Raw genomic sequence first — 220,104 nt, 5'->3', positions numbered from 1 at the left:
TTATATATTTATAGACACTGATAAGGTCACCCCTCAGTCTCCTCTTCTCCAAACTATAGAGACCCAGCTCCCTCAGTCTTTCCTCATAAGGGAGATGCTCCACTCCCTTAATCATCTTAGTTGCCCTGCGCTGGACTCTCTCCAGCAGCTCCCTGTCCTTCTTGAACTGAGGGGCCCAGAACTGGACACAATACTCCAGATGCGGTCTCACCAGGGCAGAGTAGAGGGGAAGGAGGACCTCTCTCGACCTACTAACCACCCCCCTTCTAATACACCCCAGGATGCCATTGGCCTTCTTAGCCACAAGGGCACAGTGTTGGCTCATGGTCATCCTGTCGTCCACTAGGACCCCCAGGTCCCTCTCCCCTACACTGCTCTCTAACAGGTCGTTCCCCAACCTATACTGGAACCTGGGGTTGTTCCTGCCCAGATGCAGGACTCTACACTTTCCCTTGTTATATTTCATCAAGTTACTCCCTGCCCAACTCTCCAGCCTATCCAGGTCTCGCTGGATGGCAGCACAGCCTTCTGGCGTGTCAGCCACTCCTCCCAGCTTAGTGTCATCAGCAAACTTGCTGATAGTACACTCAATTCCCTCATCTAAATCGTTGATGAATATATTAAATAATACCGGTCCCAGTACTGACCCTTGAGGCACTCCACTAGTTACAGGCCTCCAACTAGACTCAGCCCCATAGACTACAACTCTCTGGCTTCTCTCCTTCAGCCAGTTCGCAGTCCACCTCACTACCTGATCATCCAGTCCACACTTCCTCATTTTAGCCGTGAGGATGCTGTGGGAGACTGTGTCAAATGCTTTGCTGAAGTCAAGGTAGACCACATCCACCGCTCTGCCATCATCCATCCACTGTGTTATTTCCTCATAAAAGGCTAAGAGATTGGTCAAACATGATTTCCCCCTGGTGAAGCCATGTTGACTGCCCCTCATAACCTTCTTATCCTTGATATGCCTTAAGATGGTACCAAGGATAAGGTGTTCCATCACTTTCCCAGGGATGGAGGTGAGGCTGACCGGCCTATAGTTACCCGGGTCCTCCTTCTTGCCCTTTTTGAAGACTGGAGTGACATTTGCTTTCCTCCAGTCCTCAGGCACCTCTCCCGTTTCCCAAGACTTGGTAAAGATGATGGAGAGTGGTCTAGCAATGACTTCCGCCAGTTCCCTCAGCACCCGCGGGTGCATCCCATCTGGACCCATGGATTTATGGATGTCCAGATTGCTCAACTGGTCTCTAACCCATTCCTCATCGACTAAGGCAAACCGCTCCGTCGACCTGACTTCATCTAAGGTCTCAGGGGTACAGGGCTCTTCAGGACTGCCCGCAGCAGAGTAGACAGAGACAAAGAAGGCATTCAGTAACTCTGCCATCTCTTTATCTTCTGTCACCAGGGCACCCATCCCGTTCATCAGTGGGCCTACATTGCCTCTGGTGTTAGTTTTGTCTGCCATGTATTTAAAAAAGCTCTTTTTGCTGTCCTTGACCCTTCTTGCCAGGTTTAATTCTAAGGATGCCTTAGTCCTCCTAGCTGCCTTCCTACATCCTCTAGCAGCAGCCTTATATTCCTCCCAAGTGGCCAGCCCCTCCTTCCATGACCTGTAAACTCTCCTCTTCCACTTGAGCATACCCAGCAATTCCCTATTTAGCCACGCAGGTCTCTTGGCCCTCTTCCTTGACTTCCTACGTGTCGGGATGCTCCGATCTTGAGCACGGAAAAAGTAGTCCTTGAATGTCAACCAACTATCTTGGGCCCCTTTACCTTCAAGCAGCCCTGCCCATGGGATTTCCCCTAGCAATTGCTTGAAAAGGCCAAAGTTTGCCCTGCTAAAGTCCAGGGTTGCAATTCTACTTGGTATTCTACTAGTCCTGCCACACAAGATCCTGACATAGTCTTCAGACAAATGTATCACTGCTCTTCTCTGTAAGAAATCTTTGTGCTCTAGGAAGACAGTGATATTGTGAAAAGAAAAAACAGGAGAAAGACACAAAAATAAGGAGTCTGCACCTCCATCCATAGATGCATGCAACTATGCACAATTATATATCTCCATATCCACAAATATTTTACCATAGAATCATAGAACAGTTGGGGTTGGAAGTGACCTCTAAAGGTCATCTAGTCCAACCAACCCCCCTGCAATGAAATGGGATATCTCCAACTAAATAGGTTGTTCAGAACCACATCACACCTGACCTTCAATGTTGCCAGGGATGGGCCATGTCCCAGCATTCTACAAACATGAATCAGTTAAGCTTTTCTGAGACAGGAAGGTATTATTCCTGTTTACAGACTAGAAAGCTGAAGCCTCAAGGTGAGGAAGTTCAAAAGTAAAACCCGGGAAGAGGTGGAATTTGCTTTATTTAAGGCCAAGGTGGGTTTTTTATGTGCGAGGTTTACGATACCATGTTTTCTTCCTAGCATTTGACTTGATTTCAAAATTCCATGGCAAAGAGAGAAAAATAATGGGGTAGAATAGTGTACAAGTAAAAGGAGAGAATTATTGTTTCCTTTTAAGCTGAGAAAGAGAAAATCTTTTCCCCATCTTAGCTTGTATCAGAGTAATAATTAAGAAATGAAGGTCAGATTCTTCAGAAAGCAGTGTATTTTTGCTTTCTGACTGCCAGCTGGGTCTGCAAGCTGTACCACAGGAAGAGGTGAATAAGCATTTGAGAAAACCTCCGAATGAATTGCACTCAGATCACAATAATAAAGTCCCTTCTTTGATCTTAAGGGCTGGAACCAGAAAAACAATGTTCTGAAAGACCCAGTTCAGCACCACTACATTTTGGTATCAGCAGATCAGGGCTCCACATAAATCACAGCAGCAACCCCCCTTCAAAAGGAATAAAGAGGGCAAAGATGGTCTGGAGGGGCAATAACTCCTTTTAGAGTGGTGCAAGGGGCAGATCTATCCATCCCACCTCAGGACATGGGCTGGGGCATTCTTCAGCCTGTGTTCCTGACCCCTTGCCCCTGAAGAACACACCCTCACTTCCTATAAGCAACACTAGGATGCAGTAGAGGTGATGGAGGAGGGAACTGTGATACTGTGGCATACAGAGAGGACACTCAGCAGGGAATAGGATATCTCTTATGTTAGCCTCTTCTATTTTATCCAGTGACTGTATTTTGTATGCAGGACCCAGCCTAATACTGCATACTGGGCTCTGCTGCAGATTCTTGGCTAGATTTACTCATAAATGACTTGCACTGATTCCAAAGGAAACCCGGTCACCCAGTGGTTGCCCTTTGTCTATAATCACTTTGCTTTCATCTACGTTTTGGCACCAGTTGCACCAGGAAGAGGCACATAATTATTGTTTGCTTCTAAGTTATTCAACCAGAAATTCAAATTTTAAGTCCCCAAAATTACACATTGGTTATAACTAAGAAAAAAAAATAATCACATATACTTTTAAGTAGCCAGTGTTAAGCAGAGTACTCCTGAGTAATTCAAACCTATCACAAGAAAAATGCCTCAATATCTGAAAAAAAAAAAAAGAACTTAAAAAACTTCAGTTGTTTCTTGGGTGGAAAATTGAGTTCTGCTCTTTTCTTATTAAATTTTTCTAGTTCTTGTTTTTATTGTGTGCATTGTTTATACATTGTGCTCTACAAATATTTTATTACATAAATGTTTGTATTGAGGGAGGGAGGAAAGGGTGGGAAAAAAAAAAAAACCAACAAATAAATCCAGCCTATTTGAGGCTTTTGGTGTGTACGTATACTCCAGAGAAGATCCTCACAGCGTGGCTTACTGTATGCCGTAAGTATTTGCTGCCTGGAAACGTAGCTCAGCTTCCATACTACCATCAACTGTGTCAAAACTAGCAATCTTTGATATGTTCATCGCTTGTGCAGACACTAGTTCTTAGGGTAGGTGCAGTAAATTCATCAGCAATGCACATTTTTGGGGTGAAGCTTGCTAAGTCCCACATGCAGTATCTTGAAAGCCAGGGACTTGCTGCTTGTGGGCTGTAGGATGGAGCTACACACCATCAGCAGAGGAGCTCCCCTCACTGTGCAATGTAGTGGGGTTATAGCAAGGCCAGCAAGAGCTTTTCAAGGTGCTTGGTGGGAGATGAAAGGGAATACTCTGTAGGGCAGCTGCCCTGTGTCTCCCACAGGCAGTGCCACACTCCAGCCTTCAGGCAGTAAAGGGTTCATGAGGTCAAAGCTTTGAGTTAGATGCAAAAAGTAAAGTTATGAAGCTGTGGCAACATCATTGGTGTGACTTCAATGGCATGCTGGTTAACGCATTAACACATGTGAGTTCATGCGTGGTCCCATGTGCGTATGTCCTGAATAGCTATATATATTCATTGCACATGGTGAAAATAACTGCCCTCTGTGGTGCTTAGGGTTTCTTGGTTCAAGGTGCTCAGCTGTGTCCGTATGCAGAGCACCGAGCAGGGAGTGATAAAACCTGACCCCAGAACCACTGCAAGCAGTAGCACCCACTTATCTGGGGGAGCAGTGGCATCCATCCTCAGCAGTCCTCTCCTTCCCTCTCTCCCTGTGTACTGAGGTATCTTCTGAGTGACCCTTACAACCTGACACCCACCAATGGGAGCAGCAGAGAAGCTGCAGCACAAACCATTCCCATGGAAGGTTCCTTCACTCCAATCCTCTCTCCTCATCCCTTGCCAAGCCAAAGGATCAGTGCCCCTATCCCACTCCCTGGGAGGGACATGGAAACTCCTCTGACCCCTGCCAGTTGCAAGGGGGATGCTCAACTCCTCTTGCTGTGCCTGGGAATGCTGTCTCCAACCCAAAAGGGCACCTTCCAGGCGTGCTCCCTTTTTCCTCTCCTGTGCTCAACTTTATACATTGCTATAGCATTGTGCAGCTTCCAATAGGGGCAGAAAAGCATATTGCAAAGGCTCGTTTTTTTCTCTGGAAAGGTAGAAAGCTAATGCAAATGAAATTTACAGTGGATTTTGATATGTGCAGCTTGGTGCTTATCAGCTCTATTGTACATGAGGGAAAAAAATGGCAGACTGTTCTCTTTGCCCTACATGGGGTTTATCAAGCCAAGCTGTGAAACTGTGTTAGAGTCATATATAACTGGGGCCCTTGCATTTCCAGAAGTAAATTGAGCTTTCTGGCCAAATTAAAGAAAGTGGAGAATTGCCAAAGAAAACATTTTTCTCCAGTTTAGCTTATCTGATGTTACCAGCATCTAGTGATACTTTATTGTAGCAAGTTATTTCCTCTTAAACATGGAAGCAGGAGCAAGTATGGATAAACAATGCATGCGGCCAAACCCCAAGCATTTAACTATTTTAGCTTACCGTGGTGGGAAGCAGGGGCGGAGGGGGAAGAGATAAAATTAGGTACTCCTCAAAGAGCCCAACTACTGCTTTCTGTGCTGGAATTGCTTCAATGAGAGAAGAAAGCCTGAAACACACAGTAAGTGGCTGTTCTAGAGCCCAGGTCTGTTGCAAAACATAGGCACCGTGTGGGGCTGGGATGATGACTTGGAAAGGCAAACCTTGTATCTCATGTCTTGGAAAATGCACAGGAGGAAGCAAATACCTCACCTAACTTTAGAAGTGTCTGGAGCAGATGTTTGTGACTGATCCACTCACCCCAGGCTTTCCCCAGGGCAAGCAGAGGTATGTAGATGCCTTTAGGGGCACGGCTCATCTGAGCTATTTCAGATGTCTGCTTTGGGTTTAAATGATTCACACCCTGAATACATACTCATCAGTTTAAAAAAGATTACTCCATAGTGAATGTCTGTGTCATAAACATTGATATTTCATCAAAAGAGACCATAGGTCAGCATAAGACTTCCTCATGGCAGTTGCCATCAGCCACCATCTTTGGCCACTGGAAGCTGCATGGCTCTGGCCACCCAAGTGGCAAAGGGAGGAACTGGAGACCAGAAATATTCCTTCCTATGAATGAGATACTAACCTCCAAAGCAAACATGTGAACTTGCACTGCGGCAAACAGGAGTGTCAAGAATTATCTCCACAGATAACGGGGTTTCACAGTTACTTATCCCTCCATCCTCCAATCCTACAGTTGAAGTATTTAGAAAATTCCAGTGCATTCCAGGCCAGGAGCCTCTGAGCAAAACAGCATCTACAGAAAAATTTAGAAGAGAAATTATATGGTACAGTGTTACTCACTGCTCCTATAAACCAGTGTTTAGCCCAACAGCTCTGATACAGAGCTGTTTCTTAGGAGCTAAGTGCCCCTAACACATGAGGACACTGGGAGATGACAACCACTCGAGAATGAGGAGGGAGGGCAGATGCTGATCCTCCCCACCAAGGAGGCCATGGCCAGTCTTGTTTGATTTACAATTGCTTGAAAATCTTGTTGGTTAATTATGATTTAGTGTGATGCATGCACGGTGAATTATGTGGGCTTATGAAAGGAAAGCTTTGGCTGAGTGTCTGGAACAAGGTCTGGGTTATGAAATCTCTGTGTGGTGGAGCAATGATGGCTCAGCCAGCCTTCAGGGTTGGCTCAGGTAAGGCTGTGTCAGCACCCTGCCACTCATCCCATTGCCTGGAGAGTGACCCTGTACGCCATTTCCTCACTATTCCAGCGGGTCTTCTTTGAATGTAAAAATGTACTTTGACATGTTCAGTTCCAACTCCTGCCTATACTTTTTCAGTTGAGTTGGGCAGGGTGAAGCACAGCCTGTTCTGATAACATATACTGATTCATAAACTAGACGTCCATTGGCACAGCAGCAAAAAATGTGTTTGCTAACTCTTATGCACATCAAATAGGTGCTAATGGCAAAATCACGCTCTGCAGAAGGCCCCAGGGAACATAAAGGCTGGACAGAGGGCTGTAGAGTCTTTGCATTCCCTGCCAGCAATCCTTGGACATCATCCAAAATTACCTGTGGCTTCTCGGGTGTAGTTCAATTGGAATTAAGAACTAGCAAGAGAAGCACTTATAAACATCTATGTATATGTAGAGATAGAAAAGCAACATAGAGAAGACTGTATTTTGGTAGCCTACAAGTGTAAGGGAACATTACCTCGACACGCTTGTGAGGTGGGCTGATGCCAACCTCATGAAGTTTAACCATGCCAAGTGCAAGGTCCTGCACCTGGGTCAGAGCAATCCCAGGCACAGCTACAGGTTGGGCAGAGAAGAGATTCAGAGCAGCCCTGCAGAGAAGGACTTGGGGGGGTTGGTCGGTGAGAAAATGAACATGAGCCAACTTCAGTGTGCGCTCGCAGCCCAGAAAGCCAACCGTATCCTGGGCTGCATCAAAAGGAGCGTGACCAGCAGGTCGAAGGAGGTGATCCTGCCCCTCTACTCTGCTCTTGTGAGACCTCACCTGGAGTATTGTGTGCAGTTCTGGTGTCCTCAACATAAAAAGGACATGGAACTGTTGGAACAAGTCCAGAGAAGGGCCACGAGGATGATCAGGGGACTGGAGCACCTCCCGTATGAAGACAGGCTGAGAAAGTTGGGGCTGCTCAGCCTGGAGAAGAGAAGGCTGCGTGGAGACCTCATAGCAGCCTTCCAGTATCTGAAGGGGGCCTATAGGGATGCTGGGGAGGGACTCTTCATTAGGGACTGTAGTGACAGGACAAGGGGTAACGGGTTAAAACTTAAACAGGGGAAGTTTAGATTGGATATAAGAAGGAAATTCTTTCCTCTTAGGGTGGTGAGGCACTGGAATGGGTTGCCCAGGAGGTTGTGAATGCTCCATCCCTGGCAGTGTTCAAGGCCAGGTTGGACAGAGCCTTGGGTGAGATGGTTTAGTGTGAGGTGTCCCTGCCCATGGCGGGGGGGGTTGGAACTAGATGATCTTAAGGTCCTTTCCAACCCTAACTATTCTATGATTCTATGATGATAAAGAATATATGTATTTAAGCAGTTATATGTTTTCTAGTAGACACCTAAGAACCACAGTTTAAATTCATGATGCTGAAAGTCTTGATTCAGAATGAGATCAATCACCACTGAGTCTCTGGCAGGAGCTGGTGCTTTGCATTTCATTACATTGTCACACAGTGGATTGAACTATATCTTATCAGGCTTCCTGAGCTAGGCCTAGTCCAGAAAAGCTCTCAAGGGTGTGTTATGTCAGACTTGCAAAAAGGCCTTTGTATGACTGTGATTTGAGCTGGACTACTTTATGTTCTTCCGTGGTATAGAGCTGTACATCCAGATTTGTCAGTAGGATCCAGATCCTAATCAATATTGAGGACATCAATTCCTTTGTGTCATTAAACCTCTCAGTCAAGTCCTGGGTATTTTCTTCTAGACAATGCTCAAAATTGAAAGAAAAGAAACCAAGCAAATCATTAACCTAGATGCAGTCTAATGAGATTTGAGTCTACAACAAACACTCTTCTTTCATCAAGCAATGGAGAATAGGGTGACATCTGCAGAAGTTACCTATAATCCTAAATTTCTTAGAATTCATTCAACAATAAACCCAGCAACATAAAAGTCTAGTCCAAGAAATCTCTGGCTCACTTTTGGAGAATTTCTTTAACTAATCTATAGAAGTTAAGTTAGAAAAAGCTCCTTTAGTATAGAATATTCCAAATCTCATAGGAATTTGTGAGTAGGCTCTGATTGGACTCATTCTGAATAAGGCAAGGTGGGATGAACAGTACATAGATATCCAACTGCATGATACTTTTCCCAGTGTGCTTGCTGGCATGTCCATTTAACATCCAAAACTGAGTTTAGTAAACACCAATAATTTTGTGGGTGTGAGCAGAAAGAGAAATAAAACCAAATCAAACAAGCCAACAGACAGATTGCATTGTACAGGAGAAGCTATTCGTCATTTCTGTGGGGGGACAGTAGCTGCATTCACACTGAAACAGCTCATCCCCACCTACCATGCTCCACCTGCAAGATACAGTGTCCTGAGAGGCAGCATATCAGTTCAGAGCTCATAGGGAGCTAGGAGAGGGGCATGAGGAATCTTCTGTTTTAAGTGTATTTTGACATTGGCACAGTCAACATCAATAGGTTGGTTTATGGTTCCAGTGGTAATATCTGCAGGAGATTTCAAGACCAGGGCACCTGGGCTTCGTCAGGCAGCACTGCTGTGCCCAGCATCTTGACTGCTCTCATCCATTGGCCTAACAGTAACACAGGCAGCGACACCAGAAATCCCTAATTGGGGCAGTCTGCTTTTGTTTCTTTGTGGGAAGTGTACAGTGAACTGCGATTGGAATCAAAGGGTTTACACGGAGGAAAATATAAAAGCCCAAGGGATGCTGACTGATTTGGAAGACTGCAAGTTTGTTTACATTCACTCCTTTTTCCTTTTGCCTCATTATCTGGGACTTTGGATGTAGCACGGAAACATCTTAAAATGGAAAAGTTAGGACACTCATGGAAGGTTACACACTGGAGGAGGTTCCAGCACCAAATGAAGATCTTCTTACGACTATCAATAGTAGCGTGTTCAGGGTTGCTTCATGTGTGGGCTACAGACTTAAGCAGCCTCTCTTGATCCAAAGACCTTATAGCTCCCTGCAATTATAAATGGCACTGACTGAACTTTTCAGCAGCCCTGTTTATATTTACACATTCTTGTCTGGTTAAAAATACTTTTCTTGGTTTTTTTTTGTGGGTCCTTTGTGTGACTGCAGCATATTTGAAAAAAAAAAAGAAAAAGCTGAAACGTCAGCTGTATCAAGAGGAGACAACAGTGACTGTCTGGGATTGCTCTAAGGACTTTCTTTCCTACAAAGAAGAATGATAAACTTATATCTGCTTTTATATACACAGGAACTTCTGAAGACTTCCAGGAATTCTCTACTGTTTCTTCCTAATGTTTTTATTTCTTCTTTTAGAGTTTATTTGCTTTCCAAAACCACCAATGTGACAGAAATATGTACTTCTCCCTTCATAAAAATGTGTTCTCCCATAATTAAAAGAAGTCTTAAAGACATTCAAATGAATGCATCCTGCTAAACCTGTGTTAATTAGTGACACCGGCAAAATTGACATAACTTCTTCAAATATGGGGGTTTCTTCTCTCTAACGGTCCTTCCATTGCTATTCCACCAAAGTCAATAGAAATAATCTGTCTCAGAGCAAACTTAATTGAGACTTTTTTCTGACATCTCTACAGTGCAAGTGAAGAAACATTTTTCATCCCTTTGCTGAAAAACGCATATATTACCACAAATCTTTCTCTTTCTGCCTTTTTTGCAAGGATACTATTTCCATCCTTGCTTAATTCTTTCTTGAAACTCGTTTTACTATCTTCTCTTCCCTCTTCCCCTTATCCATCTGCAATACACAAAGAGTACTTTCCTTTCCCCTTCTGCCTCAATTTTACTTTCTCTGCTCTCACAGTGGGTCTCTGGTGACTCAGGAGAAAAGAAGGAGTCTGCCATCTGTTGTACAGAAGACATGCACAGTCCAGCATACTCTTTCCCACTTTTCATAGCAGCTTGACAATATTGAGTCATTGCATTCGATAAGCCACTGAAAGGTGCAAACCTGTGAAACTTCACATTCTTACTGAATTACTTTTTTGAACAATTGTGCTCATTTATCAAGATCTTTCTGAACACCAATCCTTGTCACCAAAGTGCTTGCTACCCTTCCCAGTATAATGATCTAAAACATGAGAAACACTAAGTACTGAACACATTCTTTAGTGCATTTTTGCAGTTATTAATGAAAATATTGAATAGCAAAGGACTTAAGCCCTTGTCCCTTTCACACATCCCTCTATTCTGATCACGGATCACCCATAACAACTTTACGAATAGAGATTTCCAAACATATTTTTATTTCCCTTGCTTTACTGTATATATGTAACATGCATGAAGATACTATGTGAGCTGGTTGCAAGACCTTGCAAAATTGAAGAGATATTCCATCTCCCTATTTACAAATAATATATTGGAATAAATAAATAAACCTATTTCCTTCTCTTGGAAGGATGTTGCCTTATTTTGATATGACCTGTTCTTGAAAAATTTGTGCTAAATTATACTTCTGTCCTTAGTTTATTTTCTGAGACCTATAACTTTCTGGATTGTATTTGTCTGTAAAGCCTTTGATGAATAAATGAAACTGTCAATTCAAAGCCAGACAGAAATAAATGAAAGGTTTTTCAATAGCTGAGTTGAGCAAGTTGTGCAAAATAAGCAAGATGGTCTCAATGCACTTTCCAGTAGTCAGGTGCACAATGATTTATAATGGGGATGAAGAAGCAGAACAAGTGCTGATGACAATAGGCATCCTTTCATCTGTACCTCCTCACAGCACACTGTGTATAACTATTTAGTATTTACCAAAACACCTACATTTCTAGTGGATAGATGTTATTTGATTATATTTGGCTTTCAAATTGCAGCCTGTGGTAGGAAGATTTAGAGGGTACACCATGGGGGAAGAATTTCAATGTCCTGCTGTATCTGCCTCCCTCTGCTCCAGTAAAATCAGTGCAAAACTCTTGCTGACTTTGGTGAAAGCAAAACTGATGTGGATGTGAGTGATTCAGATTGATAGGAAACTCAACATGAGCCGGCAGTGTGCACATGCAGCTCAGAAAGCCAACCATATCCTGGGCTGCATCAAAAGGAGCGTGACCAGCAGGTCAAAGGAGGTTATTCTGCCCCTCTGCTCTCATGAGACCCCCCCCTGCAGTGATGCGTTCAGCTCTGGGGACCACAACCCAAGAGGCACGTGGACTTGTGTGAGTCCAGAGGCCACGAAGATAACCAGAGGGCTGGAGCACTTCTCCTGTGAAGACAGGCTGAGAGAGTTGGGCTTGTTCAGCCTGAAGAAGAGAAGGCTCTGGGAGACAAGAAATCTGGAGAGGGACTTTTACAAGAGCATATAGTGATAGGCCAAGGGTGTATGGTTTTAAACTGAAAGAGGGTAGATTCTCCAGAAAAAGAAATTCTCCACTATGAGGAAGTGAGACACTGGAATAGGTTGCCCAGAGAAGCTATGGATGTCCCAGCGCTGGAAGTATTCAAGGCCAAACTGGATGGGGATTTGAGCAAGCCGGTTCAGTGTCTTTCAAAGCTGTTTTGTATTAGATCTGCTCACTTAAATTAGCTTAACAATACATACCTTAATTAAGAACCTACTGGACAGCTTTTTCTTCTCACATCCTGGTCTGCTGGTCTGATGGTAGATGTGAATTCCTGCCCCCTCCTCACAAGGGGTTGCAGTAGATGTGGGAAATGCTGAGATCCCTGAAGGCAACCCCTGCACAAGACTCCAGCCCACCCCATCCATGCTGCCCACTAGCTGTTCCCACTGGCACTCCTGGGGTCACAGGGCTGATCCTGGAAGGAGCGCTGGAAGATACAGAGGTCTCTCTTCCCAAGTCAAGGTTAGCCTTAGAGCAGACAGGTTTAAAAATGCAAAGAGCGTGTGTGCCTGTCCTTAAACCACCCTTCCCAACCACAACTTCATGATTTACTGTCCCCTCCAAACCAGGCCTGTCATGGCTAATGTCTCAGCAGGAAATACCCAAGGGCACTGTGGCAAGTCAGAGGCAGTGTAATATGTATTTTGTACCCCCGAGAAGGGACGTAGCCTGCTCATGTGCATCGGAGTTGGCAGAATTACAGTGTTTCCACAGGTCACTTCAAGCCTATTTCTGATTTTAATGGCACTAATGGTGGTACTAAAACTCCCTTTGGTAGCAAGTGAGCATAGCCCATTCATTTGACTTAACAAAAGTAAAATAAACATAACATTTTCCTTCTGAAAATAAATGGAAATAATATCTTTTTAAAATGAACCTAAAATAGATAGTTAAGTCATGAAAAAGACCTTTCCTTTTTGTTATTTCAAACCATAATAATTTGTATTCATTTTGGCTCCTTCAACAACAGCTAGTGGTGATGAAGTAACTGAGAAAGAGCATAAATCACTGAATCAGAGCTTAGTAAGCCATGAAATATCATGACCTATATATTCCTATTAGCTGACTTGCTACACTTGCATGGTTCCAAGTTGAAAAGAATGCGTGTTTCTTTAGGAACATGCAGCTGGGTGGTTGGAGGAAAAGCATATAGAGGATAATGATAAAAAAAGCAGCGCCTGAACATGGAAAGACCAGGTTGTGTGTTACTACCGTTGTACTTTTTCTCAAAATCCATCTGTTTATCATGAATTTTCATGTCTATGCAAGCATATTAAGAGATATTCAGTGATGCAGTAGTTACTGGAATCACTGCAAAAACAACAAACCTGAGGAGAAAGCCAGTTTTTCAGTATTTTATTTACTACATAGGACAAGCAATAAAACACACTTGCAAAACGTTGAAACTTCACAGTAACACTGAGCAAGCACTCAGTGAGAAAGGCCCAGTTTTGCAGCAGGTTTCAATTATATCTGCAGTGGATTTCAAGGCAGTTACATCAGCCCCTATATGCTGGGCAAATCAAGAGGTTGATTAGCATGGATGAATTGTGCAAATAGGCAGCCTGTGGTTCTTCTCTCAGTTATTTCACCTCTATTTTCTTCTGCTACCACACAGGTTTCTCAAGAAGCAGTCACAGTTTTCAAATAGCCCTATAATGAACTGTAGGCAAGATTTTGCCTGTTCAGAGACCAGGCTGATGGTGAAATGGCCTTTCCCGAGAACCCCAGAGTCTGTGAACATGCTGGCTGTATACTTGAGTTGTCTATTCAGATTTAAATTCTTAACCTTATGCAGGTAAGAATTCCTTATTCCATTATCCAGCAGAAAAAAAAAAAAAAAAATAGGAGCAATACATTTTCCCAGTTTGACCATTAAGAAGCAGACTGTGATGTTTTAAATACATTTTAAATGGGAGGAGGGGGAGAATTCCCAAAAGATTAAATGATTTGTTATTTGCTGATGTTTTAAAAGCAAAGTGAGTGTTGGAAAAAAACAGCTGTAGGCTAACTATGGCCTCCATAACCTTTTTTAAAAAAAGCCAGTACAGAGTCCTGCCAGGCCTTTAGGAATACCATTTCTACATCAGCAAGCCAAACACCATGATCAGTTGCTTGTCTAGACATAGTCCTCCCACCTCCTTTCTAGCCTTCATCTCCATGGCCATTCCTGAAATACCTTGGCAGCAGCATCCTGCACATCCTTTCAGACAAGTGAGGAATCCCTCTGTAATGGTTCAAACATCCCAGCAATTTATTTCTTTCTGCTATTTGAATCAGGGAAAAGGTTTCCTCAGAGGCAAGAGGAAAGTGAGGAAGAAGCATAGGACTGAAATGATGTGCTGCCGGTAGGAAAACATAAATGCAACGCGGGAGATGCTTTACATAGATCAAAGGGGGCTGGTGTGCCTGTGGCTGTGGCGATGCTTGTGCAGAAAGTGAGCTTGCCAAGCTATGCAAAGAGGGAATCATTGCTGCCTCCACCAGTGCTCCCACATGCAGTAATGGGGCCTCATGTGGGTGCAGGAATCACGAACTGCCTGCTAGAAGGTACAAGCAGCCACAGGAGGACTCTTTGTCTGTACCCCTTCTCCTGACCTTTCTCCTTTGCTCTCAGCAAACTTGGAGGTGAGGAGAAGACTGCAGGAGCTGCAATCCAATGTTGAGGCTGAGATGGAGGCAGGTGGGGTGACTGCTCCTGACCATAGGAATGTCTGGCTATGGCCATGGGCCATATGGGCTCTAGGGTTCACAGTGGCAGATCCCAGATGTAGGGAAGGGGTGGGTGGGAGGAAGGCTGGTTCCCCGAAGGGTCCCAGAGATGGTGGACAGCATGGTCTCTGCACATGCACTGGCAGGGCAGGGGGCTGGTGGAGGTACAGGGCTGAGACAGTGGTCAAGAAGGCTGTGGAAAGAGGTTTGCTGGAAGCTGGAGTGGAGGGCTGGCATTACTGCAGAAGAGGGATAGGGATCCCTAAGCCCACAGAGCCATCAAAGGGGAGCACATTAGGTGGGCTTCAATTGAGGCTGAGGACTGCAAAGATACGGTGAAGAGCAGGACAAACTTCTATCCTGTCATTGCATGGTTGGCCAATGACTTAAGAAGAAATTCAGTGCTATTTCTTTCTCCCCAAAAAGATGTTGTTTTGAAGTAGGCCTGTACATTTCACAGATGTGCCAATATACTGGCTAACACAGATCCCACTCCAGAAGAAGAATATATTATTTCTCCTTGATAGGAGGTCAAATAAAAAAAAAAGGAGTGGACTGAAACCACATTTCAGTTTATTTGTTATTTCCAAGCTCCTAGTTGAGAAAAACAGAGTTGCACAACGTTTTTTAGCGGTTTCATCCATGATTGTTCTCTGAGGGATCAAACATTACAAGAGACACTCATGTGGACAGCCTGGGCAAATATCTCCTTAGAAATTCCAGCAGGATGAAGAACAAGATTTTCTGGAAATCACTCAGTACAAAACACTGTCCAAATTCTAATTGAACAAAAAGGCACATCCACAAATGAAACACGTGGACAGCTTTCAGGCTTCAATGGCAAGTCTTGTTTAGCTCTTCTGCTGTCAGATGGGAAGACTCCCATACTCTTAGAAATGCTATAAGCACCAACACCTCTTTCCCCGTACACCCCCACCTCCAGTACCCCCCTCACCCTCCCCCCCAGCAAGATCTTGTGGTTTCAGCTTCTCACTCCTGGAGTCTTCAGAGTGAGATGTTATGGGGATAACATCTACTCTGCTCAAGAGAAAAGGGCTGGGGGTCAGAGCTCTGGACGTCTGATTGCCCGAACAGTCCACATTTAGCTGGTTTGGACTGTTCTGCACAGCTCTTTGCGGCAGGAGCCTGACCTAGAAGAGCCTTAAGCAGCATGAATGTGACATGAGCTCGTCAGTGTTGCTTGGACTTGGTCCATGGCCCTTGTTAGTTTAGCTGTGAAGAACTATCCTCCAAGTCCTGCTTCTCTGGAAGAGTTGAGCATTCAGTCTCCACAGAAGTTGTTTTCGTGGCATGCTCATGGCACAAACCCCTTAAATTCAAGGTTGTTGAATGCTTACATCTGGCTTAAAGAAATCAGTGAGCTCTGTCATGTGCTTTGGGGATGTTGTCTTAATTGACATATTTTCTCTTCTTCCTGCAGCTTAGCACACTATTGAAATACAGTATTCGAGTTTTGGAAATCCAAGATAGTTCACTGCTCTGTGTTGTAATACTGGCAAGGCAGTGATTTGCCTGTGATGCCTGTGCACCATGCATGTGTCTGAAGGGCTGGATGACTGATTTCATGATTGTTTGCTGCACAAGACACAGGAAGAGAGGCACATGCTGGGGTATGTCAGCCGAAACCACCTTCAGTCCTGGTGACAATGCTGCCATGGCAGAGGAATTTATAAACTGAGGTTGTTTCGTGCCTCCAGAAAAGTGGGATCTGCAACACATATTTTGGCTGAAACTAGCACCATAAAATTTGACACTGTGGGACAGTCCTCCACATAATGTTAGGACAATAATTACAGATTAGGAAGACCAGTCAGGCTCTCCTTCTGCCTGTCTTCCAGGCTAACACAGGATATTGTTTGCTTTCAAGTTTCTTCAGCTGTGGGATTACTGGGACAGCATCCCACCACCTGAAGGACTATGTGAGGAATTTCACCCAATCCCTCTGGCTCTAAGTGTCAGACTCCATTTCAGAGGTGCAGTTTCATTATCTCATTATCAGACAGGAAACATAAAAAGCCATTGCTTTTCTTCATGAGGATTTCTAGTGTCTAAATAGCATCAGCTCCTCCCACAGGTAGTGACTTCATAGCCACCCTCTCAGTCAGCCCAGTCTAGCCACGAAATGCCTCCACCGGACCTGTTGTTGCAGAATCATTTCACAAAGGAGAGGAGCTACACCCCAATTCTTGGACAAGCATGTTCGAGGGACACCAGTGCCTGGCTTGTATTTCTGATACTGCAGCACATCAAAATCTTGTATTGAGTCACTTGTTTCTGCTCCCTGTCTAGATGCCCCAAGGCTTTCCTGCCTTGCAAGACCTCATTGTTCTCCACAATTCCTGATGAGGGGAAGTGGTGAGAGAGGTGCTGATCAATTCTCCTTGGGATCCAGTGGTAGATTGCAAGCTGTGTCAGAGGAGGTTCAGACTGGACATTAGAAAGCATTTCTTTACTGAGGGAGTGGCCAAACCCTGGAACAGACTTCCTAGAGAGGCAGTTGATGACCCGAGCCTGTCAGTGCTTAAGACAATGCCCTTAATATATTTTAACTTGGTCGGCCCTGAAGTGGCCAGGCAGTTGGACTAGATGATTGCTGTAGGTCCCTTCCAACTACAATTATTCTATTCTACTCTAATTTCTTTCGGGGCTCATGACTCTGGGATTTTGCCTGGTGTTAACTTTCAGGTTATAAGGCTGAATGCAGGTTTTGATCTCACTATCTGATCCTGTTCCACAAATTTAATGGCAGTTAAAGGGGGAGATCATCTTTCAGTCTGCATCTGTCTTGGTGGTGCATCTGAAGCACGGAGTGTGACATTTACACTCCTTACCTCTTTGGGAAGAAAATAAATAGGTGGCCTCTCACCGGTCACTATTCTCCAGCTCAGACTGGAACACATTCACTGTGCAGGGACTGCACGATTTAAGTGGAAGTAGACATGGTTTGGATTCTCTTGTTGCACTTTCTGCTTGTGGTTTCAGATGCATAGCCCTGTACCAAAGAGTGCGAAAGAGAAATCTGCCTCTCTGAGTAAACCTGCAGCAGCCCAACTCCGCACGTATCCAACAGTTTGGCTCTTAACGATGAGACACGTTTACAAATGAAGTATAACTGCTCATTCAGTAGAGAGTCATCGTGCAGCTAGCAAACACACTCCTGCATGCTTGAGGAAATCCAGCAAAGTACAGTAACTGGAGGAGTCAAACAAGGGGAAGAAATATCTGAAACGTTATAATTAAAGCAGCCAAAGAAAACAGAGTTCTGGAGCAGCAGTTATTTAAAGACAAAAGCTCTTATACACACAAAAGTTACAGTACATATTAGCCTTATTTCCAAATGCAATGTGACCTGTGGGGCCATAGTGCCTGTCTTTACCCTCCTTTCAAATTTTGACACACACACCCTGCTGCAGATAGCACAGGCTTATGAAATCAGCAGCCATGTACTGGAGAAACATTCAAATAATAGCTATTGTGAAAGGGAACCAGAGAGAGCCCCATCCTTACCAGCCCCATGCTGCAGCAGCCAGGGTGTGCATGGTGTTGGGCAGAGCAGCTGGGAGGGTGACCCAAGCAGGTACGGGTGGCATAGGAAGGAACTGGGAAGAGGTTGGGAGTCTTGGGAAAGACATAGTGGTATTCCTTTGGCTGTTTTAATTTTGGAGTTGTAGTTCTCTTTGCTATTCTTGGGCTTTGTGATTTTCTTTCTTGTAAATAATGCTATATGAATTCAATTGCATATGGCATAGGTAATAACAGATAAATATAGATAATATAGCCATAAAAATAAAGCAAAATCAAAGAAAAGCAAGTGCAGAGGATGGGACGGTGACTGGGGTTAGTGCAGTGGGATTCGAACTCACCAAACAAGAAAAAAAGAAAAGAAAACAATACAGTAGACCAGATTCTGTTTGCTCTCCTTCTCCCAGAACCAGCTTGGGTTCTTTCTGGGACTTTTTCCCTCTCTTATTACTTTCCAGGTGGCTAAATTTCTCAGTAACCCCTCAAATTCAAAAGCAAACTGTGGCTACAGGAGCACGTCTGTCTCAGCAATCACAGAATTGCATATTCTTACTTCCCCTTCCACCACCACCAAGCAGTCCTAAATCACAAAATATTTGCACAGCTCAGCCTATGCAAGCCTGGGGCTTTGTGACATGAGGGCACCAGCTGCAAAAAAATACCAAAACCAAAATGCCTTGAAGCATCATTATCCTGCATTGCAGGCAGTCATGTGCACCCCACAGACTGAGAGTAGAAATGTTACCAAACCAGGACATCACCCTTATGCCCCAGGTGACAGGGAAGTTGGCAGCCTCACAAGAGCCTCACAAGCAACCTCCAGTGATGTGGAGGCAGGACCTACACCTCTTCTGGGTAGCAGGATTCTACTGTTGCCACAAGCTCACCTGAACTTACCTACATTTAAACCTACCATAAAAATTATCCTTAAATGACAGCGTTTACAGGGTGGTGTTTACAGGAAGCATCCACAAAAACGTTAGAGAAGCAAAGCATAGAGGAAGAATTAGGTTTGCTCTTTCTCCCATGTGGCAGCTTCCAGCTATGCAGTTTAACATGCAAAGGTTCAGCTCCACTCTGCTTTCTCCTGAGGCTGTAACCCTTATCTTTTAGCAACCCATTAAAAAGCATGTTCCGCTTTACCTCAGGCAACCTTACTGTGTCATCTCAAGCATCTTTATTCCCTCAGGCACAGACCATCACAGCAGACCCAGTTTGCAGGAACTATCATCTCATGTTCTGGAGACTGCATCATGTTAGTTGTCTGGTCCCCACATTTCTGCCCCTGCTAATGCCACTGATGTTTCCATTTGTGTAGTGCCACTGGTGGGGGGAAAGCCTACAATAGTTGTGCACCCACTGATCTGTAGTTACAGCAGCTGGGCTCCCACTCCCCATTTCTCTGTGTCACACCAGGATCAAGTTTGTCTCATCCTAACAAGTAGAACAAAGTTATTTCCAGTACATACACTGATTCCTAATTCAGTTTGCCTCAATAAAGGGAAAAGACTGAAAAGGACAATATTATCTATTTCATCTCAGGGCAACTTCATCTTTGAGAGCTTCTCCTGGGAGAGGGCAGGTCTGTCTGGGAAGCACACCACATCCCTGAAGAGCGGCAGAGGAGGTGGAGGCCCATCCTGACCCATCGCTGCTTCAGTAGCTGGCTCTCACTGTAGATGTAGATGTGGCCTCATTTACCGGAACAAGGACCGACACTGTAAATGTTTACTGTGCAATAAAGCCTAAGGAGCCCTTCTTTTCTCAGCATTGTCACATTTTCAAGGTGATCAGTAGGCAAAAGGCACTGCTGCCCAGCCATTCCTATCTGTCAGATGGCTCTCAGATAAGCAAAAGCCAGTGATTTCTGCTTCTTTGCAGTGAAAAGAATGATTATTGTTTCTGACTCAGCTCAGAAGATTTTGTCATGTCTGATTTTGCTTAAGGCTCCAACCTTTCAGGCCAAGTTATAGTATCACACTGCAAGAACAGCTAAACAGCCGCAGATGGCCTGGTTGGTTTGCCTTACCCTCCTGGGTTTTTAGCAGCACTGTCATATACCCTATTACTCTTGGACAGTGTAGAGGTCGCTTTTCTGAGCCAGGTTTGTCAACAGTCTAGATGGATTCTCCAGGGCTCTGTTCTGGGATCTGGTGCAATTTGGCTTGGCACATGCTTAAAGTACACTTTGGTTTTGAATAAATCATATCACCATGTACTACCATAAAGGAATGTGGATGATACTTTTGTGGTTATCCACAACATCTTTGTGGAGATTTTGGGAAGAAAAACAAATAGCAACCATCCAGATATTTTGAAATGCTACCTCCAACTGAGAGGGAGAAAAAGTTTAAAGGGAAATAAAAAACTGTCATGAGTTGTTTGGACTAATAACCACTGGTAAAAGAATAAGCTAGCTTCTAAAAATACTGTTCAGCTGAAACCTTTTTTTTACTGATCCATGCAGTAATGCACACACTATAAATACAGGTTAAATATTCAGTGACTTGAATATTCAGCTGTTGAGCTCTAAAATACAGTTTCATCACACATATATTGGCCTGCACAAACAGAAAGGCATGGCAAATTTGGTGCCAAGTGCTGTGGAGAAGCATCCATCACCATCCATCATCTTTTAAGGTGGCTCATTCTCTTGGTATCAACTCCAGGTGTGGTCTCGGTCAGCATACTCTACCTGCAAAGGCTGAACTAGCAGGATCTGCAGATACTTCTCAGTGTGGTGCAGTATAACAAATTTGCTTGATTTATTGACGTGTTAGGCTTGGAATTTGCTATTCAAGCCTTCCTTCATAGGGGTGCAACAGATATTTGGATGATTTGTTCAGATGAAAAATCTGGCCTCCATTATGTGCAAGTGCTGCGTCATATTAAGCTGAAATAGGAAGACACTGTTCCTTTAGCTCAGTTTGGGTCATTATGACTGTATCCTGCCATTGATCTATATCTGGGTTTCCAAGCTATGCCTATTAAGAGCCCTGAAACAGTATCAATGGCAGGATATAGCCCTTTGTTCGTTCACATTACAATCACAAGGAATTCGAGTAGGGTCTGGCTCCCAGGACTCTGGGCTGGCCTGCAGGGGTTAGCTTTATGAGAATGGCTTGCATCCCTCCATGAGAAAAAACTTTGGGAAAACAGGCCATCATCCGATAGCTTCCAAGCTCTGACATTGCCAAGTAGCAACTACTTTCTTGTCGTATGAGCATATCAGGCATTGCAGAGCTTTGGTGGTGGTTTGTATTTAATGACACTGTGTTCTTGGGTCCTTCTGGCAGTGCTTCTTGACCTACTTCCATTTCTTATGTTTTGATCCCTCATCAAACAGGCATTTCATTGTTTCATTTCCACAGATGCTCTTGCACACTGCATTAGCCCTGTCATGCATGCTTGACCTCGAGAGCAGAAGAGAGGAGGGAGGGGAGAGCTCAGAGCATGTACCTCTTTGAGCATCCGAAGCTGCCTGGCTGCTAAGGGCTCTTCAGGGTCCTTAAATCCCCAATATCCTTGCCACAGACCCCATAGCCTTGCATCTTCCATGATTATGCACTTTGCAAAGGACAGTGATGGACTGCTCCACCCCTGGTTGTGTTCAAGTCCAGTTTGAACAGGGCCTTGAGCAACCTAGTCTAGCAAAAGGTGTCCTTGCTCATGCCAGGGGGGTTAGGACTAGATGGTCTTTAAGGTCCATTCCAACCCAAACCATTCTATGACTCCATGACACACTCTTGGCCATCCCAAGGAAAGCTCTTTCTCCCTAGTGTCAGGTCCAGTGTCTTCCAAAGCCAGGACAGAGTAAAGCTAGAAACATTTCAAACGCCAAACATGTGAAATACATTTACTACAGCTAGATGGCATAGTGTCAGCTCAATAAAGCAATATTTGATCTGCTGTCATAAATGTCTCTGTAGAAACAAATCTTGCAAATAATGATCCAAAGAAAGGTAGCAGCCTTGCAGTCAGTGCTCAGAACTGGTTCCACCCACTTCCATTCACAACCCATCTGAACTTTTGCATTTAATGCCGACCAGAAACCCATCAAAGCTCTTAAAGTACTCGAATAGGAATACTATTCTGGAATTTAAGCCAAGTAACTCAGACCAATTCATTAGTCTAAATATTTTCCTTGCAGAAATGTATTTCCATCCAGAGCACTCTTGTGAAAATTACTCAGGCATTGTATCTCTTCTCAAAAAAAAACCCAAACATCCCCTCTATAATTTTGCAGTCTTTGAGGGTAATTTAATATTGAATACTATTAATAGACCAGGTTAAAAAAAATGCCCATTTTAAAACTAGCTCTTGCCACTAATGGAAGGAATTTAAATGAAGTCTTTTATTCATACAGAACACATGCAGGAACTCAAGACCCTATGCTTCTGCATATTATCTTATTAAAAGCTTCACAATAGCCTTCTGAGCTTTTCCAGAAGTTACTTTTACAATGAGATACTTGTTACTGAAAGGAGGATGATTTTGGTGATGATTTTATGGACAAATATTTTCTAATCACAGAAAATTTGCAACTTATTTCTGAAACCTCTTTTTTGCTGGTATGCAAAACAGTAACAGATGCGAAGAACAATGCAGAAAAGAAGTATCCAGAGATACTTCTATATCCAGAGTCTTTAAGCACAACATTATGTGATGCTCCAGTTGAATTATAGAAGACTGTTATTGTAGAGCTCTATGGATTTCTCACATGGACTTCGATTCCAGAAGATGCGTGACTGACCAGCTTACCAGCTCTCAGTTAGCCAACGCTAATGTACTGGTCATGTCCTACTGTTAATGTAGCTGTTTTTTGACATTTTGTGGTTCAAACCAACATTAAAAGGAAAAGATCTTATAACCCTTTAGAGATAAAGTCTGTTTCACTATCAGTCACCATACTTGCATATTACTTCACTGTCAGGCTGACATCAGTGTCGTGCTGTCCATAACATGCAGGAAGCTCTTTCAAAGCTGTCTGCTTTGCTAAGTGCAAGGTCCAAAATCACTGGAAAGGGCAACAAGAACCTGGAACTCAGGTGGGTTCATCAGTTGCCCTGTCTCTTGACTCTTGCACATCATCTCTGCCAGCCCCAGATCTCTGGTTATTTTATATATAGTTCATGGGGTTACCTTTTGCTCTTTCTTTCCATCAGTTTGGAAGGAAGAACATGCTGTTCCCAAGAGCTGAAGGAAGTGAGTCCTGTGAAACACAGGCACAGGGATGCAGGTGGGCTGGAAGTTTTGCATCTGTAAGACTCAGTGAGAGAACCTTTGGCACGTCCTTTCCCTCCCACCCCTTTCAAGCCTTTTCCCTCTGGCTCATTGAAGAAAACTCTGAGGAGGATGGCAGCACTTTGAAATTCAAACACAAAGAGGCACTTGAAGGGTTCTGGAGAGGACACTGAGCTTGGTCAGTAGGACACCATTACAGTGAGCTTCTTTCCCCTGCAAACACTTCTCAAGGTTTGTAAGTGAAGATACAATGTGATGTCTCCTGCTGGCTCCAGCCATCCCTGCGTAGGAGCAGAGCTCTGAATTCAGTTTACACAAGGGAGATTTCTTTTTCTTTTACTTGGATAGTGGTTAAACACAATATTTGGGTTTTATGTTTCTGTCCTGCCTGAAGCAACACCTCCCCTCCATGTCCCAGACTGCTGCTGCTGGATGCTGGAGAGGCAAAACACAGGCTTTTGTTTTGGACTACTCACGGGTCTGGAGGCATTTCATGCCTCGCCATAGTTGATGCTGGGACTCAAAGCTCTCCTATGTTGTGTATGCTATTAACCAGCCACCAATTTCGAAAATATTTTTATTGCTGCTAATTACCCCTCAGGGATACTGTAAAACAGCCTTTAGAGGAATCCCTGGGATGCCTGTGCCTGGAGGGAAAAGGGATTAGCCACGTCTGCTAAGCAGAGCATCACAGTGATTGCTTCCTTGTCCCTGTGCCCAGCTTGTGCCAGGCTGCTTGGGGGTGTTTATAGCTTGTCTTCTCACAGCTATTACAAACACTGATACTTGCTTGGGAGGGAAAGAGTCATAATTCATTAAATACCTTCCTGTTTCAGAAATCGACACCTCATCCAATGTTCCGGCAGTGCAGACATCTTGGTTTAAAGTGGCGACACTGCAGTAGCTCGGTAAAAGGCAGCGGAGGATTGTGGCGGGGTGCCGTGGGGACAGGCTGTCCGTACAGTGCTGAGGCTACAGCCAGGTTTATTCCTGGCGCCCATCTCCACCATAGTACCCGTGGCATCCATAGGAGTGCGATGTCGGGGAAGAAGATCCTGTGGGTATTTGGGCACTGCAGAGTTGTAGCTCCGTCCTGACTTGGGCTGCCCTGCAAGGGCTGCCTCAGGCCAGCCTAAGTCCACATGCAGCCAAAAGACACCCCCCAACATGCTGCTTTACCTCTGGCTGTGTAGGGGTTTCCCCTTTCTTTAATGCCAGGACCGATGCTTCTAACACAACAGCTAGCATGCGGCAGAAGATGAGTGAAAGAAGGGTGTTCAAATGGCTGGGGACTAGACAGTGCATTAAGGTGCCTCCTTTGGTCATCATATAGATTCTATACACAGAGAGAGAGAAAGAGGTTAGAGCTCAAGTGCATCATGAAGCTGCACCACAGTGTCTTTGAGCTACACACCTGGCCCTAGATCTGCAGAATAGGTGTTGTCATGCTACCTATCCCTTGGGGTTTCTGTGACACCACACTGAAGTGCAGCAAAGAGCCAGCACTGAGAGCTACTGAAGCTAAGAGGGAGTTTGTTTGTGTTCAAGAGGAGAGGAAAGAAGGAGAAAAGATAGGAATTACATAAAAAAAAAAAAAAAAAGGAAAGAGATGTAAATAAAGACATTATCACAATTCCTTCTAAGGCACTGAGGAAAGGAAGGGTTAAAAGTAAACCTAATGGGAGAAAGGAACCTCGTCCCAACAGCTGTGCAAATCCATGGAGAGCCTTGAAGGGGCAAGGCTGCCCAACATTGCTGAAAAGAAGTTGGTGGGCACTACAAGGCTGGGGAATATGCCACGATGCCATTCCTGTCCTTCTGGGTAGGTTGCCCTCCTCCTTGCTACCCTTTCAAAAGGAGATGCAACCACAGATTGTTCCCTCCATGCTTTCACTTGGCTTCTGCACAGACACTGAAGACACAAAATGCTGGTCCCTGCCTCCACCCATGGAAACCTGGATCTGCTTCTGGCCCCAGCCCAGAAGAGTCATGCTGGGCTGGTGGTGTGAATAGCACCTCATTTTGAGGATTTGAATGTTGCAGGGCAAATTAAGGATAAAACATTTTCTTTAGGCTTAAAGTGACACGCTTCTGCTGAATTCGAGTCACTCTGGAGCTGCTTTAAAACTCTCTTAGAATGCTTTATCTTATTTTTCAAGAGTAATAGGTGTAGCTGGGCCAGATTAAAGGCTGTGGCCCAAACAGTGTTGAGCTTGGGTGGGGGGGTCAACAGAAAATGACATCACAATTTTCCAGTTTGGCTCACCCTATTGTAGGAGACTTTTGGAAACTGTCTTGTACTCGAGTGCTCTTCGTGCTTGAGGTTTTCCTTCCACAACTTCACTTCTTTTGCAGCTCATCAAAGTCCAGCTTGGATACTTGCTTGACTGTGATGAGCTTGATTTTTAAAGCAGCAAGACTCCAAAGGTCGAAAATCTGGTAGATCCCTGCCAGGCTGAACTGTGAAGTGGCGTGTAAAGCAGCAATTTTGATTTGAAATGTTATATGCAAAACTTTTCCTAACCTGGGGGAGCTTTCTCTTTGAAGGAGCCAAAAATTGCATCATGAAACCCTTCCTGGAAAGAGTTGCGTGCTCAAGCTGATGTGATCATTTGAAGACTTTGTCCATAATCACAGAAACTGAAAATCAGAATACATTTGCTGAGCCTGAGCCTTATTTCTGTCAAGGAACATCTTTTGCTAGATCTGGATGCATGCTCCTTCTCCACCTGTGTCCTGCTTGGTGCTGCAAGCACTGAACCACCAGGAAAGAGGTATCCTGCAAGTGCCTGGTGTCATCCACATCAATTAGGGACTGATGCCCACCTGATTCTTATGTTACTTGCTCTTTTAGATGCCTGGCACATCTTGAGATTGTGGGAAAGCAACGTGGCAAGCAGCAGCGTTTCCAAGTTACAAAGCTGAACCACTGGCACCCCTGAAGTGCTCTTGGACATAGAGGTGAGCAGCAAGGTCTCCCATGAGTCCTGACATTGCCGCCAGCTAGAAGTGTGTGGGGGTGTTGGGTTGGTGGCATGCCTCCACTGAAGCCAGATACCAGGAGCCAGGGCAGCAGCGCAGGGGGCAGACAAAATGAGTGCAAACTGAAGGTCTTGCTGAGGTTGGAAGGACACATGCACACAAGCACGCACACACACATCCCTGCTGCCCACACCACACCAAAAGGCACTGGACCTTCAGAGGTGCAGCGGCTCCAGGGGACTTTGTGGGCCAGAGAGAGAAGAGCTGTCAGTTGAAGAAAACACAGCGTGATGCCCTTGGCATAGTCGCTTCAACCCATGCTCCTCCGTGCCCTTCTCCCGGACTAGTACTCTTATAAATAACCCACTCAGAGGGTTATCTTTCTCTGAAAGCCCTCCAGGCCTTAGCTTTGTGACAAGATTTCCCAACACACAGAGGTAACGTTGGGTGCAAAGCTGCTGAAGGCGTCACCTTCTTCTGTTTGTGTGCATTTTTCTGGACTTTGTAAAGAGCGATGACAGAAGTGTTAAAACAGATTCATTTAAATGGTTGCCAGGAGGCAGTTGCAGACAAGCCTCGCTCATGACAAATTTCAGCTTACTGGTTTGTTGTTCGAGTGGCACGCACGTTTCAAAGGCCAGGGAAGTTTTGGCAGCGGTGCCAAAACATGAGCAAATAACGCAAAAACTAAATATCCACAAGCAGAGGTACTGTATGGGAGATTCACGATCTCAGGAGGTGCTTTGGTTTTGGGTCCTGCCCAGCATGGGCCACAATCCCAGAGTGCCCTGTGGGATAACCTCATTCAGATAAAATGATAGATTGCTACACAGCCTTTCCAAGGAGGTTACACACTTGCTAGGAGCCTTTTTCAAAGTGAAATCCCCTGGAATTGTCTCACTGAGGTTTTTGGATCAGGCCTTTCAATGTCAGAGGTTAAAGGACCATGGATGAGATAATTTTCAGCAAGAGCACAGTAAAGGAGTAGATGTCTGCAGCTCATTTTTCTATTACATTTCTCTTCATAGGAATTGGAAGTCCTAGGACATGAGCCCTCCCAGATCATTATGCTTCATTTCTGGAAAATGGTGAGGACAAGAAAACTGCCAAACTGCAAAGCCCACAAAGTGGTCAGGTACCTTCCCCTTGAGGGGCATCTTTCCCATGTGGTTCCCACCTTGATCACCATTGGGATGAGCCAGTTTATACAAATCTCTGCTTTCCATGTTATGACAACATCCAGGCTGGTAGAATCTTATCCAGTAAGACTTGAGCTGCAATTTGTGATCATTCTTCCCATCCTCAGAGCTAAAAACATGGCTGGAATCCTGACTTTATGGTAATGAATGGTAAGATGTCCCTGTACACAAGAGATGTCAGCTTGTAATTTTACAAGTTTACCAGTGCAATAATACACAATATAGAAAATACGATTGCTGTCAGTCCAGCACAAGGTAATAAATTCTTTATAGACATGGTAAATTCAAACCCAAAGCGATGCAATAATTTAGATAATAACTCACAACAGCCAGCAAAATCAGACAAAATTCCCATTGACTTCAGCAAGGGCAGGATCAGTCCCGGAGGACATTCTGGTTTGCTTTGGCCAAGAGCTTACAGTATTTAAGCTCATGTTTCCCAGTGAATAGAGCCATGCAAGCCACCTCTTACCTCATTGTGTCTCAGTGCTCTGAGGCTGCTGTAAGAAAACACCTGCTGAAGAAAGCACAGGAGGAATAGATGGGACCCTGTGAGCCTGATTTAGGTACTGAGTTCACCCATGTGTTTCAGGTGCCAGCTAAAGCTGCTCCCCAGCAGTAAGTGCCAGTGTGGCGTGTACAGTCAAAGGTGGCTTTGCAGGTGTGCCCACACACAGGATCTGCCAGCCATGAAGCATGGGTGTGTGAAGGGAAGCCATGGGTCTTTGCTCTAGCCCGCAGCTGTGGTGATGGCTGGGCATCACCTTGTCCTGGGCATGGACAGTCCTCCTAAATAATCTCTTCTGTGATGAAACTCCAGACTGTTTACTGTATAAGGTGTAGTTTTCTTGTTGCTTTAAACTGATCTAAGTGAGGGCTTAGGCTGATGGGAGCCATCTCATACTTCCCTTTGCCTCTGGGCTGCTTCCTGCTCTACCCTGTACTGCGGGAACTACTAATCTCATTGTGGATTTGGTAGACTTTGCCTGACTTCAACATTCAGCCTCACAAGCCCCAGGTCCAGGAGAGGAAAACTTGTCATGGGGGGGACTGACCTTTCAGTGGCATTGCAGAAAGACAGCCTGTTCATGAGCAGTCCTTCTCTTCATCAGTACCACAAGCAAAGGTGGAATCCTGATTTTTGCAGCAGACAGGATGCCTGGAGCAGCACAATGCAAGGATAAACAGAGAGAAAACGTAACAGCTGTCACTTAAAGGTGGGGTAATAAGCTTTATGAATGAGGTGGATGCAATCCCTGTGTACCACAGCAATTTAATAATGTACACCTTCAGCAGCCATGCAAACTTGCTTGAGCTGATCACAGAACCACTTCCTGCAAGAGGATGAACAGCTATAATCTTACCAAAGGTACTAAAATAGCTGGCTAGAGAGGGTGTCAGGTCTCCCAAACTGTCCTTTGGTCTGTGTTCTCACAAACTGTCCCAGGTGAAGGACTGGGAGGCTGAAGACCTGGTATCATGTACCACACTGAGAGGTGTACCCAGCATATCAGACTGAAACCTGGCCTGCTGCACACCTGAGCTGAATCTCTTGCACATAGCCCAGCTCCTGGGGTTGTGCAGGGGGTCAGGGTTACTGGCAGAGGCCTGACACTGCCCCCAGGTATAACAGGCTTAGTTAAACCAGAGTCCCAGACGCAAGAAGGACAAAAGGGTTTGGCAGACAGGAGCATCTTGAGAAAACATAAGCTGCAAAAAACAATTTAGGGATCAAATCTCTGTAGGCGCACCCTCCCAACCACATGTTCAGCATAGCTGACTGAAAACAAGAGCAGGCTGGGTTTGCAGGCTTGGCTCCATGCCTGTGCCCAGCAGCTCCACACCGGCACAGCAGCCAGCAGGTCTTGAGGATGCTGCAGCCCCTCTGCACCAAGCCCAGTAGTGCTGGTATGACAAATTAGGGACAATGAGAAACAAAAGCAATAGCTGAAGGTTTAAACAGGGGAGCAGTCTGGCTCCAGAGAGGCCACCAGATCTTTTTCCTTTCTTTTGGGGCTGTACAGAGGCAGCAGCTGAGAGATGTTTCTGTGGGCTCCTGATTCAGGGTCAAGGCAGACAGCTAGAGTAGACAGGATGGTGAAGACATTTAGTTCCCTAGGCACTCACGGGGTGAAACTCTGGTCATAGCAAAGCTGGTGGGAACTCTGCCATTGCCTTCCACTGAGCCATGATTTCACCCTGTAGGTATTAGTTTTCTCTCCCCTCCCAAGACCAGTGTAGATATCAGAAAACCACAGTTATCAGGGTGCTGCAAATAAATATTCCATGCCACAAACCTGGTTTCTTTGTCAAGAGGGATAAAATGAACCTAAGAGTGCAGGCCAGAGAGCAGCAGGGGTGCAACACAACAAACCGCAATTAACACAACGTGGAAGAGACAAAAGAAAAAGGAGATTCTGTCCTTAGTAGGAAATAATATTGTGCTCTGCAAAAACAATCAGTTGACACATGGAGCTTACAGCACGCTATGAACTTTGTTTTCCTATGGTTATAAACTGTGTCTTTCACCAGTACAAGGCACAGAGCCTTCGACTGCCTTTCTGCCCCAGAAGCACACAAATCTGATGAGATGATTTAGGACCAGCATGACAGACAAAAAGATCAGTGATAAAAGATCAGTTTCTTGCTGAACTAAGCCTAAACTCAAACCAACTGCTCCTTTTAACACCAGTGGTGTGGGGCATGGGACTGGGAACATGGAGGTGCTCCTCTTACTTTTGGTCTTTCCCCAGCCTAGACCAGAAGATGCACCAGGTTCAGTTTTCATGTAGGAAGAAGGTGAACAGTTACATTGACTAAAACCTCTTATTCCTCCTTCTTACATCCACACGGTATCACTTCACCTGGTCACTAAGAGTGACCAAGTGATGGTGCCACGTCCATGACACACACAGTCATGAAGGCGCTTTCCATGGATGACCCTCACAGGCTGCTTCCTTAGGCTTTACCTGAGAATTAACTGTTTTAAAGCGGGCTAGTTAGGAATGTCTGGTGCTGAGGAAGTGCTGCATAGTTGATGTGGCTGCTCCCTAAAAGCATCTCATCATAACCTGGACCACTGCCTGTTTCTGTTGAACATGACAAGGAGAAAAGCTGCTATAGTGAGTATAAGTGAAGCTAAACAGGAAAACAAAACTGGTGGTGACATCAAAAATATGGATTTGGAAGGGTGGCTTTTGTAAGACACTTGTCTTAGTGTAGCCCAGAGGAAATCAGCTGTGTTCCATATGTTTTTTTAAAAGGGTTCAGACTTGAAGCCTGCCAAGTGGCCCAAAAGCCATGCTAATGGAGGGGGACACTGAGCTCTGTGGCTGCCAACCCACAGGTATGGAGAGAACTTTGCTCAGTATTGCATCTGGGGAAAGAAAAACAATTATTTTCCATAGAAGACAGCTTGCTCCTGATAAAATCTGCTGCATATTAACAACCCTTATCAAGACAAAGATACATACGCATTTACACACTGCAGTCAAATGTGGCCTTCTTTCTTTCAGTGTTTCTTTCATATTTGATATTCATATGAAGATACACAGCTACGCTGAGGGCTCCTGCCCAACCAGCCTTCAGGACCTTGCACGGACAAAAGCCCAGCACTGAGCCCATGGCAGAGCTGCAGCCTCTGCACTGACACTGAAGAAACCGTCTGAGCCAGTCAATGGGTTGTGGACAACGTGGAGTCCTGGTCACTGATTTTCTAATCCAGAGGGGAGTTTCTCTGCATAGAAACCAGTAGGATCTTTGAACTGATTTGAATCTGCATTTTCCACCCAAGTATTATCTGCTGGGAACAAGGTGATCTCATGGAAAGCCTCGGCGAGCCTTTCTTCTCTCACTCAGTAGAATGGGGAGTTTGATAAGGAAGAAAAATGGCCTCAGCTTTGATTGAGTGGCTTAAATTTCAGTGGCCACCAGCACTGAAGAGGGCAGCTGCCTGCTTCCAATGTAGGGAAACAGTTCTCCCAGTCGCTTTCACAAAAGTGGCTAAAGTTGAGCAACCAGCTCTGCTAAAGGGGTGTCCAAAGCTGCCATGAAGACCCTCCAGCAGAGGAGACAAGAACAAGCCCAGAATCATTTCCAGACCCAGACCTCCTCAAGCCTGGGAGGAAATCTCACACTAGGAACCAGGGGACTGAGTAAAAAGAGCAGAGCCAGATGTGCCCAGATGGATATTAGACAACAGCAGCACTTACAGCAGTGAGGATCCTTGCGCAGGGAGGAGGGGGAGAGGTTTGCATGGAGTGTTTTTTCCCCTTGGACCTGCAGATTTTGTGAGTTTTGCCTGTGACTGGTTCAGAAACTCCTTTGCATGATCTGCATCCCCTTAACCATCACAGTATTTAATACACTGAGTGGAGCAATAGGTTTCAAACTGTTATAGTTTGGAAGTATGCCAATGAAAAATACCCAGAGAAGTAGTTTGAAACTTCAGAGAGATCAGTCGGCTCAGGAACAGGCAGCCTACAAGAGGATTCCTCACGTACAAACTGACAAAAGTCCCTGTCAATGGCATCTCCTCTCCACAGGAGAGGAAAGCTGAAGGAATTACAGAACCAGGGGAGACCTTCTACTGTGTCTCTGGGAAAGACACACTGGAGGTAGCATGAAGACAAATCTAACATTAAACCCATCCTCTCAGAAGACTGAAACTTTCCATACCACATGTCAGCCGAGAGCTCTCACATCAGCAACACCATGGGGTTTCCCAGTGACTTAAACTTGTCAGTTTAAATTTATACTTAAACTGAATGTGTTTTCAAAGAAAAACATGGCAAAAAAAGTACTTTGGCCGGGCTCCTCATCCCAGTGGCTGCAGGGATGCACAGAGCCAGCACCTCTCCTGCCAGGCAGTGGTTCCATGCCTCTCACACGAGCTCGAGGGATTCTTGGAAACCCTGTGTCCCCAAGGCCAGGAAGCAAGCAGCACTGGTACATTGTGTAAACCTTCCTGTAAATCACTGAACACTTCTTCGAGGTCCCAAAACAGGGAGGGGAGGAGCCTCCCTCAGCTGAATAAGCCTTCATTCACGTTCAGCTGAGAGGCAGCCCTTCCTTAGCCTTCACCTATCCTCCCTTCCACTGATGCTGCTCCAGCAGCCCCCAGGGCTGTCTGTTGCATTTGAGTTACACCACAAAGGTTTCATCAAACAAAAGCCCTTGTTTACCAACTGCCAAAAGCAACAGATTTCAATTCCAGTTTGATGCCTTGTCCCCAGCCCTGTTTCCATTCATAACACCTCCTGCCCCATGCCTCTGCTGGGAGGGATGCTCAGGAAGGCAGAGCGATGTTAGTGCAGTGACAGGTCAGAACGAGCATGTACTTTTGACTCAAGCCAGAAGACCAATCAGTAGAAAACTCAGAGTCCCTCAGACGAGGAGAGTTCTCCACCTGAGCTCCAAGGATGGTGGTAGTGCCAACAAGCATTGTGGCCCCCCATCTCCTGTGTGCTGGTAGACCAGCCCTTATGACAAATAGTTTCAAATAGATACTTATAGATATTCATCTCTGGCCGTCTGTAGGTTTGCACTCTAGGTCATTTCAGCTAGCAAGGTGTGTGTGCCACATCTCCACAGGAAAGCAGCAGGAAGACACCAGTTGCAGAAGACTGGTCGCAGCACATCCTTCCCCCAAAGGGTGGCTATTTTTCTCTCATGCGTCTCTGTCACTGGGACCCCAAAATCTTGCACCTTATCAGGTCCAGTATGGTGTGCATGGGGCTTGTTTTGCAATACGCTGCTCTGCTCTTCTACAGAGCCACTGGGGGAGCTTCTGGCAAGCAGAGCTAACTTGTGCATGAAGTGGACAGCTGTTACCTTGTCTGCTGCCCTCCAGAGAAACTTTCTTGACAGGGGTCTCACAATAGCTAATTTGATGAAGGGCAGATGACTGCTGCTCCCAGAGCAGCTGCAGCCAGCCTCAGTTGGTGGGGAACCACAGCAGGCTTCATTCTGTACAACTCCGCTGCTGCCACAGGGTTTGCATCTCTTTCTTTGAAGCAACAGCAGTCAGTTCACAAAAGCATTGAACGGGGGGATATAGTCCCACCTTCCGTGTCTGACTGCAAAAGCACATGGCTGGGGCTGCACTGTGGGACCTTGGGTTATTTCTGAGCCTTTGCACAGAAAGGAGACAGCAAAACAAAAGCATGTCTTTGGGTCAAAGAGGTGCCACCCCAGGGCGGGTGTGATACAGAGTGAAAGAAGCCAGCGTGGCTTAAATCTGCTGAACATGAGGCAGGGAAAAGGCAGTGGCCTCATGATGGGGTCCCCAATCCTCTTTTATTTAGCAGCATAGAAACACTCTGCAGTGGGGCTGGAAAGAAGCTGGTGAATGGGAATGAGAAGCTTCCAGGATAAATCATGAGTCTTTTATAGTATGTTTTGATGGTTGATCTTTCTCCAGGTAGCACTGAAAGGAAAAAAAAAGACAGGTGGCATCCAATGGGGGAAAGAACAAAAATAATGAGGCCTCCACCAGTCACTGACTGAGAGGTCTTGAGCAGTTTATTTATGGCTTGTTCTTTACCTCTATTTTCCCTGAGATAAGGCACTGTGTTTGCAGGGGCAGCTGCAATGGCAGCCAGCTGAATATATTGGATGTACTTGGATGTACTTGTCTAGCAGTAAAAGACTCCTGTTCCAAGAGTCTCTCATACCAGTGGCAGGAGAAATCCTGCGCGGCTTTTGCAAGAGAAATAAAGAACAAGAGGACAAAGTAGTTTTCTGTCTGGCCATGAGGTGACACCGTTGAGCTGTTCACAACAAAACTACAGCCAGCCTACCTCAAGTTTACAAGTAGTGCTGGAGGCACAAGCCGCGTGTCAGTTTGCACGGACCAGCTCAAGAAATTAGGTTAACCACTGTGTTAATTCGGTTTTGGTAACGAGTCAGGCCATGCTTCTCTTGGCCATTTCCCTTCCTCGATGATCTTTCCAATTTCTTACATGAGAATCAGCATTTTGCTGATTGTGCACATATCATACCCCTTACCAGGGTGTCTTTGGGCCCCTGTTGAGTGCTGGTGAATGCTGGTTCTACCAGGCTCTGAGCAAAGCAGTGCTGTCTGCAGCCAGTCCCACCACACAGCTCCCCAAGGCACAGAGGATGGGCAGAGAAAGCTGGACAGGCACAGAGGGTGACAAAGTGGAAAGCAGGGGCGCTAAAACAAGAAAGACTTTACAGGCTTGAGAGAGGAAATGCATTTGAGATCCTAGTTTCAGGCTGTAGCAAGAGGGTTAATGTGGGTGGTTTTTTTCCTAAGCCCATGAAGAAATAGATGCAGAGAAGAACTGGCAAATCTGTTCTTGGACATCCAGGTCTGTTTATATTATCCACCTCTCAAAGAGGTTGAAGAATTGGAGAAGAGTGCAGCTTGCTGCCAGACGGAGGCATTGTCTGGAAAACATCAGATCAAGGCATACAGGATGTCCACTTTCCTCCAAGGCAACTCCCTGCATTGCTTTTTGTATGTGGTTGCCAAACAAACCAGTTGGTCAGAATGGGTGAAGAAATCCAGCTTGCAGAGACACCCTGCTAGCCCCCTGCAAGCCCATTGCTGTAAATAATATATTTCCTCCAATAAAAATGATCTCAGGGGAAAAGAATACAAGAAAGGCTGCCTGATGAATAGCTGTTTCCATCTGTAGCAGCAAGGTTGGTGAGACCTATCCAAAGGATATTAAAGTGGAATTTTAGTAGTGACTAAAGTAAAGTGTAATTAAAGTAGTGACATTACCGTTAGCATTTCAAGGAGGATGCATGAACATCAGGTGAGTTCTTCAGCCCTGGAAGATATTTACAACAGGAGAAGGAAGCGATGCTCTCCAGAGCTTCTAGGGAGACAGGCTGTGCTGATGAGACACAGTGCCAGAGGCATTATAAGCATTACCCAATATTTGCTGATGACTTGTCTGACATACAATTGGTTTTTTGCAGTGACTGATTTGGTTGCAGCAAGAGACAGTGTTGTGCTTTTGAGGAGTACAGCAGGACTTGCATGGGAAGCTGGTGGCAGAGGGATGCTAGTAACTTGGAAGAAAACATGTCAGTCCCATTGCTGGAGGCAGAGCAGAGAGGGGAAAATATTACTAGAGAACCATGGGGGAAATGGGATTCTATGCAGCCTGTTGACTATTCAGCAGCAAGCATAAGATGGAAAATGACCTTTCGTTCCAACAAACACCTTAGGGCTGCTGACGTGAAGGCAAGCCCTATTGAAAGGAAACCTATGGTGGAACTAGAATATTTGTTGGATGCCACAGCCTGAGCTGGAGCAGCTGCGCTTCAGACAGCCCTACCTGACTCAGTGGCAGCACCCAGGTGTCAGCTCTGCTCAGGCTTTTCAGCCCCCTGGCAGCCTGTCTGTGTGGAGGTTTGCTGGGAGGCTTTGGAGGAAAGCAGCTTTCCCCTTTCTTTTGTGATTCTTACACTCTACAGACACAGCATTTTCAGCCCCCTTCACTGAAGGGCAGGCAAAACCCTCACACTCTAGTTCCTTCTAGTCCTCTTCAGTGAAAAACAGACATAAAACCCCCGCATATCTCAGTGAAAAACAGTCCTCTAGTTAAAATACAGCAACAGCTCCATTTGGTGCTGTCATAGGTATCAAGTGCAGACAGTGGTGGCACTGAACAAGCATTGCTGAACACACAGATGTGATAAGGGTACATACATATCCCTCACCATGCAATTCTGCTGTATCTGTTTCTACTGAATTTAGGCTAACAGTGGCAGCGATAGAGCTTGTGGCTGGTTGTGCACCTTCCAAATCAGAGGTTTACAGACACAAGCTTACGTTGCCCAGAGGGTTTGTAGGACTAGTGGCTCTCAATACGAAACGGAGTAGCCAACAGAGAAGTTTAGGAACTGATGTCATGTGCAGCCTTCAGGGATGGTCTTGAGACCCTGGGATCCTTCATACCCAGTGATACGTATACTCACTCCCCTTGTGCTCCCCGGGGCCTTGAGGCAGGAGTGTGGTTTAGGGGACAGGAGGAGACAGGATGCTGGAGGGATTACTTGGAGCAAAGCATAATCCAACAAGCCTGCACAAGTGACTCTGAGTTTCATTTTGTTTGCTGATAGTTCAAAATGCCGAGGGTAAAGCTTTTAAAACCCGTTTGACAAGAGAAAGGGTATGTGACCCCTGGGGTGATGTAGGTGATTATTACACTCACTGTACCAAAAACGTCTCCCAAAGCCACCTTCCAGATCCCCGCTCCTGAGTGAGGGGGAAAAAGTCCCCTGTAGGTGAGTCCTAGAACACTGGACAGCCTAGGTATCATAGGGTGATCTCAGGTATATCTTAGAAATGAGCATTACAGATCACAGCCTCCCCCTGCACCAAAAGCAGTGGCATCTAATGGATGTTAGTCCTCTGTATAAGGCAACTTGCACATATGAACAAACCAGGCTGAAGCTCTGCTTTTCTGCCTTAATTAGCATCTGCTTCTCAGCTGGTCCTTGTCAGCCCTCATAGCCAAGGATGAGATGCTCCAGCATCTGGAGACAAACACCTCAGCCAGCCAGTGCATGAAACAGCCAGTCTCTGCCAGCGCAGCTGAAAGCAGCCTGTGCCACAAGCATGCGGCTCCTGCCAGCCCATCTCCAGCCAGCCCTGTCCCTATGTCCACCCAGGGGAACAGCACAAAGTGCTGACATTCAGTGGGGTTGCAGCGGAGGGGCTGGCTCAGAAGTGCCCTACTCTCAGGTCTTACTGCTGGTTTGAAACTCAGGGAATCATTTCTTAAGAAGAGGTATCTGCAGATCAAGCATTATGTGTCCTACATGGAAAAAAACCACAGTGCAAACAAAATTAAATCAGCTGATCTGTGCAAAGCCACACAGAGCTGGTGTGATCTGTGCTGCCTCTTCCAGGATGTGCCTTGGAAAGGTGCTCCACAGCCACGTGTTACAGCCTCACCAGCACCAGCAGGGCACATCTCTTTTTTGCAGACTCCCTGGGCTCACAGAGTGGTGGCTGTTAGCTTGTGGGGAGAAGGATCTCCTCCTACAAGAAGAGGTACCAGCAGCCACCCCCAATGGCACTGGAGGATGGTGACAGCAGAAGAAAATGGGTCTGAATATGTGGTGCCAGGGAGGGGAAATGAAAGGAGGCTGGTGGAGAAAGTTTCTCCCCTGTCTAGATCCCTCCCCAGACAGGTCTGAGCAGTTCCTGAGATGTGATTGCCTGTTTAACACTGCTCTTTCCTGCTTCTCCTGCCCCATCCAGCCTGGGAAGCAGCCCAGCTCCTCAGGGGCCTGGATACCAGGGAAGAGGTGAAGAAGGTTTTCCAGCAGCTTTCTGCTAAGGACTCTGCACCTCTGTTAACCCCATCTGACTCCTGCAAATGAAACAGCAGTTTACAAAAGATGCTTACTCCATGTTAAGGAAGTGCTTCAGAGCTGTTCTTGGTCAGATAGCTGAGGGTCTCTAAAGGAGTCTTCACCTGACTGTTTCACAGGACTGATCAAATATAGTAGTGTTCTTGTGTGGTTAGCGCTCACAGAAACAATAGGAGGATATCCGTGCTCCCAAATTTAAGAATGCCAGCATCCTTCATGGTTTTTAGAAATCCTCTTCTATTTTTTTTTTCCCAGACCTTTTTTCAGAACATAAATTCTTTGGGCCACCTAAACCGTGGATGTGACAGTTACTGTAGTAATGCTGTAATAGCCCTGTGCCTGGGTCCATCGTGTGGCACCGGCTGGTCAGCAACGCAGGGAGCCAGCGAGGGAGCTCACGGAAAAGTGCTTAGGAGCTGCTTCTCCTGGTTGGGATTCTTGCAAAACAGGGCTTTGAGCAGGACCGTGGGGTTGTGGGATGGATCCTGCATGAGAGCACCCCCATCTAGTGGCCTGAGCCGTGCCTGTGGCACCAAAGGCAGGAAGGACAGGGCCAGCAAGAGAATCACTGCTTCGCAATGAGAGCCAGGAGAGTGACTATGCACATCATAGCAGCTAGGCTTCTCTCCCATCACTCTGGGTGGGAGTCATCCCACCAGCTTTAGATGTCTTCCCTGTAAGTGACCATGCCGGGTTCCTTGAGGTCAGCAGAAGGGAACTGGAAATTTTTATGGTTTGATTAATTTCATCCTAAGGTAGACATCTAAGTTTGTGAGTCACATTCTAGAGGGGCCTCTCTCTTCCCCCCAACTATTAAAGGTTGAGTGACTAACTGAAATATCAGCATCTACGCGCTGGACATCTACATTTGGAGAGACAGATCCCATCTTCTTTGTCTTATGGCTGTTACTGAATTAATTAGGAATGCAGATCTTGTTTCCCATGGGTGTCAACAAGACATCAGAAATTGTCTAGTTAAGTAACGCTCTAACATTGCTGTCAGAGTTGTATATGAACATATTAATAAATATGTATAATAATTAATAACATATTAATAAAAAAATCAGAATATCATTCCCTGCCCCCTGCAAAAGAAAACCCACTCTGATTAAATCAGTTTCAAAGCCTAATCTCTGTTTTTGCACACTCAGCCCCTGATACATATAGAGATGAGTGAGATTTTAGAGACAAAGATGCTGGTGTAGTTGCCTATGGCATGGAAAAGCTTCTCCGTGCACCCCATTAACTCCAAGCAGCACTGAGGTTATTGTATTTGCAAGGGAAGAAAAAATAAAGACACTTCACTGAGAACTCACCAGCTTCCTTTCTCCTCCACTGCGATGTTGTATCACTGCCTAAGACCCCTCCTTGACTGAGCAAAGACACTGCTCTTGCCTCACGGACAGAGCAGTCGAAAGATCTGTCTGATCTGAGAGGGAGTTGGGATGAGGTGGACCCCAGAGGCCCCTTCCACAGTGAGTCTTTTGGTTCTCTAATTAGTGATGGCAATCAGTATGAGGGCAGTGGTGAACAAAAGGTCTAAGACATGGGAAGGGGCAGCAGGATGGGCCTGACACCTGGGACAGGAGGAAGGCACTTGGAAGCAAGGGCTGTCCTCGTGTCTTCTCCCCATGCACCAGTTGGGGAGAAGAGATGGGGACAGTTTTAGAAGAGCAGGGCCAACCTGGTACATTTAGAGGAAGGCAGGCAGGCAGGACTGGCAGAAGAAGCTTTGCCAGGCAGACAGCACCACTTCCTGCAGAGCTTGGAGGAACTTGCAGCATCCCCATCCTGCAGCACCCACCTGCAGGGAGCAGGGGGAGAAGGCCCCCACTCTCCTCCTTGCCAGCAGCCACTGCAGGTGGTCCATGCACAGGCGGCTGTGTGGTGGCTCTCACGGTTTTCACCCAGGTGTTGCTTTGAGGAACACAACAGAAACCAACAGCTCTCCCTCACAGCAGGAAATGCTTAGGCAGGAAAAACCAGAAAACAGATTACTGAACAGCTTGGTTAAAGGAACATTGTTCAATTTCAGCTTTGAGAGCCTGCTGGGCAAAATCAGTTCTGATCCTTCTGCTTGAGCCTGCCCAAGGCCTCTTGGCTTTTGCTTTACAGTGACTGTGTCACATCGCACCCCAAGAGCCAAAGGGGTTCTCAAGGACCAGGGCACTTGACCCATTCCAGCCCAGGAAGACAGGTCCTGCCTTCCTCCAGCTCCATGAGGATTTCCATGCCTTCCTCCTCTGGAGGATACTGGTTGATACCAGCTACTGCCCACGCCTGTCAGTTTCTTCATCCCCTCCGTTCTGCACTCACAACTTCTAAATAAAGCAAAAGCATTGGCCATCTCTTTCTGACACCAAAATAACCTGGGCATCAGCCACACTCTAGTGAGAATCAGTGCCAAGTCCCCTCAGAGGAGTCTCCAAACTGCTCTAGAAATTATGCCAAAGGGACTTCTCTGGGGTGAAAAAGGATGACATTTTACAGAAAAAAGAGGCTCGGGCCCAGCTCTCCAGTGGAAAACCTGCCTTTGAGTCCATGGAATTCTTCATCAGGGGAATTGAAGACAGCAAAGGGCTGGTGGGGAGGGTGCTGAAGCTCATTGGTACTGTGGCAGCAGGAAGAGACAAATCTCGGAGCTGAATTCCCCTCTGGTTTTGCCTGGTTCTCATGCTAAAAGAACATCAGGACACTCAGGCAGCTGCCAAAAAAAGATGCAAAAGATGAAGATGAGGATGGGGGTCACCTAAACAACAGTGCATTTTGCAAGGGAGGAGATGTATACACAGGCAATACTGGCTTCAGAAGAAGGTTGTATTATGTCTGGTGCCACACATTGGTGATTCTAACAGGGAGCCTGAGGTGGGATGGCTCTGGAACAAAATGGACTTGGAGCATAGGTGGGAGATGCAATCAATCACCCTGGTAGCAAAGCCAGCAATGCTTGTCCTTGCTCATCAGGTGTTCTGATGCAAGTGTTTGTGAGACTGTCGTAAACCTGCCAGAGAGATGGTCCAGGTTTTTCCAAAATCTCCACCTCTTTTAACAAGTCCCAGTAATTTCACTGATTCAATTGCACCAGTGCTACTAATAAGATGCTGAACCACAGCCAGGGTTGGGGGAGCAGGAATGTCTTTAAGGGAGCTCTGCCACAAGAGGAAACATACCATGGGGCTGTCCTCAACAACACCGTGGCTCAGCAGGAGGTGAAGCATTTGCATCTCCAGACATCACAGATGAGCCTGTCTATTTTTAAGGTTGCTTTTCTCAGCTGTGAGCCTCTCCTGTCATTGACATCCCAGGCATAGGATATCATGGCTGCCAGAGGGTGGCTTCTGGAAAGGATGAGAAGTAGGAATTATAGCTGAGCTGGAACACATTAAAACTTGCTAAAGAAAACAAATCAAGGTGCCTCAGGGTGGCCTTTTTTGTGCAGAGTTTCCCTTTTCACAAATAATTTCCCTTTTTCTTTCCCTGTGATTCATAAAATTCAATTCCTGTATTGCTGTCAGCAGGTTCCTCTACACAAACATCATGACTACAGTTTTAGCTTCCCTCCCTCCAAAAAATAATGACTACACTTATCCAAAATGCCTTTCTTAATCAAATACATGTATTCATTCATACCTCTGGTACCTGATGGCAACCCTGTACACCACTGTCTCTTCTATCAAGACTGTTTTCACATTAGAGTCCATATCCAGGCAGTTGTGCACTCAAGTAAATAAAGACGTATTTCCTTTTGACAGCTTTAGGGCAGAACAGTGCAACTGCAACAGAGGTTAAAGATGTTGAGCAAATTTAGTAAAATTAGTCAGACACCTTACAGGCCCCACACTTCTGGGGAGAAGCTTCCTTCAATGTTAATCCTAACTGTGCCCATCTGGGGTATGATTTTGGTAAGATTCAGCATAGCAGCAGTTTCAAAATAGTAAAAAGCCCATTTCCCTCTTTATCATTGAAACATTCTTTACGTTTAGCCCATTTAGGCTGCTGGTGAGCTTTTTCTTTAATCAACACACCCACATTAACTTTGGAAGCAATCCTGCTGACACCAGGCAACTTTGTGGTGAACAGTAATAGCTCTGCACAAACATGATATACTTAATGATTTGAACTTTTTGGAGTAAATCAGAGCGGTTTACATGGAGCAGATGAAAGATGGGAATTGAAATAGAAAGGCATGCATCATTTGCTCAGAAGTCAGAAGGGCTGGTTTCTATCCTCAGGATGAATCTCCTAGGATCCTGTTTTATTTTAGGAACTTAGAACAATTATTTGCTCCACGATGGCTCCTTCCAGTCTTTTCCTATGCAGCCCGGATCCAGAAGCTTACACACATAGGACCATAGCATTTCTTGTCTTTTCCTGGGTACCCATTTGAACTTTGAAAAAATTTCTTTACTCTTTAATGACAGTATATCAAAGCCAGAAAGAAATTACTTCTCCAGTCAGCCTGTTAGCCCTTGTCTTTGGCTGTACTGAGTAGAGGCGGTTTGTGGGGAGACGCTGTTCTTTATCTCCAAGCACCACCCAGCATCAGTTCCAGCCTTGGGACTGCCCTACGCCATAGTCGTCCTGCAGCATCCATCTCCTGGACCTAATGGTGGCAGCTGACAGGATTCACACATTCTCCTGCTATCCATTCAAGCCAGCTTTTCTCACAACCCTACATAAGCATGCTTTACAGGATTACAAGCTGAAATTACCTCCTTGGAACAGCATGGAGTACCACACAGAAGGGATGGAGACAGGAAGCACATCAACTTCCAAGGGCCTCAAACAGCTGTGTCACACAGCCAGCTGCCTTAGCCCCAAAATCAGCTTCTTATGTAGACATAAGTGCTCACTGGTTCCTCACGGCTTCTCACATAGCAGTCACTGTCTCCTATGAGCCCCTTAAAGATGTGGGTAGGTCCTGGGTGTTACTTGCATTAACTGCCTGCCATGCCCATGGCATATCATGCTTTTTTTCCATTTGGCCATTTTTACATGCAAACATTTCCGGACAAGAGCCATGTTCTTCAACCCTCTCATCCATACACAGACCTCATTAAATTTTTACTGAGTAAAGAACCAAGTGGTACCTACTAGTGCCAACAGAGCTTTGAGATATCACTGGCACATGCAATTCTTGTCACTCCTGCTGCCAACTGACTGCATCCCAGCACAGTTTCAGACACAACATCCACAGCACGAGAAGGCCCTTATAGCGACTTGTCAGCACTGCAGCAGCTGCTTTCCATCTCTACTGCATCCACCTATAAAATACACGAGCGACAAGATTTCATCTGCCAACTAAACCCCCTTCCACTGCCTTAGGAAGCTGTTAAAGAGGAATCTCGCCTCCTTGGGTGTGCAGTTTCACAGCCGAATCTCCCCCTCTGAACTCTTTACTACTGAAATACACAAAGACATTTGCCGGGCCAGAGACACCACCTCCTTCGAACCTGGAATGGACACGGACTGGGGTCACTTCGGTACTGCTGCCAGGTCACCCCTGCTGTACTGTGCTGTTTCAGCAAAGGAGGAAAGAGACATAAGGATCATCTTCGGCATCAAGACTCCCAGGAAAGAACAGCCCAGTTTCTAAATTTTGTCAAAAGTCTTTTTTTTTTTTTTTTGCCTTCCAGGCTGGGACAGAGGGGAGAATGAAAGAAAACTGACCTGACATGCTTACTTACGGCTGTGCCTTTTTATTTTTAATGTCATTTTCAGATATGAGAAGCTGTCCCAAGTGTCCCTAGCAAGTCATCTGTGTTGTGGGCTGGATTTGTTGATTATGTCTGAATATAACGTCAGAAACATATGCTGTAGGCAGACAGGCAGAGGCTAAGTAAGTACTGGAAGCCCAGTCTTAACTCAACCCCCTCACCAACTCTGTTAATTAAGCTATGCCATAAGAAAAGGAGCTTTCAGAGATTTCCTACTGACTTCAGCTAAGACACATTAGCAGGGAAACAAAATGATTCTATACACTGGATGAGACCGAGTGGAAAACAGCCAGACCTGGGAATGGTGTTACAGTACTTCTGCATTTAAGTCTGCTAATTTCTTACAAACTCTGTGTCAGTTAAAGCCTTGGTTTTGAAACAAGGTTTACCATTCCTCAGCAAAAACTCACACTCACATTACTGTGGTCAAATTCACCTTCACTATGACACTGGTGATGTCTTCCACTGTCAGTTTGGTTTCCTTTCCTGGCTGTGGTCTACCTGCTAAACCACTGCTGCCAAACAGCTAGAGTGTGCCTGCAGAAGCTCTTCTCCAGAAGCTTCTCAGAAATGCACGCCTGCGTTCTGGTCACAGAGACACCTGATACAGCAGTGTGGGTTACCTTGAACACAAGCTAGTCTAACATACACTGAATGAGCCTGTCAACAGCTTTCTATCCTGGAAGGGCTGTTGCCTAGCCTTCTTGCAAACACTCCCTGAGAGAACCAGGGAGTGCAGCTTGTCACACAGTGTTCCAGAGCCAAAGCTTAATCCACATGAGCATCCAGAGAGGACTGGTAAGCTCCAGAAGACCAACAGAGCTCAGCATGCTCCAGGTTTTGCCACCAAACAGGTCGTATTCAAAAGGGTGATGATTCCATAGGTTCATGAGCTGATATACATGCATAGTGCTGTCCTCTCAACTCTTTCCTCTTGTCCTTTCAACACGGTATCACCCCTACCTCACAGCACCAACAGCTGCTCACAAGGATCTCCATCTCTGTCCAACTCTGAACAGCGGATGATGTGCCAACATCACGTATGAATCTAAACAGACTCCAAATGTGTACACAGTTTTCAGAAATAAAACATTTCTTTAATTGGCAAGTAGAACACACATTACAGGTCATTAGTATTTTATAAACAATATTAAGTTACAAATACATGTTAAAAATTGCAGTTCATGGCAGCTAAAAGCTTGGAGTCCAAAATGCATCTCTGCAATGCTTCCTATTACTTCCCTTTCCCCAGTCTGCTGGGTGAAGATCATTTATCATCTACTAGGAGGTGGTCTACTATATACTCAAACAAAAAGAAAACCTCATTCCTAAGAGCATCGCTAACAAACAGAGGCATTCAAAGTACTTTAGCCATCTTAAATCATGTCAGATGCAATGAGGACATAGTTGAGAATTATTCTGTAACACTTTAAGCAAAGACACAGGTATCTTCACATTAAACTAGTAGTTCAATGCTTTCTGTTCCAATTCAGCTTAAAACCAACACTAGCTTCTTCCCTACAGAAGCTTAAAGTCCATCATGCAAGGCTTCTGTGCCATCAAAGCTAGATGTTTGTAAATCAGACCCTTATACAGAGGAAAGTTACGGTGTACAACTAAACAGCATACATAAATATGTATCTTACATTTAGCAGATCTTTATTCCCCTCCTTAATGACTTTTGTTGGTATTAGTGAGATACGCAGCTCATCCCATTTTCACTATACTTGGAATATTAACAAGTTACCATAACGTGTGTTAATATACTAAATACCTTTTAACAAGTCTCTTTAAAAAAGTACTTAAAAACATTTTTGGAAAAGTAGAAACCATTTACCAGAAAAGCAAGTGGTACTAGGATAGCATGGACTCCAGTGCTTAAACATTCTCTCGGAGAAACCCATCTTGAAGGCTTTCGTGCTGGGACTCAGTGTGTCTCAGCTGCCAGTCTCATATTCTACTTATTTGTCCTTCTCGCTGTGGTGGCAAAAGGTCATCAAAATCAGCTTACCTTGCCTTTCAGTTGGCAGACTTTCAAAGATTCCCATTCATTGGACTGCGTAAGAGAGACATGTAGCTTTGACATAAGTTCATTTCTTTCTTACTCATTATTTATGAGAGTCAGTTTTATTATACCGCTGAGATTGGATCTTCAAAACCAAAGTCTGCTGAACGTGTCTAGAGAAATGACTTTGTATCTCAAAAATATCAAGAGTACCATTCAGATCTGAATTTCTATTAAAAAATGTGCACATTTAGCAAAAATTATACTGCTATAAAAGAAAAAGGCCTACTCCTTGGCCTGCTCAGAATACAAGCTACAACGCAATAGATTACAACAGAGGGTTTTTTTCTCTGCTCCTTTTCTAAATGCAGGCATTAAAGGTAAAGTGTTACTAAGCTTTTCCTAAGAGAGCACACAGGGGTGTGGCATAATATACATTAACCAGAAACAAAAAACAGTAACAAACAACCATTCTAGAAAACGCTGCATATTAGCAGCATGCTTGGTTTCCAAAACATAAGGAATTGCTTGGAAGTTGTCCAGATGAAGTCCACACACCTTGATCATTGAACTGATCACTAGATTCCAAGAAACCAAAGCAAATTTAAAAATACACATGACAACAACTGCCTAGAAGGCAGAGTTTTATCATCTGTCAATAACCAGATGAATAAAGTGCATAGCAACTATTATAACAGTTTCTTGAAAAGAGAATATGTTTAGCAAGTCTCAAAGTTTGTAAGCTTGACACTTATCCATACATTTTGCTACATGTGTGGCTTCCCTTTTGTTCTGCTGTTTAGCTTCACTGATCAACCCTTCAGCACTGTCCTGTGATTTTCTTTGCACTTCATATGGAATGTGCCGAGATCTCCGACTGCTGCCTGATGTACGTCTGGAAGCTCTTGTCACCAATGGGATGTTCTCTAAAAAATTAGAAAAAAAGGAAAAAGTATTATATATATAATTCTCTGTTAGGACATCAAAATGTTAAAACAGCATTCAAAAATTCCTTAGAGACCTTTAAAATATTGTGATAGCAATCTTAAGTCACAATCCTACTTTGTATGTGTTTGAAGGATATTTTTTGACCATGAGTATGGTGAACGCCAGAACATAGGCAAGGAAAATACCATTTTCCCAGGACCGTTCTCCTGTTTGGACAACCCGTTATACTTACTGGCTTCCATATTTTGTCTTCTTAAATTTATCTCTCTTATATTGAGCATGCTCCTGCTCTAAAGTTCCAACACCTTCAATAATTAGCTTTAGTGTTTTATACGTCTCCTTAGGGTCATCAATGATGAATGTAGAATATTCTTCCTCTTCAGGTCCATCATACACAGATTTGCTGCCACAGGCCTCTGGAAAACCAAGAAAGTACAAGAATAGGTATCAAATAGACAGGAGAAAAAAACCCAGACAAGCAGGCTGAAAATAGTCTAGGGTTCATGCATTTCCTTGGTTTGCTTCTGCATGACAAGCATAGAACTGTGTCTGACAGCAACAGCAGAAGGAGCAGTTTGCTGTCCTTTGCTGGGCTGCTGGTAGGCACAAAGTCTGTCCCATGCCCATTCCCTCCTCCTTGTCTCATAAGGCAAGGGCAGTAAGGACCTGACTTGGTCCTTTGCTGAACAGGCAATGCTTTCATCTCAATTACCACTAGTAGAACCCCACGCACACACTTTGGGAACTCTGCCACAGGCCTAACTCTGCCACTGTGCTGCTGGTTTGGCCTGCACAAGGTCAAGTAATCACTTGTCAGAAGGACAGGTTGCATCCCTGAGCAGCACATAGAGCACTGTGCAACAGACTGAATTCAAAACAATCACAGGCTGAAGTAGTCACACAAGATGTTTTGCCACATCACCCCTAAAAGATTCATACAATAAGCATAATCAAAGTATGTCATGACTACTGCCTGGCTGCCTGCTTCAGGATATATCCTAAGAAGGAGCAACTCATACCACCTTTTTATCCTACCAGGGAGCCTTCCTGGCTATGAGATGTGGACACTGATTACACGTGAACATTTGCAACACATTCATTATGTGATCTACTTCTGCATTGTAGCTGACAGTATTAGAAGAGGAGAGAGAGTATTTTACTTTGCCTCTATTTTTCCCTAGCTTTCCAGCTTTACTACTGGCTCAGTCTCAGCTTTCAAGTTACCTTCCCTTGCTGCACTGTCTGTGCCAGACCTGTGTCCTTTTCCCGGACACTGAAATTCGATGCTAGCTCTGGCAGTGAGGATTTGGAACAGGGGAAAGCTGGGCATTTGTTCAGACAGCTCGGAAGTGGTGGGGATCTTAAGTTTGCAACTGCATGGCAGCCAGGAATGGATTAAAGCACTTTCCAACCCGTGTGTTTGACACCAATGGCTTATCTCATATTATAAAATAAAGTCCTATCTAAAGATCAGTGCCACAGTGAAGGCTTCCCTGCCACTCCCTGTGCTAAACTGGTATTTCAAGTCTGGCACCATGTACACCGGATACTTTTCTTGGCAGGTCTACCAGTACTAACTTCCTCTGCTGCTTCTTTCTTTTAGACTTCACATCAAATCTCTGTTCCCCTCAGCTCCTGAGGGTTTCCCAGCCAAAACTTCACTTTTCCACATTTCACAGACATCCATGGATCATCTTTTGCTGGTAATTCCAAAAGAGCCTTCTTGAAGAAACCATGAGTATTCAGATCCTGGGATCTGAATCAGGCAATGTGCACATGACTTATGGTAACTCAAAACCATACTTCACAGAAAATTCAATTTCGCTGGTGCTTCTTTTCAGGATCAGTAAACTTCTAGTTTAGTACACACTCTGATTTCTTAATTCAGAGCATTCATCCAAGCAATGATCCGTGCCTGCACTATTTTAGGATGCTGTGGTTAAAACCTTATTTCAAACAACTATTATGCAAAGAACTTTGTACAGATTATGGGACTGCACACTGCACCAAAAATAGTTCATACAACTGCCTCAAGACAGCAGAAAGGAAAACAAATCAAATAATGGCCACTGTGTTCTAGGATGTGATTCAGAAGGTTGGTCTAGCTAGAACAGCCAATTTTATATTTGCCTTGATAAGTGTATTGGAGATGCAATGATCTTTCATCCTCACCTTGCATTTTCTCCAATTTTGGCATGTACAAGTTGAAAAGAGAGTAGATGCGCTCAGTTTCTCTATCTCCATCTATATCCAGTTGTATATTTGCTGGCAGGCCTCTGTACAGCATCAGGAAGAGAGGCAGAAGTTAAATGCTGAACGCTTTAATACAGTATGAAAAGCACTTAGTGAGAATGAATATAAAAGTGAGTACTCATGAAAGGCAACAGATTGTATATAATAAAGCTCAAAACTTCCCATTTTTCCCAAAAGAAAAGGCAGACAAATTCAGCCTGCTTTATGCCTAGATTTACCAGCATGCTTTCACTCTGATTTAAAGAGACTGTATCACTATCCAGACATTTTGGTGAATTAGTCTGCTATAACCAGATGGAAGAGCCAAAGCACTGAACTCCCAAATGTCCAGGTCTTATAATCTGAGACTAACCACAGACTTCTTGCTTCTGTCATTTTAGATGAAAATTGTTTCCTACAAACCAGACAGCACCTCTTCACTTAGTAGAGGGCATGAGTAGTGCCCTTAGAAAAAGATCAGTTTAGAATTAAATCTAAAAGTAGATGATTGTCTGTTTCAAGAATTTACAAACAAGATCTTAAAGAGATTTCTGACATTTTTAATGACAGATGATGAGAACCGAAGTACTTCATCCTACAGTCAACTCCTATCAATGCCCTGAACTCTAAAAAATTCAACATTTTGACCAAGATATGCAGATGCTGACAGAATAAACATTGCCTTTGAAAACACCACACTTGGCAGATCTTCTTGGTAGCTGCATACCTGCAAGTCACACTACAGAGACACACATACCCATGGCAGTACCTAAACCAACAGTACATTGCCAATTCTTACCCTGTGCAGGGTGTGCAGCCAGGAGTATTGTCTGCAGTAGCTTTACAGCAAAGCCAGTGGCCATTCAGATAGGCAGAGGGATGGTAGACTGTGAGTCGCTTCTTGTTGCATTGGCTCACTTTGGTGAGGATATCAATCCAGTCCTTGGCCTCTACGCAATTATTTGCTTGGATATATAGGACTCTTCTTTCAGGCTGGATCACCTGGAACATCTGCAAATAAGGAAATAAACCACAGAATAAACCAGCAGAATTTGATGGTGAACCTAAAACTGTCTCAGACTGATGATTTGTTAAAGGCAAAAAACAGCATGCTAAAAGAATGCATCAATACATACATTTCAACACAAAATCAAGCAGCAAATGTGCCCTTAAAACAAGACCTTTCACCTTGCACAAGGAATAAGATACTGTTCCTGTAGGAGATGATTTATAAACAGCTAATATCAACTTGCTGGTTGGGCCTCAACAAGATTTGTTGTCAGCCCTAGGGATGCAATTTCAGTAATGCTACGGCTCCAAGTTTTGGACGGCTGACAGAGGAACTCAAAGCAGGGCTGAAGGAAATGCTAGTCAGCAGAGGGCAGAAAAGAGGAAAACGAATGTTTGGATCCTGCCTTAAGAGACAGTGTTACTTTAATACTGCCATATCTCTAGGCTTTTAACACCTATTTCAGCATGATTCTTTCCTTTCAGTAACTTCCATGCTTCTGCACCAATTATAGCTGCAATCAGCAAATCACAGCAACACAGTTTCTCTTTAATTGCCATTGGGTTGTTCAAATAGTTACACATTAATTCTGTATGATGGTTTGGGCACTGAAAATCTGAACTACAACTATCCTGCCTATTCAGAACAGCTTGAGAGCTAAAACGGCACAATCACATTTATTTTCCTCCTGTTGAAGACACAAGTTTCTGATGTACAGTCATATTGCTTCATTAAACTGATCGCGCACTGAAGATAACTAAGTTCAAGTTACTGATCTTAACTGCAATGTCTGGAAAAGCAAGTGCCAAACATAGTTATTTCATCTACTTTCTGCAAATACTTAATTTTAATGAGTTTTCTTCTCCCTCACGTATTCCTAAATCCCCCCTACTCTTAATTCAGTTATTCAAACCACTGACATTACAGTGCCTATACTGTGTGGAATATTATTTTCCAAATGGCAGGTTTCCTTGTGTTACTTTAAAAATAGAGGCACAACCTCCCCCTAGCCCAAACCCCACACCAGAAAAAAAGGAAAGGAAAACCCCACCAAAATTGAAATTCAACTTGTGTATTATAAAGACCTGAAACATTGGCCTGAATTCAGCTGGTCAGGAGAATGTTGCAGACTGGCACCAGCCGCAATCTCTTCTCCCCTTGTGACTCCTTTAGGTGCACATCATTCAGAGTAGCTTGCAAATATACTTGCTAATTTGCGAACAAACAGTTTAATTACAACATCTCTTCTAACAGGAAAAGGAAAGCTGCAGCAGTCATTCCCCTGGATTTAGTACCCCTATGAATGTCAGACAATAATTAGTAAGGCACAACACACAACAGCAGAGTAGGAGCTGCTAGTGTGACCAGCCCAGAACTGCCAAAATACACACCAAAGACAGTCATTTTAATAAAGCTTTTTAGGACATAACTGTCAATTTGAATCTGGAGAACAGGGAAGGAAGGAAGGAATGAGGAAGACTGGAGCATGAAGCTCAACCCTCCACTAACACAACTAGAGGGAAAAGAATTTTAATGTCCTCCTGGGGTCAATGGAGCCTTCTGCATTACAACAAAGGAACATATTTAAGGAGTATGGCTTTGTGTAAGGGGATACCAACCTAAGTGAACTAACATATGGCAACTGTTATCGAGAAGCCCACAACTAAGCCAAGAATTTCAAGTGGTTGCAAGACCTCTACAGTAACTAACCTACCAGTTGCTTCTCGAACAGCAGAGAAGACCTGAACAGTACTTAAAGCCACACCACCTTCCCCCTCAAACAGTGCTTAAGGAAGATGAAGGCTACCGGCCATACTGCCAGACAGGCAGATTTATCAGGAGTAAGACACACTTGGTGCAGTTCAGAGCACAGATACATAGGGAGTATTTATAGAAAATGTGAATCTTTAATCACACTTAGCACTTATGATGGAATATCCATCGCAAATACATCTGCCATGGTGTTTTAAGAACTCTCTTCTTGCTGCAGTATTCTATTTATATATGGCAAGATATATGGGAATATATTAGCATGGGAAGGTGATAATGGTATTTTCTACTGCTTATGGAAAGACTCTGAATCTTACTTTCCAGAATGGATGTAGTCACCCTCATTTCCCAGGTGATAGTGAATTTAAGCAAGCAAAATAGCACACCCTTTCTGATTTTAACAACAATGGGATTCTAAAGGAGTAATAAATCTTCACAATAAAGGGATATTTTGGATGCATTCTAGCCCAGTAGATTCAGCTTAAGTTAAAGACTGCTATAACTGAGGAGTTGATCAGAATTACAGCTCAGCTCCTCCCCACACAGTAAATTTTATCTTAACAGTGTGGCTACTTTCAATCAAGTTATTTTGCAGAGTACAGTTGGCAGCAGTTCGTCGTATGTTACAGCTGCCTTCTGATAGCTTGAGAACTGTTTTTCAGCTTGCTTACTTTTGCCTATGTAATTAACAAGGATTATAAACACTAGAGCCAGCTCCACTACAAGGAAGATGTGCTCTAGAAGCAAGTGAACTGAAACTTATTCCATCTTTTAACAGAGAGATATGTGCTATCAAAATAATACCTGAGACAGGGAAAATAGTCAAGCACTTTGTTAAAAGCACTTAGTGCTGTTTGAGGAACCTAATATCCAGGGCAGGTTTGATCGCTGCCCTGCAGGGTGTCCACAAACAGTGAAGATGGCAGGAAAGACTTGAAGGCAGAAAAGGTAAAACTCACAACCATATATATATAAAGAAGTCCGTAGTAGATGCATGTTTAGAACTGGAAAACACTCAGTTGTTTTTCTGTTTATTTCTAAATAAAACTTTTTAAAGACTGTACTCAGCTTTACAGGTAGAAAAGTACAAAAAAAGACTCCCAACATCACCTAAGCTGATCATGTCCAAGAACTGTTCTTACACAATGAATGACATGTATCACATACAGAAGCTGGCAGTAGTGTTCCACGCAAGAGAAGTACAGCTTTATTTTATTCCCTAATGTGGCAATCAAAATGCTAAACCATACTAGCACAGCACAGATGTTGCTCTGGCACATGACCTAACCCAAATACATACGCACTGGAAGGATGTGATCCTTCACAATTATAAGCAGCCAGTTCCTTTCCAGCAGAGAGGTCTGACAGAAAGGGCAGGGACTCGATCATCTTACCTGTGTCTGACATTACGGAGCCCAGACAGCTGATCAGCAGTGGTCAGTACTGAGTGTGCTGCAGATCATGAAATCCAAGGACTGCTGACTGGGCTGTTAAGAATCTGAATGGGTTGTACTTTTGGAAACTCCTGCTACTATATACAGAACAAGCAGCTGTGGTTGTACATCTTTTGATAGAAACCCAATCCAGGTTACAAAGGGAAAAAGGCAATTCAGCTGGTGGATCTAGACCAGCCTAACAAGTACATTAATGAAGATGACCTACTTACATTTTTCATTTTAAAGGATTCCTCCTCCAGTCTTTCCACTGCCAGAATATTTTCAATTGGAATGCTACACAGAGGGTGATCACCTGCAGAACAGACACACAGAGATACTGAGCAACTGATTCACAACTCAGCTTCACCCTCTGCCCTTATTCTAAGGGCTGACTCAGTTCCTTTGTAGATCATTTTGACTGCACAAGAAAAATATCTCTTTTCATTCAGCAGGGATTTACTAACATGGTCCTTAAGCATTGTCTTAATTTCATTTCTGTTTCCAGCTGCGCTATGTTATGCTAGCAAATCTCTTAGAAACTCACTAATGCAGGAGGACACAGTGCATTTCCTGAGAGGGTGAAAATGAAAGAAATCATTCCCGTCAGCTCAACAGAACTAGCTTGGTGGTGGTGAAGTAAAGATCTCAAAGTTGAGTGTGAAACAATGACTGGCATGATCTGAACATGTTTCCTTATCTTTCTCACTCCCTATGTATTTATATGATGGAAGGAAGTGGTATTCGTTGTGTACTACTGAACAGACAATTCGTGAAAAGCACAATCCTTAATATTAGGCAACATTAAGTGAACACATTTTTGCAAGTTCAAAGCTTGCAGGCAAATCTCTTCCTACTGCAGCCAGCTGTGCCAGTGCTACAAAAACAAGCAGATAGGCATCTGAGAATGTTCAATACTCAAATCCCAGCATAAGGTATGTGTATCCTGAGTTTTGTTTCCTTGGACTGTTTGCTAGGTAACCATGAAACCTACAGATGATGTTGGCAACTGATATTAGACAAATATTATAATATTTTCTGCTAATTGATAGGATACTGTGCTATCCAAGAAGCATTTTAACAGTCAATACAGCATACTAAAAAAGGGCAAGAACATACAGGCTGATAGACTTGCCTGCACTGTGCCTTCTACTGTTACAGATCTAGATCTCAGTCTTGTTCTTACACAATCCTTATGAGTAATCTGTGCTTTAATGTATCAAAAAAAGACTGGCAAACCATTGTTACCTTTGCTTTTCTGGTATGTAAACTCATGATTTGTGAGGCGAAACCATCTTTTCTTGAAGTTTTTCATGCCAAATCGTTTTCTTCCTTGTGCTCTCTTGATCATAAACCTAGTAAACAGGACAACAGTTGTTCCAATACACTGGATTTTATATATACATGCATATAAATATATGCATACATATATTTACGTATATAGATTTAGACCTATATGCATATATACATACACATACATGATGGCACTTGAGAAGCTTTAAGAGGGTACACACAGTGTTTTCCAATTATTGAGGCCTTGTAATGACCAGTAAAGGAAAGTCCAATTTAGATAGGTTTAGAACACCTGTTAGTTAAGCCTGTCCTTTTCCCAGATCTACATAACAGGCAAGATCTGTAGCTTGACTTGTAGGCTACACAGGGGCTCTACTTAGTTAGCTGAACTGCAGTTTGCATGATTTCCTCAGCTAAATCCAGTTAAATTGTTTCCTACTACAGCAAAAAAAGGACAGAACATGGTTAGTACTGCTCTGGTAAGCTTGACCTGTTAACTCTACAAGCTTTTTTAATTTTATTTTTTTAAAGCTGTGAGAAAGCCTAAAAGATTTAGAGTATGTTTAATAATTAAAAGGTAGGTGTCAAGCCTCTGGAGCACAGGGACTGTACCCTTACATGCTTTAGTCACTCTGAAGCTCTAGAAACAAACCCAGGATGTTCCACACCTCCATTTGCAATTGCACACTGATGCTACATTTGGAAATGCATTTTCAGTAACATACAAAACCATCTGATGGCTGAAAGCTTTAATGCCCTAGCCCTCCTTTTTTGGCAGGGGAGGGGCGTTCATTTAGTGAATTGCCAGTTTTAATTAATTTCAAACTTGAATTAGCTTACAAGAAACTGTGAGATATCCACCACCTTCCTAACCACTAAATCAGTCCAAAAGCTTCAAAGTGACTTTGGAAAGCCTAGTGCTTACATACTGCTTAGCATCATCTCTGGTTAAAAAAAAAAAAAAGTGTATGTATATACAATAAAGAGTTGATAACAGCTACTCTACACACTACATTAACTATTGCGCCAAATACAGAATTGTATAATGGAGCGAGTAAAAACTACTTACTACAGAGTAGTTTTTATCAAGTGGGAAGACTATACAGCACAAAGAGCACACAGCGAGAACAGCAAATGATTTGGTTGAAGATTTTCAATAGCAGAACTAAAATGCTTGGAAGAGCTAATATTATTTCTCACTTCTGGTATCTCCAGTCAAAGACTGCATCGTATCCAACTGAACCCCAGATCTCTCTAAAGCTCAAAGATAAACCCAAGTTCCTTCAGACTTTAACTGTTTTGTAACCAGCTGGGCTGATGTCTGCTGCCCATAGCAAGTCGTCTGGACAAAAGCTGACAAGGATTGTATAGAGCAATAGATTCTTTTTTTAAATCAGCTATAGTTACACACCTCTCATTCTTAAAATGGTCAGACAGTTACTGTCTCAGTCCCTATTCTTGGATTACCCAAGAAATATTTAATAATACCATGTGATTCAGATCACCACCAGGCCCACTGGTGGTAGGTTTCATATTTCAAGGTTAAGGCAAATTTCAAGAGAAAAGCAGATATCCTTGGGCTGAACAACATGCTCTTAAGTTAGTTTCTCTTCCTTTCCATGCCAACACTTAGAAGGTGATTTAAAACAGCAAACTCCTACACAGCTTCTTCTTTGAAACACGGAAACTCCATACTGCAGAGCTATGAGCACATTCCTAATTAATTTCTTCATAGCTGACATAGCCAAGAGAAGAACATGCTTCTATTTCCTACAGATAGATGTCAAGCATTCTAAGCCAAAGAAGTTATAAGTCAAATTCTTTGTTTCTAACATTCACAGAACGTGATAAATCAGAGCAAACAGTTAGAAGCACAGTGGGGAAAAAAGTCTAAGGTTAAACCCATTTCAGTGGGTGGGTGGTTAGAGATCCTGTTTCTGCTCATCTTTATGGTAGACTTGAATTTGGATCTGCCTTAGCCTTGTTTGGAAGCATCAACACGCCCCTTTCACCTACAAGAATGGCAGGACTAGTTCTCCTTTTAATTTCCTTTCTTTTAGAAAGGACCAGGTAGAGAGGTGTTAAGCAGCAATGGCATGATGAATGCCAGCAAACCCAAGTGCCAGTGACTAATCTTTGATACTGTACGTTCACTCAAAAGTACGTACACTACAGCTTTCCATCTAGATACTCTAACAGAAGCAGAGGTAGATTAAAAAAAAAGCAAACAAAAATGCTGCAAAGCCAACCAGAAACCAGCCAACAAATTTGGAAAAGAATCAGATCAAAGGCTGTGAAAATTCCCACTCACTCCCCATGATATAACATGACAATAATGCAAAATGCCAGGAAAAATAGACAGCTGAAGGCCACTGCTTAACCTTGAGAACAATTTACATGGATGCTACTTAGAAGCACCTAGTTTTTGCATTTCTTTTGTATGGCCACTTCTTAATCATTTCCATTGAGTTCACTGGGATCTATACACTGAATATTAAGCAAATCTCAGTGCTTCTTGAAGCCTCTGCCTACAGATAAGAGTACTTTATTTTCATCAGTTTTTTGTTTTAACAAAGGGGGGAAAAAAACCAAAACAAAACCAATGCTGTTCAACATCAAGAAATAGATAACAAAATGCTCTCTGCTGGTTTTACACAGGCATTTCAGGATTGTGAAAGAGAGTACTTCCTCCCCAAAGTTAAGTGAGGCAAGTCTATTGCTGCGAAGGAAGGACATGCTGTCAGCCAGTAGCTACAGCAAAGCATCAACTGCTCCAACTGCTCCTACCATCTTACCTGCATGAACTATTACCATCAACTTTCTTTACTGTTAGTTTTAGAGTCCTTACAACAGCAGCCACAGGCCGAGCAAGAAAAGACAGAAAAAAAATCAGACAGGAGCAAAAGAAAGACAAGCAGAAAAAAAAAAAAAAAAATAGAATGTTTTAGAGTTAGAGGGAAAATGTCACAAACTATACATTTATTTTCAAAAACAAAAGAATGATAAATGTACAGAATTAAAATAGACAAACTTGCTTCTAGGGACAGTTGAAGTGAACTGCAGAGATTAACTGGAAGAGGTAGTCATGTTTTCACCAAAAACCTATTTTTTGCATGACTTAGGGCTACCAAGAAAGCTTACTTTCAAACAGCAATTCAGCTTACTGAGCTCTGACAGGAATAATTAGATTTTTTACTTTCATCCTCCCAGCTCAAAGAAGCTGTTTTCACTGTGCACTTAGATGATCTTAAGAACACAGTTTTGTAACAACACAAGTCAACCATTGGTATCTAAAGCTAATATGGCACATGGAACATGCTTCAAAAAAAGGAAAAGGTACTAAAAGAAGAAACTGTTCCAAATGCATCACAATTTTTCCTCATAATTGCTATGATAATGATTAGCATATGGATCTTATAGGGCAGCAAAAGCATATTCTGTTTGCAGGATTAGCCCTCACTAAGGTATTCAGCATCTGCCTTCATAGTGGAATTTTACAGCTTTTGTTCACTGGAGCTCAGGAAAAAAAGATAAATCAACTTGATTTTAACAAAATGCTGATTTAAGTTTATTTTGCCTTAGCTGTGCTAATTAAGTTCTACAGGCTTCTTTTTCCTCCGCTTATTTCAAAGCGTACTTAATTTAAGATGTTTAAGTCAGATGAAAAAAGATGTTAAAAGCAGCTACAGCAGCCACGGAGTAGAAATAGCAACACATGAATCTTCCTGCATTCTTCTCTGAACGTATAGATGGAATAGGAGTGGTGGAAAAAAAAGATAGCTGCCTTAGAATAGTAGCAAGCACACAAGTAGAGGGTTTTGTTGCAGACACATGCTTACCCTTCTTTAAGCAATATAGGTTGCTCTATGCTCTTGTGATCTCTTCTTCCCGAAGATGAAATTAAATCTAGAAACTAAAAGGTGAACAAAAAGCAGATATAAAAATGACAGGACTGCACTACCCAAATAAAAATCTACAGCACACAGCTACAAGAAAATATTGTAAAAGTAGTTAAACAGAAGGTAATGGCAGAAGCTTGAGGAATTTGGGAGGTTTCCTTGTTTGTAAACTAAAAATAGGACAAATGTGCTTAAGCAGAACAACTGCAGATGACAAACACTTCTTGTGCTTCTCCTTTGTTATACATTTCTTTCAATTCCTTTTGTACTAAGCAATTTCATTACAGATCTGCAGCATCCTATGAAGCACACACGTCTCGAGCTGTATTGTTAATCCAACATAACTATTAAGTAGAAACAGATCCAAAGAGATTCTACTACTGACATTCACATAATTTAATAAAAGTTTCTTGAATATTAATCAGTCTGCTTCTTCCAGCACATGCTTCCTGGTTTACAAACAGTTTGCATTACATTCTAGGATTCTGAGCATCAGCTTCAACAACCCAGCAGGATTTTCAGAACATCCACATGCAATACTTACATTTTTTACTGCATCTGCATATTTCTGCTCATTAAAATAGTCATAAAAAGTAGCCATGTAGGATTCCTTGAAATTGGCCTGAAATATAAAGCCAAAACCATGCATATCATAATAGAGTTTATACAGAAAATATTATTGCTAACAGCAGTAGACCATGAGACAAGCCACTGCAGATAAGAGGTTTTTCTCTGTCCAGAGGTAAAATAAGCAAAGGGCTACTTTTGTGTATTTTTATTTCAAAAAGGTAGCAGAATGCATTTCAAATGTATAGTAACGACAGTTAACCATGCATTCTTCAAAAGCTTAGAACTTCTGATTCAGCTTTTAATGTTGGTCCTAAAAGAAGCTGGCAAAGTGTGAGAGAAAGAATTCTATTGTCTCAAAGGATTCGTAAGTAAGATAAAAATTTATCTACAGTTGCCAGTGTGAATTCTAACAAGACCACCAGCAACCTCAAATTACCATCAGATACAGCAGTGTGGTGCCTTAGGTGTACAAGGTTTATTTCAAACAGATATCCAGAGCATGGGCACCTAGATCTGATCTCACCATTGACTCTCAGAAAACTAAACTGGTACAAAAAGAGAAGCATAGCCCTTCCCCTTACGGATGAGTTCTTCTCAGTTGAGCTTTAAAATGCTGAAACAATCTGTAAAGCCCTGTCAAGCTGCTATCACGTATACCTGCAGCAAGTAGAGAACTTCACGGGTTCTCCTGATCACTGCCTTTCTTCCAGAAGGAAGGAATGAAAAGCCCTGGAACAGACTTCTGGGTTGGTCACACAGTTTTACTTTACTGAAATCTAGTTCAGATTAAGAAAGATTTAGTTTTCCTGTGAGCCTGAGAGGCTTATCATCAAAGCAAACATAAACCAGTTTTGTATAAGCCTAGTGCAACTCAAGCATTTTAAAGGCTTAATTACAGTAAGTGATAAAAGATTAAAAAAAAAGGAAATCACTTTCCTAAATTAAGCCTTTAAATGAAAATTATATACTTACAGATTTAGATTTTGATAGGCTGCCAAGTGTTTGAATGGTTTTAGAGATAAGAGTCAAAGTTCGAGAAGTCTGAGGATCCTAGGAAAGGGAATAATATTATACAGATTAGCTATTTAGAACACAGAATAGAGAAAGGTAAACTACATTTCTTCTTTCTTACTTCATTTTAAGAAAAGTAACATAAATTAGAAAACATGCAATAAAATACCAGAGAAATAAAGTTGCTTTTTTAAAAGGTTTTGGACTCTTAAGCCCTCATGCTTCATAGCTACCCTATTGCTCTTCAGAGAACCAAAGACTATCACTTGCAACACAAAAATAGAGATTTCTATCCTGAAGACAGTCCAGGTCTTCCCCACCCCCAGTAAGAACCAGACGTTCTGAATGAGTTGCTTAACATCCAAAACATTTCCAACATTGCTGACATCCCAGCATTAATGTAATGCAGCAAAAATGAAGCAGTGACCATCTTTTCCACAGCAGATTAGACCGTCTTTGTCTTTAAATTTCACTGCTCTTCCCATGCTCCCAAGTTCTTCACATACTCAGTCATTCAACATGTGCTTCGTACCCAAGACAGACACATCAGATCTTTAAACTAACAAAGGTACTTCTCCTAAAGGCTATTAAAAGAACTGAAGTAAGAATCTTGACGGACAGACTATGGTGACAGAACCACATACATAGCTAAAAAAAAAATTGGTATGGTACTTACTGGATGGTGTGGGGTAAGCTGAAAGAGGTTTGGAGAAAGAATGGCAGGAGCAAAGAATCTCAGGAAAATAAAGCTGCTGACAGCTGTATACCTCACATCTAGGTCACCTATTAAAAAAAGACCTCCACTCAGCATTTCAATAATCCTTTCTTAAAAAACTTCTCAAATTATCAGAATCCCTTCAGAAAGCTAACTCAAGCATGTGCTGGAAGGGTCTGTATTTGGAATTACAGGATGAACTGATGGAGGATTTGGAGCCAGAGATCGGCTAGCATAAACCAAGGAATTGTCAATGACAGGCTTTTAAAAAGAAGCGAGTTCACGACACAGGCTATGAGGAGAACACCATTCACTTTTCCACCACACAGGGAATTTCACATAAACATCCACTATTCCATCAATACAGCTGAAGTATGATGAATAATTTACATACTTATGAAAGGCTCAGCACAGAGGCCAGCCCTAGGTAATCTAGTTAGAGCCCTGAGCACAACTGCTGTAGAGATTCTTAATATATCTATCCCAGTTGGTAGTTAAGAAAATACATTTTACATAAAATAAACAGTACACAGCACAGTCAGTGGCTTTCTGCTTGAGCTTCTCTACTACGAAGTGTTTGTTTAAAAGCTGAATTTGGATTACTCTGTCTTAAAACTTCCTTATTGTAATCTGCTTCCCTCCATAAAAATACATAGGTTGGTCATTATGCTCAATTCCAGTTCTATATTGTCCTCTCGTTCTTGCAGAGCCAAAACAACTAGAGGAGAGCAGAAGGAATTCTCTGTTGACAGCCAGGAAACCTTTGCAGCACATGGCCTCCTGAGGCAATGAGCTTGCAACAGGTCAAATAATTTACAGATTGGCCTTTATTACAGATTGGCATATGAACAGAAAATAATTCAGCTGCATGGAGCCTGAAGAATGAGCCATGACAAAAACCTGAACATTTGAAAACTGAGCATACTTTGCAAATATTGAAACATACATACCATCATAATGCTCTTTTTAAATGCCATTTTCCTTGGAAAGATATTTAAGGAAAACTTACGTTCTTTGCTGTTTTTTCTGTCATGTTTTTTGCTGTTTTTTCCTTGATCATTCATTCCATATTAATACATACTCCAAATGGCATTTTTGATAAGATGCTGCTCAGTTATTAAATCCACCATGGATTGTGCACACTGCTAGACTACACCTACATTGAAAAGCTATCAGTGATGTAAAATAAAACAATATATAGAAACTCACCTTGAAACCGTTTGGCAGCTGATTCTCTCAGTGAAAAGAAAATATCGCACATCACTGTAGGGCAACTTACACCAGATTTTGTAATTACAGTAAAAATGCGATCAACATATTGCCTCAGATTTTCCTGAAAAAGGCAATTATTATGACAGTATTAGTACCACTTTCTGCTTTGGAAAGCTGTATTATTCCTGGGTTTATTCATAATGGCATCGTTAAAAGATTCCCACTTCAAAACAACCTCATACTCAATGATACCGTCTTTGTTAACTGCATATATTCAAGTACAAGAGTAAAAATACTATTCCATACCAAGTGACATGGCTGTATGACGTATTGCTCCTTCTCACAGCATCATTTTCTATGGCACCAGTGGAACCACAGGCTAAGTTATCCTCAAGGGCAGGGAAGAAGCGATTAACATTCTACAGATACTGTATTTATACCATAATGTAAAGCTGTTGTAAAAATAATTACAACGGTCTGTGGTGTTGAGAAAGCCTTCAGTATATTCTAATGAATGACAAAATTATTTGCAACATCAAACATCTGAGGAACTCAGTTAAACTTGGTAGTGTTATATCAGAGATTATATCTTCAAAATCTAATGCATACCCTGTTATTTTCCAAGTTTTCACCATCCTTTAATTTCACAGGATCAATTTCACAAGGTTTATGGACCTGACAGATCTAGAAAAAATAACACAGTGAACATTCAACATATTAGTTTACCTTCAAGTAGAAAAAGTTTTGTAAAAAGCAAAATCTGTTAGGGATTTTTGAGGTAAAAGGCCAAAGGCAACTTCATAAATTTTTGTATATGTACTTTTGTTGTTTTGACAAAGCACAAAGGTAAATTACATACGATATTAATTTTTTTCCAAAAACAAGTAGCATTAATTTGTTCTACCCTTTCCTTCAAGTAAAGTGCAGAATATTTCCGTAGACTCTCTCATGCAAGGCTGTTCAATAAAAGAGAAATTTTCCCAAAACAGTCAATTTTGAAAGTGTATCTATATTCTTTAACAACTTGACATTTTCTGACGAAACATTAAAACAACAGCTGAAGAAACTGTCAAATCATTTAAAGGAAGACTGTGGTCTGAATGTACTGTCCAATTACGGCACTAAAATACTCACACCCACAATTCTGTACTGGATAGATAATAAACCATTGTTACAAGACATGCATCACATACACAGTTATCTAGGAATAATTTTATTCCTTTATACCCACAGGCTGAAACGTGTTACTTATAGCTTCCCAGCAGCTTTCTGCTGTAGATACTCTTTATTCATCTAAGTTATTACTTTAATATTTTCTCAGAAATGATAAATGTTAGATTTTATAGAACAGAGTAATTAAATAAATGAAAGCTTTCCTTTTCCTTTAATACAACCCAACTGTTTCTGAATTGGGTGACTCAGCTGTGGCTAAACACACAGGATTTTAACATACAAGCAGGCTCTTAAGCGTTATTTCCACAAAGTCACCTAAAATGGAAAGGAATAAAAAGCATCTGCTCCCTGAGGCCCTTTCACAGTGACATTTTATCAAATAAACAGTCTAAACCGCTCTTACCTCATCTATAATTGGCTTTAGTGTAACTTGCAGATAATGCATCCCTGCCAGTTTCATTGTCTCATCAATGCACTTAGAAGTTAATGAGTTTCCTCTGAAAATGGTGTTTGGATCTCTGGAAGAGAACAATTTTCTGTAATTTAGTCTCTTTGTAATAAACTGCTAATATATGGAACTGAAAAGTGGTGAAAAGTGGCAGAAATCTGGGTTTGAATGCACAAACAAATATTCCCTTTGACACCAGCCTGCCATCAAATGAAGTCATGCAGCATTTACTGCGCTTCCAGGTTACAACAGAAAAGCAGTAGGCATGGTTAAGTCCAGAGGGACTATAGATTTCCTTCTTTGTATCAGTACTGTGTGCTCAGTGCACCATTTAAACATACAGAAACACACAGGCTCAGATCAAAGGGGTTTACAGTATAAATGAGGACAAACAAACTTGTTTTCATGTACTACAGAACAGTATTAATTTGAATAAGGGAAGGAGGCAGTGATTTTAGTCCCCACAACACTGGACATTACACATGACCTACAACTTTCCCCTATAAAATAAATGCTTGTAAACTGGAAAAGGAGAAGAAAACACTGGCTCCAATGACATGGCCACCTCTTCTAAGTGACTTGCACAGCACTGTTCTGTGATAACACTATTAAACACAGCGCAGATCCCAATCCTGCCCTGAGAGCGAAACCTGCCATGCAGACTGTCTTTTCTGAAAAGCCACTTGCACAGAAATCATCCTGTACTATCTGCACTATCATGTGTATTTATTTTTTTAGAATTACTTATGTTTTCAAAATGCAAGCAATTTTATATTCATTTTGTACCTTCAATTCCTTGTATAGCAGTTTACATTATGCAGCATCAACAATCTCATCTACAACCTATACGATCAAATCCTGTGCCTTCTGACAGCAGATCAAACTTGGATATGAAGTTATCTGCTTGTCTTATAAACAGTTGTGCCCATTTATACGCAGTGAATAATAGGATGAATGACTTTGCTGGATTCATCATTTTGTTTCATAAAAATGTAAGCTCATTGCCTGTTATAAATGCCAGAAAGCCCTGAAACCAAACACCATCTTTGCTGTTTTATCACAGCAACATGACTGACTAGGGAGCAGCAGATTTCCTCATACTGCAGCAATCAAGCTATTTCAGGCAACCTGCAGCACAGAAAAAATGCACCTACCTAAGGAAGGAAAACACTATCCCTCAGACACTCTGGAAAAAAAAGCGCACACAAAGATTTTACTTTGTGCTGAGGAAGCTGTTACTTTAGCATTAACATCTGCCATTCCCCTTGACTCTCTATTGTCTCTTCTATCATCAGCCAGGAACACAACTACATAGGGACAAAGTTTGCAGCAAGAAATGTTCTTTAGGACCTGGCTGATCCTAAAGAATCTAGATCTTACACTACTGAACTGTCAGTCCAACACTAAGCCAAACAACGTATTTAAATGAAGTGACCAGAAAAAAAACTTGTTTTCTGCTATCTATTGCCAGATCCAATCCCATCTTTGTTCCTCAGCCCTCCAATTGGAAAGATTAGACACACACAGCTTGCCGTAAATATTCATGATTAGGAAGAAACTTGTCTTTTTTTTTTTTTCACAAATTCAACACTTTTACTCAGCACTAGATGATTTATTAGCACACTATGAAACTGAAATTATTTCATATGAACAGCTGAAGGTAATGTAGTATTTCACAGCTATCATGAAATATAATTACAACTGAGAAGAGTGAAAACCCCTGCTCTCAGATCTTACAATAGTCTTGCAAGTAAATTTTGCAAAACATGACAGGAATTCCTCCTAAAAATCAAACGTACCAGATCTTCAGAGCAGTGAAATAATTTATAAAGAGTTCTGCCACTCAGCTGGGAGAAACAGGAACAACTTTAACATTTTCTTTTGATATTACACGTAATTCTAGAGCGGAGGAGTCTAACACTAGCCAACATAAAGTAGGTATGATAGCAACTTGGGTTTTGGTACTTACTGAGTTCTCTTCACTTCAGCATTTGCAATGGCACTTATGAAAGGCACAATTCTGCCATAGTGTAAGAAAAGCCTGACCAGAGGTATGGCTGCTTCCTGTTTTTCTCTGCAAACTTCACCCAAAATGTGTGCAGCTGATGCTGAAACAGGCTGAACAATGGAAAGAAAAACTTTGAGAGATCTTTCCAGAACAAGCATCCTTTCTTTCTTCTCCCATTAGCTCCTTAATGCAAAACCCAACACAACACAACAGTTGTAACAGCCAGTTACCCAAACATGCCCATACATAACATGGGTGGGCATCACATTCCAGTTTTTGTTGGCTGTAAGTTCTGATTGCAAGACGGCAGCAATTTAAAAACTGCTACAGTACAGACTCTTTTTCTCCCCCCTCCATTTTTAATAGCTGTATTTTCACTGAATGTCACTGTTGCCTGGGAAGCAAGTGAAGAGGAAGAACTTTAATCCTTCTCAGTTTCAAGCCTCAGTAAGTATAGAACACACTTCTTGTACTGAAAATATAAAAGCACTGTTACAAGTGCTTAAAAGTATATATAATGTCACATATGGTACAACCCTCTTGAGATTTCAGGATTATTTTTTGGCTTGTTCAGTTTGGTTTGGTTTTTTTTAATTATACAAGTAAATTGTTCCTCTCCAGTAAAGGAAAACCAATTGATCAAACTGAAATTTACTTTGCATTTTCACATGTAAAATTAGAAAGCCACGGAGACTATGCTGCTGCTAAAACCACTGGTGTTCCTGGGTGTGCCTTTACCCACCATACTGCATGCAGATAAAGATCTCTGCAGGGACTGAAAACTAGCACCAAGGATATGCAGAGCTTAACAAGGCCCTCAGGTCTGAAAAGGAAAAAGCTGAAGTCTCTGGTAATTACACAGCTATGGTGCCAGCAAGACAGTGACAAACATTTAGAGACCTCTGTGAGGATGATCTGCAGGTAAACAACAAGCAGTGCAAGCAAATTACCTCAACATCTGCAGATTTTAGCAGGATGTCTCTAAGTGGACTGTAATAGTCTGAGGAAAAAACATGGTCCTCAGTGTAAACCACATTTAACCTTAAGGAACCGAGGTCATCAGGTTTCAATGACTTGTTACCATTATCTCTAGGCTGCAGGAAATACCTGATATACAAAAAAATAAGACAGAAAGTTTGTTCTGAAACACGAGATAATCTCGGGTTGTACATGAACATATATAAAATGTACAGATACATACAATGTTTGCATTTGTATCAAATTCTTGAAGAGTTCTGAATCAGACTTTTTTAATTTGCCAGTTTGCTTTGCCCCAAGTGCAAGATGGGAAGTTCTGATCATAAAGTTTTATGATTAAAACCCCACACACTAAAACTGTGGCACTGCTGATGAACTGCAGTAAATAATATCACAAAGCCAACATATTAGAACTCCCACATGCAATACAGACGCAGACCAAAATCTCTAATCACACCATCAAAACTTCGTGTTCTTACATTTGCTAAGATTACTTTGGCTTGCTTACAAAAAAGATACAAATTAAATCCATTTAAACTTTATCACCTAGCAGTAATTACTCTTAGTCTTCATAGCAGACATATGTTTCTACTTATTCTCCAAAATAAAAATGTCAAATACCATGCTTCATAAGAACTAGACTGTCGGAGAAATTTCAGAGGAAGTCTCAGTTCTCCTAGAAACTCATCTCCAAACTTCAAGTTACTGGCATTCCAGAGATCAACTCTGCAATAAAAACAAATTATTTTTTAAGATTTATAATAAATTAAAAAAAAAAACAAAACCAAATCATCCCAAACTTATTTCAAATTCTGTCTTTTTCCCCCCCCCCCTCAAGCCTACGAGTCTCAAAACTACAATAGTTTCTAAACAGTAAAGTGACAATCTTACCTTAGTTAGATTGCTGGAGCCTTGCACTTCACCTCCATGAAACATCAGTATAAAAAAATCATCTAGACTCTCTCCCTTACCTGTACTGCTTCCACTACCCATACTGATAAAGCTTCAGAGGGCTGTCTTCCTATCCCAGATAATGAAAGAATATGGGTAAAATGGACACCATGGTAAAAAAAAGGTGCAGAGATATTTAAGGACTACATACTGTTAGTCCTGGTCTAATGTGGGATTACTAGCAGCTAAACATCATCTTTACAGAGTTAGGCTAAATGCCTATACAGTCCTTCCCAGTGCTCTAGCTCCTGGGAAGATTCAAATTTGTTGCACCTAAACCAGTTCTGTACAGATGCTCAGGACAGTTCTACCACTCCATATAATCTGTTTATTGACTGAAGCCTACACAATTTCTGGCACTCAGTTCCTCATGTTTGGGAAGCTCTCCGTATATGTCTCTAGATAATACTTTCTTCCCTTTTACACAGTCTTCAACACTGGGATGTAAAACAACTGCACTGAGCTTCAAAGTAAAAGTACTGGTATCTAACATGGTATTCATAGATAAAAATTACAATACCCACCTTGAAGCACAGGTTTCAAATGCCAGGGTAGTTCTTTATGTACATAAATTAAGGTTTCCTTCGAGAGGCACTTTAATTTTAAAGAAAGCTCAGATGAGAATTTTGCAGCTAAGTGACAGTCTGAATGTGCCTTAAACTTGGGGAGGGGAGAAATATTTCAGAAAAAAATACAGATTTTCAAATAATAAAACATTTTAAGAAGAGCAACTTCAATTTGCATTAGGTGAAAAGTCATTCCAATCATGGACATATTCACACAACCTTCCTATTCTCGAGCAAGTCACAGTAAGCTCGTCAATGAATGGGTGTTGGTAGTCCAGCTAAAGGTTTGTCCTACCTTATGCAAGTGCAGAGGACAGCATGTTAAATCCTCTGAGCCTTGTACCTCTCAACAGCCATGCATCAAGTTTCATACAGTAGACATACTATCAGCTCACATCGCATGCCTGCTGGGTAAAGTTCTTCAGACTCTGATATTTTGACAGTATTTCTGCAGGGCAAGAATTCCCCCAGAGGAAAAAAAAGCTTCTTTGAAAATTCAACCTTTTCTACCCCTTTTCTTCATGTCTGGATGGTATGTTCCTACTAATTCAGATAGCTAAAAGCAGCTTCAGGAGGAAAGGAATCTTTCGGGGAGTTTATTTATACAAAGTCTAATTTACACTTTACCAAGTATCTACAGGCTACTAGTTTCTAGTTTATCCAAATTCTTTCAAGACGCCCACTAGAAATAACACACTTAAACATATGCGGCCAAAAGGTGTTCCCTCACAGCAACTTAAGTTACAGGAAAAATCAGTGCAAAGGATGGTAGGAGAGCAACTAACAACTCAAGGTAGATCTTACACAGTAGGCAAAGCAGGCATCCAATTCTGAAATTATTGTTTTGTGCATTCAGGAGTACAAAGCATAGCAGCATTTTAAAAATCGTAATACACAGACCTCCAATTCTAGAAGATTACTGTTTCCCGAGCTTGTAAAAGGCAAAATTATGGCAAGTGTTATTTTGAAACTAGGCAGACTTCAGTCACAGAAAGAAAGAAACAGCAGAGAGGGGGAGGAGAAACAATGAATTCACCAGAACATCTGGTCCCTAAGTGTTGATATGCCCTGCAACTTCCTACACCCACTCAAAAAGAGAAACTGTCATAGTTTTAGAGAGAAACCATGAGCGATTAAGCCTCCTCTTTACCCTGTGGAATGGTATTTTTCTCAGGAGAGAAAAAGAAAACAAACCCCCAAACCCATAAATCGTACAATCTGTCCAGAAGGCATGGGGGCAATCTAACTCTGACTAAACAGACTGGAGGAAGTGAGTGGGGGTGGAAGGGGAACCCGAGATGGAAACAAAAACACAGTGTCCTATAGGGAACAAAACCTCTGAGCAGAGTTTGCCCAACCAAGACTAATACTGTTTTTGTCTATTATTTAAGTGTTTAATCTTTTCCCAACTATTTTGGAAAGCTCCTCACAAACAATTCATCCTTACCACACTGTGATGTGTTGGTTTTAAGGAATGAAAGATTCTTCTGAAGCTGAGTAACACATACATTATCATTGCAGACAGTAATTTCTCCAGAAAATGATACTTAGCAAGTAAAACAACTGTATAATTCCATTTAGTCCAAAAGTGAAAAAATAAGAATCAACTGAAACATTTAAGCAATGTGCAGCCACTGTCCACCAATGTCTAGGGTCCCCTCCCAGAGGGGGGACAAAATTACGAAAGTATCCTAGCTTTCATTTAAAGCCAGTGTGTGCCTAGGCATCATGGTTACAAAGACTAGACTGGGACTCCCAAGATGTTGTTCAGTTGCCTATTCCATCACACACATCCCATGGAATATGGGGCATGTTAATTTGTATCTGCCTACACCATGCAAAGCTTTGAAGAACTTTAGTGCGGTGCTAGGACTGGATCATCTGCTGTGCTGCAAGACTGACATCACTGAAGCAGCACGGCACTAAACCTGGGCCTTCGCTTTCTCTCCTTTGAATTAGCTGCCCTTAAGCCCCGGTACCTTTGCACTGCCTGACATGGATGTTCTCTGAGAAACGAACTACGGCTCGTCTCACTCACCTATGAATAGTTTCCCTTTCCTGTCTCACAGAATCATGGCAATTAAATTCATTAATGGTCTCGTAATGCTGCAATACTACACTAACAGGCTACACGAACCAACAGCTGACCATCAAATTAGAACAGCCCTCACCCATTCATTCGTGAACACAGATGTGTCTTGCTTGCTGGGAGTAAGTACTGTTCCCCCTTCCTGGTCTAGAACAGCCCTCACCCATTCATTCGTGAACACAGATGTGTCTTGCTTGCTGGGAGTAAGTACTGTTCCCCCTTCCTGGTCTCCCCATCTTTCCTTACAGCCAGCTTTGCTTCTAAAGGTACTAGGGAATGGTTTGGAAAATAAGCCCTCACTGCCTCTCCAGTGGGAATACCGGGGAAGGAAGGGGGTGCCACCATTCTCCCCTAAACTTTCTTCTTCCAAATCCTAGAGTAAAGGAGAGGGGAATTTCTTACCACCTTACGGAGATACAGCAGTTTTCAGCTACAGTGCACCCACATCACCAGATGGCCTAAGTCTCTTAAGTTTCAATGTTTGTGATGATATGACGCATGTGATACCTTTAGGTTTTGCACCTCCTATTGTTTTCTCTCCACTCCTCCTATTTTCCTGTCCCTACAGACACTGTTGACAGACCTCAGCATATTTTAAAATAGTACCAAGTGGGTGGCAGGGGGTGAGGTGGGGTTGTTTTGTTTTTTGAAATCAGAGTTGCTTCTTTCCTGAGCAATGGATTTCACATTTATCACAGCCAGCCTTGCAAGAAGGGGTTAAAGTCTGGCAGGCAAATGAGAAGAGAAACTGCCTCTGCCCCAGAGAAACTCCAAGTTCAAGAGTTTCCTTTCAGGGAAGAAGGACCTTATATGGGTTGCTAAACTCAAGTGATGAAAGAAAATATACTCTCTAACTGGGAGGAACTTCTGGGCTCTCTTGGGAAACTGATGGAGGGAAGGAAGGGGAGCCCAGGCCCAGACAGAAAAGGCTGAGCTTAATGACAATCACAGATTAGTATACCCACAGCATATATAGGATATGAAGGAAAATAATAAGGATCTCTCCGGCAGCAGAACCATCACACATATTCAGATACAATCTACAAGATGGTGGAGGTAAACAAATATATACAATGACAAAGACATCTTGATTTATCAGCAGCAAAACCATGCCTGCCACTTTGAAAACAGAGTCTACTACAAAGTTAGACAACTTTAGAAGACAAATTTATTAGAATAAAATGTTTTATAATACCTAATCTCCATTTTGTCAACTTCATCAACATCTTCAATATCAAAATGGGACTTCTTGTTGTAGCTACTGGGTCTTGTAACCTAATAGAAAGAAGGAAACTTTAACAACTTGATCTGATACAAATGCATTCTGAAGTTACATGTACCAAGCTTTGGAAGATCACAGCCTTTTACTATCAGCAGTGACTTCAGTCTTAATTTTGAAAACATTCAGGCACTTGAATAAACATGGTGACTAAACACATTCCTGACTATACAAAAGTGATGGTTACACAATCATATCCAGAACTAAACAGACATTCCATACTGTCTTTACAGAGAAAGGATGTCTTTAATATTACCACAGTACTTTGAGTTTATACTGACAAAAGAAAAAAAAAACATGGAAAGGAGTACCACTTTTATAATCCATCTAGGGAAATAAAAGAACAATTAATAACTGGGTGTTAAATACAGCTGTACAACTGATGTTTCAGAGTGTCGCAGATGGCCTGAGACACTCTGAAGCGAGGTGGGGACGGGCCGACACAAAACCATCCTTATAAACATTTTATCCAGTTATAATTGGGAAGTTCTGCCTGTCCTGATACCCTGGAAGTCAATTTATCATGCTCATACCAAAAAATACCAAGCAGATCAACTGTCCAAGAGATGCTTGCGTGTATTATGCATATCAGAGTACAGAACCAGGTGCACAGTTCAGCAACCGTATTTGCGAGACTGATAGGGAGCAAAGCATGGGCAGAAAATAATGGGAAGATAGCCGTTAAGTGTAGAGCATTAGCAAAGAAGTTTTTGTACAAGCATTTCTTGACATTTGTTTTCTAGCAGGATTATAAAAAAACTTTGATGGTTGTATTTTTGTGCAGTGTGTCAGAAACTTGAGAAAAAGCCTACCCCACCCAGCTGAAACCACAGCAGGAACTGATCAAATGCAAGAGTGTATGATGTGTGGGTTCAGCTCTTGGTTGCACACAGAAGCTGAAATTTAATGTAGGTTTAAATATACTTGTAGCTTGATATTTCCCACTCACAAAAACTGGCTTTTATTGTAAACTTGACCTCTTGGTTTTCTATTGCACATCAGATGCAGATGGTACAAACAAAGGAGGCAAAGATACAGCTGCACAAGTGGGGAGGAACCAGAAGAGACTTAAAGCACAGGACACTCAACATAGCCTTTTTTCTGTATGTATGTATGTGTGAGGGAGGCACCATTTTGAAAGCAATACATAAAAACTAAAAGACGCTAGCAGCACTGGAGACCAAATGCTCTACACTAACTGAAACAAGTGCACCTGGAAGCCCAAGAGCACAGAGGATTTACATGTAGCCTACAATTTCAGCAGCTTAGCACAAATCTTTTCACCCTTGCGACTGCTGTCACTGTGGCTTCAAGAAATTATCTTACATACCCGCAAATGACATTTTCATTACTACTGTGAAGCTAATGCTGTAATTTTTAATAAGGAAGTAATTTTTAAGCCTTTTATTATCTCTAACACATGAGTTGTTAAAAAAATGTTATAGCATAGGTGTAACTTACAGCACATTCCTTTAAGGAAGCACATTTCTGAGAAGTTTTGGTGGACTCTGCAAGTACTAGGTTTCTCTGTTCACCTGTATGACTGCTTAGTGTGCATATTAATACAGTTCAAGAGTGGTATTGCTATAAAGATAGCTGTATGAAGTTCATCCATTCCAAGGATGGAACTGAAGATGAGGGACCTCCTAGTTCACAGTGCTGAACTAAGCTGCCATGTACCATTTTACAAAGAAGGGGGCACAACTCTGTTGTGCTGGTGGTCCCTTTCTTTAGGCAAAGCTGGCAAGCTGTTTAACCCCAGTCATTTTTTTTTCAGCACGTGCAGGTTTGCAAACAGGTCCCCAGCACCACCTTCTTTGGTTTCCATAAGAGGACCATTTTCTTGTAGCTGCATATAGAACTCCAAGCCCCGACACTACACTGCAGCTGGAGTGGTGGTGAAAATGGCTCCTGGCCATCAGGTGCAAGTTTCGCTCACAGCACCCCTTAAATAAGCCCTTAAGATTTCCCAAATCAACTATAAGCTATTTTCCTTTCAGAAAATCAAATTTGGTTATAGAAAGGAAAGCAACCATTCAATACCTTTTACAGATCAGCTTCTTCCTTGGAGGCATGGCTGATCACTGTGTTAGCAGACTGCAGGGAAGGTGATGAAGTTGTTTGGAAGCAGTGAGTGACACTGCTGTTAACAATATGAATCTGTGCAGTTCCATCAGCATGCACTAGCCACAGGTCTGCCCATGTCTCATTAGTGAATGTATTTCCCAGCCATAGCAGTTCTACTGAACCTTGTTCCTCTGAGACATTTAGTGTGATATATACTAACTGCTTTCAAAATGACATAAATCTATTATGGCTTTCCCTGCACTAAGGGTATGTTTATGTTTCAGAGTTCTGGCTGATTCAGACATTTCCCAAGCTCTGCTCTTACCCACACAGAAAACATTTTGCTCTGAGTTAGCAGAACAACTGGGGCATGGGCTTGAGTTCAGGTTTTGCTTCTGCTAATACTTGCACGCAACCCAGCTCTCAGCATAAAGGCAAGATAAGCAAGCCTCCAGCCCCCTCCACAACTCCAGCTGGAAGATGCTTTCTGTTTCTCTCCTTCCTCTCCCAATATGGCACCACCTGCCAAGTTCAGTGTTTAAATACCAAACGTTCTCGGCTTCCGCAGTGCACAGAAGGCTGAGGAATCAGACAGGTGAAGTTTTGTGCTTTACAGTCTGAATTCCTGGCTTACATCCTCATTAAAAAGCTCTCACTGACAGATGCCCTGAGAACTGCCTATGTTAAACATAAGGAAGACCAGTTTAGTTTAATTACATATAGCATCATTCTTGTGCGACTGGCAAAGGCCAGATGAGGGACTTAAATCCTGGACAGCCTCACGCAGTACCATGGAATCTCTCCCCTGCCAACCATGCCCATGCAGCGACTACGGAGCCTCACCAAGTCAGCAAGCAGGCACAAAGGCTCACTGCTAGCTGAAGTTAAGTCTGCAGGGAAGTTACATCCTAGGAAGAGATGTGTTGGGTTAGCAAAGGAAAGATTACCTTAGACAGCTATCGTGGCCAAGCCTCAGGGCTTCCACCCCTTTGGGCAGTGGGAAAGTGCTCCTGCCAATGAAGAACTTGCTCTCTGTTCCTCAAATCCAAATACAACAGAGCTCATCCACAAGACCATGTTTCTGCTGGTATGACAGACTTTAGATTACTTGGTACAATTATCAGCTTCTAAGCAAAGATGGCCTTTTTTTTTTTTTTTTAAGAGGGGAAGACAGCAATAAACCCCTCAGTGGCCCTGCCAAGAATAATAAGTGCACTTCAGGTCTGCACAGTGCAACAGCACTTTTATGGCTCCTCCCCAGCTCTCCTTACTGATGTGGCCGCCTGTGCTCCTGAACTGATTTGAAAAACCACATCCCAAGGTGCCACCCCTATGTCAGCAACAATTTCTAACACAAGTGTGTCCTGAACGATGCAAGCCTCATGGCCAGAAAAAGCTTTTCGGTGATATGCCACCTGCACTGCACTACTGTGGCTTTTCATCAACTTTGTTATGCTAGGTATGTTCTTGAGGTGTCTACTGAAATAGAACAGTCAAATGTAGATCAGGACTAAGATGTCCCAGAGAAAAAGAAAAGATTCACATACTTTAGAAGACAGAATTAAAAGTTTCCAGAGGTATCAAAATTATAAACACATGAGATATATGTACGGACACACCACAATTACAGTTACTCTTGCCAGAAAGAACCGAAATAAGCACTTTCATGAAAGTTATACTTTGTTTTAACTAGACTTGTTGAAAATGCTCTGTATTAAATCAAGCTGTAGAGGCTTCACCCACTTGGAGAAAAGGCACTGGTATTGCAGCAGACTGGTAGACAGCCAGAACATCCAGTTTAAGTGTATTTTTCCTCTACAGTTTTCAGTACCCCTAGGACATAACCTTCCTCCCAGTGACTGGGAATCACAGGGTGGAGCTGCTATAAAAACAAAGGTTAAAAAGATTATTGTTGTTGTTTTATTTTTAAACCCCATTTTAACTGTTCTTTTTCAAAACTCTTCTTGGGTGAGTTGCCATGGAGCATAAAGGCTGCTGCTCAGAAGCGCACCTTGGAGGTTTTCCTGCACAGTATCTGAGCCGACGCAATATACTACTCCCTCAGCAGACAGCGAGTCTAATCCTGGGTACTTCTTTCCCCTGCACCATGCTTTGAAACAGTCTTCAAAGAAGACAGCTGGCACAACATGGAGCAGGATACTGTGCCAACTATCTACAGTATAGTATTTCAGCTTATCACCCGTTCCTTTGAAATACCAACCTCAAAATAAAACACTTCATCAAAATGTGGATTGTTGGTCTTCTTTTTAACTTTAGTCTTTTTGGCTTCTGATCTGAATTAAGGAAAGAAAGAAAAAAAAAGGGTAAGAAAACATCAGCAGACGTGTGATCCTACAACAGGGAGACTGAGGAACAAATAATTATCCACTTGATTTATCTGGTAAAGCTAGAATGCCACATGGCTCCAGCACAGTAAGGAATACACACTCACACACATTTAATAGAGATTCACTGCATGCTTGTTTCTCTGAAGTGGCAGTAATCACAGTTTGTTATCCTCTCTTAAACACAAGTTCTTGATTCTGTCACTCACTTCGTCCAGCAGAATCTTGTATCTGTACAAAGCAACTGGCAAGAATGAGGCCCTGAGGAGCAACATTTGGGGGACAGTCTCAGTCTTGATGTGACTCAAAAATTCCTCATACCCTAACAGCACAGGAGACAGGAAGACCAACAAATAGCTATTTCTGTGGTTTATGTTTTATAATCCTGGCCTGAGGAATCAATGAATGCTTCTCAGTGGTGTGAAATAATCAAAACCACCCAGAACCATTTCCTCAGTAAGAGTATTTTTATTGCTGTATTACCAGCCTTTTCCCTGCAGCCCCAAGAGCACTTAGTTAATGTTCTGCTGTTATTATTATGAGTAGTGCTGAGCTCTGTAGGATTAAGTCTCTCAATTTCTGCTGCTCTGTAGGAACAAGACACGGCAGACCTCTTTCAAAGTACGCCCTGGGCAATAGGCCTGACGAAGTTCAGCACTGCCCATTCATCCTCTGTGGGCAGCTCCATCCACCTGCGACCGCCTTTTAGAATGCGGACATCAAACTGGGCTAGAGCCAATCAATGCATTTCTCACAGGCCAGCCAACAGGTGTTTGATGATTTCCAAATGTTTTGATCCTATGCTTGATATGTTCTCATTACCTACAAGTGAAAAGCTCTGTGTTGTCCTTGTGTCATCAATCTTCCCCTACAGCTCTGCAGGCATAGATAAAACAGACACAGATAGAGAGGCACATCAGCCATGTGGAAAACTGACCTACTAATCATTTCATTCCAGAATCTATCCCTCATTTCTCATCCAGCAAAGCTGCTTAAGATAGGCTGTAACTGTTTATAGTAACTGGACAATTCTATGTATTCTTTTACAGAGGTCAAGTAAAGTTGGGTTTAATTCCCAGTGCTGCCACAGGCTTCCTGTGTCTTGAATGGGCCCATCCACCAGCATACAATGTTTTCCCGTCTATAATAGAGGCTTAGAAACAGTTTTGTTCAGGAAGTCTGATAGCTCTCTAAGTAGAAACCACACAATAAACAGCAGCACATTTGGTGAAATTTTTATGCTTGGCATTGCATAAATGTAGCAGAATAAAGCGGCTTTACTACTCTAAAAGGAGAGGCATTGAAAAATTCAGAGAGGAGAATGATGTACAGATTGAGAATATCCCACTGTTCCTACGAGGAGCTGAGAGATCAGAGAGACTAACTGCCTCCAGGACGTAGGGCAGATTGTCTATCCCATATCATCAGTCACACTTGCCAATCAACCTCTTCACTGATAAGCCCATCTGGGAAAGGACTGGGAAGCAGGATGTAGAACAGGAGGCGATTAAAGCAAGCACAATTATTGGGCAATTACAAAGCAGTCAATGGGAATAAGCTGCATGCTGCTTGCTGGAGATAGCAGGCAAGCCTTCTCCCCCCACCAAAAAACAGATAGTAATAGGATGAGGCTGTGCTGCTTATTCTGAAGGGAAATACATTATCAGTTTCATACACAGCCAGACGCACAGGCAGAGGGAAGCAGACAAAGGTAAATCTGGACATTCAAGGATACAAGGGTTAGTCAAAAAATCTCCTTAGAGTATCAGTAATAGCCACCCAGTACCATTTGAAACAAGTTAGAGGCTTAAAACATCAACACATACAACTCAGATGCACAGCTCATTAATGGAGATAATGAACAACACACCTAGGCAAAGATGAATAATACAGACTGACTGCTCTATATTCTGGTCATAGACTGGTCAAAGACTCCTCTGCATGCAAGGTAAGAATTTGTCAAGAATGCATCTTATTTACAGTATTTTCAATAAAGCTATTTCAGTAAGACATTACAAATAACCCATGCTACCAAATCTGATTCTCTCAGGTCACAGCAGAGCTATTTTGTTTCTAATATGGCACAGACATGAAAGATGACTCTAAATAACCAGAAATAAAACAGTGACATCTGACAACATGGGAAATTTTTATAACAGAACACGAAAATTTAATCCCAAATTTAAATTGAAGATTAGCATGCATAATGTCATTACTAAAAGCTCATTCCAGTTTTATTCATGCTATTATATCTGCATGTATCAAATTATAGGACTAAGACACCTAAGGCTTTCAACATACACATTAATTTGCCACACCTACAAAGTTAAAAGACACCAAATATTCACACACAAACGTGCATACTCTGCATGATGTTGATGTATTCAGCTTTCTCTTCTGCCCCTGCCCAAAATAGGAAATAAATTTGCTCAAAAACTGGTCTCCAACTGTGAGGTGAGAAGATGCACAAATTAAGCCTAACCACAAATTACATACTCCAGGATATTCAAATTATTCAGAGATTATTCAGACCTTTACATAAATCAAACCTGAAACAAGCCTCAAATTGCTTACTCTAGTATAATTCAGTAGTTCATACATGCACACACCAACACTTAACATATTCTAGTGGCATCTAAGTACTCCCATCTGTCCATCCGAGGATGCAGATTTCCAATAGACAAAGGAATCAGGAACCTGATTGATTTCCTTATAAAATGGAAGCTCTTGCATGTGCAATACTTGCCTGGAGGGTCCTGCTAAGGTAACAGTAGCATACGGATCACATTGCCCGTTCACAATGGGCAGCCCTTGGCACTCTAAAACTCTAGAAAAGAAGAAAATGCAGAAAAATTAATGAAATGGGAGGAGGCTGGAGTGAAAATAAAGGCAATTCATTCTCATCCTATTCCTCTTCTTAACACTTTACACTATGGAATTGAAATGTCACTATGCACAAGCCTTTAATTTATACCTAAACTTCAAAACACATTTTGGCCTGAAATACTAACTTTAACGAGGTCAAAAATACTGTTAAATTACAGAGAACCCTTAAACTGAAGGATTCTTATTATGCAAGTACAACAAGTTAAGGTTCATGAAATAAGAGTCTGCTGTCAAGATGGGACCTGTCAGCACCGTAGGCTGTAGAACGCTGACAACTTGTTCACCAAAAGAAGAAAAAACACAACAATCAGAATTTACTTCTGTAACAAAAGACTAAAAACCCCAAACAGATGGATCCCAGCAGTAGTCAAGTAATTTCTCAGAATCGTATTTATGAAGGCCTCAGTGCTCTCGGTAAAATTTGGCATGGGCATATTTGTAAAGGTGAGTTAACTATGGATCAGGAAACAGTATGACACAGCCAGCTTTCTTCATAAAACTTTTAAGTAGCAAAACTGAAGAAATACATTCAGCAGCTCTGCACTGAAGAAGTCAAAGAGACACTGGAGGGACAAAATGGAATAAACTGGGCTTTGCTTCAAGCCATGGTGAGAAATCCGCACTCTGGCATTCTCATTTTAACATCTCTTTGGGAAAAAAAGAAAAAAAACTATCACAACCTCAAAATGAAAAGTATTTCATGTTTCATAAGTTAAAACCTAATGAGGAATGAAGCACCAACTGGAAACAAAGGCAGACAAGCCAGATGCCAGAAGCAGAGGACTCTCCTTCTGCTTCCAACAGGTAAACTTCTTGGGCTGATGTATTTATACAACTGGAAAATTTTGGTGAAAACGATCTCTGAAGCTGTTTGGGCAAATGATTGATACTATACTCACAGTGCAAAATTTCTGGCAAACATCAGGGTGCTACAAGATCAGTGAAAAAAGTAATACCCATTTCACTGCTTTCAGTGACACCAACTTTGATGCACAAAAAACCCAGTAGAAAATCAACAGATTAAAATTCAGTAACAGATAGTGCCCCACAGTTTTATCCACACAGCAAGTTATTTGGTAACATATGATGTGGACTTCAAATGCAGTTTAAGTAGAGACCTATTTTTTACTCTCATAAAGGGAGGAAAAAAAATGGATATTCTGCACCAATACAGGAATCAGTTTTGTACCAGAGGAGGTATTATCTAGATAGTGTGATCTTCAATCTTTGTATACTTCTAGGATTGTGTGAACCTAGGTATGAGCATTTTTTTTAATAAAAGCAGTACTCTCAAGAATATGCAGACAATTGAAAGTCATCCCAGACATCATGATCTACACTTGAGGACACAGTTTATAAATCACTACACAATCAAATCACAGATGAATTTGAATGATGGAAAAAAAGCATGATGGAATGATGGAAAGAATGACAGAAAGCATGAAGTTATCCACACACAAAAACTATGCATACCCTAATTATACACACATACAATCATAGGATCTATTCTAATATTGCCACAAATTTCTATGTTTTTGGTGGATAGTCCTCTGTCATTAACACATTGACTGCCAGCAACAGACTGTCAGCAAAGACAAACAGTATCGTTAGCTGACCAGAGAGAACATAGCAATGTAAATTGTTGGGTGCTCAACTTGTACGTTCTCTACCAAACACATGGAGAAGAATAACATGATGACATCTAACCTCTCACTGCACTCTCAGGTTTGTTCACTTCATCTTGGAAACAGAAGTTATACATCCATGAACAGCTTACAAAGTCATGGATGGTCTGAAGAACATTTCCTCACAAAATAAGAATTAAGTGGCACATAATCAAATCACTAGAGAGCAGGTTTAAAATAAACAAAAGGAAGTACTTCTTCCACACAGTGCCTAATGAAGTTGCAAAACTTACTGCCACAGGACCCTGTGGAGGCCAAAAGAATACATGGATTCAAACCAGGACTACATGAGCTCATGGAGTGTAGGTTTGTAGACAACTATTAAAGCTTAATGGTCCAGAAGCCTCCTCCAGCTAAGGAAAACCCAAATTGCTGATTGAGAAGCGTATAACACTGGAGCAATCATACCATATTTGAAGTATTACTCACCATCAAATAATAGAAACAGTACTAAGCTAGACTAGAGGGGGTATTTAACACAGTAGGGTATTTTCTATGTTCTCCAGAGAAAAAAACAAAACAGAAGAAAACAAAAAATACACAGCTGTTCTCATGCAGTCATGATGGCTTAAGAGTAAGACCTTTCTTTTGTGCATTTGGAATAAGAAAAGCAAAAGTAACCTTGAACAAAACAAAATGTGGGAAAACAGGAAACAGACACTGATGTAGACTGTATCCCAAGCCTTTCAGGTAGTTTAAAAGTGGAGATTAAGGATGTTGGAGAAAGCAGGCAAAAGACTGAAGACCTACAATTTTGAGGAAGGAAGGTTACGTCTGGAGAAGGGCTCATTTTGGTTCTTATATTTTCTGAGCATTACAGGGAGAGACAATACAATCCATCAAAGCACAGGTCTGGTTGACTCATGTTAGTATACACTCATTAGCTGCAGGAAACTGTAATCCTAGAGCTGGTCTTGCTCAGTCATGGGAAAGTTGCTAGCTAAATTAACACTCCTCCTCTTCCAACCTGGTACCAAAATACTGGCTTTAATTGGCAAGCAGAAAAAGAGCTAGAACAAAATGACAGCTACTCAAAGACGATAAAATGATGCCTCAGTTCTGCCACATGGTATCACATTATTAAGACTGACAGTTCATATCTGGATTAGAGGAAAATACATACTAAAATAAATGCATAATGAAGGTATAATCTTTGGGGGAGGAGACGTGCTGGGAAGCAGTGAATAAAGCCAGTAAAAATGACATGCTTTTGCTCTAATCTTCTGCAGAACTAATTTAACATACATGTACTAGGATAATGCAAACAAAAAAAAAGCCAAAGCAATCAAGACTATTCAAGAATTACGACTCAACTCATCAAGCCCCACAGGAAAAATGTCTAGTGGCTGCTACAATCTTTTCTGCCCAACTGGTAGTTTCTGATCATTAGCTGTCTCAAGCGCAGCTGTGGCAGGGTGAGCCATCCCTTGGAGCTAGCCTGGCTGGGCTGGGCTAAGGTTAGTGCTGGGTCATATGGGAAAACTCTCAATGCAGCTGCCTCACCATATTTTGTCTGTGGTTTATAAAATTAACAGGTTTCAAGGAACAAGACATTTCAGTTTTCAATGTGGTTCATGACCAAACCTTCACCAGAGTAAATAAGCTATGGAAAATTCCCAGAGGGCAAAAGAAAACCTCAAACCCAAACACACCATAAGCATGCCCTCTTGTCTTGAAATTACATGATTACAGAAGTTGAGAGGGAGGCAGGGAGAGGTTTTGAAAAAGAAAAGATATTTCAGCAAAGACTAAGCAGCTCACATCTTACAGCACAGGCATTCCCTCTGCCTCAGGGCTGCCAACCAAGAGCTGTAGGCTGTAGTCTCTGAGACAGCCCCTACACAATCACACTCTAAGCCAGGCACCATGATCCAAGCCTGTGGGTGTTCCACACCCCTGCCTTGGAACAGCAAAAATTACTTAAAAATTATAGGCCTTCTGATTAGTTTGGGATGCATATGTGTCATCAGCATCCTTGTGGGCCAGAACGGACAACCAATGCAAAAACAGAGTCAAGAAATGAGAACAGCCACAGCTATTCTTAAAACATGTATCTTTATTTACTGTTCTTCCAGACTAAATCACTTCCAGTGTACCTAGTCAAGAGCAGTTCTTCCCCCAGTCTCAACCCTAGGTAGGGAACAGCACACCATTTCCATTCTCATTTGTCAAATCAGACCATTTTCTTATTGCGACTCCACAGGAAAAAAAAAAAAACACAACACCAAAACACCACTTTTTTTCCTAGTCAATCTTGCTTTTTATCGCTGTATATAATCCATGTATTTTAATTGCTTTCACATACATATTGGGTTCCTGGGATCAATCATAATGCTTGACAAGTATTAACTTTCTGCTTCCAGCCTCCACTTGTTCACCCTCTCATTTCTTTATCTAGAGGCTTTGTCTCATCTGTATGTGTGGTTTTTGGCTATGCTTGGGTTCTTCTCTGCGTCATTTCAAAGACAACAGACTTCCTCCTCCTTGCTTGCTCTAGTGATCTAATTATTACTTGAACACTCAGTACTTTGTGCGGTAAACCTGACCAGACAGAGAAGTTAAAAGCAACTTAAAAGCAAACTTTGTGGCGGATTTGTCAGAACTGTCATCAAAACAATGTGTCTCTGGCTCATGCTAAATACTTATTTGGTAAGGTCATCTTACCTGTAAGGATGCTGTGGAGGACTGTAGTGACAGGACAAGGGGTAATGGGTTAAAAGTTAAACAGGGGAAGTTTAGATTGGGTATAAGGAAGAAGCTCTTTACTGTGAAGGTGGTGAGGCACTGGAATGAGTTGCCCAGGGAAGCTGTGAATGCTCCATCCCTGGCAGTGTTCAGGGCCAGGCTGGACAGAGTCTTGGGTGAGATGGTTTAGTGTCAGGTGTCCCTGCCCATGGCAGGGGGGTTGGAAGTGGATGATCTTAAGGTCCTTTCCAACCCTAACTATTCTATGATTCTGTGATCCTATCTTACAACATAGGCACTATACCCCAGGTACCTTGCTTTCCAGGGGTAATGGAGCACTTCTGAATAGTCTCACTTTGTGAATGGGCTTCTCAGGGTACATAAAATAGGCTATTAATCTTCTGATTTATAACAGAGTACTCCAGTGTCTAGTCTGACAGTGAAGAAGTCGTGTTTCTTCTTTTCTTTTACTACAGCCTTGCATCGTGAGCGGAGCTCCTTACTCATTCCCAGTGGTTTATGAGGAACTTTGAGGCAATGCTGCATGATGGACTTCCACGTGCACCTTGGCTAACCTCATGTCTGTGCTGGCACATGGTAGCTGCTCTCAAATCAGTGAGCTGACTTCTGTCTTCCACTGCAAGCAAGAACTGTTTCCTGGCCTCCCTCTTACTCCCTCTTAATTCTCTGTGTGTGACCAGGGACCTTGCTAAACCAACCATATTCATGTACTTTAGAGGGGCTTTGTCTGGATGTACCTGCACCTACCACTACTAAGTACAAACATGCTGTGCCTAGCTCAGAAATTCCCTGAATAATAAACTTCTGTAGGCCAGGACAGTGTGTCACCATGTGACTGCTCTCGTAATTCTTTATCTCCTACTGGACATACTTGGTTACATCTGAACTACTGTTAGTGCACCTTCAAACAAACCTTGAACTTCTCCTCCACTCCACAAAGCAATCTACCAGATCTTCATTCAGGATTTAACATAAACACACAACCCTTTTTTGCCAACAAGCTGATCAAGTGGCCCATTTGTTCTTGAATAAGGCAAAAATTTTCATGATTTATTCAGTCCTGGTTTTAAATTACACTCTGCCTCCATCATCAAAAATACTAACAGAATTATACCCCAACCGCCTCAAAATTTCTTTAACCAATCCATAGTCTGACTCTGCCTTGCCCCTGTCCATAGGGAATAATTAGGGTAGCAATACTGCATCCGTGTATTGAGTCAAGCCCGTGTCCTTTGGATAAACATTTGAAGCCAAACAATTATTGCCACTAACAGTAAGTGAACTCCAGGTAAAAGCAGATTTCCAAAGTACCTATTCCTTGACTTTTGGAAATGATCTGCTTGTACCAAAGAAAAATTTCCTACTATCCTTCTCACCTGGATGCTTTTTGTACTGGGAACAGACCAGTTTCCTCTAAAACTGGTTGTAACATACTGTAAATTGCTCACAGTGATGTACTCTGGTTCACCTTCACCTTATGTCTCATTCAGACAAAAAATGTTACAGTTTTGTGTAGTGTCTGGTGACCACTGTTCACACTGGTAGGAAAACCATTCTCCTTTAGGAACCCTGACAATATCCTATGCTCTTTGGAAGATACCCTGATCTTTGTTTAAGGGGGGGTTTAGGGTTTTGTTGTTTGTTTTTTTCTTACCCTCTGACAGGATTAATAGTCAATTGGAGCTACTCTTCCTTCCTTCACATGACCAATTCATAAACTCTGACACTAAATGAAATTCTGCCCCATTCAAACAAATGGCAAAACATTACCTGGGACCAACATTTCACTCGATGTGCATTCTCTTAAAATAAAGGTTGTACAGCATTTGATGCATTGGCTCCAAAATGCGTCTACAAAGGGCACATTATACGCTCAAAGCTACCTGCATTTTGGTTTCTGAAATCTGGACAGAGTGGCTGTGCAAGCAACTGTTTTCATTTTTCCCCTTAAAATACCCTCCAAAGCCTCCATACCAGAATCACAACAGAGACTTTGAAACTCAGAGATTAGAGCTGCAACCCCACATAAGTACTGCCTTTTCTTCCCCATTTCCAGCTGAGTTCAGAACAGTTGCAGCCCAGCAACACATTAAAACATGATCTTAAACTCGTGTTATCCTGAACACAGGTTCCCTCCTGAACTGACCTACAGTTTTTGCAGCCTCATGCAGCACCCAGATTAGCTTTTAGCCTTAACTAGACAGCTCTGTATACGCAACATTTCTGTCCCGCACACACAATTCTTATTAACAAAAGGTTGTTAATGGCGACTTGCTTCGGACAGAGCAGAGGAAGAGGAACTGACTGGTGATGTTTGGGTCTGAACAACAATTTCCTTCCCAGGTATTCATTGAATATATTTTATAGAAAAACAGGAACAAATATTCATACAAAGCCAACCAACAACATATAGAAAGCAAATGAAAGTTAACGAGCACAACCCCTACTTACCCGATCTTAACAAAAAATATTACAGATATTACAGTAAAGCTACAGAATGCTAAGATTTGCTTTATTAAAATAAGGAAAAAAAACAACTGTCAGTACATATGCATCCCACTTCAAATAAACTGCAAGATTTGATCATGTCAGTAGACATCTAAACATTTCTTACTAGTTTAAAAATCATACAGACTTTTTTCTGCTATTAATATGGAAGCTGTCCTCCATGTACAGTTCAAAACATCCAATTTGCTTCCCAATATCAGCTCTCGAAAGACTTTTAAACCCACACATTTAGAGAGAACCATCTGTACTCTGCACTAAATAGAGAACAGACTAAGAAGTGGGTGTTAGCCATCCTGTTCTCCCAGAACAAGGAGTTAATCCATTAGCAGTTAAACCAGTTTATGAGTCAATTACAGAAGGGTTGTAAGCTTCCTAAAAGCCACTTCAGAAAAGTTTTTAGTTAGATTAATATAAAAAAAATGGTTAAATTATCTTCTGTGACAGCGCCCTGAGGCCTTGAAGAAAGACACAAGCTTGCTGAAATTTTGAACAGCATTGATTTAGTGACTGTTACTGGCATTAACATCATCATTTCCTCCTGCCTTGGTCTTGGACTTGCAACCCCAGTTATTAACAGGGAGTGACAGATGAATGATGGGAGAGTAAAGAGAAAAGGTAAGTAAATAAGGAGATGGTGTTACTTTTAGCATATGTTGATTTTCAGAAGAGACAAAAGAACCAAATAAAAGTTGCAGCAAAGCAAGAAGTATGTGAAAATTAAGGAAAGCAACACAAAAGAAGAGGTACAATCAGGAAAGGATAAATCTGCCCAATGACAGCACTATATTGGTTCTTGTAGGGGAAGTGAAGAAATTAGAATCTGATGTAGTAGGGCAGGAAGCCCAGGAATTGGTCAACATATCATGGCAGTTACAGAAGCATGTGTATTAAAGCAGCATGGTGAGGAACGCAAGAGGAGTGAAGCACAAAAAACAATTACAACATGCAGCAAACAATTAGAGCCTAGACAGCGGCTTTAGCTGAGCCAACTGCGGCCTACAGCAATACTAAATTGACGCAATCGATAGCGTCTGTACAGGCAGATAAAGGAAGAAAGAAGACCAAAGACCAAAAGGCACGATAGCTGGACACAGAAAGGCTGTTATAGCTACATAATGAAGCCAGCCAGTGACACAAAAATCTCCCATGTTGTTTTTCTTTGCTTGGAAACGTAGGTCGGTCTCCAGAAGGCACACAGCATGCTATATGGGATATACAGGGTTTATGGAAAGCAAACTGCAACAAACTCAGACTTGAGGACTAGGTTTAATCTGCTACCGAGAAGGAGCTGCCTGTACACACAGCACAACCCCTCCTTTCAGGCAGGGCCTGCATGTCACTGCACACATGCACGAGCATATAAGCAAACAAAATAAGCTGTGTGAGCATGTCCTGACTTTTCCCTTCTGCCAGTCAATAGGGGCCACAAAAACCTACAACTAAGAGATGGACTGAAAACCATGTGACAAAAAGGAAGGTAAAATGAAGAAGCCAGTTTCGGAATGACTGAAATGCATCCCAAAGATGGGGTGTGATACTTGGCAGGGTAAAAGTTACCAAGAATACAGCCAAAGAAAAAGTTTTTGAACCTATCTGCAGGGATTTGATTACGAAGTAAATAAAAATATAAGAGAGGAAGAAGAGACTAAACCCAGAAGTTTTAAAGAAATTATGACACAAATAAATAAGGCACCTGGAGGACTGCAGGGAGTATTTGACTATAAGAAAAGAGCAGCAAAACAGAAGCAGCATCCTCTTAACTTACCTAGAGGTGCCCTACCTAGCTGGTGAGTAGGGACCTCCTCCGAAGTGCTGAGTATTGCAAAGCCAAACATCTGTCCCAGGCTGGCCACAGATGGTAATATTTTAAATAAAAATTCAGACATGCTGGTAAGCGAACTGAAAAGACAGACATCTGTGACAACCAGGAGAGCAGCATATACAGCAGATTGGAGGAAAGCATCTGAATTTCACGCCACAGCACACTGGAACCACAGGGAACAATAACCCAGAACTCTTGGGCCAAGGGAATGCACTAGCTAAGAGTCTGGATCAAATCTCAACAACTTTTGGGTAACAGGGGATGCACACAGGAAGGGAAGGCAAGGGAGCGAGATAGCTTAATGAGAGCTGTGGTGCTGACACAGCCAGTTTCTTCATCCCTATCCAGTCCAAGTATAAGAATTTCTCTACTAAATAAATCCTTGAAGATTCTTTCACATAGATTCTCACATCATATATTTCACTAGATGTATTACAGTAGCAAATACACTATTCTAAATGAAAAAAAAAAGTCACAGTTTAAAAGGAAGCAATTATTTGTGGACCTAGAAAACAACCAAAGGTACCTTCAAACACTACATGGAGGCTACAAACTTCTGTGCTGGGCATGCTTTGGCACACCTGAGGTAGGTGAAACTTTTAATGCTTTAAAAAAACAACTTGAAACAACTCAGAACAACTTTTGATTACATTCATGTGAATAATCAGATTATCTGGGATCTTGATTAACAATACTTATTATTAAAGGGCAGTGAACTTTACTACACATGCAATAATTTCATTAAGGAATTCAAATTAAGCTGATTCATCACTTCTACTGAAACCTCATGGCAGTTAAGTTGCCAGCTGAGTCCCAAAGTAATGCTGATGCATTAAATCCATTTTGATAGGAGAACTGGGCTAAGGTTATACAAATTGTGCCACAGTTAACACAGAAATGCTCTCCACCTAGAATTCAAGAAATAGTATTAATAGCTTGATGCACAGATTTATGCAACTAAAAAGATGTTAACGTGTCTCACTAGGATTACTGACAATGCAATAATCAAGCAGGGGAGGCAAAAAAATTAAATAAAATAGCACATAAAATCACAGGTATTTAACAGTAAAATCAAGGCATTACATCCTCAAAAACTGTATTTTTTTGTATTTTGTATTATGTATTTTAATCAAAGTACAGAAATAATCCAAATCAACATTCAGATACGCCAAGTTTGTGAAAAGCAGGAAGAACTGTGGAAAGTTCTTCAGTTATCCAAACAGCAACACACAGATCAGGCTTGTTAAGTTTCATTTATCTGAAGTTCTAACACTAATGCAGATATTGCTATTCATAACAAGAAGCACAAACATCACACGCATCAAAAAGCATGACCGTACGCTGCCTAGTTTAAATTGTTCCTCCAGTCCTACAAGTCCACCTACCTTACTGTGACACTTGATTATGCCAAAATCACTGAAGTGGGTAGTGAAACATCTCACATGTAAGGCAATACACGTGCAGCTTTCCAGAGCTAGTGTAGCACTTTCACTGATCAATTACTACCCTTTCCTTCTCAGTGCTGGGTATCCTCTTAGGACTGTTGGTGTCCTTAGCTCCTGCTATGGCCTCTCCCCTACAAGTTTCAGCAGAGAAAGGGATCATCTCTCCTACACATCTGCTATAGTGTTCTGTGCCTAGAGGATCACACTGTGAATATATTACAGAAATTGCAGGAAGGATGTTTTGGGGCCATTCTGTGGAAACACCAAAGAAAGTGGGTTCTGCAGACAAACCCTTCCCTTAGCAGTGAAACCTTAATAAAGCATCATCCTCTGCAACATCACAACTGTAAAGCACCAGGCTCCTAAGACTCTCCACAATTTTTAAGACATTGGTAAAGTACCCACCTGGAACGATCCTGCCTGATGCTTTCTCCTCTAAAACCATATAGATACATTGTGTTATAGGTAGCATTTCAGAAAATAAAAAAAATAAACTATTTAGACTTTTTCTGAGTGATGACTTACTACTGAATTATCACAGAGCAATACGCAGGAGCTGCTTGGGGAGGAAGGCACAGACTCTTAATAGAAGACAAAATACCTTGACCAGTTGGATGGGATAAAGGACTAGATGAGATTTCCTGCACAATGAGAGCACATCAGAATGGTAAACCTGGTACCCTACCAGGAGCAAAGCATTACACATATTGTGAACAGCTTCTGCTGGCACACTATCCCCCTTTCTACCCTGAAATGTCAGTCATGTCCTAGGTTCAGCTAAAATCTATGATATCCCACCCAAAGAAGGCTCTGCTTCACCAAGTGGTGGTTATATTGTTGTTTGCACAGAACTAAGACATCTGGTGATGAAAAACAATGTCAAGTAAATGCTCCTTAAAAGTTTTTAGTGTCTTGTCACTTGAGATCTTCTTAGGGAAAAACAAGATGCAAATTAAGACATGGTCAGGTAGGCATTCTGGTATAACCAGCTGTAATTAATACCCCACATCAGCTTTGTAATTCCACTTATTGCACAAACAGTTCATACTTGCATTAAGTTTCTCCTTGCATTTTGGGACCAAAAGGGATTTTTGGGATCACAGTCTGGGCTCTTTCAGGACAGTGATGAAAGCTCTCATGTACTCAAGTTGTACAACGAGTTCATGATGTCTACTGCATCTCCAGAGCACCTTCTTGAAAGAAATCAAGGCTTAATTCAAAGGACTGTCAATGATTAAAACATCTTTACAATGTTCTACAGGAAACACTTCACTGGTTAATGAGCAGGGGGGTGAAGGTGGTATGCGGTATTTTACTACTTGTTTCATCACTTGGTTAGCCTTTTGCTTCCAACCACTGGATATTACTGTGGTAAGAAGAAATACTCAGAAGGACTCCCATCTGAACATTGTGCACACTGTGGTTTCATCCACTTTGAAGCTTTTCTTGCATGAATCAAACACTTGCTCACTGTGAGACACATTTACCAGATCTGGTTCTTCCTGCAGTTATTCTGTGAACCCTTGTGAGTTCAACAGCATCCTTTTTAGCCTGGTCTCCTAAAGATATGGGTTTATGAGAAAATGCTTTCTGTCTACATTTGGCCAGTCTCCCACTGTTGATGTTTTTAGTCATTTCCACAAAATGTGAAAAAGTTGGAGAGCCCTCAAAAGATACTCCAGTTCCATGAATTTTGTGAAATCCAATGGCTGTGTAGAGAATAGAGCACCACTGGATGTCCCCAGGGAGGAAAGGGAGAGTTCAGCAATTCTCTGTAGCCTTTGACTCAACAGTACATGAACAAAGTCGGCCATTGCACCATGCCACCTCTTTCCAACATGTTTAGGCTAGCAAAGCAGGAAATGGCAACATGGCACTGACTGGCCAACAACTAAAAGAGTAACACCACTTGCAGCCAGTATATCTGTAGCTGTATAGAGTCTAGCTGAATTCTTGCTTCTGTTTGAAGCGTATATGAAATTATTACAAAACCATCACCTTGGAAGCAAGTCAACTGTAAAATGAGTTGAAATTAATTGCAGACATACTGCCTCCAAAAGCACAGCCTCCTTGCCAATTTCCGAGCTTGTTAGAATGGTATCGTGCATTTTCTTTCAAAATATTTCCCTTTTCTCTTTGTATTTAAAAGAACAAAATGATTAAAGGAGGAACTAGCAAACTACCTTGTACAGCGGGAAGCAAGAGTGACACAGTGAAAATTACTCATTATAAAGTGCTATTACACATGTATATTAAAAGACTTTTACTCTTTCCCACTCACAAGTGCTTTGTTTGTTAGAAATACATAATTAGCAACACAGATGAAACATTTCACAATCAGCTCTTACTAGAAATGCCAGAAAATGGCATCCAAGTCAAAGGTTTACACCAAGGCGGGGGTACGGGGGGGGGAGTACAGTGTATCTCAGATTATATTAGCTCTGTGGACTGTGAAAAGAATTTGGTCAAAGTACATAGCCAGTTGTGCTGCCAGTTCAATAAATGTACCCAGAAACATGAACATGACTTCTAGCTCACCCAGATGGTGGAGTAGGGAAAGAGATACTTTCTCATTATTGCCCCATACACTGTCAGACTTCTTGCAAAATCTTCCTCTCAACAAATAGATCTGTGAACAACTGAGTTAATGAAGGGTGTTTCCTATGCATTGTACACCATGTCTACTCTCTTAAACTTCAAAAAAAAACCCCCAACTTCAACACCTGTGGCCCTATGACTTCCTCTTTACCCTGCAGCTTCCCCTATTCCTAAAATACCTTGATGTCCCCAGTTCCTTGTTCTGCTAAGTAAATACTACCTTGGCAAGTGTTGCTCTTGAAGCAATAGACAAAAAACTTGCAGTTTCAACAGTCATTCAGAATGTAACAGCATATAAATTTACCTCTGTATTATGCTTAACACTGTGTACTTCAAAGAGCCTTTTGATACAGGTCATACTGCAAGACAGCCAACTAATTTTTCCTAGGGCCCTACCTCAAACATAATTGAACTTCTGTAGCTGATCACCATTAAAGGACATTTGGGGTAAGGTCAACATATCCAAGGTGCTAACAATTCATAGGTCTCAAAATCCATGCATCTCTTACAAATACAGGTACTACAGGAATTCTAATGCCACCCCCAATCAACCTAACACTGTGACCTCAAGCACACTGAGAAGTTAAGTCATTAATCAAAAGGATTTCTGCTTGAATAATTTCCCTCCATTTATAAACTCAGACCATGCTTACTCTGTGTAAAACAGGAAGTATTGTGCACTATTTGAACAGTACATAGCACTTACTGTCGGAACAGCCTTAGAAGAGTTACATTCCAGTCTTGAATTACAAACTCAGTTTTGTATGTATCCCAGACAGCCATGTGATGACAATTCAATCTCAAAGGTGAGCACTAAACATGTCCCCCTGGAGGTGGACTACTGCCAAAGGGTGTAATTGAAGAATTTGCTCTTGATTAGGATTACAGATGATACTTGTTTGTGATTTGAGTAAACAAAGAATTTTATGAACAGAGAAGAAGCACTGAAAAAACACTGAATACAAAACCAAAGAAGGATGAAAGCTTCCCACTTTATTTAGTAGGAAACATGGCAGCAGGAGATAGCATTTATAGATATGGTGGGTTTGGTGGAGAGTGAGCGATTTAAACTTGAGTTGGGCTACAAAACAGTCAACAGAAGTTTTGGTGAGAATGGAGATGCAAAGGGGAGAGAACTACTTAGATGGCAGGCAGTGTAACCTCAATGCTACCAGAGCTGAGAGGAAGGAAAAATATTGATGTACTATATGCTAAAGCCTTGGACAGAAATACATATCCATGCCTTCTCTTTTCCCCTTCCTACTCCCCAAAACCTGCAGTATTGCAGCACTACAGGATAAAAATAGCAGATACTATGTGATTTAATATCTGAGCAATTTTCCCCAGTTTGTTATGAAACACACACAAGATTAAAAGCATGACCAAGGTGCAATCCTGCAGGGAAAGGCACAGCTTGATGCAGGGTATGCTTTCTAGAGAAAGGAGAAAGTGACACATTTTAATGGATGCATGAGTTTATTGAAGGTGAAGCTTTGAAACCACTTTGTGCCCTCGTTAGCATTCCCTACCAGCAGCAAAGAGAAGTCAAACTGTTTCAGAATGCTGTGAGGTAACCTGATTGATGCGTATGTTAAACGGGCCTGCTCATGGTCAGCAATACTGCTGGGTTTTTTCCTGATTCAGCTCATGTTTCAGGCAGGAAAATAAGCTTCATTTGACCCTGAAGCAAGTTCAAAGCTGTATATCTCTGCAATAGAGTAGAAACTTCTCTACAGGAACATATAACAATATGTTCTCTAAGTCTGGAAGCAGAAAACCCAAGAGGCAGGGTGGCTCAGGGACCCATGAAAGCAAGGGAAGAATGCTGAGAGCTGTAACTTCACAGGAAGAGCACCCACTGCAAGCTCTGGCCTCAGACTACTTCCAAACTCAATAGGAGCGGCAGCCTTGCACCAGGCCAACATACCACAAACAGACTGAGCACCACTACCCCACACAGTAACAAATCAGTGTCATCAGCACATTGCCTCCATGAGTACCTCCTGGCTACTGAACACCCTCCTCTAATTTGGAAAAGGAAAGTGCAGTATGGCACACCACACTCAAATGAGGAGCAAATCCTGCTCAATACTGGCTCAATCCGGCTATTAAGTAACCGGAGTCCACCCAACAGCACTACGACCAATTAAAGAAAACTGGAATACTATGAGAGATTATAGACATTACATCAAGCAAATGGGTTCCACTGTCTCCTGCATTTAAATGTAATTCACACACACAAAAAAAAACAACCAAAAAACCCCCCCCACAAAAACCAAACCTCACAAAACAGCTCAGAAATATATTATTTAAAACTTCGCAGGCCACCCCTCCTGCGCTCCTGCTTTCCACTCTGACCAGCATCAGAGATAGAGCCATGACAGAAAGCCAACAAAATTTAGTCTTCAGCACCACAGATACAATACAACCATGCATTTACAAGTTCTCTCCTTAATTCAACCCCTTAGACAGTTTCATTACCTATTCCTGGGATCTGGTGAACATAGTTATTTACAGGAAAGTAAACTAGCTCCAACATAAATGAGAAAAGCAGGAAACAAGTTAGTAAAGGAAAATTCTCAGATGACTCCAATATGATGCCTGTGTGTTTTAATTTTACACAAAAGCATTTAAATATAATCCATAATTGAAGGACTAGCTGCATTCCTGTAGTTTTTCAAGGTGTCTCCAAAAGCAATCACAGGTGACAACAGCAAATCTTCACCAGACAAGATGGGATCACAGAATGGTTAGGGTTGGAAGGGACCTTAAAGATCACCTAGTTCCAACCCCCTGCCATGGGCAGGGACGCTTTCCTCTAGACCAAGTTGCTCAAAGCCCCATCCAACCTGGCCTTGAACACTGCCAGGGATGGGGGAGCCACAGCTTCTCTGGGCAACCTGTGCCAATGCCTCACCATCCTCATTGTAAAGAACTTCTTCCTAATGTCTAATCTAACTCTACCCTGTTTCCGTTTAAAGCCATTCCCCCTTGTCCTGTCACTACATAGCTTTGTAAAAAGTCCCTCTCCAGATTTCCTGTAAGCCCACTTTAGGTACTAGAAGGCTGCTCTAAGGTCTCCTTGGAGCCTTCACTTCTCCAGTTTTCCTCTTACTCTTAGATTAGGATGCAGACTGCTGATCCACAAGCAGGAACAGCCATTTTCTCAGCACTTCTGACTACACTTGACAGATGTAGCTTTGCCCTTCAGGAGCTGTGTGCAGCAAAGCACAGTTGCTGACCCTCTGAAACTGTCAAAATGGAGCGCCATTTACCTTAACCCTAGAAACATCACATTGCATGAGAGAATTTTAAACAGTTACAGAAAGTCAGACTGATTTAGGGCAATGGTTGCCAACCTGCAAGCAATGCGCTGCCCAGGCCACTTCCCAGCAAAGCTCATGGACAAGGAAATTCAAATCTCTAATGTGAGGAACTGGAGAGGAAGGTCAGATGCTGCTCACTGCATGCTTTGTGCTCTGTTCTCATGGGAGAGAAGGCTGGGGAACCATCAGTGAGTCCCAGCACTCCTACCCCTAGGCAGAGACCTTCTGCTTTAACCACACTTGACAAATGACACCTTCCTCCTTACCTCCCCCTTCCTCTTCAGAAGGGCTTATAAAGCTCTTAAATGCCCACAGCTCTGTCACTATTGTCTTAATGACCCCTGAAGTGTTTATCTTAGGGATGTCGTATCTACTTATTGTTTCCTTTCCTGCTTGCTCCTGCAAACAGTCCATTTAACTGTATTCCACATGGTCAGATCACATCATGTAGAGCTCTTAAGACAGCCGCATGGCATTTAAGTTTAATTCATAAATTGATGCAGAGTGGCTGCATCTTCCACACCAGAGCTACAAATGCTTCATTTATCAAATAAAATTTCAGCATTGCTAATGTATTTGTAGACTCATTATTTGCTTACTGGAACTTCCAAACCACATATGTTATTATTTAGCTATATAGGTTTACTGGGGCAGGGGGGAGATAATAAAAGGAACAGGGGGAGGGGAAAACACTCCAAAAGCAGATGTTCCCAAGCTTTTTTAAACCTAAGAGACACGACATAAGAAGGAGCAGCTGGGGACACTGAATAAGTACAGACCTTTATATGTGACTAATTACATACACATGCTGGAATTCTCAAAGGAAGATCAGGGAGCCAGGCTCCCAGCTCACGCTGACTTTCAACAGGAGTTCAGTGGCCTGTTTCTTCAGGCATGCTAGAAGTCAGATGTCATCTTGCTAAATACAGAACACTGCTTCTAAATGCTGCCTCTGGTGGCTTAACCACAGCGCAGCCTATGGATTTCTACAAACCTATCTGCAGGAGCCCTCCTCTTTTTTTAACTAAATACACATACATATTTGCTGATCCTAGCCTGTGTTGCCCTGCAATATGAGTGAAAGTTGTGTCTGGACCAGCCCAGAAGCATTAAAAGTCTCTGGGGAACCACCTTTCTGTGTTGAACACAGATGTGCTGCACAGAATCTGCTCTAATGATTGCAGGGAAAGGTTTGCAAAAAGCCTGGATCTCCTTTCTGAGTATTTCTGTTGTAAAGGAAGGATATCTGTATACATAAAGTGATGTCTCAGAAAAGATTTAGGGAGAACCACATGAGACTGTTTTTCAAATATATTCAAGGAATGCAGGTACACACACTCCATTCATGACTTAGTTCTAACAATTCAACATGGTCCATGTTGCTAATTTTCCTTCCTCTGCATTACAAAAAAAGAACAGTGCAGTTTCTAGGATGCACAGGATTAAGGCCTGATTCAGCTTAAAAACCAGGAGGTGAAAAAAACAAAAATACAGGAGCTATGTGTCAGCACAAGGGGGTAGGTATGGACATAACCATCTGGAAGCATGAGAAAGACTTGACCACTTTTTTCCATGGCCTTAGTACCTTAATGTTCATAAAATCATGGACATATTTCTGTCAGGTGACAAACCACTTGACAAACAAGACTGGGCCTTCACTTTACAGCCAGTGGGAGGTGATGCAGGTGCTGGTAGCCACAAACAGCAGCTGACTCTGCACAGGGCCAGGAAGGCTGTGGCTGTAAAGAGGACAGAGGAAGGCAACATGAGATACTTTGTGAGTGAAAGACAGAGAGGGAGGAAGACAGAACCTACTGCCTTTTTCCCAGTGCTCAAGATGACTCACTACATGGCACAACAGTAGTTAGTACAAATGCAGTTCTATAAATGTATCAGGCCACAAAGTCCATACATGTTGTCTTTTATGAGCCAAGCACATGGTCAAAGGTACGTGCTCAGCAGGCTGTAGGTCTGCTGTCTTTGTATGATGTGAACATACACATCAAAAGCCTGCATCCTGAAACCTGTAACAGGGACGGACATGAGAGACTTACAGAGACCCAGCTAACAACTATGTTCAAGCCAGTCACTAGGACTATCAGATTTCATACCAGTTCCACAGAGGGAGCCTACAAGTAACAAAGTGCTCCCAGGAGTGTGCCAAAGTGAAAGTTGTGGTCCTTAACCAAAGGATGACAGCAGGAGCTGCTTGGGGACACAAGATGCATGGTGCCTGCATCTGTACTCTCAATGTAACTTTTAAATCCACTAGTGCTTCTCCTTATAATGTCTTTTGCAGAGATTTGGTCCAGGAGATTGTGCTGTAGCAGCTGGCAGAGATTAGGGCCTCTGAAGGGCTCCGATGAAGCACAACAGCTAAGTGGTTTAGGGCTAAATGAAAGTATTGAATGCTTCCTAAGGAGAAGCTACTAGGTAACAGCTTTTAAACTGATTATTTTTGCTTCCTCTGCAGAGGCTAAGGAAGCTCACGCATCTTTTGCATTTTAAAGTAATCTGCTACTTAATGCTCAAGAGCTCAGCACTTAACAATTTCAATTTGCCCTTCCATTCAGATAAATTTTCCCCTCCACCTGTGCAGCTGACTATTCAGGGTGTGCTCCATGGGACTTCATGCTGGCTCAGCAAGGGCCCAGCTGCTTTCGAGGCTTTCTGGAATGTGGAGGTGGCAGGAATGTGAACACACTTTCTGGTGAAGACCTATGGGTAAGCTCTTAAGAAAAATATTTCTTTTCTGGATAGGTAAAAAAATTTCCTACTTAGGCCTAATCTTCACTCAGCCTGCCTCTGTATCTTTGAAAACAAGCACTATTCTGGCGCTTAAAAAAGCATATGTCTCAAAAGTATTTTTAAAGAGCTGCCTGCTGGAAGCAGCTTTTGCTCTCCCTGCAAACCTGAACTCTTCAACTAGCTATATCTATGAGGCTACTTGAAGGGGAGTGTTTATCTTTGCCACTAAGAGCTCCATTATTTTTTTTCTTAACTTAAAAAAGGGAATTCAAGGAAGTTCACAAGACAAGTACTGGATTCATCAGAACAGTCAGGTTTTAAGATGAAGAGATTCTAGGTTCTTGCTCATGGTTTTACAGCCTCATCTTACTTGCTCACTGCAATAAATTCATGAGCTATCCACAAGAAAATCAGTTATCATCACAAAACTCGGTTGGAAGCTGCACTTCCCTAATATACCCAGTCCCTGGCTTTTCACTCATGAACTACATATAACAGAAGTTCTGTCTACCCTACCTTTGCTGCGTTTTCCACTGGCAAATCCTGGCTACACAGACATGCAATTGAGCATTACTTAATTATCACACTCTTTTCTTACATACCTAAGCACTAGAACCAAACTATGAACAAACCTGAATAAGATTTCAGATAGTGGAAAAACATTAAGAGCTGAAGTTTGCTGTATATCTTCTTAAAGCAAACAGTGTGGCATGAAGAAAATGTTGGACTTCATTCTAAAGTGCTTTGATCGCACCCCCCCGCCAATGTAATCATTCCCCTTTCTTTTTCTTCATCATTCCCCTTTCTCACTTGTAAGACACATTGCCACAAAAACCTGCACCAATATAACTACATACTCTGGAAATACTTTTATTTCCCAATTCTTTAATCTACTGCTAAGCTCTGTTCTCACTTGCACTCAAATAACCAATAGCTGTGGAAGCTAGCTAGAGCCAGAGTGTCCATGTCAGCTACAGAAAAGAAGACGACATTGGGAAAAGATGCTTCAGCAGACAAAAGCTTCCTCGGCCTGTGATTTTCAAGTTCTGTTTCTAAGAGCCAAGGGCTAGATTTAAATCAAGATAAACTCTGAACATTATGATTCAGTTGTTAAAACCTCAAGATTTTTCTAGGCATCTCAGCGAATACATTATACTTACTGAACAATATCTTGCAAATCAAGGTTACAGAATGCTTCGCAAGCTATTTTCTCTGCATTGTAGAAAGTGAATGAAATAGTCTTCAAATCAAGGCCTTATTACTTTTCATGAAGCAAGGGGCTGCATGTGTTACATGTTAGGAAGAACCTTTTCAGACACTTATTTCCAGCATTTCAGGAATCCCAACAAAAAAAATCCATTGGTACTGTAATGTTACCAGGTCTCATTTAACTGAGGAAAATTTAAAAGAAAGCTGGCTGTGTCATGGCATGCTGTCTCAGAACAAAACAAGATGAGGTAAACACTTCTGAAGGTCCCTCAGTATAACACCTAACTAAGTCAAAACAGACTATGGTGAGAATGGCAGGATGTTCCAGTTCATCTGTGTTTGTAGAGTACCAGACATCACAGGGTCTTAACTCACAATTAGGGTTCAGAGGACATGGATAGAGGCCTCTGTGGCTGTATCACAACACTAAGAAGTGCACTACATGCTTCCAGAATGAATCTGGTACTCAGGACAGCTGTGCTACTTTTCCATCACTAAGCACAATACCCTCCAGTCCTGCTCTGAGGACAGGCCAAATTTAGTAATAAGTTGTCCTCTGTGTTCCCTCTCACACAGCGGAGATACAAGCAGGGTAGAAAGATAAGAAACTGCCTTTTCCCACCTTCTATTTCCCCCTCAACTGCAAGGCCCTAGGATCTATAGCAATACAAATAACACTTCAACCAAAGAAGCCAGCCAACTACTCAGTAGATGCAGGTTTGAACCCCGGTTTTACAGAACGTGTGAGATCATCATCACCTGGTCACATTCAAATTGCACAATGGAAAATGACACAATGAAAGTCTTCACACAGCAATTAAAGTAAGTCTGGGCCCTCCAGGTAGTACACAGCTGTACTGACATAGAAACACCTGTTCTGAAAAAGGTACAGGTGTGTTCCAGTGGCATTGCGCCCTGGTTAATAATTTCACTGGAGCTCACAGCCTACACAGCAACTTGCACCAAACTATCCCTGTTATTCACTCTGCCTCATCACAGCAGACTAAGGAGAGAAAGATTTCAAATGCACCTACTCACAGAGCTCTGGCAGGGCCCAGATGGCTAGAGGGTATACACACAAGCATGCAATTCAAGATCGCATACCTCAGCACATCCTCATATCAACAGTGTACCTAGAAGGATGCAGATCAACCACATGGCTCCTCTGCATTTGTTAACATGTCCTAGATACGAGGACTACCATGACAGCTTATTAACAAAACCATAGCAGAAGCAGTCACAAAATGATGTCAAATACTGGTCTGAAAATAGAACTTCCCTAGCAGAATACTTTTCTCTATTGACATAACTGCCAAATAGGTAGAAGTATATGATGCCAACACTCCAATTTTGATGGCTCTTGTGCCAGACAGAGAATACAAATCAGATTCCTGACAGAAGCCAACCAGTTCTGCCACTGCCCCTGCAGTAGCCACCTGAAAGGCTCTGGTGCAGTCAGAGAGCAACGGCCTTTCAGACTCCTCCTCACAGGAAGGCAAAAATCTTAACTCCCATCTGAGTCCTGCGGCTTCTAGGTGTCTATTTGTTTGAGTGAGATTAGATGACTGATTCTGAGACTGCTTTAATAACTGATGGCAGACTCCTGTGCGTTAAATCAGCTCTGTAACACTCTCACCATAGAAGCTGTGCCACAAATCTGCTTAGCTGGTAAAGTCCTTAATGCAAATCAGAAAGACATTAATAATACCCTCTGGTATCTTTTTAGTATCTATGCCATGTCAAAACTGTGTGATTTATTAACATTTAAGGAATAAAAGTATATAGATTATGTGGAGAGAAGAGAAAAAAAATTCACAACCTATAAACTCCTAAGGTTATCTCTGATTAAGAACATTGAATATCCAAACAATGTTTTCATTCCTCCAACCATTTTTAAATGAAGCACTGCACACTATCTGAAATCAGTGTGTTTCTCATAACTCTGCAGTTACATTTCAAATCCTACCGTGTTGCAAGCTTATGGCAGACGACACCAGTGTCTGTTATGACTTCACTCAGTCTCAGCTCAAGGTGAACCTTCCCCTGAAACACACCAAAAGACCACATGAAAAGTTAGGTTTATGCATAGCCAGCCACATCATTCCAACTTCAAACAAAGCAAGATGGTTAAATGCAAGTAACTCCAGGAGTTTAGCAATTAAGTAATAGCTGTATAGCTATAACTGCCATAGAATTCAGATTAGTAGCCATTTCACTAAAATTTCAGTGCGTAATTCCCACCGTTATTTGATCTCCATGTTTTAGAAATTGATATGGGGGGTCTGCAGCTTGACACAAAAGCATTTGGTTGGAGCTTTATCTATATTTAACAGTTTAAATATTAAGCAAGGATCTGCAATACAATTATTGAAAAGATATCACACCAGTGTGTTATAAATGAACACCTACATGTTTTAAACATGAAAAAACCAAAAATTCTGAAATAATATAAACTGTGTATCAGTAAAATTATATTGGACAACTGAAAAAAATAAAATACAACCATGTTGCTAGCATTCATAGCATCTATTATCTCACAGTCTGTAACTCCTTATCATCACATTAACTTTCTTATGACTTGGGCTAAGATGTTGTGCTCAAATATGCTAAGAAAATAAAGGCAATCGGTATTATTAACTCTTACTAACTCTATTACATTTCAAAACATGAACATCCATTCCAGTGACAAAAACTCAGCACCACTCTTAGCTGTACGTAAAGTAATTGCAAAGTATGTTTTGTTATTGACCTATTCTGACTTGCTGGCACTGCCCAATCATCTGCAAATCATTGTGGCCAAAACTGCGACACTCACTTTCATAACTTCTCCTCTCCACCCTTTCTACCAAAGGATATTAAAATCCACCCTGCTAGTTAGTCAGTGCTCTAATGTGGGTGTCATCTTTGACTCAGGTCTACCTCAACTCATACGAAAATGTGCTGCCACCCCTTTCATAAGATCTTCCAGATTTAACCTTTCCTCTTTTTTGCACATAAACAGAACTCTTGCCAGAGACTTCCCTGTGTCTTCTGACTATTTACCGACTCCTGCTCTATGAGGATGTCTGTCCTGCATAACACAGGAGAGTGAAGATCAACCCTGGCCTCAAGTTGCTAAGATCTACTTCCTCTACAGCATACTTGTCTGGACAAAAGCTGGCGAAACCACTCCAAAGCAGAGCAGGGAGTGCAGTAACAATTAAGTAGCATGGACACACAGAAGTTCAGTTCAAGGTCATTGCCTGGTCCTCTTACTTTTAGCAGTATAAACAAACTCTGAAGTCAGTGCCTGAACACTTGTCCTGAAGAAACCTATGAGAGTTTCTGTTTCTTACTGCTAAAAAGTCATTCTCTTCCTTTCCTTGTATACTCCTTTGTCTCGATACCATTCTCCCTATACTATCTTGAATGCGGGCTTCATGCTTTCCTGCACTTCACCATTTCACTCCTCAAAACTTCCATCACCTGCTTACACCTTTAGCATTCTGACTCAGTAGCAGTTTTTCCTGTCCAAGGGCTGGAACGCAGGCCTTTCAAGTACATGTGGCAGAGGATACTGGTGCTCATCATCACAGAAAACAAGACAGACAATCTCTCCAAGCTGTGTGAGAGCCCATGGTGCAGAGGCATCACAGCAGCTACCTGGCATTTTGAACAGGGAAGGACCCAAACGTGTGTGGGAGTTTAAAAAGATGTCTCCTGCCAAGTGTCTTGTGCATCCTTTTAAAAGAAACAATAAAAACAAGGTGAAACTCAAACCTTGCATTTGTCTGTCAGACTTCTGATTCATGTCTGTTTCAGCAAGACATGTATCCTCCTTTGCCCTGTCAGTCCACGCAAACGTCAACATCTGTTATTTTCTTCCAAACTGAAGCCTGTCCTCATGAATAAGTGCAGGATTTCTCTGCACAAACGCATAGAGCCACTTCTAGACCCACCTCTTCAACACTCAGTTCCACTGCAGTGCCTATGTACTCATGCATAACAAGGGCTAAGCCCACAACCAGCCAAGAACTCTGGTTAAGCAGGATGGTTTCTGGCTTTAGTTTTACTATGTTTTCCTTTAGTCTTCACTGCTCTCTCTTCCACTGGTCACATATTTTACCACAGGATCTAAACCACTAGTCTCTGGAAAACAAATTTATATTATGAGCCTGTAAAAAAACACTGCTGCTGTATCTGTTGGTATCCTGCATATCACCTTTACTAGAGGAATCAAAACAAATACAAGTTTTGAAGAAATTACAAGACAGGAACAGAGACTTATAAACTCTAGAGGAAATATCCTGCTGCAGAAAAATAACAAGAAGGTAAGATACTGTTTTATAGAACTATTTCTGCTGGTTTTAAAGGTAAGACTAACCTCTCTCAGGAAATAAGAATGCTTCCATGCACTTAGGTGAGCCTGAATGCAAACTTACTTACAGTGCCCATTTCCTCAATCTCACACAGACTAAGATGAAAGCTCCCTATTTTTTAAATTAAGCTGCAAAAAGCCTTTTGAAGTCAGCAGTGCTGCACACATTTTCCTGGCTACATTAAGCACAAAACCACAATGCTGCTTCTTTTGGACCGACTCTCATTTTTCTCTTGTGAAGCCTTTGAAAACGGTCAGCTGCTCAAAAAGCATCTCAAAGCTTTAGACAGCAAAACAGAGGTCATGGGATCACTGGGATCAGTAGCCCTATGACTGTTCCCAAAGCACCTCCTTACTTCCAGTTAAAAACTCCAATGCATAAATACCCTAAAGTAAGGCTACATCAACATACTTGCAGGCTTAATTCACAGGAAATGTAACTCCTACATAAACAGAATGCTTTTTCCCAAATCGATTATACTGTTAGGCAAAACATACGGATTCTCTGAATAAATTTACTCCTGAGCAAGGGCATTAATTGGTTTACAAAATAGCAGATAATCCAGGGAAGAGAGAAAACTGTAAATAAATCTGTGTCATAAAATCAACAGTTAACCTAAGCAATATAGGTCAACCTATACTGAATTCAATGTACCCCAGAAACAGGGAGTTACCAATATTGTAATTACTGACAGTTTATAAGAAATACCTGTTTTTATTATTAAAAGAACTAATGTGATAATAGCAAGAGCCTCCAGTTGTACCAGGGGCACTCAGTTACACATTTACAAGAAGGAAAGATCTGATAATGCAGCAGGATAAAAAAATATTTTGCTCCTGTTTTACAGCTGAAACACCGTGGCTTGGTACTCCTCAGACAGAATCCCTGCTGCAGAGCCAGGGACCGAGTCTAGGATCAGTCCCAGGCCATAAAGCCATAAAGCTTTTTTAAATGGAGTCCAGTGAAAAACCTCAGAGAAGCAGCTGGAGGTTTGACAATTTTGAAGTAGAATGCATTAATTATTAAAAACATTTTCATTAAAAAATATTCCAGGATGTTCCTAGAAGAGCCATGCTCATTAACATATCCTTCACATTTGGAAGGGTAGGGCTTTTTCAAGGAACAAGCTGAAGGAGTGCCAACTCAACTGCTGAACGCTTCCTTTTCCATAAACGCTGACTGATATGGATGGGTGGGTTCATAGGTCGTACGTCCTTCCTAATCACATCTAACATCACATAATGGGGCCAGCCAGCTTCCATTTTTCAGTTCTTGATGAAAGAAGCCATCAGTAGACTGACTTTTTTTTTGTAGGGAAGTAGCATTCAAAAGGAAATCAGTAACAAAACAAATTTTTTAAAGGGCCTTACTGTGTTAAAAACCAAAACCAACCCCAAACTACACTATGCTTGTTTATCCCCTTTACTAAAAAGTAATAAAATCAAGTCCCAGTCTTTTAACATTCTTTAACAGGTATCTGGGAGAACTACATGCACGGTTATCTGAAAAACGCACTCATCGTAAGCTTGCAAAGAGAAGAAAAAGCAGACTCAAAAGTCCTGTTTTTACAGATACAGGAAAAGTCTGTCTCCAACCATCTCATTTCTACTTGGAACACAGCAGTGAGTTACTGTGGATTGAAACACCAGAAAGCAGTTGTAAAGTAAGTAAAAGTATACAAATGCTACCTAACTGTATCATGTTTCCAGCAGTTGCAAATTTGTGGCTTAATTTAAACACAGTATGTTGAAGGAGAAAAGAAAACACACAACCACAGATTATCCTAAAGCTATTCTTATGACAAAGTTCTGCCATCCTGGCATGAAGCACGTTTAGCATCTTGCACAAGTGTGGGCCTCAGAGGCCATGCTTGCAGAGTTACCAAGACACCACTGGGAGCCATTTCTGCACACATTTTGGCCTGGAGTCTGACACACGCCACATGATCCAGTGACTGCAGATTCAGATGCAACATCTGATCTAACTCAAACCAGATGTGAACTGGTTTTTCAGGGAGAGATTTAAGAAAAACAATGACAAACACTAGGAACGTTTGCATCTCTATCTGAGGGTCTAGTAAAATGCACAAAAGACTGACAGTCTGGCTAAGTTCAAAAGACAGGAGCCAAATCTACCCAAATCTCTTAAATCATATCTTTAAGGAAGTATCAACCACATCTCCATCCTTTTTGTTACTGTGAAAGTTCTTAGAAATCTTTCACTTTTAAAAAACAGAAAAAGAACAAGTATTTACTGTTCACTTGCTTGAATATTAAATATTAAGTCGATTACCTTCATCTGCAGGGCACATACAGCACTATAGGTCTTTCTTCTACAAAAGAACAATAGAAGCAAAAATACCTAGAAAAGGTATATGTCCCCTACTAAACCTTCTGGACAAGAGGGTTTTGTCATCATTCTACTTCTCACTCACCTACCCAAGTTTGCTAGGGAATTTCCTCTCCAAAGTGGGAGTGCACCTGCATGGCAGTTTTCCAAACATTTATCCCACATAGGTACCCTTACCCCAGCAGCTTAGCTCAACTCTGCTCACTACTCAGGAGTGTGGAAGGAGGGACTGGGACCCACCTTCAGCTGTTTGCTCATCCTGTTGCTGCGACAGAGTGATTGCAGGCAATCTCACCCCAGCTCCTGGAGATGGAGGAGGAAAGAGATGCAACACGGGTGGGTTGTAGGAAAAGACTAGGCTAAGCAGGTGACATGAACCACAGCCCATGACTAATGCCAGCACCTCATTGTCTTGGAATCTTAAATTTAGAATCATAATACCCCTGGTATGTTGGTTTACTTTGCTGCAAATTGTCTGGAGAAAGGAGCATTGGAAGAACTCAGCACTGCACAGACCATTCCAAACCATGGGATAACATGTGCTATTGCTTTCTCTGTATTTCCAAATTTTATTTCAGAATATAGAAAATTAGAGAGATCCAGTCTACTTTGAAACCCTCTTAGGCAGCTTTCTGAGATGTCACTTTCTGGCACTGATAAAGCTTAAAAGCAAACAATAAAACTGACTCAAACTCTAAGGGCTCACTAAATGCTGTCCATGAAGGAGTTGGGAGAGGAAAGACCAATAATGCAGCTACTGCTTTAGGTAAAACCAGCCCTGCAGCATTATCAGCAGCCTCACTTGAGGTCACAGCCTAACAGCAGGTTTGAGAGCTGGAGGAAGAGTTTGTTTGTTGTCTGCATTTGCTGCTGTAACAGCTGCTCCTTCCTTTAGCAGAGGGGAGCAGGCGGCTGGGAAAGGTCTAAGGATCATGCTCCAGATCACAGCCTGCCTGCTGGACCACAGCACGGAACACAAGAATCTGGAACAAAATCCAATCTATCACTGAGGAAAGCTCTAATGAACACTTCATGGATTCACAAATGCTAGGCAAAGCAGAACTGATGTCTGCTTGGTCTCCGTCTGTGCAAGCGTGTCAGAATTGCTCAGTAACTGGCAAACATCTTCAAATGGCACAATGTTAGCCTTCCTGTTTCTCTAAGGGAAGAATACCTCCATATGGTCAAATTCCTTGCAATTACTCATGTTTTCCTCTCAAACTACTTTGATGCAATTTAATATGTAGATACTCTGAATGAAAGCCACCTGGCTTTCATTTCCCCTGACAAATTGTTTTCTACAGATACAGAATCCAGGTATGTTATTTTGAAATAATGTAAATTTACTATTCAGCAGTAGCTGCTCCCTACCACATGCCATGTTACAGACAAGCTTTTGAGAAGTAACAGACCAAAACCAGATAGACTGTCTTAGACCTTTAGGCTGACAAGTCTGAATACTGCACTCTTATACTCACATAGGGAGGAAGTCCTGCCACAAAGCAGGATTTGGTGAATAACTGGCCTTTTTGTTTATCACCAACATTATTTACTGTTGCTGGCACATGATTCAGTTGTCTGAAATTATTTTGCCAGGAGGCATATAGCCTTGAGAATCTTCCCACCCTATCAAAAAGGAGATTTTATCTCTTCAAAACAACTAGAAGAGAGAAACCTGAAAGTCACAGTTCATAAAATAGAGGGCAACACCCATTTATTTCCTGTGTGCGGTGGAAAGTTAATACCAAACCTGGAAGCAGCTGCTTCTTTTTACAATTTGCATATACTCATGCTTACCATAGGTTTTACAATATGCATCAGTGACAAATCTTTATGCTTGAAGCATTTAAATACCTACACAAAGATAGTTAATGTGTTAGAGAGTGGGCATGCAATGCTCTTAACTGTTCAGTAGACTAGATAATTCTGTTAAACACTGGAGTGAAACAGTCCTACACAGTTGCTCCTAAACACAATTTGCTCAACCTACTGTATCTTCAAAGCCATATTATTAAGTAACAATTACCATCAGAGCCAGTCCAGTTCAACACTAGAATTTGCTCTGCACATACAAAACAGATTTATACAGAACAGGAAGCAGGCAAGCAGGTATCAGGGAGACTGTGGCAACTTCCATGACATTATGATGATATAGCAAAAGAAGATAATAGATAACACTTCCAGCTTCCTCTGCAGATCTGGGATAAACTTCTCTAACTGTCACGCAGGACTGAATGGAGAAGAGCTAATTCAAAAGCTTGTGGTAAAATCTTGGCTCTGCTGAAGTCATGGCAAAACTCCCACCCTGGCAAGGCCAGGATTTCATTCATGAAGCCTGACACTTGGGATACAGATTTTGCATTCAATGGGAAGGTCCTGACAAAAGAGGAGAGGTTTATTTTGAGCACTGCAGAGTGCCTTGGACAGCCACTAGTGCCTTCTAGCTAATAAACAGACAGCATTTCAGAGCAAGTGGTTTCCAGTACAACAACAGAATTTTAGGTGTACTCTTCAAACATACCCGTAAGCAATGTTTTCCACTAATGAGGTATAGTCCACCCCTGCCACTCATACCAGTCCATACTCAAGAACAGGCACATTAATCAACAATAGTCAAAGGCCTGTGTGGGCAAAATGCTAATGTGGTGGAAAGAGGAGGAAGGACTTTTGGCATCTGAAGTAAAGTATTTCTTAACATCAGTAAATCTTTCGCACAAAGCTTTCAGTACAGAAGGTTAAAATGTGAGACAATTTGCTTCCTCAGTGTTGGTTATCTGCCCTTTACATGCCTTTTTTTTTTTTTTCTAAAATTGATAGCCAAATAGATATGTTTCAGACACATCAAAGTTCTAATGAGGAGGAAGGGGAAATGAGCAATTTTCAAGTTTTTATGTCAGTTTTTTTATGTTCCTAACAATGAGTTTTACATAAGACCCTGAGCATGACTGGCTTTGGAAAAGCACTCTCATTTAATACTGAGAACTCAGCTGTAACAGAACATGACCATTTCACATTTGTCAGTGCTGTGGAGGAAGTAACTCAAAGCACACCTTAAAAAGAAAACTTTTAAAGCAAGAGCCTGCACAGGAAAACATGTCAGAATGATCTAACTCTCCTTGCAGCTCTCCTCCACTTTGGCATATACAGACTACATGCTTTTGAGTGTGCTAGTGTATTTTGATATTAATCAGAGTATCTCTGGATCTTTAATCATTTCATTGATTAATCACATGCACACAAAGGGCATTTGGGTTGCAAAGCTCAGACTTCATAGAATAGACTTGAGCTATGCAGGCCTGAAGCTACTGTGAATAAAAAAATTTAGGGGGAACTACTCAAAAACAGCAAAGGCCTTTTAAAGATCACATGTGCACTTGGGCTTAAATTCCATTAAGAACACATGGACCACTGAAAACATCTGTCATCTACAGCCCCAGGCAAATATGTGAATCAGTTACTGTTGAGTAAACTTGTGCACATGAAGGAAAGGCAAACATTCACGGATCAAGAGAGATGCAGACACAGCAGCATGGCAATTTTCACTTCCAGTCCACAAAAAGCATGAGAATGAGAATATAGCAGGTCCTGAAAGACGAATGGCTAGTAGAAGAGAGACATATCCCATAAGAAGTGTGCAACATCATGCTTTTACTACTTCAGGCAGCTTACACAGGTATGAATTATGTTGCTAGTCCCTCCCTTTCTCCAGCTGAGGCTGCCTGATTGTTCACAGTCTTATTTCAACACAAAAGTTAAACGGTTCAATTCCTCTTTTACTTCCTGCTGGAATGTTTGGGCACTTGTACTGGATATTTAGCTCTGGGTGTGGTAATGTCCCACTAAGGAACAGGCAACTCCATTAGAAGATGCGAACTTAAAATTCCTTCACCCGAATCTGCACAAACCCACTTGGCTACACCTTCATATTTTAAGAAGTTTTCCAGTCTGAAAAGTTAAGCCATGAATTATGCATTTAACGACTGCTGTCAATTTTAATTCTGCACTCTGTATAATAAATCTTCCTGATAACATTTAACATGTTTTAATATATTTCAAAATTAAATATTCAGAAATAACTGTACCAAACAAATTTTGCTGGAGTTTCATAATTTGCTCGCCACAGAACACCTCAAACTTTATGATTCTTAGCACAACTGTTGTTTCATCACCCAGGCTATACCTAAACAGCATTAGGGGTATACACTGACACAACTACAGCAAACTATGCATTATGTTATTTTCAAACTAGTAAGAGCAAAACAAGCCAGTAAGATGTAGGGGGTATTGATGTATCCACAGAATAAATGCCTGTTAACCTCAAGGAGCAATTACAGCCCATTGCTATATGACACAGCACTGTGTGCTGCTGATGGCTACTGATACGCACTCACTCAGAAGCGAAATTCAGGTGTGCCTCATTATGCTGTTATTCTCTCAATAAGCTCATTTGCTAGACCAAATGATGAACCAAAGCCACAAAGGTCATGTAGGTGAGAAATGCCCAGTCTGCATGTGTGGGCTGAGCAGCTGCACAGCTCCTACGTGCTTCATGTGGGGCTGTGCACCACACTGAGCAGCATCAGTGCTAGGGAGAATACCTACCTCTTAGCAGCTCTCAGAAAGAGGACACTGTCTAGGCTTTCTTCAAGATAAGCAATGGTACACCTTGCTGTCAAGCAATGAATGGATGTGGCATTAAAGCATCTTACAATACTGCTTATATCTGTGAAGGCTGACAATTAACATAGTCTTGCTGTCAACAACATCCTTGTCTATAATGAAGCTGATCAAATCATAATCTCACCTTGCACTCCTGACAATACAAAACTTCTTTATAAGACATTAAGAATTATGGAAAAGCATAAAATTGAATGCAAGGCCTCAAGCTAAACACCTTGGCAACTACATCTGATGGAGTTAAACAACATTGCCACTTACATTTTGATTGCTTTGGTTTTTTTTTAATATAGGCTTATTTATTTTCTACAGCATCAGAATACTTATGAGCTGTAGTTTCAGAATAAAATTTGAGAAAACAGCATAAAAAACATTAAGAAATCCACTCATATTCCATTAACATTGGAATTCTATTTGTCTGGTTTATTATTTTGTACTCACAAAATAAGAGGAACCTCCACATCACATATTCCCTCTCTATGTATGAAGAGAGAAAACAATAGTGCCATTTGAAAACCACTTCTGGATCTCACACAAGTGAGGTCCAAACTATGCAAGAACAAAACTGTGAATTCTACTCATTACATACCAAATAGACAGCTCAGAATACCAGTTCTTAAATCACAAATACTATTACCCATAATTTCAAGTCATTCCTTCTGTTCTGAAAAATGAGGCCAAATGTGTTCCAGAACTGAGCATCTGAGAACCACAGCACCCAAGATCACTAATATTTCAACAATCCATTAATTTTACAGTTTTCCAGTTTCTGACTGTGATGATTGGTCTTCTTGAAAACTAGATCATTTCAGGCTTTGCACACAAGAAAGTCCTATACAGGCTTATCACTGTCACCCAGTTTCTTTTATATCATGGCCTAATGAATTAGAAAGAATTAGAAATCTGGTCTCTCTGATAGCGTTTATTTAATTTCTCACACTGATTTCTGCAACCTCAAGCAAGTCACATTTTTTTCTGACACTTATTCTCACTGTATTCAATGTTTTGGACTGACAGTGATTTACCTCAATATGGTGCTGTGATGCATAACTAACTAGTCATGAAGTGCTCTACAATGTGGGAAATAGTATTAAGGCCACTGACCTACAAAACCAGAAGTAAGGTGCTGGAGTTCCCTGGCACATGGCTCAATGTTTAATCCACTAGATTACGTGACTAATGGGGACAACTGCTAGAATGATAAAACTGATAGCTGGCACATGAAAATTGCATTTCGACTACTAGTATTTGTATGATTTGCTGCAAAAGTTAACTAAGGTTCTTACATTATTTTCCTTAAAATTGGAGAAAAAAAATGACTAATATTGTGCAAAGTTATCATTAACATATTTTTTTCTCTTATAAAAGAAAAAGGGTTTAGAAAAAGAGACAACTGAGATACCATGAACGTAAAGAGAAACAAACACAAAAATACTCCTTCATTTGGCTATCTTCACTTGCATAAAAATTCTCACAAAATATCTACAAGTCTGCTCCTGCTATCAAGGAAAACAAAGCTCTCTTGCAGACTCCTTAACATAAGGACTGTGGAACATCTAAGTAAGTGGATAAAATCATCACTGTTGTTCATATTTACACTAGTTGTAATAAATGCTTATCACAGAGCCCAGAAACAGCTTTTAACAGCTGGGCGCTTGTAAAGATACAAACAGCGGAAGTGATAAACGGTACAAACAATTGTAGACAGAGAACATACTTTCCAGCAAATACTGTGCTCCTCATCCTTCCAAAAGCTAGGGCTACCTGTAAACCTTTCTGCTACGAGTTCACAGGCAGAGATTATCAGTGCTGTCCTAGAAATTACCCTGGTCTAAAAAGCTTCTACAAGTTCACTCCGTGTAAATATTGTAATAAAATAAGCAATGCAGAAGCTTATCCAAACACTGGCCTCCTTTTACTGATAAATTACACAAGGAAAGTTTTCATATCCTGCAGGAAGTAAACACTAAATCTACTGTTTTCAAGTCAGTATCATAAGGGGCTTTGGGGTAAGAAGAAAAAGAGACCAGGGTAAAACAGAACAGACTTCAAACTTAAAAGGCTGTTAAAAGCCTTTCCATCAACACTGTCATTGAAATACGGCATTAAAGAGGATCAATATTTTACAAGAGAGTGTTACAGACTGAACAAGCTGTCATGAGGTTTTCTCTGCATCACATGCACAACAGTGTATTATTTGTCTCTGCAAATAAACAGAAAACCTAACCTTGAATGTATTTTCACATATAGCATGCTTCACTACAGGCCATCACACTACATGCTGGAAAGAGTATGCATTTTAAGTGTCATGTTCTGACATGGTATGTGCAGACTTGTGTGCAGACTGAAAACCCAAGATACTGTGTCCAACCCTACCATACAGAAGTATCCAAGCAGCATTTCCCCTTGCACTTACGGGACTATTGCACAGGTCAGACATTCATGTTTGTGGTCTTCTAAGCAAATACTGTGGTTCCAAAGTGACCTGTAATAACTACTTACAAGAAGTAAAAAAAGTAACTGATTTATATTGACTTGATATCCTGCTACATTGCTTTGCTCTTGTTTCACAAGACCTAATACTGGAAACGAAAATAGAACCTGCTTCAAAAGAGGATAAGTACAAAAAAAGAGAAGTCTCATCGTGTACCGAAATCTGTAAAGTACCAAACCCTAAATGGAGCTGAAGTGATACAATTATCAGCATTCCCACGGTTTGGAGCAGGGCCTAGACATCTGGCGAGGAGTGGTTTTTTTCATCTGAGATGTACTTGTTGCCTTTCCTGTGACAACCTGCCTACATAATTATTTAGAACAGTACCTGCAGATATTATTTTCAAGCTGGCTCCGCTCCCTGAGGAATTAACAGTTATTTATAGGGTTTTGAAGTTATTTGATACTTGAGATAACCATACACCTTCTTGTATCAGTGACCCTGATACTTCACATAGTTGTAATTATTTCTGTAGGCAGAATCCTCGCCCCTTTGATTGTAATTCACACTTGTAATTCACCTTACATATACACAGGTTGCAAATATCACTGAAACCTAAACCATACTAATAAGAAGCGCTTCCTTTTTGTAGGGAAGCAACACATCTGTCCTAGAGCCATGGAACCCACAAAGCTGCCACGGCCCTGTTGCAAATACTCCCTTGCCAAGATAATCTCACCTGTACTTCTGAATCAGCATCAACATGCTGGAGTTGAAACCAGGTGTCTCTGTTATGATACTTCTGCAGATCTTCTTTCTGTATAGCTACCTTTCCTGGAAATAAAACAAACCAGAAGCACAGTTTAAGACATGCTATATAGCTCCCCAAAAGTACATTTCCATCAAAAACAATTTTTAAAACAACGATTTAAGGACTGTCCTAGTCAAGAAAGGCTTCAGACCAAGGAAGCCTTTCTTTACACAATACATAATTCTTTCTGATGAGCAGCTTTTTCCACTTCATACTGTGAAAGACTTTAAAATTCCTAACATTGTACTCTAACAGAGTTGAAGCACCAAGCTCTGTGGATAAGCCTGTAAGTATGCTTATAGCAAAAAATATAATTAAAATTTCTTTGACATGACAAACTTATGGGAGAACAGGGTCAAAAATTGTTGGAGAGACATTTTTGAGGCATACATCTATAACAATCCCAAAAGAAAGTTGATGCATAGGGTTACTGCTAACAATATTTTAGGACAAGGCTCTTCACTATAAAGTTTTGTAGAAGGGCAGCAACTAGAGATGTCATTTCACAGCAGATTGCCAGATCTGCATTTTGAGGCCCTGTTGACCTGTCTCCCTCTCTCAAACCTTGCAGAGTTTGCATTCTGCAACCCAGACTCACACAAATAGCTCCTGAGGAGGGGGGAAAACAAACCAAAAACCATACAGTAGAGCTTCAAAACCCCCCTATATTTTTAACCCCCTCTAACCTCTACCAAATTAGCTGGCTTGGTAGTTATGGCAACAGCAGCCAGTTCCGTGCTGTGAACTACATGCATGCCGAGGGATAATACGTATGTGAAGCTGGAACTTTTATCTTGCCCAGTCTCTCATTTTCATTATGTAAAACACTCTCTGAGGGGTAATGAAACTTTTTCCAAGTGTCTGTCTTTGTATATATGAAGCAGAGCATGGCATGCCTGAGAAGCACGTGAAAGCAGCTCAGGGAGCAGCTTTGGGCTGGGTGGTTCCCCAGGCACTGAGCAAAGCAGCACATTCAAAATGAAAGAATCTAGGACAGTCAGAGATGTTTACGAGGCTCAAGAAGGCCGGGTTTTGGCAGTGTAGTTTGGTACCAGACTCCCTCTGCTAGAGTGAGGTGCTCACAGTTTGCAACCACTGCTTTGCTGCACAAACACAGTTTCTTTAACCAGATCCTGCTAGATGAAATACACCAATGGACAGTCTTAGTGGGAGAGATTTCCAAGGCTTCCCAAATCCATACATTTTGGCCAGAGGTCAGTAATACATTACCCCAAAGCTTATGAAAGTCACAGCAGTTAGTTATGACACCTCAGCATTCCCGCACATTTTGGCCTTTTCCTTTAGCTGCTCACCAAGCCCTCCTGTTTGCTGGGGCACCCTGCATACCCTGCTGCAGCTACTGCTGCATTCTTCTGTCAGTCTTGGGCTGCTTCTGGTGACAGTTTCCAGATTTCCAGTCCTAGTTTCTAAACTACTCTGCCATTCTTCCACAACTGCCCTGCATAGTACCCATTAGGGTTTCTGCTCTAGCTTCCACAGAGCTGCTGACCCATTACACCTAAATCTTGCTCATTCTGCCATCAGCACTCCCCTCCCTCTGCTTGTCCTTTATAGAGATTATGAGATCCATCTCTTGGCAAACATTACACTAGAGATTAATGAGGCAGATTCATTACTAGGCTCTTTATTGGATATGCAGAGCAAGTGACTTGAAACTTCTTAGACAAGCAATAATTTAAATTAAACAAATCTCCTAAATAATACGGCAAAAAGAGTAAGGCATCTGAACTGTGTTGGAACAACATTCAAGTTTTGCTGCTGAGAATCTATAAGATGATGCTCTGTGTATTTTCAAAGCTTCTCCTTTTATTCTTCAATCACAGCAGTTTGTAGGCAACCTAGTTTCTCTAAAGCATTTTGAGAGAGGAATACATCTGAACACATGACCTTCCAGTAACTGCTTTGGACCTCACTTGAAATTGTTTACTTTCACTGCTTGCTACCCTCACTGCACCCTTTAATCTCTTGCAGAAATCCTCCACTCAACTGCAGTGCAGCATGCGCTTCCCAAACACTGTCACCCATAATCAGCCTCATTCACAGTCACCTCTCATGCAGGGAACATCCTTGCGTAAACCTCAAGGATGATTTCACCAACATCTGCACCTGTGCATAAGTGGTGTGTTACCACTGTCCTCTCTTTCAGCAAGGAGTTCCACTGCTCTCTGCATCAAGGATGGCAAGATAACCCAGGTGGGTTTGACCGCACAGTCGGTACGTAATTGCAGCACCAAGTGTTTTGACGCAATGGTACATGCCTCCAGCTTTAAGAGGGTTAATAACATGATGGTACAACTGTTTTGATTAGGAAACTGTTTGAATAGCACTGTTTGCTCTGTACACAAGCAAGTCTTACTAATGAGTGAAACTTATTGACCTGGCTGGCTAGAATCCAAGGTTTTTCACTGTATACCAAATGATCCACAAAGGAGAAACATCTACTATGGGGGGAAGGGCGCGTGTGTGTGTACAAAAGGGCCTATACTTTGGTTAGTCTAAACATATACAAAGGTATATTGCTGATAAGGCAGATTGTTTGGTCTGCCCTATTAAACAATCTCTGCATACAGGAACAGCCTGCACAATTTCTATTTATAACTCTACACCTGCACTAGCTATGTCCATTGCTCACCCAACCCACACTCCTCCTCCTCCTCACCAGGCCTGTGTACCGCAGTGCAGGTGCTGAGCCCAATCAGGTCCTGCCCTCATCTATGCAGTCACTGCTCTGCCACTAACTGACCTACGTCTGACCTGGCTCAAACAACTTCTAGCCTCACTAGAAGCAGGTTAAACCTAGGCCAATAATCACAAGCTGTTGGCACCTGTCATTTGACCTGACACTACACAATAAGGGCCTATAATTCTCCTAGATGATAAATGTGATATAAGAGGTCAGAAAGGTTTACCACCACTCACTTACAGGATGTTTTCCTCTTTGTGGCTCTTCAGCATGCTCCCAAACTCGAGCCCATTGTCCCTGCTCTTTCTCAAGACTTGGGTGGCAGCCAGGCAGTGGAGAGAGACTCTAAAACTTGCACCTGAGGCACCCAGCCACTCCTGCAGGTTTCCTCAAGGCTGCCCTAGGCTGCAGAGTCCAGGTCTGCGCAAGCGTTTAGACACTATAGAAGGAGGCAGAAGACAGCAGGGCATGCTGAACAGTGTAAGGTGTAATTTCAAAACTTAAGTTACATTTTTAAAAGTTGGATTCTCAGCAACAATGAGGTAGAAGCATTCTTCTCATTGGAACTAATTTCTTTCTGAAGTCTGACATTCACCAGGACCTCAGGTTGGGGCAGGGTAGGTAAACCCTACACACTCCTGTATGTTGTTCGCCCGTATGGCAGCCATTTCCCTATGTCCCCCCAGTTCAGACTGAACAGATCTTCACTGGCACATTTAAATCCTCAGCCCTGTGTTCAAAACAAAGATGTGACATGCCACACCTGATCCCTTTCTTCTGTGAATCTCGCTTTAGGGAAAAAAAACAATCTATCAACAAGCTCCTGGTAAGCTCATGGATGAATGAAATTACTACTTAGGGCCTGAATGGTTGTCAGGGTGCAAATTCCACTTACGATCCCAGGTGCAAACTGATTTAAGAGCCTCTTACTTTCCCCACCCATGCACCCCTGTCCTTGCAGGAGGCTGTACTGGAACTGTTGAGGAAATGGATCCAAACTAAAAAACACAGAACAATGAAAACAATCATTCTGGAGACCAGTAATGAGTAGCGTCCCTCAGGGATCGGTGTTGGGACCGGTCTTGTTCAACATCTTTGTCACTGACATGGACACTGGGATCAAGTGCGCCCTCAGCAAGTTTGCCAATGACACCAAGCTGTGTGGTTCGGTTGACAGGCTGGAGGGAAGGAATGCCATCCAGAGGGACCTCGACATGCTTGTGAGGTGGGCTGATGCCAACCTCATGAGGTTTAACCATGACAAGTGCAGGTCCTACACCTGGGTGGGAGCAATCCCAGGCACAGCTACAGGGCGGGCAGAGAAGAGATTCAGAGCAGCCCTGCGGAGAAGGACTTGGAGGTGTTGGTTGATGAGAAAATGAACATGAGCCGGCTTCAGTGTGCGCTTGCAGCCCAGAAAGCCAACTATATCCTGGGCTGCATCAAAAGGAGCGTGACCAGCAGGTCGAAGGAGGTGATCCTGCCCCTCTACTCTGCTCTCGTGAGACCTCACCTGGAGTATTGTGTGCAGTTCTGGTGGTGTCCTCAACATAAAAAGGGCATGGAACTGTTGGAACAAGTCCAGAGGAGGGCCACGAGGATGACCAGGGGACTGGAGCACCTCCCATATGAAGACAGGCTGAGAAAGTTGGGGCTGTTCAGCCTGGAGAAGAGAAGGCTGCATGGAGACCTCATAGCAGCCTTCCAGTATCTGAAGGGGGGCTATAGGGATGCTGGAGAGGGACTCTTCATTAGAGACTGTAGTGATAGGACAAGGGGTAACGGGTTCAAACTTAAACAGGGGAAGTTTAGATTGGATATAAGGAGGAAATTCTTTCCTGTTAGGGTGGTGAGGCACTGGAATGGGTTGCCCAGGGAGGTTGTGAATGCTCCATCCCTGGCAGTGTTTAAGACCAGGTTGGACGAGGCCTTGGGTGATATGATTTAGCGTAAGGTGTCCCTTGCCCACGGCACGGGGGTTGGAACTAGATGATCTTAAGGTCCTTTCCAACCCTAATTATTCGATGATTCTATGATTAATCTAGGAGAAGGGAAGAAGCAGTAAGTTTCAGGGGCCATGTGTGGGTGGTGTTGGCATTTCAACACACAGATAATTTCAACTGACCTGTTTTATGGTTTCTGCACATCAACAAAGACAGAACATAGCAGAAGGTGAATAATTTGGGCACAGAGGAAGACATATGCAACAGAGATGGATAGAGATTTCTGGCTTCTCTGCTTGGGAAGTGCTTGTGGAAGCACTGCACCCTCAGTGCCCATTCCTCACTGGAGTTTCAGAAGCTCTTCTCTGCCAAGTCAGTGCAGTGCATTAGCTTGTCCCTACACATGGCTGGGCTTGTTAATTCAGGGTCTAACACTTCCATACAAAGACTAACAGAGTTGATAATTTGGCTGAAGCATTCTCCACCCAGTCACAACTACCTTCTGTCTGGATTACCTGTTGGTGACAAAAGGATTAGACACTAGTTTGAGGATTACATCTCACCTTTTAATACTCATTTGCCGGTTTGTAGGATGCTTACCTCACAGCTGAGATATGTGACTATTTGTCACATGCTAGATTAGCAGGATATATTTCTTTACAAAAAAAAAAAAAAGTCAAAACAGCAATAGGACAGGAGTTTGTAATTTTAAAAGGGTGCAAGGCTCTACCTGAAGAATGATCCAACAGTTATTTTACAGGATCCTAAAAACAGTGTTTCAGGAGCTCCTGTACCTTCTCTGTAGGCTGTCTTTATCTTGGAATACTGGCACAGTGAAAACCACATAATTTTGCATATTGCTGCCAAGTGAGCTGAAGCAATATAATGTAGTACGTTTAATACAACATCCTCCAGTAACACGGACTGCAGCATAGTTAATTTATATAGCAAAGAGTGAAGTCTGAGTCACATGTTAAAAGGTCCCAAATGCCTAATTAATTTAACCATCTTAGCTCTGAGCTGACTACTTTGCTTCCTATGTGCTACAGTATCAGGCAGTAAGAGGACCCGGAAGCTAGTTCAGAAGTTGCTTCATGCTGGTATATTAAGTGCAAAGACACGCTATATCGGTGAATTTATTAAAAATAACTGATATGAAAGTGCACAAGGAGAGTAACTTTTAATAGCTGGAAAGACTAAAGACAGATCAGAATTGATTTTAATCAACATTTTAGGCTTTGAAAGCCTTGCAAACTTTAATTACCCTGCAATCTACAACAAAGAAGCACTGCAACTAATCCAGACTGCCTGGAATTTAATAATAATCTGTATGAAAGGTTATTTGTCATCAAATAAAAGTACAGAAACTTTGCAAGACAAGAAGGGCCAGATGCCTGCCTTGTTTGTGAGCACAAATTCACTCAGTTCTCCCATAACATGGAAGAAGACTGAAACAAGCAATCTCCCTACTTGAGGATTAGAAAGATAAGGATGAGAATTAGGGGTAACATGAGGCTTCAGAACCTTGGAAGCAGCAGAATAGCTCCTTCCCAGCTCCTGTGCAGTGCACCATGAAGCACAAGCACTACTACACCATTGGCTACCATGGGTAAGAAGTGGTGGAGATAACGGCAGAACACTACACAGCAGTGGTGCCTCCTAAGGCCTGTAGTACTAAGGTGTACTACACTCATAACCCCAGTTTTGTTTGGTTTTTTAATAACTAGTGCAAATATAATATCACTTATGAAACCCATTTTTTCCCTTTGTGGTATTTATCTTGGATAATAAGGCAGAGAAACGTAGGCTGCAGGTAAGACATAGCTTCTATCCTTAAGAGCAGCAAGCTGCAGCTTTGCATGGACTATATCAGGGTAGTTTTGCTAGCCACAGTCCTGAAGAGCTCACCTAACTTACAGAGCAATTTCTACTCTCCCTGTTTAAAAAAAAAAAAAAAAAAAAAAAAAAGAAAAATCAACCTGAAAAACACCACCTACCCAACCACAATTCTCTGCCAGCTGCTCTCTGGGCCCTTAAAATCCCCATACATTTGAGAAAGGTGTGATAGCCACCATGGTTGGCTGGTTGCAATGGGAAAACAGTCCTAAAATCTAGCTTAGCTGTCACTGTTGCCTGACTTACAGTAGGCACCAAGGCTCTGAGCATGCTGCTTGCACTGAGCAACTGCCTCCTTAATTCTCTCCATCACCAGTCCCTCCCAGGTACTTATTCCCCAGCACAAATTAGGGGGGCCAAGACTTGATACAGTGGATTTACTTTTTCCCCTCAAGAGCCTCACAGGGGGTGCACATTCAGGTTTCTACTTAACACAGATGTTAGCATGTCAGTTACATGCATCTTGTTGCCCAAACAAATTACGTACTGGGGTGAAAACAAAGAAACAAACAAACCTGATTTGTGAATTAAGTACAGGATAAATAATTGTGTACATGTTTCCTGAAGGCATCTGATATTAACTATTCTACCAGCGCAGTGTTACATGATTTGGTGTGGTACATTTTCTGGTTTTTTTTTTTAACTGATCTGTATGTTCAAGGTCACAGCCTGGCAGCCTGAACTGCCCGTTAGGCTCCTAGGAGAATACCAGCTCAGGGCATATGATGGAGATGGTTTTCTTCAGTAAATCTGGCTCAAGTATTAAAGGTGAGAAATGCCTTCTCTCCCACTGTATTGGCACAGCTTGCCTCATTCAACATTTCCGAAAAACTAAACACAAAGTGCCAAAAATTAGTCATTAAAGAGCATGTATTTACATTTACCTTACTTAGCAGCACTACTATCCTAATATTCCTTCTACTGCATACAGCCAGAGGTACCTTATTTCCCATTACAACTGGAAGGGTACCAATTGACAGTTGTTCAAGTTAACGGTGTTTTTAAGATTGTATCAACTAGATGGAAAGAGCGATCCTAGGTATTATACAGACCCATGCTCCATCAAACTAGCCTACTACTCCTATTTGATCGTTTGGAAACAAACCAACAGATCTATTTTTTCCCACTCAAAGCAGTTCAACACACTATATAAATCAGTACATAAACTCTAGCCAGTAAGAGTCAAGACACACAATACCAATTAGACAACTTTAGACTAGTTTACTTCCTCAGTAACTGTGTATTTGCTACGTTTCCTCCAGAAAAAAAGACAAATCACATTTCGGATCCACTGAGCTCTGCTTTGTCTTCATTATATTTGCTTTTCAACCGGCATCCAAGATTCTTCCAAGACACATTGTTCAAGCTAACAATCCTAGGTGACTTAGTAAATTATAATGAGGAAAATGCAAACACAATAAACAAACATGCAAACTCAAAGATATCTTTATCTGCACAATCCTCCCATCCTGTATGCCAAAACCCTACAGTGTGTTCCAAAACATATCTGCTGCACATGTGTCCAGTTTGAGTTTGTTTTGTTTCTCCTCGGAAGTTTCTGTCAGAGGTTTCAGGGGGTTCTTGTTTTTCTCGCCCCTACTCCTTCCGCTTTTGGTGGCTTGAGCATTCTCGTCTGTCACACACTGAGCCGCAGTTCTAATGTTAAAGAATTTACCATCACAAACTTGTGCTTCATATTTGAGTAAATAAAAACATGCCTGCTCTGAGCTTCAGTCACCCTGGAAATCAATATTAAAACACCAAGAGAAAGTTCTGACAAGTAGTGACTAAAAAAGAACTCTGCCAGTCCAACCAAAAAACAGCCACTTGCCAAATTCTCACCATACTGACACACATGCACTGTCCTCTGTTTCAAAACCCGCACAAACCCAGCCAAACAATGCAAACAGATGTGTTAAACATACCAGATCACACAGGAAACACGGGCAAATTCACAAGCTCAGTAACACCTGAACTTAAAATTAGTCTCCCTGGATGGAAGACACAACCCCCAACACCCTTCTCTGAGAAAGTTTGTTGCTGGACAAACATGGGTAAACACATTTTCTTCAGCAGAAGTGTCTCATGATGACATAATATAATAAGATATCTCTGTAATGCAAACAAAGGGCCTCTATTTGCAGAATTCAGCGGTTCAGTGGAAAATTGCTTATTCTTGCACTACTCTGACCAAACTCACTTAATAGGGACGTCTTCCAAACCTCCCTTACTCAAGCCCCTGCAAGAAAAGGTCTCTTAAGACTGAGCTGAAGATACACATACAGCAGCTGTTCTCTTTAAACCTTAGACTTTGTTTCAATGAAAGAGTTTCCTTTCTCAAAAAAACCTCCACTCTTCAGCTTTGCTGCTGCTGACTCCTGTCAATAGGAACTACTGAAAATAACCACATGCAGTTGCTCCAGAGCACTGTTCTCTTTCCAGAACATTTTCCTATTACAAGCAGAACCTACAGAGTTAGTATCAATGTGACAGTAATGCTGGATTTTTTTCATCTCTCCATTGCTATTTATCATACTTCCAATTCTTTGAAATGCTTTTCAAAATATGCCTGTGATAAGGAGGGAGGGGAAGAGAGAGTGGAAGAGGGGAAAACTCAGCCTACAACAGCCAATATGTACTGTAAAATCTCAGCATAGACAGGTGACACTGGAATTTTGACTTTTAGTGCTACATCAGTATAGTAACACACCAGTCTGCCTACCTACAGATTCCACAACGCATACAAAAAAAAAAAAAAAAAAAAAAAAAAAAAAAAAATCAACATTGTCTCTTCTTGAAAAGGCAGTGAAAAACAGAAACCTGATCAATCATTTCAGTATCCAAAAAGTCTCTTTATATCTTTTCTCCAAGTCCTTCTTTTCACAAACTGCTCCCAGTACCTTTAAGGTGAGATTACTCCAGCAGCTCCTGAAGATTTCCCCTCCAGTGTCAGAGCCTGATTATTAAAACAGCAACTTTGGACACATGGAGAAAAGGAAACAATTTGCACTTCTCCATCTGCAGTTTCATGGATCTGGCTTGTGTTGTTTGGAGACCCTTGTTCAAAGAGAGGGAGTAAAGCCCTGAGCAAGAAAAATCCCAGTCCATGGCCTGTTCATAGGTCACTGCAGCTGCAGAAAACTGGTGTCACACAAGACATCAGATGAGGCAATTTAAACTATGAGAAACTCATCAGAAAGGCGATATTACTTTCACGTTACCAGGGGAAACTACAGAGATTAGAGAGACCAAAAAGCTTTCCAAAAGCTCACTCAAAAATCAGAAACTGATGCCCTTCTCCCCAGGATGCTAGATCTTGTACACACATGAGCTCAGTTAGGGGAGTGAAGACCCAGTTTTCTAGCTTTATGTAAAACATAAAATAATTAATGAATAATTAAAGAAAAAGCTAGTGACTGCATAACAAATGTAAAGATACATACAAAGAGATCTGCACCACCACCCCATGCGCTTTAACATAGTGCATTTTACAGTATTATACAAACTCTTGCTCAGCATTTCTTGCTCAGCATCAGACAACTTCCTCGCTAGAAGCTCTGTCAAAACATACACACCTCACTGACAGCTATAGTCATGTTCTACTGTAATTAGTAAAACGGTAGTCATACATGACTTGCTTCAAAAGAGATGAAAAGCTGAAAAAAATCCAACAGTTAAAATTACTTAAAGTGGAAACTGTTCTGCTCAATAACAACTAGGCTTTTACAAGACTTTTATCCCTGAAGAGATAAATGGAGTATCATGCAATTTGCTGCAGGTGAAATGCATAGCAAATACCATGTGGAAAAGCAAAGGTCTTGCCCACATGAAGACACTGGAAGCCTTACAGAGCTATTCTGTAGGCAATAGCTTGCTCTGATATGCTCTATAAAATTCTGTCATCATTGTATTGTGCGCACCTATGACCAGTAGGTATTATTCTGCATGTCATTAAGATAGTCATATGGTAGCCATACAGGCAAGGGTAATGAGGCCTGGAAGAGTGCAAGACTAAGAGCCTTGCATTTAGGGAAAAAAAAAATGAATCCAGTAACAAGTGATGCTGCCAGCATTTAAACAACACGTTATTGCCTATTTCAGTTAAACTGCAATCTGCATTTACTATCACAACAGAGAGCATTTACCTGCCAGACTTTTTTAATATGTAATACTGCAGGCATTTTTGTCACTTGACAAAAAAGGACAATCCTGAACAGTACGTGCAACTGTCACTGTCAGTCCTATTGAACTCCCAATTCATAGGACTACATATGATCTAACAGTTAAAATCCAAGAGAAGCAAGCTGTAAATAAAATAAGAATTTATGAGCACATACCTATGATGGAATCCCTTCGAAAAACATCTCTGTCAAAAATATAAAATGACAGATGGCGAAAGGTCCGAGGAATTTCACAGTAAAAGTCTTCTCCATAGAAGGGGCTGGGTAAACAAAAAACAACATACACATAAACATACACACAAAAAAAAAGAAATTAGTGTTGATATCCTGGAGGAGCCAGTGTGTTCATACTTCACACCCAGAGCATCACTCCGGGCTCTGATGGTCTTTCCCACCCATGAATGTGTGCCTTCAAACACACTGACTCTTAACTATCCTAAACACCCACATAACAAGATTTCTTCATATGCAAAAAACTCAGTAGATACTTCTTTTTATTTGGAAAATAAATGTCTCAAAATAAAGAAGGCAGAGACCAAATAAGACTGTATATTATTTGTTAAGATAAAGTGCCCTGAAAAGTGGTGAGAGGCCCCTGCTGTCACACTGTGCTTACAATAGACCATTATGACAAAGATCACTAAAGCATACCCATGAACTGCATGAGCAAAATACAGCATGGTTCATGGCATATATAGTTAAATATTTATTTAAAAGGATATGGTTTATTTAAAATAAATGCCTACAGCCACTGCCTCTTTCCCCATCCCCTGCAATGTTTCTTATTTAAACTCAGATTCAGTCAACTGATGGTAACTAAGCCTTGGAGCTGGCATGATGCTTGCTACCTGATAGTGCTGCATATCTGTCTATTTTTGCATTCTGGAATTGTGTAGAATAAGTTCCTTTACAGTAAGACCAGATTTTAAAAAAAAATAAATACTATCTCAGCATGAAAAGCTCTTTAGAGACTTCCAGGGCTTTCTTTGGATCTTATCAATTTAAATGGAGAAAAAGAAAATCTCAGACACCTAATAGCAACCCTTTCAGTTTCTCTCTATCCAATTATATGGGAAAGGATTTACTCCTAAGAACTATAAGCATGTATCAACATTATTTATTCATTGACAGGTCTACCATTTTACACACACTTCAATCCTAGTCACTCATGCCTCAGTAGATCTAAATGAGTGGATGTAGTCTGAGTCATATGAACAAATACAGCAAGCACTGCAGATATAGACTTAAAAATAAATCTAATTCCAACAGGCCAAAAGCCAGCAGGATTTTTTTCTTCCTTTTTAAACACAGAACTCCTTATTGTCTTGGCTAAGCAAAAAAATGGGAGACAGAACTGTGCTGTAGCTTTAACCATTATTAAAGGCTTTTTCTGTCAGAAAATTAGATATCAAAAAATATTAATATTTCTTTGCATTAGCTTCATTTTTTTTTTTTAGCATTTTGTCAGGAGACATCATTGCCTTGGCTTCTTTCAGAATATTTTACATCACCATGCACTTTTGCTTGTATTTCTGCCTACAGTAAAAATACACTCCCCCAGAATTGCCACATTCCCTCAAGAGCTAGCTGCCAAGTCTCACTCAAAACACACAGGCAATGCAACTTAGCTAAGCACTCCGTGTTTGAAGGGAATATGCCACATTAATTTTATGAAGTCTAGAGACATCACCCAGTATTCAGTAAGAATATTATTTAAGTCACTAGTCCAACAGCCACATGCAAGAATATATATTGGATAAACAACAAAGTGCAAGGCATACCTACAGGTTAAACATCCACCACTGGAAACATTTTCCCATTCCTTGAAATAAATGCATCCAGCTGTGAGCTATGGCAACCAGCATGAGCCCCACTCAGTCATTCCTACAGTGAAGGCAGGGGAGAAAATCTAACAGGCGGAAATGGAAGCTGTTTTGACTGTCCCAACTGCCCCCAACAGCACTCTCAGTTATGTCTTCTTTTATTTGGAATCAGGAATTCGGCAGCCACCACTTCAGGCACAAAATAAAAGTGTTCTGTGGTACAAGCAGCTTCTACCAAACTGGGAACTATTTGACTGTTCCAGCAGCCACGTTTCTGCTGGCAGCCCCAAGGGCCTCATTCTGCACACATCGCTTGGTGCAAGCTTTCACACACAAGCTGAACCCGAGGGGGCTACACAAATGCAGAAACATAGCCCAGATATCTAGCGCATTACATATGCAAAACACTTGCATCATTCCGAGGCCTAATACTCCGCTCAGCCATAAAATTGTCCTTTCTGCTGGAACAATGTGACAGATGAATTTACTATCATGAAACGATACTTAATGAACTGTAGATGATACATCCAATCCTCTGTCAAGAATTTAAGGGAAGCTTCCGTATACTGGAAGTCTAAAGTCAATGTAAATACACGCGAGACTTGCACCGAGCATACCTGAATTCAGCTTAGCTGATTCTGGAGAAAAGAGCAGAGAAGAGACAACAACTGGGGCCTTTGGCAAGTGCCCTATTAATGTCTGCTATTGGTGGAGGGGTCAGGGCAGAAGATAACCAAGACCACACCACAGCAAAACAAACATGAGAATCAGAAAAGCTGAGTGCACAAGAAGCATCATCCAGTTCAACACATGGTACCAGAAAGAGACTGATTAACAAAAGAAATGATGTGGTGGGTGACTTAGTCATGTAGGGACCACATCTGGGCATTACTTTTCTGCACAAGGCTTGTCAGCCTGAGCAGAGCCCACTGGCAGGCACTCTTCACAGGATGCATTATTTGCAGCCATTGTCACCACAAGTTTTGTTCTGCTCTTGGCTTTCCCCCTCCAAGATCTTGTACTTTTGTAGATTCAAAACCTCCCATCACTCAGGTAACACCCCTGAGGTGCTCTGCACTCTTAATTAGTACAAGCAAGCAGATTTCCAACACAAGCGCACTCGCTCTACACTGGATAATTAGCCACCAAAGCTCTAACTGTAAAGATACATATGGAGATAAATCTGATACCCCCTCACCCCAATCCTGCGTTGCTTTGTAGAAACAGTATCTTCTTTCTGAAAGAATCAAAAGTTACCACACAAAAGCTTCCACTTCAATGTGTGCTTTTTCTCCATGTATCTCTTGAGAACAGTACTCACTTTGTCTCCCACCCAGACCTGAAGAGCAAGAGGTCGCAGCAGTCAAACCCCATGATTTATTTCCCAAGCTAACTTCTCTTGAGCATGAGCCCCAGGGCTGCAGAACAGTTTTTCCAAAAGAACAGCTGAATTCCTCCCTCAGTGCCCCCTCTCTCCCCAAAGCCAGAATTAGTTTGATTTGGCTTCGGTAAGTACTTTTATTTTGACATAGCAATTAATAAAAAGCAGCAGCATCTGCCTACACAGCCCTCAGGAGTCTGACAAGATCCTCCAAAACAAATACTAGAACTAGACTGGCTGAAAACTTGGGAATCTTTCAGAACCAAGTGAGTTCAGATGCAACTTCCAGATTTTGAGTTCAGCTTTCCTTGTGGATTCAGAGAAATTTTAATCATTCAAAGAGAAAGGAAAATAATGAGTCCCCGCTTCCCAACCTTGCAGCCAGCACAATGGAAGGGCATGGACAAGACCAGTGTTGTCATTATTTCAGTTCCTTTTGGACTTAAATGACAGGACGTAACTGCTGAGGGCAATACCTTGCAAGGACACATACAGTGGGCCTCCACTGTAAATGCAATTCAGCTCCTTCCAAGTTCAATATAAAGCCATTTTCAAACCTAGCTTCTTCAGCAGACTACTAAGTTTAGAACAGTTTTACTAACTTTTTAGTTTTGCTATCACACCGATGAGCAGGCATCAACTACTCTTAGTTATTAAATGGGGCTTGTTCCAAGTCACTGTCTCTTGTTCTCCTGACAGGATGAGAAACTGCAAAGAAAGAACTGCATCAATTTTAAAAACCTTGCTCTAAGCTTTCAGACACAGAAGGGTCTGACGCTGTAGCCTTCTACTCTATGTACTGTCACTTCACACCCTTTTCTTATCTCTTTTCCAGTAGATACCTATCACCTTACTATGCTCTGAATGAGGGAAGCTCTACCTCAGCAGTAGAGGTAATCCTTTTCTCAGAAAGCATGGGGCTCATACTGCACAGCTTTTATCCAGCTCCTACCACCAACACATACACTGATTGACCCCTCTTTGGGACACTTCCCCTAGGACACTCCCACAGCTCTCGGCACAGAAGAGAAATACACACATCGCACCCCCCCAAAAAGTCAAGTAAAAGCATAAAGAATGGTGCAATGGATTTCAATCTTCAGGCATACACTCAAAAAAAAAAAAAAAAAAAAAAAAATAAATCTTGCTTGCTCCTGAATGCTCACAGGAGCAGGAATACCAAGGAATCAAACCCAAAAAGTTCCCTCTAGGTACTGTTTCACTCTCAGCTATCCAGCTTAGAGCCCTTCCCATTTCAAGGTATCTATTTTTGAACCTCCTCTAATGTATGTTTTGGCAATGGGTATTTTCAAGAGGAGACAGGGAAGGAGAAGAGAAACAAATTACTGTGTAGATCAAGCGGAATGAAAGCAAATAAGGAAGAGAATCCTCATTTCAAACATAATGAATAGGAACTTCTTCCCCTATAAAAGGTTCAAAATTTGTTCATTTTACATGTTTTACATAACTCCAGAGACATGCTTGCAATTTAAATTCCATACCTTCACATATCTAATGAAATCATCACAAATAATATTAACAGAGAGGAAGAGACTTCATAAAACAAGTCTCAGTGTAGAAACATTTCTTTAGTTTCAGGCTGTGTTGCAAAAGCTTGTGCTTGTTTCTCAATACTTAGGATTTGCTAAAGCAGTTTTGTCTTTGTTTTGGCACCAGTACTTCAGTGGATGAAGTGCAAGAGCTGCATGATGAATAATAATGAAACCCCTCAAACCAGAATTCTTTGTGTACAGCTTTTTCTTTTTTTTAAAACTGCTTTTGTGATTGAAAGTAAGGACTATTAACATGCCACAGACAACTCCACATCCTCTGACTATTTTAAAATGTTTAGAAATACTGGATTCATCCTGCTGCATGAACTTAAAGACCAGAGTTCACATCACCATGTGAGTGGGAAGCAAGATCAGTCTGTACAAAGGAGTACACTTGCTTGTTTCTACTACTAAGTTTTTCCTACTACTTAGCTAATACATTTTATACTGTGCTTTGCAGTGTATGTAAAGGGAGTGGGGTAGAGAAGGTTTATTCAAAGCAGATACAGCAAGCCAAATAGAAATCTGAATGCACTTCAGTCTTCTGCTAGACACAGAGCTACGAGACAACAGGAAAGTAAAGTTGGCAGATGTCATGGTAGCTTCCTTACACAATTTATTAAAAATACCTAGTATCATATTTGAAGCACAGATCTGGCAGAGGACATGCAGCAGGAAGTATATGGCCAGAAGGCAATATCTAAATCCAAACATACCAATTATGGCCACTGTTAAGCCTCCCAGACATCCACCGAGACAAAGGCAGATTTTTCCTTGTGTCCCTGTGCAGACACACCCAGATGGACAGTGCTGTGCTATAGCCACAACCACCCCTACTACACAGAGAAAAAAGTAAAGCAGTTCGCATTTTCTCAACCCCATGCTCAGAGGGGAGAGACAGACACTCGAGCTATAGTTATCATCCTCACTTGACAGTTGCTGGTATGGCTCAATGAGGCTTACAGGGATTATGATAACTTGGAGCAGCAGCCATTTGGCCCCTAGTCACCTCCCAAAATATTCTGTAAGACGACACACACAAACAACAGAAGTCACATTACAGCTGCATTTACTTTCTTTTTTTTTTTCTAATCAGTCAAAGCAGCCTACACTACCATCAATTGTTTCTCATATGGGTGGCTCTTCATGTGGATAAACGCTCTTATTAATAAACCCTGCCTCAGGTCTCAAGGCTCACTTCATTCTCCACCTTCCACCGAGTTTTGCTTCCCTTCCTTGTGCCCTTCCCAGATGTATTACTTCCCTACACAACCACACAGTCCTTGCCTTCAATAACATCCCTGACCAGGCTGAAGTTGTATCCATACCCATTTTATCCCTGTTCCTTAAAGGCTTGGGTGTTTTTCAGAATTAAAGTCTACTGACATTAGGAATTCAAGCCACAGTTAGATGTAGCGGAGTGCAGAAGAAGGCAGGCCCTGGGGCAGACAGCACACTGAGGAGTAAGCTGGAAGCAAGCAGGAGAGAAGCTGCAAACTATGCTAGAGCATTCAGCTCAAGGCTTCTTTACTTAAGGCATCCAGGCTTGGGAAAGCTGTTATTTCAAGGAAGGAAACTAGCAATATAAGAATATGGAAGTAGCTAATGGAACTAACTCAGATACAGCAGCTAATTTTGTCAATGGCCCAACTAAGGGAAACAACTCTGTGTTTAAATTTTGAGAAGTGGCCTGCTTCCAAGATGTTATCAGAACATAAGAGAAGTTTAGCTATGCAGTCATGAACTCCAAACATAGGAAAACAGGGGTTTAAGCAAGTCCACAACTAAAAAGCAACATTAAATATGGCAGTGGAATTACTTAGAAAAAGTTCTGAGAGCTACTGGTTGAGTATGTTACCTGATCCAGAGCAAAGACACAGCAACCTCTTGTTAAAAACAACAGTCTTGACTATGATTTTACAGCACATTTCACCATACACTCACAAGCACACTGCAGACTTGTAGTTCTCACTGTTACCTTCACTAGAGACAAGAAGACTGGGGGTGGGGAAAGTGCCTCTGGCTTCATTTGCTGTTTCATTCAGGCTTTGATCACTATGTTTAGCATGTGAAAAATTCCTCAGTGAAATAGTGGAGAACTAAATCACAGACTCAAGACGCTTGGCTCACCCCTCTAAAGCACACAGTGTCAGCCATTTGATTCTTAGCGTACAACGGTTTTTGCCTTTATTCATATCCTTGAAACAAATTTAGAGATGTCACATTCCTTCCATTCTTCACCTATGATTTGAGAAGCTGCCTTGATTTCCTGCTGCAGCTGACACTGCCCTTTAAGTGAATGGAAACATTTGATGCAACCAGCAAAGGCAAAGTCAGTCTTAATGCCAATGGGCAGAGAAAGTTTATCCTCAGGGAAGATATGTAGCTAGGACCAAGTCCTGGATGGTGAAGCCTGAAGTTCAGCAAGGCGACGTTCAAGGTCCTGCACATGGGTTGGGGCAATCCCAAGCAATACAGGCTGAACAGAGATTGGACTGAGAGCAGCTATGAGAAGAAAGACTTGGGAGAGTGCTGGTTGATGAGAAGCTCAACATGAGCCGGCAATGTGTGCTCGTAGCACAGAAAGCCAACCGCGTGCTGGGCTGCATGACCAGGAGCATGGCCAGCAGCTCAAAGGAGGTGATCTCGCCCCTCTACTCTGCTCTAGTGAGACTCCACCTGGAGTACTGCATCCAGCTCTGGGGCCCCCAGCATGAGAAGGACATGGACCTGGTGGAGTGAGTGCAGAGGAGGCCATGAAGATGATCAGAGGCTGGAGCACCTCTCCTATGAAGACAGGCTGAGAGAGCTGGGCTTGTTCAGCCTGGAGAAGAGACAGCTCTGGGGAGATCTTAGAGCAGCTTCCAGTACCTAAAGGGGACTACGAGGGATCTTGAAGAAGGAATTTATACAAGGGTGTGTAGTGACAGGACAAGGGGGAATAGTCTTAAACTGAAGGAGGGTAGATTTAGATTAGGCATTAGGAAGAAGCTCTTTACTGTGAGGGCAGTGAGGCAATGGGACAGGTTGCTCAGAGCAGCTGTGGCTGCCCCATCCCTGGCAGTGCTCAAGGCCGAGTTGGACAGGGCTTTGAGCAGCCTGGCCTAGTGGAAGGTGTCCCTGCCTGTGGCAGGGAGGTTGGAGCTAGATCTTTAAGGTCCCTTCCAACCCAAACCATTTGGTGATTCTAAGTTTGAAATTATTCATGGAGGAAGACAAGTAGTTGGTTCAACAGAGGAAATTAATTGGCAAAATTCTTATCAGGCTTTCTACTGGCAACTAGGAATTCAAGAAAAGTTATAGACCTCTGCATTTAAAAGAACAGTAAATTCTCACACGTTCCTTAGGATGTAAAATAAATTAGTCCCTTCACATGCCTCTCTGGTAGGTTATATGGAGTGGATCCAATTCTATCCAGTGCCTTTGCAGATGATGGTAGTGTAAATATTGAACAACAAACACAAAACAGAGGAGCGTGTTAAATCCTGGCTCTAACTGACCTCTCCCTCATATCTTATGACTTGCATGTGACCTTCTTAGAATTTACTAAAAGCTTGTGCCAAGGAGTTTATGAAAACAGTGCTGCTTGAGGAGTTCAAGATTCTCTTCCTGGGAACCTAGAGAACTTGCTCTGACCAACCCAAGGGTTCCCTGTGCTTGTCCAAAGATCCCCAGAGAAGTCAGATGACCCCAACTGCCCCACATAAACAGTACTTTCACACTGCTCCGTGGTTTCATAGAAAGGACTGCCCATGTTGTAACCCTTGACTTGTTTCAATCAGACACTACCAAGATAGCCTCACAGCAGCCCTCAAAACCTCTAGCACGAGGCAGCAGTGCTACCATCCAGTTTAACAGAAGCCAGTAGAGGTAGGATGGCAGGACTTATTGAAGTTCCTGATTGTAATTTATGAGTCCCACCTGACTTCTGAACAAAGAAGTTAAGGTTTGCCATGATGGCTGCATTTTTGAGATGCAAACTTAGATACAGGGCATCAGGCTCACAGAGATTCTCTTCAGAGCACTGGAAAGGGCACTGGACTGCGCAATAGGATGTGCTGGTTCAGTTCTTAGAGTTCTGAATGATTCATGCTTTGTTGATTTAAGAGGTTACTGTTCTCAGCTGTCTCCTTGTGCCTCTACCACAGCCCAATAAAATAAAAATCTGTTGCAGAAGTTTAGACAGAGCTCAGGGAGGCAACTTCTTACACTGCCCCAGTACAAAACACAGGAGATCATGAGTCAGAGTCTGAAGGCTCTGCCACAGATATCCCAAGCAAGTCAGAACTGCACATTCATCCAAGTTCCTCTGGGAAGGAGAGATAACTCCTTCTTTTTTCTCACTTAGCAGTTCTGTTTAAACTTTACATCAGGAGAAGGCTTGCCTGGAAAAAGTATACATTTCTGCAGTGCTTAGTAGAAGCTTAATGAAGCTCAACTGAGCAAAAAGGGGGGGGGGAGGGAAGCAAGCACTCCTTGAATTCCCAAATATACAAGATGATGTTTTCAGCATGACTGTAATTGTAAGCCTTTTCATGCAGATGAAAAAGTCATTTATGCAGATACGTTGGAAAAGATAGGCTTCCCCAGGAAAATCTGAATGAGAAGATATCACTTCAGAGTCAGTAGTGCTAGGGCTGCATATGGAACATCTTTCAATTCAGACATTCACATAAAGCATCTTATTTTTCATAGACTACATGACAGTCATTTTTTGAGCTTACTGGAAGATGGGGAGTTACCAGTATGAGTGAAAATACAGGCAATTCTTAAAGCTTACTTTAGAGCAAACCAGCCCTGTGTCAGCCGTGAAGTGATCAGAAACAGAAAATAGGGTTGAACAACAGAGCGGAGCCAGTGCTCTCCCCTTCAAGCTCTAGTTGAAGGCTGTGTTACCCACTTGAGTGCCAGCCACACAGATGTTCAGACAGGATTCAATTATTTTAGTCATGTGTTGGCCCAGTTTCACATCCCTCCTCCCATCTGAAGTCGCCTAATGCAGCAGTGATACCCCAGAAAAAGGGACCCAACATGTGCTTTGCTATTACATTGGGAAATGCCTGGCAAAGAAGCACCATACATGAAAGGAGGTATTTCTCTGCTACATACACATTACGTGGGCCTTAGGGCACATAAGCATCGCCTGCCCAATAATTCAGTCAATGGGTTGAATCAATCTACAAACAAGCATTAAAGAATGTAACTGCATGACTGGCTCCTCAGCTGTATGTTCATCTCAGCCTTACAAAAAACAACAGGCGACTGCATTACAGTCTGAAATCATTTGAAAAACATCTTCCTCTGGAAGTCTATGCACTTGTTTTAATAGATGTAAACACAGTCATAAAAGATTAAGTAGCTGTGTGTGTGTGCCTCACTAAATAAGAGCAATTCTTAGTCACAGATTGGGAAGACATCCCAGTTTTACCATTCATGTATTTGGGATTTTTGTCTGTTTTTCTTCTATGAAACAGAAAAACAAGGGCAGAGGAAAAACCTACACAGATAAATGCAATACTCATTTGACATCATTGTCTGTAAGTGAATATTCAGGGGCTGTGAAGAAGTAAGTTTTTCAAAATAATACTTTGCAAATAGAAGATTACAGAGGGAGAAGGCAAACTACCACTCGAGTTTCTTTAACAACAGGAAGATTTTTCTTCACAGTAAGTTTCAGCCTAAAGTTCCTTCCCCACTGCAATTTAAGTTTATTATTATTTGCAATAATAATACTGGACATACAGAGTAATTCTCTCCCTCTGAAGTTTGTTTTCTTTTTGGGGGGAGGGAAGAGTGTAGTGGTAGTGTTTCTCTTTTTTGGTTGTTTTTTTTTCTTTAGCATATTTACACAGTTATATCTACTCTCATCTCTCTTTTCTAGGTTAAAGAATTCCAAGATTGTAACCTTTCCTCAGTGGTTGTTTTCCAGACCTCTGATCATTTTGTTGCTCTGCTCTGAATTCACCTGAATTTAACAAAAAGAACTTAGTTCTGCAAGAAACCAGAAACCTTCCAGTTCTGCACAGCCTCATTGTACCTCTTCTGCTTTATAATGGTATCCAAAGACAGGTGGAATCTTTCTGACTAAACGAATTAGACTTGTTGCTTATTCCTACTACTAAGAGTTTATTTTCTTGATAGAAAAATACATGTATTAGTACAAGGAAATTACTCCAACTATTCTCATACATCTTCACTCCCCAGCTTCTGTTTCCCTCCAAAACACTAATGATAATCCAGAAAAAAAATGTGCAACTTCTAGTTGTGTGCAGGAGGGCTACAGCTATTTGACCCAGGAATGACTTGAAATGAGTTACAAAGTTACTTATAGGGAAACAGCTGGTTCAGGGACAACTTGCTTAGGGACACTGCATGTCAGTTATTGTAAAATATACAGTATACTACAAGCAGGAAAGCATCAGCATCACCATTCGAAAGCACTATATGTTCAGTCAATTTAAATACCTCAAGAAACAGAAGCCTCCATGATGGACCCCAGTATACCATATCAGAATATAAGATGAGAAATGAAGATGCAGACAACAAAAAGTATGGTAAGAGAACAATTAAAGTAACTTAAGAGAATAAAACCCACTTCAAGCTACTGAGACTCACATTCTTAAATGCATTAGGTACTTCTGAGAGGTTGGGAGTGAGGTCTAGAGCTACTTCCCAAAGTAAATTACTTGCAATAACAAGACAAATAGCAAATTCCCAACTGTATTACTCAACTGTCTTTCCCCATTTCATATCTTAAGATAAAAGTTAGAAACTTGACTGTTCCTTGCTGCTACTTTCCCCTCAATTCTAAAAAAAGCCTAGCTTGCCAGAGTGTATATATATATATATATATATGCACAGCCTTGTTCCCTTTACTTTTTGATGTTTGGGGATTTCCAGGAGAAAGCATTTTAAGTTTTCCTGCGTGTTTCTCATTCATTCTACATTTGGCTTCTACAGTCTCACAGGAAGTTTCCAAGATAATCAGACAGGCATCTCATGCTCAAACCTCTTCCTTCAGTTGCAGCCTCATGATGGGGGGGGGGGGGAAACGACACGAATTCCTAACTTCATCCTTTAGGGTAGCTAAATCAATGCAAAATACTAAGCATAGACATGAAATGGAGTTCAGTGCTCCCTTCTAAGTTGAGATCTGAAAAGCTTAGGGGAGTTCAAAACAAATGTTGTAGAAACAAAGGAGCATTGGCCATACATTCTTAGGAAAATAGTTAATATGGCTTGCCTTGGAGAAGACTTTTTCCCATATATACAGACAGGAATCATGACATGAATAGTTCCACCACTGGTGTTCTTAAAACTGGAAAAAGGATCATATTCATCCTCCCTCCTCCCCTTAAGAAAGTATCTTTGGAACATTAAACAAACATAGCAAAGAATAAGAGTTAACAGAACATATATACAAGTATTCATTACCATAATGACTTCTCCACTATTTTGGTCCTAAAAACCTCCTCCTGGTCCAGGTTTACTGTACAATAGCAATCCCTCATCTTGTTTGGCCCCGGATATGTAGGAAGATTTTTGGCTTCACCTAAAGACAAGAAACGAAAAAAAAACAAACAGGATTACATATTAAAATATTATCCATAAATCAGTCATCTGTCAACTAATGCAGTGCCAGTAACATGGCTAAATTGCGTTGTCTTTTTCCTCCCAAGAGTGAAGTCTCTATTATAAACTTCACAGCAGTACTCTCTTTCCAAGGCAGCAGCTCCTGACCATTGCCACATTTAGAGCTCAGCAGTAGCCAGCAACAACTCAACAGTTCATTGTGTCAGATTTATTCACATGTATTTGAGTGCACACTGCTTCCTTTCAAATTTGTGTTTGTTTTGATCAGTCCTCCTGAAAGATACCAGAAACACCATACAACACCCTGTAAGGTACCAGAAACACAATACAACATGGTGGTAATAAAGCTTTCCATTACAGCCCACTGATTTTATGCTAAAGGTATCACCAGAACACAGCAAATGAGAACTGACCCCAGCTCCACCACTCTCCATGGATGTGGGGATGGAAAACAGTCACTTTAGTTACAGCCAACAGCCTCACATCACACACTGGACTTCAAAAGCACTGTGATGAGGCAATTAGCATTTGGGAAGCTGCCGAAGATACTTGCACTAAGGTGCCATGCAAGCCATGAATATTCCTCATAATAAACATTTGTTTCAAAACTGTGAGAAACATGTATGTATCCTAGACTTACAGAAGAAAAAGAAGAAAAAGACAGGATTGAGGAACTAAGGGTAACCAAGAGACTATGAAACACGAGAGCACAAGCATGAAACAAGAATAAGCCCACAGCTTTTCCCTCTACCTATCCATTAATAACCAAAGCTGAGCACTAAATTTCCTTGGCAGACTGATAAAATCAAAACTCACAGACAGGAAACTCAGTAATGCTCCTCATGGCTTTGCTAAAGCACATAAGCACTCTGTGGATGAGTGATTTAACTCTAAAGACAAAACTCAGAACTCTCAAGGAATGACCAAGTGTAAGTCTACAATGCACGTGCTCTTATTTACCTCAACTCTTCCAGTACCCAGAGATTATTAGCACATACCATGGGAACTAGACCATTCTCTCCTGGTAAAAAATACAAGGAATAAAACTAAAACTAAAAATGCACAGACCAAGAGAACATAGGTTTGTTTGCCAATGGAGAAGAGAACTCTAAATGACAGTAACAAACATAACGTTTTATCAGATGTCTGCAGCTTAGCTTAAGTACATTGTACTAGACACATGCTTTCCCAATCTCCAGCTCCCAAACAGCTCCAGACTATTAACAGAATCACCTTGCTTCTTTCAACCCTGTCTTCAGTAAAGACACACTTTTTCCTTTACTATAGATTTGTTCAACAGAACTCTGATGTATGTGCATGTAAATACTGAAGAACTACAGCAAGGAAAGATTAAGCCAACCTGCATCCTCAGCTTTAAAGGAAAAACATAAAGTGACACAAGACTCCATGGCTTCCTGCCTGTGATCTCTTTCTGGCACACTGTTTGCACGCTTTTGCTAACTGACACGACATGCCCTTGGAAATGCCATACGTCCACACAAATGGCCCATATATATATATATGGGTGACCATACGTGCATACGTTTTCTAAAGCTAATCAGAGAACATATAAGGAGGCATTGAAAAAGGACATGAAAACATCTTATTACAGAGTGCTTCGAAATAAAGTTTGCTCTCAGCTCAGCTGATGCAACTGAGTAGCATTCTTCGCACTTCCTTCAGAGTTGTGAGACATTGTATATAAAAAAGAAGCTGTCTCTGCTGTAACTGGGAGGTGTGACTGGAACATCTGTTGGCATGCCCAATGTGGCTTTAAACCAAGCTGAAGCCTTAGCAATAGTTTAACTGCAACAACCAAATATATACTGAGGATTACTGACAGCTTGCTTGGGCTGCATTGAGGTCTATTCTGCCATAGTAAACCTTACTTTTACTCTTGTTACTCTAAGTTCAAGCAAGTCGCAAATCAAATGTAGCCTCACGTAGACTGGCCTCACGTAAACTGAGGTTGCAGAGTTTGTATCCTCTCTCCAAGTCCCAAGCATCCAATTTCTCTTATCTATTTTCACATTAAAATCATGTGAAGCCAGCCTCTTTTTTTGGCTAACCAGGTAAAGGTCCCCAGAGACAGAGAGCATGCATGTCAACAGGAAGAGTTTTAACAGCAGAATGATAAGGAAGTCTTCCTCTGGGGATGGCACACCATTCTCATGGTTCTTCCAAGGGAACAGGACAGAACTTTTCAAGCTCAAAATTAAATCAAAAATTTACACAGTTTCCCTTTTTCTGCACAATTCCACTTCCTACTTCAACACGCACACACACATATGAACCCAATTCTGGATTCTGTGATCTTGATTTCCAGTTTTCTGATGTGCACAATATTCAGTTAAGCACTTAAAGTTGATATTTAGTCATATCAGAGCACACTGTAAAAACTGTATTTTGAAAACTCAGTTCTCTTTGTTAAACAGACTTGCAGTAGGAAAGCCCACAGTATTAAAACTTCAGGGCAGGGTACAGGAAGACACCATTTAGGATTGCAAGAAAATGACTGCCTGCAGCCCATACAGCAAATTAAGGCTCACCATCATAATACTGGAAAGTGAGGCACACAGGGAAGATAGAGGGAGAAGGCATATTACAGTAATATCTTTCTTCAAACTGGAAAAAGGCCCTGCAAAACCACTGAGACTAGAACAAGGGATTAACTGACCAACCCAGCATATTAATCATGTTACTGACTCAAGTAGGAGCTTATGAAAAATAAAAAACATGGGTTTTCTTCCCAATGCTGGCAGCAGCTAATGGCTGTTTAGATTCCTCCAGCACTGAGCGGTTCAGAAAGAAAAATCTGTCAAGCTTTCAAGCATAGCTAAAGACTCTGCTCTCTAGCCAGACATTCTATGTCAACAAATGCACTCTGTTAGCGTTTCAGTTGCTCTTTAGATTCCTCCAAGACAAAAACGTTCCCTCTGTGGCACCGTTTTGCCATCTACAATGAAGCTGAACAATTTGCTCGGGATTTTTTGTGTTCTGCTACTACTGAAACGAAAACAGAAAGCCCAAAATACTTGATAGAGTCATGCACCATTTCCACATTCTCAAGAACCAGAGCTATGAGATCATTTAATTTGGGTGAGATTTTATCATTTAGCCTAGCTGCATAAAAGAGGCATCTTCATCAACTGTATTTTCAAGAGACAACCTTGCACTTCCTACCCCCATCCCCTTCATATTTGTGAAGTGCCTGAATGCTAGAGAATTTGGGAAGGGTTTGCAGGCAAAAGGTCAACACACTCACCTTTAGTTTTCCACTTAACTGCTAAGAAGAAACAGAATGTTTACTAAGATGTCTATGACCTTGACAATTTCAAAAACACAAGCACTTTGATTTTGTGCAAAAGGCTTCCATTTGGAGCCACAGTGGCAGAATAATCAGTTCAAGTTGGCAATAGCTTTTCTTTCTGTCCCTGCACTTCTAATATACATGGGTCTGAACTTAATGGAGTTAAATCACTCAACTTAGTACCGAGTACTTAAACCTAGAAATGCTGATTTCAGCTATGGAAAAGTTATCATTAGCTATTTTGGGCAAGTCTTAAAAAATAAACCATACAATTCTGAACACCTCACTGGCTTGCTTTCTTCTCCCTGCAAATACTAGGTTACTACAGTTTAAAAATAGGCTACCACGGCAAACAGATAGCTTGAGCTAGCCACAGCAAATGCAACAGGCTGGATAAAGAGGAAGAAAAAACTTAGAACCATTTTCATCTTCCGTGTTCTTTCCAATGTTATACGTTCCTGCCTTGCTAAGATACTGGCAATAAAAGGGGAAGCAGGAAAAAAGGGCTCGCCGGCATATACGGCAGAGAACAGCACTGCTTAGACGCCTGGGGGCATAAGTGGTGAAAACAAGAAAAACTTTGAAGATGTTTCTAAGAATAAACAAATATGGACATGTATACATTTCCTTAAGGTTTTGCCACTTTAATATTCTGAAGCATCTAGTGCTTTTAATTGAATTTAGATACTTGACATCGCATTACCTTTGCTTTTGACATGCTTCCCCAGATACAGCTTTCTGAAAAGCAGAGAACGCACAACAGCCAGGCACTATTTCTACCTTTTGGAAAAGGATTTGTTGCTCCTGTGCTTCCAAGTATTGGGTCACCACCACACATCTGCTGATATGAGTGCATGAAAGCTTAGTAATGTATCAACAAATACAGCTTGCTGTCTTCTAGCAGCAGCATATTTGATTTTTATCAAGATGTCATGGGAGAATCATTTCCCAAACTATTCCAGAATACAAACAAGCAAACAAAAAACTACCTCTAAAAAATAAACCAAATAAAAGCAGACAAGCTCTCAATGCCACAGCATTTGACTTCAGGGATTATGCTGAGAAAGACTTGAGTAGAGAAACAAAATACCTAAAATCTGAAAAGGGCAACATATCCAAACCAACAACAATCCACATTGTTTCTACCATATTCAGGAAAATACACTCCAGAGAACCTCATAGGCAAGCACCTCGAGAACAGAGCAGCAATATCTGTCAAGAATGAAAAGCTTCTGTTCTCCCTTAAGCTCTCAATACCAATTAGAGATGCTGGAATCAGAAAAAAAAAAAAAAGAAAAAAATTCTCTCAAGCACTCCTTTCAAGTTTTCTTTCTTCTGAAAAGATTATTCCCCCAACATCCATAGGTCAAGCAAAAACAGAGAAAGAAAAATGTTTGTACAGACCTCCAACTCTCTATCACCATTTATGCTTATAAAGCTCCTCATACACAAAACCCAGCATATACGTAAAATATGAAGATGCCATCAAAATTATAATCAACAGAAATATAATAACACTCAATGTTGATTAAAACATGCAGAAATACCTAGAGGCATATTAACTTTTGTGCCTATGCATGAATTCAAACTGAACTGAAACAGCTGCATTAATGCTGAAGACTTAGAAAGCAGTTCATTTTCTTGCAAGGTGTGCTTTCTGGTGGTGAGGTGGGGTTAAGGGAGTGGTATGACTGCAGTACCTCAAGGGGGATATACACAGAAAATAATCCCTTTTAATATTAAAATAGTCATTCGGTCATTGTTAAAAAAACTCTATTCACATCAGAAAACAGTTTTGCTACTACACGGCCAGTGTGATAATTATGTGAAATTAACATAATGTTTGAAAACAGAATATGTGGATATACAGTTATATTTGTATATAATTCCTATCTGTAGATACACTGTGTGTACCTCTCAGAAGAATAAGGATTCAGTTCATTTTTGCCTTTCCAAATATGAAAAAGCTATAAAAATGAAAGGTTTCAAGAACCAGTGCACCCAATGTGAAACCACGGGGTTATGTAAGTAGTGTAATATTCTCACGTATTTTTGTAGTAAGCTAAAAACAAGTAACACCTTTTAGGTAATATATGCCAAGTGTCAAAAATGTTCTCTCTCCTCTACCTATGCATATAAGTCACACAGCCTGAAAATAAGAAAAACACGTGGAATCTGTAAATATCTGAATAAAGAAAATTGATGCATAAAAAAAAACAACAACCCTCTTAAAACAGATGGGACTAGAAACAGTATTTGCCCAACAATCTCTCTTTGCTTTAACCATAGGTATTTATGTGCGCATACACACATGCACACTTTGCTCTCATGGAGAGACAGATTGCATTAGATTTCTAAACCAGGTCAAAAAACGGCCATCTGTGAACAGATTTTGCTGATCTGGAAAATGAGATTTTTAGATGACCTGCTCTTAATCTAAGTCCTTGCCTGCCAGCCTCCTTCCACGTGAAGCGATCATCACATTGGAAGACTCAGGAAAAACACTTCCTCAACAAAACAATACTGACCACCTGGGCCTTAGCAACAACCCCAGAACAACCTGATACCACAGCTAGTGCTCCCTCAGCAAGCAACTAGAAGGGAAACGGAGCACAGTACATTAACTACAACTTTTTAGACATAAGCATCATATGGACACCCTTGGCTTAGGGGCAGCATCAACCCCAAATCCCTTGGCATTAAACTGAAGACCACCACCAGCTGATACCTCTGTGCCAAAAACTACTTATATCTACTTAGACCTAGTTCTTCTAGTGGGGTTTTACTCCCTTTACAGCCTAGTGACAGGAACACTCGGCATCCACCAAAATCCCTTCTGAACAATCCACTTCATTAGTGTGCATGGCATACTACCACACTACTTCCCTTTCCACTCACGATTAAACTTATTCTATACCAGTTAGAAACCTTCATATAGACCTTCCTGTGATCTGAAACCTGCTCTGAGACAGCAAGTGACAGGCCCTTCTATCAGCTGTAACAACAGCTAAACTTAATCAGGTATAGCCTGCATGGTGCATAGCCTAGGACCTATCACTCAAAATGGCTAGTAGCCAAATTCCTTCTTTCCTATACATGCGTACTCAGACATCCCAGTTCTTTTGCCGCCCTGAAGGCCTAATAAACTGTCCAAATATCTTGCCTGTACTGTTCTGGGCCTAACAGAAGCAGCTGAGGATGTTTCCACTGGAGAGCAATGAGAAGCTGCAGGCTAACAGCCTTACTTCTCTTTTAAGAGGCAACGAACATTGAGGAGGCTCAAGAGATACTGTCATGATCTCAAGTACTTAAGTGCTCCCAGCACACTGACTGTTAATCAAATCCCAGGGCTGACAGGAAAGAGGTTTGTCCAGCAAGTTCCATGAGAGCTGCTTGTAAAATTAAGATTTTAGTTTGTATAAGAGGAGAAGCATAATTCTCCACAAGTCATTAATGTTACTGGTTGCATGCTGCTTGCCAATATCATGGTCTAACAGCAGGAATCGGGTTTCTCTGAAGATTCTCTTAGGATGGTAACTTAATCCCACAAAATAAAAAAAATGTACAATGCAGCTGCTTTTTAACAAGACTGAAGCTATTTTGTGTAAAAAGATACTTTGAAGAGATCATTTTCAAGTAGGATACTGCCAGGAAAAAGGTGTTCTCAAGGAGCTTTCATTCAGATTCAGCTTTCCTGTGGCATTCTGGGGTTAGCATTCCAAGGTTCTTTGATGTGACTCCCTCCTATTTATGCAGAAAAACTGGTGAATTAACCAAACTGCCTCTAGCTGTGTTGATACAATGTTAGACTCAGCTCCCCATTTACTATTTTTCAATCCAGTTTGTACTCTGAAGATGACACTTGCATCATGGCACACCTCATGTTTGACAGAGGTCCTTGAGGTTTTCCCTACCAGTTTCAGTAATGTAGGGACTGGCTACAGGACCTCTGAATTGTGACCTCTGTTTAGACTGGTGGCTTGTGGAGGTTATTTGCAGTTTTTTAGTTGTTGGGGGGGGGGGGGGGGGGTGGTCTCGTCTTCAGTTGTTGCTGGTTTTAGAAAAATCAGCTTCCTAAAGTTATAGAAGACCTTCTCTCAGCAAAGTCTGAGGACCTTCTCTCAGCCATGAGGGAGAGGATTCAGGCTACAGGAGGGCCAGAGGAGCTGAGAGGAAGTAACTTTAAACAGGCTATTCCACCATGGGCAAACAGCGAGCAGTTCCAGCTATTTTTAGAAGAACAGTATTAGACAGGAAATACATGCAAATGATTTACAACACCAAACAAAACGTGACCAAAATCCAACAACTCCCTTTTGAGAGTTTTTGTGCTTTAGGATAATTTATGGTAGTTTCTCTTTAAGGTAGTTAAGCTCCTTACAGGAGCTTAATCATTGCTAAAGAACAAAAGTAATGCTCTCGAAAACATCAGCATAAGCAAAAAGAAGTCAGTGTGAAAATAATTCTCTTTTTACCTGCCTTTATTTATGTTATTCACACACAAAAACAAACCCCAGGTTAAAAAAACAAACAAAAAACAAACAAAAAAAGGCAATTTTCTATCTATGTATATTCAATTTCTTTTTCAGTGTATATCAAAAAGCTATAGCTGTAGGAAAAAAACCCAAACAACCCACCAGTAATGAAAAAGACATGATGCTTTCTCTCTTCCACAGCATTTAGCACTTACCACAATAAGTGACATGAAGAACTTTTCAATAATCTGAAAAATACAAATCTGCTAAAGGCTGTTTTGCTTAGATTACAAACTAGTAACAAAAGGAGCGATTGCTGAAGAGGTGAAGCTTTACCGGCAATGTCAAAAAACAGTGACTGTTTCCTCTAATGATTCTGCTGTCCACTATTGCTCTTGCTTTAGAATTGCTTATTTAGAAATATCTTCACTAACCAGAGTTCACAGGATCAAGTTTAGATCAAGTTCATGTTGGCCCTGTGGCCCTGAAGCGTTCAAAACCAAACTCAACCCCAGCTATTGAGAAACAGGGTGACTCACAATGCAGCAGTTCAAGGCAGTCTTGAAACCACCTCAGATTTAGGAATTAACTGAGCAGAGTGTCTTCCTCCATATCTAGAACACCCTTCTTATTATGAAACTAATCATCATAAGGGAGAGAAAGAGGTTTCGAAATCTGCCCAACTTGCTTTGCTTTAACCTTTCTTCAAAACCAGTGAAAATAGGTGCTTTCCTACAAGATGACCAAATCCATTCTTCCATATAAAGATCCAAACTTAGAAACAGTCTCCTCCAAACTTGCAGTAAGTAATTAGCAGCTTCCCTTAGAGCCAGTAACAGGCAAGACTATAACTATGTCAAACTTGACATGGTCTTGATATTTTATTAGCCCACATATTCCTCATGTGTTCCTTCATACACGAAGAGCATCGTATACACTAAGGAACAATGCCATAGGAAATCCTTTATTTTAAGAAAAGAATGATCATAACCAGGTCTCAGACATGTAGTTATAGATAGTTTTGGAATGAAAACAATTTAAGGAAAATCGTTACATTTCTTCGGTGGCTGACAAATGCTATGTTGTGAACACACTTCTGTTTGGAACAGAAGGCTCAGATTAGGACATTACTGAAATTACACCACAATACTTGTTCTGCTTTAGCTACTGGGTCTTCATTTACACAGCACTTTTTCCAGCAGAGTGAAACAAAACTAAATCCCACTTGGTCATTCCGAAGATTGTTGCCTTGTATGACCTATAGGTGACTCTTCCATGCTGGTGGACTTCTAAAGTATTTTAAATTATCACAGAGAGATTTATCTCCCTGTTGAGTAGCCTGTATTGCACAGATGTATGCTGACAATGAACAAGATTTTACATAGATGCTCCTAATTTTTTGTTGCTAGTTGCACTCTAATTAAGTAAAAAAACAGCATCTCTCCTCATGATATTTTAAGATGCTTTGAAGTATTTGAGCTTGACTAACAAAGTGCTTACTTGTCAGTTTGCAGTGCTGTGCAATTAAAACTGTGCAGATGAGAAAAGACACACTGTAACTGATCTACAGACCTACTGATTTCTTTGAGGAAAGAAAGATGACAGCATGCCTGTATGCTGAAGCCCAGACTACCTTAACTACTGCACCACACAGTTTCCTCATGAACAGCTAGTTTCAGAACATTCACACACAGACAAACCTGGACTGGGATCCTAAACATTCAAGATCCTGAATATTCAATTTGCCCATGTCAGTGGGTTTACTAAAGAATTCTCTTTTTTTTTTTTAACATATTAGCATAGGATTCCTGACTCAATGCTGAAATAAAATTTTCTATTAGAAAATACAGTTGAAGACAAACTGACCTAGGTACAGGGAGGAAAGGACAGTGTCAGCTATCACCGTCTGCTGTGTTTGCTCACTGCAGACTTCTGAACGCTCTGACATGCTGAGCTGTCACCCCCACTTGGCCACAATGAAAGCCCACCAGCACAGTTCCACAGACCCATAGGGCTAATGGGGCTCAGCAGAGACATGCTACAAGTCCCTCTGCCTGGATGGCATGAACATAGAGTATACTGACATCAACCCAGGCAATAATTTATCACCAAAGTACAGGCAATTCTATGTAACTCTATCTGCTCAGTTTCTTCATTTTTACCAAGAAAACATAGAAGTGTTTTTCCCACTCAAATATTAAGTACATTTCAAGTAATATATGTTTTTTGGGTATAATTTGGTATGACTTCATGAAAGTACCTCTTCTTAGTAAAGCAAAAGCAGCTAAAAGGTCTCTCTAAAAACAAAATATGTGCTATCCCTCCTTATAAGAACATAAAACATACATAAAACATTCAGCTAACCTCTCAATATTTTTAGATTCAAATTTAGCATTCTTACCATTATATAGACTTTATTTATTTATTTAGACAATCAGCTTAAACATATTCATTTCCCCCCCTTCTGATTTGGGCTTGTTCAACACCCTCTATTGTTACAGTGGTCATTTAACAGAGTCAACAGCAGACTCCTCGACTAGCAAGCTGAGCTATATTGGACAAGCTATGTTTCCATCCTCTCAAGGCACTTTTGCTGAGACCAAAGACTTCTTCACAAGGATAAAGAGATGATGATGTTAGAAGAATACAGTGAGGGCTAGAAACTGTGTTTAGCAAGAGAAGTTTTAAGAACACCTAAAATACTTTCAGACCTGTTGACACAGAATAACAAAGGAACAGTTAGCTAGTATATGTCACAGGAAAAATAAAGAAGTACTGAAGAAGTGAAGAAAATTTTGGATTCAAATATGCCACTTCATTCTGAACCGAGAGGAAAAAACAGAAATTAAAATGTTAAAATTGTTTCTTTCAGTTTCATACAAATTAAAAATTATTATTAAACTCTTTGTTTATGAGTTACAGTGTAATAGTAATCATAGTCTTTCCCCTTTCCCAACAGTGGCCATTCTTCACAGTGCTAAAGTTCATGCAAATCTAATATACATGTATATGAACAACCTTAAACTTAAGTCTTTGAGAGTTCCCCAGTTGCAAACTGACAGTGTACCAGGTTATTTTAAAATATGAGCTGTCAAATTCTACCCACAAATCTAGGGCTCTATGTGGGACTGACTGACCAGTGCTGAGCAAAACAAACTGTAAAACACAAACAAGAAATCCCCCATCCAAGTTCCCAGTCTCCTGCACAGTGGTGGCCAGGGGAAGAAACTTTAAAGTAAATGTTGTTCACATGTAGGAAAGAATACCTAAGCATTCACTTCTTCTTGCTTGGCCTGAAGTCACAGGGTCAGGTCCCCACCTCACTGCATAGAAGCCAATTCACTTCAGCTGAAGCTTTAACCCAACATACTCATCTCTGTACCAAAGAATTAACTGCCAAAATACAGGGTCTGTTGCCTTCCAGAGGAAGCCAATGCAGTAGAAGCCAACAAACCCCAAAGAAACACGTCTGTTGCTTCAGTGGTTATTCTTATAGAAATGGGAGCAAGATTCAAAAATAAATTTAGATTGTAGGTCATCACCCAGAGGCTGAGCATTCTTCAAAACTGCCAATGACTTTTGGAAGCTGGGCATTCATTCCCTGTGAGCTGCTGATCCACACCCACAGAGTTCATCCAAAGTTGAATTTTTAATACACCTCTTTAGACACTACATGCATCTGTCTCACACAGAATGAAAGGAAAACTAACAACCTGAACTAATACTTTTAACAGTTTTGAGTGCCTGGTATCTGTAAGGATCCACTTAAAACTGAAGGCAGAACAAGACCACCACAAAAAGCTTCACAAAGAAAACCCTCACTATTTGAACTTTCTACAAGCAATCTCATTTTCTATCCCACTGGTCTGCACCTTCACCTACTTCATGAACATTTTCCCACCAAAATGCTGTTAACTTTCAAGATGGAAAATAATGCTGTTCAAAAAAGCCAGAAACAAAGTTTAATGTGGAACATTAATACATCTTTCCTTCTACTCAAGCTTTCATCTATGAACCATGACATAGTTTATAACAGTTTATTTCAGCAACTTGCAATCCTCCACCCTATCTTAAGCCTGACTCGCTCTCAAGGCACAAACCAGACATTGCTCCCATGGATATTCATAGAATTCAACATTCTGCATGATTTAGGTACCTGCATTTGCATCTATTGTTCACATAGACTCCTGCAGAAGAGGCTTTGAGGAACAAAGATAATTGGTTTTCTAAGTCATAATTTGAATCAGCTCCCCTTGCTGTCCATTGACTAGATAGAGAGCCTAGCCTGCTAACATCAGTGTCCAGGTTAAGCGTTTACAACCATGAAGCACACGCTTTCCCTACTGCTGATCTAGATACCTCACATTTTCTGTAAGGCTGGACTTTCAGACTGATATTTCTCACAATGAACAAGACCCCTAAAGTCTTCTAATACCAAGATAAAGAACTTCAAGAGCTTTCATAATAACATATTGCACAAGAGGAACTGGAAACTGCCACTGTCCATCGCTGTTTGAAACCTCCACCAGATCTCAACTGCACTGAACATTTCCAGGTAGAGATAATTCTGCAAGGAGAGTTTCTGCCACTAATAGTTCAGGTCTGATTCAAGCATCTGTTATTACCACTGTTTTTTTAAACTTGTTTCACAAAGTTCAAGCTACTACTAAAATTGTAAAGTAGGTTTTGTTTTTAGCAGCACAAAGAAAAAAGCCCAAGTTTAATCAAGACGTACTTCAGCACACTGAACTACTTTAAATTCATCTGCTAGCACCCAGAGTTCTGAATTTAATATACTCATTTCAGTTGGACTCCAATAACATATCAGTTACCATGACTATAAAACACATTTCAATATAATGATGCTACTGAACTCAGAACAGCAAGTGGAGGGGGTTGGGAAGCATGTAACTGGTAAGCAAGGCATCAACCTGCAGTGCCATTTATTTTTAAACAAGATTCAAACCGTGATTAATGTGATCGCCCTGAGAGGGGGAACAACACATGAATCTTGGCCTGAGGAACAAACTTAACCAAGAAGGAATGACTCATTGTGCAGGCAACGTGATGAGAACCAAATGCTAGATTATCCAACTTCAGTAACTACAGGAAGAGAAAAAAGAACCCAAAACATCTTCTACTTCTCTCCTCAGCACTGAGCATAGATAACACTGGCACAACAGGGGTTGAGGGTTGGAACTAGATGATGTTAATGTCCTTTCCAAACCTAACCATTCCATGATAACACTGCAGAAAAAGAAGCAAGAAGCTGAGCACAGTCATTTATTTATAAGCAATGGTCACAACCACAGAGTTCAGAAGTTAGTGTAGCTGTGGGCACCTAAAACAGATCACTGGTATAAGCAGCTGAGATTTTGAAGAGGCAACTGAGCCAAAATTCAATATTCTCTTGTAATTTATATAAATGCTCCTATGATTAAAATCTGTATTTACAGAGAAATGTATAACTTTCCATGAAATGTCTGTAATCCAGCTGTTAGGCTTTTATGCAAAGTACAAAGCTGGGTATTAAAAATGGAAAGTGACCTACTTTCCTTTTCTAAACTATGCAAAGCGTTAATATAATGAAACTCCATCAATGTCACTTTTCTTTTATTCTTCTAGTTTCAGTTTACAATTTAGTCATATCAGCTGCAGAAAAGGAGGTGAGCAAGACATACTGCCTGTAAAGCATTCTGGAAATGCTTAGTAGTTTGCCTACTTACTACTAGTGACACAGCAGAATTCATTTACCTATGCAGAAGTGTGAGAATTCAAAAACATCAGCAAGAGGGACAACTGGCAACTGCTCTGGAATACATTCACAAAGCATTATTTTTTAAAGCACATTCAGTTCCACAAACCTGTCTAACCAAGCACAGACCTGCTCTGATTTGCTTTCAGTAGCTGAGGTCTAACTGTAGTGAGAGCTGTACCAACACAGAAGACATTGTCTTTCTTGAAATGCTTAAGCCTACACAAACGTTCATATATGAAAAGGGAGGATCAAGCTTTAAAAAGGGAAGGGCAAGTTGAAAGATATTTGACAGGATGGAAGTACAAAGGCACAGCATTCCCAAACAATGCAATACAAAATATATAAAAATATGATGTTAATCTTTAAAGTCTTATACTGAAAACTTTCCAAACCAAACCAAGGTCTGACTTCACAGTCTTAAGCCTGAGTGACCATAGTTTGCTTTAACAACACACAGGCGGAGCCAGCATAGCAACCAAGCTTATTCCTCAACCCAATGACCAATAGGTACAACAGAGCCACATAAATTTAAATTCACAGCTTCAAATCCACAGTTATGTACTGCAATTATTTAGTCATCAAAAGCCCAAAATACAAAAAACCTGGGTCAGCCCTGTCCTCAGCAGTTTACAGAACACATCAAGCAGGCAAAGAGTGATAACTTACCCACACATATGTCAATTTACGGTTTTGGGCTCAACTATGCAGAGTCCAACAGAAAATATATAATGCACATCATGTTCCTCTTGCAGATATACTATGTACTAGTTTAATCACAAATTTAAACATAAAAAGCAAGAAGTCCCTTCTTATTTCTTCAGAGGGTCAAGTGAAGCTATGATATCACATGCAGCCAGTGTCAGTAAGTAGCTATAGGCCAAGCTATACCTGTGCAATGCCCTCTTGTCTTCAACTAATCTCCTGAAACTCCTGTGCAAATTCATGGCTTACAAAAGAACAGCAGACTGAAGTCAGGGAACGCTTCTGATAATCATGTGTAAAATGAAGTTGATTTCTGGATTATATCACACACTTTCACAGACGGTAAGAAAGTTCCTCACTGACATTTACAATAAGCAGCTGCAAAACCTAAAGCATGTAAATAGACATGCCTATCCAAAGACTATTTACTGGATCAAAAGATACCCATTTTTACCTTTTAGGGTAGAACACAAGTTACGCAAGTCCACATGCATGCTGTAGTCATTATTTTTAATACTGGGGGGATGGGGATGAATATACCAGACATCTGGCTACCCAATGTGTCTTTAAAAAGGTCACCCAAGAATGGAAAGCCATTCAGCTTTGGTTAACTCCTTACTCATCCCATGTAGTTTCAAAAATGGTCTATTTGTTTCTACAAAGCCCTTCCACACAGCAGAGCTATTCTGTGCAAGAAGTTTGTAATCCCATAATCCCATGCAAGAAGCTAGCTTTTTTAGTTGAAGATCTGGATTCCATCCCAGTTCTGTTGCAGACTCCATCTGTGACTGTGCATAATAAGCCAGGCAGCTAACTTTCACAGTTGCCCTACCTCCTTCTCTAGTACTTCTCATTCAAAATGCGACTTCAGATCCCTCAGATGAATCACAGAATAACCAGGTTGGGAAAGACCTTTAAGATCATCAAGTCCAACCTTTAAATGAAAAGACCACATTGGAATATTGCATTACAGTATTTCCTAATACATGAGACTTTTCAGAAACTGTATTTGAAAGCTAGCCACAAAGAGACCAGCAAAGCCAACCCAGCCTGACCAACACACCTTGCACCAAAAGATTCTCTTGTACAGCAAGATCAACATCCTCGTGGTGTTGGGAGCCTCTTGCCTACTTATTTAACCGCACAAGTTGGGGGGGGGGGGGGGGGGGTGAAAGCAGGATTTAGCAACACAAAGTAGAAGACAAAGCACCTGGTCCTTTCAACCTTTTAACAAAAAGCTAAGTCAGACAAACAACTCCTAGTAACCATGACAGGAAATACCTTATTGTTGCAGGGTATACTGCAGCAGTACTGTAATGTACATAAAGAGAGAGAAAAAATGACTCCCAGAGGCTTTACTGTGGAAAGAACACCAATTTGGGCATGAAAAAGGTACTGTAATAGCTGCAAAACAATCTGGCAAAAATGCTGCATAACTGAAATTACTTTGATAGGAAAGACACTCTTCATGCGAAGCAGCTTCAGGTACACTGTACCAAAAGAGAGAGGCAGAGGAAGCCAGAAGGTAGGCACACTGAACAGAAGTGCAGAGTAACAGAGACACAAGCCCTAGAAGCGTTCCCTCCGAGGTGTAAATTCACCTCTCCGTAATCTGGCACCATTACATCCCAAATAACCACACCATAACCACTACCCTGCTGCCAGCTATTGATTCATGAGATCTGAAGAAAGACACTGCCTTCCCAGAAGATGAACCATTTGTGAATATGCTAAAAATATTCAGTACAGTGAAGCATCTGTTCTGACTTTTGCATATCTTTTGAAATATTTGCCTAGTGGGGGCTTCTGCAACGCAAAGTTTGTTTCTTATCTCCAGCTCTAACTTAGTCTGAAATCAAAGTACTCCCATTACAAATTCAGAAGTGAAGCAGTGGATACACCTGTGAGTGGGAAAACAAATGAAGTTTATTATTCAACCAATGAAATTGCCCACAAAGCTAAGCTAAAATATTACTTTTTAAAAGAAATAGCTATTTAAGTGACAACATTCTGGGTCACTGTTACTTGCTTATTTCCCCGAGAGTTTTTGCAGTCATTAATCAGAGCTTCTCTCCTTTGAGAGCCAGATCTAAAACAGGTTTCTGCTGTAGTATGTTCTTAGCACATTTAGGCTATTCTTCCAGAGAAAGACAGCAAACACTAATAGCATAAAATTGGTAGGGAAGCTCAAAGGCAAGTATTGTATTTAATTTTTAATATTAAATGAATTGCAAGTTGGTGTCTCTTACTTTCTTGAATTCCAACACACTCACTGTCCTCCAAAAGACAAAAAAGTTAAGAGGCAGTTTTTAAGCATACATTTGTCTTGTTTCAAGAGATGGGGCAGCATGAGAGCAAAGAGCACAGAACTTGTGCAACTGCATGGTGTTAGACATGTATTTCAAACATGTATTTCCAAGCATGTTCTTGGAAAATTTGAGGCTCCAGCCTCACAAGTATGTGGACTACAGGCTCACTTTCCAAGGCTACTCTTACTATTGTTGTTCTAGAATGCCATCATCTAAAGACTTGCTCAAAAGAAACAAAGCCTCTGACAAAAAGAAGCCACACTACTTACTGGAAAATCCAAGTCATCATTCTTTCTTCAGCTCTGCACTCCCTGACTGCCACTGCCAGTGTCTCTTCCACTCATTTTACCACTGAGGCCTCTTACTTCAAGTAACTTTCATCCAGCAAAGTCTGAGACCTAACAAGATATCTCACTATGATTTAGACAGAAAGCAGTGAAGAAAGCCAGCCAGTGTACAATACTAAACCTTGTCCATTCTGCAATGTTTGAGCTTAAATAATTTTAACTTTTTTCAATGCATTCTTTGACAGTCAACTTGTCTGCTTTCATTTATCCTTCCCTTTAATTCAGCTGAATCACCACTGTGATTGAAGCTTATATTGTACATAATTTCCTTCATGAGGTCCTGCACTCCTTACCAAAGTGAAGACTAAAACACAATCAAGAACCCCACTAGACACATGAAGCGCATCCATGTCCTGCTCACTGTCAATAACATTTATTCTCCAGATGAGAGTTAAGTATTTTCTACGAAATCCTGTAAGTTTCCCAGTGTACATGTTGCATCTAATTCTGTACAACTGCATGCTGTCAGCTGAAGACATTGTGTCACTGGCTCTCCATCTCCAATGCTTTCCCTGAGGTCAAATATAGTTATCAACTCCACTTGAGCAGCAGAACTGAAGTTTGGCATGGTGGGGCCATGCGTTAGTGTCTACATTAGATCATCGGGTTCAGTCAGCTGCCCAGCTGCATGTCAACCAGTGCACATGGAGGGCAGAAGCAGCAGAGAGGAGACACTCTGCAAGACATTACAGTTTGAGCAAGCAAAGTGTGCTTATTAACACAGATATCCCCAGCTATGTTCAAACCCAGCTATGGAGGAGACATACCAGAATCACTGTATTACCAAACAAGCTCATTACAGTTTCTACCATAAAACCACATTTCTCTTCCTAAATGGCACATTTATTCACTCTGATGCACACACAAGCTGAAGGTAGGCAGACTTTATTAAAAATACTGTCTTGAGATTATTCACAACAGCTGCTTCCTCTTCAAGTGAGAGGAAAACAGATGGCAACATAACAAGAGCTAGATAATTTTTAAAAATTAACTCTAAAACATGACACTTGTACAGGATGTCTTCCACTCGTGCATCTCCAAATGGGATAGTCAAAAAAAAAGAAATCCATGCCAAATGTTATTTTGCTAGTAGAACACAGCATACTTAACATAATGAAAACAAGGGCAGAACAAAGAATACATCAAATTGCACAGGAAAACTGCAGGTTGCATAAAACACTACATCACAGAGCTGTTTGTTGCTGTAGGTTCCCTACAAAAACATTCAGAGTACAGTTTATCTCCTCTTAAACACCTATAAAGCCTGACAGCAACAAGATAGTGCAATTACAGGTGTGGTAATGTATTCTTTTTAATATTAATTAGCAACTTCAATCAAGATTCACAGGGGTGGAAAACAGCAAGAGAAATATTTAAAGTCATACTAATTATCCCTGTGAACATAATGAGGGGATGTTATTTGTGTTGGTCTGGCATCAACTGCAGCCTATCTATTGCATGTCATGCACATTCCATGCACTTAAGAGTAGAATTTAAGAAACTATAAATACATCACTGCAGCATTTTAAACATAGGTTTAAACATGGGAGACCATGTATTCTTGAGCTACCGCATGTACAAACAACTGTTTAAAAGTTTCCAAGAATTCCTACCAAAACAGCAGTATTTTTGGACAGCCAGCAATGAATACTCAGTGGGCTGTTTCTTCTACAGGACCAATTTAGAGCAGAAGGAAAATGGCTGGACAGGAATGAAAGCTATGCTTCTGACCACCTACTTTAAGGAAACATGAAGTTTAGGGTAAGTGAAGAGTTTCTTTTTTTCTAATACGCTTAGAGCTGAAATGTGGTAATGCAGCAAACCGCTGAGCTACCAGCCTAGGTTTCAGGATCTACTAATGTCTAACAGACTCATATTTACAGTAGTGAAAACAATGCTATATCTCACCACTTTCTGGGCAGACTCCTCCTGGATGTGACTGCTCTGCTCCATATACACTGAAGAACTTAGAACGTGTACCTTTTTATTACAGGCAGAACAATGTATTTATTTTAAAAAATAATGAAGTATTCTCTGCCAATTCAAACTCCACTGAAGATCTGCAGAGAAATATTTCCACTTCTGCTCTCCTGTTCAATTAACATGCCAGGTACAAGCCTCCACCATCTAAATAACTAGAAATTAAATAACCAGAGCAGTTAGACATCAGCTTTACAGCAACAGCAAAACGAGTTCAAAAGAGAATTTACATTCTACATTTGTGTGTCTATTCCCAGCACCACCACCCAAGAAAACCCTAACCAAAACCCAAACCACACACGTAAGTTGTGCCAGATGACTAGCACATTTAGAAACAGAGATGGTCCTAAACTCAGCTCTGGATAAACTCAACCATATCATTGACAGCATAACACAAGCTACGGTCCCCTGTGATTCCTTCACCTATAATGTTTAATTGTAGTAATCTGTAGCCAACGTGCCTCAAAATTACAGACCTTGTGGTCAGTAAAGTACATATACACACTAAAACACTGTTCTCCGTAATAATATATAACAAATGTATAGCATATCATAACAAAATACACTACACATAATATTGTCATTACCTGTATAATATACACTGCCATAATTATGCAATTATAATACATTATATATATTTTATATTGTACAACCATATGTTACATGGAGTTATATGAAAACAGTACACAACTTTCAAATAACTTCTAAATTTGAAGCTCTGTTCAGCTGACATTTAAAATATTTTGATTTCATTTCTGACAGTGCTTGTTCTGCTGGGTTTTGATACAGCTTTATCCGACTGACAGAATAGATAGATTTTCTTCCCCAAGCATAATCAAGTATCACACAATGCTGATCTTTAACTAGATCATAAGTACATCTGAAGAGTTTGGAATAGTGACATGGCTTGGAGTGTTAAGTACCCAAAGAGTGAAGAGAACAATTACAGAAAAAAAAAATATGTTTCCTTCCATGCCATTTTGTCTTTCTGACCCCCATTCTAAGGGCAGAAGAAGATCGGACTTTGCAACTTGACCTCCATGTTATTCAGTGTATTTCTGATCTCAAGCAAGACAGTGAAGACTCAGACATGCTCATGTACTCTCTAGCTGTGACTCTATGAATCAACTTCCTCTATTTATGGAAAGTAGGTATTAAATTAACTCTTACCTTGGCATTTATCGTCTACAAGCTTCATTCTCAAATTCATGGGATATCCTTTCCCCAGCACAGTCTACTATTCCAACTAAGTTGTGTAACTCTTGCTGGCATGGCTAACCAAAGTTGACAGATGCCCATATTGCAGAGGAAAAACAACCCACAAATCTTTATTCTCTTGAGAATCATAAAATTAAGTAAGTGATTTTGAAACTGCCATTCCCCATTAGCAGACCCACACCCAAATTTGTTTAAATGGTACCTCTTCCATTAGTTTGCTCCCTTTTATAAAGGCAAAGTAGATGTAAAGACATATATCCAAAATTTGTCTTGCAGATTAGAAGATGTAATTCTAATCTTAAACACAGACCCTGCCTTGTTTTCTTCAGCAGTGAGAGATAATAAATGCTGTCAGTCAAGCTTACATTCAAAAGGGAAGAGATGAGGTACATGTACAGTAGATAACTGAAAAGTAACCAGCTAAAATAAATCTGCCAAGGAATTCAATTACATCATTGAGCTTTAACCAGTTACTGTGTACTTGCAGGAACGAGAAAGATACCCATTTAGCAAGCTTCCTTCCTCACCCTGACGGATCCCCATTAAAAATGCTTTATGACAACTACTTATTTCTGCTGGTTATCTAAAATAAAGTTCTCTCACTTGTTATCAGTAAGAGGTGCAAACTACCAACAGCTCACATCCAGAAGATATCTACTGAATAGATAGTACAGCTCTGTGGTCTTCCCAGCAGGGAGGAAAAAGCCACTTAACCAGATAAGCTGTCCTTTCAACTTCTTTGCACTTCCACCTCCCTGCTGTACCCTTCAGTTCAAAGAAGTACTCTAACCTAGACAGTGCCAGAACCAACACCACTCACATAAAACACCAGGACTAATGGTAAAGCAATGCTATAAAGGAACGCTCCATACCTATTCTACACTTCTTGTGAGCTCTCTCTGCTTCTTGGTTTAGGAAGATCCTCTCCTACTTTCTTTACATGACAGTTGTGAAGAATTTTCCTCCCCCACCACTCTGCAACTGCTGTCTCTTTACATCTTTGCTTAAGGAGATTGCATGCCATCTCCCTACTCTTACACAAGCAAGATAACTTTAAACATACTGGAATGCTTGCTGTCCTGTGTCAAAGCATTACTAATCTCAAACAGTACAAGCTTCATGATGCTCCAAGGGCTGGAGCACCTCTGCTATGAAGACAAGCTGAGAGCCGGGGCTTTTTGGCCTGGAGAAGAGAAGGCTCTGGAGAGAACTTGTAGCAGCCTTTCAATACCTAAAAGAGGTCTAACAAGGAATACGGAAAGGGACTTTTTGGGGGGGATGTGACAGGACAAGGGAAAATTCTTCTGAAGAAATTCTTCACCATAAGAGTGGTGAGGCACTGGCACAGGTTGCCCAGAGACGTTGTGGCTGCCCCATCCCTGGCAGTGTTCAAGGCCAGGTTGGATGGGGCTTTGAGCAGCATGGTCTAGTGGAAGGTGTCCCTGCCCATGGCAAGGGAGTTGGAACTAGATGATCTTTAAGGTCACTTCCAACACAAACCATTCTGTGATTTTAAGATTCATGGGCATCTTAAGTGAAGATAAAAATCTCAGAGCACTTTGATTATGTAGAAAAAGACTCCGATACATTTAAGAGTATTCTCTAGTATTTTCTAAAGTGAATCCTCCATGAAACATATTTCAGACTATAATTCAAAATATTTTGAATGAGTTATCCTTCATCTTTCTGAAAAAAAGATTTAACACTGATAACTTTTTCTAGCTCTTTCAACCAGAGAGAATTAAAGAAGACTGAGGCACCACATGTCTTACTACAAAACACCGGTCATTACTCTCCCTTCTGTGGAAAACCACATTGGAAGTATTGCTGTTACAAGACACATCATCATCTTTCAAAGCTGCAGGAAACTCGATCGCAAACCAAACCCTTTCATCTCGAGTCCAGGTCTGCAGGGAGAGCCACTGGTTGAGCTCATCAGCTAATTTTTACACAACCCTCCATTGCAAAAACTCCTTCAGTACAGCTCCCACAGAAATAGCACGGAGAAGTCTAAAAAAAAAAAATGCTTCTGGGGAAGGGTGAAAGACACAGGAAATAAAGGAACATTACACTAATAGTTCTCTTCTTCTAATCAATACAATAGTGCTGACTTGATGTAAGATCAAGCTTGCCACAGCCTGGAGAGAAGTAAGAACATGCACAAGGAACTTCACAAAAATCAGTCATGGTTTTCAAACCACAGAAAGAAGGAAGAACAATAAATCACTAAAAACTGTCACAGAATGAGAGCAAGATATTAGCCAAAATACACAGATGAATACAGAGACAAAACACAGCTGCAGAAGGTTAAAGAGGCTTCAAGAGAATCTACTTTCCTTCCATCCCCAGACCAATTAACAATAACTGTTCCATAGTGCAGCAATAGCTACCTAATACTTAGTGTCTCCCACATACTTGTCCTTATCCACAAAGAGCTGTGGAAATACTCACCTTCCAATGTTAGTCATAGTGAATGACAGCAGTTGGCTCCCCTAGCACACAGGATGCATTTTATTGCCACAGTTAGTGTTACAAAACATGCAGCCCTATTTTCTGTTACTGCATGTGTGCTTCCTCTTTTCACCATTTAGGATTCCCACCATGGCTACCCCAAGATCAGGAACTACAGATTTTATGAGATAAAGGCGAGTCCAGATAAGATCTTACCAGAACACCAGTGGTGCAGGTCCATGAGATCAGCCTCTCTCCCACCCCTCATGGGCTTGAATGCCTTGCCTCAAGCCCAGCTGGGACATGGTGCTGTCGTGTAAGCTTGGACCAGGCTGCTGGGAAGAGAGCTGGGGGGGAAAGCACCGGAGCAAGCCTCACTGGGCACTTTTCTCCACCTCAGAGCTGTATTCCAGCTCAGACACTTGCCCTTGTCCTTACCAGAGCTATGCAGCAGGTTTATCTGTGCCTGTCTGTTTGCCTTATAGATCTTGACCCTGAACTGCTGACTTAATCTCCTGGTGTTACCTTAGACATACCCATCATGACAGACCTGTCTGGTGATCATCAGGCTCTTGGTTGACCCTGGTTAACATAATGGACCTGCTCTACTCTTGTTTGGCTACCACAGGACTCCCCACTTCATTGGCAAGATCACTCCCCTACCGCTTTGCTGTCACACTCAGTTTCCAGCTTGCCTCTCTTTACCAACTAATGCACTTTGTGCTCCCTGACAAGTGTGGTAGGATGGACTGACGGCTTAACAGAGCCACACTACATTTATCTTTTGTTTATTAAGTTCTGCTCTAAATATTACCAACCCACACACACCAGCAGGGCACTGGGACTTCTCTTACTAAGATCTCAAAGGCCACTGGGGTATTTAAGTAATTATTGCTATACAAAACAGGGCTACAGAAAGCTAAGCAAAAGGTTATATCTGAAACATAAGTGACCAGCAGCTCTTCAGAAAGGTAAGCAGCTAGAATACAAGACGGGATTTATTATTCAAGCTATAGCTGACTACATTGTTTAGTCTTCAAGCAACTAGAACAGAAGCTTCTTGAACAAAATAATGCTCTACACCAGGCCTGGGACCTTTATGCAGTCACACAATGCTAAAACTTCCATTACTGCCAGCTTACAGAAAGTCAAAAACTAGTGTCAAACCCTGCAGAAGAACAGGAAGAGTTTGGACAAGTTCTGCTGGGGAGCAGCAGGAGAAGGAGGGGCACACAGCAGGAAGAAAGGGGAAATCAACAATTTAGTGCCAGTTTCTTAATAGCATCTTCCTCCTTAGTTTCTATTCTCTAGACCCAAACAGTCACCTAAACTCTTTTCTGCTAAACTCTTTCTGCTCCCCTCGAGTGTTTTACCTAAAACAACTTAACATGGAGTCAGGAAAAATCAGCTTGTCCTGCAGATGTCCAGCTTACATATTAAGCATCCCTTGCCTTTAGAATGGGAACTCAAACAATTAAAACAAAGTCCCCTAAATCCCCAGAAAACAGAAATCAGCATCTTCTCTGACCCTTGTGAGAGCTATTTGCTCTGGTATCACATTTCATTTCCTTAGGACTGGATATGCAGGCAGGACCTTCACTGCAAGAGCAATACTGTGTCCAGGAGGACGCAGAAGGTATTTGACTCAAAGCACAGATTGACAAGAACAGCACCTTGAAAGGAAGGAAACAAGACTTGGCTGGGCAGAGAAAGAGAACAGTCCTCCCCTGTCCCTTCACCTAGCAGGGCTCTCACCACCCTGGGCACTGCTTATGTAAAGCAACTTATTCCATCTCTATATACAGCTGGGAGAGTTGCCTGTGAAGCACCTGCCCTGTATGTCTCAGCAGGGGGAAGGCACATCGTGAATGAAGTAAGCAGGAAGAAAGACGACTGCCACAGTGGAATAACAGATCTGAATAGCACACTAGGCACTGAGATCCTTGCCACTTCTACAAACTGCCTTCCAGAAAAATCTAGAATTAGACCAAAAGAATTAGGCTGGTAGATACCATTTTCTACCCACTTCAGAGAGTCATCTCTGCCTTGGAAAAGGCCGGAAGATAAAGAATTCCATTGTAGGGTAAGGAAGGCAATGAAAGCCCATCAACAGTGCTGGGGCAGGTTTTGAACTGAACGTATGTGCAGGAAGCCACATATTCCACTACAGGAACAGAATAACTGCTTGTTACACAAGTACCACCCATCCCATGGAAAGGAAGCAGCACAGTGCTTTCCCTTTATAGGCAAGTATATATTCCATTAGCAGGAGGAATTTTATGTCCACAAAGGGATCAGACCAATGGACAACCCTCATGATGGTAACCCTCCGTTTCAAGGATTTGATTCTGAAAGCTCACTGGTGCTTAGTTGACGCAGGGGTAGACAACACAAGTCACCTAGATAGATTCACGTTCCCCTGGCAGGAACGTGAATGCAGACGTATGTCTCATACTATAACGTCACAGTGAGACAAGTATGCATGCTGTCCTACAGGCAGAACAGCAGCTATGCATTTCAGTGAAATCAGGCTGTCTTTCAAATAATTAGTATAGCAGCTCATTTATCAGTAAGGTTAATTAGGCAAGTAATGAACTGAAAAGAAAAATACACCTGAGGAGACTGTGAAATGAACTAAGTGGGCCAGGTCAAACTTACTGTCTTGAAGGGCTGGGGCTGAACTATCCAATGTGAATTATTACAAGAGTACAAACCAATAGCAACATGATTACACTGTCTACAGCTAAGCTGTAACTGCCAATATGATTCTGAAGCCTGGGCATAATTAAAGACCTTTCAGAGGCACCATTAATACCACAGGAAACTACAGCAGCATCCTCTTGAGTTAGTTTTAATTTACAAAACTTCAACCTCCTTCCCTTTCTAGCCCAAAAGCTCTGAATCACAGTCCTACAACAGAATTCACCTTACTGCCCATCAAAAGCTGAGTAAATGCTCCACTTCCCAAAGAAATACTCAAGAATACTCTTGAAAATAAGCTATTATGGTCCAAGAATGGTACTTCAATGTCTTAAAAAAAAAAAAAAAAAGAGAGATAAAGAGAGAGAGGAAGAAAAAAAAAGGAGCAAAAAAACCAACAACCAACAACATTTAAAATCTTGATTAAAATAAAGCCAACCCACTGGCTCAAAAATGACATTTTGAAGCTTTATATTGTCGTCACCTTCATCCTCTGCTGGCCTATTTTAGTGTTAAACTCATGGTTCTCCAAAGACAGCTATCATTCAGCAAACAAGGCAAAAAAAACTAGCAGGCACTGGCTGGACCATCGCTCATCCTTCCCAACACCTTGCTCCCCCTGTGGCTGTGAAGGCTCCCCACAGCAGCAGAGCTGCTTCAGGTGTACCATAGGGGACAGAGAAAAAAACAAGCACCTTGGCAGGGGCTACACAAAAAGACTGGCTCTCCTCTTAATGGATGTCTGCAACGGGTGAGCTGCATGCACCCCACTTGTAGTTTTCTAGACATGTTCACCCTAAGACACTCTTCTCTGCCTGCAATGCCCAGCTTCACTCATTATACAAATTCTAACTTTGCAGGGAAATAGTCAGACACCAAAAAAATGAAACATGCATCCATGTCCAAAACAATGACAAAAAGAACCATAGAATCACAAATGGTTTGGATTGGAAGGGACCTTAAAGACCATCCAGTTTCTCCCCCCTGCCCTGGGCAGGGACACTCCACCAGACCAGGTTGCTCCTGGCAAGGCCCCATACAACCCAGCCTTGAACACTGCCAAGGGTGTGGGAGCTACAAGTTCTCTGGGCAACCTGAGCCAGTCAAGTAAGCACACAACACCTGTACTAGACCAATATGCTCCATAATGCGTTGCTTCCGTCCAAGCCAACCTGCTGCAAAACAAATATCCCCAGCTCGATCTCCCACAGCCTGACACACTAGGATGATATGTACACTGGAAAATACATTAGCATTCTCATAATGAGACAGAAGACTACCAGATGCTTTACCTAGTATACAATAAAGGCACCGATATATCGCCACCACCGCCACCTCCTCCAAAAGCACAAATTCCTACCTTTAAAGCATAGCTACAAGGTCCTGCCTTGTGACTGACTCTACCCTCTGAAGGGAGTAGGTGGAAGCTTCTGTCCCCATCTCACATGTTGGAGCTCTGGAGAACAACAAGGGATCAGACCTAGCCCCATTCCCAGTTATTTTCTCCAAACAAGTCACCTCACAAGTAGTGGGCTTTTCAGATCACATTCTTAAGCACCTAGTTAACCCCACACAGTACAGCAGTAGTTTTGGTATACCTGCAGCCCAACATTAACTCACAGACAAGTAAGCTCTTACTTGGTTCTAAGCCCTTCTTTAAAAAGATAGTAATGCATGATTCCATTTCATTCTGACCCTGTGCATGGTCTGTTAAGCACCATATTTGCTTCTACTCAGTTGCCGATGCAGTGTGCATGGTACTGCTAAAGTAGGGACCCCTTCTTACAAGCGTTTGGCACTTCCAGTTATTGCCAAAATCAAACAGCCACCATACTGAAAAAACACATGGAGTTTGACATGGTGCAACTATACCAGAGTAAGATTTCAAAGGACTCAGAGAAAAGTATGTTTTCAGTTCCTGAGATGCACTTTGCACAAGAAAGTAATGTCCATATTCAAGAGCATCAAGTACAAGTTAGCTGCAGGACTACATTACAAATTCCCATTACCAAGGCATCAACATACCAAATATTTGCAGGTGTTATGAGGAAATTCTAATAATGACAACATTCCTGCTAGACTGTTACAGAGAATGGTTACATTTAATTCTGAAGCTGACTTTAAAAGTAATTCAGTTGATTTTTTTTTTACTTTCAAACCCACAACTTTCAGGAACACTGTCACAGAAGCAGGTGTCAAAACAAGCTAATTATCGGCCTGTTAGAGCTTTTCTTTTGCTGAAGCTATTTTGCTCTATTGCAAGATCCTAAATTCCCCCAGGCACTTTTTATTCCTTGTCAAAAACTTCTGCCTCACCACTCAAAAACAGACAGTCAGGAGCATTGGTCTGAATAAGAATTAGCTTGCTTTTTTTTTTTTTTTTTCCTCTCAGGCAATTTTGCTTAGTAGGCCTAAAAAATAAAAAGCCAGAGGGGAATAGGGAGAGAATAAGTATACCACCCACTCTGTCCTGAAATCCAGCTCCTTCCAACCCCAACATGCAACACCAGTGTCCTCAAGTCCACTGCAGACATCATCCCAGAGATTAGAGAGGCTGGATCTTTATTCTAATATGAGAGGGAAGAGGCATAAGCAGTTCCCCTAGCTTTTGTCATGGGTGGATTTATGACCACCAACCATGACTTCCTTCTTCCACTGTCATCTCTGAAGCACTGATAGCCTAAGCCTATTCTGCAGCAACTACCTGGAGCTCCTGTCTTAGAGTACCGTACACTGTTAGTGGCAAATCAAGCAGAATCATCCAAGGGCTGCTGGCTGAGAGCATGCAGAAAAATTAACTACCTGGAACAATCCACAAACACAGGATAAGACTAATGTTTACAGAAATAAGAGTGGTGTTGATCACCTCCTACCTTACGTTCGGGGCAACAGATGCTAACAGAGCACAAATGTGCTTTTTCAGGTACCATAACAGCTTGACATTTGAGTATTGTGCAACATCAGCCAGAGTCCCAAACATCAAATATCTACTCTACAAAATGTGATTTCTCTTATATTGCAGCCACATGATCTGCTGAAAGATTTCAGACAACTGCCGATTTGCAACAACTGATGCAAAAATTTCAGGAGTTTCACAGTTCTGCCATTATTTTTGCATACCTTATAGAAACAAATAGCACCACCCCTGATTTTCTTATAATACATTGAATAAACATAATGTACAATTACCCATATGTACAACCCCTTTAGTGTAATCAATTATACAGTTTCTGTTAGGGACATCTGAATAAGAGTAAAAAGATAAGCAACTGGAATCAGCAGATCTGAAAGTCTGACCTGTAGAGCAGTGACAGGTCCCACAGCAGCATTCCCTGCTTCTCTCTGCTGAACTGCATTCAGAGGCAGATAAAAATAAGTATTTCCCCAATATTAAGTTCTCCATGAGAGCAAATGCTGCTTTTTCAGAGATATTCCGCAATTCAAAAATTGCTAGTGCATTTATAAACAGAGAAACAATGTTTGTGATGCAAAGCCTGATCTCAAAAGCAGGTGCTTTGTGAAGAAGCTTTTCAATATGTATTGTAGCACTACAGATCTTTCATGACTACAGAGAGCATGTAGAGAGCAAAGTTCCAATCTTGGAAACAACACTTACAGTTGGCAAATGACAACAATTGAAGAGCCAGCCACCAGGCAATGAAGAACTTCCATTCTTTCTGGAAAGCTTGGGCCAGCCACCCAGATATATGTAAGTATTCATAAAAGCACAATTCCTTCACAAGTTTTGTTCTTAGGAAAAAAACCCGAAACACATCCTTGCAATAAGTAAGAGCAATTCTGTTAGACTCCAGGATCCCCTCTCTTTTTTAGTGACTATTAGGGATCTGCAACAATGCAGTCCCAGCCAGTAAATCTAACTTAAACAGTGCTCGTTTGGAGGGGACAGATTGGTTTTGGTTTAGACACACAACTCTCACACCATATCATACTGTCAGAGCTCAGTTTTCCAAGGTTGTGTTCACGTGTTCTGTAGCAGCAACCAGCTTTCCAAACTAAAATCTAAAAGCAACTGTAGGATGTCACACCCTGTGTCTCCTGCAAAATAGATCTAATTTTCCATTACAAACTGGTGATTGTTCCTGGGCAGGGGGAGGAGAGAGGGAGAGAGGGAGGCTAAGAAAGGGACCTTTTGTACTATCTACCAGATTTTTCTTCTCTTTCTACCACCCTCCTTCCTACAATTCTACAAGCTGAATGACTGCCAGAAAAATCAACAAAACTATTTCTCATTGAAATACCGAAACAGAACATCTGAGAAGTTGCATGATACAGTCCAATTACACTGTTAAGCACAAGGAACATATAACCACCTTTAAGAACTCACTAAATGCTTTAAAACATGCATCTTAGAAGAAAATACCAAGAGAAAGAGCTTTCAGAATGCCACACTATAGTACTGAATGGAACAGGAAATGAGGAACAAAGAAAGGAATTTCATAGATTCCAGATGTACTCTAACACCAGCTGGGAAATACAAGCAAGAATCAACTAAAGCCTTGTAAAAGCCTACCACTAACTGTTTTCTTCTAGAGTTTTTGAACAAAAAGTAAGTAGCTGTAAACAATTTGTAAACAGAAATATTTTTAGAAGAAACTGAAAACAGTAGTAAAAATAAACTTCTTCCCCTCTCTCCCTTTTTTAAGGAGCTTACAACTCAGCCATCAGTGCATCTGCTTTTTTGGAATTAAGAACTCTGTATAAGCAGCCATAACAGAAGCACAACTGTAAATAAAGTATTTCAAGTTGTCAATTTTTCAGTACTTGGAACATTAAAGCGGAATGAAACTTGAAAGCAAGAAAAATCAAAAACAGTAAAGCTGATTCATACTACATGCGTTCTGTGTAACTGGAATTGAATGGGAATTTAAATCTGCAAATTGCTAAAAGTCAAGTTATCAGTCACTCAAAAACTTCATTCCTACAGCTATAAATTATAAAATTAACCACTCAAGGTTAAAAATCCTGGAAACAGAACTCCTTCTCAAGTTCAAATACCCTTCTGCTCCCCATGATACCCAGTGTCTCCAACGTTTTACACTCCTTTTCTGAAACACAACTTAGGCCTTTCAACACAAACTTATTTTAAATGGATTTTGAAATCTGTTGAAATTTGTTAGAAGTACAGTGACAAACAGACAAATGTATTTCCTCCTAAGGTCACTGTAAAACAGCACTGTAAAAAAAGCTTAAGTATGCATTTTAGGGAACACAGACCTGCATTAATAGAAAATTTCCCCTCTTCCCATTATTGCAGAAATAGATACTTTTCCCAGTTTCAAGGCTTTTCAGGAATTTGTTGCAAGTGGCAGAATTGAGATGCTTCATCTAATGTTCATCTACCTACTACCAGCTTACAAAACTAAAGCACATTTATATTTATGCAAATTAAACATCACATCAAACGCTACCTGCTCAAATCTACCAGCCATTCATAAGTGTAACATTCTCCCTCTTACTATCACATCACACTAATCCATTTGAGTTAATGGCCATACAGTTGTAAAACCCAGCAGGGTAGGGAACAGTAAAATTCCATTGTTGGGCTACTGGGCTAACGAAGGGATCTTTATTTTGCCTCAGTGCTCCCTGAGAGGTGACAAAAGGCAAATGCATGAGTCTCTAGTCAGGTAGAAAAAAGATAAGATTTCTGAGGTCCGGAATGAAAACTGAAGACCAGAACTCTCCAAAGTTGGGCAAATCAACCAGGCTGTAAGTCTTCAACATTTGCGTGCTTTCCTTCGGTCCCAGCAATAAAGATATACCACGTTTCACCCCTTATACACAGAAAAGGGAAAAAGAAAACCTCAAACCTCTCAACCTTTCCACTGAATATTTAAATCGTTTCGCATTTGGCAGTGATCCATGAAAAATTCCAAAAAACAAAATAAGGGGAAAAAGTCCAGTTCTTCATAATTTTGAAGCTTCACATCTCATTTTGCAAAACTGTCACCCAAAAAGTCTACTATAGGAGGAAAACAACGTGAAGTTTCAGGGAAGTTGCTTTCCCTTGGTAGAGGTTAGGATGAGGGAGGAAGGAAGTTAGTTTTGTTTAGTTTTTATTCCAAAACAAAGCTTTTAGTTGGATTCTAAATTCAGTCACCAGCCCACCATGCTGAAAAAAATCAAATGGGCACTGCTAAAGAACAGGTACTTTATAAGGTTTAATAAATGTTGCTAAAATCAGAGAGCTGTTCAGAACGTCAGCTTTTCAGTTTAATAAAATAGAGCCTGTTATTAACTCCAAGCATCTCCCAAGCTTCTCCCTGACTCAACCTCTGGTACTAGGAGGTTTAAAACCATAACATTAAGACATACTAGTACATCTTTAACCATTAATATAAGCCTTCAGTGACTTGCTGCCCAGACACATTAATAGTCCACTGGCACACACAAACATTTATTTTTCTTCTACATGTTTGACTGACCATTTGTTGATCTGAAATCATGAGTAATATAAAAGTCCGATATTTACATTTTCTACAGTATTCAGCAAAGACTATAACCCTCTGTCTTTATTGTAGGCTTCTTGCTCTTACAAGGGGAAACCATAACATGTATTCTCCAAACACAACAGTCTGCAGAGAAAGTTGTCACGAGAGGTATTAAGTACTCCTTGACAACACCAACTGGATTTTGCCTCATCTTTCCTCCACCTCCTTCAAGAGAAAAACTACTACATGAGCTACTCAAAGACTTAATTCGGAAGTGTAACCATTGGCTTCAACAGAATTATTCACAATTTACACTCCTGTAATGGAGATCAGTCAGCCCTTCATCAGTCAGAGACTAAGAGGATAGAGGAATACCTGAAGGTCTATTTGCAGTCTGTACTGTTTATCTGCTCTAAGAATTTTAACCTAATATAACACTATTAAAGGTATTTTAGAAGGTTTTTTTTTTAACTGTATTTGCTAATCTTGCTGTAAGTAGCACCCTTCAGTGGAAGCACCAGTGCAATAAATGGCTTCATACCTAACAATTTTTGACAGCGTTATCTGCATAAGTAGAAATCTTGCTGTGATACAAAGAAGGGGGAATGAGGGGATTCTGTTTAAGCATATACAACATTAGGTGCCTCAGCTTTAGAAGACCAGCATGTAAGTATTAATCAGTTAATACCAACTAAAACACCTACACTTTCAGGAGCAGCTAAGGCTACTGAACTGAGTGTGAGATGCAAGTATCTCTCAGGCAGAAGGATGATCAGAGATACAGATAACTCAGTCTGTCAATCCTCCTGGCCGTCTCACATTTGTTCTCCAGAGCAGCTGGCCAAGCTGGTAATATCGGAAGCTAAAAAATACGGCATCATCAAGAAAACATGTACTATGGAAGGGGAGCAGTCTGAAGAGTATAGAAAGATTCAGTCAGTCTCGTGACGCTGCCAGGATACAGACATGAAAGCAGGGGATGCACCTGCTGTCTCCTCCATCTGATTTCCCACACTCACACGCCCAGTCAAGCTCCCGACACTTGTCCAGAGACAGCTCTGACATTCACTTGATTCAGCTCACTCAAATAGAAGAAAACTAACCCTGACAAGAAAAATAAGTTGCATTCTTTGGACCTACTTTGCAAATTGAACTGGATTTTTTTTGTTAGCTGAAAAGCAGTCTACAGCAGGTGTGTAGGGTGGAGAAGGGAAAGAGCATTTCATAACTTAAAGCAAAATGAGTAGGAAAGGAAAAAGCAAGACCTGCCTTTTCAGCAGCAACAGCCTACTAATTTGGGTTAACATATCACACAGCACCTTGGACTTCATCTGCAAGAACAGAATCACAAAGCCATGTATGAAACATGGAGAACAGCACCAAGCAGAAGAGAGACATAAGAACACAGGGGGAGAAGCTAATATTCAGATCTACCTAACCCACTAATTTCAGAAATAGAAGACTGAAAACTGTTTTCTACCAATAATAAGTAAAAAAAAACAAAAAATAAAAAAAATAATAACAAAACCAAAATCAAACACCAAAAACCAGACACCACACAAAACAGCCCACTAACCAGTCTGAAGAGTAAATCAATGCAACAAATTTTCTGGGAAACTCCAGAACTAAGTTACCCAGCACTTACATAATGTCCTCATATAAGAGCATTTGGTACTTTGACCAGCACATAATCACCTCAATGGGAAGACAAGAAAACACTATTCATTCTCATGAGAGAGATTAGAGAACACTTTTTTCAAATGTTCTAATTCCAAAAGAGGACAAAAAAGCCTACAGAATTTGCTTCCTGACATCAGAGGCTCTGAGCAGATCTGTTTAATGGCTTCACTCCTCTGAATTTACCTCTACACAATCTAAAAGCCAAGTCACATTGGCTTCCACTCTCATATATGAACAATTTTTTACATTAAGTTATGGATAATTTGATGTCAGGCTGGCAGCCCCAAACACAAATATCTTCTATGTCTTCAAACTAAGTTCACTGAAGCATTTTTTCACTGCTACCTTCATTTCCTTCTCTCACTTGTATTAACTATGCTTTGGTCTCCATTTTTTCCCCAGTTACAGCTGTTCCTGATGCTCCATGAACAATCACAGTACTCCTCTAGAAACAGCACTGGTCCCACATCTTTTCCATTCAGCACACTGAACACAAGTCAGTCAGAACACAACCACCACCAAATTTAGCACAATATGAAATACTGAACCAGTGGTGAAAGATCTGTATAATCTATTCTGCACCCTCCACACCCTGTCAGACTCTAGCCTCAAATAGCGTTGCAGTCAATCCATAACAACGTAAGTCGCTACTTCAGTTTAAGCTGTACTTGCCAAATTTTTAAGCTGTAGAAAGTGATTTTGAGAATATATTCAGGGTGAGATGTAAATAATTCCTCTTCCTTTCTTTACTTGTTGGTCCACTAACTTTGAAGCAGTAGAAAAATCAGTTATCTTTATAAGAAATATTTCACATTTCCTAAATATTAATTTTTTGGTTTGTATGTATAGGTAGCTGGGAAAATATTTTAAAAATACCTATTCAACAACCTTATGCCCCACTTAAATGGGGATAAATCCTTTTACACTATTATGCAGGGAGCATATTTATTCATACTTACTTTTACAAGTTACCACTTAAGACGAGGCACTAGATCCCAACAGACAGCACTGAAAGGAACATCTTCTCAAGGCAAAATGGATTTCTCTGATCAACCTTAGGATTATTAGATTTAGGAGAGGCCTTAAGTTTGTCAGAGACAAGGTAGTTCCTTCTTAACCTTACAGAAATGCAGAGAGGCATCTTTCAAACATTTATTTCATGTCAAGTTTAATGGCAGAAGGGCAGTAAATACCTTCTCTTGTCAATCAACCTGAGTAAACCTAGTATACTACCACTTAAGCAAATACTCTGCCTGGCTTCACTCAAGACTCTCAGTTTACCAAAAAAAAGTTCAATTGCTTTTGCAACGTCCTAAACTACATAGCTCTGTACGAATCAGTAAAGAAGGTACAGAAAACGAGGAGTCAGAAAGACAGCACAGGCTACAGACCAACAATCCTCCATCTAGTCAACTGGATCATCACAGTGTAAAACAGGGCTTCGAATTTTAAGAAAATGGTGGGTTTACCTTTGAACAAGGTGAGCTGCGAGTGGAGCACCAGCCCACATCAGGTGGTACTCAACCTTCATCACAAAAATTACACAGCTTCATGCTTCTGATCACAAAGCAGCACCAAAGAGAGACTACGCTGCCACAAGACCCACATTTCAGACTCTGACCTCAGCACCTGTATTCAGAAAAGGTCAATACCTCGCCCTTTCTAAAAACAATAAAAGAGTTTTAGAAATTTATTCATGTCTTGAATTGCAACAAGCCCTCACAGTGGACCATTATGATTTCTGAAGTCAACAGAACAATGAGCAAAGGGTCCTCCTTGTTATAGTATGGCCCCAGTAGCCTCTTCACATGCAGCAGCCTCCTGTTCCATTTATTATTTCAAAACTGTGAGACAGTTTAACCTGTACAGCAAGCACTGCTACATCTAGAAAAACACACAATTTCAGAGCTAAATAAAAGAGCACTAACTTTCAGGGACCTAGAAAGCTTGTTACTTTACAGTGAAAATTCACAGATGAGCTGTTCCTCTATATTTTTCAAGTATAAATAATTTCACAAAGTAAAATCTGGCAGAAAGTTCTCTGCTAACCACTATACAGCCTTCCACAGCAGAAGTGCTGAATATGAGCTTTTCTTTTCTCAGCTGAAACCTTAATAGTTGATGCCATTTAAGGAGAAAAGAAATAGCAATTAAGTACAGTATATTTATTAAACATTATTAACAGTACAACACAAGTCATGTTGTCAAGCAGAAGGACTCTTTGTAGTTTTTCCAGCCAATCATCAGCCATAGAGCCTTATGTTGTTTCCTTTCAGGTTTTGAAACACTGAGTCATGGAAATATCAGCAGTGCACACTTCCTCAAAGTGGCAATCTTATAGGAAGTGTTTGTTTAGTCTTACATGACACATTGTTTTGTTTATGTACAAGGGATTCCGGTAAAAATAATTTTCAGTGAAGGAAAAAAAACAAGAGGACAACAGTTGCAGTTATAGGAAGCCAAAATAAAACAATTTCAAATAGACATTTCAACAGTGCATTCATTAGCACAGATCCTACTGTTTTTCTTTTTACTGTGTGTTCCTTCCTTGCAACAGACATGAATGGAAGTAGCCAGGCATTGAGTTCTTTCAATTCGACAAACCACAAAAGAAACCAGAAACTGGGCAAGAGGTAGCACAGCAACAATTCCTCTTAACACTACTACCCACAACGGCAGAGTTCATATCATTGCTCCACAACTTCAGGATCTCAACAAGACACCTTCTGGAAATGGCACACCATTGGCACAGCAGCCGTATGAGGGAAACAGGTTCCTAAAAAGCTCAAGGGTTCACATTTTCAACATACGAAAGAGATGCCTCAAGCCAAATCCAAACATGACTAGAACAACATTACTCCCAATGGGGAAGCATTTAGGTCTGCAATATAATTAGCCATCTAGCTAAATGTGGCTCTATGCAACCCACCAGCTCCCAACTGAACAACTTATACCAGCAGTAGAAAATGCCTTAATTTACCTGAAGCTTCTTGGAAATACAGGACAAGACCCAGCCATGCAATACTTCACATTAAGGCATTCAAACATCTCTAGGTTATACATGTTTTGCGCAGTTTGAAATCTCCAGACTGCATCAGCCTCTCTACTAAGAAAGGCACACCACCATGGGTGTCCCACGCTGATCTCACAGTGTGTTTGCACTGATTGTTCAGAGCTGCGGTCCTATATTTTGTCAGACTTACACTGAGGCATATTTGTATAGCAGTGCCCCCATTCATGATTTGCCAGCAAAGGTACTACAGAGGAGAAGACATCTTGCCAGATCAGGCACAGAATATCTGAAAGTCAGAGATTAGACAGAGCTTGGCCATGAAGCAAGTTCCTAAAGAACAGGACTGATCACTTCTCAAGCATGAAAAATACCAGCAAATCAGGATGGGAAATGACCTATCCCTTTGTCCTCAAATAACTTATCACTTAACCCATGAAAAGATTCAGCATCCTGTCCCTAGAAAACAGAAACCTACAAGATACTAGCAAATGGGAACTGCTAACATACAAATTTACTCTTGGAAATAACCGGAGGGACACTACTTTTTTTTTGGGGGGGTCAATGTTCATTACCTCCTTTCAAATTCACTCACAGCATTTTTTTGCAGGGAGCTTACAAGATTCAATATACGATTTCGTCAAGATTAGGATTGCTTTGCAGGGTTTGCAAGATTAGAAATACTCCCTCAACCCATCAGAGCAATCCTGCCACTTCTAATTGTCTGACCAAGTTCATGAAAGACAGCCAGCTGCAGAAAGGTATTTATTTCAAAAGCAAATCTCAGAAACTCACTCTCCTGCCACGAAAGCTGATGGCTCTGCCTTCTGACACTTTCTAGTGAACAGAAGAAAAGCACTCGCTTTTGTGTGTACTTGTTACCGCCCTCTGCCGAGGTACAGCAGAAAACCAGAGTACTGCAGTGCCCCAGAAGGCGCCTGGCATCATTCTTGCAGTTCATTGACTAAAGGCCTTCTGCTTAGAATGCAGAAACGAAGCACTGGTGTACCAGTGAGGCACACAGCTTTTCCTACCTACTATCCACACTAAAAGGCAGCGGGAAACCTGGCTGCAGTATTGCACGTTAATCAAATGCTTAGTTCTGATGAGGGCTCCAATAACTGAAGCCAGCAGCAGGATTAACTTCAATCCATGATTTAATGGGATTAATCTCAAGTCTTTTGCTGCCATTAATATCTTTGATCTCTTCTACCACTCAAAGAAATTCCCACACTCCAGTGACATCAGTCATTTGGGTAAAATAACATCACTGTTTGTTGTAAAAAATACCCAAGAGTCATCATCCTCCATCATGTGAGGTGTATTCTTACTCCTTTCACTGAAAATCACCAGATAGGAACAACCTGCAACAGCATCACCTGCACGCTGTCTGAATCGCTCCCTTGCAGAAAGACTTCCCCCCACCCCCCCCTTTGAAAAGGGACAAAAACCAAGTCTGGCGACACTTTATAGTCTTACTAAATCTATTTTCTGCATGTATAAAAGAATACAGAATCAACATACAATTTTTTAGTTTATGTTATGAAATTTTACTTCTTAAAATCTACTATTACTAAACCACCTGCTAGCAGTTAAGAAGGAAACGATCCTAGCAATTGTCTCATTGAAATGCTAACACCACTACGCAAATAATGAGATTTCCTAGCAAACTCAACTCTCAGTTTTATCTAACATGACAACTGGTGGTTGCAAATCTGCTTTCGCGTGCATTGACATGCAAGAGAAGAGATCTTTCAAGATCTCTGCGTTAATAGGAAGCTACCAGTCCAACAACTCCTTCAGTACCCATCACTGCGAGTCCAGCGCTAAACTTCTCTACTTCCCCTTAAAGCTCCCCGCCACCATGCCTCATCGAAGGGAGGCAAACCGCTCACTCCGCGTTTGCCGCTGTTACGGAAACGAGGGATTTTCCCTCCCAGCCGGCACGCTCTGAGCTCTAACAGGGAGAGTTTAATCTGCACGGCGACATCTGTCGCTTACTTTCTAATAATGTGGTTTGGAACTCAATCAACAGCAACGCGAGTCGGAGGCAGCCGTGAAGCAGCAGCCGCAGCCCGTCCCGCTCGCTGAGGGAAGGGGCTGAGGCAGACGCTCCTTCCCACCGCCGCTTTTTGGCCGATTTCGCACCAGCTCTGCCAGCGACATAAAGTACTGAGACTCGGCGACCGCCTCCAAACTTTTAGCGCGTTGCTTAGCGACTAAAAGGAAAAAAAAAATAATTTAAAAAATCTCGAAATCCGCCTGATACCCTGCGCCGCCCGGACTCCCGCCGGCGCCGCTCGCCCGCCGGACGCGCTCCGCGCTGCCGGCTTCTCACCGCAGCACCCGGCCGCCTCACAGGAACCAGCCCCGCACCGCCGACCCCCCGGGCACCGCCCGCCCTCCGCCACCCCCAACCGCTGCCCCGGCGGGACGCGCAGCTCAGGGGAGCGCAACAGAGCGTCCGGCCGCGGGTGCCTCGCCGCACCGGCTCTGCCCAGCGGGGCCCGCTCCAGAGGGGGCTCCCCGAGCTGCCAGGCGCCCACACCCCTTGCCCTCACCTATTTTAATCCTGACGCTTTGGAAGACCCGCAGCCCCTCTTCCTCCACCGCCATGGTGGTGGTGGTGGTGGTGCCGCCGCCGCGCCTGGCGATCGGCAGCGCTCGAACGCCGCCGCCGCGGAGATGCACAGGCTGGGTCGGGGAGGAGGAGACAGACGAGCTGCTCCGCCGCGATGGGAAGGCGAAACGGCGGGCGGGCGAGCGGAGGTCTCGCAAGGCGCTCCGATCCGGCTGCCACGACCGTGCAACCAAGCGAAGCGGAGCACAGCGTCCGGCTCTCCCCCCTGACGCTGGCAACTCCCGCCCTCGCCCCGCCGCCACCCCCTCATTGGCCAGCGGGGCAGCCGGCCGTGGTGCTCATTGGTCCGCTGCTCGCCAGGGGTGGTGGGAGGGGGGAGCGGGGTGCCAGGGAGATGAGGCGATGGGGGGGTGCTGCTGTGCTTTGCAACAGCTGGAGCGCGCCTCGCGCCGGCCGCCCGCCCAGATGTGCAGCGCGGGGCGGCCGCTCCCACCCCCGCCCTCTGCCCTGTCCCGCCACCGTCAGGGCAAGGCGGGGGGTGTGAGAGGACAGCGGCGAGGCAGCGGCGGGAGGCGGGCTGACCAACTGCACTGCACTGACCGTGTACGGCGCCCACCGGCCCGCCGACGGGGAACGGCCGCGGGGCCTGCGCGGCTTGGCGAAAGGGAGGGAGGGAGGGAGGGAGGGATGTTCAAGTCCTCTTTCCCACAGAGCCATAAAGAAAGGGCACTTGCGATGCCCCAGGATGAAACCCATTCATTAGTGGGGAAAAGAAGTCCCGTGGTAAATAAGCAAACCTGTCTGGGCGCTGGGAGCAGGCCAGTCTGTCTCCTGGCTCCATTAGATCAGCAGCAAAGCTTGCTCTGCCTGATGGCATGGGAAGAGCAGCGAATTCAAATTTCAGTCTTGCATGATTATAAGTTAAACAGCAAGAAATAGGACCTGTGTCAGCATTCAGCGCCAAGCTTTGGGTCTTGTAAAGTCAGTAATTGAAATACTCCTCCCCTGGAGGTCTGGCAAAAGCAGAACACAAAGTTCAATAGGACCCTACAGATTACTTCATAAAGCAAAAAATCAGATTACCTTTGGTGCAGACAGTCACAACCCACCCCCCATACCCCCCCCACCCCCCGAAGGGGCTTGGACCATCCCTATGTAGAACAACCTAGGCACATCACAGTCCATCATGGCCGGAAGCACAACAAAATGTCCCTTCTCAAGCCTGCAGCTAAAAAGAAAATAAAAAAGAAAAAAAAAAGTTAAAAAAAAAACTTAGAATACAATGCTTTCCCTTTTCAGCTATAATTTCTGAAGTAAGAGGCACACCAAGAACAAGCTATACATAGATTAAGAAGCAAGTATTAAAGGACAGCAAGAAATCACAAGGCAAATACTAAGTCAGTCACATGCAGCATGAAGTCTGTAGGCAAAATGTTGTCCAGGCTAGCCAAAGGAATATAGCTGGCAGTCCATCATTGCTTGGATCATGGCAGGTACAACACAGAACGAATTCCCTTTATTTAAGAAAAAAAGTGAGACATTGAAATACATAAGAGCAAATGAAAACTCAAGAAGGAGATACTTGGGAAGTCAGGACAGCCTGGGGCATCTGGGTTTTCCAACACAGGTATGGGCCTAAATCTGAAGGAAACTGGCAAGCTTGCAGCCAAAAAAAGGAAGCAGTGAGTTATCTTAAGGAGCTGCATTACTGTGTTCTCCTTGTCTGCATAGCCAAGTGACATAGGTAATTTGATAAAAATACTTCTATAGCACAAGACTCTGAAGGATTTTGTAAAGCATAGGCTTCCATTTACCAGCATCCATGCCATAATTCCATCCTCCTCACTACGATATGCCCAGTGTCCTCTGTAGCCTCATTGCATTATCCCCGTTCCACCTACTGCGTGTCATCTCTCCTCCATAATGCTCCCAGCTCACTGCAATACTTCAGCCCCTCTCCCCGCTGGTCATTTGCATCCCCTGTGATACCTTCAGTGCTCCCTGTCCCTATTTTGAAACTCTGTACATGCTCACAGATACAAAAGGAATATACAACAGCTGTTGCTTGTGCTCCTTTGCCACACAACACACCTTGAACATACTTGCACAAAATAAATACAGGCCCACTGAGTCGCATCACTGAAGAAGAATGGCAAACAATTGTTATACACAATGCAGTACACAGGCAGAAACAACAGCCATAAACAAATGGATAAAGTTTAGCTCTAAGCAAAGGACAATGGGTACTATTGTTGGGATCCCTATAAGTTGACCCCAAATGAGTTCACAAATCTTTTTTAAAACATGTTATCTTTGTACCTGTGATTCAGTGACCAAAGAAACTTCTACACACTGATGCTGGGAACTGATAAATCTTCCCCAACAGCAACAGGGAGAAACCTGCTTCCATGCTCTAAATATAGACATCTCAGATAAAATACTGTACTTCTCTCTGTTTCCTGTGTTTGCCTTTGGTACATAAAGACTTCAGTTGACCTCATTTCCCCCTCTGAAGCTTTTCTCATCTGCAGAAAGTTGACCCCAACATATTAATTAAAAAAACCAAAATCAATTTATCACTTCTCTTCCCAGCATTTGCAGCTGTAAGAGTTACTCTCAGCAGACGCAGACTGTGCTTCCCAATCTGCAGTTGTGTTCTTTTCACACAGCCATGGCACTTCTATTTCCTTTATGCCCATGAAACAAAACAAGGTATCTACCTATAAACCAGTTGTTGTATGTTCACAAAATGAGACTATGCATGAATTCCCCATTCCTTTTTGTGCACCCAAGTTTGCAGTCAGAGCCCGCCACTCTTAAATTTAGTTTTATTGGAACTAGCACAAATGCATGCTGTTATCTAAGGTGATGGTTGCCCCCCACGTCCTAACCTCAGCTATCGCTTGCAACCTCTCCCTGTGCTAGCATGGCTGTTCATGAGGGTGTGTGGTGTACCACATTTGCTGGTTGGAAAAAAAAAGTACACTGACATGATTCCCACTTGTATATTATGAAAAACAAGAGACCCATGATGCTTTAAAATCCTTTGCCCAGGATCATAAGCAACCTGAGCAGAAAGGATCCCAGTCCAAAGGTGTGACTGGGGGACGCTGGCATGCTGGGCAGCTTTAGGAGTACATGCTTACACACCACCATACTTCCAGACTGTTTTTCAGGATGGCCTAGCTTTACCAAGAGCATGGATATGTCCAGGAAGGCTGTGGCAAAATTCAACCATAAACCCAGCCTTTCCTTTAAAATGTACTTAAGCATCACCAACTTCTGTACTTAAGCATAAAAGAAACTACCAAGATACCTAGGGAACTGAGATTAGCAACAATCAGAACAGACCAGTGTTAAGAACAAAAGCCCAAAACAGAAAAAAAAACAAACAAACAAACCCAAACTAGTAATTAAAGACAAAACAAAACGAAACAAAACGAAACCAAGAACCCTTATAGCAAGGAAAAGAGAAAGAAAGGGGAAAAAAAAAAAAAAAAAAGCTGGCTTCTTCTTACACTCTTTGCCATGGAATAAATCGATCTTCCTCACATGAGAATCTGCAAATAGTTACTTGCAGCTCACTGTGCTTCCCAGCTACTCTGCTGGTTTCCCACCAGCCCTGTTCTGCTGAAGCTCTTTGACAGTGCTTTCATGTATTCAGCGTCAGTGTGCCAGTTTATTTTCTCTTGCCTCTTGTTTTCTTGACATAAGGCTAATAGCTTTTTGCTTCCTCTCTAATAAACATCTGTCTCCAAATCGACATGACATGCAGTCCAACAATGTAAATGAAAGCAAAGTTTCAAAACTCACATGAATATGTATTTTAAAGATGTTAAATGCATTATAAGAAACAGCCACAGAACTGTGCATTGCTTTTTCAGTAGCAGCGTATAGCATGTGTGTGTGTGTACTATAGATAACATGTGCAGGCAACATGAGGGTTGCAGCTGCTAGCAGTCTGATCAAAAAACCTAGGCAAAGTAAAATGCTGCTTTTTAAGATGTGGATGAGTCTGTTAATGACAATATCTTTTCCAACTTTCTTCATCCAAGCCATATGGGTTTATATTACCAGCTCTTCAGAGGATTCTTGGGTCTAAATTAGACTACAAAGAAGGTCATTTTCTGTGACTCATTTGTGCCAAGCAAGGAAATAATTTCCTCTCTTGATCTACATGATAGCTTTCTCTCGGGAGGAAACAGAATATAAGAAGCTTTCTAATCTCCTTTTGCATTATGCAAGTAACTAACAAAATATGAACCTACTATCCCCTGGGTAGCGTGAAGCTGCTACCTATATTTATGTAGAGGAACAACATAGTTAAGATAAATCTAAGGAAATATCACTGTGACACAAAGCAAGACTATGATCTGATGACTGAGCAAGATATTGTGATTGAGTTTTAGGAAGACATAGATAATTTCAACTAATAATATTTATATGAGGCTTAAAGGCAGCTACTATCCATATAGAGATGCTGTGTGATATCATTACTCTGACCATGGTGACCCAATAAATATTTTTCCCTGGCAAAGTGAGTGGAGAAGCAAAGATGTCTTCAGTAGTGCCTCTGAATCTTATGCCCTGACTAAGTGGTAAATTCAGCCCATGCAGTGATACCTTTCATAGTAATATAGTAAATGGAGGGGTGGGCGAGTGGCTGCCCTGAAGTCCTAGAACCAGAACTGGCCAGGAAAAGACTGCAGTTCTTTCCCCAGCCTCCATGAAGTGAGGTATGGCAGAAATAATCTGTGTAAGCAGGAAACTGAAGAATGAGTCTCTGATTACCTTGCGTCTCTGAAGGCTAAGAGCCTCCATCTGATGTAGCTACAGAGGAATGAACAAACTAATGAAATTGCTTGTATGATGAGTCTGGCAGGAAAACACTGTGGCCATTACATTACATGAGAGAAGGAAAGAAAGAGAATGATGACAAGAAGAAGGTTTTAATTAGCAAAATGTCAGCAACAGTGACAAGAAAGTACAGATTTCCCAAAAATTTAACTGAAGTTTAATTGAAGAAGAAACATTAGAAAGAGCGGACACTACTGAGATGGCTGTTGCTGAACTCTGCGTGCATGTACCAGTAGAATATACATGTACAGTGCACTCACACACTGGATAAAAATAGATCTGTGCATCAGAAACAGGAAAACCAGGGATTACTCTGCAGTTACTACACTGAAAGAAAGCAAAGATCTCCACTGTGACCCCAGAGTAGAGGCAGAAAAGCATGTCTACTTTCTTACTGCTTGGCTTTTCAGAACATCTCACATTTTTGCCGGTTGTCGCTGGAACTCTGGGCCAGGAAGAGGCCAGAATGGGGAAAAGAAAAATGGCTTTAATTACAGGAAAAAGCAGCCAGTGAGAACTGGCTGTTACAATAGCTGAGACAATACAATTAATTTTCTTGTTGTATGTTTTTTTAATCTTTATTAAAAAAGAATAAAAAAGAACACTTTGCTCTCTTAATTCTTGTTCATCACTTCTAAAAATCTGCCCACCTAGCATCCTCCTAAATTATGTGATTTTGTTAAAATCCAAGTCATTTCAGCAGCAAGCACAGAACATTCAGGATTCCGATTAAGTTTACCAACATGAAATACCTTCAGGCTAAACTCGTAGAAGCATTGTGTTCTGGGTCCTATCTGCTTTACTTGAGCCTATAAATTTTGCTTTCCTATTAAGGAACAAATCCCTTTACCCTCCCATAAAAGATTATAATGTAATAAAACTGCATTAAGATCTTACATGGAAAAAAAAGAAAAACAAACTCAAAACAAAACCAGTGATTATGTACAAGAATGAAATGTGGTGAATTTTACTGCAGTTTAATAAGTATTCATCCATCCTCATCTCTCCCACATCAGGCTTCTGTGGAACTGCTGTAACTAAGTGAAAACAGCAAATAATCTTGAGAAAGAAAAATGGAGCAGCAGTGGGGCTTTTTACTTTTTTTTTAAATACTGGGTAATGCTGTTTACAATAAATACATGGTTATGCAGGCAGGCATATAAACACCTGTATTTCACAAGTAACTGCATATTGGCAGCCATAGTCATCTTCATGTCTTCTTTGCTTCTATGTCACCAGCTCATCTGCAGTCTTCTCTGTTCCTTACGAGAATTAATTTGACAACACAGGGCTCCATCCTTGCTCTCCAGCTCCAAGGCAAAGCCGCAACCCCCCTCAGTTTAGCAGCACCGATAGTATCTCTTCTGGTGAGACTGCAAGGAGAGCTCTTACCCCATCTTCTCCTTCATATCCCCCCCCGGATGGGGGTGTACAGTCCCCCAGAGGGAAGCCGCTAGGATTATGCTACCAACATTTACCCAAAAACACCCATAAAACAAACGCTTTTCTGCCTCTGAGATATGTCCCAGATTTGTGCTATAAGCAAGATGTATATGACAGATGCTACAAAGTTTACATTGACTTTGGGAAGCTTTGGGAATAATTCATCCACAGCCAGTGCTGTGAGTGACACAGCTATCCCATACGCAGCTATAAACCCTGACGAGACTTTTCCATGTAGTCACGCATTTACTATGGGTCAGATCCTGTGGTCTTCCATTTGCTCAAAAATCCCATTGAGGCCAGTGCTGGCGGGTCAGCTTGCGAATGCCACCCTCTCTCTGCATGGTGAATAGCTCCCATTGAACCCACTGGCATTACTCATGTGTTTGAGTAACGACTAATGAGAGCAAAAGGAACTAAATCTGGTCCTTACTAGGGACTGCTAATCTGAAATAAACCCTCTCTCCGTCAGTAGTACCACTTACCCAGAGCTACTCTGCCAATGAGATGCTACCTAGAAAAGGCAATGTGCACAATTTGGCACGATAGTTTTAGCATGTAATTCTTTAAAGCATGTGGGGTTTTTTTGATTATCCAGGCATGACTGCATGAAGGAGCTCTCTCCCATCACAGTACATGAACAAAGATAATCTTATACCATGAAACACAATTAGCCAGATGGTTATTTGGAGGTTTTTGGAATAGAAGCAATTTCTCTAATCTGAGAGATAAAAAAAAAAAAAAGAAAAAAAGAAAAAAAAAGAAAATCAAAGCTGAATTTTTAAAGAAAAAGTAAATCATACCACACTTGATTCCCAAGTATTTAATTACATATTATCATGGGTAACTACTAATCGGCTCCAATTATGCAATCTTATTTTATTGCTGTTGGAAACACATTTATAGCTACTATATAATGTGTATATTTAAGTCAATATTTGAATAAACAGTCTGGAAAACACATCATTTGTACCCAGATTTGGTGACTAGTGTGATTATCATCTGCCACCTGCTGGAAATAGCTGTGATATCTCAACGAAGTTCCACAGATGGAAGGTCTGGTCACTCATCGAACAAGCAGAAATGTCAAAAGGCAAAATATGCTTCTTGTACACAGGAACTTATTCCTCTTGCACCCAATGCACTAGGAAAGTTTACCTTGCACATGGGGTGTTTCCATGCGTTTTTGACAGTCCACTGGAAATGGCACAATTACAGGTCCCCGCATGCCATCCTCATAAAGGAGCTCTTCCTCTACACAGTATAGTCTAGCACTGTATTTGAACCTCATTTGAAGAGCCTGACCATTCTGGCTTCATGGTGGTCCATAAAACCCCCGAGGAGAATAAAACCTGCCTGTCCAAGATATCTGCTCTCACTCAAAAAGAAGGGAGAGGGTTTGGATGAGGAGCGCTAGAACCTTGCAACTTGCTGCCTCCGTGCCAGCAAACCAAAGTAAGTAATTCAAGTAAGCCAGAGGGTAAATCCAAAGGCAGCAGTGCAAGACTCGCCTTCTTCTCTTCCTTGTGTGGAACAGTCTGAATAGTAGCAGGATGCACAGGTAAGACTAGGAGTACTTGTCAGTGTGATGGATTCTTGTGTCTGACTGGCCTATGACAGGACTAATTGTACTGGTGTAATTTTGCAGTTGGCAGGTATCCCCAAGCCAGTGGGGAGAGAGAGACAGGTACAACTAGATTAGTGCTTCAGACCTTTTTTCTCCCCAAAATCACACCCATACCCTTAAGCAGATGACTTCTGTGTGCCCAACAGGTTTAGAACAGCAGAGGGTTTATGTTTAGATAGTGCTTGCATTCAGAAAAACAGTGCCTTTCTCTGAGTACCTTTTAAAGCAGGAGACTCAAAAATGAAGATGGGATACAAATGATTTTTGAAGGTTATCCAGGTCTGTGGGATGGAGTAGAGAAAGATAGATAAAAGGAAAACACACACCCAAGGACCTAACAAAACTGTAACTAGTTCCTCATTTTCTGCACTAACTTGTTTTAGCCATTATAAGCAATCAGATATTTATAGCAGTAAAAATTAATATAAGCCCTGAAAGCAATGTCACAAATCTAAAACACTAAGCAGCACATTAGCAAGAATTAATACTGGCACCTGCTATCACATGCCTCCTACACAGTGAAAGGGCCAGGCCTGCCTGAGGTGTGCACACAGAGGCACGTGTGTCCTACTGCAGTGTACAGCATTAACATGAGCAATATCACAGTCTATTCCCGTAACACATGTGCACCACCTACAAACACACAAAACAATGCTTCTCTTGGCATCTGCTCTTAGCCAAAAACCTTTACTGCTTCACTGTGCTTTTTCAGTTTTTAGGAGGCTGCTATACTTCAGGCGCCTCCAAGTTTTCTCCTCTGTGCTGCTCTTAGGAGGCTACCACCTCTCTTCCAGCAATGTAGACCTTGTCTGCACTGGCAAATTGCCCTCATTCCAGCCACAAATTTAGCTACGCCTCATGCTGACAAGTAGGCAGAGGTTTGCTCTCGTAAAGCCAGACAAGGGAAAGACTCACAAAGTAGAACGCTGCCAGACAAAGACTCGGCAACACCCCCAGCCTGCACACAGCAGACAACTTACCATCTTTGCTGCAGCCATTGCTGCAGTGATCATTGTGTCCAGGAGAGCACATAGCTGAATGAAAATGCTCACCTTGGAGCGGATGGGCCTCCTGGGCCAATTCACCCACCCCTCTGTGCCAGGATATGCTGGCCTCTGGCTACAGACAGGCTTTTCAACAGTTACAGGACCTTCTGGGGTTACCTTGAAAGGGATCCCCTCCTCAGGCAAAGGTGGAGGACAGGGCCCTGGCCTCTTCTCTGTGTACACACTCCCTAGCACCCACACTATAAGACCAGCCTTCCTCAAAAAGCTAAGGAGTATACTGCACGAGCAAACAGACCTCAACGCAGAAGCTCAGTCAATCATCCAAGAGTTCTCTCCTCTCCCTCTGTACCCTCCTCCCATGTTAAAACCACTGAGGAAAATCACTTATCAGCACTAATCTACTTGGCTTTTTGCTGTAGACCAAGGAAATCCTGGATCTTACCAAACATTGTCCAAAAGATTTTAAATTGTGTATGTAGATAGATGTATAGATAAATAAAACTCCTTATAATTATGGCAATGTTTTCCCTTCCTCTTCCTCTCTTCCCACCCCCTTTCCCTTCCCTAAATTTCTCAGACAATAAGTGGGAAACAACCTTTTTTTTTTTTTTTTTCCCAGCCAAAAATTAATTCCCACTCAAAGATTCCAAAAAGGGTCAAGTCTAAAGGAAGCATCTGGTAAATCTGCTTTTGTATTGCAGTGGGAGCCATAGCCCTCATGTCCCCTTCCCTTTGCACCACTCAGCGCAGCAAGCACTCATGCCACACTGGGAAAAGTTTGCTCCACTACACATGTATGCACAAAGCCAGAGCCTGCCTGAATGCAGGCAGCCCTTAGATGGAAGCAGCTAGGTATGCTGCATGCACAGGGAGAGCCGGCCCCACTCATCCCAGCAGGTTTTCCAGTTGCTTTTTTTATCCCCCTGACTACAGATGGACTCTTCAGCTACTCAGTGGAGCGGTTTGCTGGTGAGTTACATGATAAGGGTGTGTGCTTGCAGGGTTAAAGTCACAGCATTGGATCCTACCATGTATCATACCGAACTGACCAAAACAATATTGGCTTCTCACAGCATCTCCAATTGCCCATGCAGGGACAGGCAGTGAATGATGGGAGACTGGGCCTGATCCTCAAACACACCCACAAGTGACTCCAGTCCTGCAGTTCAGCCTGTGCATGCACTCAAAGTCAGTCACAGAAAAACACTTCATAAAATAAAGCGAGAAATTGCCATAACTTTAAAATAACCAGGAAAGTTGTCAACAAAAAACAGGACTCACTTTCCTTGTCACACATACAGAGATCCCTTAAAGCTTTAGGACATGTACACCCAGCTTCTTATATTTTCTTACTATATATATATATATATATATATATATATATATATATATATATATATACAAAGTTCTCAGCAAAAGCAAACCATGGAAAAGGTACTTCTGGTCATGGTGAGCAACAGTACCTCCAAAGACATTGATCTATATTAGGTGTGCAGTGGGAGAAGCAGCATATTCTCTGACTTACTCCGTAACTGGGCTGTAAGCATAAGCAGCTACTGTAGCTGGTAGTTCCTAAGCCATCCCAAGCTCTTCTGGCAGACAGTGGGAGAGGAAAGGGCAGTAACTCACTAATTTTGCAACATAGTTCAAGGGGGAAGTAACCCAAGATTCAAATTCCTATCGGCGATACCACCCACAGAGCTTCCAGCCTTATATTTTATATGTATAGGTTTTCTTAAAAATCAGACCAAAAGCAAAAAGAGACTAAAAAACATACCCAGAAATCTACATGATCCATAGGGTGCTAAGATCTCAGAAAAGAAGCTCAGCACACTCCAAGATTGCCCTATTAGAAAAGTAGCTTGGTATTTATTATTAATGACCTTGGTTTTATGCTGCAGAAAACAGTGTTCTCTTTGCTTTATGTGAAAACTAAATGTAGACATGTATACATTGGAAAGTGGATGTATAGTGGAAAATGCATTTTTTTCCAAAATCATCTGATGTTCATTATCTACTTATTTCTCATTTCTTTATCAGCAGGTAATACCTTTTGCTATGAAGGAATTATACGCAAGTCTTTCTGCACATAACATGGAAATTCCCATGGCTGTCACTTCATAAAATTGTATACAGAATAAAAGTTTCATAAATATCTGCTTTATCTTGCAGAGGTAGTAGGTCCAGTCCTCTAACTTGTTAAGGATACTTCACATGACTGCTTTGACTAAGCAGTGAAATGCCACTCTGAAGAGCTCCTGTTGTGGCTGTAAGCTTAGGCTGTGAAATTAGGAGAGGTAGGACCTGCTGTCTTCCAGCACCATCTTCTATTAGAAAGGACCTGCTGGACCTTAGGTAGCTCAACACAAAGACAGCCAATTTTGAAACTGTTGAGTTCTACTTTCCTTACCAGAAAACAAAACAAAAAAAACACAGAAACAACAAAAACCCACCCAAAACCCAGCTGAGAATGAAAGCATATCTGGTCCACAGTTTCTAAGGGCAGAGAGAGAACAGGCAACCACAGAGGAGGTTTAAAGCCACTTCCTTTCTTTCACAAACTTTAATTGAGAAGCAGTTTGGCCATGTTTCCATCAATGTAAGAGGCTATATTTTCCTTATATTTTCAGGACTTCATCAAAGTCAATGAAATCATAATGAAAACAGTGCCTTTGGGATCTGTCCATAACAGATCATTACACATGTAGCATTTAAAAGACTGAGGCCAAGACACTGCCAAGCAAATGAGGGACAAGCATTTCTATTTGTTCAGGAGCAAAATGTAATGCTATTATGTGCCTAGATAGATTTTACATGTATTTGAAGAAATGCATTTCAGCTCTTTTTTTATGTTTACTGACATTTTCCACATCTTCCTGTTACATTAACAGAAAAATAGTAAGAACCCAAGCAGCTGAAGAGACACTTTTCAATTGCTTCCATCATTTGTCTGAAAATCAGAGTACTTGCTTTACAGTTCAAAGTTAGCACGTATCAAGGTTTTAAATTTATCTGCTTTCATTGTTTAAGTAAGTGCCATTTCACAGCGACTAGAATAAAAATCACAACCCCTATACCCGACTGCACATTGCTACTGAAATGCAAAAGTTAACCAAGATAAAGATTCAAGAGTGCAGTAGCTCTGATTCTGTGTTGGGTAGATGTGACAGTGTGTTGCTGTTCTCCTGCACCCAGAGGAGATGCTGTATAAGAACAACCTAGACGAACAGCCTCGTGCTAAAATGGAATATCCCCTGGTACATCCTTGTACAGACCCTTTCTGGCTAGTGAATTTTGGTACTGTCAGTCAAAGGTTCCTTACTTCCCAGTGCTTCTATACAGCATGTATTACCCTACCTATTTTAAAAGACCCATGACAGCTGCAAGCTGTAATTCGTCTTCTCCTTAGGAACTACAGACCTTACCATGAAAATGCATAAGCCAAAAGCAGTGCTTTTCAGCAGACTGCCAGACCCAGCTTCAGGGTGCTCCACACCATGGGGACAGAAACATCAAATGAACTGTGCCACCTAAAGCCCAGCTTTGGAGGAGGCCAAGCCACACTTAAATGAGCAGAAGCACCTTTTCCATTTTTGGGTGGGCCTGAAAAAACGTGTTTGCCCATGTATCTCCTTGCCAAATATTGCCTACAAAGAAAGCAAGCCAAGGTGGCCCTGAGTGAGAGCCAGTGGTCAGCTTCGTAAATAGTTAGCATTTGGAAATCTGTCTGAGCTTTCTGTAATTGTTAGCAATCAGATGGCATGCAGACAAAGAAAGGTGAAAAGGCTGTTAAAAACCAGAACTGTTTCACTATGAACACATTTGCTGTGGCTTTTGAAAAGTGCATATTTATCGATGAAAAAAAACCTGTTTGAAACAAGTTACTGCAGTGCAAAACGTGACACATCCCACTGTGGTTTGCTCAGAGCATTACTGAGGCATACTGTTCAAGGCTTGGCAAATATAGCCCATTATACAGTTCTTTACATATTTATGGTAGTGTGTAAAGCATTGCTTATAGAATCAAAGAATGGTTTGGGTTGGAATGGACCTTAAAGACCATCCAGTTCCAACCCCCCTGCCACAGGCAGGGACACCTTCCACTAGACCAGGTTGCTCCAAGCCCCATCCAGCCTGGCCTTGAGCACTGCCAGGGATGGGGCAGCCACAGCTTCTCTGGGCAGCCTGTGCCTCACCACTGTCATAGTAAAGAATTTCTTCCTTATATCTAATCTGACTAATAACTTAACACCATCTTTTCTTCACCAGTGGGAGGTAGATCTGGATAGTGAAGTATAATTGGTAATCTATTTTATATACAAATAAAATACTTTTTGGAATGCTGTGCTATAACATTCAGTTCCTGTTTGCTGCTCATTAAATGTATTGTTTGAAATGCTACCACCAGCTATTCATTCTTTTTCTGAGCAGCGATGCCATGACAACCCCCACGTGACCAGCTGCAAACATACCACAAGTCTCCAGGGCTTTGCTATAGGAAAGGCTTAGACTGGTATTACTCATACTTTTTTTCCTCTTTTTCTCTCCCCCCCCTAAAAGCCCGTATTCAGAGGTGCTTTATTTTGTGCATCAAGCCTATCAGACAATTTTACCATGTGGCAACAAATATCTTCAGCTAAAATGGGACAAAGCAAAGTACGAAGAACACAAGAAAAGGGTAGGTACAGCTGTTTGATAAGGAGCGTAGGCCTTTATGAAAGAATAACCTTACCCAAAAAAAAACAACAGCAGCTCTTTTCTCATTCTTAATACTGTTGTGAAAGCTGCTGATCAGCAGCCAGGTACAAGAGACATGTTTTAAGAATAATCAGCAAATTAGGCATAGCTTTTGTGTCCATTAGAGTTACCATAATGATGTTCACCAAATTTAGATGTAAAATAGATTCAGTTAGTCACTGGCTTTAAATCAGTAATAATGCAGTACTGCTCCCTCTTGAAAATAGTGAATACCATCAGCAGTGATTCAACTGTATTGCTACCTTTGGAAGATTGTATCACAATATAATTAGCTTAAATACGAAGAAATAGTTCTTCATTATTTCCAGACCGGGTCTGTTTCATTAACTGTATAAAAATATCTTCCTTCCTTCCTTCCTTCCATTGTTCCTATAATTTGACTTGCAGGTGGAAAACAGTTAAAGATGAAGTAGAGAACTGAATTTGACATATTTTTCTAACCAAATTAACAATATTGAAATAAATAAATAAATAAATAGCCTTTTGTCTGAATTAATCTCGAGAGGGTTACTAGTGTATATAGCCATGGATATTTAAACAGTGGCTTTTTTAAAGCAGCAAAATTATATTAGTGTAACTGAAATACTCTGGGCATCCACTGTGCATACAGAACTCCCTTTTGTTCAGCAAACAGAGCACTTCATATATGCATGAAGGCATTCAGAAGCCAAGAACAGAGGTTAGATATCATCAAGATAATATAGTGGAGAAATGTATTTATAGAGAACAAAATATTTCCCACAACTCAGCTGCTCTTGGATTAAACATGAGTGTGAATTTCTGAGTGCGAGCAAAGAGAAAGAGTAACTATCATGCTGGGTAAAGGACAGCTTAGGAGGTACAGCATTTTGTTCCTTATTACAGGGTTCACACCCAGATCAAGCAGTGACTAACAAGGTCTCCAATGGCCAAAGAGCGGCCTCTTCAAGTGCCCCTGTGTTGACATGCTGGCGTGCTCCTAAATTCCCACGCTAGTTGCCCAGAAATTCCAGCATGCCTTTGCTGGCATGAACTCAGGCTTGCTGCCGTGAATGCCAGCAACCAGAGGAGTAGTGCCCCTGGGCTGGGGCACCTGAAGGCAGCAGGCTGTCCTCAACACAGCCCCCTGCAGCACAGGCTTTTGCTCTGCCAAGAGAGACAGGAATTGCTCTGAGAAAATATAAGGGCTTCTGCTTGGTGAGGTGCAGGCTTTCTATTGGTGGAGCTCACAAAAAAATAAACCAGAGCAAGAGTGAAAGGGGGAAGATAAGGAGCAAGGAAGAAAAAAGGTAACGTTAAAAAAAGTAATAATAATAGGTACACTTCTTGGAGAGGACCATTATAAAGATGGCAAAGTTTAGGGATACATTATGATTTTCTCCATGATGCAAAGTACAAAAGCTGCCAGCATGTTTTTATGTACACAAGACCAAACACTTCCAGTCTGAATAATTTTGTCATTTTCTTAATGGAAGAAAGGAACAGGGGGGAAAAACAGATTTATATCTCCTCTCTGCAACATTTTGCATGGAATGAAATATAAGAAAGCTTGAAAATCACCATGGCTCTGGAAAGTGCCACAACAGAGATTAGGGTGGGTTAAAAAATACCAGGTTTTACGTTTTACAGTTGTGCATGTAAGGACAAGACAGAAATTAATTATAACACTTTCCAGAAAATGAAATTATATTGATACAAATTCCATAGAAGAAATCTTGTTTCAAAACCCACCTTTTGTTGTTTCACTTTTGATACAGTTCGCATACCTATAAACTTATATCAGAGTTCACATAAATATCACATTCTTCCCACTGCTGGTTTCCACTGATTGATGCACTAACAATTCTCTTTTACAAATTGTATCTCTTCTTAAAGTTAGTTTTAAAATAATAGCATAATAATTTAAAGCACCTGAAGAAACAGAGGAGGTAGCAGCAAGAGGAAGCCAAAATCACTAAAACCCTCAGAGATTTACCAAGTTTAGTTCTGTTACTCAGGAAAATTCAGCTACTTACCATGGGGGGGTTCTAGAAAAGATTAAGATGAGTACTCTTGTCTCCCCCTTGAAATCAGGTGGCCTGAGAGCAGTTAGCCCCTCCTGGGATCCCACCTCCTCAGAAATAATTGCCACAAAAAAGCAGCTGAGTGTTTTCACAAGAAGCCAAACAGTTCAAGTGAATTCAGACAAAGCTAGAAACTGCTCAGCATTGTCCCAATCAATGGTGTAAATTATTCATAGAATCATAGAATCATAGAATGGTTTGGGTTGGAAAGGACCTTAAGATCATCTAGTTCCAACGCCCCTGCCATGGGCAGGGACACCTCACACTAAACCATGTCACCCAAGGCTCTGTCCAACCTGGCCTTGAATGCCACCAGGGATGGAGCATTCACAGCTTCCCTGGGCAACCCATTCCAGTGCCTCACCATGCTCACAGTGAAGAATTTCCTCCTTATAGACAATCTAAACTTCCCCTGTTTACGTTTTAACTCATTACCCCTTGTCCTATCACTACAGTCCCTAATGAAGAGTCCTTATAGGCCCCTTTCAGATACTGGAAGGCTGCTATGAGGTCTCCACACAGCCTTCTCTTCTCCAGGCTGAACAGCCCCAACTTTCTCAGCCTGTCTTCACATGGGAGGTGCTCCAGTCCCCTGATCATCCTCGTGGCTCTCCTCTGGACTTGGTCCAACAGCTCCATGTCCTCCTTATGTTGAGGACACCAGGACTGTACACAATGCTCCAAGTACGGTCTCACGAGAGCAGAGTAGAGGGGCAGGGATATAAAAAGCAAGGAACCTGTTATAAAAGCAAGGAACCTGTCCTGGTAGTATGTATGACAGGTCTGCCATCAAATTTGCAAGCCTGGTCCTTGGCTCATCACATAGCTGCTACAGAAAGATGTGGAAAACTCCTGCTGCACTCAGGCAGTGCTTTGGTCATGTCTTTCTGTGAAGGGCTTGTGTTGGTGCCATACCTGCTGCTCTTGGCAGCCTCTTGGTTTCTAAATTGCAAGTATATCTTCTTTATATATCACTGAAAAATGGTTCTAAATAGGCTGAGTCTGCCTGAGATGGAACAGTTCAAGTCTGAGGTATGACAGAGGGAGATTGTTTATCGCATCTATTTTTTGGGGAAAAAAAAGTGATCATGGTATCATTGTTTTAACTGATCCGCTCTCACTCCCTTCAATCTCCAGGATTAGAGAGAGTGGTCTCACCTCTAAATCCTGTCTCACTCCAGTCTCCATTACCCGCTTTTCTTCCACGGGATATATTCAGTGCAAGACATCTCACAGATTATTCTTCTTTCTCATATATTGCATGGCTATTTAGGCCAAGGTGGGGATAAATATTGTTGTGCCACTGCACTGTCAACTCAGAATAATTAGATTAACAATTTGCTTTTGATGATCATTCTAATGTGCTAATAAGAAGAGGCCTGGGAATCCTTTCAACACAAGAAGTCCTTTTCCAGCATTCTTATCTTATTCTGGCAGCATCCTAAATGTGCAGCACTTTGGAAAACCTGTACAGCTTAGGAGTACCTAAGGCTTTCTTACACTAGTCTTTTTATTCCTGCTGGATGCCTAATAAAGGCTTGCTGACTTATCTTAAACAGTCTTTCCTATATCGTAACTTCAACACAGCTGTAAATGGACTGTATGTGTTTTTACATTTCTCCAACAATAAGAGCACTTTGAATCTCAAGCAGACTTTAGAACAATTGCCTTTAACATTTTCATTTTCCACTACTTTTCTTCTGGGCAAGTCTGGCTTTGCTGATACAATGAATCATATATTTAATAGCGCTACTGCTGGCTAACAAAACAGATCACAAGAATTTAAAGATTTCCCGTAATGATATGCAAGGGTTTTTCCAATACAAAGGGGATAAACATTTCATTTCTGTTGCAGATCCAGACAGCAAAACCATTAATGGACACAAATGCCCCTGCAATATACAGCCACCATCATCTGAAGTTAGAGAAAGATGAAGGTACAGTATTGTTTTTATCACTGAGCACTAGCATGCTTACCTTCACATCTCCTCTCAAAGAAAATAAAGAGGTGACCAGATGGTCACAATTTCAGGGCCTTTTTTTCCCCTCAGTGCACTGATTGTTGCAACAGGACTATCAGGATCCATGAATAGCAGACTCCCAGCAGCATTAAATAACTTATTTTATCTTTACACTTATTGATGAAATCGGATTGCTTCAGATTAACAAATGCTAAGGTGTTCAAATAGCCTCCTAAAGGGTACTTCTGTAGAACCATGAAAAAAACATCACAAATAATAAGAATAGCACAATCATCAAGATACACACTGAGCAATGAACTGAATAATAGGATGTTAGCATATTCAAAGCACAAGAAATAACAATGGGTAGCCTCGACTGGCAGTCATCCTTCAAAATCTTACTGCTCCCAAGAGGCAAATTTTATTAGAAGATGAGAGTGGAAAATAAATTGTTACCTGATTAACTCTGCTCACTAAAAGGAAACAACAACAACAATTAAAAAACCCCAAACATGAGCACAGTAGAAAATGGGTGCAGCTCAGCCCTGTCAAAGGTTTAATCTCCAAAGCAGTACCCCCCGGGCAATGGGAGTGTAGCCCATGTAAAGACTCAGAATTAATTCCCTTAAAATTGTTTATCATCTCACTATGCCACACAATAATCCCCAGGCACCTTAAAATCACTTCATTAGCAAAACAATTCATTTCTCCTCTGTGCATAAAATCATATGCTGTATTAGGATGGGGATTCAATTGCTTGTTAATTCTTTCCTATTTCTGCAAAAATAACATTGACAAAGTTCCTCTGGAAATGAAACATCGCATAACACCCCCCCCCCCCCCAACACACACAGAGGTTAACAAAAAACCCAACAGCAGGAGCCCACTACTCTCAGGCATGTTCATTTGAACTGCAGAAGTGAGACTGTGATCCTAGTCCTAGTTTCTCATCCTCCTCCTTCCCATACTGTTACAGAGGGAAAGAGGGAAAGAGAAAGAAATAGAGGAAGAAAGGAAGAGAAAGAAGGAAGGAAAGAAGGAGGGAAAGAAGAAAAGAAAGAAGGAAGTAAAAAAGGAAGGAGACAGAGAAAGTCTGATGTTGCAATCTTCTACTAACTAGTTCTTCCTTACAACCATTCTCCTTGAGGTTATTCAGAGCCTGATGGGATTACTAAACACACCAGTTTTTGGTACCTTTGTACTACACTGTGACCAGTATCTGACCTTCTTTGATTATAAACCTGAGGTAACAAGGCAGATGCACTGGACTCTCTACAAAAACCTGTTACTCTAACCACTCCAAACTACTAGAGCAGGATGAGCAGGATTTCCTTTTCATTTTATAGAGGACTTGCAATGTCTTTGGAGTGCCTAGAATCAAATATGGGGGAAAAAGTGGAGAAAGGAGAAGAGTGAATTAGTATGCTCAAAACAAGACTATTTCTTCAGTGATTCTGTTCTGAGAGGCTTCTGGGAATGAGATGTTGAAGTCAGCTATGAAAAGTGTGCTTTCCTCCATCCAGCCTCTCTCTGGTTATCTCCAGCTCAGCCCTGCTGAAGAAGGCATACCTGGGACTCAGATAACCTGGAAAATGAGTTTTTCCCTTCACCTCTTCTCCATTCCTTCCCAATCCCCCCAAACCACTTTTATAATGGATCTGTGTTGTTTGAAAAACAATATGGTAACATTTTTTACAAATCAGACAATGCCCACAGGATATCCAAAGGGATTCTCCTTCCTCTAGTGGACTCTTTCAGTTTTCATCCCCCTTTTGACGCAGCTAACTTCAGAAACTGAGATTATTAATATCTTCCATTTTAAAATCAAACTTAAAGAGGCTTAAAATCATGCTAACAGTGAAGAGAAATGGCTTATACTGCCTCTTACACCTCTCTCCATTTGTTCATTACACCCAGTTGTTGCTTCTCTTCTTACACTAGCTTGCAACCACTCCAGGACAAAAATGGCTTGCAGCTGGACCCAATCCAAACCTCACTGAAGTCAATGGAAAAATTACCATTTGATCCAGAGTCCACCAAAGATAATGGAAAGAGCCCCACTGACTTCAGAGGAGTCTGGATAAGTCCCATCATGTGTTTGTACACTGTCCATCACAGTCCTAGATTTTGACAAGAGTCTTTGAGGGCTGCTAGAGACACAAATGATAATGATGATCCTGGAAAACACATCAACAAATATTTATAGAAGTTCTGCTTACACTGATGAAGTGCATTTGATAATCATGCAGGCTGCTGCTGTGGTTGCAGGAGAGTGCTACAGGGTCAAATGTGCTGCCTTGCAAAGGCCTTTCTCTCCCTGTGTCAGCAATAAAATGGTGACACAAAGGGTTCTCTCAACACTAGCACAGAGCTTTACCTGGCCAGTGTCTGTTACACCCAGTGTAGAGAAGGGGACAGCAATTTTGAACACCTTGTTAGGTATTCATGGTACATCACTGCTGTTTGCTATGGCCTTGTAAAGAAAAAAAGCATTTCTTTATCCCTCCTGTACACAAAGTTGGAGGAAGATCGACTTTCTGTCATCAAAAGAGACAAGCGTTTGCTGCTGGAGAAGATGTCCTGCATCAAGAGAACAAAGGGACAAACTGATAACAAAAATGACTATAAGGCAGCAGCAGCAGCACTATTTCTGTGTAGTTATCAAATTACCTTCCCAGTGACAAACATAGCTAAGGATAAACTGCTCTGTTGAGGACATGCATTTTAAAAGGCAGGCTAAGGTATAATCAGCACTTCAGAAAGCCATTTGCTTGCCCTGTCACATGAAATCCAATGCTGGGTTATTTTCCTCCTACCCTCCGTTGAAGAGAAGATGGCTTTAAATTAGTTTTTAAGTTTAATAACTGTGGGAATGAAAAAAAAAAATAAAAAGAGGGAGAAGACTGCCCTACTTTAAGGAAATAAATGAAGCAAACCTATTATGTCTCAGTAAAGCTGTTGTTCCTGCTAAGTGAGTCATTGCTGCTGACTTTGCCAGCTGTTCCTACAGACACCACCAGAAAAAGGGAGATGCAAAGCTTAGATATGAAATAAAAACAGAGCGAAAAATAGAATTAAAATGGAAAAGAAAAGTAGAGCAGGAAGCAGGCAGGAGTGAAGATAAAATTCACTCCTCAAAGGAGACAAAGCAAAATAGGCCTTGAGAATTTATAACTGTAGAGAATCACCTTACGTATTTTTGATTCAGGAGGAAATTCACACCCTGAATAGGGCACAGCAAATCAGTCAGCCACAGGGACAGGCTTTTGAAGAGAATGGTTTGTATAACTGTGGTGGCAGTTGTTATCTCCTGTGACTCATTTACAGACAGACTACTTCATGACAGACAGACTGCTCATCAAGCCCTAAAGTGCCTCCAGACAGCAAAATGCAGCTCAGGAGCAAGTGACCTAGGTAGAACTCACTACACATCACTGTCCTGAATATCCTGACATTCTTCCTTGGGAAGACAGAAATTATCTGAAAGAGAGTTGGTCATATCCACAGCATGCAAAATCACATCATAGAACTTATGGCTTGTCATTAGTGAATAATACCCAGATCAGTGCAGGCATCAACAAGCAACAGTTAACTCCACAGCTCAAGGTGTGATTCCAAAAGATATGGAAAGAGAAGTGCATCCGCCTCCCTTTCATTCCCTCTCTACCTTCCTGATTCAAGTGGCCAAATCTTGTTGTTTTCTTTGGACCAACTCTGGTTTTCATCAAACCTTTCCATTAGCTAATTAAACTCGAGACAGCAGCAGAAAACTGACCCAACAAAAACAATACAACCTGGATGCTTTTTCTGCCACCTTCTGCAAAGTGATGAATTCCAGGGCTGGTGCAAAGGCGTAGAAGACCACACAGATGGGAGCAGTGGGGAGATGAGCAGGGGAAGGAAAAGAGCAAGGCCTTCCCTTTTTTGGTGGCAGGAGAGTGCTACGAGATCAGATCAGCTGCCTGGGAAATTAGAGTCTAAGAAATCACAGGAAGTTTCCAAGATGTCTGAGGCAATACATTATCTTCATGCTTCCTAACTCGGCACATCAGGTTTGTACACAAACATATAAATCAGAGTAACTGAAACTGACTGTTAAGCACCTCAGACAATGGCCATGCCCTCCCCTCAGTACTGCACTACAGCAATTCCAGGATTGGAGGGTTGGCATTAAAAAGTAGTGTTTTTCCTCCTACAAAATGTACCCAACCTCCCTATAAGCAGGGCTGCATTTGGAAGATACTGAACAAAGACAGAATCATAGAATCATAGAATAGTTAGGGTTGGAAAGGACGACAAGATCATCTAGTTCCAACCCCCCTGCCATGGGCAGGGACACCTTACACTAAACCAAGGTTTTGTCCAGCCTGGCCTTGAACACCGCCAGGGATGGAGCATTCACAGCTTCGCTGGGCAACCCATTCCAGTGCCTCACCACCCTAACAGTAAAGAACTTCCTCCTTATATCCAATCTAAACTTCCCCTGTTTAAGTTTGAACCCGTTACCCCTTGTCCCATCACTACAGTCCCTAATGAAGAGTCCTTCCCCAGCATTCTTATAGCCCCCCCTTCAGATACTGGAAGGCTGCTATGAGGTCTCCACGCAGCCTTCTCTTCTCCAGGCTGAACAGCCCCAACTTCCTCAGCCTGTCTTCATACGGGAGGTGCTCCAGTCCCCTGATCATCCTGGTGGCCCTTCTCTGGACTTGTTCCAACAGTTCCATGTCCTTTTTATGTTGAGGACATCAGAACTGCACACAATGCTCCAGGTGAGGTCTCACAAGAGCAGAGTAGAGGGGCAGGATCACCTCCTTTGACCTGCTGGTCACGCTCCTTTTGATGCAGCCCAGGATACGGTTGGCTTTCTGGGCTGCGAGCGCACACTGAAGCCGGCTCATGTTCATTTTCTCATCAACCGACACCCCCAAGTCCTTCTTTGCAGGGCTGCTCTGAATCTCTTCTCTGCCCAACCTGTAGCTGTGCCTGGGGTTGCTTCAACCCAGGTCTAGGACCTTCCACTTGGCATGGTTAAACTTCATGAGGTTGGCATCAGCCCACCTCATAAGAATGTCAAGGTCCCTCTGAATGGCAGAGACTATCCTCTTAAGAAAGACAAAAGGACTGGGCTGCAAGGCCCAGTTAATGATGATCATGGAGGAGCAAGTCTCCATAGAAGAGATATAAAACCTTATAAAAGAGATATAAGACCTATTTTTCCTTGACACAAGACTGACAGACATTTCACATTCTATGTTACCGGGTGTGGGAACATGAACAAGCTTGGAGAAGTTTGATTCTGCTTATGTGGTTTTCCCTTTTAGTTGAAATGGAACAAAACAAAGGCTGGAGATGCAGAAAATGAACCAGGAGAACCGCGCCATTCTGGATAGAATTACAAAGTCCCAGCCTCAGTATCAAGTTCAGCGATGGCATGAGGATTGGCATCGAGCTGAAAAACACATGGCCAACATTGCAAGATATCCTCACGGGCGGTATAAATCACAGAGCCAAAAGGTAGCCCTGAGCTTCTGTTCTTTCCTTCACGGGTATTTCTGGATCAGAACTGCTCACAGAGCACATTTCTCTGTGCTTTTGCACTTGAGATTAACTGCACGTGTCAGCCAGCTGCACAATTAACAGCCGTTCATTTATACAGCCACTCTTACCAAATGAATCCCAGAGCGCTCTTTAGCCTTCATTAGGTGATTTGTAAGTGCTGTCGTTTGTACAATCAGACTATCCACCACGGATAGATGGTGCTCCAAGAAATAGATCTAAAAATAAGCTTTAAAAAAGAAGCAATGGCTTAACAGTTCCCTGAGAGAAACAACCAAACACTGCAGCAACATTTAAGGTGATCAAATGGGCACATGCATGGATGGCTCTAAAACCTGCAGTGGCAATTCTGTGCCATTCTTGGTTTTGTTAATAACAGAGGTAAAGAAAACAACAAAACAGCTACATGAGGTGTTAGCAAGATTTCCCATGTGTCTTGATTTGAGAGGACTGTCCTCTGTCATGCGAGTCTGAGTCAATATATATGGATGTGGTTCATATTCACTATAGATACATTCACTATATTCACTACCTTACCATTATCTCTAGCCTAAGGCCACTGAAATAAATCTTTCTTAAGCCTGTAGTTTATGAACCTATGTAAAAAGATTTTGAAGGGTGTAGCTCACCCAAATCTGTCCAAGTCTTTGGAGGACACGTAAGTGGTATTTCTTTTATCCAAGGACTATCCTTGTTCCACGTCTCTGATCCCAGTTCTAATTCCAGAATTATGGCAAAGAAAACACATCCTGCAATTTTTCCCATATCAACTGTTAAGTCCTGGCTCTGCGATTGATAGGTACTAGAACATCTGTGAGAAGTAGTCACTAGGAAACACCTTTTGCCAGTCCCCATTTCAGAAATGGTTAAGCCATTTTGAAGGAACTTTAAAAGATAAATAAGCAAATCTGGTATGGATACCTGCCACAGATTTCTTCAGGTGAATGGAGGAAATCCAGTAAAGTTACAGCTGAAATTAGGATCAGTGGAAGTATTTGGCAAAATCGTAGAATCATAGAATAGTTAGGGTTGGGAAGGACCTTAAGTGTCCTTAAGGGTCCTTCCAACCCCCGTGCAATAACCTGTGCTACTGGGTGATCCCTCTGTGCTTTTACAGTTCACCGGACATCAGTCCACGGTCAACCTTTAATAAAGGACAAGTCATGCTTCTCATCAAGCATTCTTCTGCTTTCCCTCTGTTGCAATTTAAAGCTTTTTATTGGTCACTGATATGCTATAACAGCAGGAGAAAGCGAGAACCTTTTTATATAAAGGCAAGTTTTACATGTTGTTATATCAGTTGGAGAAACAATTTATCTGAACCAGCCTACCGGCTGGCCTGCCTAATGGAAATTGTTCTGACTCTGGTGGCTCAGGCAGTTCTAATGAATGAAAGAAAGGGAAAATTCTCTTCCTTTGTTCTGGAAGGGGACAGCAGCAGTATCACCAGAAAACAGTTGTCCCTTTCTTTTCTAACTGAGCTTTGGTGCCAAGGGAATAATCCTGAAAATAAATCACAGAAGGTTAGCAAATCAAGGCAGTGACAGGTTCTTTATTTTACATACATCTATATTGATTTCTCTTTTCTAGGAAGAACAATTTAAAAACCAAACACCTGAACAAGACAGAAAAAGAGAAAAGAAACTAAAACAAGAAGATGTGAAAAGTATGATGAAGGAAAAAGAAAGAGATGATGTCCATCATGGAAAGGGAAGAAACAACTAGAACAAGACAAGAGTTCCAGGAATAGCACTATTCCAGTAGTCTCCTGTGAAAGTAGCAAAAGGCTCTCACTGGCTCTGGATAATGATAGCATTTGGAAATTTCACTGTCCTCAGCCCTCTGCATTGCCTTTATTCTGAAAGTCACTCCTTTCCTGGCATGGTGGACCAGCAGAACAGGGGTTTGAGAGCTCATTTTGTGATTGCGACGCTGTGCATCAACATACTTTGATTTCTGTAGTTTAAGTTAAAATACGGCTGTTCCTATGTGGATTACAACTTCCAGCTTCAGGAAAGATGGGAATTTGTGAGGTTGGCAATCTTTTTGGCAACTTTTTCAATTAAACAGCTAAAAATTGTAAACAGAAGTTCAGAACGAACTGGGGTGCCTGGGAGAATAAGGTGGAAGGATTCACATAGTTTAGGGTATTCGGGGTTTATATATTCTGAAAGAGTGTAGATATTAAAGACACTGTGTCTTCAGTATAGTGAAGAAAACATGAAGCAAAATGGCATAAAAACCATTTCCTTCATAATTACCAACAAAACTGCTTTGAGTTTATAACAGCTAGCAAAGAAGGAGCCTAACTGGGAAAAGGACTGTAAGCGAGCAACTGCAGCATAACTAATTGATCTAATTAAGATTTGGGCTTTATTCCATATGACAATTTTCATCTCAGTATCCAAAGTCTCTCCAGTGAGGGCCCAGTTGGCTGACAGTAAATACTTCAGAGTGAAGGGTCTGGAAAGTCTTCAGAAGCTCTCTGAAGCCCCTGAGCCACTTCCTGCAAACAAGGGGGTGTGCTTGGTGGACCAATGTCCTCCCACTACAGCAACACTTCCTTCTTTACTCATGACTTTCTGCAGCTTTTGTGTCAGTCACAGTAATTGCATTCACAGAGTGAAAATACTGAAAATTCATAAAATTTGTTTCTAGCTTTCCTTTTAATGGGATTTAGCAGCTTTAAGCAAGGCAAAACATCACCACATGTTCCACCGGCTTGGCCTGGTATAATCTACCACTCTTTTAGACCGTCATTGATCTACAGCTCAGGGGACAGACATTTCTGTTCTGAAACACATATTCTCCATTTCTTGTTTTTTAATTACACTTCTTCAAAAGAAAGTATGTATTAAAATCCCATACTGATCTTAGCATAGCCAAGCAGGGTAGCAGCAGTTCTCTCAGAAGGAGTATCAATCAAAACCAAGCATCAAACCAGTATCAGTTCATGCTTTACCTAAAGTAGAATTTCATTGGTAATCATTTTGGAGGCTGCCAGCTTTTCAAGCGGACACCCCAGCAATAGCTATTTACTTCCTGGCACTTAGAAATGCTTTCTAAGACATTTTCTCCTTTCTCATTTACAATATGGTTTAGTGAATAATGTTTGAAGTGTTGATTATGAAAACACATTTCCTGAAGCACAGTAACTCTAAAATACATGAATAGGTCTTTACAGTACTGAACTGAGAACAGAAATAACAGCTACCATAACCTCCAACTCTCCAGTACTTCAGGAACTGTACATATAACTGTGAACTCCTTGACTCAGAAAATTCACAGCTTCTCAGACAACATCCCCAAACCCACCATGCTAGAAAGGAAGGATGCCCATTTGCCTAAAGGAATAGTGGGACTGGCAATATGCATCCTAGAGAGCATTGAGTATGCCCAGGCCCAGCACAGAGGGGGTGACCCCTATGCAGTGGTCAGCCACAGGACTACATGGCTGCATGGAGGTTATCTCAAGCCACCAGCAGTGATGGGACAGTGCCAGGATAGACAAACTCAGCTTTGGTGTGCACATCTCTTACAGCAATCACACTGAGCAAGCGTACATCAACTGTTGACTTCAGCAGCAGCTTATTTCTAAAAGAAAGATTATGCACCCTTTAAACAAAAGTGAAAAAGACAGTAATTTAGTGAATCAAAACTTCCCTTACTATCAGAAGGAAGGTGCCACCTTGGCTTTAATAGCAATTCTATTTCTTAATTAAAATGTCCCATGCAGTTACAGCTCAAGACAAAAACCCCTGAAGCCCCCACTTCATGTGGTTCCAGACTGGATCACTAGGGCACTCCGTAAGGGGCCAGCTGTCCTCTAACAAGTTACATCACTGAACCAAACAAGATTTTTGTTTCCCTTTCTTCTTTAAGAGCTTCAGATTGGGATGATGATAACCTAAAACGTTTGACCAAATGCTTCTTGCTTTATAACTAAATAGAAGTGTTATTCCAAATCCCTGGCTCCAAAATTAAAACACTTTGCTAGTGAAACACTGGTATGATTACAAGCTAAATACTTGAAACAAGAGAGAACTAAAGTATAAAAAAGTGTTAAAAGTTACAGGAAATGTTAATCTGAGGGCTTCCATTTTCACTATTGTAAGTCCAGGCTAGCAGCTGTGAATCTACTGCAATTGCTGTGGATATAACTACTATACACTAAGAAACCATGTCAAACCCAGAGAACTTTTGGCTGCCCATCCCTGGCAGCGTTCAAGGCCAGGCTAGATGGGGCTTTGAGCAACCTCGTCTAGTGGAAGGTGTCCCTGCCCATGGCAGGAGGTTGGAACCGGATGAGCTTTAAGGTCACTTCTAACCCAAACCAGTCTGTGATTCTATGAAAAGAAAACTCATGATGAACTTTTAAAGATGGCTGTGCTGAGCTAAACTACCAGCTCACTGCCATGGGAAACAAGAGGTCATTCTCCCATTTCTTCCCCCTCCTTGTGCCCTTTTTCCATTCTGTTTGTCTCTATAAATTCTGAGCAAGGTCAGCTCCAGGACAGAAGTCACAAAGGAAAACTTTTCTTTTTCAGGAAGGAGAATAGTTTTCCAGTGGTTTAATGAGTTCAATCAGTTCATTGAAGATGAATTTAAGATTAAGGCCATAGCTAATGCAAGAAAGTAGTAAAGCTACATGTTCCTCCAGTAAAGTGGAAAAATGGTTACTCACTGCCTGGCAGTATTTAACACCAAAACAGCTCTCCTAAGGGTCAGTAGAAACACATGGAGCACAGCAAAATGTCACAACTCAATAATCCATGTTGGTTACCATGGAAAAATTATGAATATAGACACAATCAGGGTTTGTCCAAGTTAGGAGTGACCAATGCGGTACTCACCACCACCCCCATTTTAACTGGACAAACACCAAGTATGAGTGTATTCATTTTATTATTTCTTTATATTTACCACAATAAAAGGAATAGTACTTAAATATTCCTGATTTTTAAATTTTTTTTAACAGGTAGCTTTTATAATTTCAGGAGAAAATTATTCACCTGGATTTCCAGGCCCTGAGTTTTAGCAAGGATAATTTGAAACTATACTGCCTGCAGTTAAAAATAATGCCTCCCAAAAATATTGCACTTGTATTACTGCATTAAAAGTCGTGAAACTGAAACCTGAATTGTGATTTTTTTTACTTGCTTTGTAGTTACAGGACATGCAGATTTCATGTTTTCAAGTTTTCCTGTGCTTTGAAGAAGCTAAGAAACCTTCTTTTGAAGGGTTTTCACTTGACTGCCCAGCAGGAACTTGAGTGCAAAGAACCTAAACCAGCGAGATATCACAAAAGCTGTAATAAAATTTAACTGTGAAGATCTGTTCCTTCCCAACACTCATGTTTGACTCTCCTTGCTACCCTCACTGATGTCAGTTTAATTGCTTTATGTTTTAAATGTGTTTCTAAAAATAAATGGGAAAGTTTATTTAAGAAGGGAGGTAGTAGGTGGATTAACACTCTTAACATGAATGTGGTTGAAAAATAAATCAGCACAAAAGAAGTGCTAAGAAAGCAGCAGCAGCATGCAGCTGGAGATTACCAGGGCAGAGTACAGCATGGTGGTTTCTTTAAATCTGCGGTTTACCCTATTGATTTGTTGCATTGGCATTAACATGGCTTTATCCCTCCATACATCCTGTGAAGGATGGAAATGCTACCTCCATCACAGATACAAGGGTCTGGCATAAAGGCTACTGTCACATTAGTCAGATGGTCATATTTGCACTTGACTCCAAACTCACCGTTCAGATAGGTAGATAAACCAGATAGATCACCATGCAAAGCAGTTCACATACAAGAAAGGTCTGAACTGTACTCTTAAACATAATATAAATTCAACTGTTCCCAGCCACTTCTGAAAATTCAAACACATTTACTTCAGTCTGTGCACAGATGACCACAGAGTTCGAGCTTCAGGTTCACGTCAGTGAGAAGCTGGTGCTCAAAATATCATGTGTGGCTGTAACTTCCTTGCCAACAAGAGGTCCAGTTATTCTTTTGCTTTTCTACAAATGAAAAGCCAGCATCTGAACAAACATATGAACCACAGTGTGTGGAAGCATTAGAGTTTGTTGGGTTACAGGAAGACACTCATAATTTGTCATCCTGAAGTACTGTTACAGCTCTACAAGCAAACTTTTACTGGGACTTTGCAAACAGTATTTATAAAACCATACACATGGGAAGATACAGGATATCAGGAGAAAGAATATCCCCAGGGTGGGAAAGAAGGAGCCTACAGGAAGGAAGATGGAGGTGTGGTGATGGCTGTGCTCCTGTGTCAGACGGGCAGGTAATGAAAAACTTCCATGCTGCTGTTGTTCCAGCCCTCATGCATCATTTCTAGCTGCAGCAGCCAAAGAAAAGTTAAATGAGGAAGGAAAGCTACAATGGAACATCCTGGTCACCTCCACATCCGGCATCATCCTCTGCTTCCTTATTAGCCAAATATAACCCAGATTTATTGCACTGTGGTATTTTCTTTTGAATCAGCAGATTCTTTATCTTTTTTTTTTTTTTTTTGTTAAATCAAATCTTGCCAAAGCTGTGGGAAAATACACAAGGGCAATGATTACTGCCATTATGTATTTATGTAGAAGTGATACATTACCACCTCCTAGCAATTCACCTGTCTGAAAAACAACAACAAAAAAAATAACAAAAAGGAGGTAGTATTACCAAAATCATAGGGAAGCAATAACTTTCTTCTAAATATATATTTAAATAATGCTGAAATCTTTCTTCAGCCTAGAGAAGCTTGAGATATACATACATTGTTAAAGGAACACAAGAAAAAATTGATTCGGTAAAAGCAGAGATGCAACTTGTGAGGGTGAATCATGGCTACCTTTCTGCAGTGTTTTCCTGTAACATTTTTGAGACTGTCAAGAATCTGATAAAAGGAATCCAGAAACAGACAAGAAAGATTTTTTGCTCTTTCCTATCTATTTCTTTGATGCCCATGACCAACAGAAAATTAATTTTACATTCTGCATCAACTAGCAAATTTTGAGTCTCATTTCAATTTTAAAACTCATTTTCTTCATGAATTAAATATGGCACCTAGTAATACAATCACTACAGAAAGGCTGGAATTTTTGTTCCAATGATACATTGATTAAACTCTGTGCTCAAGGGCTTCAGTTTTCAGTATGACAAAGGGTGCTTTGATTATCTCGCATCTGTGTTATCTGTGTATCAGGGTTTAAGTACAGTGCTGTGATTTGGAAGGCATGTGGAATCGTGCCTGCCATATGTAATCTATACACATTCGCCCAAATTAAAGCCCATTGAGCTGGATTCCCTGGTGTGTCCCTGGAGCTCAGCTGGCATAGCTGCAGTGAAAATTGGTCCCATTATCAGGAGACAGACAATCACTTCTTGCCTCTGCCTTTCCCACCCCCTAGTTGTCCTTCATGGATCCGCTTGCTGCATTGTTTGTGCGGTGCCAGCACTTTGCTGCAGAGACTGCAGCCTTTGAATTACTCCTGCCACTTTGCTAATGCCATCAGAAACAGAAGCATTTGCTGAACAGCATGTTATTGATAATTAGTTTAATTTGGTCTCCCCGTCTCTGCCAGGCTTCTATGCAACAGAAGCATGCAAAGCAAACCTGAACGAGCTCTTTTAACAGTCAACATAGCACAAGCTTCATTTCACTTCTAGACTCCTTAGATTGAAGCTTATCGTGAATTAGAATATATCCTAACAGGTTACAGTGCAAGAAAGCGTGGTCTTACCCAGGCATAGCTCACATCTTCCAGAGGACAGCACACTTCGGATTTTTGGCCAGCTGCTACGTAGCAAAAGGGGTGCAGCTGTAGCTTGGATGCACTTACATCTGTAAGACAAGCAAAGAGGGTATAACTCCTCAGGAAATACTAGTTACCCACTCATATGAGTACCTACAGCTTTTTTCTACTCTGTGTCTTTTGCAGCAGTTTCACCTCCTTTTTGCTAAGCATGTTTGTGCAGCCTTGAATGCAAGCTTCTTGTGAGAAGTTAAAATTCACATTACTTCACCTTTGCTGCTATTCTGAGTTAGTTAGCTTTGGTTAACTGATCTGAGCTAAAGCTTAGACTTCTTAATGGTGTTTTGTAGTACTACATCCTATTTCACACTTCTAGAACATATTAGCAGCCATTAGCTATAGCTAAAGCATTTCGATATCACAGATCCATCCTAGGCTAGACAAACGTGACTGATAAAATTAAGCAACATGAAAAGACACAGAGGTTGGCAGACACAGGATAAGGGTACAGACCACCTGACTGGTTCAAATTCATTGTTGGTGCAGATAAACATGGAGGCAGATCTCTGTCTATCAGATTATATTAGAACATCAGCTGAAGTGAGCCTTACCTCAACTGTGAAGAATCAAGGAATATTTGCAAACCCTTGACAGCATCAGCTAAAAAAGTATAAAATACAGATCACATTAGTGCTAATCATGAAAACCTGCAAAAGTTTACAAATCTTCAGATATGGGGGGAAAAGATTCATAATCACTGGGAAAGATTCATAATCACCTTTGCCGGAAAACATCAGGCAAAATTCCAGCAAACGGGTGCAAATGCGTGGAGCTAGTCTGGACTTGAATCAAGATTGATTTCAAATACATTAGAGATACAACCTGAATGTTTTGCACAACTAGCTTCAGGCTCTGATTTTGTGAGCTGAAGCAAGAGCCCATTTCCTCTATGCTGAGAGCAACTGATAACAGCTATAAAATGGTGTTGGCTGCCTGACAGGGCATAATACTTCTATCCTCTGACCTTTCTGAGAACAGGACCAAGGCTGGCATAGATGCACACTGGCACATTTTTTCCACCATATATTATCCTGCTGCAACTAATTACTACACTGTAAACACAATTTTATTTTTATGCTTATCATTTCTCAAAATGAGAACCACTTTCTGCTACTGAATTTGTAAATGTATACACTTTTTTTTAAATCTCCTGTGTAATTCACTCCTACCATAAGAAGTATATTTTGCATGCTATATTACCCCCTATACCAGAGTTAGATATTAGAGTTCAACATACTTGGTCTGCATGTTCTGTGATATGAACATTCTCACTATATGGTACATGGACTACATGCTAAACCCACCTGAAAGTTGGGGAGAAAAATATCTCAGATTTGTAACTTTAAAAGCAGTTGTCCAAATACAATATCCTGCGTTCAAAGGCACCCAGCATTTTCAGAGGGAAAGCAAACCAAAAAAATTAAGCCTTCTTTTGCTGGCTGTCCAAATATGGTTCTCTATCTTAATTAGATAATCAAATTTGAATTAAGATGTTTGCCTCCATTTTAAAAATGTTGTTCATCTGACAACACTTATAAAGGCAAACAGCTCAAGCCACTAAAATCAAAAGTTAGGCTAATTGTATTAGGTTAAAGCATGCAAAGGACTTGACTTTACAAGCCCTTCATATACAAAACTCCCACTGCCTACAGGATCAGGCCTTACATGGGTATCCAAGACCTTCCTATTTCTTTCAGTTCTTTTTTTCATGCTGGAAGAGGTAGGTTGCCATCTGGCACGGGCTTGCAGCAGCTGCACAAAATAAACTCAAGCAAACATACTGGCACATGTGTGATTAACAATTAGAGGAGGCAATTAATTCATCTAAACATACCTAGCATATTTTGCATATTAATTAATCTAAACAAAAGCTCGTAGAGAGTCCACACATCTGAGTACATGTCATGTCCCAACTTTTCAGCTCTAGCATTTACTCTTCAACCTGAACGGCCTGGATAAGGCTTTATCCAAATCACTGCTCCCAAGCATATTTTGGGTTAAACTTTTAAGATGAAACTTCTAAACTATGAATGGTCGAGTCAACATATAGATATACATAGCCAGACACAGAGATAGAGATATGTATCTTACTCAGATACAATTTCACTCAATTATGCAATTGAAGAAATAAACTTATTTCTGGGCACAAGCTGGCTCATGTTCAGCTGGCTGTTAACCAGCACCCTCAGGTCCTTTTCAGCCAAGCAGCTTTCCAGCCACTTTTCCCCAAGCCTGGAGCATTGCACAGGATTGTTGTGACCCAAATGTATGATGCGGCACTTTGCTTTGTTGAACCTCATACAATCAGCCTTGTCCATTGGATCCAGCCTGTCTAGATCCCTCTGTAGAGCTTTCCTATCCTCAAGCAAATTCCCACCCAACTTCATGTTGTCTGCAAACATACTGATAAAGATATTAAGTGTATCTTTATATATGGAGAAAAAGACAGTTTTCTTTTTACACCACAGAAATATGTTCTTTCAAAGCTTCCAATGATGAAATTTTATCCCACAGAAGTGAAATGCATAGCGCTCCTAAAGGCCGGCCACTTGTGTCTCTCTTGCAGAGGGTGACCATGTTAATTGACTGTGGCAAAACGTGATGTTCTAGGAAGTGGTTTTCAAATCCTCAGTTTCCAGAAGACAAAAAAACTCAGCTTAACTGAGTCCATTAAGACTGAAAGCCCAGACACCAGAATGAGCTCATTCAGAAGAGAGCACAGGCTGTTAAAACTGCCCCCAACGTTATTCCTTTCATCTCTCACCCTGCTGCTTTGGAAATTAAGCTACCACTGCACACATGCAGTGACCATCACCTACAATTCTTGTGCAGAGCAACCCTGTTCTGTATGAACAACAAAACTGTTATCGCAGGCACATCAGACTCTACTCACCCATGGTAACTGCCATATTTTGGACACCTGGACTTACCATGCTTACTCAGAGCAAATGTATATCCTTGAGCAGTAAGCTTGAACATGCATAAGGCCTAATGCCCATCTACAATCAACATCAAAAGTGCAATAAGCCTCACAAGTTCCTACTGCACCGTTGAACAAGAGCATAAGCAAGCTGTCAGCTACGCCTGTGTTCTGGGTGTCCAAGATGCCCAAAGAAAACGCTGCCAGAGGTGCTGCGGGTCAGGCTCTCCCTCCTAACAATGAGCACAAGAAAATGGAGCATATCTGAGCAGGTCCTGCCTCCCACACCTTTGGGTCAGATTGTGATAACTCCAGTGCAGGAGAAAGTAACTTGGAATTTGGTCCAATGGTCCACACAAAGCTCAGTCAGATCTCATTTCTCAGCCTCAGTCCCTTCCTATCAGCTCTGCCAGGCAGGAGGAGTGGAAACAGAATAGCATGCAGAAACTGGCTCTGTGGCAGCTGGGAGCTTTCCTCCTCCAGGGGAATTCCTTACTGGCCATTTGCAAGCACAATTCAATCCCCCGCATCACCTGAAAAATGAAATCTGATAAACTAGAGAAAGCTGGTGATGAGAGACAGAACCTGGGACCTTTCTGCAAGCCATTCCCCAGCTGCACACATTCTCCTTCCAGCCACAGCCTTTGGGGTCTATAATGTCTCCAAGCAGGTTTTGATCAAGGTCCAGGTAGATATGAAGATCTGTATGAACCATGAGGTCAGTCGAATGGTGTTCAATCAAGGAGTCAATAGATATTGGCTTTGCCAGAGCCAATGGGAGGCATAATGCATGCCAAAGGTGAGTCAGTTAGCAAAAATCATAACATATATAACAGTCACCGAGGCCAGTTTGCTGTGCTACTAAAAGAGCACATTAATCTAGAGGCTAGAACAATCAAGCTAGTGGGTGAAAAAAAAAGTACTTCATAAGACTCATGCCAAGCCAACAGAAATGCCACTTACCTTCTTACAGCTAGCATACAAATAACTGATCATATTTCATCACGAAGAAACATGTTGCTATTGCCCAGGGCAAGCACAAAATCTACTAAGGAACCAAATGGGAACAAATGGGATATTAAGCCTGAACTTGACAGGCAACATTCCAGTTCCTGCCATATTTTTTGGTGAGATGTGTATTAGGAAGGCAGATTATTCTATGGAATTTGTTACTTTTCTGTAAAATTTATTGAACTGTAGCAAGGCACAACCCAGAAGATCCAGACAGGATTTACCTCTCTGGCCTTTGAAGGACAGGCAGGCTGGTCTAGGTTAATATACTGAGGAATGCAGCTCAGGGTCTCTCTTTATTGATTTATTTTGGTAGAGGGATGAACAGGTATGTATACACACATTCATAGCTCCTTGCAAGTACTGGGAGCTAGGATAAACTGAGAAATACCACAGGCATAAATAAAATGAAACAATTTTAAAAGTGTGTTAACACAATGATCATGAGACCTGCTTTGAAAGAATATGCTGTACAAGAACATGGTGCTTATTCATAGCCCAGGAAAAAATCTGCCTGTGGTACAAGCTCTTTTATTATCAAGATGAGCAGTGAAGCAGTCTGACATTTTCTTCAGCAGCTCATAGGCAGACTCTAACAAGACAACCTAAATCATTCCTGTGGTACAGGCAGCCAGTCACCACAGCTGCAATAATGTTACTTCTCTGTTTCCTAAAAGCAGTGAGCAAGTATCCCCAGGTTCTGTGAGCGCAGTGAATTAAATTGCCATGGGATTGCAGTCTAGCAGCATTTTTAGGACTAAATTCATCACGCATACTTTCACTCTAGAAGGTCCCTGGGCAATTCTTACATCTCTCTCCTATCTATAGTGAGAACTCAGTGTATTTCTCCCTCTTCCTTGTCATGTTTATATCTCCCAAATGTTGTTTCCTTCCTGTCTGAAGATAAGTAATTCGCAGTGTTACCACATAAAATTCTAAGCACAGATGAGTTACAGGTCCTATAAACTGTTCATGAAAAACAGGTTTTTGCTCTGCAGACAGCTCTGCAGTGGTTGAAGCTGTGATGGCCTCTCACTTCCAGTCTCGAATGTCCAAACCATTACAGTTCTGCCCACTGATGCCTAAAGCATTCCCTAAAACAATTGCATTGATTAGACATAGCTTTTAAAAACTAATACATCCAAGCTGACAGACAGATGATAAGAACTGTGTGGCCTCACAACCTTGACCAGCAAACAAAATAGAGGCATGATAGCAAAACCTCGCTAAAACTAGTTTGCCACAGTTTCAGCTTCCCTAACAATCATAGACTGTGTATACTTTGGGGCAAGGCTTCTTTGTTTTCCCTGTTTATTTATTTTTCAGTTTGAAGATCTCTAAAATCAGGAAAAAAAAAAAAATCCCAAACAAATCAGTCAACATTTCAGCTCTCAAGGCTGAAAAATGCCAGGACCACCTGAATCTTCCCATATTGGCATTTATACAAAATGTCATTCTTTGATTCTCCCCAGTGCTGAATAGGAACTGAACATTAGGAGCCACTTGCCTGACAAGTGCAGCAAGCACATACTCCTGTGAACTGTAAGCAGACCTGTCAAGTCTCATGCATAAAACTCATTCAGCTGACCTCTGAATCACAGTGGTACCAGCAAGTCACCTACTCCAGACCTGTGGTTCTGGAACAGAAGAGAGGGGGTTGCACTGTAAAGCCACAAAGGCTGTGCTTCCCACCAACTCTTTTCCTTCCCTTCCTCCAATGCACAAACAAAAAGGACCTATGCTAGAAGAAACGCTTACTAGAGTTGCAGCCTTGCCCTGCAGTACATCTTGATCACTTAATATGATATTGCTGAGGAAAGACATACAACCCAAAGAGGTGTGCCCTCACAGTACAAGCCAGTGCCTGCAGCTTCACACACTGAACAAGTTGAAATTAGCAAAGGCTACATAAAGCTTCTTAATTTCCCATGCAATCAGGACAAGGACTTGAGGCTGATGAAACTCTCGTTAATCTAAAAAACAAGGAGATATTATTTTCAAACTTAAAATATGTGTGTGGACTTCATTAATTGCTCTTTAAAATAAAATAGCCAAGGAACAGGCCTCTGTCTGCTTAGCCATGCTGAACAGGAGCTAAAGGTTACCAGTTCTGCAAAGGGGCATCCTCAGCCACTGCTGACTAATATGATCCTGTGACATGTCAGATACTGTGGAGCGGTTGTTGTTTGGTTCCATGAATCTAGACTGAGACAGAGCATTTATCTCAGTTTGCTCATCACAAAAAGACTAAAACTACGTGTAAGACAAGTCCACGCTGTGCCCCCTTAATTAAATCTTGGTATCCATTTGTTTATTGTACTTCCAGATGAAATAAAAAAGCCAGAGAAATAAACCACGGCCATGTCTTGGAATGGTCAATGTATAGATGGTGAGGAATACAGGTTCAGTTTGCAAATAAATTGCCCCAAGACTCATTATAATCATGTTTAACAGTGACCCCTAGTGTTGCTCGGCAGCAGCTTTGCTTTTGCTTGGGTGTTAGGCAAGGAAAACAAACCAACCAGACTAAAATGAACCTGCCTTTATACTTCAGGACCATATCAATGCTCAGCCACTGGCACAGATGAGCAGAATGCACCTCAGTCAAAAGAGAGAAGCAGCAACATCTTTTATTTAGGTAAAATACTAATGTGGCAGAGTTTAATAATTTGATGGAATTTCACAAAGTTTAGCAGTATTTGAACAAAGTTCAGTAACTTTGATGGCAAGGTTCACCTTATTAATTACTGCATGGATTAAACACACAAGGGAAAATAGAACAGAGTTGGAATAATTCACACGGAGACTGAAGGCGCAAAAGTGTAACTCCTATGGAATCACAAGGTTGACAGCAGACCCCTTGCTTTCTAAATTCCTTATGGACCCTAGGCACAGCTGGATCCAATCTTAGTCTCAGACTTGGTCAATGGCTTATGTCGAACAGAAGAAACAAAGAGTAAGGAGGACCCTCCCATTGAGTTATGAAGTTCAGAGTGGACCTCCTTGCTTTCTAAACTTACGGAGCCTGGGTGCAGCTAGGTCCAAACTTAGTCTTAAATTTGGACAACAGATTATGCCTACTGGAATTATCTATATCAAGTTTATAACAATAATATCGATAATATTTGTGTAATATTTATATAATGTTTAGATATACAATATAAAATTATAATATAATTATAATGTATTTATGTAATATATAATTATATTATGTAATTATATAGTACAATATACATTATCTAATATGTATTCTATAATGTTCATATAATAATTTATATAATATTTATTTATGTAATATTTATAATATTGAGTAGTTACTTTGAGTAGTGATGTTTCATTAATATTAATTCAGCATGCTATCAGTCACTTACCAAGTATCTGTCATGAGTAAGGCATATTTCCACCTTGGGTAAGGATGGATCTCTTAGTCTCAGGTAAGGAACCTCAAGCCTTGACAGGCATCCCTGCTAAAAGGGAGTTTCCTGGTGTGCAGTCCAGTGGCAACTCTGGCAGATCTCAAACTGGGTCCATCCTGATTGCGGTATTTATAGAGTGAAGTATACACAAGACACATGTCTTCATTTTAGAGCTGGTATCTTGTTCTGTACTTCAGTTATCTTACATTTCTGGGCTTTGAAATCACCTTTTGAAATATTTTTCCAAGGCACCTTCACTCCCTTGTGCATGAGCTTTCCAAGTTGCAGGTTCACCAAGGGGCATGAGCACCTTCATTACCTTGTATGTGAGCCAGGGGCTTCCCAGCTTGCAGGTTCACCATAGGTTGTGAGGCCTGTTGCTCCTTAGTCAGCCTGAACTACGGCTGGAGGTCAAGTGTATCCATCACAGCCTCACAAGGGTCCACAAAAATCCAGCTGAGAGAGCAACACTATGTTACTGTGCACTGGTTAGCCTTTCTCTTTAGCCTTAGTATTGTAAAGACCAAGTATCCAATGTCTGGCTGAGGACTGGAGAATTATTTCACAATTTATCAAAAATAAATAATAAAAAAAAAAAATCATGAAAACTTCCACTGGTACCTATTATGGAGCTCTAGATAACAAATTTATTGACTTCTTATTTTAAAAACATCTCACTAAGGAACTCTCTTCTTTTTGCAGTCCATTGTATAGTTACAAACATGATTAATGTTTGTTCTTATTATTCATATGTTCTCATTATTTATATAGTGCAATATGTCATGGCAGTCTATCTATTTTGGCAATAGCTAGGGTCTATGTCTGGGGATTTCAAAGGATATTAAAGGCTGGCTAGCTATTTGTGATGAGAGCTATGTCGGACTACCATAAAGGGAGAGACAGAGACATATCTAGAAACTGGAGCAGGAGAGGAAAAGGGGAAAAAAAAAAAGGAAAAAGGAAAAAGAGAATATGCAGTAATGGCTGGTGTGAAAAAGGAAAGTGTTTTAACTCTGCAGATAACTACTGAAAACCCTTGATCTCCCAGTGTCATTTTCCACTTATACTAAAGAGCCATTGCTAAGTTTTCAGTTTTCCAAAATACAAGCAGCATCCCTCCAGTCACTTATTTCACTCATGTAGTATTTACTGGCAGATTTAGCTCATGTTCTGTTAGGCTTCTCTTCCTGAAAAGGAATTTTACATATTATTTGATATAGTCAATTGTAAAGTGGCCTTCAGATTCACTGGGCTTCCTTCCCTATCCACGTGCTGAGGACTGTCAGGTTCTGGTGTCACAACTAATTTCCTTGATAAAAATAGGAACAGCCACTCCTGAGTCAAAAGCATTTCTGACTGTTGTACAAAGAAGACATGATCTGATTTAACCTCAGTGAGAATCAGTGTCTCTGACCAAACACAGTATTTCACAGAATCACAGGTCAAGGGAGGCAGGCACCTCTAGCAGTACTCTGGACCAACCTCCTGCTCACGCAGGGCCACCCAGAGAGAGCTTGTTGCACAGGACCATGTCCAGACAGCTGTGGAATATCTCCAAGGATGGACAACCTCCCTGGGTACCCTGTGCCAGTGCTTCGTCATCCTCACAGTGAAAAACCATTTCCTAACGTTCAGATGGAGCCCGTGTGTTTCAGGTTGTGCACGTTGCCTCTGGTCCTGTCACTGGGCACCAGTGACCACAATATTTACTCAGAGATGTGCATAATTATCTGTTACATCACAGCATTTTTAAATCTGAAAGTTGGCACTAAAACAAAGAAAACAAAACCAGTTTGGAACCTCAGGTTATGAACTTCTGCAGTAGCCAGTGCCAGTGCTATCTTAAAATGGGAGTACATAGGCCTCCTATGTACAAATCACAGGCTCTACAGTTAGTCACAAGCATGCTCAGTTCTCACAACTACACAACACAAGTGTCTAGGGATGCAAAATGAAGAGGGGATTCACACCATGAGCACAAATCTGTCAAAATGAAAATGTGATTACGCAAAATACCAAGCACACCTGCAAGAACAGTTGTTGCTGTCTATCGAATATTAAGGTAACATAAGTTTTTGTCTATTTGCCATTTGTTACTAAAGAGTTCCATTAAATGGTGATGTGCTGCTCTGATGCATGCAATGCACGCTGACGCATGGTTCAGTACACAAGGTTCAGCAAAAGGACTGCAAAGGGATTAAAGCAGCTTTTAATTTTGGAAGCTAAATAAATAAAAGTCCTGGCAATAGATTCAAGGGATTAAGTTCAGCATCTCAGGAGAGGGGATGATTAGTCAAAAATACTGTTCTCATCCTCTGAAATTAAATTCTCATCCATTTCAGCAGAACAACAAAAACATACAAGAAAATAGAATCTGCATATACTGTTACCTTCATGCCTTTGAAAACCGATTAGCTTTAGAGCAACAGCAATGATAGGCATTAAAAGAGCCTTCAGATGGTAACGACAGTGACAACTATAAACATGGGGAGGGGAAAAAATACAACAAAAACTCATTCCAAAGATGTTACAAAACTACTTTTCAAGGAAATCAAAAGTTTAAGCATACATACTTACATTAATTTTAGCTATTTTCTGTTTCACACACGTTGCATCTAATGCAGCCATTGATTCCATTTCTCTATGGAACTGAAGGATACAAGTGCCAAGGTATAATTTCTTGGTTTAAGAAGGCTGCATCTGTCTGGTACAGTGACCTGAGAAAAGTAAAGCTGTTTTCTGTATATGGCTGTTTTATACATTGCATAACAGAATAAGCAAAGTCCATATTTCTTTAAGAGGAAATGCCAACAAACTGGGTTTCACGTTAGCTAACCAGATAACCCATAATGGATTTGCTTGTCCGTGCTGGTGATGAACTGCAGCAGTGAGCCGTCCACTTCACAGTTAAGGGAGATGAGTAACAAGTTGTACATCTGCTCAAGCTGCAGTTTGTGCAATACACACTAAGTCTCATAGTCAACACACAAAGTTTTCACATTACTCACTACTTCACTGTTCCAAAACCCAGAAAGCAAACTCAACCAAGCAGGCACATTCCTATAATACACAGCATGTACATTCCTATAATACACAGCATGTACATTTCAAGTAAACATCAGTGTTTTTACTTCAAATAAAATATCAAACTAATCAAAATTATCCCCCAAGCCCCAAAGTTCTTAAAATATTGGAGCATGTGCATGTTGCATTATTTATGGTTCACAAGCATGGTCTGCTTTCTCCCTTCTCTCTGCATTCAACTACATAACCACCTTCTGCTCCCATACCTGTGCTGTGTCAAACAGTAAGAGCTACTGTTATGGCATGCAAAATAAGTTTTTGGTTGCAGATAGCTGTGCCGCAGCCCTGAGCATGAAAACATACCCACCTGAGCTACCCCTCCACATGTTTCAGTTCTGAGAAGTGGAAGGGTAGAGGGAGAAAACATTTCAAAAAGTTCAGGCCACTAAGTCCCACTACCATAAGGACTTTACAGACTGCTTTGGGAACCTAATGCCCTGCGCACATGTAGACACATGGGACAGGTCTCACCTTCCTAAACATGGGCATATAGTCTCAGTTTAGATAATGCTGTGAACTCATCTGGCCTCCCAACACCAGACTGGAAGGGCAAAGCTCTTCAGCACATTAGTCCCATGCATGTGTGAGACACTCTACAGCAACTGAGGTAATACTCAAATTTAGCTACACCCCTACATGTGGAGAAATTAATTTTGGTCCTAGGGTAGGCTCCAGTAAGACACATACATTTTGTGCTTGGACATATGAGATAGGTGCTTAAGCTCTCATTCTAGCCAGTAGAAATCTAATTAACACAACCAGTGGTTTTCTGGTCCAGAAAGCCAGTCAGCTCCCCCTAATGCAGACACCTATGTTTGGTCAGCTGAATTACCGTTTTGCTCCACTAACAACAGAAGCTTCCAATTAAATGGCAAAATTCAGACTGATGGCAAAGCAAAGCAAGCCAAGAGCATCTCATTTGCCCCCCACTACATCTAGCCTGGAGCACCACCTTTATTATTTTTGGACTATGGCTACATACACCCAAGAAAAACAGAGGAATATTACTTTTCATACTGGCAAACATAATGCATTCAAGTGCTTCTCAAAAGAAATCTAAGGGATATAAGATTTAAAATAAAATCTGAATGAAGCAGAAAATAGCTCCTAGGGCTGTCTCGCTTTTACCCATCCTCACACAATTTCTTTTAACTTCCATAAAGAGAAGCATAATTGTAGTCAGTAGCTTTGTAATAGAAGTTGCCTTTTGTGGTGCAAATATTTATTTACTTCTCAGTATTAAAATTTATCCTGAAGGATTTACATTTTATTGTGAGCAGCAAGAGGTGAAAGAAAAAAATTATTTTCTTCATTTCCTTAAAGCAAGATTCTCTTTGCTTCTGAGCAAGAAGGATTAAATGTCCTTAAGTACAACCTTGGCACCTCCAATAGCCATAATGGATGAATACAAAATGTAGGAAAGAGAAATCAACATGAAAGAGACCACTCTTCCAAAATTAAACTCTTGGAAAAACCAAAGCCAAACATGATCTTCGTTAATCTATATGATCAACAGGACTCGCTCCTCACTATTGCAAAGAATTAAAAACTGCTGCAGAAAAGAAATATAAATTCCAAGATTCTTTATTTAAAAAAAAAAGAGACCCAAACAGCAATAGGTTTATATCATCCAGATAACCACAGGAAGAAGAGTGTTCTGCAAGCAGCAGACCCAAAAAAGGCTGGTTTCTTGTGGATGTGCCCCCAGAGATGGCTTGCCAAGCCCTAGCTTGTTGGGTGGAACCAGATGATCTTTAAGGTCCCTTCCAAATGATTCTAGGATTCCAGGATGGGGCTTTGAGCAACCTGGTGTAGTGCAAGGTGTCCCTGGATGTGGCAGGGGTTTGGAACTAGCTGATCTTTAAGGTCCCTTCCAACCCAAACCATTCTATGAGTATGATACATGTGCAAACATCAAGCTAACTCAGAAACAGTTATTTAAAAGCAGCAGGAGGAAGCTATGTGCTAGCACCAGCAGAATGTACCTATAGGTATTTTTAGAACAAAAGAAAGAAAGAAGGCTCTCAATGCAGACAAAAAAAACCCAGAAAGTTCCACAAAGTGAGGCAGTTTTAATATGACTGTGGAGCCCTCCCCTTCCTCTCAAGATTTAAGATACTGAAGTGCAGGTTCATAAAGCGGGGTTTTTTAACCATCCCTTCATATCTTCTCAACTGTTACAGATACTATTGGCAAAGCAGTAGGTATATCAACACTATTCAATCACTAGAGCAGTTTTGCTCATTACTGGTTTTGAATTTGAAAGAGAAACTTTGTATTACTTGAAACTACTTAGAATTCAATTTTTCCTCTGTTCACACCTAAAATATCTTTTAAGCCTCACCCGCCAGTTCACAAAGATCTTGGTGTTCAAGCACCAGGTGTCAGCCCTATCTCTTTGCCCAGATGCCTACATGACTCCCACTGAAGAAGCAAAACTTTAGAATCTATCCAAAAGGGACACTCTCTTTGAATGATCAGCTACTTCATGAGCAGTGATGTCAGAGCATCTTCCCATTGCAAAAACAGTAGAGCTCACCTGAGCAAAGCCACTGGAGTAGCACTGCTACAGCCTCCCAGCAAAGCTCAAGCAACCATTTCTTATTGCTTCAGCCCCAGAAATAGATGGACACAAGAGAGCAGCACATTACACACAAATGTTACAGAGCAACGTGAGATGATGCACTCTGCTTTGACAACGTAAGAACTAGACAGATGTTAACAAAGTAAAAACATAATCTATGCACATTTCTGCTTTCTCACCTTCACAGAGCATTCCCTGGGCCTCTCCAAGATCCTGCAGATCACAGATCCTCTCTACACTTCAGACCATCTCACTGTGACTATGGCTGCTCTTAACCATCACCCATCCCCAGCAAGAGAGTTTTCTTCTCTTCCAACCCCCACACTTCCTGTGCATCTTTTTTTTCTTCCCCAGCCTAGACTTTTATCTTAGACATTAGCATAAACTCTGAATTTCTATATTTTATTTCACTTTTTGTTCATTTCATAATGTTTCAAACTCAGCCCACTACTGTGATGTTTAAACTAAAAGAGGGTAGGTTCAGAATAGATGTAAGGAAGACATATTTTACAGTGAGGGTGGCACAATACTGGCACAGGTTGCCCAGAGATGTGATGGATATGCCATTCCTGGAGACATTAAATGCCAGCCTGGTTGTGGTTCTGGGCAACCTGATCTAGTTGAAGATGTGCCTGCTCACTGCAGGGGCGTTGCACTATATGATCTTTGGAGGTCTCTTTCAACCCAAACTATTCTATGATTTTATGATATTTAAATTCATCTCATTCTCTCTGAGTTCCTGCAGTTTGTTGCCCCGATGTCTAATGCTG

General features: G+C 41.6%; 2 protein-coding genes across 3 annotated transcripts; one reads left to right on the top strand and one right to left on the bottom strand.

Moving 5' to 3' along the window:
• Window positions 1-44,706: 44,706 nt before the first annotated feature.
• RASA3 (RAS p21 protein activator 3) lies at window positions 44,707-175,456 on the bottom strand. Of its 2 annotated transcripts, none has more exons than XM_061472713.1 (24): window positions 175,222-175,456; window positions 136,110-136,227; window positions 124,075-124,178; window positions 113,123-113,217; window positions 100,532-100,608; window positions 78,379-78,459; window positions 75,509-75,581; window positions 71,137-71,216; window positions 66,957-67,061; window positions 66,308-66,464; window positions 65,319-65,467; window positions 63,305-63,419; window positions 62,338-62,412; window positions 61,726-61,849; window positions 60,478-60,584; window positions 59,763-59,840; window positions 58,765-58,842; window positions 58,161-58,234; window positions 54,277-54,383; window positions 53,262-53,344; window positions 49,616-49,827; window positions 48,757-48,860; window positions 46,817-47,000; window positions 44,707-46,562 (listed from the first exon to the last, which is right to left on the bottom strand). In XM_061472713.1, the coding sequence occupies exons 1-24, from the start codon at window positions 175,274-175,276 to the stop codon at window positions 46,487-46,489; spliced, it is 2,511 nt and encodes an 836-aa protein (XP_061328697.1). In that variant the 5' UTR covers window positions 175,277-175,456; the 3' UTR covers window positions 44,707-46,486. The 2 variants fall into 2 exon arrangements, with proteins under 2 accessions (XP_061328697.1, XP_061328698.1); XM_061472714.1 differs by lacking the exon at window positions 175,222-175,456 and adding an exon at window positions 174,467-174,486.
• Window positions 175,457-183,094: 7,638 nt separating this feature from the next.
• On the top strand, window positions 183,095-195,649 carry CFAP97D2 (CFAP97 domain containing 2). The gene is made up of 4 exons (XM_061472643.1): window positions 183,095-183,102; window positions 188,736-188,853; window positions 192,831-192,917; window positions 195,455-195,649. Exons 1-4 carry the CDS (start codon window positions 183,095-183,097, stop codon window positions 195,647-195,649), a joined length of 408 nt encoding a protein of 135 aa, XP_061328627.1.
• Window positions 195,650-220,104: the final 24,455 nt, after the last annotated feature.

The sequence above is a fragment of the Pezoporus flaviventris genome, unplaced genomic scaffold (genome assembly GCF_033815535.1).
Source record: "Pezoporus flaviventris isolate CSIRO_AGI_PZ_B2104156 unplaced genomic scaffold, CSIRO_AGI_Pfla_v1 ptg000072l, whole genome shotgun sequence".
Lineage (NCBI taxonomy): Eukaryota > Metazoa > Chordata > Aves > Psittaciformes > Psittacidae > Pezoporus > Pezoporus flaviventris.
The sequence above is the reverse complement of the archived record's forward strand: the minus strand, read 5'-3'. Positions and strand labels throughout refer to the sequence as shown.

Coding starts and splice junctions, on each gene's coding strand:
- RASA3 (XM_061472713.1), bottom strand. CDS start 175,276: ATGGCGGTGGAGGAAGAGGGGCTGCGGGTCTTCCAAAGCGTCAGGATT. Junction 58,843..59,762: donor GCCTATCAAAATCTAAATCT/GTAAGTATATAA, acceptor TTTATATTTCAG/GCCAATTTCAAGGAATCCTA. Junction 54,384..58,160: donor CCTATATTGCTTAAAGAAGG/GTAAGCATGTGT, acceptor CCTGTTTACTAG/GTTTATGATCAAGAGAGCAC.
- CFAP97D2 (XM_061472643.1), top strand. Junction 188,854..192,830: donor ACGAAGAACACAAGAAAAGG/GTAGGTACAGCT, acceptor TTTCTGTTGCAG/ATCCAGACAGCAAAACCATT. Junction 192,918..195,454: donor TAGAGAAAGATGAAGGTACA/GTATTGTTTTTA, acceptor CTGTACACAAAG/TTGGAGGAAGATCGACTTTC.